The sequence below is a fragment of the Apteryx rowi genome, unplaced genomic scaffold, assembly GCF_003343035.1.
Source record: "Apteryx rowi isolate R43461 unplaced genomic scaffold, aptRow1 scaffold_36, whole genome shotgun sequence".
Lineage (NCBI taxonomy): Eukaryota > Metazoa > Chordata > Aves > Apterygiformes > Apterygidae > Apteryx > Apteryx rowi.
In genome coordinates, this window is record NW_020450085.1 from 3,465,246 (window position 1) to 3,684,996 (window position 219,751).

General features: G+C 41.8%; 2 protein-coding genes across 11 annotated transcripts in view; one reads left to right on the plus strand and one right to left on the minus strand.

Moving 5' to 3' along the window:
- The window catches only part of LOC112969622 (guanylate cyclase soluble subunit beta-2-like), a 17,852-nt gene extending 2,103 nt beyond the window's left edge, over positions 1-15,749 (plus strand). The window contains exons 2-16 of the mRNA XM_026073081.1: positions 343-416; positions 1,239-1,333; positions 1,528-1,688; positions 2,081-2,180; positions 3,447-3,667; positions 3,753-3,855; positions 5,598-5,701; positions 6,501-6,717; positions 9,703-10,023; positions 10,795-10,943; positions 13,240-13,386; positions 13,660-13,814; positions 14,398-14,612; positions 14,700-14,822; positions 15,598-15,749. Of these exons, the coding sequence (XP_025928866.1) occupies positions 343-416; positions 1,239-1,333; positions 1,528-1,688; positions 2,081-2,180; positions 3,447-3,667; positions 3,753-3,855; positions 5,598-5,701; positions 6,501-6,717; positions 9,703-10,023; positions 10,795-10,943; positions 13,240-13,386; positions 13,660-13,814; positions 14,398-14,612; positions 14,700-14,822; positions 15,598-15,749 (2,337 nt within the window). The remainder of the gene's footprint in view (positions 1-342; positions 417-1,238; positions 1,334-1,527; positions 1,689-2,080; positions 2,181-3,446; positions 3,668-3,752; positions 3,856-5,597; positions 5,702-6,500; positions 6,718-9,702; positions 10,024-10,794; positions 10,944-13,239; positions 13,387-13,659; positions 13,815-14,397; positions 14,613-14,699; positions 14,823-15,597) is intronic.
- Positions 15,750-47,691: 31,942 nt separating this feature from the next.
- On the minus strand, positions 47,692-213,805 carry DOCK10 (dedicator of cytokinesis 10). Of its 10 annotated transcripts, none has more exons than XM_026073062.1 (56): positions 213,746-213,805; positions 153,869-153,988; positions 145,768-145,857; positions 135,701-135,783; positions 130,928-131,000; positions 130,485-130,616; positions 130,077-130,211; positions 124,799-124,982; positions 123,058-123,143; positions 120,891-120,974; positions 119,708-119,863; positions 117,846-118,067; positions 117,018-117,140; positions 116,250-116,332; positions 108,916-109,038; positions 107,591-107,670; positions 104,915-105,102; positions 104,205-104,270; positions 103,232-103,324; positions 101,219-101,342; positions 100,947-101,068; positions 100,228-100,314; positions 99,562-99,654; positions 97,519-97,637; positions 94,854-94,923; positions 91,509-91,622; positions 90,189-90,260; positions 89,538-89,684; positions 87,512-87,595; positions 84,201-84,297; positions 83,343-83,387; positions 82,665-82,840; positions 82,422-82,538; positions 80,847-80,958; positions 80,004-80,125; positions 79,809-79,923; positions 79,595-79,661; positions 78,786-78,833; positions 78,051-78,152; positions 75,632-75,756; positions 74,552-74,664; positions 73,664-73,801; positions 71,857-72,039; positions 71,153-71,263; positions 69,537-69,752; positions 68,743-68,800; positions 68,315-68,413; positions 66,583-66,689; positions 66,075-66,197; positions 64,925-65,038; positions 58,100-58,246; positions 56,818-57,028; positions 54,291-54,481; positions 53,602-53,702; positions 53,134-53,272; positions 47,692-48,349 (listed from the first exon to the last, which is right to left on the minus strand). In XM_026073062.1, the coding sequence occupies exons 1-56, from the start codon at positions 213,773-213,775 to the stop codon at positions 48,230-48,232; spliced, it is 6,480 nt and encodes a 2,159-aa protein (XP_025928847.1). In that variant the 5' UTR covers positions 213,776-213,805; the 3' UTR covers positions 47,692-48,229. The 10 variants fall into 10 exon arrangements, with proteins under 10 accessions (XP_025928847.1, XP_025928848.1, XP_025928841.1 ...); XM_026073063.1 differs by having other exon boundaries at positions 153,869-153,985; positions 213,746-213,799; XM_026073056.1 differs by lacking the exon at positions 213,746-213,805 and adding an exon at positions 189,110-189,274.
- Between the last annotated feature and the right edge of the window lie 5,946 nt (positions 213,806-219,751).

A 219,751-nucleotide genomic window follows, 5' to 3' on the forward strand; every position in this document is an offset into this window, starting at 1 on the left:
ACCGAGAAAACGGGGGCCGCGGGCAAAGCGGCGCCCCCCGCCCGGCCCTGCGCGGGGCCGCGCTGCGCGCCTGGCGCGGCGGGTGCTGGACCTCCCCTTTCCAAGCCTCCGTCTGCAAAACGGGGGGGGGGAAACGTTAGCGCTGTTTTCCTCAACACGTCCAAAATGCTGAGCAAAAGGTTACGCTTTTTACCGAAAGATGTAATGATTGTCAACCACCGGTACTTTCTCTTTTGCAATGTAAAATTAGCAGTGGAATCTTAAGTACAATAAAATGGTATGTTTGGACTGCATTTTAAAAATCAGTACATCCTTTCCATGTTCATATATTTGCTTTTGCAGTATGGATTTATAAATACGTGCCTGAAGTCATTGGTGGTTGAAAAGTATGGTGAAGAAACATGGGAGAAATTAAGGTAATGTGTTCCCAATGAATGTAGCATATTGAAAGAAAATATGCAGGAATTTAGCAGCAGAGGGTTATAATCTCACTGGTGAATGGCTGCTAATGTATATCTCAAGCGATTACTAAAAGCAGCTAGGGGGGCAAAAGCAAAACTTTTTTACATTTTAACAGTTCATCTTATGATATTAATTTGTCCCGATTGCTTTATTTGTTACACCACATAATTAAGGATGACATTTTGTCTTATGGACAATTGTGCAATAGACTGGCTCACTGGCTCACTGTGACAATATTGGAAAGTAATTACACTGAATAGATGTCACCCTTGATTTGAAGTCAATTCATTCCAGTACCTTCAGAAAAGCAGCTAAATATATCATCTTCTCAGTTTTCACCTTTCCTTTATGAGGTCTGTGGAATTTTCCAGGAGATAGAGATATACAAATGAAGTACACAATGAGACCAAGGTACATAAATATAATAGACATTGAAGCCAGTGTAAAATTTCAGCAAATTTTTGGTCAGGGCTATAGAGACCCAAGAGCCACATTGTACAATAAGCCAGTAGACTAGAATACTGACTAATGCTCTAATTCCTGTAGCACCCCACATTATGATGCCCTAATCCTTGATAAAATTTAGCATAATGCCATAATACATTAAAGTAACACTCTTAAACCATTAGTGAAAGTACTGAGTTCCTATATTATGCTTGAAGAAATTTAAGGAATGGGTTAATAGCAAAAAACACATAATGAATGCCAGTTGGGTCACCCAAGCATGTTGTATTTACAGCATCTCTGAGGCAAGAATACCGTCTTTTCTGTTGCAGACTCCAGGCTGAAGTTCAGGATACTTTTATGACTTTTGAAGTTTACAAAGATGATATTACAGTGCAACTCATTGAGAAAGCCTGCAAAATGCTAGGTATGTGTCCCCGCACCACAAAAAGGAACTATCCTCATTCAAGCCTGAGGCTGCACCCCAGATTTTAGCCTCTTGTGTTCCTTGTAATGTCCTCCCGGTGTTGCAAATTTTCTGCGTTCACTATTAATCCACCTGACAGCATTGCAAGAACTCCCAAGCCTTTCATGTTCATTAAGATATCTTTATTTTGGCAGATGTTCCCGCTGACAAGGTTCTGAGGCAGTTTGGAGAGTATTTCTTTGAATTTTGTAAACGTTCAGGCTATGACCACATGCTGAGAACGCTGGGTGGAAATCTCTGTGAGTTCATAGAGAACCTGGATGCATTGCACAGCTACCTGTCCCTTTCTTACCAGGCAAGTTCAAGTCATAATCACTGAGCAGCTATGAATGGACTCTGCCAGAGTTTGTAACGCAAGGAACAGCCTCTCAGGAGCATGAATAATAATAGAAAAAGAGGCTATAACAAGCTCTCCTGTGTTCTGAAACTAATTACTGCTATATATTGGGACAATTGTTAAAATAGTTTCACTGAGTAATCCTCAGTACTAGATATTATTCAGTACTTTGGCTCTAATGCCTAGTCGATTTTCCTTCACAGGTGAGCATATTTCATTTCAGCTTACTCATATTACTTATGCTTGTTTATTTTGTTAAGGTACAGGATGCTTTTGTACAAATGGAATTCACCGGTATTCCTTATCAGGAAAAGATATTAAAGTTTTGTTTTTGTTTGTTCTTTCCTCAGGAGATGAATGCACCATCTTTTAGAGTTGAAAAGAATGAAGATGGATCAATGCATTTACATTACTATTCGGATAGAAGAGGTCTGTGCCATATTGTGCCAGGTAATCAGCTGGAATACAGAATACAGATCAGCTGGTAACACAGTATAAATAGACAAACTAATCATATATTTGCAGATATACTTTGTTCAGGTTTCAAAATCTTTTCAAATGAGGATTGACCATGGTAGTGAAGCCTGGCAGAGTTTAGTCATCAATCATCTGACCAACAGAGCTTGATAGTCCTCTGATTGCCCAACCGCTTATAGCTCCCACTGACTTCATTAAGGTTTGCAGTATGACAGCCCAGGCTGTAAGTGTCTGTTCCCGCTGTAGGATTCCTAATACAGACTTTTATAATGGAAGGAAAATTAAAGTTCATGGTGTATATTGTGTCTAACAGTTGATTAGTTCTCAGGAACTCATTCTCCTTAAATTGCAATGAAGTAGAAATTGTGTTTAACTTGAAGACGTACACTACAAATACATTATGGACATTTCCTGTAGTGCATGCAATCTTGCAAAACCACTGCTGGACTCTGCACAACACTGAATTTTACTCTGATATTTGTAGGAGTAAGTGTCTTTATTCTAACTTTGAGAGAAGCTCTACAATTGTACTTGTGCAAGGGTTAAACAGGTGCAAGTCTGTAAGAGATGATTATATGCATTTCTTTCACAGATGCTTCTGATTAAAAGTGTATCAAAGCTTTACCTTCTATCAAAACTCGTTTCATATTCCTATCGAAACACAAAACTACTTGGATTTTCAGACAGAGATTTTCATGTCGCTGTCATTGTCCAGTAGTGCGCCCAATAGCTAAGCAGAAATGAAAGAACTGATCATGCATCTTCATGAAATACTTTCTTTCAAGAGAAAATTTTCCACAACTACTTAAATAGAAGATTGTTATAGCGGAACTCTGTAATCTGAAGAAAATATCTCCTTTTAGACCCCCTGCACTTTTTAGATTAATGGAAATTCATATTAGTGTTAGCTATGACTATTAGGACACATTCTTCAGATATTCTGCTGAGCTTTCCCCAGTGAAAACAAGCATTTGGCATCAGATGAAACAAAAGAAATAGTAACTTTAAAGCTTATCTCCTACACACGTATTCTTTTCATGGCAATGTAGTAGAAACAACATAGGTAGCAGTATGTTGTTTTTTTCTTTCTGAGTCACTTGGAATATTGAGTTCTGAAACAGTGAAATTCCACTGAGGGCTCTCTAGGAATTGTCTGAACTGGTACACGGCATCAGAAAAATATATGAAAAGGGAATGGTTTTGGTTTTGGCAATATTTTGTCTTTTGTTTGTACTTCAGGAATCATTGGTGCAGCAGCCCTGGATTTTTTTAACATTGATATTTCAATGGAAATAGTCAATCAGACAGAAGAAGAAGAAAGAACTGGGAAAAAAGAACATATTGTTTTCCTTGTCACTCAAAAACCTGTATTTTCATACAAAGAAAGAAAGAAACTTTCTTCCTCACCTCATTATCCTGCTGACTCTGAAAAACAAATTGAGAACCAACTGAATAAAGAGGTATTTTAATAGTCATTATCATTATATCATTAAAATATCTCTAAAATAAAATACACTTGAATTTCCCCTTGGATTTATTCCACAGGACCTTGAAAAAGCTGATACAGTTAGAGACAGAGGAAGTCCTGCTTGTCCTGTCAAGAAAAGTCACTGGAAAGCAATCAGAGGAATTGTTGCATTAGGAAAAGGTGAGAGATCGTTCAGAGGGAGCTTGTCATCATTTATGAGTCTCTTCAATAAGGAAGTCAATAAGCCCTGCTCTCACCCCCCCATCCATTTTGAAGTCACCATTCATATTTCCTCTGCATCTTTTCAAAATATTTCTGGTTAAGTTACTTTTGGTTAGACATGGTAGTCATAAAACCTGCCGGTAATAGCATGCTTACTAATTACAGATACTTAAATGGAACACGACCTGTCACTTTTGTCTCATAAATAGTGGTTTTTTTTTCTGAAAAGTAGTTTTCCGTAAAAGTTTCCAGTATACAGTACATTTGCTACTTCCATGTCATGTCAGGTGGTCTAAGTTGATGAATTAAGAAAGTGTTTTTTTAACCAAGTAACTGCTAATCTTTTCCAAAGTTGTCAACCGTTGTAAAATTCTGAAAGCCAAATTACACTCTCTGCTACCTAAAAATCTACTGCCAATATAGTAATCTCTGCTTATACCTCCTGGGAACATAGGAAATATGGTTACCAGTGTTTTTCCTCCTGGGATCTTTTGATTGCTCTGGAAGAATCAGAGTCCAGCTCAACATCACACTGCAGTCTGGATTCTGGAAGGGGTGAAAAACTGAGCCTGATGCCACCCAGTGTAAAGCTGAATGCCTTGTAAGAGCAGATGCACTGAATAAGAAATATACTCTAAAAAATCAATTTCAAATATAATACTGTTATTTTAAAAAAACCAAACTTCTAACTGCACTACAAAGACTAAGAAAACGCTAGGACTTATGAAGAGCCTGAATTTCAAAGATGATAAACCCATGCTGATGTCCATGGAAGCAGTAGGAGCTGGGCTCTAGGAGTTGGGGCCTAAATTCTTAATCTTTATCACCATTCTCTTTTCATCCAAGCCTCCTGGGTGACTTGAGCAGCTGTTACCAAACAGCATTTACCCGAGGGACTGTAATAGCCACCTTCTGGTGGTGGATTTGTGGAAAGAGATCCCTTGAAATAATCAGCCACGTGATTGTTGTGGGTTACCAGAGAATGCTAGTTGATCCTGTGAGATCAAAGGATTGAGGTGCCTAGGTCAGATGAGTGCTTTTGACTATTTTACCTGTTTTATTCTAGATATGTATCACAAAAATATATATTCACTAGAAAGCATAAACTTCTCTGTAGACATTGTGACTGCTTTTTAAAAAACTCAGGGTAAGTAAAATAAAAGCAGAATAGTACTTTGATCTTTGTGCTATGGACTGAAATTCTTTGTATAGGAGACTGAAACCCAGAACTTAAAAATAAGAGTGGACGCCTACTTCTGAGGACATTAACCCGTGCTCCTGTGCTTTATCTCCATAAGTGTTCTTAAGTAGCTGGCATATTAAATACCACTTCTGTATACATTTTTATGGGGTATAGCTGTGCTATATTGCTGTGATATCTATAAATTCACAGAACAGCACTATCTGTAGTCACTCATGTATTCTCATTGTTTCCACATAATGTCACACATTCAATGCTCTTTATTTTTTTTGTGGTGAAATTTTAAATTCTCAACCGAATCAAATTGGCTGCATGATCAGCTGTGTATTAAACTCCAGAGCATTTAGCACAGAAGTGTGTGTATCTCTGGATCCCTGCATTACTTACTTTGTCTTCCCTCATTGTAATCTAGAGTCCTGGCAGACTGAGTGCTACAGTGATGCTGATTACTTTTACGAGGTGCAACCTGATTAAAAACTACACATTTTTCTTGCTACAGGTAAACTCCTGAGAAGATTTGATCCTGTTTATCCCAAGAGTCTCTGGATTGACCCAAAAACATTTTGCAATGGACTTCCTTTTCATATGGTTTTTGACAAAGAGGTAGGGAAAGCATGCGGTAAGGGCATTAAATTTGCTTAAACCATGTAGTTATTTTCCTCTGTGTTGACTGTTGACACTTCTCTGTTGTGTGCGCTACTGTCTCCTTTCTCCACTTTCTTTCCCCTAGATAATCTGCAGTTATAGCATAAATAGTAAACTACCAATTTTTTCATACACAATCCTGCATGATCTGACACTGTTGCCAAACAAGGAAGAGGGGAGATAGTGCAGCAACCCTGAAACGCAATACAAATTCTCTGTACTTTTTTTCTAGAATTGCTGTGACATTGATACTCCATAGGGAGGAGTGAGATGATGGAAAAGAATGAGAGAGCTTGATGAACCTGAACCATTTTTTGCTAGACCAGTAGCAAGCATGCTGAAAATTACCCCCTACATTATCACCCTGCAGCATATTGCCACAAAACAATGTACTTGCGTCTTCTTCCTTCGGTACTGTATTTAACTGTGGCAGGATCAGCAGTGTTACATTAGGCCTACACAAACGTAACCAAGAATAAGGAGCAGATTTTTTTTTTTTTTTTTAAAGAATTGATAGTGAAGAGCATTTGGATAATAAGATTCCTACCTGCAGGCTGTGTCTTGCTATGAAGGACCCTCATTCAGAGCTTTGAGGTAATATAAGACAGAAACATTGCTCAAAAATAAGCCATGTAGTACAGCAAGGCTGGTGGCTGTTTCAGCCTTTAGTACCTGTATAAACAGTGATCAACTATAACTTGGCCTGAACCCAAACAGGCTATGAATTGTAACACATTGTCCACATTTTCTTTTTAAGCTCAAAGTGAAGCAAGCTGGGGTGAGCATTCAGAAGATTGTTCCTGGCCTTCAGACCATGGGCATCTGCCTGGATCACTATTTCAGTATCATTCACCCAGAAGTACCCTTCACCATCTCTAGCATTCAGAAATTTATCAACAGCCAATTTGTTTTCCAGACTAGAAAGGAGATGATGCCAGAGTCATGGAAACAACGGCCAATGCTAGAGCTGAGAGGTACTTCACTGTTTTCAATAACATAAGTGTTCATATTAAATCAAGAATAATACTGGATTTGAAGTAATGCATTTCTATGGACTTCTAGCTTCATACAAGTCCTGTAAATGGCCTTGTCTTCATGCAGTGAGGAGAAGATTAGATGGTTCTGTTTATAGAAACACTACCTTAAGGTGGTCATAGACAAATTCTGATATTACTCACCAGATACTGAAGGCTTTCAGTCAGAAATAACAACATTCCCATTTGAAAGGCTTGGAAATACAGTGTTTTTCTAATGCTGCAAAACCCACATCTTTGCAGGTTTCCCGAGTAATGGGGGCAAGGCCAAGGGAGGATTAGATTGTTTTCTGAGCCACCTCTAGCCTTGGCTACTCACAGAATAATCAACCAGCTCTCATGGACTCCTCTTCTTTCCAGGACCATATCCCATAGGATTCTTCCAGACAAATCCTCAAACAGGCCAAAGTTTGCTCTCCTGAAGTCCAGGGTTGTGATCCTTTTTAGTTTGTTCCCTTCTCAGGATCCTGAAGTCTACCATCTCATGGTCCCTGCAGCCAAGGCTACCCCCAGCCTTCACAACCCCAGCCAGTTCTTCCTTGTTGGTACGTACCTGGTCCAGCAGAGCACTCCCATGATCGGATCCTTGATCACCTGTATCAGGAAAATCAACTGTATCCATGTGTCAGTGCACTCCAGAAATCTTCTAGCTTGCTTGTGCTGTGTTGTCCTTTCAGCAGATACTGGGCTGGTTCAAGTCCCCCGTGAACGTGAGGCTTTTTCCAGTTTTCTTAAGAAGGCCACATCTACTTTTTCTTCCTGATCAGGTGGTCTGTAGTAGACACCTGCCATAGCATTGCCCACATTGGCCTGTGCTCTAATCCTAACTCATAAACTCTCAACTGCCTCATCGTCTTTCCCTAGGCAGAGCTCCATGCATTCCCACTGCTGTCTCACACAAAAGACAATTCCATCTCCTCCTTGCCTTTGCAGCCTGTCCTTCCTAAAGAGCTTGTATCCGTCCGTTGCGGTACTCCGGTCACTTGAGTCACCTGCCACATTTCTCTGATCCAAAAGAGATCATGGTCCTGCAACTGCACACAGACCTCTGCTGCCTCCTGCTCGTTTCCCATGCTGCGTGCACTTGTATGCAGGCACTTCAGAGAGGCACCCTGTCATGCTGATTTCCCAGAAAACCTATGAGAGCGTCCCCCATAATGCTGCCCTGTGTGTTAGTATTTGCAGAGGTTAGAACCAAAGAAATAATTTAAGCCACTAGGCTGGGGCAATCTCTACAGCATGACTGCATTGCCCCTGGTTTTGGGTGGGAATCCCACAGCCAGTTGTCCGATGGATCTCCCCTGTACCCAGCCAAGGCCTTCTGTTTCACTGGGAACCAGTGGAAGGTGGAGGAAGACCAGGTCACCCGCAGAGCTAGCTTTTGCTACTGGAACCACCAGGGTAAGCATGAAGGTGCACTGGGCTGTGTAAAAGTAACTGTCCAGGTCTTACCTCCCCATAACTCGAAATCAGCATATGCACCTGAAATAGAATCACTTCTTTGCATTGCTAAGGGTTATCTTTGATGAAGAAGTCATGTATTTGTGCTTGGAACAACATTTTAAAACCAGCCAGCTAGCACAGGCAACACCATTTCACAGACCTTGGATAACATCTTTGGCACATAAAGAAAAAGCACTGGGTGAGCAATCCAGCAATACACAATAAAATGCATCACTCCTGCCAGCAAGCAGTTCCAGTTCTGCTGGGTGAAGGGGTGGCAAGGGGGAGGGAAGAAGTATTAAACACAAATTTGTGATAAAATTTCTACAGCTGGAGAAAAGCATTGTCTTTCCCTATGAGTCCATGCATTTTGATTTCAAAAATGTGAATACATTATTCAAATCTTAATTTATACCTTTGAGGGGAGTAACTTGCTACTGGCTGGTTTTCAAATGAGGGTAAGAAAATACATTAGTTAACCAGGCTTTTATTTTTTGTAGTCATGTTTTCAGATTCTGACTTCCATCTCCTTTTCCCTCTCTAATGCTACAGAGGAGTTTACCAGTTAAAATTATTGTAGCTATAAAGAGATTTTATTTGCTTTATTTTTATTGAAAGGAATGAGTATGGAATGATTCTCTGCTTCATATAATTAACTGTAATGACATTTGTCTTAAAAGGTTTTTTTTTACTTCAATTTTACTTCTCTGAACTATATAATATGACCTGATTTTCCTCTTCTCTCTTTTACATGATGATTGTCAAATCTGGTATTCCCTAGTTTCAGAAAAAATTGAGAGTTTAGGGGACTTTGAATAAAAGTGATGTTACTAAAACAAGGAACTTCAAACAGTCAGAGGTAAAATTCTACTTCCTCTTCTTCACTCAGGTTTAATTCCCAGGGTGTCTATTATGTCACAAGCCTATTAATTTTCAAGCTGTTCATCTAATTTCCCCAGGAGTAGGATAGGAGAGGAAGAAAGAAGTAGGAATTCCTAGACTGCTGTTCAGAAACCAAGGATACTTATGAAGCAAATAAAGAAAAATCAAATCCAAAAAGAACATTCCCCCCCCCCCCAAAAAAAAAAAACCCAAACAAAACACAACCCCATGCCAAAAATTCCCTATGCCTGTCAGGCATTTTTATACCTGCTTATTTGTATGATCATAGTGATTGAAAGCTCAGATTCCACAGAAGGGAAGTTTTGCCATTGGCTTCACTGGGGCCACATTTCACCCACTGTGAAATTTAACTTTAAATGTTTTGCTTTATCATTCTGAAATCTTTTTATTTGCCCAGTACACCTCATCCAGACAAGTCCACCTGTAGTTACAGGAAACAGATTAATTCCTCTGATGACCATGACCGTAGGAAAAGCCACTGTTCTTAGAACTGATCCATTAACATGAACAGCAGCAATACTGAGCGTCATGTGAAAGTCCAGGCTGCTGAATGCGCTCACCAATAACTGTTTTAAACAGGCCAGATGATCTGGATGGAGTCCCTGCAGTGCATGCTCTACCTCTGCTCCCCTTTGCTTCGCTCTTTATATGAGCTGGAAGAGCGACAGATGCATATTGCAGACATTGCCCCCCATGACGTGACCAGGGATTTGATTCTGCTCAATCAGCAGCGACTGGCAGAGATGGAGCTCTCGAACCAGCTGGAGAGGAAGAAGGAAGAGCTGCGGATACTCTCGAAGAACCTGGAAGAAGAAAAGAAAAAGACTGAAACTCTGCTCTACTCCATGCTTCCTCAGCACGTGGCCAACCAGCTAAAGGAGGGGAAGCGAGTTGAAGCAGGTGAATGGACAGGATTCTCTCATGCTGCACGATTCATGCACCAGGTGTGACGGTGTTAAGGAGATGGGGGCAGTGGTACAGCCTGGCCATCGTCACCTGCCCTGGAGTAGAATCGCTACTTGGTGACAGTCACAGGTAGCAGAGAGCAGGACCAGTGTCCCTTAATGTTGCTGATAACAAAACTTAGGCTATTCTGCCAATCAGAGCTTTGGAAGCTGTTTGCCACTATTGATTCCTAGGAGCTTAAAGGTGGTAGCAGCTGCTTATTCAGGGAACAAAACTCAGTGTTTCAGCAGCAAACCGAGCTTTTGTTTTTGACCTGGATATACAGGGAAATGAGGGCTCAAAAATAAAAGAACTAAAGAAATTGGTCTTTCCTAGAAAATTCTTAGTTCTTCTGTGCTATCTATAAACCTAGTGTCATTGTGATTCCAGAAAACATCTACCTTAAGGATAGCATCTAAGAATATGCTTTAGCCCCCCTCAGGAAGTCCCTGTGAAGTTGCGGATAAACAGCTGAGGGTGTCCTGAATGTGGACAGACATATGCATGCATCAGATGTCTTAATTTTTCAAGATGTGCTATGATGCTCATATTTGATACTCTCTTATATCAACATCTCTCCATCCACATCCATGTGCGACTATTACAACTGAATAGTCATGTGTCCTAAAAGAATGACAAGAAAGAAGTCTTCACAAACAAATCTCAAACAGATGTCATGATTGCCCGGCTGTTACAATTACTTACTTCTGGCCTTTCTGCTTACAGGAGAGTTCGAAGAGTGCACCATACTGTTCAGCGATGTTGTGACCTTTACCAACATTTGTGCCGAATGTGAGCCTATTCAGATAGTCTTCATGTTGAATTCGATGTACCTACTATTTGACAGACTGACTACAGTGAATAATGTGTACAAGGTATGTACTGATTGATAAAGGCTGTAGATGCAGTCTGGAAACAGGTTGTTTTGTTTTGCTGCACTTACTCTCCGTCCCACTTCCACAGCTTTTGGAGAAACTGTAAAGTGTTGCCTGTTTGTAGTGGCCGCACAGAGAAACTAAATACTTGCTTTTCTTTTTATTTCGTGTTTAATTAAAGGGATGGCATGTGATTTTGCTATGGAAACTAACAAACATGCAGAGGTGTGATTAAATGTGTTTAAAAGATTGGAAAAGGAACGTGACTTCTAGCATGGGCTAGAGTCTCTTTTCATAACACTAGTATCAGGATGGCAGTTCTTTGCTACATCTCTCTCTCTCTTTCTTCTCTCAAAGCCCACCCAACACAACAAGATATGCTAGTTTATGAACCAATTTGACTAATTTTCTTTGCTCCTTTAGTCCAACCTGTTGTAAAATAGGTCACTGTACCATTCCTTTGGTGGAAAATAGCCTTATAAACAACACCCAGTTAGCATATAAACTTTGTTTTGATTCATGAAGATTTAGACGATCACATAGATCTGCCTCCTGGACCCAAACAGGATTGATTATATCTACACTGTAATGTGTGATCCTTTGCTAGAAGGATCAGAGCCCCGGCTGACATAAAAAAAAATTAGTGTCATAGCTCCAGAGCTACCCGGATTTGAGCAGCAGAAGAGCAGGTCCTAAATTTGTATATGTGCCCAACATATTAAATATTTAGGTAGGCAGAAATAGTAAAGGGTGAAATCCAGATCTCATTCATTCCTTGCTCGGGCAAGACTTGCAGTTCATGCTGCAACAATTTGTACTGGGAAATTTGTACTGGAAACTGAGGAGAGTTTCTACCTTGGCAAGGAAACTATTCAATAATTGAAGCATCCAGGATTTGGCACAGAGATTTAAGGGTAAATTAGCATCCCGTTCTATCTAAATCATACATCATGAGTAAATTATCTGTCACTACAATAAATCTCCTTTTGACGCCTGTATATAACTCCCATTAATATGGAAGGAGGTTATTAGGGTACAGAGCGGGAGGACAAGATTACTTTTTCAGGGATTCTGGAAAGAAATGAAATATTGAAATTGATCAAAGAAACTTGGTCCGAGCTTATAAATGTCTGAAGTTATGAATAAATCTCATTAAATTAGATCTCCCACCGCAGCCTAAAAATAATTAGAATATCTATTTGCATTAGTAGCTTTTTACAGTTATTTTTAAGTTGTTATAGAAGATTACTGGCATTACTATGCTCTAGGCTATTTTCGATAGATGATGTGTACAGGAACACATTTTGCAAGACTAACGTGCTGAACTGTTTTAAGTCTTTATATTAATGAACAATCCAAAGACTGAATGTTGTTCCCGCTCTCTTACTGGTGTTCATTTTTTTAAGAAATCCAGTAAATCCAATTTAAACTAATCTCTCATTTACTGATGGTGAATGTAACAATGAAGCCTCATAAGAGCAGTTTAGAAAATTTCCGTGCTGTGTAACAGTCTTGTACAGTGAATTTTAAACACTAGAGAATGCCCTGTTTAAAGCAGGCCTATTCTGTTCCCAGTATAACCCCTAGTTATTGGGCCGAATCCCCAAGCATTTCTCAGGTGCCGTGCCATTCATTGCAAGGAGCCTGGCTGCCTGAAGGAGCGCTAACCCTTCAGAATTTGACTCAAACACGCTGCAGCACGTTATGGGAAAACAGCTGATTTTAAGGAAGGATATTCACAAATAGTTTAGTTCACACTTTGCAGTCACTGACATCCTAACCTTAGAGAGTCTTAACTTTTATGTGAACCACTTAATAATAATCACCAGTGAACAGATGCCCTTGATTTATTATGATTTTTTTTTTTTAAGAAATATGCTTTAACACCACCTGTGAATTGGAGAGAACTCATTAATAGCATTGAGCTCTCCGATTACCTCCTGGCTCAGGAGTCTGTGCTTGGGGATGGTCCTTTGCATATAGGTCTGCCCTGGTTAAGTGGCAGGCAAGAAATTTGATGCTTGCACAGCATCCCCAACTCCTTAGGGCCTCTCACACCGATAGCTCAAGTGGGTCAGCTAAGCAGGGACCGAATACATTGACGTTTTTCATGTGGGGTTAAGGATCAGCTCCCCGGCTCAAGGAAAACCACACACACCAGAGCTTCTCGGTGATTATGAACATCTTTTAGAAGGAAGAGGGAGTAGCTACAGGTAAGGAGAGCCACAGGCAGCAAAGCGCTAACCTGAGCAGGATACAGATGGCATACTCATATGTGTTTCCCTCACAATTAAAGGTGGAGACGATTGGAGATGCCTATATGGTAGTCGGTGGGGTCCCTGTACCCGTATCCTCTCATGCAGACCGGGTTGCTAACTTTGCCTTGGGGATGATAATAGCCGCAAAAGAAGTAAAGAACCCCATTTCTGGGAATCCTATCCAAGTAAGTTGTTAACACAAAGATATATGCGGGATTGTTTGCTCTGCGGGTCGGGCTTCTGGTTAACGTATTGCAGTAGGACTTTAAAGAACTCCTTTTGACTCCTCTGTGACCTTGGGCAAGGCCCACACGGGTGCATTTTTCACGAAGAGCCTCTCTCAGGGGATATTTGGTGTTTTAGTGGTGCCCAGTGTCGTGTTAGGATGAACTTTTAGGTGACTGGAGAACATTAAGAATAATGTTAAATAACAAGTCTGATGTTTTGTCTCTGTAAAGATTAGAGTTGGGATCCATTCAGGTCCTGTCCTGGCTGGAGTTGTTGGAGAAAAGATGCCTCGTTATTGCTTATTTGGAGACACAGTGAATACAGCTTCCCGGATGGAGAGTCATGGTGTCCCCAGTAAAATTCATCTAAGCCCCAGTGCCTATCAGTGAGTAGCTGTGATGTAATCTTTTTCTGTTAAAAGCTGTGCTAAAACACACTGCCTTGGACAGCTGCAGCTTTCAGATATAGATGATGCTGTCTTCTGTCACTGATTTGTGCAGCATACTTATAAAGAAAATCAGTGTTGGCAAAGAGTTTTATTTGTTCTGATTCTTTCAATATCAGCCTTTTTTGGGCAAATGAAGAAGGCGGCGATGAGCAATAGCCAGCATGGGTTTACCAAGGGTAAATCGTGCTTGACCAACCCGATTGCCTTCTAAGATGAAATGACTAGATGTAATTTTGTCCAACTGATATTGGCTGCCTTAATTGTTAATTTCTATTTACTGGTCGATAAGAAGCTTCTACCATACTGAAGTATTTGACTGTATTTTATCCACTGGTTTTGGATCAGGCTGTATGCGTAAAACTTTATAAAAGCAAAGCAGGTTTGAATAAACAGTTGGAACAAATCCTCTCAGTTTTTCATGGTCAATACTGTTGTTTCTCCCTACCTGTTCTGATTTTATTGCTTAGATTATAATAGCTCTTCTAAAACTCTAGTATAATTTTTGCTTCTGATATTTTAGATGCCTAAAAGACAAGAATTTTGAGATAACTGAAAGAGGAGAAATAGACGTGAAAGGCAAAGGGAGAATGCATACCTATTTCCTAATTAGGAATAAAACTGCGACTGAGGATGAGATTATGGGAAGACCAGTGAAAGAGTCAGATTCTGGTCATGAATCCGTTCAGTCCTTTGAAGAGGGCAGAATTGAAACAATGCCAAGTTCTCATCAGCCAGGTAGAGTCAACCTGACATATCTTTTCCTCCTTGAACAAATAAATGTTAATACAATTCAATTAAATACCTTTTCTGTTGTTCTTTCAGTTATGCAGGCTCAGCCAGAGAAGGACCAGCCACCAGCCATTGCAGTGAAGTATACTGATGGTCCCACAGATGCACAAAACAGCCTCAAAAGAAGAAATCAAGCAAAAATTGCAGATTTAACAGGTAGTTACTTAGTTAACACCTAGAAAAGATAACATAACTAGGAAGTAACTGAGGCTTGATCTTGAAGCTTCACTATATTCCTCTTCTGAATAACCATTATTTTACTCAAGCCAGCAATTCACACCAATGTATCCATGTTGGTTAAATTAACCATCCTGTGCATCATTTAGAGCCAAACAAATTCACCTTCAGACCAGTCCTTGGTCTTACACTTGCATTAAAAGAAAGAAGCTGACACAGCTGTCGAACCCCAGAGTCCTCCTGGTAATGCAAACAGAACTGATAAACAGGCAGTTCTTCATGTGGGCAGACCCAATTGTTCATGTTCACATCTTTTCCTAGAAAATCTGCCTTTATTATTTGTAGATATGGGGAAGGCCCTGTAGACTCAAGCCTGAGGGAGAGAGACCTCCTTGGTTATGCAGCCTGTCAGTCCTCACGCCAGTCTCCTGCAGGGTTAGAAAGATTTATTGCCATGCCCATGCTCTACAAAGTTCACTCTCCTTTGAGGTAGCTGATACTGAAAGATAATAGATTTGATGCCATAACAGTCTAATCTATACCAACAGGCCTTACAATGCTATTTACATAAATATTTTAGGATTTTATACAGATTTAAAATGTTCTCACTGATTACAAGAAAATATTTTACTCCCTTCCTTCCTACCTGCTCAGGTAGTAGTTAACATAGTAGATAATCTGCTATACAGTGTGCTGACAAACAGAAACCTCTATGGTCATTAAAAACTCATGCTGAAGGAGTGTTTCCTTTCAGGCAAAACTTATGATTCCAAAAGCTATGGGAGTCTCCATGGCAACCAGCACTCAGATGATGATCCTTGTCCTCTAAACCAGGAACGAGTCGATCCAGCTACTGAAGAGCCACAGATTAGAGATGTCCGCTCTAATTTTTGCGGTTTACTCTAAGTTTCTGACTTACATTAAACAGAGCCATTTTATTATGATTTACTACATTTTGCTGTTGTGAGACTGGTTTTGTATATCAAGCAGCACATGCTATTGTTAAAAAAAAAAAAAGGAAAAGGAAAAAGCATTTCATCACAGTTTTCAAGAAAAAGAAAACAATGGAGGATAATTCTTTTTTAATCATGCTACATATGCCATATAATGCTCCTACTGGAGAATGAAAACACTACAAGATGGCTGGAGATGTATTTTTCAGCCTCTGCCTTGTCTTTGAAACTCCCTACGTAAAAATCACTTCTTGGTATCTCATGCAGCAATCGAGAAGGAGGTGACTCATACAGCTAGACATATTCCTACTCAAATGAGCATTTGTAATAAAAGAAACATTCCCTGAAGCAACCATCTATCTTGTCTTCAGCACAGCCAACAGCTTCCCTGAGTAAGGTCAGCAGAATTTGCTCTATGTTACAACTATGATGACAGTTGAATCTCTTAACAAGTCTTTTGTTGGGTAAAGGCATTGTGTAGTAGAACTGCAGAATAGATTTAGATCTAACACAACCTGTATTTTCCATCATGAATAGACAACATTGTGTGCTTCATAGCACATAACTGTTAGAAAACAATGTGCACTCTTTGACCCAGCTGTCCATGCTGTACTTGGAAGATACTAGAAGGAAACGCATATACCAAAAGTATTTAGCATCAAATTCATCACAGTACTGAAGGCCAGTTCAAGCAGCCTATGAACTACTTCAGACCTTCAATCTAGGTTTCAGTTTATTTCTCATATTCCTTCCCCAGCTAAACAAAAGAAAGATTTCAGAATTACAGAAGGAGCATGTCAGTGCTGAAACTAATGCTGTTAACGTCATTTAAAATAACACTGTTAAAGATCAACATCACTTACCTGGTATCAGAGGCTCCTTAGATTAAGAATATATCAGAATGGAAGTTATTCATTCATCAGTAGTGGCAGAGCAAAACTGAAGTTCAGCTAGTTCAGATTTAAGATTTAGGAGCAAGAATACAACAGATATGAAGACTGTGGACAATGTGGCACATCATAAATTGTCCTCTCATTCCTATGAATCCAGCTTGGAGTCGATGGATTGTACTGTACACTGGGGGAGTTTGACATTAGGTGCATCCTACACTGATCTATTATCTTTGGGTATGGATTTGTTGTCTAAGGATGTGAACAGGAGACTCAATGAACTTGGAGCAAGAACTCACTGGAGATGATATTGTCACTCCTCTGTTACAGTCTGGAGCATCACATTTCCACCTCAGTATCTGCAGCAAGAGTGAAGCTCTTCTTTAAACACCAGGCAGAGAGGTAAGACTGATGAAAGGAATCTCCTCCTCTCTGTAATAGAACAAGATGAAATTTCACCTGGTTGAAAGTCCCTTTTAAAGCTCTGAGACAGTAGCTCCTTTGTCTGGGTGCTCTGTGGCTCTGTCCATGTCAGCAAGTAGTGCAGACCAAAGGAGAAGGATATGCAGAGCGTTGATTTCCACCCTACAAGTGTTTCAGAGGGTTTGCTAGAGCGGTCCCATACACTGAATATCTGTTAGGTTTTGGAGCACGTTAGGAGTGCATCTTCTGGCTTAGTTTCATCCAGAAGAGATCAGTTCATGTGCTTTGAGATGACTCCACAATGTGAACCAAAGCGCGGTAAGTGGGAATGATCAGAAAATTCACTTCAGAAGTGTACTCCTGATCCTGACTAAAATGCTAATGTAGACACACTGTTTAATGGTTTAATGTTAGCACTTTCCACAATACAACTGAGCAATAACATTCTGGAAGAGTGCAGTTTTATGTCTGTCAGTTGTTTTTTGGTTTTTTTTTTTGTTTTTTAAGTTCAGGAGACACTGCTATCTGGGAAATATTTGTTATTTTGGAGAGGCTGATATCTGCTGTAGGGCAAAGATGCATCTAAGCCTATTTTTAAGCTGGGTGTTAAGGTTTTAAACGTTTGATTGTGTGCCACCCTTAGACACGCATCTAAACTTCACATTTGGCCCTAGTAACTCCTCCCAGAGGAGTCCTCCCTCCTCATATCAGAGCTCACGACACTGCACTGGCATATTGTGACCACAGCTTTGTAAAGACTTTCCTAAAGAGAGAGATAATGCCCAATTTCTCTCACTCACAGTGGTGTAAATCTAAAGTAGCAGTTAAATCAGTGCTATTCTACTGATTTGAGAATTAACTCCAACAAGACATTTTTGTCTCCAGCCTAGAGACTCATTTCACTACTCTTGACTAGTCGTGCCAGTAGAATGGAGAGCATGTCTTAACCAATGTCACCGATAGACTCGCTCTTTATCGGCACGTGCTGAGGAGCCAGGCCACCCGCTCTGCCCGAGCGCAGTGAGACACAGGAATGTATCTCCCAGGGGCCAGCGCTAATGCGGGAGGGAACCTCTTGCTGCCTCGACTCCTCTCGCAGGCTCTTACCTGCATGGTTGATTATCACTGACCAGCTCTCCCAAAGAAAGGATTTCCAGTTGGAAACACTGTGCAGCTCCAACAGGTTCCTTGCCTGGCCAGTGTTTAGGATCGAGTATGTACTCCAGTGTAGTTTTAGGTAGAAGCCCAGGGCTCCTCTGTGAGCCTGTGTGGATCTCTTTGGGAGGAAGAAAAAAAAGGACCATGGCTTAATTGCTGCCTGAATCTCTCCTCCCAAACTTTAACACTTGCTTTGCTTATACCTGCCGATTTTGCACTGAACAGTCTATGAATGTTTGGCACTAGAATGTTTTAATTGCCAGTAAATGCTCCATGGTAATCTATTTTATGCTGTACTTTAGTAAAATTGATGTGATCAGTGGTTTCTCTGTCGTCTCTGCTATGTCCCATTTTCCTGCTTCTGTCCTGGAGATGCAGAGCTAGGTCACACCTGCACAACTGTTTTAAAAATAAATATGCCTGAGTATCATCATGTGTTCTTAAAACTAGGCACTGCTAAAGACAGAAATGATGCAAAAATATCATTCAGAAATAAATCCTTCCATTAATATATTGACTCCCATTTTCAATGATGACTTTGATTCTTTTCCCTTCCACATTTTTTGTTCTTTTTCCTTATGAATATTCAGGAATTCCTTAAGAATGTTTTACCTCTAATAAATGTCAAGTGAGTTTAATTTCTTGGCTGTACACAAAGTTGTATGTATTTTTGTACCATTGGGATCAACAGGCCACTGCACTTAACATTGTCATATGCTTAGTAAGACACAGTCTTTGTCTCAGAGACCGTACTATCTACATTGAATTGACACGGGTGGGAGAACATAATTCTCACTGTCACTCAGTGGAACTGGAGGCTTAGAGAACATAAAAGTTGAGATTTTTTTTCAAAGCTGTCTGGAGCATATAGATACTCTAATCCCATTAAAGCTGGTTTTCAAGTACAACTTTTGAAAAGTGCTTGAGTGCCTTAAAGGTCTAGGAGCCAGATTTTCAAAGGCATTTGGTGTTACTGTGTTAAGGGAAATCAACTGGATTTAGGTAATTAACTGAACATATATGTAGTGTTGAGTTTTTGACAATGAAGCTTTCATTAAAACACTTGAAAAACACGTTCCCTGTAAATGCCTTCTAAAATGAGCTGTTCAGTAAACTTTCCAAGCTGTAACCTCATTTGCTGGAATAGCCATCCACTGCAAACAAATGAAATTCAGTTCTCTCTGCTGGGCAAGTATCTGTAGACTTATTTTTTGAATTATTCGTCACCACTACTTCTGACATTACAAAGCAACTCTGTGCAGACCCAAGCTGAAAATAAATAAATAGTAGTGAAATTGAAATTTCACTTCATTAGTGAGAATATATTAAAAATATACTTAAATGTACAAAACATCTTGAATTTCAAAATCCAAAACAGAGCACGCATTTTTATAAGAGTGCACGAGATCACTGAAAATCAGTAAGGAAGTTTCTTTCCACCAGGTCTCTGTTTTCGCTTTGGAAGGCTCCAGAAAAGTATGTTGTTTAAGAGCAGGCAATGAGATGAAATTCTTCCTGAAAATTATCAGTACAAACATCTACTGTTCATGCATTCGCTGTGCAATATTCACTCATCAATACTGCCTGTATATAAAGAAATAGCGAGGGATGCGCAGTATTTTTTGGTCTGTAAATACTTGTAGTCAAGTTAAATAATATGTGGAACACTGTCTTTCCTCATATTTTACAAGCTGTCTGTAGCTCCTTCTCACATTTATTTTGTACCTGTTGGTTTGCTGAACTTCTGCTAATGATTCTTGGTCTGAGCCTTGCTCCAAAGCCATTCACGAAAAATTCTCATATTCAAAATTTTACCTATTTTGACTTGGTATATGGCCTCTAGTCATGACGATCATACTAAGTCAGAAATAGGTTTGTAGTCCCACCGTCATACCAGTTAGTACTTATTCTCCCCAGCACTCCCTCAGAGATTCACTTTTCTGAGTGAACATGATCATCTTTAAAAGCATTTGCAACAGCATTCACAGACAGTGAATGCAAAATGGACATGAACAGTCACTGTCAACTTTCTAGATATTCAGAGTAATATGAAATGAATGCCCTATGAACTGTAATGCCCTATGAACTTAGCTGTGTTGGTATTGTGAAATTTTAGAGTTTCACATACAGAAAAACCTCACAGGTTCTTTAACAGCTCTTATTTTGTCATTTGCAACAAATGCCTGAGAAGAGGATCAGCAAGTGCAAGAGGTGACATGGTTTCCACTTTTTGTGACATAAACACAGCAGAAACAGCTTTAACATCCTATTTAAAGCACCCTCGAGGTGAGGGATCCTGGAGACGTTGTGCACAGAAGCTGCTCTGTGGCGGTGCCTCTGCTATCGCGTGGTTTCATCGTGGCATACAGGCTCCCAGCAGGTTTTGTCATGGCTTCCATTTCCTTGCTAAACAACAGGCCAGTGACCCGAAACACAGTCTAGGTGACTCTCCGAAGGCATCCTGCCAAAGCGTTTTGCAGAAAAGGAACCTGACACACAGCTATCATTTAAGGCCAATTTATCTTGAGAATCAATGGGCCTTTAAAAATTCACCAGCTCACATATCCTTTTCAGCGATGGTGGTTAACTGTTTTGTGTTTTGATTTTGTGGGCGTTTGAGAGAACCTGGATTTTCAGCGTATGATGACATATCCATTGGTAACAGGAAACTAACGGCCTTCACTTTACCTCTGGAGAAAAATGAGAAAGGATTATGAGGATTACAAATATATAGAATGTGCAAAGAAACTCAGAAAAACCCAGCGAGCAATAGGTAAATGCTTCCAGCACTCGCACAGGGGCAGAATCTCATGCACCGCCGAGACGGCAGTCACACAGTGCCCTTGGGGCCAAGCCTAGGTGCTGTCTGTCTGCTGGAAGCATCTACCTTTTCCAGTGAGCCTTCTGCTCCTCTGTCAGCACCTAAGTTTTGAATATAAGGTTAAGCACGCTTGTAAGCTTAGGGTCTATGCAGCGGCTAGGTACTCCTAACCTGGGGGGTCTTCCAGTAGGTTCATACTTGCATGTGTAGGTGGCTACTGACATGCGAGTATGAGCAGTTGTTCGAGAAGTGCACGTGGTAAATTCGTCCCACTGCAAAAGCAGAGGTAGAAACATGCTCTTTTGTATGTTCTGAAACTGGTTGTTCGGCAAGTAAATGGATCAGGCTTTGCAGGGCTTTTTGTTCATTTGTTTTTGTTCTGATCCTCCTCCGCTGTCACTATGAGCTCGCTGCAGAAGCGCCTCCTCGCAGCTAGCGAGGGGGGGCCCCGCAGCAGGGAGGGCCTCCGCAGTGTCCTCCAACCTTCTCGCCTGCCCATTAGACCTATCCCACTGGAAGATCAAACCATCAAATCTGTGCACCACATCAGTCCTATCTCACTCATTTTAAAATGAGACACAAGTCACGTGTAGGCGCTGTGTGAGCTTGATACAGGTGGCAGAGCATCACCTGCAAGGCTGGAACTCACCTGTGGTCAAGCGGAGGACATCGTGTGGAGCCCCGCACTCGGGTGGTGCTGGAAGAAGTTGACCCCTCAGTCTGTTCTGGGTCATATACACAGTCCTGTCGTGGTATATACAAAACAGTTTCCTTGCAAGCCAGCCTGATTTTCCAGCCTGCCCATTAACGGCTCGCCCTGTGTCTCATCCCCAAAAGGAATGTCCATAATGTGGTCAAGATAAACGCCAGCAGCTCAGTTTTGCTGGGTAGGTGTGCCAGCCGGCTCGGACATGTGCTGCTTGTTTCTTCTGAAGGGATAGCAGTGCTGCCGTCTCCCTCCCGCGCCTCCCCGCGCACACAGCCTGCCCTGCCTGTCGTGGCGGAGCCACGTGCGGGGAGGATACGCCTCACCCGGAGCAGCGCTACGCGGGGGGAATTTTGTTTCTCCTTCCCGCATCATCCCCTGTCAACCACCAAAAGGCCAGTGCACGTCATGGGCTTAGAGTATGACTTGGTGACAGTTGTACCAAACAGGCTTTGTATACCTTGTAATTTTATGCTAATAGCCCTGAAAACAATATTCAGCCTTTCGTATCCTGCCTAGTATGTTAAAATATTTACCCCTTTTTCATTTTCCCCAAAAGTGGGAATAATGTGCTATAAACAGTGCTTATCATATATCAATGAAAGTGTTGTTGACATACAAATTAGTAATGATCTGGTAGCACTGTTGTTATTTTATTGCTTGGATGCAACTGCACTCTGGATAAATCCGAGATGATACTTCTAAAGAGTCAATTTTTGAAGGTAAAAATATCCAGCACCTCATATATAATGATAGCTTTAAAGCAAACGTGAGAAAACTACAATAAACAAAGGCTAGAATAACCTGTCACAGAATAGCCTGCTGGGAAGCAAAAATGGCATCTTTATAAAAAGTTAAGCTTAATTAGCTCTCTGAACTCTTTGACACAAATTATCCTACTAGTTAAAAGCTTACTAAGATTTCTGTGTTAGATTTTTGTACATATAATGGAAAAGTCCAGCGTTACAATCAGAAAATATATTAAACTTTTTTTTCCAATAAGGGAACACGGCTTCATGCTTCAGGATATAACTCAGTCAGTCTATTGATGGGGTTAGGTTAGAAAGCTCTTTCTATAATAATTTCTTGCTTCTCCTAAAGCAGCCAACAATGATTAGACATGAGTCACTGTGCCAAATTCACTGCTGTTCAGAGCTGACAAGGCAGCTCCAAAGATGGTGATAAAATAATCAGTAACGTTCTCCTTTGACTGCTAAGTACTCGGTAGTTTTCCTCTGTAGGTCCCAAAACATCAGTTATAAAAGATCTATGGTGCTATTTCAGCTACTCTGAAGACGCTGTTCCCCGTATGCAAGAGCTGTGTTATTTGCCTTTGCCATCGATCGTCCTGCACGTCGACAGTGCCCTTCCTCCCGCTCCTTCCTTCCCAGGGAGACGGCTCCAGGGCGAAACGCGCGGAGGCCCCGGGGGCACCCGGAGCTGGCCGTCGCCCGGAGCTCGGGGAAGCATATGTTGAAACCCACACAGTCGCAGGGTCACAGCGCTGTTGAAAATGATAGTACTTCCCTGCCAGGGACTAAATTTAGGGATTTAAATGCTGTGAAATATCTGACCCTCACATGTCCTCTAAAACTAAACACAGGCACTTCTGAAAACTTGACCTCGTTTTTCCCTCCAGCCTTTCAGCGAGGATCCGGTGCTCCTGAGCATTTTTTGCATGGGGGGTGAAGGACCACGCGCTGGGTCTGCTCTGGAGACCCGCTGCTGTGCGAGGGTGGTACAGGCTGTGCGCCAGCGCGACTTCCCTTGGAGATGGACACCTCGGTGCAGGCAGCACAACCCAGCACCGCCGTGCAGGGTCCAGAGCAGGCGGCTCCAGTCCTGCCCCAGGCTGCAGAGCTGGGCAGGACCCTGCCCTTTTCCCCTCTTTAAATGCACATGCTGCGAGGCCACTTGGATTCTTACTGTTTTGAGCGTGGCATGATCAGCACGAGAAACAGTGACCTAAAGGGATTCAAAGTAGTTTGTGTAACTGCACCAGGAGATGACTAGCGCTGCCGTATGTCACAGTCTCCTTATTAGTGCTTCTGCCTTTGATCGTTAGCCTGTATTGGAGAGCTTTTCATCAATGAGCAGAGGCACTCAGGACTTGTTCAGGAGCCATTTCACTTAATTCAGAACCCATCCTGAGAATATTTTTCTCAAGGCTGAAAGCATTAACTTGTAATGCTTCAATTACAGGGGAAAAATGATACAGTAAATCTAAATCCATGAATCATATTAATCACACTTTCAAAAGCATAGTTCAGAGTTCCTTAATATTTTCATTCAAACTTTAAAAATCCTTTTCACATTTAGTTTGTTAGTACAACACGTCCATCTGCAAAACTCTACCAGACTTTAATGGGGAGACGATTTCAGCCCTGTTCCCTCATATTGTTCTTAAAGTAAGTTTAGACTACTGATGTTGACGATTCCATATACCTTGCAAGGAGGAGCAGGCCATCCTAACCTGAACAGATCTCCCCTCTGCTTAATGGTACACATGCATTTGAACAACCTAAGACTTTGCTGATAATGAACTAAAATCCAAAAGCATGTCCATATGGTTTTATTGAGCAAAACTAGCATACCAGCCCAGGTAATCTATGCCGTGAAGGTAAACTCAGCCTACCTGCACTTATAAACATGCTCTTGAAACAGCTTCATTTTGCTGGAATTACTCTTGGAGAAACATTTGGCTGGAATTTTTTCAACCCCTTTTTCCTCTTCATTGGTTAGTTGTGTTGTAGCAGGACCAGCCGGTGGCTGAGCACTCCCCTGCGCTTCCAGGAGCCCGTGGCTTGGAGGCCTTTTGTCAGCTCTGTGAGACCTGACGCCAGAAGCATGCTGCGCTGACGAAGCAATGGAGTAGCGCCGTACAGTCATGGCATTATCTGAGTAGAAAAAACAAAAGCAGAGCTGAGAACAAATTCTGTGAATCTATCAGTCACACTGATTTAGGTAGCTGGAAATCTTAAATCCTATGTAAGAAAATGCATATTCAAGGAAAGCTCTGCATGTACAAGCAGTAGGGCACATGGGGCTGTCCAGAGGATTTTAGATGTCATTTATGAAATTTGTTCCCTTTTGTATTTCAAACATGAAGACGATGGGCAGTGAAAGTCCATTCAGTCATGTTTGTGCAGACATAATTATGAAATTCTTGTTCATATTGCTGAGCTGCTCATCACACAGCAGCTCATAGGCCAGGTCTATACTGCTCTGAAGGAGAAGTCTGGGAGTTACCACTGATCCACTCATCTCCTGCATATAGAGGTCTCCAGACAGCCCTGACGTCCTTTCCGGCACCTGGCTGTGCCCACAGGGCTTGGTGTCATTAGGTGGGGGAGCCCCATCGGCCCTCCCCATGCTCTAACGCTTTGGCTACGCCAACGCTATCGCTAAATAAAACAGGGCCAGGGACTGCTCTGACTCACAGGGCGAGTAGGACAAGTTGGTTCTCAGTCTGCTCTGAGCCCTTCTGGCACCTCTACAGCCTTATGGACGTCGAGAGCAGTTTATACTTGGAATTCAGATATTCTTTGGTATGTTTTTAATTATTTTGGTTTTTTTGACTCAAAAATTTTTGAATGTGGGAAGGGTGAAAGGCAGAAGAGGCTAAACATCCGCTTTTAATCCCACCCTTTTTTTCTGTAGAACATAGCTAGAGGGGAAAAGCCACAAAGTTAGAAATCAGTTTGCACATCTGTCACACTCACTGAAAGACTAGTCAGCTTCTTTCAAGATAATAAAGAAGTTTGTGGCCAGTGAAAGCCCCAATTTAAAAGGCACTTAACTTAGTAACAGGGCCACTGAGTTCAGTGGGCTTTATTCAATTCCAGCACTCATTTGGGTTCACTTAAATCCATTAATACTATTCAACTCCTTAACTTGGTCATTTTCATAGACTTGTCTAGACTCTTCATAGAGTTTTCTTTGACAAAAATAAACAGAAACTGTACATCTGGTGTGATATATGCAACCTATCACCATTTGTTACTATTTGTAGAGTTTTTTCTCACCTTTTACTAACGTGAGAGAGGTTAGAACATGATTACAACTGCTAGTTCTTTTACATCTGGAAGACTGAGGGGTCAGTCATTGACAAAAACAAAAAAAAACAAAAAAAACCCCCAAGATAGTCCATGTCCATGAAAATTCAAAACAGTAAGTCAAATTCTACTTAAAGAAAGGCGAGCTGAACTCGGCTTGAACCCTGGAGCAGCAAAACACTCCAGTAAGCTCAGCTGGGAGTATATGGGTACCCCCCATAGAAGATCTTAGGGTTAAGCACGCAGTTAACATTTTGTTGGATGTGGGCACTGAATGAAGAAAAAGTACTTCAGTCATGTTAACTAGAGACAGTTGTTGGGTCATTTTACATTCCCTGCAATATGTAACATCAGAACCAGGAGGTCCTGAATGGAAAGCAGATGTTATTGTCATTAATAACCCTGGCTTCTCCATACCTTTCTGCTCCTTTGGTGCCAGCGTGGGACCAGCCAAGATGTTTCTGCAGAGGGGCCCTGGCAAACCAATAGACTCTTCCCTGTCATCAGCAAGGCTCCTGGATTCTCCACCTCCACCTTCTCCTCCTGCTTCTTGCTCCTTCTGCAGCGCGCTCTGCCCGCAGAATTGGAGCTTTCCTCTCAGGGCCCTGTTTTCTCTCTCCAGTTTATTGATTTCCAGACGCATCTTGCGGATGACCTGAAGGAGGTGGGTGTTTCCCTCCATCATCCCACTCTGAGCAGTCACCAGGCTCCTGCATCAAATGTACTTGCCCTAAAGAGAAGCTCCTGAACCGATGGTGGGCTGGCCCTGAACTTAAAAGCCTACAGACAATAGGAGTCCCTCCCTGCGCTCAAAGCTAGGCCTTCTTTCACCACCAGCAGAGCTGGATTAAGCTGTCAAGTTATTAAGAGAAGGCCCATGATTTATTCATTCAGGGTTTCATTTTTCAGATCAGAGCTTTTCTTTTACACATTTACACAAATCACTGTCAACTCAATATTGTCATATCATCAAAAAATCCTTCCCTGCCCCTTCACTTACCTCATCAAGGCTTTGGTTTTCTCCAAAAGGATCAAGAAGGAAAAATCCACCTGTAGCCCATTTTCTCTGCATGTCTCAGTGGCACAAAGGGAGGGGACTACCTTTGCTTTGCAACAATTAATCTCTCTGTTACCACTGGATGAATTATTTATTTCTGCTCTTTGCATTTGGAAAAGAATTAGCTATTTCTCAAAGGAAAAATTAAATTTCCAAATTAAAGCTAAAATATTGCCAGATCCCTGCTATTAACTAGATGGGCCAAGAGTTGCGGTGGAACAGCAGGTAACCTCAAGCTCTCCCTGAAAGGACACAGCAGACACCGCTCCCTCGCTCAGGCTGCCCTTTGTTTCGCGCTTTGGGAAGTCTGCCTGAATGAAGCTTGTGCAACAATGTCCTGGGATTGTAAGGAAAGACAGATCAGACATGAATCTTGCATTAGAAAGGGAAACACAATCCTTTGCGCTGCTCTCATTACCTAGTGCCTAAAGCTATCTTCCCACTGGAAATAAAATGCAAAAGCCTCATAAAATATGTTGTAGAACATCCATTTTCCCCCTAATATACTTCAAAATTTATATCTGAGAATGCCAGAAAGCCAGCATGAAAATAATTTAAAACAACCTTTACTTTGAGAAAATTCAAACCATTTCTACTAGCTTAAAAATGACTCAGGAATATTTGAGAAAATAAAATTGCATAGCCACTTCTCCCCTTTACTGCCAGAGGCCTGTGAAAGAGAAAGGAAAGTTGGTGAGAGGTGCTGCAGACAAGAGATGACTCATTTTTATTTTTTCCATAAGGTGTCAGAGGAAGATTGGCTGGAGGAAGCGATGGGGTCTGTGGGAAGGCAGAGTTATTCAGCAGCTGTCTGGAGGTTGGGCAGAAACTGCTGGAGTTGAGATGCATCCAGGGAGCTTGGGCCTTGAAGAAGCAGCATATTCCCATGCAGGTTTTGCTGTCTTCTCAGGAACAGTCTCCTCAGAACTCAGAACCCGCTTTGTAAGGAAGGAGCAATTCCAGTATTTTACTCTGCGTTCATTTACCTCTGTGACCAGCAGCAGCACACAATACATAACTAGGGTAGATAGGACTTGTTATAAGACCTGCCTGAATACATAACTATTCTGTTTCTTCTAGCAACACAAACGACGCTGGGAATCAGGAGCCTTGGGAGTAATGCTCAGCCCTGCTACCTGGTGACCCTGAGACCATCACTGCCTAGGGAACCTCTCCAGAGGGCTCCGTGCAATTCGGGCACCTTGGCTGGATACAGCAAGGAGGTTCCCAGCGCTCACCTCACCTTAGTACTGCCTCCTCACCAAAACAACAAAAAAACCCACATCCAAACCCAAACGAATTAGTCAGAGTTTTCGGGTGGCAAACAATGTGTGCAGTGTCCATGACCTTCACAAAATCATGAGCTCTGTATTCACCATAACCTTGATTAAGAAAGTTATTCCTGTCCTGACGACTGAGCCAGTCAGTACAGAATATGATGGTGCATGATCACAGTAGTTTGCTCACACGAATGGAAATGATGGCAACCAGATCTCTGGAGATGAACAAGCAACCACATGGTGTATATCTGTAATGCAAGGGCAGAGCACGGGAAGTCGTGCTGTATTGCTTGTCCTCTCTGGCAGCTGCTGGTCTGGCTACACTCTGGGTTTGAAGCATCTGCATTAATCTTAGCAAAACCTCCTGGTGGATTACATCTGTCCTCACCCCACTCCATCCAGATTGCATCAACAGGAGCATTGGCTTATGCTACGTTGCTTCCTCCATTCCAGAGAGATCCATGTCACTGAGGGCATGCTAACATACAAATGGGAGGGAGAGGGCAAAGTTGGACTCAGAAACAGTCCTGGGCCAAGCCTAAATAACAGTGCAGCTGTACCCATGCTGGGGACAAAGGGAGATCAGCAAATACTGGAACTGTAATAAAAATCTACCCAGCTTTGGAGTCATCCAAGAACTCAAAACAAGTCTCACAGCAGCAACCTTCCAATGTTAAGTTTCAAATATATGTTTCTATTTTTCCAGCAAGTGGATCAGGTACTGGATAAGTGACAGCACTTGCATGTAATTATAATATCACTGCTGATCTCGCACTTGGCAGGTTCAAATGGGCAGGGGAAGCTTGCCAACTCAGCAATTAGCTTACACCAGCTGCAACTGAAGACATCTGCTCTTTCGATCTCACATTCTCCAGTCCGCTGGAACCAGACCAGAAGCAGGTACAAACCTTTACACATACCAGAAGACTTCTGAGAAAATGGAGTTTTTCTTAGAATCACATACCTGATGTTCCTGGTGTGTTTTCCTCCTGGAGATTGAGGGAGGTGAAGGGTAGGAGTCAGGAGTTTTGTACCATGAAAAACTAGCAAGGAGCCATTTGCTGGCTGGCCAGCATCTTCTCCTGTAACTAAACACAACGCCCTGCATGCACACCTCGGCGAGGCCTGGGGCGCACCGCTTTGAGATGTGCTCCTTCCCCCGCAGGATCTGTCAGTCTGCCAGCCTTGGGCAGGGTTACGTCAGTCCTGGGGTATTTGCCGCTGGTCAGCAAAGCTGCCTCGCAGCGGTGAGACGCTCTTAGGCTGCAGATTTCCACTGACTGGATGTTCAATGTATCCCGTGCTCCTACTACAAAAGCTTGTGGTTGTGTGTTTTTCTCCCCCGTAAGACACAAAGTCATTTGATGCAAAGAATACAGCGTTTCACATTTGAGCTACTTTCGCAGGTTATAGTTCATAGGACATTGAATTGGGTAAAGTTTTATTTGCCTTCAGTCATACCCAAACCGCTTCACTAGGAAAAATAACTGAATGCAAATGTGGCATTTTTGGCAGCTGACACCATCGAGCAGTCTCACAACAATACCCCGATTTAACTGCCAGTGTGTTCTCTATGTGCCGGTGGGTTGCATGAATTGCATACCAAGTAGCATTGCAACAGAAAACATGTGAACAAAATGCAAAAGCCTTGCAAAGCAGCTCCGTTAAAAAAAAAAAAAAAAAAGCACAGGAGGAGCTTGGACCTTTATTCTGAGCCTACATGAAATTCTAGAGCTTCCTGCGTGTGCGCGGCACAGTGACATAAGATATTTGTGTGCGTACGTAACTGCTGCGTGGGATCGCTGGGGAAGGGGACAAACACACTGTGAGTAAAGAGCATACGTAGTGAAACCTTCCACCAGTGGAAAACAACATCCACGCAGCTCCTGGCGTTGTTAAACTGCTTGCCAAATCCACTCTCTTGCTTTCCTGAAGGTTATAAAGACAAAAAGCAGAGAGGATTCGTTACTACACTGTTAAAATTAAATATTTATGCAAATCTCAACAGCTTGTCCTTGAAATACATTAACAGTAAGTGTTTGCATATTTTCTATGACCAACTGCAGACACACGTTTGCCATGCCTCTCAGTGAAACTCACATTCCTGTACAAAAACACCAAGTCTCCCTCTCTTGAGCTAAATCCTATTGGCAGGAAAGAAATATCAGGCTCCAGCCTTCTGCAAACGTATGCCTAAAAGCAGGACTGTAACATCCACACCCAGCGCACTGGTGTAGCTGGGATCGCTGCCTCAGGTTGAGGAACCCCCATAGGTTCCCTCCTAAGACAAGGACGCCTTTAGCAGCCACGAATATAGAGAACATAGAAAAGAATGCCACTGTTAGTAGTAGCTCTTTAGATTTATTCATGTTATAAAAAAATGACAAAGCAAAAGCATAACTAAGGTCACTAGTCAGGGTCAGCTCAAATTCTTCCTATTGCTGCTGTCTTTTACCACACAAGGATACTGCCATGTCCTGAGTTCTTGCTTGAGCTCTTCCTTTGACTTATGTTTTATATTTCATTACGGTGTGAAGGAGCCTAATTCTAGTTTGAATATGTCTGCATAACTTAAAGAAGTAGAAAAGAATATTTGATTTGATTTGAAAGCATAAAAAAGGAAATGTTTTCTGGTAAGCTGATGCTTTCTCTTGCTGACATGCACTTTTGATCATCTTGCTCCTGAACATCTGAAGGGATTGAATAGATTTATTGCCAGAATTTGATTCCTTATTGGCCTTCTCCTGATTTAAATCTCTGTGGCCATCCCATTTCAATCAAAAGGTAGATGTATGTTTTCTCATTATGTTCCATTTTAATTTCTCCACTTTCACTCTTCTCAAAGCTCCTGGCCTTTAGACATTTAAAATACCAGTAGTAAAATTGTTATTTATATATGTATACATTTACACACACAAGCATGCACATTTAAGTATATGTATACTCATTACTTGGTGAGTCCTGCTGCCTGTGGCTCAGCAGAAGGTTTGAGATGGCTGCTGTACTCTCATGCATTTGCTTTCAGTCACTTCGTTAGTGACTCAAACGTGGTGGGACGCGTCGCGCTGTTTACCGGGTTCCTGCTCACCCGAGCCCGGTGTGACGGCCGCCGCTGCCCTGGCTGGCATCAGCGTCCTGCAGGTGCTAATCTGCCATTCCAGATTGCACCTGGCTTGGAAGAAATTTCATCTGCAGGTGCCCAGCGATGCAAAGAAACACCTCTTTCCTGTAATGGAAGGATTTGACAGATGAGATTTTACAGCACAAATTGAAAATGTTCTAATAATTGGACAAAACAGCTAGGCCTCTAATATTTGTTTGTCCCACCTGTGCTAGAATACGATTTCCCAACATGCCTTTGCCACACGCTTGCTGGAGAGCGTGTTGGTGTCGTCCCCACCCTCCTGGGCACGGTGCCCCCATGGGGCAGGTCTCCTCCTGGCATGGGTGGTCAGCCGGGTGCTCCCACGCTCGCTGGGCTCCTCACCCACACCTCCGGTCCCCCTGCAAAGGCAGCGGCAGGATCTAGTACGAGTTTCTAAACAACGCCTCAGGCCCATATCTTGGCATTCAGCGCTTTATTCATTGGCTAAAATCATTGAATTGCTGTTTTGTTTAGAAAGGGTTCCCAGTTTTACTCATGGAAATACCTCCCTTTCCTACCCCTGGCATTGCTCTGGAGCACAGCAGAGCAATCCCGAGACTCATTTCAGTAGCTAGCCACAGCTACAAATATTGAAAAGTTTCAGTACATATCCTGAAAAGTGTGAACGCTGGCTCAAAGCTATTGCACAGTCAAGATCTGCAGGCCCCAAGCTCCTGAAGACCATGGCAAGGCGCTGCGGCACCGGGGCACCTGTGAAAGGGGGGGGGCAGTGTAAGCATTGCTCTCCTTCAGCTCAATCTCATTAGTACAACAGACAATGTTTTCTCTTTCCTGTCATCCCATAAGCAAAATGACTGTCCTCCCTTCTTTGGGATGTCAGTCTGGAAGTCTGAGCTCCTCAGAGTTCACCTGAACTTATGGAGGAAATCCCTTTTTTATTACAATAAAATTTCTAAGACTGCCTTTGCACACGCTGTTCTACTGGAGCAAAGCATGAGCAATCGTAAAGATAAATAGCACTAGATAAAGGTAAGACAAGATGGTGGCTAAATTATGTCATCCTTAAATCTTTCTGATAGTGTTTTGGCTCTATACCCATGTGTGATTAGGACACATGGTCCATCTGCTCAGGGAATCGGATATAGACACGCTTCTCCCATTGATCGCACGCCCCATTCAGAGCTGCTCTCGCTGCCGCCTCCTCCCAGGTAACTCGGATAGGGCTAACAGAAATTTGCCTTGCAGGATGTATCTCGGTGCCAAGAGGAGATGGAGGAAGGGCCCTTTGCCCCTTTCCTTGGCCTTGCACCGGTTCCCAAATCTATGAGGCAAATCTGCCTTTAGTAGTGCCTTGATGAATGAGAGCCTGGTCCAAAGACGAGGGAAACTCTGATTTCAGCGGACGTTGGCACAAGCCCAGCACGAAGAGCTTGTGCGCTTGGCAGTGCCCCAGCGAGTCTAGACAGCTGCCCTAGGTTTATGGCCAGGTCCTTTCTGATTTGCCATCAGCTCTTATCACTAGGCACTGGAGCTGCAAGAAAGCCCCTTTCTGCCATCCGTCCCCAAGTCGCTCCGCATTTCTCTAGGCCGTTGTGCCAATGGAGCCAGTCTCTGCCGCTCCAGCCAGCTCCCGGAAGAAGTCGGAGAAGACGGTGACTGCAGCAGCCAAAGGGGCTACCGGCTCGCAGGCTGGTGCTGCTGTGTCTTGGTGGGAGAGCAGCCCGCGAGCACGCGTGTCCAGACCGCCCTCGAGAAGCGCGATATTCGGTAAAGCTACGTCCGACAAGGCCAGAGCTAGCTCCAGAGGGAGGCAGCCCGAATGAGCTTGCCCGCGCAAGGCGACCGAGAAGCACAGCCACGCGCGGCTCGAGGCAGGGGCCGGAGCAGGAACCGAATCCCCACCTCGCATCTGCTACTTTCGGGCTGCAGCTCACTTCCCCCGGCCTGGGCAAGGCACCACACCGGGGCTGCTCCAGGCAACGCCGTCGCATGTACGAGCTGGTTTCCCTATGCCTGTGTCTCACTAGACCGTGAAAAGAAACCAGAATTTGTCACTTTTGCAGAAAGCTATTTTTCTGAGTGCACTTGGGCAGCGAGTTCCCAGCAGAATGAAAATTACCCAGCGAGCTGGAAAGATCAGCCTGAGAACGTAATTGAAAGTCTGCCCGAGCGCTCGCTCAGCGACATTTGCGCAGGGAGAAGGAGCACGACAGCAGAAGGGACAGGAGAGGGGCCGCCGGCTGCTCGTGCCGCCGGGTGCCAGCAGGGACGGACGCGATGGGCAGCGTCGGGAGGGAACTACAAGGACAGGCCACGGGGAAGAGTTCAACAGCCGCACGTGTAGCCAGGCGTGAGAGAATATGAAACTGGCTGCTTTTCGTGCTTGAATGAAATATTGCATTACACTCATGACTAATTAAAGGATCCTTTTAACCAGTTCTGAGAAGTGACTTTTGTTCATGCCCGCTGCTCGTTACGGAGCAGCGAGCTGCAGCAAGGCAGATCTGGGGAGTGAACTGCGTGACAGAAATGCAATAAAAACACAACAAAATGGCAAAAATCAATTAACTCTTAAAACATTCTCAGTTCTCATAATCTAATTAGGTAACTGCAGCACAGAGTTATTTGATTTGTAGGTTTAACAAGGCATTATCTAACCTGTTAATGTCCATTAATATCCTCTTTCTTGTGTGAGGAGCATTGTTGTTTTGCCTGCATGTGTGCCTTAACCTGCGTACACGCGCGCAGAAAATACCACAGAAGCCTTGTTAAAAGAAACCCTCCAGCACCACACCATTCGTTTCAGCGGGGGCAAGGAGCCAAGTACCTGTGCAGCATGCTAGAAGTTTAGCTTGACAGATACATATACACACACACATATATATATAATCACAATCCATAAGCTTATTATTCTCTATTTTTCTCAAGTTCTGCGGTGCTGATAGACTCTCCTTGCTGGTGTTAGGCTGCCTATATTTACAACCAGCTGATCCCTTTCCACATCCAGTCATTTCTTCCAGATCTGATCAAACTCACACTATTAAAACATGGTGCCTTAAAGCATGGCATGGCCAGCGTCGCCCCTCGCAATGTATTTTGGTCCCTAAAACCGGCTATCCCTTCACAACCGGGCAGCGTCCAGCCACAGCACCGAGCCAAGGCGAGCTCAGGCTACGGGATTTGAAAGACGACTCTTCCCTTTGCGCTGAATCCTGCTCTGTCACAGCTCGGGTGGCCCAGGCTCGCTGCGCAGTGCGCAAGGCTGATGAATTCTGAACTGTTTGTACCTGAAATTTCAAGCCTTCGGCCAGATTTGGCCAAGGATCTCAGAGAAAGATTAGTGACATATGTTGCTTCAGTTTCGAACACTGAAGGCTTCTGCAAGGGGCCTGATTTCAACAGGGGATGCTCAATGCCTTCTAAAACCCAGGCTTAACCTGAACACGGGAACTAGAAACACTTGGATGCGTGAGCCACATCTGAAAACCCGGGCTGCAGTTTTGGCCTGGCCTGGCAGCTGAGCAATGCAGAATGAACAGTTCGAGCTTTTTGGAGAGCCCTTCGGTGCCTGCATGCTGTGTTTCCAAGATTTTGGGTCTCTCTCCCTTTAAATGGGTCCTCAAATTGGTCTAGAATAGTCAGAATTAATCTTCTTTTATGCCAGCTCCCCGCAAGCAGAACATATGTTATGGAGTATAAAACTGCATTCCTTATGCAAGAAAATTGATGCACTCAGTAGGAGATTTTCATAAAATAGGAATAGGGAACTGGGCTTCAGTTACCTGCACAGAGTTTTTGATAGCTTTAGAATTAAAACAAGTAATCACTCACAGGAGATAGTCTCACAATTACTGAGCAGCTCAAAGCAGAAAATCCATCCTAAAATTTGGAATAATAATCATTTTAAAATAATTTTTCTCATTTTTTCAAACAAGACATACCATATAAAATGCATGCAAGTATATCTATATCTATCTAGGTATAAAATATCATACCATATACAATCTGCATAAATATATCTAGACCTGTTTATGTGGCTCCAGAGCTTTAGGAAACACCTCGTGACATTTGCAGGTTAAGAACACATATTGATAGACCAAGTAGTACTATTAATTATCCCATTGGGTTTCAGTAAAGAGGAATAGTTCCTAATAGCACGAGCAGAGTGTGAGGTTATGAACGGAGACCATCGCAAGCCTGTTTACAAAAGAAACCGCCACATCACTGTGGGTCAGGTTACTGCCCCAGGCTTCTCTTTGGTTTGGTAAGTAATATACATTAGTGGGTCCTGCATATTCACAACCGTTCTCCATCTAAAAAGAAGGATTATAGTTAACTAAAACAGTTGGGGAACGTAACTTAAAAAGCAAACAGAAAATGCATCTTCTATAAATCTGATAGGTAGTTCATAGGATGAAAGAGAAGTGTGCATTTCTTTACTACCAGCTCTGTAAAATTCAGGGGAAGATGTTCACGCCAAGAACTTCAGAATAGCAGCTTCTTAGCTAGTATTGCTTCCCATTGTTAAAAACTGCAACAACTTAGAAAGATAGTAGGTAATTCTGATTACAGTTTGCATTGAGAATTTTCAAAATACAGGTACATCAGCTTAAGAAAATGTTACAGGCAACCATGTGTCTATCCCAGACTAAGACATACGTCCTGAAAGAAGCTCGTAACTCTCTTCCTTTCGCTGGGTCCAAGGGGCCCCCCCAGGGTCACACAGGACATAGGTGACCAAGCGCGGGGCTGGATCCAAGCCCCTCTGGGCACCACCTTCGGACCTGCTTCCCCACAACGGCAGCAGCCCTGCATGCTGAGTCTGGCCACCGCTCCCCAAACAGAGCTGGAGATCCTGAAAACTGGCTGTGGGTGCTGCATGACTGACCAGGTCCTCGGCCACATCACAGGGACTGTTTTATTACAGTCAAAATAGATAACCCAGGGGCTACTTTTCCCTTTTAAAGCAGGCACAGCTCATTGCCTTGAACATACATTGCTGTGATGAGCATCTTGTCAATGCATAAAAGAGTAGATTGCATCCATGCGACAGCAGGGCTAATTCCCTGCCAAGCCCAGGGTCTTTCAGCCCGAGATGTGACCGGGATGAGTCGCCTGGATTTGCTCAGCTCGTCATTCTCAGGTAAAGAACAGGGGACCACGACCCATCGGCACACAGGGCTGCACAGCATCCTGCTGCTTGCACACTTGCTTCCTGCAGTGCCACGGGCAAGGACTGTTAGGGCAACACTATCCCCCATTTTTGAGTCTTCACGCTATGTATGTAGAAGAGACACACGACCTGCTAATAAGGATGCTCCTAAATAAGCTTTTTACCTTTCTCACCGAAAATCACTAATTTTTTTGGTCTGATAGTCTAGACCATGTGACAACCTTTATCTAACCCTGTTAATTTTGCTTTTTTAAAAAATTTTTCCCATCTCCAAATGTTCCAACATGCATCTGGAAGGTAGGAAAGTTACTTGATATTTTCCATAGCTAATATTCCACCAAGGAACTGTGCTTGGACTTCTCCTGAGAAGAATAATAATGTTCTCATTTCCTCTTCAAGCTTCTCTTCAGACCTGTAGGCTGGCTAGAATTATTGTTTGTGGACCAAAATCTGTTGGGCTAAAAACGTTTGACTGGTTCTCTCAGATGGAGAGCTACGAGTCGCGCAGGTCAGGGGCTGTTTGCTGCGCCAGATCCTGTGCTGGTCAGTGCGAGCTCATGAAGGCCACTGGGGAACGCAGCTCCATCCGCACTGCTGTTTCCTCATCCGCAGCGAGGGGAACAGAAGAGCTCCCATGGGAGGAGGTTGCTCCCTTGACTCCCCTCGCATTTTTGTTCATGTCCTACTCGTATCCCACACTCAGAGCCACTCGCTCCCAAGTATCTCCCTCATTCATAAAGCGTTTTCAGACTCTGCAGCTCTAGAAGTCACACTCTCCACAAGTGACAACCAAACCCAATAAATCTTTACTTTCCTGTGATTTGGTACCATCCAAATGGGGCCCTCTAAAACACAGTAGAAGCTCTTCCCTTTGACTTCATTAGGAAGCCGGTGAGAAATGAGAGCCTCCAACAGCAGCCAACAGTCCTGGGAGGTGGTAGCTAGCTGTTCAGCACAGAGAAATCTGTCCACCCTTCGGAGCATGTGCCATGAACACCAGCCTCCCTTAACAACGTGATCCAAAGTGCTGTTTGCGCCAGCCATATATTTTCCAGACGAAGCGGACATCTCCAAAATCTCGTTCTGTGTATTCAAGCAGGCTACAGTAGCTTTCAAACTTGTCCTTTCAGACAAACATCAGTGCAGCACCACCTCTGACAGCAAATAATTTGATAACTGCTGGACACTCCACCAGTTGTTACTCCTGAGCTAACGAAGCTACCCATGACTCCTGATCATTATATTCAGGAAGGAAACCTCTTTGTAAACCTGTTCCCTCAAAGACTGGGCAAGCTGCGGACTCTGTAACGCCAATAACAGTTTTGAGTCTGCATTCTGGTACCTACTCCGATCGCACGTGTAACTCAGCACACGCTAGAGAGACGTACGTATTTGAAATATCTGAAAGATTTCATGCAGCCCAATGGAGACTGCATGAGTACAACTGTGTTCTAAAACCACATGTGGTTTATAGCAAGGCACAAACTAATGTCCCTTTAATCTTGCGATCTGAATGCTACAACCTCTGCACACACCAAGTTGGGAGTCTGGGCTTTTCAAGCACTTTTGATCTTATGAAGTAGCTAACCAAACAGTCCTTAACTTTGGGCATATTGAAATCTGCATTCAAACTTTGGTTTCTCTCAAGAACTGTTTTGTCTTGTGCATGCACACCTGACTTTCCATTAAATAGCTCACCTGGAAGCAAAAGATTTTATGCAGTTTTATGTAGCAGCGCTGACTCACAGTAATTTGGGAGCATAAAAGACTTACAAGCAGATTTTTGTTCTGTTGTTCTACAGCGCACGCTCACTGGCGCAGGCGTTGTGTCATTTCTTGTTGGGATGCACATACTTGGGGCTACCACAAAAGCAAATAACCCAAACAAGATAACGAAAAGAGAGTAATAATTAAAATCATCAGGTTTCTGATTGCACAGTTGTCTCAGTTGGTGTTTAGTTGTCAGCAGGGTATGCTCACTGTTAGTATTCACCTTTCTTTCTATCTCGTAGCTCTGGTGTTTCGTCAAAGCCACGTAATGGTACTGGTGTGTTTACCTGGAAGGGCACATTTCCAGGCTCTTCTTGTTCAGCCCTGCGCCTCCGTTATCGGTCCCAGGAGTCCAGTGTTTCAGTAGCTCTTGATGCTTCTTGCCTTCTCTTTGTACACTAGTTTCTGCTGCAATTAGAAGTGTTTCATTTCGTTGCCAGCATTTCCAGCTTCTGGGTCAAAATAGGTTGGAGGAAATAACGTATAAAAACAGACAACACAAATAAACAGACTGCAAGTTACTACAGCTGTCAGAGTGGTATATGGCCCTGTAGCCCTTCTGTGTTTTCACAGCAATACCCTGAATGCCACCGGGATCTATTAAACAACAGCCCAGTAACTAACTATTGAATATTCCCATATGTGCGAAAGCCGCCCGAGGAGCCAGCCGATCTCCCTTCTCTTATGCCCAATGCGCATCTCTGTCAGGTACTTTGGCAACCTTTCACTGCAAAAAGGGGAGTTGGAGAAGCCACCAGAAAGCAAAGGTTAAGACAGGAGGAGCAGGGAAACGTGTATGGGGCCAGGTGTGTCTGCACTGAGCTTTTTCCTGGATGAATAGTTGATGCTGAAACAGAGATGATACAGGGATGGTGAAGCCGAGGGTCCCTCTCGCTGTCAAAATAATAATTATACATGGGCCTGTCTAGTCTTCATCTTTTGGATTCATTTTAGTTACCGTAGTGCGATTCACTTAAATGAGAAACACATTCTAGTTAATTGTTCATTTTGCCTATTGCTTGGATGCTTTTGTCAAAATTGCATGCCTCTGTTCTCATTCAATATTATGCACATTCTTTGCTTTTAACTCCCTTGGTTCAAACTTCACTTTATGGCTTTAATTTGCTTGTTATGAGTGGGAAAAACGGAATATTTATGTGATAAAATAAGTATTACCACAAAAGTCCTTTGCATGCATACTAAACTTGTTAAAAATTGGAAACCAGAGTCAAATCCATGGCAAATACTTTTTAAACATCCTGGATAAGTCATCTGTCTTTAGGATTCATCCTCTCATGTTAGTTATAGCTGAAATATTATTTTGTGTGAGCAGATACCAATTTCAAAAATGCTCAAAACTGAAATAAAATGTATATGAAGCCTGACAGTTTTTAGCACATGTGGGACAACATTTCTCACACTAAGCTCCAAAAATACACCTTCAAAGTTACACATGAATCTGATTTCACTTTTTTCAAACCTGGGCCTGCGCATAGGCAGCATGGAGGGCAACTGCATTTTTGGAATATGCAACCTAGCACAGGGCCTTTCTGCATACAAATTAGGAAAACAGCCACGAACACACCAAAAATCAAATGGAAAACAGAGCTACAAATTGCACGCGTGACAATCACAACTAGTACAGATCATCATCCTGTTTCTCATTTGGATATTATCCAGAAAAAAAAAAATCCCTGTTCAGATCAACATTACGTTGCCAAAGTAACATCTCTGTAGTGAATGTTAAGATATAATTACCCTGTAAGGAATGATTCCTATTAAACATTTAATACATCTCCCTCTAATTGAAATTTAAGCTTTTGGTTGTGGTTGGGTGTCACTAAAGATGTGATTAAACATAAAATATGTATAACGCTTAACTCCTCTAGGGGTGTGGGGATAGCTTCAACCAAGTAACAAACATAAATAATTTCTTGTGCGCTACAAAGTTTCTTTCAAGTTGCTCGATTTTAGGCTGGTGCAGGAAAATCTCCTTCCTCGGAGGAAAGGACATCTCTCACCAGCTCCCTTGGAGAGCCCTCAAGCCCACCTTCAAATGAAGCGGGGCTGACTTTGCCCTCTGCCTTTCGGTTCTTGCCCCTTTGAAGGACTTTGTGCAGCCCCAAAAGCTCCCACCTGCCTCACCTTCTCCTCAAGTCACGTCTGCCAGTACTTTTGGGGCAGAAGAAGAGTTCCTTTCCTTCACTAGAAACAGAAAGCGGGTGGGTTTTTAAACCTCCTTAGAGCCACTGCCAGTACAGCAGGGGACTCGCTACTGGGGATGTTTGACTGGGTCCAGCATGAAGGTGGGCAGAGAGCGGCTGTGAGCAAGGCTCGGAGGGAAGCAAGTTTCTCCCTCCTTTGGGGAGTCATATAACTCCCTTCGGCGTAAAACATCCACAGGATGAAAGGAAGGGAGCAAAACTGATGAGTTTTGTATGATCATTGATCTGGGGATCAAAACGAATGCGTCTGTCTCTCGCATTGATCAAAGGCATTCTAGGGGAGAGGAACAGCGAGCCCCAATAGAAGCTAAATTAGGTGGCACGCCTGCCTACGCGCTGCTGTGCTTGCTTTCTCCCTGCTATTAAAATCACTACCCACTATAAAGCCGGGTTAGGTGCGCAAGGAGAAATTCCAGTTTTCTCACTGGCAATTGATTAAGAGAGACACCCAGGTTGCAAAGAAGCAAGTCCCTCCCTGAGCACAGTGGGCAACCCCCACCCAGCTCAGAGGCCACAGCACGAGGGTGAGGTTTTGGGCTAGGAGGGGGCTGCAGGTGCCAGTGGCAGCTCCTGTCCTGTGCTGGCTCCGGGGTGTCATGGCCACATCAGGTCCCACGCAGGGCAGAGCTGCCACCAGCAGCGCTGGGCGCAGGTGGGACCAGTTGGGCTTTTTATCTTCATTTCTCCCAGCTTTTTGGGTAAACTCCCTTCCTTAGCAGCTCCCTCAGATCCACGGACATTCAGGGTGGGAAGCAACTTGTATACGATGGAGGGGGAGAGGCTAAAGGAGCTCCACTGAAGTCCATGGAGTGACATTGCTGTAACGAGAGCGGAGTGATATCTCTGCCATCCTGATTACTGTTTTATCCTGTAGACAACAGCTAAAACCTCCTCTCTCTGTCTGTACGGTTCCTAGATCAATGGCAGGTTAAGAATATCGAAGTGAAACTTTCACTAATTTCAGCAGTGCAGCAACAGTGTTGGCAGAGGTGTCAGCAAGGGGTTAAAACATTTAATCTGCAAAGGTACAATGGCAGCTTCCCCGCAGCACAGCGTGGTGAAAGGCATCTGCTTCCTATGCAGCCCTCTGAGAGGAGCACTTGACGCCAGATCATTAATAACGTTACACTCCTAAAGCCCCATCAGGTCTGGCTCAGAACTCATTAGCAAGATAAAAGAAATAAAATACCCTTATCATGCCATGTCCCTCGTGGTGCTCCAAGGAGATGGAGACCAGCTCACAGAGGATGTGAAAAAAAAAACAAAAAAACCCAGCACGCTGCAGCCCCGGTGCTCTGACACCTCCTACTTTCTCCCACGCTCCTTTTGTATTTTTGCTGCTGACGGTTGGTGTGGGAAGGATTAGGAGGGTCCTGGTGCCAGTGCTGTCCTGCCAGCTCAGCCATGCCAGGCCTCCATTCGTGCCCCTTGCGTTCCCGCACCAGACCCACCAGTAACGGAACAAATGGGAACTCACCTAGGAAACCAGCCAGACCTTCAGGGGTACATCTACTGCTCGGTGCTTTCCTCAAGGCCAAACCCAGGCTGCGCAGGCAGAGCACCTGCAGCACCAGGCTCTGGAGCAGTCTGAAACACTTCCCAAAGTCTCAAGACCCCGAGCCCAAGCAGGGGACAGTCTGGGTTTCCAGGCAGAGTCTGCAGGCCACCGCCAGGCAGCCTGTGCTGCAGATGGTCAGAAGATGAAGCTTACTGAGGCTGCTGCTGGCCGAGCTCTCATTCTCTCAGAGCAGTTTAGATACTTGGCTTTATGAGATGCTTATTCTAGTGATTTTGCTTCTCAGGCTGAGTTTAGAGCTTCTGGAAGGTGCCATGTCCAATGATCAAAAGCTTCATGTTACCCACATAATAAACTGAAGCAAGGGCAAAAGTCCCTGAGCCCTGGGTGCTCCTTGCACGCCTTATCCACGCCCAGGGGCCTGTGCCTGGTGATGAAAGACTGTGTTTTGTCCTTCTGGCTTCTAATGTGAGATTTTCTATTACAAAACACAACAGAAAAGCAACTGTCAGAGAAACGAGGCACCTCCTCAGGTCAGCGACACTGGCCGGGCAGCACAAGGGATCCCACGGTAAGAGCATGTTAAAAACGTTAAAGGGAAGCTTCACAGCCTTCTCCCACCAGACCCTCCAGGGAAGGTCCTTGGTCTGCCCAGGAATTAAGCTACAGATATTTTCCCTCTAATTACCATACTGTGATATTTATTTGTGACTCAAGCAGCAATTTATGATGCAAAGATATCACAATAGAGGTGGTAAGAAGATTTGTTAGGGAGATGTTCTTTGAAGATGTAAAGAGCACATCTGGCCTGGGAAGGAGGGTGTCTTGAGTGGCAGAGATGAGTCCTACTCAAATGAGTTAAACTGCATGACATAACCAAGTGTTTATTAATTCATCCTAAAAAAGGGACACACAAAACTTCTTATGAACCATGAGAGCTAGATTACTGGCACTGTGGGAAAGAAAGAGCAAGTGATGTACTGCACGGACAAAGCAGAGAGCGAACCCCTGGCCCAAGGACTTCAGCTCTCTCTGCCCTTCTGATGCCTCCACTCTGAGTGATCCCCAGCCTTAGAGATCCTCTCATTTACATGAAACGTGCTCAACTTCCCCAATTCTTCAGCTAGCTCAGGTAATTCACTGGGTTAGTGGGAACCGTAAAAGGAGAGATGTCTATCACTGAATATTCAGAATTATTGCTGTAAACTTAAAAAAAAGCTTGGGGACCACAAAGCGTCTCATGTCTCCTGAGGCCGTGGTTTCTTCAGCAACTTGCACATCCCAGTGTCAGACCATCCAGGACTGTGCTCCTGGTCGCTGGTCTGATCCACGGGAGTGCCGGGAAGGGGTTACGTCCCCTGGGGACTGGCCTTTCTGATAAAGGCACCTCTTGCTTTGCCTCACTTCCACTGGCATGGAGTGTCCCTTGCCTTGCCCCTCGGCAGGGCTGCAGAGCTGGCGCAGACTGTGCTGGAAGCACCAGCAGTCTGACACCGGCTGGAGCAGGTCCACAGGAAAAACTTTTCTGTGGCGTCCCCTTGGCCATCGCTAAGTCATTTATTAAAAGTCAGGGCAAAAATAGGAAAGTGCTGCAAACCAAGGCACCTGTCCGACTCAGCTCAGCTGGCCAGCCCCTCCCCAGACCATCACACTTTTTTTTTTTAAAGCTTTTTTTTTGTTTTGTTTTGTTAAAAATGACTAAATGATCAACAGGTAACAAGTAAACTGCACACATGAGCATTACGCACTGTAAATTACAGGTTTCCAAACCATTTTGATTTGCAGACTCTCCCAGACACATAAAAACTTTGCAGTGTGGATCCTGTAAATTAAACTATTGCCAACAGACCTGTTTTGCTTAGATCTCTTCTGAAGATCACATACAGGGATGGTAGCCCAGGGACACCAGCTAATAACCACTTTTGCAGATAACACCACTCAAAGGAGTTACAGAGCTTTTGACACAGTTAATTACTATTTGCTGTACCCTCTCTCAAGCCTTATCAAAGTATCTGTATTTATTAACTCTTCATGAAATTTATCTGTGAATCAAACCTAACATAAAATGGTATTTTAAAATGGTATCTACAGAAGCACAAATAGACCCCAAATACACTCCAAGTGGTTCTTTTTTCTTATATTTAACTGAGATGCCACGAAGGTAGATGTTAGCATTTCCTGAAAATCTTAACAACACCCTGGGAGAAACCACCACCCATCTACGCTGTCAGACTACTTTTGTACACAGTGTCAAGATAGCACGTTGCCTTAAAAATCCACGTACCTTCTTCAAATCTCAACATGGAAACACAGCAGGACACCAAGAGCATTCTCCTAGTCATAAATGCAAAGAGGGACATAATTTCTTATACAAATAAAATTTGAAAATAAGCTTGTTGCACGTCAAGTAGCAGAATATTTCATCTCTTCAGCAACATCAGAGTCACATCACAGGGCACAAAAGGAATAAGAATGTAGTGAAAAAAATCTAGTCATAGTTAATTTATGGATAATTGGCTCCTGGCTTGATTGCTCATCTTAAGATATCAACCCTTCACAAATCTGTTGCAAACAGGACAATAAACAATAAAAAAATATTTCAGCACACAGTATCGAAACGAAGACATTTATCACTTTCCAGCATGACAGACCCAAAGAGGCCAAGACAACCTGCCTGGCCCCGGCTCTCTTGGAGAGGAGCCCACCACACTCAGCCATCCTGCTCATTCCTAGCCCCTTGTCACAGATGCAAAGGATCAAACTCGGATTCATTCCAGCAGCTACATGAAGATGCAATATTCCTCTCCTGTAACTGTGGCTCTTCTGTTTTGCAGCTTCTCAGCCTGCATTTGAAAGCCATGAAGGTGCAACGGGGAAAAAAGGGGATTTTCACTCTTAAACAAGTAATTTGAACATGAAAGAGATGATATGCCGAGTACCAACAAGGATATCAACAGCTAGTCCTAAATCAACTACTAGCACATAAGCATAATTTTTTGCCTGTTAATAATCTTGCTTGTAGCCTAAAAATCAGTCATTTGTGTAATACATACTTGTGTATGCCGTCTTGCTGTCAAAGTTTCATCTGCGAAGTTAAACGCCTATGCAATTTACACATTATCAAGAACATAGATGAAGACTTGAGGTAGTACAGGCAGCTGTGTTTACCGTCCATCTTTAAGTTATTCCTATTTTTTTTTTTTTTTTTCCCCAAGCAGCACAATTAACAAAATTTTGACTCCAGCATTTCTCACCACCACCTTTGTCCGGTCCCCTGTGACGTTAATGCTCCTGCCACTGCGGCACTCTCCATCCTGCAGTGAAAATAAAACCTACAAACTTTAGCGCTTAGAAAACGCATCTTCTGTTGTACACGCTCTCTGCCTTGTCCAGCCTCCTTTCCTAAACTGCTTTCTGTGCATTTTACCTGCCTTCAGCTGATTATTAAAGCATGAAAGAAAATAAATGACAAAAAAGTTGCTCATTTTTTGGAGGAAAATTCCATCCTAATATTGAAAAAAAGATAAGTCCAGACAATCACTTTCAGAAGTGTCTGAAAAATAAACCCAGCTGTAAGAATACACTGTGAAATTGTTTATTACCTTTCACTGGATAAAATCTTCACCCAGAGAATGGCTGAATGTATTCTAGTGGTTGCCTTAAACAAAATGAGTTTCAGAAAGCAAATTTATATACTTTTTTGGCAGAAAAAAAAGTGGTGTGGACCTCATGAAATCCTAAAAGCTTGAAAAGCAGCGATTGTATGAAAACAGCCCTTACAGTGTATACTCTGTTGCATGCAATTCACAACAGACATTGATGTATTAAATACCTTTTAGTTGCGTTACATTTTTTATAGCCCACGGGTCAGAGCGGATGCTGGATTCAGCTCTGACACATCTCTTCTCTGCGGTTTTGGTAGTTAAACTTTATGGCAGCAAAGGGCCAAGCCATGTCTTTGAAATAATTTTCCAGCCTCACATCTTTCATTCAAAAGGTAGGAGCTGCCTTACACATTTCTACCGTTCTCCTCAAAGGCTGAGACAAATCACTGTTTAATACTTTGCTTTCTCTCCCTGTTGCCACCCTGGTTCAGAGCTAATGTTTTCTAATTGCTTTCCTGCAACTATTTTGAAAATGCTTGAACACGGCAGGAGAGAAAGAGCCATCTGAAATGACAACCCAGCTAAATTCAAGTCTGAGCATCTTTAATACCAGCAATAAGGTAACTGCGAGAATGCGGGCTGGATTTTCAAATCTGCAGAGGAGGTTTCAAAGCTGGCAGCTTGGGGAAAAAGAAAAGAAAAGAAAAGAAAAGAAAAGAGAAAAGAAGAACACCCCACAACCCTTAGACTTATAAGTTAAACCCATTTTGCGTGAGAGCTATGGAGCAAACAATCCAGGGATCTCCTTACCTCTCTGCTTTCCAGACCACAGCTTGGCTCAAGATCAGCCTAACGTCAGTTTGCAACATTCCCTCAACACAAAACATGCTTTTGCAAAATAGGTTATTTCCAAAGATGCCCACCAAATTTAGCTGATCAATTTTTGTGAATAGTCATTAGAAACAGTCTGTATCCAAATCACCTGGATGGCTTTTGAAGTACCCATCCATAAACATAAATCACAGTAAATGCAAAATGAATCCTTGGGATGAACCCCGTGAGACCAACTTACCTGAAAAAACGAAGCCACCCCCGTGCACATAAGAGAGACCACGGCCCGATGATTCAGTGGTCGGGGACTTGCCTCCCCTGTCCTGCTGCAGCAGATCGGTGACTGGGCCAGAAGCAAGTCCTTTCAGCACAGCTAGCGATCGCTGTGGGGGGGGGGGAAGGGTGGCCACGAGCTTACGCAGCCATCACACCAAAGGAAGAGAAATCAGGTGCAGGCAGAGCCAGCTGAATGACTGCACGCAAGTCACTCATCTGCATCGCCAAGTTTTATCTAAGCGAAGGCAAGAAAACCCCCACGAACACATATGGAAACGCAGGTGTGATAACGGAGCTGGGAGGGATGGGTTTGGGCTGTCCGCAGGCACATGCCCGCGGCTCCCTCCCACCCCCGAGAAAGGGCACCGTATCCACCTCAGCTCTCGGCAAAGCCTTCTCCGAGGAACCGCAGAGCTGTGGCGCCGCGACAGCACGCGCGTGCAGCAGGCAGCGGCGAGGCRGGAGCGCTAGTCCCGCGCGCACACGTGCGGCGTGAGGTTAAGAGGCCGCCCTGGGCCCTTCCCTGCAGGGCAGGCCACAGCCTTCCTCCAGGCTCCCCAGCCGCGAGCCGCCGGCGACGGGGATCCCGGCATCCGTGTGCAGAGGGCGGAGAGACACCCCTACACCAGGCACCTTCCTCCACGGGCAGAGGAAGGAGCCCCGGGCACGGGGGCTGAGGGGATTCACGGAGAGCAGGTGGACCAGCTCCACCGGGGCACCGGGACACCCAGCGAGGGGCCCACGGGCTCCCCGCGCACCTGGATCTCCAGCCGCAAGGGAGCCGCGCGCGCCGCTGGGCAGCGGTGCCGAAAGGGGCTCCCGCCTCCCGGCGAGGCCTCGGTTCAGCACCCCGATCGGGCGACGACGATACGCCGCCCCGGTAGCGGCCGCGACGCAGCCGGCTCCCCGGGCGCGCCAGGCGTCCCCACGGCCGCCGCTCCGGAAAGTGCCGGCACAGACACGACCCCACACGCAGGTCTCCAAAGAGACAGTTTTGTGGACGTTTTTATACACATACACAAATATTTTAATATAATGGTAACTGAAATGTTATCCATATTCTTAGTACTGTCATAATTAACTAAAAAGATTTTTTTTAATTTTGTAAAAATGACGTATTTTACACATCTTCTATTTACAATTGCAATAGACTTAAATGTTATAAAACAGTCACTCTGACCTTTAAAATATATGTATACTAGGACTTAGTATTAGATATATTATAATTTATAGCAAACTTAGAGTTTGCCGCGTAGCTATCTGTTCAATGGAAATTTCATGATCAGCCTGACTTAATAAAGATTGCTCAAAAACAAAAATCAACAACTGAAAAAAGATAGGAAATGTGCAAATACTGGGGCAGACAAAAAAAAGCTTGCAGTTTTAAAAAATATCACCATGAAGACTTCCAATAAATTAAAATTATAACCCACAAATCCTTTTCTTGGCATTGTCCATGATCAAATTAATTTTCAGTATTACTAATCTAAAAGGAAAAAAAAAAAAAGGTCCTCCCGAGGCCCGCGTGTCCTGTGCCTCAGTCAAGCATCCGGGTTTGAGGGGCTTGTTGCTCCCGGCGCTGCCGAGCTGCCTCTATGGATGACTCGCGAGTACGTGCGCTCCATTCCTTGCTGCTTTGCTGAATCCTCCTTGTATGCAATCTTTTCATTAAAAAAAAGATAAAAAAGATGCAACAGTGAGAGCGATCTAAATATCTGGGTTTCTTAAGTGCTTATTCTCTAATCAGTGACTTCTTATATTTGGTTTATTACACGGTGATGCTAACAACCTGACAGAGGAAGACGACCTCTGCTTGGGGACCCCGAGCTGCCCGAAGGCTGCAGCGAGAGGACAAACAGCCCCTGAGCGCGGGGTTCAGAGGGGCCCCGGGGTGGAGTCACCGGCTCCTGCCGAGCAGCGCTTCACGCTGTTCCCTAGACACGTTCCTCTGACAACTCTCATGCAAACGCAACTGAGAAGTCGCCTATGTTTTATAAACTTGGCATCTACTGACTGTGGTACAGGCACATCATCTTCACTAGCGTCTACTGTACAGGCCCAGCTCTGTCCGTACAGTTGTTCTGGGCATGCAGGAATCCTGCTGAGCTTAAAACGTAGGGGAGCTGCAAAAATATGCCTGATAGCTGAATTTGAGCCAATTTATTGGAATGAGAACAGGCAGGCCAAGCTGAGCTGTGGACAGAGCTGCATGCTCATAGAGAAGAAGCAGCAAAACTTGCTTTGCCCTGTCCTATTTGCAGTCTTGCTTGAGGAAGGTTTTACTCTAAATAAGTTCCAATTAGCCGTAGTCATAGCTATTTTTCCTACTTCAATAAAGGCAGATTGACAACCTGCCTTTGTCCCAGAGGCAACACACTGGAGCACTCACAGAAGAAACGTGGCCACCACCACCCTCCCCTCCAGCAACAGGGACACCAGCGGCGTCAGCTCAAGATGACCCCGCGCTGCAGGGAGGACCAGAGCTGAGGTCTTGTGGCAGCGCTGCCCATGTCCAAGCGTGTGACTGCACGTTGGGCTCCCGCTGCCCACGTTGCCCAGGCGTTTGCCGTTATTTGGGATATCCCAGCTCAACACGGTCAGTGCTTTGCAAAGGTAGGCACTAGCAATGCACCATTTCACATGCAGGGGAACTAAAGTAGGGACCTGCTGGGCCAGGGGTGCCTAGGACTCCATCTGCAGGTCTCCGTATCCCCTCCCTTTGCTCATGAGGTTTTGCTGCCTGTCAGTTGTGCCACCACTTGATTTAACGCCTGCGCCTAAAGTGCTAACCACAGAGCTGTTTGTGTGCTAAGCCAGCCAGATCACAGCACGAGCTGGGAGACATTCTGGTTATGATTCATGCATCAGCTGCCACCGCATCCCCCCAAAATGGGGATCTTCTGACAGAGGAATGACTGAAGGAAGCATTTTTCATTTTTCCCAGGACTCATGCAATAAACATCATCTAGTTGGGAGGGTTAGAAACGTTGAGTGATTCTGGGTGCAACATCTCCATTTGCTGAAAACAAAAGTCTCCCCTGCCCTCTAAGAATGAAGATGAGTAAGATGAAAGGTTTTAAAGCACCATCTCCACCGCTTTTCCCCAAATCACACATACAGGCATTAGAGGAGAACACTGCATAAATTGGGCCAGACCCGAAGTTTCACATTGCATTTTTTGCAGGTACTCCCTAATTCTCAGATCTCTTTAAAGCAGAAGAACTTGGCTCTTAATTAGCAACAATTATACAAATGAAATCTTGCATGGAAAAGACTGTTTGAAATGCAGTTAATTTTGCAATCGAGCATGCTTGGGCACACATACAATGCACATACATGAAAGAACAACTTCGTATGCACAGTACAATAGCCTCAAATTTTGCCTATTTCTGTCCCCCCCCTTTTTCTGAGAAGTTAAAATTTGGCCCTAAAAACCCATTTTGCTTTTGACCATTTATATTTTACTTTCTTCATTCCACTCAGCTTCACAGGCACTCTTAGCTCCTGGTGTCTCAGGCACTAGCACAAAGACTGAGTCTGACTTCATGAAAATGTCAGGAGACTATTTAAACTGATAGGTTCTGTGTACTGTCTCTTCTCCTTTTCACCTTTTCTGAAATCTGATTATATCGTGTTTAAAAACTAGGTGGTAGTATCCATACAAATCTGGATAAATAGCAGTCATTTGTGCCTCAGATACTCCCTGGCAGCTTCCAGCAAAATCAGCAAAAGCTGCAATGACAGCCAGAGAGCACAGCTGAGCCCAAGGAGACTCTATGGCACGCATGCTTTCTGTTCACACGGCCAACTTAACCCACCTATAATTCAAATCCAAAGCACTTCCCAAGGGCATAAGAAGAATAAAGCTTGGGACAGCTGCTGCTGCGCAGGGCTGTACCCAATCTTTCTGGGCTGCAAAAATCCAGGCTTGCGCAAAGGCACCAAGCCGGCACCCTCCATGGCACCCAGAGCACAGCTAAACCTGAGTTGTAATTACACCTATATGCAGGGTGGTGGGCAGGCTTGGTTTAATCGATCAAACCTCAATCTCCAGGGCACTTTCTGCTGCGTTGGCTCCTGGCCCCCATACCATCACCTCTGCTGCTGCTGCTGCACCATGTGGCTTCTGGCGGGTGCTTTGGCATTAGGAGGCTGCTGTGGACCTGCCCCACCAACCTCCCCAAGGTCAGGACTAGGATCCTAAGAGTTGAGGGAACATGTCTCAAATGTGTTCATGGAGAGGAGCTCACATACACCCTGGCTTTTTTGTTTGAACTCCCTGACCAAGGGAGTCATTAGACATGGAACTAAATGAACATACCATGTAGGAAAATCAGCAAGTGAGAAAAGTACATGACATTAAATGAAAAAGTAGATGTAAGAAAAATGAACATACCACTTTTGGCTATAGTATTGAGGGAAATGTTAGACAGGGAAGAAGAGAAGCTGTATAAGCAAGGACCATGACAGAGCTGTCAGAAAAGAAAAACACAACAAAACAGAGAAGAGAAAAAACATATGGTGATGAAAGAGTCACTACCGGTGGATGAGCAAACACAACCCTCTTGAATACAACAGTGGGAAAGATGGCAAATCTCACTATCATGGTAAGGAACAGTGCAGCGAGGGCAGAGCTGCAAGCTTTCCAACAGAGAGATAAATATTTCAGCTACAATCTACAGCATGCCATTTGTCTGGGGCCAATGCTCTGCTGAGAAGTAGGGAGGTCATGCATTGCAAGAGGACTAGAGCTGTGCCAAAAAGCCATCCTGCTCGGAAAACTGGGCTTTCATTTAAAAAGTTGCCCCACAGGGAAGGCCAGGGGGAGGCTAGTTTTCAGTAGGGACTTTCAGAGTATGTTGATTTTGATTAAACAGAAGACAGTTTTTTGCTGGATGAACTCTGATGTTATTAAATGTAATGTATTAACATTACATATCAACATATTAATATAGTTATGCACAAGTAATTTTGTAATATTTAGTCTCCAATTACATGAAGAAACCTCAGAGCTCACTGATATGAAAATGAATAAAGGTGCAAGTATTTAATAGCATTTACTGAATATATTTTATGAACACTGAAACTTATGGGCTGTTAGTTATTATCACAACTAATTTAATATTCATTTTTCATTTTTGTGGGGAACAGTAGTTCACATAAGTCATGCGTCTCTGCACATTGACAGGATTGCAAAAATATCTTCCACAGGAGAAGTATGAACAGTGAATAATAAATGATGCTCTTAACACTTACATGTTTAATGTAACAAACAATCTGATAAATATTAATTATAATAACATTAATGGAATGCGTGAGATTCACAAGGCCTTATACTCCTAACCAGGAAAGAAGCACAATTTGCAAAACAGCAACCGCCACCGCTGGGCTGCATTCTTACCTGGCATGCACCAGGCCTTCAACGCAATTACACGTTTACACCCTATGAAAATTTAGCTTGATACCACAGTAATAACAACAATGGAGCAAAAAAATCGAGGGAAATTGTTATTCTCCTCATATGTGAGGATGAATAATATGGTATGGTCCAATGGGACGTGACTTAGACACTCTTCTGTGAGATGCTGTCATGGATACCAATAGTTAAACAAAGTAAGTGTATACAGTGCTTGCGTGTGCTATAGACACCCGGAAGTGCACTGCAATTATTAGAGAATAAATATTTCTCAGGTGCAATCGCAGGTGGTCTACACACAACCATGCAGAGAAAAAATTAAGCAGGCTTTAATTTCCACTTTAGTGGGTAGAATCACTCAATTATTATTTAAATTAAATGAGAAAACGTAAATAAAGTATCTGCACAGACACAATAATGGAATAGCTGCAAGTGAGAACTGAAGTCCAGTTGAGAATTTTGGGATGCATATTATATAATATAGCCATGCACGCTAATCTTTCTGAAATTGCTAACACTTGAAACAGAGCTTCAACCTGGCATATATTTTGACACAGCATTAAAAAAAACAAACAAAAAAACCCCCAACAACTCCTTCTTGCTCTGAAAGCTGAATACAAATAGAAACTATAAAGATATCTCCTCCAGTTATAAGCTTGGTCCTAAAAGCAATTTTCTATTTTAATTAAATACTTGCATCACAGCTTTAGGATAAAGCAAGCAAATCATAAAATACTAGCTTAATTGATTATCTTCTCATGCCTCTAGACCTCAGTTCTCATTTAGTCTCACACATATTCAACTCTTCAATATGTAGCAAGACAGGCAGAAATGACAGTCTTTGTTCATCAGATTCATTATATATAATACAGGTGGATTAAAAAAAAAAGAGTGGAAGTAAGTTTGCTCAATGACTGTTGCACTGCCAGTTTTTACTGCCAGCATTTTGTTCTACAGATTCATTTGTCAGCAGAAGAAGCAATCAGCCACCCCATTCAACCCCAGCCACCATTAAATAGATGATCTAACCTGTTCATTCATAACTGCAGAGAGCTCACTGAGCATATCCTTATAATGAGACTTCATTTCTCCCTGATATTCAAACTGGTCCTCCTTAATAAGGCGTTCGTTGACATCAAGAGCGTGCCCACATGCTTCTGCAAACTGCCTACAAGCACAAACACACAAAGAACCACCATACAAATATTCTAGTAATGAAAAAGAAATGTATATACAACTACTTCTCTTCCTCCCCTGGCAAATTATACCTTGTTAGAAGTGAATTTCAGAACTCATCCTCAGATCAAGAGGAACATAGGCTAATGTGATAGACCAAAACTTCAGTAAATGCTTTCCTGAGAATGATTTGTAAGATTGGGTAAATGCAGATGTAAATCAGTCTGGTTCAATTCAGTGATTCAGTCTGCTCTAATGTCACTCTACTTGGTCATTTATTCATACTAGGCAGCAGGTGGCAAGTCTAGACTTAACATTTACCTGAAGATTTCCTTCAGAAGCTTAACTTGATTATCAGGATATCTCTTAGCATTTGTTTCTTCAAGAAAAGCTCGAGCATAGGCCATTGGTCCTGCATTGACCTGGGGGAAAGATGCACAGATTAGGGTGCAGAGAACAGCCAAGATTACGGCCTGTAACTGTCTCTCGTATCCTAAGGCCCAGGGGCTGGCCTTAGGCAGTCAAGTGGGTGTGAAAAACATCTGATCAGTCTTGTTGTTGCCTGGATGAAACCCTAAGAGTTTACTAAGAAAAAGGGAGCTTACACAAACCAAAGAACTGTGCTTGCCTTTGAAGGTGCTCAGCCAGCTAACCATCTAGAAAGCTATACATTCGAAGGAAATGACCAAAGTAATCCTAACAAAGCTCCCTTTAATACAGTTGCATGCTTGGCTGTGTGACAGGCAGTATCTTAAAGTGGCACAAGATGGACTTATTAGAAAGGTCTTAACATTTATTTAGAGAAGATCTGACAGAATTACAGTTGCACATAAAATCCAACACACTTCAACACCAATGGAAGTATTTCCATTGTCTTCAGTTTTTAGAGCAGCACCAGAAAACAAAGATATGTCCAGAAGCATAAAATAGACAAAGCATGGCTGGAATGATGGAAATCCCAGAATAAAAATTTAGGCAGATACATAAAAACAAAGGCAAATTGTCATTACCTTGACACTGACGCTCCCTTGGAGTTTGAGCTGCAGCCTGATCATGTCCACCTCCTCCATCATGCAGAGCTGATTGAGTTCTGAGACCTTTTTGGACATCTCATCAATCGCTACTTCAATAGGGTTCAGCTCTGTGCTCGTCTGGCTTATGACTTGAATACGCTTCTTCACATAGGGGAACAAGTGACTGGCTACTCAAAAGCAAGAACTTTATCAGAGAAATTCACCCAAAGCAAGATAGCAATTATGAAAGCAAAACAATTAAATCAAAGGTTTAGGTTGTATTAGCTTATGACTTTGTTGATTTCTATCAATAAAAATTAACAGTTCTAATCACCAAATGTGCAGTAGTGACTCAGCAGGTCCAAAATGAATTTTTGAGGCAACTGTAACTGAGAGAGTACTTCCTTTTGAATTCACCACTGTTTGCTACTGAGCTCTGTCAGATCCACATGGCAGAAAGCTACCACCGCTCAGTTTTTAAAATCTATGAATTTCTTCCTCTGAATTAAAGGAGCAAATCATAAGCCTGTGCTGAACTTCAAACACCTCAAAAGTCCCACCAAATATGTTTCAAGTTAGAGGCAGAAAGTCCAGTGCTTAGCTGAATTAGTGTTATTCACCCCTAAACAAATTATTAAAACATCAGCCTTAAAAAAAGGCAGGCAAATACTTTTATCATTCAACCTAAATACTGTTATATTCTCTAATGGGAGCTGAGAGAGGAGCTATTCATCATCAAAATCATTTCCTTCCAGTAGAGCCATTTTCACTTATCTCAAGGGGTCTGGCAGAGATGCAGTATTGCACATTACATCTGATCTAAGCTGTGCTGTCTAACAATCCCCGATTTCCCTACACACTTTGGAAGGTCTCCCAAACTTTTATGTCTTCCCTCCTCCGGTGACCATATGCTGCAAGCCAGCTCAGACCGAAACGAGTTCAAGCCCACAAGGCGGCTGCTTCCCTGGGCAGCAGGAGACCAAGGACTTCCCGTGCTGGAAGCACGAGCTACAACCAGGCTCGGTGAAGCGCCAGCAACCCACAGACTGCAGCCAGACGGTTTCTCTGCGCAACATGGGCTGCAGGGCGCTGAACAGAGAAACACTGAACAGTTACTGCTCCAGCTAACCTGTACCTCTGCTCAAGCACAAGAAACTTCCACTGCTCCTCCAGGCATATTGGCCAACCTCTTTTTCTTCTCAAACTAAGGGCACTCCTTTTTACAAAGGCAACAAATGAATATATTTGATTTTTTCCAAGGGGAAAAAAGAAAGGTGTTTCCTTTACAGAAAAGCACTGAGGTGAAGCAAATGCCAGGGGGAACACAGTGGAGAAGAGAAAGGTCAAATTCCCACATAATGCTGAAGACGGAGCTTGGCTGAGACCACTGGGAGAAGAAAACAACATGCAACAATCTGGGGAAAATGTTCTGCTGGAGGAACAACCTTCTCCGTTTTGGCCACACTTATCGTAACGGGTGCACTTTCAAGTCCACGAGGCTACCTCCTTCAATACAGATGTCTAAAACCACCTAGCACTGCTCAAGCACTTAAAAAAACAAACCAAAACCAAACCAAAAAAGCCCCAACAGGCGAAACTACACATAAGCTGCTCTTTTTTTTCTCTTCTCACAAGCAAAGCTGTGTCATGTAACAAGATGTCCCCAGACATGAGTGTGTCATCTCTGACTTGTCAGAACAAAACTTTTAGGTGACTAAGCCTACACTGTAAGCAGCTTTCCTCACTTTACCCTTTGGGGGAAGCATATGAACTGCAGTCAGTAGGAAATGGGATTTTCTGTCATTTGGGAGCCTTTGCTGTGAACATCGGCCTCTCTGTTCACTGCTGCTCACAAGAATGACGCTTGTGTCTCAGATGGTTCTCATGCTCCCAGCCAAAATTCAGGCAGGTCAAGTTCCAGTAGCAGCTTCAAGGATGCCTCTTTAAAAAGAGATTTCAGTCATGATGAGGAACTAACCATTTTCTGTTTAATATGATTCAGTAAGAACAGACATATAGAGTGCTCCATCCATTCCTGTCTTAAAGCACCTACTGAGCTGAAGACTTACCTCTCACTTTTAAAAAGTGTATAATGTATCCTATTCCCATTTTGAACAAATATTCATATCCACTAAGATTTATTCTTCTTAAAAGAATATGCACCCTGCCTTGCTCTTTCTTTGACCTGTTTGTGATGAAAACAGCAAGGGCTCCGAGTGCTAGGCTGCCTCCAGCAGAACCACTCCCAAATTACATCAGCGTAAAAGCAGTAAGATGTCAATAATAAGGAAAAATAAGAGCTGGTTATTCCACAAATGAAAATAACTTTACCTAAGATGGTCAGCAGGATTGTAAGAAAGAGTGTACTTTACAAAAGGACACAGTGAAAAGATTACTTATCATTCTGCATAACATACTCTGCCCGCTGACTGCAGAAAAACTAGCACAAAAACTTGCACTATCCACTGCTGTGGCCGACCGTCAAAGGTGAGCTGGGAGGGGGGAGCAGCAGCAGCAAACGTACTTGTCAGGATCGTGCGTCTCTTGCACTGCTCTTCTACTCCTCCGTGCTTTTTTCCTGAGAGCGTGAAAGGTGTTTCAAACACAAAGCGATTGATGTTGTGATGCATTTCAAAGTCGGTCTTTCGATCTTCAGCTTCTTTCTCTTCAAAGAAAGGTGTGACATACGTGACCTGGATATAGGCATATTTTGGATCCAAGTCTTTGGGGTTGACCTGTTTAACAGAGGCAAACAATGAAACTGTTAAGCATGATATACTGCCAAGGCATCTGTTACCAGTCTGATGCTTTTATCTATTGCGGCATTATAGATAAAGAGCAAGACCTCTAAATGTAATATTCAGACCACAAATTAATACAAAGGTATTTAACTAAGAGGCCCCTAAAAACAGCAGGATTTTTGAATACAGCTAATAGCGAAAGTGGACAAAGGCTAAATGAGAGAGAAGACAACCTGGCTCTGCAGGTTTCTGTTATGATAAACACCTGCATTTGTGGCATTTGCACTCCTCCCACTGACAGGAGACAGCGATGCCCTGCTACAGCACTGTCATTTCCATACAGCACCTGCCAAGCTATAATGTTAGGATCATTTTTTGTTATAAAACTAAGGCCATAGGAGTTCACGTATACACTCAGTTCACATTCATTCAAAAGACAGCCCTGATAACACGTAGATACACTATCATCCTGACGTTAAATGTTTGTCTCAAAGCTGTTTGACAGAAAGAGCGATGCTAAGCTGCATAGTGAAGGACAACGACATGATCCTGTGTTTCAGTGGGTAATCCCACTTCTTATTTCACAGGCACCAATTGTTGACTTAGGGCTAAACCCTGCTCAGTGGCAGAGCGCAAAGGGGTGTGACGTGTTGCAGTACTACCCACATGCATTACCTGCATTATAAGTCACAAATCATGGGACAGAAACAGTCTGTCACAGGGCCTGCATTCTCATTTTCACATATAGGGGCAGGCCAGAGGCGAGAGAGAAGGGTGGGAGCCTCGCAGGGCGACCATTACAGCTGAACCAAGGCAGAGGACAGAGAGAGCATGGTGTGCTGGATTAGCTTACAGATCTTTAAGTGTCCCTTGTCTTGCTTCCCTCTTGCTTCAGTTTGTGCTGAAGCTCCTGTCTGATCTCTGCTCCGTTTGCACCTCCCTGCAGTCAGTGTTTCTTTTACTGTGGCCCTCTCATAACACCCACTGCTCCCTCCAGAATAAATGCTACTGACTGACTGTGCTTTCACGTCTCCCCCTTGCACAGGGACAGCCCATCTTTCATACCTTGTTGGAATCCTGGATTATCTTCACGTTTTCCATTCCAAACTTGTCTGCATAAAGCTTCAGCAGTCTCTGAGAGATCTCAGACAAGCCTGTTAATTTGGGTTCTTTATAGATATACTCTTTACCTTCCTCCTCTTCAAAAAAACCCTGTGTGGAAAGAAATGGAAGGATACAGTGAACACAGCAGGCAGAGAAAAGCCTGAATGAAAGCCTTCATTCCTAATGCAAGCACATCTATATATCCGCTGGAGCCTCCAGAATGCCATTTCCGGCACCTAAGTTAAAAGCTTACCTTTCTCCACTCCTAGCATACGCATACCTAGATGTCTACATTTATATTGGTTCAGTATCTCCTAAGCTACCCAGGAAATAACTCATACACATTTATTAATATATCTAGTGCTTTAAACAGTGGCAGTGCTTTCTCTAGAATGCTGCACTATGTGAATGACAAAGAAACCCTAATGAATTCGAAATTGGACATTAAAAATACTTTATCATCTGGTTAAAATCATCTAGTTAATTTAAACTATTTCTGAAACACTCTGCAAACACTTTTGGCTATTAGACATGCGTTTAGCACTTGTTGCAGGGGTGCAGAGCTGGGTCTGGGCTGTGTGCAGCACGCCACCTCCTGGCACATCCCACCTATGAGCCATGCACAAGCGGAGCCGCCGCAGTGGCTGCTGCGCCTGGCCCTGGGCTGCCCGGGCCCCGGCAGCCCACTGGCGCTGCAAAACCACGTCCCCAGGATGACGAGCACGGCCGTCGCACGGGAAGCACAAATGAACTGATCTGAGTCTGCTTCGGTGCAGACGAAGAGGAACTCTGATGGCATCTTCAGAGGCAAGAGGGAATTGCAGTGTTTTCACAGACAATTAATAAATTATTTACATTAAAAAAAAAAAAAAAAGAAAAAACCACAGAGACTGTGCTCCTCTGCAAAAAAGCCCAATCTTGTTAAGGTCATTTACTTATTGCACTGGATGCAACTGGCAGAGCTTTAACAAAAAGCTCCATTGAAGAGCTGAGCAGGAACCCGACAGGCTCCAGAAAGAACGCTGACCTCAGAAAAGCAACCTAACGTGGCCTCCCGTGCGGCTGAGATGCACTCGTCTGCTACACACACAGCGAGCGCCCAGCCGGGCCCCCCGGGCGCAGAGGGCATCGGCCGCTCGAGCAGGGGCTGCCTTCTGCCCTGCCGGGGCCCGCTTCCGCCTGGGATTTCGGCAGGGTTAAACACCGCAGCTGGGCCCAAACGCTCCCTCCTTCACCTGAACGGGAAGCAGCCCAGGGGACCGGCCCCGAAGGGGAAAGGCAGACGGCGTTAGTGATGTTAGACCCAAGGCCCTTTAAACTTAACCGCGAGGCGGCTCGCGCGCCCAGCCCTACTGCGCGCCTTGGCAAACTGAGTTCTGTCGAAAAACAGAGGAGCACCAATGAACAACATGAGCTGTCTCCAAAATCTCCATGGAAGGCACTCACGCAAAAACCAGCCTTTTCGTGTTGAAGTATAATGCAGCTTTGGTCAAAAAAAAAAAAAAAAAAAAAGGCAGAAAAGATTTGTTTACTAAAATTATAGTCTAGGCAAATATTTACAAGAAGTACATAGAAGAATTAAGATAAATTAGCTATAAATTTCCATGTGTGTTTAGGAATAAGGCCCTAAGCTTTATTCCAACAGGGATTAAAATATACCTGCATCTTCCCTTCAGTCAGGGCAAGGAAATTTGTCTTTGCTAATTGGGCGAGTGCAAAGTGCGCTGTGGGCATTACCAGCGGCAAAAGGCCAGCACCAGCACCAGCGGCTTGTCTGACATCATCCTCGCGCAGTTTCACAGTGACCTTCTAGCGCAGCGCCGTTTAACAGTATTATCAATTAAACTCCACACACATGTAAGGAACTTCACAGGTCATTAAAAGACAAATCTAGAGCTCAGAAGCTAACATCCTCCCCATAAACATTTACCAAGCTGGGCAGGCAATCGACTTTCTGTTGATTTCCCAGAGAAAGGATCCGCAGGATTGTAACCTGGTTTCTGATCTTGTTTCCACCGACACAAAACTGCTTTAGGTGAAAACAGCTGAAAACTTCATTCATTGCATGCAATCTTATTCAAACACACTGCTCAGGATCGCTTCTGTCAAAAGCCATCTGACTTTGTTATTATTCAATTAAAAAACAAACAAACAAAAACAAACAAAAAACCCCACACACCCCAAAATGTGTCTTCCAAATTAATCATGCAGCAAGCTAGACTATAGCTTACTCCCTTGGACAGTACTGTGAATGTCACAGTGCTGCATGGCACACTATGATGATATCTGCGTTAACGCTTTTGCTTACTCTTTCCCTCCCCCTCCAAACAACTAACGGATTTCGTCTTGCCTCTAATGCAAGGGATATTATTTAAGTACATACTCTCTAGAGTATTTCAACTGACAAGTGACAAGCATGAGTTAATTGGGAGCTATAAATAATCCTGCCTGCCATATGCTACATGTCTGGCAAAGACTATTGAAAGTGAGATTAAGTGCTTTTTAGGAGCCAAATATCCTCCGGTTTAAGAATTTTAAAACATTAAGCAGCCAAGGTCACGTTGTCAATGCACACCCCTGGATTGCTTTCATACTGATGGTTATTGCCTTGCAAGAACAACACAGCTTCACAGACAAGAACTGTTACATGGGTCAGCCAAACGTAACGGAAGGTAAGCGACCTCCCGGGTAAGAGGTCTTTGGTTTCCGCTGAACTCGGATTTGCCGAGAGTCAAGTTGTGACCCGCGAACGGCAGCCTGGGAGTGCTGCAAGGGCTGGCCTTCCTTGCGCGCCCGCCGCCGCAGCCCACTGGGCTCGCCAGAAATCAAAGACTCTCCTCGGCTCTCTCCTGGAAAAGCCTCCTGGCCCCGCAGCTGGCGCGGGGAGGCAGAGCTGCTGCTTATTTTCAGCTGATCTTACGCAGCCAGGTGCATCCCAGCAGGGAACCGTAGTGCTGACTTGCACAGGCTAAAATGGGCAAACAGGGCCAAACCCCTACTGGAAAATATCCYGCTAGGATTGGGGGGGGGGGAAGCATCTCAACAGCTGATTTCCCTTAGAGCCACAGACAACCTAGCCCGCGCTGTTCTTCGAGGGTGCGTAATCCTGTTGCATGGTAAGATCTAGAAGTTGTAGTTGTTCACCATCTTAAAGAAGATCATGAAAGCAACGTAGTTTCAGATGGAGTTACTCAACACATGGTTGCTGTGGGACTAGGGAGGCTGTGTTGAAAGCCTCACTGAAACGTTAAAACTCACCCGCATGAAAGTAGCCATTCAGTGAGCGTTTATGGAAAGGAAAGAGGTGCTTTTTCTGATTTGACAGGAAAAGCAAGAATTACACAAACATCTTTACACTGAACACACATCTACAGCTGATAGGGCCAGGAATTAAAGTTTTTGAAAGGATCTTTCCCCTCTATATCAGTGGGCCAGTGTCCACATCACCTCCTACGGTAAGCGGGCTTGTTGCATTCTCCAGTAAGAAAACTACTGTGGCCATTTTATCATGTAAGAAAGTCTGAATCACATTTGAAAGAGGAGAAACATCCTTTGGTCTTCAAACAGGAGAAACCCTGCTGTCCACTTACCACCGTGAAAACCTGCCATCCAACTTTTACAATTTCTTGCACAGATAGGAGAGAGAACAAAACCTCACCTGTACCCTTACCTAGCACTGCTCTGAAAAGTCTTTAAAAGGAGCAAGACTCCTTAAGTATATCAGCAAAATACAAGTTTTCAGCTCTTCAGCATATTTAAGAGCTGCACTTTTTTTTACAAGAAGGATCCTGACCTCTCAAAACACTCGTCTGTGAATAAAATCATCGGAACAGGCCCATCACTAGTATGGCCACTCGGTGGTGCAATGAGATGCCATCAAAGGCCCTTACCAGAGCTTGCAGTCTGAAGCATCGCAGCAGCCATGATCTCACGCTCTCTGAAATGGCACGTAAAGTGCTCTGGTAAAGAGGACCCACTACATCCTCCCTAAGGACTACAGCATTATTTGTTCAATCCATCCTTCCAGATGGTCCCTGCAGCAGTGCAGTGACCAAATACCGTCTTGGCCTTTGCATGAAGATGAACAGTTTTCACTTGCAGCTGCAGATTTTCTTTTCCTGCCAAGAATCCCTAAAATTCTCCCTGCTGATGCTGCAAAATATATACAGCATTTGTACTATTCTTTTGTCCATTATTTGCTTTCTCGGTATTTTATTTCGGTTAAGAAATACCAGTATGATTTATTATATAATAAAACATTTATTTATTATTTTTATATATGACTAAAATGTTTAATGAATACATATGTGCACTAATGTATTGTTTATATGTGTGTGCTTACATATGTATTTACCCACAGGTATTTTACAGAGTAATGTGTCTGTAAGACTGAAAAGGAGTTCCATACCTACATACTGAGCATCCCATACCTACATACTGAGCATCCCATACCTACATACTGAGTTTCCTGCTGCGGGATCCTTTGCAGAGGCCTGAGCAGAGCAGTTCATATTCATTTACACTGGTTTGTTTGTCTAATATGAGTAAAACCTGCAGCTGTTAGCTTTTGGGAAGAAGTGTGCAAAATCTGCCAGAAACACAGAGAAAGGAATTGCTTACAGCATGTTAAATGAATTGGCCACTGAAACCGGCTGGAGGTCTGCAAGGACTCTTGGCAATTAAAGGAACAAAAGGCCACATTCCTTCCACCTATGCAGTGAAAATGGAAGCAAGTGGCACACGGGAAAAGGGACTGACAGAGCTACAGAAAGGTTACCTTCCAGAGGGAAAAGTATGCAGGGACAACCAACATATGGGAACAGACAATTCTCTATCTTTCCTTCCTGGTCAAGTCTTACCTATAATCGTTATACCCGATACGGTGCTTGGTGTATTGGAAAACCTTCTGCATTTGAGGATATTTCTTAATCAGTTCTGTGCATCCAGTCATATTTTCCTTGGTAAGTGAGGCACAAGAAACATTGATGGGAATTATCTGCCTTTAATTATTTGCACTGTGCCATACGCTTTTGTTACTATGCCTCTCCAAGAAGCAAAACAGAGCAGTCCCACTGTCTACCCCATAAAATCTCTTCTGGAAAAGGAAAGAAATAAGCTGTGCTTGTTTGCATTTAGAGCTCAGTATACATGTGCACCAGTGAATAAACCAAGCAATAGGCAGCTGTGAAAATCATAGGCTTTAGAGCACTAAAGCTGTTTAAATGAAGTTGCCTTTATGGCACCGGCAGCTGAAAAGTCCTTGCACTGTAATGGAGATTTTAATACAGTTTGACAGCACTGCTGCAGCTTGACTACCCGCTTACAGGTAGCTTTGAGTCCTGGGCTTGGACTTCTGAGAGGGATGGCACACACCTGCGCTGCCGCTGGGAGGGAGAGCCCTGGCACAAAGCTGTAGGTAGGAGATCCCAGTTCCTCCTCTGCTGCCCCCATTTTGAGGAAGGTTGGGCAGAAGGAAAGCTCTACCCTTCCTCAGATGCCGCTTGCTTTCTCCTCACATTTGGCAAGCTTGGTTTTGGTAGCCTGCGTGAAAAGCCAGGACTTTGTCACTGTCCTCCGACTCCCAATTTGCTCGCTTCCAGGAGGCAGCGTCAGGCACGTGCTTCACTCTGCCCGGAGGGCTCCAAGCACAACGGCAATAGATCTTCGACTGACACACCAGCCTTACTCTTTGGAGCTGCTGCACAGGCCAGGAAAGCAGTCTTGCATTCAAACAGCATTAATGCTACACTGAATTTTTCAACAGAAGAAGAGGTCCAACCCTGCTCCCAGTGAAGCCGAGAGAAAAACTTTCACTGAGGTGAGGTGACACAGCATTGGGCCCCACGGTGCACACGCAACATGGTGACAGACACAGCTTTGTAATTCAGGTAACTGAACAAGCAAAAATTAGTTTTTAAGATGCAACAATGAACGAAACAATGTTATTTCATCTGGCACAAACCGAAGAATCAAGAGCACAGGAACGTTAATGTTAAGTAACAGTACAGGGAAGGATGAAGGATGTGTGAGGAGAATTAAACAAAGCATGCAAAAGAACTAGACTTACCACAGCCTTGAATAAGATCAAAAGGAGAAAAGAGCAAATTTCTGCATTAAAATCTAATTAGCAAACGGAATGATTCTCAATCTATTGTTTACACACCTGATTATTTTAGAGTAAAGGAAATTGTACACTTGCCAAACAGGTCTTAAAAGAACATGCTGGACTCCTACACTAATGGGAGAACGGTTTCTAATGGGAGAAAGCACAAAATAATGCCAAGGGAGTGCTTTGAGGATGCTGAAGCACAGCAGAGGGAATAAAACTACTCTATAGTATATTGCATAGAATCAGAGGGGGCCTGAAAGCAGAAGTCAGAGTCAGCAAGAAACGCAACAAAAGATCTACTGCATACAGCTCTGCTTTAAGGTCTACTAGAAATGAGGATCAGAAAACAAAGACGTTACTCTGGTTTTATTTAAGTTTTACTCTTAAAACTGCCCTGGCCTCAGTCTCAGTTTTGCTTGAGAGAGTCGTGAACTAAAGCTGACATACATGTCTGTTCTCCATTACACCACTGTAAAACCACAGCAGCAGTTTACACGGATACAACCGAATGCTCTTCTGAGTAAAATCCTCCTTAGTTTGACCCACGATGCACTTTTTGCCCAACCATTCATTGCAGTATGTTTCCCTGTTTTAGCTTCCTTGAAATACATTATGATTAGAAGAACACGGCTGAAATCTGAGAATCTGTTGAGACAAAGGAACGTAAGTTGACTTACCTGCCCATAAAACGCAACCCGGTAGTATCGCCCAAACAGACGTTTCTCAGAATTCACTACTTCTGCAACCTTCAGGTATGAGCGGTGGATGTCATAGTACAAATCAGACAATCTCTGGATGAAGAGACAGAGAGAGTGAGAGAGCGTTTATTCCAAAAAACAGCACCAAGGCTCTACACAAGAAGGGCTTGCCTTAACTGGATTCCTAAACATTTGCAAAGATGGCTTTTATGCTAAGGGAATTCTTTAACCTTACCAGCAGTCACTAAAGACTCACTGCAAGGTTTCTTCTGAGCGTACAGTTTTATAGCAGCAGGTACCTTTCCACAGGGGGTCACACAGGCAGCCAAGACAAGCATCAGATATCCATCCCTCTTTGCACCCCCACTAATACAGCAGTGATAGGGATCTATTAAGAGGTCCAAAAATGCAAGTGTCCCACATGCAGCCTAGAACACGGTGCCAACAACTCCAACAGCCTCCAGCCTCAGAGATATGCTATTCACAGCTACCACTGAAAACCACTTTCTTGTGAGAGTGAACTGAAAGTTCACCTAAGGAGCTGCTTCCTCAAGTTATAACTTATAACTTCTCCTTTTGTTTTTTCTTATTTAAAAACAGAAAAATCGAAACTTAAATTATCACCAGGTTATCCTTTACGTACTGAATTTGAAAAGTAAATAAGAAATGAAGAAACCCTGGAATTATTACAAGATAACAATTTATCAGCAGTTTCTAAACTTAAATACAATGCAAGTGTGCTCTTGATCTAAAAAGACATACAAAAATTCACATTCATTGGTCTAACAGAGATTAGCTTTCTCTAACAGGCATGTGATGCAGGACATAACTAAAAGTCCCATATCAAAGCATGGCTAGAACTCTGTTGTTGTGATTTTGATGAACTTTATTGGTCGGTTTGTTTGAAATATTTTTCTATATTTATGGCTGTAATGATGCTGAAAAGAGTAATGTATGATACCAAAGTTTTTCCATTTACTCATAATGCGAAACATTAAAAAAAAAAAATACAGAGAGTAAGAAAAAAAAGCATTTCTTTTAAAGGAAGTACTTTTTTTCCCCCCTAAAAAGTAGGATCTTTACTGTTGTCATAAGACAAATTTTAACTTTAAAAAATAAAGCAACTTACTTTAAAGTCCCTCTGCTTCTCAAAAACAGCAATGATAGGCTTGTTAACCTCAGCAATAAGCTCATATCTTTCTGACTTCCACAGGTATTCAACACACAGCTCCAGCTGCTCCACGAGAATATTCTGCAATTCCACAAATATGAATTCCATAGTGACTTGACAGTCAATGGCACTTTATTAATAACAGTACAGCAAAAGTACATAAATAACTAAACTAACAGTAACAAGAAAATATACTCAACAACCTGTCCAGAAGAACAGGTTTGCTTTGCGCAGTCCACACCCCAAACTTCCAGCTCTGGTACTTAATATTCTGGCTTGCCAAAAATCCTATCCCTACTGTTTGGTAAAAACAGCAATAATATTTCACTCAGTCAAATATCTGTGACTTCTAATGTTGGGTGAAGCACACTTACTATAATTTACTGTAACATCCACTGCAGGCATCCTTTTGAAATAATGCACACTATAAATATAGAACGAGTATGTAAATGTTAATGCTGCTGACCTCATTATAGGGAGTATCTTGCATCCCAGAGTCTTCCTTCATAGCACCTTCTTCTTTAATGTTGGGGGTAATGCTCAGAAAAGCAGGCCATCCCATGGAAAATAAGCCTTGAAGTGCAAGCCATAACAATGTCATTGAATGACCAAATAACCACACACTAAAAAGTTACTGGATACCATTAAAACAAAGCTAATTTTATTTGATTGGGTAACTTATTTTTTTTCACAGCCCAAGTAATGAGAAACACAAATGGAACTGACTGAATTTATGACACTATTATAAGTTTTCTCTATGATATGAATCCACTTGTCTAGGCAAAGGGCAACTATAGCATTTTCCTGCTGCAATCTTATTCTTCCCTCCAGCATTTCAGTTCTTCAGCTGTGCAGCGCTGGCAACCCTTGTGAAACTGCATGAGCAACCCTAGCCTGTAGTATGAGCTACAGTCACAGGCTGAGGTGACACCATTTATCGTCACGAAGTGACCGCCGCGGCTCCGGATGCTGGCCACGGCACGTTGCGCTACGCACTGGGGGTTGCACCCATCCCACCTGCGCGAGGGTCTCGGGCCAGGGCAGAAGGTGTCAGGGGATGCTCACAAGGCACAAACCCAAGTACGCACATAACATTTTCTAAACCGGGGCCTTGCTTTGTATGTAGTGCAAAGACTTCAGAAGAAAATTTACACAGGCACTACACATTATAGGTCAGGTTTGCAGAGTCTGACCCACAGTGATTTTAGCCACTTTTCTGAAACACTACTGTTGAATAGCAAAGGTAAATCTGCCAGTGAAGGCAATGAACTCCTGACATGGTTCATGTTCAATTTAAAAGTAGGAAAAGATGACTGGCTGAGTGCTATTAAGGCATAATTAAAAAGACAAGCTTTACACATCGAGACAGAGGGGCTCCTCCCCAATCATGAATGAGTTTTGAGCAACTTATCCTTTTACTGACTCTTATGCTTAAAATGACTCCCAAGTTCTTCATTATACCTACCTAATCTGATATGTTATTTATACAAAGTATTCTACCATTAGTGAAATATCTCAGTAGTATCACCCTTCAGAGAAAGCCCACTTCTAACAGGGCTTTCCCCCCCTCCCCTATCTCACCCATAGACACTTCTGAGCTATCAGAGAATCCCCGTCTTCCCAAAGCTCACAGCTTCCTCTTCCCCAGATATTTACCCTCTTTCACAGGGATTGCTCTTCATGAAAACTGCTAAAATATCTCATTACTTTGAAATACATATTTCATAAACTAAATAACCATTGGCATGGAAGCATTTCAAAAATATCAGCCTGCCTTTTATTTCTCTAAAAAGCATCACAAATTAAAACCTCTATCTATTCTAAGTTACATATGAACAACCAGATATTATCCCCTCCTCCCCTCGCTGGCTTTGATAGTCAAGGGAATCGGACATGGATTTGCGTGCCAAATGCCAATTGACCTGAGAGGAATTTGTATTCACAGTGAAGAGCAGACTGCTCTACTGCTGGAAAAGCCGCCCTTAGCCAGAGACTTTCAATGCAACTCATCGAACCAGCCAAAGAGCATCAGGAAAAGAACATATAACATTTCCGGCATTTCTTGCTATTACAGCCATAAACATGCACTATACATTTTTTCCCTTTGGCAGATATTTTGCTAGATCAGTTGAAGAACAGTAATTGGGTTCCCTAATCATGTTATTTGACCGAGAAACAGGCACAGTTAGAGCACTCACTTCCTCCACTGTGAGTTGTTAGTAACACATTACTATCAGAGACTTGACCATCTTCCAGGAGCATACGTGAGGTACAAATCTTTTCCATTTTCCAGTAACCTATGATAGTGTAAGATGGTATTAGTATACTGCTACTGGTACGTGTTAATACATGCATATTTAATAATGACACACTAACAAGTGAAGCATTCTCTTTTAGCACTAGCTTACTGAACATTTACTTAACCCTGTTTACACAAAGCATACGCTTTTTACTGTTCTAGTGCTAAGACTAGTTTATTATGTATTTTAAAAATTAAATATTTGTGAAGAATTCAAGCAGCTTTAAGAATAATTTACATACACGTAAGGAGAGTAGGACAAACAAAAGTTATTTTCAACAATATCATTTATAGGTACATGGTTGGTTTTGAATATGCAAATCTTACCCTTTCTTTTCAGGTACTCTGCAATGAGAGCAGCTATATGAATGTAGCACATAGCAGCCTGTAACGAGAGACCAATATACATGTATGTGTTAAAGTACACTGTATAGCTTATAGCATACATGTGATAAGAATGCATACTTTCGTCATTGTTGAGTCATAGTGCAGAAAAGGGAAGACAAAATTAATACAAGAATTTGCAAAAACAATGGATTAAATGGTGCAACTCTTATTCAGTGTTAGTTTCACCGAACATCTTATGTAAGAGCACAGACTAATACCTAAATGAGGAAGTCAAAGACTTCCTCAGGAGAACAGCACAAGATTACTTGGTCAACAAGATATAGCTGGGCCATGCACTGGAGATTCACATCACCCCTCTGATTTTTCACTAAAAGGACAACATGCTACAAACCAAGCTCCTCTCCTATGCCGTACAAGGGAAGAAGACCCCTTATCTAAGTTAAGCGCTGCCCGTAACCTCACCTACACTACAGCTATTATGCCTGTTACGAGCAAGCAGCTGAGATGGCTAAGGTGACTGACGACAGCTTCCCAGTCACACACATCCAAGTCTTGCTCAACCATGTATCAGCCAGCCACAACTAAGCAGACAGGAACAACAAGCACATCGCATCTCCAGGCATTCTTCAGACCTGTCTTTCTCTAGCTTCAGGTATATGAGAGACACTGTATGAGCCTCAAATCATTACTGTTGTCTTCTCTTCTACAGCCCTTTTCATCAGAACGTCTTAGCCTACAGACAAATGGATTTCCTATTCATTTATATAAATTACCTCTGATAAATCTCCATTTCTTGCGTGAATTTTGGCCATGCTTTCAAGCCACGTCCTACGTAATTCCGGTGTGCTGGCATAAGAATTTGCTAGGCTGTACTGCAGGTCCACAAGCATCTCAGGGTCTTTCTCATGCTCCTTCATCTGAGCTGTGGCCATCAAAACCGTCCTGATGCGCTTGGTCAGATCCTTTACCTCTGCTGGGAAATTAACGTTCTTTGGGAAAGATAAGCAATACATCACTAAAAGCATCCAAAGAACCACATGCAGCACCCCTGAATGCGTTCACGTTCTGCTTATGGAAGACCTTCTTCCCCTCCCCTAATTCAGTAGGCTTCGAAGCAGAGTCATAATTCAAAAGTATTTGCACGTTTTACACAGTTCCTTGACATTTGTTTACTGATGCATCAAAACACCTATTAGAGATTCCAGGCAGTCAGCTATGCCACTGTATGGAGTAGCTCCACTGAAGGCAGCAAACTGAAGCATTTGATCCTTGGTTGCTTAATGGCTCCAGCTGGATTCTCATACACCTACAGAGGATGAATAGCCCTGCGTGCCAGACAGGCCTGCCTAACTGCGCTCAGCACCTCTCCCACAGTGAGTAAGGGTGCCCAAGGCTGGCTCCCGGCCTTTTCACACTGCACAAGATTAAGACACTGTCCTCGTATTATCCAGATCAGCTTTTCTCAACATACTTAACTCATCTCTGCAGTTTATCTTTTTCACATGGACAATAACATATATTTCTATTTTCAGATTTTTTTCCATTTGTTCCTTTTGATTAAAAGCAAAAATATCCTGAAAAAATAAAATGAAATGAAATGCTTCCTCCTCTGTGTCAGGCAGGGATGAAAAGCAGAGTGACTACAGGGCTGGGAAATCAAAGCTGGACTTCAGAAACAAATACAGTTTTAACTACATTTTATGTAATTATACACCAAATTACTTATGCTAATTATCTATCAATTTACTTACACTAATTTTAGTATTAGCTTCAGTTGAGCTACCCTTGAGTCACCCTCAAAGGGAACTAGCTAGAAAGTATAAAATTCAAAATGCATATTGACAAACATTTGGCCAAGGATTGGAAAAATGAAAAAATTGAGTTCTTTTCTAACACCTTCAGCACAGACAATTAATATAATAGTAATGATAATTAACCTAAAGAGCTAACTGCTTTTTTTTGGCGGGGAGAGCAGGAGGGGAGGCAAGTTAAGAAACCCAACTGTTGTGTATGTTTTTATTACACATTTACTGAACAGATTGAAGGGACAGTTTGTAGACTAAGTGTTGTTTGTCAACTGCAATTGTGCTTCATTAGTCAGAATGCATGGTATCGTCTCTGATCAGGCAAATAAGACACTTTCTGRAGAACAAAATAAGCAGTGAACAACAAATAACACATTTTTCATATAAAAACCTCTCATGCAAAATTATTAAGCTTCTGGGAGTCACGGACACTTTCATGAATTTCTGGTTGCCTGAGAAAGGCACACTATGAATGCGTAAGTCATGGTCTAATAACGTCAGCAATTTTGTTCACAGAAATACTTGCTCCTCTGAAATTGTTGACCTTTTGAAAGCAGTAGCGATTGACAAAAAATATTTCTTACTTTCATCTGCTTGTCTCCATTAGCAAAATTATTTATAATTGCAAGTGAATGTTGAAAGCGGGACCCGCCAATGCCTGCATCTGCTATCAGCTGGCTCACAGCTTTGATGAGCTGTACATGCAGAGGGAAAAAAATAAAAAGCAAGAATGAGGTGCAGTTAAAGAAAAACTAAAGTTTATATACAGTTTTTAATCCATATTTTAGCGTAAGCTGATAACTCCAGCTAGCCAAGCTACACTTTGCACATATCTCAACAAGACAGTATATACAAACGCAAGGATTGTAAATAATCTCTCCAATATTTGTAAATGCAACCACGTTTTGCAATGTAAGGAGGAAGGGCATTAATACTGCATTTTACCTTTCTGTTACTATACTATAAGGTTCTGTTTAACTGCTACTTCAGCTATGTTCTCAATGCTGTGAGCAACGCACATGATTCAAGAATAGCCATATCTCTGATTTATTTGGCTCGGTGGCTAGATTTACAGCTGCTGCGTCTCCCTGGAACACAGCTGAGCAGCCCCAGAACAGTAGAGAATCCAGCCCAATGTCTCCAGACTTGGCAGAAACATTAAACTGCCACAGACAATTGGCTGTCTGAGGAGTTCAAAAGATTTGTTTTGCTGCAATGCATATTACAATAATAATGATAAAAATCAATCCACATCAACTAAATACTGATGATCTTACACTTCACTTACCTGCAGATGGGATCTGACTATTGATTTCTGCTTATTAAATTCAAAGTTCTTTCTCATGAAAAAGTAAAGAAGAGCAGATGCCTCTGTCTGAGTTGAACGTGACCTATGGTTACAACACTTCAGGATTTCATAGCAGAGTGAACCGCATAGATCTGCTTGTCCTTGGAAGAATGCTGATGGGAACTATTGAAAAAAAACCGTGAATATGTTTAACACTACTCTTCGGCCTCATTACATTCATTCTGAGTCAATACTTTTTTTTTGTCCAACTTTCACTAAAAACAAATCTCTGACATACTCTTTCACATCAAGGTTTAGCAAAAACATTACCCACTGGCTAAACATAATCCCACGTGCAAATTAAGATTCAGTAAAAACTGCACACAGGTTTTCATATAAACAGTGTTCAATACATCCACCAAATTGACCTCCGCAATGGCCAGACGGCAGCTGGTACCAGCACACGCAAAAGCGGAGCAGCCCATCTGCAAAGAAAGCAGCACAGCTAAACAGGAAAAGTGTGTGTGTGTGTGTGGGGGGGCGGTTCTGCGCTATCACGAAAGCTGTTCAGGAAGAAGAAAATACTTTGAAGTCAGCAAACTACCAGCGGTCAAGAGTTTGAACAGCAGGAGAGAAGGGGGAGTAAAGGATGGCTCTGCCGACTGCGTGCTCTGTGTATCGACAGGGTGAGCACAACGAAAGGCAGAGAAGGACGAGAGGTGGATGAAGTGTGTATTGGCCACAGATCTCAACTACTATATGAGCCACGACTGATCACTGTTCCCACAGAGCTGCGAAGGGAGAATTTAATGGTGAAAGCTACAAGACAAATGAAAAGGGCAGTCCTGGATATTTATGGCCTCCCCCATTGCATGTATGCGTTCCATTCCTGACTGTCTGGTACGTTATTTAAAGCTGTTTGTAGCTGGTTTACTTTGTATTTCCCCTGTGTCCTCAAGCTATGGCACTGGGAGACACACGATTTCCTTCTCTTTCCTCCCGAGATAATAACCATCAGTGAAGGAGGCCATGTGGCTTAAACTTATCTACACGGTTGTGTTACACACAAACTACTGGGAGATCAGACCAACTACGCTTATCCTGACTTCCCGTCAGCAATTGTTAATCTGGATGTAACATTCCAGTTATTTTTAAGAGGATCTCAACTCAGTCTACAACTAGGAAATTGTGCAGCATCTGCAGTTGGCACAAAGTGCCTAAATGCCCAAGATCATTTATGTATGGGCAATACAAGAGAGTGAACAAAGCTTGACAGTTACTTTTCCAAATAGGCATGTTTCTGTCCCAACACTCTTGTACAATCAAGAACAAGATATTTGCAAAAATGCTTTCCTTCGGATGACCTTTTGGTGAAATGTACGGAATACTCTCCTGCCACCTCCTCTGGGGACAGCTGCAACCACACGCTGCGGACTCGGCTATCTGCCACGAGGACCGTAGACCTCTAAGGTTTCAGACTTTCTTCCATGGGCAGTAGGAACATGTCAGCCCTGAGAACTGTGACACAGGCAGACACCACAGAGCTGGACTTTTTTTTTTTTTTAAAAACATGTTTTCCTTTCATAGTAAATTTCAGTGTTGTCATTTTCCAAAACAGAAATAATTTTTCAGAAATTCTGAATTTCCCACTTTCAATCAGCAAAAAATCAGAAGATCCTTGTCAGCCATAAGCATTAACACAGTGAAGGGAAAGGCTGAGAACTCTCTGAAAGTACCCAATTACCCTCAGGTTGCATTTGCTTTAACATATTAACAGGTCAGACCAACAGAATAAAACCATAGTTACCTTGCCTACAAAAAGCCGTAGGGCAGCAAAGACATGCTTGAGAGCTGCTGCAGACTGGTTGATTTGCAAAAAGAGCATGTACGTGTCAAAGACCTTTTTCATCAATGCATTCTGGCAATCCGATTGCTGGAGCTGCCTCTGAAAAATTCACAGACAAAACAGGACACTCACGTTATTAAAGTGAATAAACAGAAAAAGGATCTTCTAGATTTTGCCTCTTTTCAGCGTGTTCTTAGGGAGGTTCTTTTTAAAATGTCTTCCCTAAAATCTCAGCAGATGAGGCAGTCCCAGCATGCTGCAGACTCTTTGGACTTGCAGTTTTTCAAGGACAACATTCTTCCATGCCTGTACTCCTATCTGTGGATGGTATTTATTATATCTAACAGCTAGGGAAGCAGAAGGGAGACACTAAATCCAGTTTCTGGTGCTGCCTGCTTATTTGCAACTGTGAGACTTTTAGTAAGTCATCTGGGCCAACACTCATACAGTATTTTTTGAAGATGCAGAAGAACCACCTGCTGACTTGAGGAGGGGCAGATGGGAGGCAATTCTGAAATCTTTTGTCTAAAATCTCTGAAATCCGGTGGGACAAGCATGATTCAGATGAAGTGACATATTAGCATGTGTGACACCCTTCCATGCAGAGCAGGGCTGTATCTAGCCCTAGATATGTAGGATGTTCTTCCAAATACTTCTTTCGCATCCTTCTACTCAGTTTGGGTACTATGAGCCAATTCTTTCACAAAATACCTTCGTAAAGGACTGTCACATCCTATTTCTCTCAGGCATTTTGAATTTTCTGTGCCACGCCCCCCTCTTTTAGCCTTTCCTCCATCACATATCCCACATGGAGCCATTTCAGGCAGAAACTGAAATAACAAAACATACCTGGTGGTTCAGAGTGTAAAGACACAACAGGTCGAGAATTGTGAGGGACACTTCTGTAGCAGTATTAGCCTCTGTGTCTACATACTGCACAATGTCCGTTTCATTGGAGCTGCCTACAACATATGAACCAAGAAAACAAACAATCTTCTAAGTATAGTTAAAGATGATGTAATTACGCAATCCGGTAATCCAGTCTCTGTGTGGTAGAGATAAGGTCCTAACTGCACATTTAACTGAAAGCTCATGGAAAGGAAAGGGGGAGAGTACTTGACTCAGATTCTCTCAGTTGCACCCATGATTTGAGTATATTCTGTCCTTGTTTCTGTTTGTCCTCACTGGAGGAGAGCAGCCTAGCTAGAAAGTGGGGTATATGAGTTTGATCCCATCATTTCAGGCCCTTTTCAAAACTTCCACGTTCAACAAACAGATACTTGTTACATTCTGCCAGCAGAATGCAAGTGCTTGTGTGTCTTATTTAGGATGATTCCTCTAGAAATATAACCAAGCGTGGTCAGGGCCGTACTGTATATGAATTGGGTGGTGTTTGTAGAAGGTGTTCTGGGAACAGTAGCTTTTGGGCGTAATCCTCAGAAAGCAAAGACAAAAGCATGCAGATCACCTCTGGAGAGCATGGGGAACAGACTTTGGGACACCCATTCTTAGATTTATAAAAAGCCTCTATCTTTTAGCAACTTTCAGCTGCTAAGTTTGCAAATTGCTTTTATTATTAGGACTAATTACAACATTTCAGCCAGTTTATATCTGATTGTACAGCAAGGCATGTATCCACAGATGAAAGAGATGCCAGCAGTGAGGGATGGGAGGAAATAACTTGACATTAAGTTAATTTAAATATGTCAGACTTTAAAACTGATTTTGTTTTTAAATGAATTTTTACTAACTTTTAAAGCTCAGTTTTCCTGATCTTCTGAAACAAAAGGACAGTCAGCAGCTCTATCTATGTTTAGGCACTTCTCTTCAGGCTTTCACTAATATTCATGAAAACCCATTTAATTGTACAGAACCTGATCCTAAACCCACAGGTATCTAGAGGGAAGTCAGCACATTTTTTGTACTTACTTGCAGAGCTGCTGTCTATCATCTGCAAGAGTTTGGGGTTAGAAAGTGCATTTTTGCCACGGATTATTGGTAACGTTTGAGATCTGTGATGTTTGTGGCCATCGTGACTAGAAGTAGAATGCATCCTGAAATGGAAAGGTATCGTTAAGGACAGGAAAAAAGAAAAAAAAAAAAAGCAGCAGCTATCATACCTCTATGGACTTTTTTCTCGTCACTTAGAATTTTCTGCAGTACTTCTCAGAGGCTAAATAAAACAAATTCATGCAAAACTTTTCAGAGCAACAAAGATGAAGAATGAAGTCAGTGAGGTGGACAAAACAAACAGATGTGCTGCAATTTCTTGAGATCGCAGGAGACAAAAGACTCAGCATGGAAAAAAGGCATTAAACAGCTGACTGATGTTTGGACAACAGACCTTGGGGGAAGAGGAAATTGAGATTATTTCTGTTAATTCAGAATGTATGAGAAATTTATCCTGCTCATTAAAGTAATACAGCTACTAGCTGCCATGAAGGGTCTAAAATAATAACAAGACTGACAACGCAAGTAAATATATATGTTTGTGTGCGCGTGCATGTGTTTGTGTGTGCGTAGTGTATGTATTTTAAACTCCTTTGATGCCGACAAACAATATAAAATATTTACCATGAGAAGCTTAGAACTAGAATACCAACGCTTAACCTAATTTTTGAAAGGATTTGGAATCTGTAATCACTATAGCACTACAGAATTCAGCAAGATTTAGTAGCATCTCTCAAAATTCAGATCACTAATTTAAATACACTTGTATTTAAATTTTTGATAAAAGTAGCTCTATAAATTTGAGCAATTTGAAAATGTTCTAGGGACAGAATTGTTTCCTGCCCCTAGCCAAAGACTCTTTTATTTGTTGGCTATTTTTACAAAAATAATTTAAAAAATTAACACTTCAGATTAAAAAAAGAAAAAAAAAGTTCCCAACTAGGGTACAAAATTTCTGGCCAGACTTTTGCCAGTCATGCTATAAAAATCCTCCTGTAATGGGTCAAAGTGGAAGGATTTGGGTGGACACCCAGGCAAACTAGCGGATTTGGGACATCTGGAAACTTGATCTTGAGATTTTTTTTTTTTTTTGAAAGTCTGGTTCCATATGAACATGACACTGCACTGACATTCAGCAAATTCAAATACATAAGGGCAAGTCAGAGATGATCACAAGCAATATTTCATCCCTCAACTCACTAAAAAATGCTCTGTATTACAACTGGCCAAACAAATGGCTATTTGGACAAGAAATGATGATTTGTGATGATGTAAGGTGCAAAGGCCCTGGAGACAGCTGGAGTGTGATTTTCTTTTCTGGATTGCCACTATGTTGGTTCATTTGCAAACGTGCAGCAAAACGACAGACTCCTGAAAGCTGCTTGCCAGTCCAGCTGCGAAAATGAAATCAGTGCTGCTGCTTGAAGACTGCACAGCAGAGGAAGAAAGAAAGAGGTATGGCAAGGAAAGCATCTTTTTTGCTTTACACATCCCTCTCTGTATTAGTCATTCTGTCCCAAGATCCATGCTTATAATGGTGCGTATGCTGCAGCTACACATAAATGAAAAATGTCAAGAATCCAACATATGAAGAATGGGGACCTTTACAGTCTGCTCAGATACAACCACCAACTACACAGTCAAAAGGTCACTTCCTTTCTAGTTTTACATTATCTTACATTGTTTTACATTATTAATCAAGAAAAATTTCACACTTTCTCCTAAAAGGGTCAGAAAGACTATTAAAGACATTTTGTGCCTGCAGTTTATTACTGTGCCATGGGTTAGAATGATTAAATGTTGCAACATCTAGACCAGCAAGAGTGGAGAAGAAAAGACCAGGAAAGAAAGAGATCCTCTAACTGGCAACGTGGACATAACAGTACGGGACGATGCTACTATAGCAGTGAAAAGATGCAGGTCAAGAAGACCTACTCTTAAGTTGGATTTTGGATTTTGTGTTGCTATACACCTACCCCTTCTCAACCCTGGGATATCAGGGATAACTGTAACTGCATCCATACAAATTTACCCCTAAAATAGTAAGATTCCATGAAAGCATAAGGTTGCAGACACAGGAATTCATTCAGGTTGGGAAAAACTGTGGATTATTCTTCAGATAGGGATCTTACCTGAAAACAATAGCTACTATTTCTGCAATATTTAACTTTATTGACAGTGACTAACAATTCTTCTAAAGATGACATTTTAAACAGTAACTTAGATTATAAGTGAAGTTAAAGGGACTCAATTCTTCTATGGTTTATCATTTTGGGGGCTCTGAAACGTGTTACATATTTTGTCAACTCCTTTACAATCAACACTGATGATGAGGGAGAGCTGCAAGATGAATCAAGCCCGTGATTATACCGGCGCTAACAGTGCAACGCGGCATTACCATTGCGAGAGCAGACCTGACGCCTGGCCAGAGGAGTTCGAACCTTTAAGAGTGCCATTATTCTGTGTGGCCTGAACAAATTTAAATGCAGCAGCAATTTTCCTGTTAAGAGAAAATAACTGTTAATCTGTTATGGAATGTGACATTGATTTCACCGTGCCTCTGAAGAATAAATACAGGCCTGACTAAACCTGCCACAGAGTATGAATTGGTTCATGTGTTGACCTTTCATTTTCCTACAATATGACATATAGACAAGTTCACAGTTGTAGCATGAAATTAAAAATGAAATATCATCTGAGAAGCGCGCATTTCACATTACGCAGCTGGAAAATGATCTCATGCTTTTTCAAAGGGTGGGTAGAGACTGTGTATTTTTTGATTGCTGTGGAACACTTATCTATGCGCATTAAAACCATTTTTTCCATTATATAAGTGAAAAATACAGCATTCAAGTTCCTTTATTTGGCATTTGCACAGAAATATGGTTGAGAACGGCCCAGTATAATGGGTTATAAATGCGATAGTGGTTATCATCACAATTTTACACCAGCCATGCACTCAGATGTCCAGAACATTACGATAACATTGTTTGGGTAAAAGAAAATGTCAACTTCAGTATGTCAGACTGATACTTCCAGGAGGAAATTGATACACCTGTAACTTCATTTAAGCCTAATGTCAGGCACTAATATTTAAATACTATAACATGCAGTCTATAATCAAAACAATTACCTTACAATATTGCGTTTTCCTAGATATCTGAAATTTTGCAGACAAACCCTGAAAGATAAAACAGCACATCTTCTGTTTAGCAATGGCTTCCTAATTATGAAAAAATGCTGAATCTTAGTGCTTTTGAGGAGACCTGTGGTAAATGCAAACAGAAAAGGATGCAGCAGTTCCCAGACTAGGGACACACACGGTGCAGCTAGCACTTTCCATACCCTTGTTCTCTTTCTCCATGGTTGAGGATTCCTGCTTGGTGAGGAGGCAAAATTATAGACTTGGCTGCAAGCTTCACCACTGGGAGTTAAATAACCAATCCACATTTCATTTATGAGACAGTGAAGAATTTCAGAAAACAGCTACCTGCATGGGTTCTGCACACATGCATACACTGAAATATGAGCAGACCAGCTTGGAAATAAGAAAAGCAGTTAATGCTACATTACGTGGTCTTTTCATAGGGTTTGAAAGTTTTGGAGAGCTAAATTCTTCTCTTTTCTGGAGGGAAGAAGAGAATCTCAACCTCAAATAGAGGAACTAATACGAAAATCTCCTCTGCAAGGAAAACCTAAAGCATTAAGTCCCCTCCTTCATGGAAATGGCCAAAATATTGGAGGACATGGATTTTATCAGTAATATCCCATTAAAACTTGGGAAGATAATGGCAAAATAATATAAAATACAACATCTATCTCAGCCTATACCACTACACTGACAAATGCAAAGAGAAATTATTTGCAGCAGCGACTTTAGATCATCATCACTTAACATAAAGGAAAAAAAAAAAAAATCAACTAACCACAAAATGAACTTACTCTAAAATGCTGAAAAAGTCTGTTATTTCTGAGAATGGAGCTCGCAACCAGTAGGAAATCAGTGCATCTGAAAGGAGATATTAAAATACATTATGTATCTGTTACAGAGAATTAAACTTGGCCCAAAGCCTGCAAAATACACTGATAATTCTATTTTAACAGTCTTCAACAACATTTTACAACAACCCAAATAAAGTACTGCACATTTGCTCACCTTCTGAAATGGTTTTCATAATGTGAAGAAAACACATAAGAAGGCTTCTAGTTTCAGCTTGATCCAACTTGTCAAAGCGGAGGGTGGAGCCAATCAAAGATAAAGGTCTCATGATCTGTTGAATTCAAAGGGCCGTGTTGAGAACAGTGACAAGTTTCCAATTCTAGCAATCGCTTTCAACTTTTGCACATGTACCTTTTCACACGTGTCAGTTCTCTCACTGTTTTTTTCATTGGTACTTGGGTTAGAGTCAAGGCTCGCTAAGGAAGCTCTGGAGTCAGCATGGTTTGCTGCAGAGATAGCTATTGATGAAAAGGCTGTAAATGAAAGTCACAGCAAACATGCTAAAACAAAACATTTATGGAGACAAAAACTAATAGGGAAAATGGAAAAATTAAAATGGATCACATGCTAGATTGACACCAGTGCTTTGAACTTTCAATAGCAAAGCCATTGATGGGTATGTTTGGTAATGAAAACATGCAACAAATTGAAGTAAAATGATCCAGTTTGCCATTATTCATGGCATTAAAATGGTTGTTTGCATTCCGTAAGGCCTGACACCCAAAGCCACCAAAATCAGTGGAAAGATTTCCATAGACTTCCTTGAATTTTGAAACGGGCTTTGGTTGAAGTGAACAAAGTAAGCTGTGTTTCTACCTTTCCATTAAGCCTAGAAAAACTAAGAATACTTGCCTCCAAGAGATTTGAGGAGTTTTCAGGAGAAACCTTGGAACTATTCTTACATCATGCAGAGACTGCAAGAATGGACTCACGCATGGGAATGTGTGAGAGCCTGAATGCTGGCATCACTACAAGGCAGGAGAGCAAGTGAAGCAGTGGAAAAAGAGCCACTTCACAAGAGAAATAAAATCAATCCAAAAAACACCCCAAGGGAAGAGAAACATTGTACGCCATGTTTCCCTGCATATATATAAAATGGGTTAATGATATCCTTCATGAATACTAAGCAGAAAGCACAATGGACTGAGATACACAGAAATCCACCTGTGTGCACCATTAATCTTTCATTTATACCTGCTATAGAGTTCAGAACATCTTTGGAAAAGGAAGTATCCACCGAGTTTGCATGTTTCATCGCTGTCTGGCTCTGAAATCCTCCAGCTGTGCTCAAGTCATCCCTAGATCCCTGTATTTTGAAGCAAACAGAAGAACTAACTCAGCAACATGATATCGCTCCTAAGTTTTATAATTACAGCACACCCGATATGCTTTTTTTAAGACACTGAGCTTGAAAACCCACTTTCAACTGATGGGGCATGACAGTCTTAGAAGATCAAGGCTTACTATAACACACTGAAGAGTTACCTGCAATGTGAAACCATCCCACAAGTGGAGTTCAAAATGACAGATCAAGTCTGTGTTTGCTTCTGAAACATTTGCATAGCTTAGGAAAGGAGCATTAAATGCTGTCAGCAATTATCAGATGAAAGAGGTTGTTTTGCTGGAAGGACTAAAGGACACAGCGCCCCTGCAGAAATCTGTTCCTAGTTTTTAGAGCCAGGCTATGATTACTATACATCTAACTCTTCAAGGAATAAGCCCACACGCTCCTCCAAATGCCCAGTTTATACAGACTTTTTCTATGGTGGAAAAGCTGTTTTAAGATCTTGATGTATCCTTTCCCTCCTTCAGCTCCTCATATATATTCTCTCTACATCCTGCTTCAGTTCACCATCCCTCTGCTGTACCAATAAAACTGTTTGCAGGGCCATGACGCAACCTTGAAAAGAATCCATGAGTGATGGGAATTTTGCTTTCCACTAATGCAGGCCATTTCGGCACTCTGGTTTATAAACACAGCCCCACAAGGTTACCTTGGGTGAGGGGAAAAGGAGGAAAGAAAGGATAGCAAAGGACAGCTGAAAGAAAAGGAACTTCTTAAAAGGACTTTGCTTTTGGAAATCACGTTCACATAGCCACGTGTCCAAAGTTTCTTGTTGACGTAATTCGGGGAGTTTTCTCTCCGTCACCACCATCAGATGAAAAGCCTTAAGTGCCCATGTTTGAGCACAGATAAAGCAGGAGGGCTGACTAAAATGAGTCATTTTACTTGGAACCAAAGAAGAGTGAGAGAAGTTGCACCAGCAATGCAGGACTCTCAGCAGAGGCACCACTAACATCTAAATACAGGCCAGCGACAAACTGGAGCCACCCCAATGCCCCTGAAGTAAGTGCACACCGTTAGCTGTGTCCGTGCCCGTAGCCACGGCTCGGGGCAGCTGCGAGCGAGCGTGCTGCATGGCGCAGGCCGGGCCCGGGCGCAGGGGCTCCCGGCACCCCGTGGGCCCCCCCTCCGGCCGCGCGGCGGGGCCAGGCACCCTTCGGGACAGCCGAGGCTCCGAAACGGACACCGTAAACGCCCTCCGTCCTCATGCGCTGGCTTCGCAGGTCGCTAGTTTTCCATGTCATGACAAGGCCATGTAGAAACATCTTTGAACTGAACCTGCTGCGTGTTAACAAATCGGCATTTCCAGAACTGCATTGTGCTGGCACATTTCTGACCGGCAGGAATTCAGACGTATTCCCACCCGACCGAGTTTTAGACCCCAGCCTGACCCTCGCACTGGTCTGAACAATCACATCAATTACCTGATTGGAAGTATTGATATTGAAAAGGAACATGTCCTTCATGTAAATCCTTGGCATGTTGTCCAAAAGCATACCATAGAGTGGCATGTAGAGGTTTGCTATTTGTGCCTGTTTTGCCTAAAAATAAAAGAAAGAAACAAATCTGAAGAAACTAATTCATGTATACTGATAGCTGAGGAAGTTTCATATTTCTTTAGTACTACATGAAAACAGTGAAGAAAAAAGAATAAAAAGTTTCTTTACCGGCTCTGCATATCGATCATCAAATGAATGTTTTGCCATTAAATTTTTAAGCACAGCCAAAGCTAAGTGCCTAATATCCTGGTCTTCTTGCAAGGCAAAACCAACCTCCCGCAGCAGTACTCCAATTAAGAAATGTTTACGGCAAAATTCATTGGTCAAAGTGTACTCTGGAATATCTTTGAACAGACAGACAAGAATATCTGTATTAATACACAGGTTGCATATAAAGATCCTTGCCCATTTTCCAAATTTTCAGTAATTTCTATTGCTTTAAACCACTGATAAACTCTGATTTCCTGACCTGACTGTCCCATCTGAATCCCTCACGCTTGTGAGAATGAACTGATCTTAGTATTTCCAGAAATCTTGCAGTTTTTAAGATTTAAAAATGAAAGACAATGTGCATGTGCATACACATTACAACATGAGAAATTCAAATGTTTCACACACAATGAATAAGACTCTGTTCACTTCTTTGAGGCACAGAGTCCAAACTGTTATTCCCATATTCTAGCTAGAAGAGTTCTGAAACACAGAGGTCCAGACCAATTCTGCTTTTACAAAAGGTGGATAATTTGTGCCAGAATTTGCCACAATTCAGTGGCAATGGTGGAAGTACATATTTAAGCTCTTGATGCACAATTCTACTTACTCCTTGTGCAGTCATTTTGTTCATACCTGATGTTCGATACTCCTGTCCTGATTCTGAAGGCGTCACGGGGTCTTGATTTGTCATAAATACAAAACAGCAATAGGCAAAAATCATGCATTTTTACTGAAACTTACTTTGATACTTTAGTATAAATATATATATATATTTATTTATTTTTGGTACTTGACTGAAAACCCAGAAATTTCAGTGAAACAGATTCTACTGCTCTGTGCTTTAAATAAAATGTTGAACAATTGTTTCATATAAAATAGCTGATGAGCAAACAGTTTTAATTCACTATGCACAAGAAATAACTACAATAAGCTTCAAGTTTTTAACTCTGTTGAAACAGCATGAAATGGCCAGATCACTTTCTTCATCAAATACTGCTGGAAACAGATTTCTTCAAAACAAGGGCAAAGAATCTGTGGTGCTCAACAGATGATAGAGGCACAGCTTCTACCTGTGTGGGCTATGCCATGCAAGCACCCCACTCCCCTACTGTCCCCAGCCAGTGCTGTAAGTGCTACAAAATGAACTGTTAACCAATGCTCTGCACTTCTCCAAAGTCTGCTGCTTGGAGAACATACATTTCCTACAGCTTCATAGCAGGTAGGAACACCAGATCTCATCTGTGTTTAACTTATTCACTGCAAAGGAGTTACCTCCCACCTCCTCACTGGACTAGCAGGGATTGCATATATTTACAGATACACTGAAACCACATTATTTTTGTCACACATTTAAGTATCACACCTGAAAAGCCATTTGGGGCTTTCATACCTAATGTGCAGATGATGTTTCCCCGAGTTAATTGTTCTCTGCTCTTTGATTTGATAATTAATTCTACCCTACAGAAATCATCACGGGGGGGGGATCGTTACCTGGGATGTTTGCAGACCGTATGGGCAGGCACAGAGGGATAAAGTGCTCATGGTGACAAACTTCTTGGAGAAAGTCAAACTTGAACTGATGTAAAGTCTGAAAAATCACAACAGTCAATGGCTCAGTTCACATTAAAACCAGGAAAATGGTAAGACGGAGTTGTAGGAATGTTCTTCTCTATCTCAAAATCCATACTCACATCCCACAGTGAAACCTTTGAGCTTATTATGCCACACTACAGTTTAGAATAAACATTTGGTTTTCTTCTCTTTTATCAAAGGAACTTGTCACAGTCAGACAAGCTTTATTATGAATTCCTTGAATATGATTTTTTCATTGAAGCTGGATTAATAAATCTAAGTTTGATTTAAGCTACATATTTAAGGCATATTTAAAGTAACACTGACTCTTCCTCATGGTATATACTACAGCACAGTCTTAGGGAAGTATCTTCTCTGGTTCAGACCGTTATCATCATAATGTGCTTTTTCTCTCTCTTTTTTTTTCTCTCTCTTTTTTTTTTTTGTTTTTTTTGTCAACCAAATACAAGGTTTCAGCCACACAGGCCTGATTCAAAGCTTATTGAAATTGGTGGAAACTTCCTCTATTGATGTCAGTTAGTTCCAAGCTTCTAGGGATTTGGGTATTATGTATCACCAACTGGAGTCACATTCTTTAAAATCAGTACTGGGATGATATATTCATTAGACTGTACTTATGTTTTAACAAACACTGCAAACACAGAAAAAAGATAATGCCCACACTGTTATGTTTCTTAGCATATTTTAATAAAAATGATTAATCAAATTATTTCATTAATATCACCCTCCCAAGAAATCATCCAAAAATCTTTTGTTGAGCCTAGCAACTCACTTGAGAACTAATCATTCCCACTATATCAATGAGACTCTGAAAAATAAAGATATTAAATGACACCCAGTAATAAGCTTTTACTTCCATCTTCTCATTCCATTCTTCTAACAGCATAAAATAGGCATTCAGGATTACCAATACAACAGCGTATCAGTCCAGGCCAAACATTTGCCCTAGCATTAGAAAGTACTTGCAAAGATCTCAAACCGGCTGTGTTTTTAAATCTTTGTAAATCTTTGCTAACTTGTATCATTCTGCAGCCACAATCAGGCTAGCACACCTGGAACATACACTTTTTTACAATCTGTTGAGTAGAGGATGATGGGAAAATTTTCCCAGAAATTACACCATAGTACCTCATAAAAATACAGTTGGATATGGAATTCAGGATCTGATGACAAGCAAAGAAATGAGGCACCTGGAATATGCTTTCCAAGAGGAACTGTGGCATTTCCAGGGRATATAAACTAACATTGAAATGAACTATAATGAAGTATTTCAACTTTTGGATATTTCTCAAAACTCTGTGCTGATAATTTGACTTTCAGATCGATGTTTAAATGTTGAAATATGGAATGTCATGAATGAAATTTCTGTAGAACAGAAATTACAATGTTTCATTCATAATTAAAATAAATTCAGACTGCAGGATTACACTGATAAACCCACAAACTATTTATTCAAGCAGCAACAAACGCTTTTAAGTTTTATGAAGGTCAGGTTACAGTAAAATCTTTTTGATATGTAAACAACCACTTAAAGAAGCAAAGGACACAAAGAAATGAAGACAACCCTGCAGTAAACTTTAATGACTGACTCTTGTTTACGTATCTGATTGAACATGAAAACAATACAAGATATTGGCCTTTCCTTGAGGTCAGAAATCTCAGATGTGATTTTATGCATGTTGTTTAAATGCTGTAAAGCCCGTTTCACTGGCACATCTGTCTCAAACCCGCAATGATTCTGCTTTAAAACGTCCTGGCAGATTGCTCCGAGATGAAGCCATGTGGGAGGCAACACACAGGCACTTACTGCAAAGCAGGAGCTAAACTCTGCTCTGCACACTGAGTAATCGCAGACTTTTCTACTGGCCATTAATTGACTTACAAAATTAAACATCTGTCTTTGTGGCTAGATGCATTTAGTGAAGTTTGAAAAATGTGGAAACTATTTTCAGATTGCCTAATATTATTTACAGAATTATAGACTTCAGGCTATGACATTAATGCTGAAAGGCTCCATTCTAAATCTGTTCCAGAGAGTATGTGAAAGATCCGAGCAGAGCGTGATGTATGGTTTCAGTAAAAAGTGATAATCTCATTCATTACCTACAAATACCCAGATCAGCACTGAAGAATTATAAAAAAGTTAATGGACAAAAATTTTGTAAGCTTTTTTGGGAAAGATGAGTACCTTGAGTACGTTGTTATCTATTATCTTATATACTCCTGTATAACAGTTAAGAAACTCAGCTACGTAGGAGAAAAAGCCTGTGACTCATCTGATGGACAGTGAGTGAAGGAATCAAGCTGAATAATTTGGGAACCTCCTACAGTTTGAAATTTATTGGCCAAACTGTACCACTATAGAAGAAACTATATTCAGTACAGAAGAAAATCAGCCTGCAGGAAATTTTTCCTTCTGGCAAATACAAGCTAATTTGGAGCAGGTTTGCTCCTTGCATCAATGAGGTAAGAGCATAACATCTCAGTTACTTTGAATTAATGATAAGTTCTCACTTAAGTTTACGCAGCGGTACATGATAAGGCCTCATATGCCCTTATTTTAACCCCCCCCCCCCAAAAAAAAAAAAAAAGATTACCAACTGTTGGTGATCTTTATAGACCAAACCACTAGTGTACTCTCCCCTGCCACTGCTGCCAAAAGAAAAAATATATATCAAAGCTTAAATTCAAAGCACTCCTGACTGGTCAGGCTTTCGCATGCTTTGGGCTGATCTGTCCTTGCAGAGCCTACTCTTGAAGGACTGAGTGAGCAGTAGCTTGGACACAGCTGTTACCTGCCAGAGAGGGGAACAGATACCTTGAAAACAAAAAAACTTTAGAAACGTAATTTTTGTTGATAGTTTAGGCCCAGACTGATAATTACTAACAATATTTACTACCTAGCCAAGGTTTACATGCAGCACTTGTTAATGCTTCATTCATCTGTAAGGGAAAAATGTTCTAATCTCACAGTACTCCCACATAAGTTGATTTTTACACATCTTCTGGAAACAGTCATACCAGTTAGTTTCACATTGGACAAAGAGTCCATCTGCAAGGAATCTTTTACAAAATTAAGGCTTCAACCATAACACACAAATTTTTCTGCCAACTCAAGTTCTGAGCATGGTGAAACCATGGAATAGATCATGAATAGCTTCAACCTTGGGGGGAGGGGGGGAAAAAAGAAAAACAAAACACACCGATACCTTGCTATCTCCTGTTCCAAACATACTTATATAATTGTTGACCATCTTGAATACAAATCCACGATCCATAAAGGTGAAGCAGCGCTAAAGAAAGGAAGGAAGAATTATGATTTTATAGTCCAAAAAAGCAGTACATGGTCTGACTTACCTGGTTGTCTGCCTTGCCTCACCTAAAATTTGCATCACTTGGGCTGGGGAAGCCAGCCTTATAGCAGGGCAAAGAAAATGGGGGAACTGGTGAATCCGCCGCCCCCCCCCCCTTTTTTTTTTTAAAGTAGTAATAAATTGATCAAACTTTTCATTTTCATTCTGTCTACAGCCTAAAATAGCTATCACAATGTACAGTACACTAGGAGAAAGCTTATCTGATGAAACAGTCATTCGTGTACTGTAACACTCAATAACTAGAGGTGGTGTGCGATGGGAGCTGACCTGAATATCTCCTTCAGTGACAGAGCAATGATTCTTGAGAAATCAATCCAGCCAACGTACTCACTGTCTGCAAACTACATTATCGCTCCGGGAGCAAATACTCAAGCTGCTACATTGCATTATGATGAGAACAGTGCTCTTGCTGACTGATGAAGCTAAATAGCTGGAAGGTGTAAAGGTTTTTGACAGCCTTGGTACTACGGTTACTGACATTTTTTCTTTGCAGAGTCAGACGACCAGATAGGGAATGTAATCTTGGATCCCCTGCTTCTTTGGTGCTCTTGAACTCTGCAAGACCAGCAAATCCCCCCCACCATGTTTTGCAACACAGCATACAAATTTGGCTGCTGCAAACTCCAATCTGGAGAAAACCAGATCATCTCTAACCTATGCAATTCTTTCTGGCAGACTAGATTTGAAAAGAAAGCAAAACAGAACCGTCTGCCTTATCATGTAGCAGAGCATTACCAACTCCCCTGCTTACATGAGTAACACAAAAATAACATGCAAAATCGCAACAGCACCACAGCTGCAACACCACACAATTACTAAGCCCCTCCACCTATGCTCCTGCCTCAAATCAACATAATCTTCCAAATGATATAACACTATGGAGAGATACAGTTTAATGCCAATATATTTGCAGCAGCTTCCATATTAAACTGTCACCAGAGGCCAACACAGTGGACAGTAGATCTATCATTTGTTTTACTTATGTATGACAGGAGAAAAAACACACCTTCAGCTTGTGTTTTCCTGATAACCTCACAGGAACATTTTACTGCTGGTATACAGCTCTCCCCTAACACTGTGCTTCAGCCTGTCACAAAAAGCTTTGAGCCTGTGTTTCAGTGTATATGATGTACAGTGTTCTGTACTTCATTGACAGTTCTGTACTTTGTTTCCTCCCTCCAAAAGTTTATTTCTAGTTAAGTGGCTGGCCATCCCACCTATTGAGTGGCATTTTTCCTTCCCATGCCCCACAGCTAATTCAATGTTGGGAAAGTCAACATGACTGAGAAATATTAGGACAAGAAGAAAAAAAAATGCAACTGCTATTAGTGACTTCTCTAAAGCACATATGCGTTTTCTTATATTTGGTAAATGAGAGGGCATTACAGAGTTAAAAAGGTAGATCACAGTATTTCACACAATACTTGCAATTTGCTTATACTGGTATGTAAAAACTTCATACTCCAGTTATTAGGAAATACTAATCCACCCATGAACAGTCAGAGCTACAGTGTTTAAAGAAAACATACTAGCTCAATTGTAACCACAGTTCCATTCCTTCGCAAACTCTTTTTTTTTTTTTTTTATAATAATTGAATGTAATGTAAGAATTTGTAGAATTTGCAAACTCAGGCTTCTTCAAAAGAAGAGAGATATATAAAGCAGATTTAGATAAAGCTTTTGCATTCTCAAAGACCCAAGGGCATAGAAAAACTGAACTATATGTCAGTAATAAACTTGGAAATTCAGTCATTGTTCATGCAGAATTGTTTTTATTTCCTTCAACTAGAGTGGAATATCCTCAACTTTGCATTAAGTATGGGCAAATAAGTGCATATGCTGTAATGACAGAACATCTCACCTTGAGAAATCTGGCAGTGCTGTGGTTTGCATTTCTGGTTTCTTCAAGAGCATCTTTGTACTTCCAAAGAACATGATCTGCCAAGACCATCACAAGCATATCTAGCTCAGTTTGAAATGATTCTGGAAACCTCTGAGTTCGAGAAACCTAAGCAGGGAACACATCATCACTTGAGAGTGTATGATGTTGCACATTAAACCTGAAAATACATTCAGGCCAAGAGTAAAGGCAACACAACACAGATCATTCAATATAAAAGATAAAAATATGTCTAGATTTCCATGGACACATTCCAAGTATAAAACCCAAATGAAAGTCTTGTACATAGGAAACAGGGAAATGTAATTCTCAGAACATAGCACAAGTACAGGAAGGGCAGCTTTGAAATCCAGGCAAAAGAAAGGCCAAAATAGAAAACAAAAACAAAAATACACCCACAACACTGACCTCCAGCTATGTCAGGTTTGCCCAAAACAGAGTAGACTCTCTAAATCATTCATTTATCATCTGACATACCCATCTACTGGTCACCCAGCTGACATTAGAGACTTCTCATTCCACTCTAATCCATCCATTACAAAGCTGCGGCAAATGAACTTTAGGTCCACCGCTTCTGTTAATTTTTTAATTGAAAGCAACATACACACTTACCTTTGTTTTGTTTGTATCAACCAAGTGCTGTGCCATTGATTTTAAAATAACTGCAAAGAAGAACCAGGAATGCTGTTCAAAAGAAGAAGAAAAAAGATTAGAAAAACAGTTACCTGATAGATATTTACCACCCAAATTCCATTCTGTAGAGATGGTCTGCATTTCTCAACAGTGCACATGGGTAGACTCTCCATGACAAATAAATTAAGAGCCTGAGTTCTGTGTATTTGAGTAACTTTGGATCCTGTCCTTTAGAGAGCTGAAGCCAACTCAAGGGTTACAAGAATCAGAGGCCTTCACTGATCAGGCACTTTGTACTTGTGGCTCTTCGGTTTTCAAGGAATAAGGAGTCCACAAATACTATTCTTATAATCCTTCCATTCCTACTGAGGTCTGTCTTCATTCTGTGTGTGTAGATAACTCTGGCAGAAACGCATGATGCAGAGAAGAGAAGTGGAGAATAAATTGCTCTATTAGTTTCAACAGAGTGATAATTTGGCCCAGAATAAGATGGCACTTCTTCAAATACTATTTGTAATAGTGAATAGGTGGCATACAGATTGATACTTTAGGAGATACGTGATAAAAAATATACTCAAAAAGCTCTCACACTGCACAACAACCACCAGCACTTTCTAATGTTCCAGGTTTCTTACAGACTAGCTTCTCTACCTTCTTTTTTTTTTTTTTTCTTTTTTTTTCCTCCTAGCATTTTTGCCACTCTGGTGGCTCAGCACAGAAAACGAGAACTGTTTGGCTCTAAACAGCTGAGTATGTCTTTGCTATTGGGAACTTCTGAGCTGAACTAGCTAGCTCTTAAATCATATGCTGTAGACTCATTGATGGGGATTGCATGTGTATGACTTACAGCTGGTTTGATGTGATGAAATGCATGTTGGTCAACACACTAGAGTGAATCAAAGCCTCATTCTCATTTTTCTCACTGCCAAAGGCAGCAGCTGAAATCAGATATAAATGTCCCCCTTACACATGAATATTTTCCCTACAACTTCTAAAATAAAAATTAAAACAAATTATCCTAAGAGTAATTTCTCGCATCATATTATGTAAGAATTAGGTTTCTCACACTAGCTGAGCACTAACAGAAAGGATGAATGGTATTATGCAAACCAAAGTATTTTGAAAAATGTTATGTTCAGAAGCTGTAGCAAGTCTGACAAAGTTATTGAATTGTCATGGGATTTGATATGTGCAAAGCTCATATGGCAAAGGGGGAGGGGAAAAAGAGATAGGACAAGTGAGGTTCAGGCAGAAACTAGTGTTAATGGCACAAATGTGCTAATTCAAAGTGTCATTTACCTTTAAAACCTGTTTTACTGTTACTTGGTCATTTAACTTCAGAAGACCAGTCATATTCTTGGCCAGCTCTTCATGAACAGTCCTTTCTTCAAATGATTTGGTCCTGAACACGTACTAAAGAAGGGGGGGAGGGGAGGGAAAAATCATTAAAATGTATATAAAAACACATATACAAAGTCTCAGTAGGAGAAGATAAAATTATTTATACATCACTAAAAACAATGAACAACCATTGCTTTCCAAAATAACTTGAATGAAAAATTCACACAAAGTTTAATTCACCTAGCAATAATGGCTACACTACTCCCCTACAAAACCTGAATTTTAAGCAGAACTTCCTACTGATTTCAACCTAATTTGAACCAAGAGGAATTTCTGCTTAAAATCATTGCTATGAAGTATTTTTTCCAATAGGGCATAAGATCCTGGGATTCTTCTAAACTGCCTTTCACCATGGGAAGACAAGAATAATCAAGCAGAGGAAGTAAGGAGGGTTTTTCACCCACCTAGTCAGGGCCAATTTTTCACTTGCTCCTTTCTTCCAGTGTCAACAGCTAGTCAGAGCTGGTAGCAACTCTTCATCCTGAAAGGTGTAGAGCACCCACTAGAACTGACAGATGGGGAAAACTATATCCTCTTCTAGAAATCAACCCCTGAAGAAAAGAATTCCTCTATCAAATTGCTCAGAAGTCATAGATCTAGTACGAGTTTTATTCAACATTTTATTAAGCTAATAATTTGCTGCTGAAATTCATTATTGCTTCCCTCAAACAAGAGCACTGCCACTGTATCAATTATGAGCAAATACCTTTTCAGTACAAACAGGTAGGCAAAAGAAAGGAATATCACTTCAAAATTCTTATTAATATTCAGCCTCGTTTCCAAAACAGATCTCATAAGCCGTTCCCTACGCAATTTGGCTCTTCTGGGTCCACTTAACTAAGACTAAGCTTTGTATTAATACTGTATCTGAGTGATAATTCTGAATTTACTTGTTCCCAAAACAGCATCTCTAAAGCAGGCATCACTGAATTTGTTTCCTTACAGATGGATAATGGAGACTAACAGTCACTTGCTTTTGGCCACTGCTGGCAATGGAATAACAGGCTAAACAGATTTTTGGTGTGGCCTGATAACGGCCTGTTATTGCAAAGATTTAGCTGCAACAGGCGTCTATTTCCAAAGTTACTGAGTAGAAGAGATACTTAATACTCATTGAATTAACTACACTTAAATGTTACATAGGATGTTATTTTGCAGCCTGAATTTCTCAGAATTCCTCTGGGTTTAATTCAGGATATTTGAAACTAGAATTTGATTACTACATTGCTGAAATGCGACACCTATAAACATGTACTTTCTGAAAGTATGAAAGTAAATCCATACTGTGGAACTATCAACCAACAGCCATCAACACTGAAATTAAGAGTTTTCCCATCTAGTAACCTAACTCCTACTGCATTTTCGTTATCCTACCCATGAACTTGCTTACATGAAGTTTCAGGGTTCATAAGGAATGTATTTGCTTTCACTTTGTTCTTAAAGTTAACCTAAAAAACTGCTACATCACATGTACTAGTCATAATTCACAAATGAAACGTATGTTATGAAAGCGACTTATTTCACAGTGAATCAGCATATCATTGCAATTAGAAGTCCACACAGACATTTGTCACTCAAAACTTCTTTCCGTGACTACGGGGGAGCTCGCATTTCTGTTGTGACCAACATTAGGGCTGTCACCACCGAACCAGAGCAGACCAAGAGGCAAAGTGACAGCAGCTCTCCCAACAACCTGCAATTCTCCTCTATGCTGCCGTTTGAAATGAACAAATAAGGTAATAAACTACAACACTCAAAGATACAACTTACTCACTGCTGATACATCTAGTAAAGTTGGAACCAAATTTTCCAGCCTCGCCTCCTCCTCCCCTCCTTTCCCTCCAAAAAAGCAAGCAAGAAAAAAAATGTAACACCCCTAAATAAGGTTCACTTGCTTAATAATTCTTCTGTCAATACCACAGTATCAGTGGTTAAACCATCTTCTGCTTAAAAACATACTTCTTTATAAAATTCTCAGCTACTAAGACTGTTACCCTAATATACTATGGATTAGGTGCTTGCTGGTCAATAGTAATGGTAAAAAATGGTAAAATCATGCTAATTTAGTGGATATTCAGTTAATGCAGATAACAAGGAGATCATCTTTAGAGAGGTCACTCATTTGGCTTTTTAACACTACAACTTCCCTGGAACCAAACTCCAAACACAGAATACACCCACACGTATTCTACTGAAAAAAACATCCTCTTCAAAAATAAGAACTGGGTGGAAAAAGCTGAGCAAACTGGGCACAGTTACAAAAATTTGGACCCAACAGACGAGAAAGCGATTCTTGTACTATAGCACACAAGCAGATGCAGGAACTTGAAACTAAAATCATGACTTCAGAAAACAGTAGAAAGCTTAGTTGAAAATATAGCTTCCTAAAAAACATGCAGCAATTTTGCAACCCTGAAGAGCACCCAGAAGCACTTCTTTCATAAAAATTACCACTTATGAATCTGTGTTAACTACAAGGGTAACCCTGTACTTATAAAATACAGTTGGCCAGATACTTTAAAGCGATAAATCTCACCACAGCCAAGAGGAATGCTGCAAATTGTCAAACGGCATTAAATTGGTCTCTCACAGGTATCTGTCTAGCTGAAGTTTTGTATTCTTTCACATATTTATCCATCCCCAAAACTCTGCAAGTTGGAAAATTCTCAGTTTCACCCCATTTTGCAGAGTCTGCTGCTAAGCCCACCTTCTGAGCAGCTCCATGCAGTGCATTTGCTCTCGGTCCTGCTTCTAAAAGACAGGCCCTGTTGTCTGCTGACTACGGGGAACGGGCGCCGCACAGTGCCGCACTCTGCAGGAGGGCACTGCAGCTTCTTTCTGCGCCTGCACACCTCGATGGTGTTTGGAAAGCAAGCTGTGCCGTGCAGACAGAACATGAGCAGCCCTTTCTCCTCCTACGTGGAGGAAGGATGTGAGCCAGGTGCAGCTGAGACTGGAGGACAAGGGCACACCACAGATGCCCCTGCTGTACGGCATGTGGCTGGAGCCCAAAGAGGCACCCTAACCCACCCGAGGTGGCACAAGAAGCTCGTGGCAGAGTAGGGAAATCCACCCAGCCTCTTGCAGGCCTCCTGTTAGTTTCCTAACCACCAAGTCAGCCAGCCTAAAAGCCACAGGAAGCTACAATGCAAATGTAGAGAAAGCTACAGGCAAATACAACTAAGAAAACAGACAAAACCCACCTAAAACAGTAACAGTATAAAAGCAACTGACTAATCATACCGTCACGTAAGAATTGATGCAGTTGTCTAGTTGTTCTTCATGGCACTTAGCAACAATATTAGTAAGAACCCTGGAAGAGAAAAAAAGAAAAGTTTGAGCTGTTTTGTGTCTAAGACAGAGAAAGTCCATCTGAGGCATCACATCGTTCCACTAGCATAATCTGATTTAAAACAGCTGGTGAGGGATATGATCCAAACGATGAATGCCACATGCAGAAACCAACCCCCTGGACAACACACAGTCACTCATGGGGCACTTCACTTGCATGGGTCATGGTGTTACATATGCCTTCGTCTGTTTTAAAACTGACAAAACACACCAGTTTAATGATTACACCTGTACGGATATTGATGTCACTACAACAGAATATATCTGTCAACTAACCTTATATTAACCCTGAGTGATTAAAAAGAAGGAAAACTAGAGTATGTTAATGAAACAGGGAAGTGAGATCCCTGTTCTCTGAGAATGCTGCTTGCCAGGTTCTCTCAGATCTTGGTAATTCTGTAAAGCTCTGATGTCTACAGCGTTAATCAAACACAAACACACGCCTTGGCTCGATCCCCAGCTCACCTCTCTCCCGCACAGCCTGTTTGCACACAGCCTCAGATTCAGCCACAGCCCAAGCGCCTGAGCACTCAGGAGCACAAGGTGCGCAGGGCACCCGTCTCGGTGCTGCGCAGGGCGGCGAGGGCAGACCCCAGCGGGGCAGGGGCAGTTCAGTGGCTCTTAAATGTCAAAAACTGGTGAGCTAGATCTCAAATTCTAGGGCACTTGTTAATAATAGCGCAGCTAAAATAGATTACTAATATGTAATACACCAATAGAAATACTGCCAGAGTGTGGTCCGCATACAAGTAAGTCATTTCTACTAGCTTGGTGATTTGAGTGCTTTCTGCTAATTCTTATTATTGGATTCAAAAGCCTTGTAATTCTTAAAATCAGTATTTTTCAAATATTGCATTTCTTGTTGTTAAGAGAACTAAGACTTTCAGCAAAACACAAAAGCCTTGACAAAACTGGTTATTTCCATTCTGATTCTTCAGCCTTTGCTCCGATTTGAAATTGATGCAAGTTCTGGCAAAGATAAGAGAAATGATGGCATGACTGGGCACTAAGACAAGTAAATAACCATGAGAGAATAAAAAAAGGATAATGTTTTTTCCCCCAGCATACAAACAATTCTGTGCTCTCATTCTGCTGTTGCTGCTTTTAATACATTCAACACAAGCTGCTTCAAGCTATTCAGAACAAAATACAATGTGTCCATATATAGGACACATCAATGAATGGCACACACAGAAGATGTGCATATTCCTGTTGACGTCAACAAAGCTAGCACAAAAGCTACCACACAGACAAGGAAAGCACTGAGAGTCCATTTTTTGCCAAATGGGTGTATAGTCAAGATTTAGAGTACGAAAGAAATGGCATCCTTTCATTTTTTCAATATAATCTTTAAATTTAATTTTTAAATAGCATTTTCTATAGCATCTGTTCTCCAGTCAGTTAACTGATACTTGAATTCTAGCCTGGGACAGTCCTTCATTCTCTCTGCCTGGCCATAAAGCCATTTAATTTGTTGGGCTTAAACAGGGTCCCAAGCAAAGGTCTGATCGCCTCTGCTCCTTTGAAAACAATATGCAGTTATGAAACACATGGTCACAGGCAAGATGACAGGGCTAAGGTTCTTCTAACCCTAGTGTCTAGGTGTGGTWAAACTGGGCTTTGTCCTGCAAGGTGCCAAGATCCTTCGATGAAGTACTGAAACTCTAGCTTCCCAAGGCTAAGATGAGGAATTCAGCCTCCTTGCTCCTTTAAATTTTCCTAATTAATCCTTTTTCAGGAATTAATTCTGAAGAACAATCTGAGGAAGGAAAGAAACACTGAAAGCAGATGAGTCTAATAGGCTTACTGAGGGCTGAGAGTTGCTATTTTTTCCTTCTAGCTACAGTCCCAATATTCAGCTACTGGCAGATGTACAACCAAAACACCAGTGTGGCCAAGGAAAAATGCAGTGCAACTTTCTGCCCTCCTGTAGAGAATAATAATAATAATAATAATCTCTCCAGTATTTTTTTCTGCTGCCCTGATTAACAGTATCAATAAAGACAGTCTCATTATGTGAGAGGTGAGACTCAAATTACTCCAGCTCTTTGCTAGCTCACTGGATAATGCTTCCATTGCTTTTCAGTTATTGCTCAAATACTCTAACTAGAAAACGCCCCAGAAGAGTGTGACCTGATTGTTTGACTGCACTGGACCTTGCAAGATGCTGAGCTCTTTTTATGAGGAACTCCACATCTTCAAACCCAAACAAAAACCAGAATTGATATTCAGCTTCATCAGGAACCACTTAGCTCCTGGAGAATGAGTCCTTTTCTTTACTTATGATTACCTCAGATTACAGAGGCATGTCCACCATGGTCAATAGTTTCCTGGTTGATATCAGTCAATCACGTGATATCTCATGCTCTTCTAAGTCATCTGAATTATTTGCAAAGATTTGTGTTAGGCTAGGAGGCAGGCATTCTTAGCAAGCTGAGTTCCTCTTCTGAAACCTAAATGCCATGGTCAGCCTTAATAAAAGCAGCTCTAGGTGGACTAACATCTACATTTGTGCTTCAGATGAATTCTCTTCCCCATATAGAAAATATTCAGATACCTGGTCACAGCTGTTGTAACTTCATCATCACTGTTTTGCACCAAAACCCAGAAGAGTTGATTCAGGACTATGGGAAGAAAATTCATAATTACATGGATCTTCTCGATCCTCAGCAAATTCTGTAATGGACATAAGGAAGAAAAATGAAACATTTCCTACACAAACCACCAAACAATGAAAGCTGATTCGCTGCTTCATCAGCAGGTAAGATGTAGCGTAGTCACTGGAGCTATAGCAGTAGGAAAACAGGGCAACTTGGTGGAGGACCAGTCCCCCATGGAGCTTGTTTTAAACAAGACCATCCACACAACTCTATGCATTGTCTAGATTTCAGAATTCCAACATTTTGTCCTACCTGGAATTAAAAAAAGACATTCATTTCTTAACATTCAAAAAAAAAATCCTTCCTTCTATGCTGAGAGCTGATGAACTGAACTTGTTGCAGATAAAATATTTATGTCAAAAGCACACTGATAGAAGGTAGTATTACAGTCTAACCTGACTGAACTGACATTACACCATCTTCTCTGATCAAGGAGAGCATTAAGATCTTAATTAAAAAATAATCTTTTTAATTCCTCCCTCCCTGTTTTATTTTTCAGTCATTTCCAAATCATTCCAGAGTTTTTTCAAAGGTTATTAGTGTTTTATAAATAAAAGTCAAAATACTTCAGCAAAAAATTCTTATTCTTTGGTTATATTGCACAGTTGATCCCTTGTCTCATAAAACATTATCTCTAGCCCTTAATAAAAATACTGAATTTTTAAAAAGGTAAACAAAAATAGCAAGTAAAAAACAGTGAAATTTTAGCAGTTTAGATAACTAGCTTCCTGTCTAGAAAGTTCTGGAGCTTTTATGGATTCCTAAACTTTGTCCCATATGCTCTTTCGCTTTCTGAAAAATCGCAGTTAGTGACTTTATTTGATTGAGGTATAACATCTAAGTATAACCCTGATGCTTTGATTTTTAAAGATATCCATTAATCATTTCTTCAAATCAGCTAGCACTAACTGACAGTATTTAAAAACAAAGCAATCCCTTTGAGGTCTACCTGCATCTATCAATAAAATCAGTCACCACCTTTAGGAAATTGCCCAGAGAATGTAATGATTTATTGAAACATTAAGGCAAAATTATTTTTTTCAAACAGCTTTATAAGATCTGCTTAAGGTACGCTGAAATAGGAAAATATAACAACAAAGGAAAGGGGCAAAACACCTCATAATGGTAATATCCAGTTATTAGACTTCAAAGAAAAATAATAGAAGTCATGTATATTATGTGTCAAGGCTACTGCTGTGATATAATAAATGTCACAGCTACTCTCCAGTCGTCTCGCTTCTCTTCCTGTTAAAGTTCAGTAAGCAGACTGCAAAGCGCTAACTCTGAATTCAGCCATTCAAGAATAGGTCAAGCATCCTGGCACTAAATTTTCTTGCTGCTCTTCTAATCTGCTTGCTACTGCTATGTACTGCTACGGCTTTTGACCTCTGCTGAATACAGTTGCATTTAACGCAATTCTTGCTCATTTGTTTCATCTCTGCAGAAAGGGTATGTTTCTGATCTCAGAACTTGACAGGCAACCAGGACCTTAGATCCTTGACATGCAGAATAGCCTAAACAGCCCTTTGAGTGACATTCAAGTTTTTAGAGTGAAAATGTGAAGAGACAAGTATGAAGTAAGCTGCAATATATCTGAGGCAAGAGAGAACAGGAATACTGCAGCTCTACAGGCCACAGTTCCTTTTCTGGACATTCCTAGAGCAACATCACATGATCCTTTAATGGGATTTGAGACTTGGCATAGGGTAGATTATCAAAGTTGAGGATGCAGCCATGCTCTAAGTGAGAGAAGGGATGGGAGACAGCTCTGCGACTAATAATACATCCATCACACCAAGCAGGTCTGAAGGGAGTTGTCACAGACCAATTGGTAATCCTGGTAAATCTGTGCCTTGTTTAGAATTGTGCAGAATGGATCACTTGTGAGAAAGCCCTAACTGCAATTTTACAGCACAGTTCTCTACTGCAGGCTACTTTACCTTACAAGAATTGATAAAGGTTGAGGTAGGGGGCTGGGAGAAATCCTTTTCCCTTTCTTGGCACTGATGGAAAAAGTTATTCAGGTATGGATCCTAAAATGATAAACAAATGTTCACATTAATGCATATTATAGAAAGGATTAGAATTCAATAAATTGGTTTCAGCAATTTGTGATACCAAAGTAACTGTGTGATACAGCAACCGTGTGATACCAAAGGGCACGCTCGGTACCTATGGCCTTAGAAATAAGGTGTGGAAAGACAGATTAAATTTTTTAGCCCAACCGATCAGCCAGCACAGCTTGCTTCTTACAACGTATTTCTAGGTGCTTTCTCCAGTCCTTTTTTAGTGTTCTGAGCAATGAGCTTTTTCCTCACAGTCTAGGGGCCTTCAATGCCCAGGCTTTCTTTGTGGCGCTCACTATTTATTTTCATGCTGTTTAAACTGATATTCTACAAATTTTCTGTTATTATCATCTTTAAAAATTTATCTTTTTCCTTAAAGGGTGTTCTCTATCATTGTCTTCTTGCCCTCCTACATTCAAATAACCTTTAAATGTTAGGCAAATAGATTCATACAAGATTTGAGAGAAAGCATTATTTAGCAATTCCTTGACACTTTCGGCTGGTAAGCAGGTAACGGAGCTAAGAGGAAATTCAGCTTACCTGAGTATTTACTGTCGATACAACAAACGTAGACACCTTGAAAAGTGGTTTCCCACTATCTATCCATTTTATATCACTGCCGATCTGCTATTAAAAGACAAAAAAACTCCATTTATTTCTTGCTTATTCAAGTCTGCATCACTTTTTACTGTATAGCTTTGCACACGCGCACGTCTGAACTGGGCTGGCTATTGCACTTTCATAAATACCTAGAGAACTGGTGCAATACAAACCAGCATTTCAGCACAAGCCCATCGACATTACCATGCAAGGGCCCAGATCTATGTCCTTGTGACATAGTAAAACAAACACAAAGAGGCAGAACCCCCCCACAAACTGGACAGTATCAGTGGGAAAATACAATCTCACTCCAGAGCCTGGTGACCATGTCAACCAAGAATGAATGTAATACAGCCTGAACTTGTGAAGAGAGTTCTTTTTGACCACCTCTCCAAGTTTTGGAGAAATTAGGTAATAATATTAAAGAATACACAGTTATAAAATACACTTTTCACACATACACCCCCGAATCAGCAATGTATGGTTCACAGATCATTACATACATTAGGTCAATGATATGCCCATGAACAGTCTAAAACAGATACCCTATTTATCATTTATACTTCCAGATAAGTGAAAACGCAAACCTGATCTCAGGTAAATCATGTGAAAACAAGTGCTCTGTGCCATTTGAATAATGTAGAAGTATGAATTAATACCTTTCCACTGGCAGGCTCTTGCAGGCTTAAGTAACTGGGAGGCAGGCTGCTTGCTACTGGCACACTATGCTCTTGGGAAGCTAACTGGGCATCTTTCAACAAAGGCAGCCACGCGTATCCCACTGCGCACAAGAACAAATCAGTATGACACTCTGAAAAACAGGCTCCTCAAGCTCAAAGGAAGACAATAACATCCAGCCAGAAATTCCGAAATCCTTATTTGAATGCACATCATTTACATTTAGAATTGAAAGTAATTCTACTACAGGTACCTGGTGTTTCCAGAGCCTCTTTCTTTTTGGCATTAGCTTTTGCATTTATGTCACAGGTGACATGATAAAATGAAAACAGAATGTGGTGTTTCTTATGGAGTTGAGTGGGAAGTTCAATTTTCACCTGAAATGTAAAATGTTACACCTCACTTTAGCTTAAAAATCAATTAAACCAGGCATCAGAGATAGTCTAAATGAGTGACATCTCTTTTTACACAGAGATCTAGGCACAGCCTGCCTTTGCTGGCAATTGTTTGTCTGCATGGTGGCTACCTGGGTAACAGATGTTCTCTTAAGGAAATTGTTTAGGATGATCAGCTATTACTTTTACTTAAACAGGTTTTTTCCCCCTTTCTGTCTTATGGAAGAATATTTGCATTTATGATGGAAAGAGCATAAGATGAAAGAGCACAGAACTAAAGAGTGAAAGACCCTACTCTGAAGTAAGCAGCAGCAGCTGTAACTAGCTGTCACCATTCTCATATTTTCAAGACTTTCAAAATAAAAAACAAATCTCTGCTATTGCTTCATTGTCATTTCATGGCAAAAAAACAAAGCAAAAATTAAGGCTGACATGAAAATCAGCTTTTATTTAAGATTTCAAGTCAGTCTTAAATCCCACAAATCCCATCCAGGAAAACGTGTATCATGTCACCCACTAACCCCTACAGAGTTGAGCTGAGATATTAACAACCTATCGGAATAAAAATACAAAGTAATCAAAACATGTTACCATAAGAACTAATGAAAAAGACCCCTTGGAAGTGTGAATGCTTATTCAAGCTAGTCCTATAATTAAAGTAAGGTTTAGGAACTGTTGGTAAATGCTTCCCATGTTAAATCAGCTTGTGGGTGAAAATTTAGCACTACAAGCACAGATATGAAATGGTCATTCACACATGAAGATCGAGAAAACCTTTTTGATGATGTATTACATTATTTTCAAGACTGCACTTGCTGTTTTTTTTATTAGTACTATGCACATTTAGGACAGGTGCACACCTCTTCCACCCAGATCAGCTGGTGAGACCTGAATTCAGTTCTTCGTTCAAGTTGGAAGTAATCTGCTCAAGCATATTTTCAGACGTGGTAATATCCAAACTACTACTTGAAATGAGCAGGGGGTTCAAGATCTCTGAAAATGTAATGCTTTAAGTTCCACCGCAATTCTTAAACATGAATCTTAAATGGATACTTTGCATGTAGTCATATTTCATCCACTACTCTTGCTCATGCAACTTTATCAAAGCAAATTTTAAGTGAAAGAGAAAGGTCTTCCAAAATCATGGCAAACGTTTGGCAAAACAAACACTGGCTAACTACTAGTGTTTGCCAGCATTATCACTACCCATAAAGCAGTGGTGGAAAACCCACAACACAACCAACAGCACATTAACATGCCCCCAAACATGCTAGTCACTGAAAAGTGAAAGTAAGTTCACCTGCAGAAAGACATCATACTTTGTGTCAGTGAAGTGCAAAAATGCCTGGTGAGATGAAGTACGACTAACACTTGGCAAAGACCAACGTATGAACTCTGGTCTAGAGTTGCATCCCCCAAAGCAACAGCTAAACTATGAGCCGCAGCCCCTACCCACCATCGTACGTTCTGTTCAGGCCACCGGACCAACAAAAAATGCCCCAGTGCAGATCTTATATCTCAGAGAGGGACTTGTTCTGACATCTGGCTCCACCCTTCATCATAACTTTTACCGTTTCCCTTAAGTTCAGAGATAGAGCTGGACTCTTGCATTAATCCAGACATGCATTTTAGAGAGCTAGACTGTTCCTAATTAATTCTGCAGCATCTTAACTGTATTTCGAACACTGTATAAAAGGAAAGACTCACTGAGCTGATTAAAAAAAAAAAAGGTGAGACTATGTAAATCGACATAACATAGTTCCATCCAGATACACAAGCAACTGTAACACAAACTTTCTTTACCTATATTTGTGTGTATTATGGCAAACATGGGAGTAACAGACATTTAATCAGTGAGAAAACAGACTGACCTCATCACAGAAATCAGGATTCTGGGAATGATGTAGCACAGCTGTGTAGGCTGCCGTTGTAAATAATGGTCCACCTGGCTTCCCATAAATACACTGATAAAAGTAACATGCTTTAATTACATTATCAAATTCTGCTGATAACACTMGTTTTGATATATCTACTATGCATGTACACTGAATTCAATATCATGAAAGATTAATAAATACTTCGATCAAATACTAAAAGAAGCATTTTTAAGGGTTCACACCTGAAATTTGTTTTATACACATTTCCAGCAAAGTCTATTGATTCCATGGAATTTATCCTGTATTTTACTAAACAACACAGAGTCCTTAGACTACTTCCTCACTGTTATCAATTTCACACTTCTCTGCAAAAGGCTTTACAAAAGCTCTTTCATTTTTATCCAGTTCAACACAGCACAATACCTTTACTGACCTCTCAATGTTACCAAAGCTACAACAGGTAACAATTCTGCTGTCAGCACAGTCCAGTCCAGGGGTCCTTGATTACTAAGCGACATTAACGTCATTCATTGACGGGGAAACCACAGTACAACAACACTGTGCAATAGCCCTTGGTCAACAGCAAGTTAAGAATTAAGACTAAAGTTCCTCTAATTTTGCGTCCCATACTTTTTAATCAGGTGCTAGGCTTAGAAACCTAACCTCCACAGGAATTTTTGGCGAATGGTGAATTTTAGCTAAAGCAAGTTGCACTGAAAAATCCTATGTTTTCTAACTTTCTCCTTCTTTCCCCTCCAGCAGTTGGAAAGCCAGCGCTGCCCAGCGGCATTCGGGGCTGGAGGGATTCGTGAACAAAAGGCAAACAGAACCATAGCACAAATTCAGGGGAATGCATGACAACATCTACTCTTTAAACATTCCAGGTTAGTATAGTCTCGATTACTGGGTTTTATATGTAATGTCCTTAGAAACACTGCTCTCCAAATAGACTTTTGTCATGGCTCACCTTCAGTGGCTTCGCTCCTTCTTCATCAGAGCTTTTAAATTCAATGCATACTGTTATATTCCGCGCCTGAAAAACAGAAATGTGTTGGAATTTAGATCAGAAATGGAGTACTCATAAAAACACAGGCAAACTATAAGGGGTGAAATAAGTTCTTTTCAAAATCTAGGAGAACATGCAGATGCTGGATCAAAACTTAAAATACCTTCAAGTTGCAATAATTTTATCAGAAATAATGTTTCAAAGATGAACTTGCAAAATGCAAGCTAGGCCTCAAATAAACTGTGTAGAAGCAAATTACAAAGTGACCAGCATTTACTTGTGTCTTGTCCTTAATTCATTTTCAATCAGCACGAAAATGCAAGTAGTATTCAAGTTTCATTTAAGAAATAAAAATATTCTCTAAAATCATTTAATCTGCATACATCACTTCATTAAATATAGCCCTTTTGAAGAGTGCAAAAAAAGCTATTACCATATTACGTCTCTTTGAATCACTGATACAACTTAAAGGGTTTCTTAATCCCTAAGTTTATTTCATTACAATTGTACCTAAATTTTATGATCGCAAAAAACTGAAAAAGATCAAAAGCCAGGTCAGTGACTCACATCACCRTTTTTCCATCCTTTCTGACAAGTAGTCGTTGATGTCAACGAGTGCTCACAGAATAAACACCTACTCAATGTCAGCCTGAATCGGTCACATACTGTACCTTATTAAAGTATTTTTGGCTATCATACTTGAGATGTTTTGGATAGATGTATATTTGGTTCTTGTATACTCTGTAAGGTCGAGAGTATTTTGTTGATTCCTGTACAAACTCCTCTACTTCCACTGTAGGTTGATGCTCCTTTATGTCATTAAAYGGCTTGATTGGAATAAAAGATGAAGTTACACAGTCTTCAAAAGAACAAAAAAGAAAATCATCATGTTATATTTGTTTTTACAGTCATAGTACTAAGAATAAGTAATATTGACATGCAAAGGGTCAAATCCAGAACTGCAATATGTCATCCTCAAATGGTTTATCTCACTTAAGTTAAACAACACAGTGCTGACAAAATTCCTTTGACACATATAGTATTTGAGATGTGGTTTAACAGCCCCACTGATACACTGACACTTTCAATACAGCTGAAGTGATACTGTTTCTAATTGACTTTACAGCCTAGCATCTCTTAAGTTTCTCTATTATCTAATAATTAGTAAATGAAATGAAGAAACAAGCGGCTCAGAACTAGATTAAGTATATGATGCAATTGGGATACCTGAAATCAGTTCAAGAAACAAGTGATGAAAACAAGCACTTTGTCTCCCAGACAGCAGGGTCACTGGTATAGATCACAAACCAATACGCTTATCTGTGCCATTAAACCCGTGAGACATTTAATCTCAGCATGGAAGTCTCCAGGACTGGTTGCATGAAAGCAGCTGAGAGGGTTTGGGACACTGACTCGGGGCTGTTCTGAGCCATTTCTAGGAAAAGCAATTTGAACAGCTTGCTCCCAGGCGAGCTGCCACTGACTGCGGGGCCACAAGCTATTCTCCAGGATCTCGCTCCGCATGACTGGAGTCTTGGTTCTGGGTTTTAATATGTATTTTGTTCTGAAGTAGCAGGGAAACATCAGTAATAGTAGCTGCCATCCTCTTCCCTGCCTTTGGGACCGCAACTGCTCAGCGCAAAGGGCAACAGTCAGGGACCTCACAGCACAGGCAGAAGCTTCATAAAGCTGTTTTCTCTTCCTCTATACTAAAGCTTTTTCCCCTTATGCAGCAGAAAAGGCAGAAGTTTTGTATCATGTTAAACACTCTCAGACAACATCTCCTGATAGATCACTGGCTCCAGCTCTTAGCGTAGTTACAGTAAATAAAGCCTTATTAAAACAAAGACCCACTTCTGTTGTCTAATGCAAATTGATGCTAATGTGGAGTAGTGTCAGTCCCCAGAAGCACAATCGTGCTGGCAACTTCTTGACAAGAGCTACGGCCAACTTCCTTTTCATTGGCTTTTCTTGGCAATAAAGCATTTTAGCACCAGCTAAGCACGATTAACATTTCCAGTGGGAAGGAGGTGTTATAAGAACAATTATTGCTGTTACAAGGGCTTCCCTCGAAGCTGACTGAAGTCACTTTTCACACAGATTTCAATGAATTTTATAGCAAGTAAGTTTTCTGTCACAGTTTTATAATGATTTTACAGCCTTAGAGCAAGACAAATTTTCCTAATACCAAAGGACTGTTTAAGCTGTTACAGTTTAGACTGAACGAACTTTAATTGACTTTCCACAGGAACTGGGCACCTTACTACAATGTATATTTAAAACCAAGCCTTCATACTATCACAGTGCATACTAAGTCAGGTAACAAGATGAGCTCCAATGCTGTTTGGCCCATTTTGCCTATGAGCTACCAGTTTCTTTTAATACTGAAAATACAAATTGCTTTTTAAATGTTAGTGAAACTATTTTTATCTAATACTATGTAAAGATGTCTCAAAACTGATGAGCACTCATTTTAACATATACACGTGACACATTATTTCTACACAGAATACTCTTTAGCTACATCCCAACAGAATCTAACTCCACCTTGACACTGCCCAGCTGCTCTGCTTGAGCAGCTAAATGAGCTAGACAAATGTGCCTATGACTGTACTGACATCAAAATAACAGTGACTGTTAATTTATTTCCTTTTTTTCCTGTGGAAAAGTCCCAAGCACAACAGTTTTTGCCCCCTTACATAACACACAGTCTTAACAAGCAAAGGCCTTGATGGATATCTTTATTTCTCCAGGGATCCCCTACTGTAAATAACCAAGTGCTCTGAATTCTAACAGACAAATTCAAATAGTCCTGAGCTTTTCACAACACTGGGACAGAGAAACGTGGTCCTTGAAATGTGGGGGAGGGATAAAAGGATCCAGTTAGAAGAATCCATATTAGCAGTTGCTGCACTGATGCCAGAGGTACTTTTGAATGAAGTTCTCTGTCTAGTCTGTGATCTTGCAACCTGCTGGTAGTCACGTCCCCTATGTGCTAATTCACAGAGGACATGAACATCACAGCCTTTGCCTACAGAGATGGGCTCTTCACTGCAAGCTACAGAGGCTCAGTCATTTAGCTCTTTGGTCTAATCCCTTGCAGAGCAGAAAGAGGTCCCTGGATTTTCATCTCACATGGAGATGGTACGTGTGGTCTGTATCACTGGTGTATTTGGCCAGGTACACAAAAAAATGTAAACTGGCTTATAAAAATGGTTTAAGAAAAAAAATAAAGACAAACAACTTCCCAAATAACTGCATACAGTTTTTATGCAATGACTCTACTGTCTCAAGGCAACAAATTAAAGCAGAAAAGTCTAAGACAATGTCCTAGACTAGAATCATACTTGGATGTTCCAAAGGGACACAATCAACTGCAATCTCCAGAGAGCCAGGTATGGTCTGTATTTTGCTAATCTTCTCTGCTCTGCAATGACAGAAATGAAAACATTTTAGAAAACTAGAACAAGGGAGATAAGACTCAACACACGAATTCATCTAAAATGAAAAACAGACCCTGACTTCAGAAATAAACATATATTTAACATATTTAATATACACCCATTGGCAGTCAGATTCAAATTATATGCAATGTCAGGAAAGAAATTTTTTTTGGCTGCATTCCTGCAGGAATTGGAAGCAATGTCATAGGGTAATTTTGTAGAAGAGGGAGAAATGGATGAACTAACAATGAACCTTAAGAGAACGGACTTACCTACTTTTCCTTTCTATAGTCTGAAAAAAATGTCCTGTAAAGGGGATTCTGTGAGAGCTTACAGCATCATGGCTTCTGCAAGGGCCATGCTGAAAAGGCACCAAGACATATATTCCTCATGCCCAAGCAACTTGAGAAGTGCCAGCATGGGGATGCTAAACTAGGAGATGCTTCAGACAAGCAAACTCAGCATCGGCAACTCCTCATCCAGCACGGGGAATGTCAGTAAAGTTTAGACTCCCGTAACAGCAAGACAGCACAAGAGATTAAGGGCCTGATCCAATCTCTGTAGTGGACATTCGATCTTTATCATCTGATCTCATACAAATGGAATAGGAAAACCTCATTAGATTAATTCATTATTAGGTACTTTTAGAGCAGACAGAAAGAAATTCTGTGTTTAATTCTCATGTCACTTATGTGGTATAAACAATGTCTCTGCTTTAGAACTAAACCTGATTTACACCTGTGTGAAAGACTATCCAGCCAACTAACTATTCACTAATTTACATACTGTAAAACATTTGGAAAAGTTGTTTTCTTCCAATGTCCACTCTGCAGTTTGTCATGGAAACTCAAACAAACAAGAGCACAGAGGGGTGAAACCATTCAAGAATGTTTTTTCATCCCTCCCTTCCTTTTTTTTCTTTTTTTAAATTATGCTCTCTTTTTGGTTACTTCACCTGCATCTCCCCTGATGGAAGCTAATTTAATACATCATTATCTTCAGGCTATAATAACATTTACTTATGTGCCAAATGACGTTCCAGTTTTCCTGGAAAGCTCAACCTGAAGCAGTCTTTGGCAGATAATAGGCTAATGTGAAAAACACTAATTTAATATGGTTACTTTGTCACACTGCATTAAATAAAGAAAAAAAGAAAAGCTGTGAAAAATATTCTGTACAGTTTTATAATCACAGATCCTTCTCAAACCAAATTCAAAACTGTTTCTTACCTTCTGTATTCCGCTATTAGTTTAATCAAATCTTCCATTGCAATCTTATTACTTTCTTGCCTGAATAAAGGTGAGAATCGCGAGTCCCTGTCAATATTTCCCTGATTATCTTTGAACACTGGTCTATAAAGAAAGAAAAATAACACGATTATAAACACTCACCCATATGTATTTAAACTTTTTAAATTGTCATATGATCTTTTAACAAGAACATGATATGATACAAATTCTTACACAAAAGTCAAGGGCTCCCTGCAGAGCTTTCAAGCAAGAAAGCTCTTCCCAGCTGCACATCCGCAGGAGCACAGACAGCTTCCGTTTACCTGCAGGTGCAGCTGCAGTTGTGCAAAGACACTACACAAACAGTTCCCACTAACTTCGGCCACAGTGGGACCACTGCAGTTTGGAGCTCCTGGCTTTTAATGCTAGGACAGATAGTCAATGGCTAGCTCGGCATTTGCCCATTTTTCCCCCTCTTTTCTGTAGCTAAGCCTCCCTTGGGAGAGCTGGAAGCGCCCAGTGCTGCACGAAGCAGCTCCCCACTCACTCCATTGCCCTGGCTGCTCCCTGCAGGTCCCAGCGGAGCCGGCACGAGCATGCGCCCTGCCCCGCGCGTCTCCTCGCTGCCCCGGCCGGGAACCACCGTTTCGGAGTTGGATCTCCTGCACCACGTGAGATGTCACCACACGCTCATACATCAGACACATGACTTCTCACTTCAAAGACATTGACTCCTTATTTAAAGGAAGCATTTTGAAGAATTTACCACACGAACAGGTAGTTTGGTCCAACAGCTTATTATCCAATGAAAATCATGGTAATTTTAAGTAATTATAGAATTATAAAGAAATTATAGCACAATGTCAACTTCTGACCACTAGATCTCATCACGTAAAGATGTGTACGCTTTTGCAGGACCAGGCTAATTGAGATTTTACTGAATTTTCCTATGCGTTAAATCTGTTCTGTGTCCACCAGAAGCATGACACAAATTCACTCAGGCTTAACTTTCCTTCATAAAACACATTTGCAGAGCATCAACTCAATTTTTGGTGAACCAGCTATAAAATACAAAACCAAAGTGTGTGTGGGGGAAGGATATCCACTTGCAACTGGGGACAATAAATATCAGCTGTTGTGCACCCTGGAAAACATTCTCAGGTATTTGCACTCCTGCTCATTGACACTTGCAGGGTTTAATTCAGACATCCCAGTGCCCTTCGCCTAGCCCCAAGGGTCACGCTCACTGGCTGGACTGGCTAACGTAACAGCTGTCCACATCAACAAACCCTGGATGCAACTGTTGTATGTAAAAACATTGCTTAACAAAAGTAAAATGTTCTTGACACTAAGTACTGTTCTGTGAATCATTTGGCCCATCCTTCTTCCTTAATTTACTTCTCTGTCCCACTGCCAGTGAAAAGAAGAATCAATGCCAGCACAAATCGCTGCCAGATGCAAAATAACAGAGTAAACCTTTGGAAGAGGATCCTAAGGATAAGTATAAATGCACCATGTCTTAACTTAATTAACTGAGAGAATCAGCACTGTCTCATTTCTCTGTAGAAAAGTAACCAACACTCTTCTATTAGATTTTTGCCTCCAGAAGTTACAGGGAATACAGTCTACACCATGGACTAAACATACACAACGCCAAAAATCCTGAGTTATTAGGAAGAAAGACAGACTAATTTCTGGCAGCCACCACTCACTTCCAAATCCTATTAAAGAGCTGTCCAGGAAAGAAAAGAAAGAAAAAAGAAAAGGGACAAGATTTAGTAATTATTTACAGTGCTGGTGATGATACGATTCTTCTCGGGCTCAGCATGGCTTCCATCTTCTCCAGACTAACGGAGAGGACTACAACATTCAGTAAGTGATTTGTTTTGTGCCCCCAGGCTTTTGCAAGGGATTGCCGAGCGCCGCCGGGCTCTGCTGGAGAGTCCCGCATGTCCACTAGCCGCCTGCGGCTGGAAGCAGTTTACCCCTGGTGAGTGGTGCCGGCCACCGAACTGAGGCCGGGCACTGCCCTGGGGGCTTTGCTGGCCGTGCTCAGGAACGTGGTTTGGCCGCCACCACCCCTCGGGCCACTCCGGTTTGGGGCGAGCAGGGCTCTATGGTGCCCCCACGCCTACAGCCGCCCTTCCCCAACGTCAGTGCTCCCTGGCCTCTGCACGCCCTTCCCCTAGTGCTGCAGGTTGTCAGCTGAGCAACGCAGCCCAGCCTAACGAGTTAAAATTAAAGGCACGAAATCAGGTATCCTCAATACAAAATATGCAAGTACTTTCATTCCTACAACTTGTACACAATACTCCATTCATGTAAAGCTCTTGCCACTGTGTCAGCAATTTAGATGTCCATTCAATACAACCTTATCCTTCGTAGAAATAGGTATATTTTATGCATTCAGAGAAGAATTAGATGGCTTTCTCCTAGTCAAACCATACTTGTATCTGCATTCTCAGGGCTCATGAAAACTGAAGGACTGCTAGAGGAACAAGTATTCTGTATATGACATCTGTAGTTAAGCAAGTGCACTCCTCAGGTTTGCTCTGCCCTTGCAGGTTGCTGGGCAAAGATCGACTAACAGTGCTTCTTACCACAGAAAATACACTGATGGCATTTTCGAATGATAGCTGCTAGTCAAAGAAAAAGATGATAAAACCCTTCAACAATCCAGATGTCCAGCATTTGTCTAACATATTAATGATTCCTTATTGCCTGCTACCTACATACCAGAGAGATTTTGATGAGAAAAATCTCACAAAACAAAAAATCCTGAAGAGATTCTAAAGAAAAAAAAAATTTTTTTTTGGGGGGGGGGGGGGAAGGGACAGATCTCCCTAAAGAAAATGAGATATTTTCTCTATATTTAAAAAAATGTTTCCATGATTCTTTTGGGCTGATATTGTTAGCTGATAAACCACAATTTTCCTAATTCTTTAGGTACAGAAAACCTACGCAGCACTCAAAATTTAACACTGAAACAGATACTTTTGAAAGTACTGGCTAATGATCTGTGGAAAAATTGCTCACCTTCAGGGTGAGATATACAACACGAGATTTGTAGCTACTGAGAATCAGTGCAGCTTCGCTAACCTCAGCGATGTCACCTTGCACCAGCTGAGAACCTAAGCAGCAGCGGCAGAAGCAGTCAACAGATCCAAACCCTAGCCTCTGAAATGTGAGGTCTGAGCAGGCGGAGAAGGTTAGAAGGAAAAGCAGTGTGCAAAAACTCCTCTCCACGAGTGAAGTTTCCCCATGTCTACAATATGTGGATGAGGCACACACATATTTGCAAACCTTGGCAGTTCTGTCAGGAGCACGAGAAAGGAAGATCGATTTGACGCACTGTAGTTCTGCCACAGGCTGCAATTATACCTGTGAGAGCACAGAGCACCAAGCACACCGACTCCAGCAAGAACCGGGGAGGAACCCTGAGCCATCCTTCCGCATGATGCTCACAACTTGGATGCCACATAAGATAATTAAAGTTTTAATCTCATGCGCAACACATACGACTGTCAGATTTTGGCTCGCTAAATGTATACTAAAAATCACACTCTGTCCATCTGCAACTGCTTTAAGGGGGAAAATTTCCACAGAACAGGAGGAGTGTGGCTATTGCCAGAATTAAATAACTGGAAAACACATTTCCAGTCCCAGGTTTTTACTATTTATCATAGCCAAACCAACTTTTTCCCCTGTATTATGATAGCCTCCTGTGGAAACATCTATTTTCAAGCTGTGAAACCAGAAATAGAATTTATAGGGCCAAAGTATACTTTGCTTATACCAATGAGAGCCCTGCATAACACTAATACTTAAACAGATGTATATGAGCGCAGAATTTGACCTAATGAACTAAACATATCCCTCATGTAACTTCACTGATACCAACAAGTTTATACGTGTGGTGTTTTTGGACAGGTTTTTTTTTTTTTAAATGATGTTATCTCATCACCACAATGTGATTAATAACGAAGAAAGTTTAAGATGAGCTGATAAATACATCCAAGCATATTTTCTGTGATTCTACAAATGGAAGGAAAGCTTTTCAATGGTCTGAGTAGTGAAGCACTGCTTTAGGATGCCTAGGGATGCTTACGGATGTTTTTAGGAAGAGGTCAGACTAAAGCTACCAAAAACCCCAGTTTCCCCGGATGGTCTTTTTCCAAGTGGAAACATTGCCTCTGGGAACTGAGGGACATCCACAAATCCCAGCTATGTCCTCTGCCCATGTGTCAGCCACCTGTGTAATGCATGCACAGTAAGTCTGTGAAATGCTGAACTCACTGTGCCTTTGCTAACAGCATAAGCATGGATTCCCATTTATATTGGGAAGAATTACAGCCAGACATATTGTTTAGACAAATATATTTAGAAAGGATTTGATCCTAGGGAAGGCGAAAATACAGTACAATTTGGAGATCTTTTCAATCTTATTTTCTAAGATTGTGGACTGTGTAGCCGAAAAAAGAAGTCTCATTTCAGTGAAAATACCCAGTGAAACAAGTCATTGCCACTTCTGAAAGTATGGGACTGGAACCCAGGTTTTTCACTGATAAAAACCTCAAGGAAACAGACTGAGGAAGGCCAAGACTCAGGCACCCCAGGACCTAGCATACTGAATAAGCAACATGCAAATTCCTCTCAAATGAATTTCTACTGCTCTCTTCCTGCCTTATGTTCTTAGCCAGTTTCCAACCTGTTCAAATTAAGCATTCTGCATGGAATTCCCAAATAAAATGGCTATTCAGCTACCCAGCTAAACCCTGTTGTGTGCAGGAGCAGCAGCAGGAACTGCTGTGTTCCCTGTCAAGGGGCAGCAGTCAGTAGCGCAATCTTTCCATAGACCTTCAGCATACACAAGCTGCTGCCTACATAGCTGCGTATCCCACGGTACGCCAGAGGTCAAAAAACTCACATGCAGGTTGAACTGAGCAGAGCCCTACGTATTAATCAGTCTTAACCGATCAGGATTTCATTCCTTAGCCCACATCTACATGCTCCATTATTAGAAAATAAATTTATGCAGTTGTAATAATTCTTAAATGGCTAGGGTGCTAGGCCTGGGATGACCAAGGAGCTGCCAATTGATATTTTAAAGATAAAACCAGAAACATAAAACAGAACTGAAAGGAGGTGAGGAGTCTTCTGAAAAGCGCTATACTTCTAAGTCCAGCACAGCTTGACAGGCTTGTAAGGTGCTAACCACCTTACAGGGATAGAAATAAAACTTAATTCACGTCTGTTAGACTTGACTTCGGCAGAGCAAGGGCAGACCTGCAGCTACAACCCTGGACTGAGGCACAGTGCTACATAACGCCCTCGAGCAGCACAGCTATGGCATGGACACACACATGTGCAGAAGCCCAGGACTGCACACCTTGAACTCTGCTTCTGCCTACTCCCTCCCACTGAGGGGCAACTCAGTGCTGCCATATGGAGAATCCTATGAAAGGGGAAGGCATTTCCTTCAAAGCAAGGATGCTGTCCTGTATTTTTAATGGCAAAAAACACTCTGAGACAGGATTTGCTGAAGATGTGGAAGAATGTTTTAGCCTTCTCCACATGCATGGGTGACTACCTAGAACCTGGCCCTGACCTAGTGGTTAAAATTGCCATGCCACCTGAAGATGGCTGTAACAACAACCAAGTTCCAGCACATACCACTAATGGGATAGTCACAGACGAGTCAGGCAGGAGAGTTCATAAAAAGCCTCAGCTCAGTTTGATGCCCAGCCTGCACATCTATTACCATCATACCTTTCATTATTTATATGCTTAAAGTAGTTCTGTCAAACCAAGAGACACCCGCCAATATCATTTTGATGAATGGTCCTCCAGCTACACAGAACCAATTAATATTAAAGAGCATCCTTGAGCTAGATATGACAAAACAGAACACATTATCCACCTTTCGCTTGAACACGCACATACTTTTCCTGTTCCTATTGGATATTGACAAAAACATATGGCAATAAAAAAATAAATGAACTCTTCAAACGGTGGTACTTTACCATGTGTTTTCTCCCTTACCACTTTGCCATCTAAGCACCCTAGCCATTTAAGAATAAGCTTTCACCTGCACGTGAAGTGGCAGACCAGGCCTGTTTGGTGCTCCGTACCCCCCGAGCAGAGGCAATCAGCCACACAGCTATCCCCCGCGGCCATGGGCAACGCCACAGCATGAGCTTGAATCTAATGCTCTTTCCTCTTTCCCTCCTAGAGCCTCAGTTAGCACGCCGCCAGGCCTGACCCCCTGCCAGAGCAGAGGCCATAGAAGAGGAGCAATGATTTCACCCGGCAACGCACAGCTTTCCTTATCACGGGGAGCTTTTCCCTACCCCACGCATGGGGGAAAAAAGCAGAGAGCTGTCACAGGGGCACGCAGGAGGGTCTCCGTCAGGAGAGGGCTCTCACCACAGGGCAGCAGCAGGCTGAGGAAAGCAAAGAAAACTGAGAAAGAAACACCAGAAAAGAGGACAGAGGAAGGAGTTATATGAAAAGCTGAAGGGAAGAAGAAAGCTATATCTGGTTTTGGAAGTGAGGTGATAGTASGGAATCAAGTGGCACAGGATCAAGTGTGGAGGGAGAGGCCACAGAGCAGCACAGCAGAGAACACAGTGAGCTCTGGGAAAGGAAACACAAAAACTAACAGAGAAGAGATTGAAAGAATAAAATAAATTATTGCTACTAAATTTATCTGCAAGAAAACCCAGCTGACCAAAGATGAAAATAACTGTCTATCACCTAGCAACCACTAAAAGCTCAAGAGGACCTAAAGCACTCCATTCTCCTCAATACCACCGCCAAGGCACTGTTTTTTGGGGCACAACAGTCTCCAGATCCTTCATTTGACTTTCTTAAAATTTGACAGGCATCATTACAAGAACAGAGCTTCAGACTTGTGCACCCATATTTTAGTTGCCCATTACAACTCTGTTTCAGATAACCATCATCCTCACAGGAGATTCTTGTGAGAACTATGACTTTAAAGTCTGTCTGGTAATTTTGAGCACCAAATCACTGGTGGAGCTCATCATAAATTGATACTCTGTCAGTCATCCTTGCTACTCCCTGGCAACTTCACTATATACCTGAATAAAAGATTACACCATACTAATATTTAATAGGAAGGTAACCAACATTCATCCRTGTAAAGAAATAGGGCAGTGAACCTATAAAGCTATAAATATGCCAAGGACCTGGACCACATAGAAAGCTTTGCTTAGCTTCAAGCATAAAAAGTGCGAAAGAGTAAAAGGATACAATTTCATGAGTAGAATAAGCTGTAAGATACAGCTACAAATTACAAAAAGAATACATACCTCACTGACCAAGCAAATGGCATACGGTATTTCCCCAGCTTGCTGCAGAACTGTTTATTGGATTTTAACACTTTCTGTGCACACTACAAGGAGAGAATATGAGTTGTTTCATCAACATCATTAAAATATCTGCAGTGCAGCATGGAATACATCCAAGCACCCCTCTGCTGAGCGGGCTATAATGTCCCTAAAATAATTTAGTCTTGTACTACCCTTGACAGAACAGTTTCTGGGATGAGCAAAGACATCACAGACCTGCTGATGAATGAAACCCCTCCAGCATTCCTCCAGTCAGAACTACATTAGTTACAATTATTATTCCAGCTTGCTGTAACCTATCCAATGTAAATACACTGCCTGCTCTGAGACAGGAACAGGTAGGTGCCTACCCCAGCTTTACTCCTATACAAAGTGCACTAACTCGTAGCTTCTAAAGGATTGCTGAAAGAGAATTTCACTTTGCTGAGGTATAATTAGCATTAGAAATGCACCACAAATGGATTCGTACACTGCAATCAAAGCGCTATCACATTCAGTCAAACTGAATGACAACATCTACCATATTGCAGTTGATCACTGCATGTAAGGATTTCATCTTACTGAAGTTAATGGAGTTTGAACATTTGTCTTCTTAGAGGTGGGCCTCATGTGAGCTTGCAGCATTAAGCAACTACAAATTGGTAAGATTTACGAGCACAGTTTGCCATACATTCAACTTCCAACAAGTTGAAAATAACAAAGAAGGAATTGATGTTCCTGTTACTTTACCTTAAAAGAATCAGGATTTTTAATGTAAGGTTCAGCACTGCTGGCAATGTTTCCTGTAAGCACCTTTTCAATTTTTGCCACTAATACAATCTCAGAATGGGGATTACTTATGGAGAAAAGAGCCTGCGAATAAGAGAGAAAGTAAGAGACAGTTAAAAAGCATATAGGAACGCTGGAGAAATGAAATGTTCTTTGTTGATGGAAAAGCCAACAAACCAAATTCAGAAAAGAGCGCTTGGCATATATCTACCTATTCAAGAGACCTAGGGGAAGAGGGAAAACACCCCCCCCCCCCCAATCTTTGCACTAGTGCTGAAGTAAGCTTGTGCATGCACAGCACCTTGCAAAAATATTAGCTCAAGTCAAGAAGCAGTACGACCATGTTAGCAACACCTAAGCTAATACACCTTTTCTCTTGAAGAATCAAATGCTGGACTAAATCAGCTACAACTCGGTGGAATAACATGGAGGAGAAGGTAATGTAAGGGGAACGAAGGGCAAGGGTTACAATAACTGCAAGAATGTGGAGGTACTTTGAGATTAATGCAGCATCTACATGAGGTTTTAAGTTATGATTTTGTTTGCCTGGTATGGGAGTTGTCAGTGGGTGAACCCAAAGAGCACAAAAAAACCATGAGTGGGTTTCTCTAAATAAGAGACACCAACTTTTTTAAAAGTTGTGACTGCAAATGATTTAAAAAAAATGCACCAAGGGAACTCAAAATCAAGTACGTGTAAGCAAGTACCACTGATATGTTCAAGAATACTTTTTTTAATGTAAGAACTACTGAACTAAAATAAAAGTCATACAAGTCACATATGGAATACCTGTTTTGGATACTTCAACCATTCTTCTGGGAACCCTTTGACCTGTGGTTCTTCCATTTCATTTGGGTCTATATTTTCAACAGTGCCATTTTCTAATGAAAATGAGGAACCTGAAATCATCTGTCTAACAAGCGTGTGGTTCAAATCCACATGAAAATCAGCAGAGATCTTCCTGCCATCCCTGACATCATACAACGCCACGCTCACAAAGAAAGGCTCTACCTGGAGGAAAACATCAGAAATAAACCATAGCCATAACTGAGAGCAAGAAGTTTAAACCCTAGCTTTTATTACATCTGCGCAGTTAGAAAAAAAAGAGAGCAAACAAGGATTGTTCACAAATTGTAAGATTCCAAAACCAACCAAACAAAAATCCTCCACCTCCCATCCCCACCCCCTGCAGTAAGTTTTTAACCATGAGATTTTAGGGGCTTTTACAAACAGTTCAACACTGAGCCAGAACAGTAACTGACAGCTAACTCAAAGAAGAAATAGGCAGATATATTTGTCATAGACAAGCATTAGAGTAACTGAATGTAGCCACAGAGAAATATGTTACAGAAAAATTTTTTTAATGTAGCTTCACAGTCACTATAAAATATGGAAAGAACAGTGAAGAAGGGCTTTCCAGGGATCATCAGAAATGTGGCATAAAGATGACAAAGGTAAGGAGGTGAAAAATGCTTACTGGTATGGATGAATATGTGTGGGTATATTATTCTGTGGGAAATGCATGTTCCATTTTCCCAGGAAACCAAGAACATTCAAACAGTTCTGACATTACCCACTTATTCTATTTCATATTATCAGCAAATTAAAGTCCTATGACTGTAAGTAAACTCCAGATGGCCTCCACAGTTCTGATGAAACAAATCAGTCACAAAATAATAACAACCAACTAGTGACAACAAGTTCTGAGCTATCTGGAAATCAGAATCCTAGAATTATGTAGATAAGGAACAATGCAAAAGCAGGTACAGTAGTCTATGCTTTTTCAGCCTCTGTAATGAATTATTGCATGCCCTTGGTAGAGTTATCATGACTTCATTAAAGAGTTATTCCAGTTTGCCAAAAAAGTATTGATCACATCATGCTGAATATGCAGTCACTATAGAGGTCATCTTTAAATGAAGAGGGGAAAAAAAAAAAAGAAAAAAGATCAATGCCTTACACATAATGCATTAAAGCTGAATTGTCAGGACACTAATTTGGTCAAAATACTCTAAACTCCCCTGCTTCAGAGGGAAACTAAAAGTTGCACGCAGAGGAGAACAATTTGCTTTTCCCTGCTTACCCACCCCTCCGCCCCCCTGCCCTTTTTAGAAGCAAGAATAAGCAAAACTTTCTGCCTTCTCTTATTTTTATTTGGGTTTTCCTACCAGAGGAAGCAGCCAGTCCTTTCCATTTTGCCTTCTCTTCTAAAATTTAGAGAATTCAGTCTTCCTGATCCTTAGTCTTTCTAGTAACCACCCCCCACACCCCCCACCAAAAAAAATAAAAATAAAAATAAATCCACCAGCGACTGATATTCAGTGGCCTCTCTGCATAAATCTTAGCAGTTTAAACTTGTTCTTCTTACAGCAATTATATCCCTCAAGGATCTTAATATCTTTAATTCCTCATTCAACTGTAGCTAAAAGTCTGCAATCTAAATCAGCTTTGAAATGTTTGTTGAAAGGTTCCTCAGTTTCATTATTCATTCCAAGTGGCTGGGCAGAGGACGAGGAGGGAGTGCAGTACGTGTGCATGATGCAGCCTTCATTTTACCTTGTTCTAACCAAACAGAAAGCAGCATGTGCTCAGAAAGTCCTTTCTAGAGGGAAAGGAGGAAAAAAAACACACAGGGAAATGGAAAAGCTTACGTTGGTTGGAGGATCGTTTTCATTTTCAGTAACACAGGCCTGGAGATTCAAACTGAGGGATTTGCAAGTTATCAGGATCCTCTTTGCAGCCTTTTCCTCAAATGGCTTGATCACCAAACACGTCCCTGGAAACTCCTTCTTCGGAGGATTCAAGGACTGAAACAAACAAGTCAGGTGATTAGCTGTGTATGGAAAAAGCAAGGTAATCCAAAGTAAGCTTTTAAGGGCTGTTTACTATCACTGAAGCCCCCCCTGAAAAACCTCATAAAATCACTGATACCTTCATATTACTATAGTAAATGAGTGTTATTCCTAATTTACAGATTAGGAAGTGAAGCAAAAAGCTGTGTTTTTTTTGCTTACTTACTATATTTGAAATTTTAGCTCTAATTTCCTGATCTAGATGCAATAGCCCCACATTTATGGACTATAACACCGCATCTTTGGAATACAATTCATACTTTCACCCTCCTTCCCACATACTTATAGAATATGCCAGTACTTCAGCTTAATTAATGTTTTTCGATAGCACTGCTGCAGCCGATTTGACCACAGGTTCAAGTTTGAATATACTGATCCCAATTTTTCTTGTAGCCTCCTTTTTAAGTAAATAAAGTTTTCTAATTAAATCACTGAAAACCATACATTCAGTACAAGCAATAACAATATTCGACTCCTGAATTCTAATACTACACGATAAGCAAGCTGAAGATAAAGTGAAAAGCGATCTGCAATTCCTAAATTTTCAACTAAGCTTTTTCACATAGATAGCTTTTTCAAATTATTCCTCTCACTGTTTTTACATCCATTCCCACTTCTGTTCTCAAATCCAATTAAAGCACCATTCTAAAAATGTTTCCAAACCAAGGGGCAGTACTGCTCCTGTGAGATTTTCAGTCTGCTTTAAGGACTCAAAGTTCAACTATAGGTCAAATCTATACATAAACCTCTACAGATCAGAGACAGAGTTTTGTTTCCCCTTCCAAGCTGAAAGTGTCTAGCTTTCGCTTGACTATTACAGTGCTGTGGGCACAAGCGAAGTCAGCATCGGGTGGAAGTCTCGGGCGTACCCAGTTGCTTGCTGGGCTCCGAACCAAGCTGGGGTCTAGCTAGCCTACTTAGCTTAGGCCACCTGCATTGTTTTAAAACTTCCAAGAAATTGAAAACAGGATTTTCCACTTACAGCTATATCAGGATCCAAGGAGAACAGATTTAGTCGCTCTGCACTTCGAGAGGCTTTCACTGTTTCTTCTGTTTCTGCGATGTACTGTGATGACAGATAACAAATTAGTTTTCTGCATATGGAAAGAAATGCACACCCAGTTGTTAAACCTTTAAATGAATGTTCTATGTTTCATTTATACCAACACTTCTCATTTCTGCAAGTTATCCTATAGTGCCTTCAAGCATTTTTTTGAAGGGCATATGCCTGTGAGCCAGGGATTTTCAACCTGTGGTATACTTCTAAAGAATTAAAAAAAAAAAAAAAAAAAAAAAGATAATATTTGGGGGATTCACAAGTGGGGACACCCCTCCCTCCCCCCCCACAGAAAACCACTTTTGTTGGGGGGAAGGCAAAAATTGACAGGTAGAAACATGTAGCTCAATCTTAGAGATGGGCAGAATTATGCGGGTTACAGAACTGCGCACAAACATAAGGCTGGGAGTCATCTCCTCATTCATCCCTTTGCCACAATGGAGGACCAGCCACAATAATTTTATTTCTGCCAGTCATGTGCCTAAGTTGATAATAAATCCCCTGATAAAACCAACTCACCAACTTTCCCAGGCAATCCAGTGCTTCCCTACCCTGTCATTTAAGGGTTTGTTTTTATGTCTAACTTGAATATTTTCTTTTCCCACATAAAAGTATACCCTACACATTCCTTTCCCTTTACAAACCCCTCATGTTCTCTCTAAAACTTTTCTTCCTAATCTAAGTAGCTTCAAATCCTTTGGGCTTTCTTTGCAGGTCATTTTTCCTAATCTTTCACTATTTTCAATGTTTGAACTATTCAAGGGGGCTGCAACTTCCCTGGATGTCTCAGACTGAGTAGGAACTTCAGCAGAGATGTTCTGGCTCTGCTCTTGCTCATGTGTCACATTCATGCTTTGTGCTTTTCACAGTGGCATGACATTGATGACACACAGTAAGCAATGGGAGAAGCAGCACAGCAAGACCCAGAGCTCTAGATTCATGTCCCAACCACCCCCACCCATGGGCTGGCATGCAGAAGCAGGTCCCAATGTGCCCCTGGCATAGGGTTTAGGAAGGGGTGGGATCAGATGTCACGGGTTAGGGACAGGCCACAGATTCCTACTCCAGCCAAGGTTAAGCAGCAAAGAGGAAGAATAGGAATTAATCATACGAACGGCTGTACAGGCATAGTAAAATTTGTAGAACACCTATTTTAGCCTTTTAGGCCACCAGTAGTCTGATCTACCAGTTACAGTTTTGAGATACCTGCATTAACTAAACCATTTCCAGTAATGACTATCAACAGATGAGATAATCAGATACTACTGCTGTCCTTAACACATGAACTCAGTTACGTTTTACCTGGCGTGTTGTTTTTTTTTGTTGTTGTTGTTTTGTTTTTTGTTTTTTAATTCTGAGTAACTTTCATAAATATGAATACAATCTAGAATAAAATGTAAACCAAGTTCTGTCCTCATTTGCCTGTACAGCTTTCAGCTCAAGTCACTGGGAGTAACATCCTCAGACATCTGGCTGTATATATAGATAGTAGCTCAGTGACAGAGGATCACAAACAGACCATACATTCATTTAAGAACAAGCATTGAAATATTTCCAACCTACCCTTTCATCAAAACAGTTTCTTAACACCTTCTACAATTATCTCATCTACATGAAGAAGTTTATGAGATCCAGAAGACAAAACGCTTCTTCTGATACAATATGCATCTTTCAATGAAATTACAGAGGGTGGTGACCAGTTCACAGGTTGTTTCCTTGAAATACTGCATGCCACACAGGAAGTCTTGGCTTTCTAAGGGCTGAAGTCTGCTAAGTGCAGTTAAAGAGTAAATATTTCACAGAAAACTATGGGGGCCAGACACTTGACTTCACTGGTCTAAATCGAATTACTGTAGGGAGCACCTACTTCCTTTACACCTTAGAGTTACTTCTGGTGAAGCTTTTCTCTCCTTTACGCAAAGTCATCAGCTGTTCAGAAAGAAAATGATTCCCACCATTTGTCATGTTTCTAACATGGGCTGCGCTATATTTTTAAACCATTCACAATATTAATAATAATCCAGTCATAGGCATTTTTGACATAGGTAGCACTTCACACTAAGCTTGTAAAGAAAAACATAGCATCTATTACTTTTGCGAAGTCCGGGTGCAAGGCATTCTCTGAAGAATCAGTCTCTTCTTGAGGGCCATCATAATTCACTGAAACGTCTGCAGGGTCTTGAGAAGAAAACAATTATTCAAATATTTATTATACTTGCTATTACCATAGAGTCTTAAATATCAATCCTCATCTTAATTTTTTTTTAAATCTCTTATCATCATCAAGCTATAAAATGTAAGAAATACTAATGTAACCTCTGTCGTTCTCAGGCTCATCTCCCACTGGTGTTTACTATAACTGTCTCCATTTAAGCTTTCCCAACAAGGGGCCCATCTCTGTCTATTCAGTGAAACGCCTGGCACATTCATGACAAATATCCATGCCCACAACAAAGACGTCTTTCTTTGCTCTCTCAGTCCCTCCTGAGGCAACACCGAGAATTTATTCCAACCCACAGACTCCAGACTCTCAGCAAAGGGTTCACCCTTCAGTGAAGTCAAGGAGGCCAACGGGGGCTTACCCAGTCTTTGGGAAGGGAAGAGATCTAGCCTTGACTCCGGGGGCTGCAAATCTATGGATCCAGACAACAGAACTATAGAGCAACCCCTTTACTTGGCTCTTACACTCTCTCACTAGGGACCATTCTGCTTCCACGAGGTAGTTCAGCCCAATGGGAAATAAGTAATTACATCCATTTAGGGCTCTTCTGCCAAGAAAGCATCGTGCCTTTTGACAAGTTAACTCCATAGCATATTCCTGTTGCTAGTTATCAGGGTATTCACCAGTAGAGGCTTCTGTTTTCTGTTAGCCTTGTGCCTTTGACCTTTTATGCACATTTTTCTTCCTGCTTCATTAATATCCCTTATGGGTGGGAATTTAAAAAGTACTTCTCTGATTCTGAAGTGCAAGTGTCTTGTGCCTCCAAATCATACAAACATCTTTGGCTATATGAAAGAGCATCCTACCCTTTCAAAATCAGCCTTTATAATAAATACCAGGCTAAAGCCTCCAGTTGCCTCTAAACTTCCCCAAGATTCAGGTGTATGTGGATTCAAAGCTTTGATTCAGTTTAGAGTAGAAGCAGTTCAAATACATATTACAGTTTCAAGTACATTCGGTCCCAGGATTTTAGTTGGGGCTCATCCCAACTGAACACAGATTTATTATGCAAGGGATGATGAGTTACTGCCACATGAAGAATACAGTATAACAGAGCATCCAACCCTTCCTTCCAAAAGGAAAGCACATTAATACACAAACTCACAAAAGCAAGAAATGAAAAGTCAGTAAGCTTCCACTAAAAGAGCAATATGCCACAGCTGCCTTTTTTTTTTTTTTTTTTTTAAAAAAAGTTTAGCTCCAGATGCTTAAAGAAAACAAAATGCTGGAAAAAGAACTGATCTGACCTCTCCAGGAGAAAACTCTTTAAAGCCTTCAGACTCTCAATACTGTAATACATGAAGTACCAGCAAGATCTCCAACAGAGAAAACTGTATATGAAAAAGAGTTGCACATGCAAAGCACAGCCACATCATTCCCACTAACTTTACTGGGAGCAATTTAACCTCCCCCACAGCCTTTTGAAAATGATCTGTGGGGAGTTAACTGACATTGTGAAGGGATTGCCAAAAGACTGGTGCTGCTTCGTCAGAAATCAATAGATGCAGAATCCATTAGAGACTCAGGCAGTTAAAATGATTCAGTAGTGAAATCTGAAGGTTCAATTTTTTGCATTTGATTTGAAAAGCAATGCAAGGTTATTCACTCTTACCAAGTTTCAGTTCGGTGAGATCTGCACTTTTCCTCTCCTGAATGGTCCCCTCTGGATTTATTTGCAGAATTTTGTTGAGTGTGAAAATCCAGTCATCCATATCCTGTTCATTTTCAGCTGCCAGCACAAAGTAGGTGAGGTCATTCATTTTCAGCTCAAAGGCATGTTTCCTAAGCCTGTTATTCTGTTGTAACAAAAGGAAAAGAAAAATAAACACCAGAACTTATTATAAGAAGGTACTGAAAAAGGCATCCATGCGATAGGCTTTAATATGGTCAATCCTTAAAACTAAAATTCAAGCAAAATTCACTGGCTTTAAAGAAAATCCAAACGGCGTGCTATTAATGCAAATTTATGTCAACCTGAGTCTTTGTGCATCTGAAAGCTTCTAACCGTGGAACATCTAAGGCTGTGGACAGTAACACTTGAAACTATGGTAGAGAATACTTCCCAGGTGGAATAATGAAAGACCTCTGAAGGTGAAAGTACAATATATGAAATGAATATTGCTACATGATTTATGGTTGTCTGGAGAGAACACCCTTAAAGCTCAAGTCTGATCAGCGTGCCAGACACAAGAAAAGATACAAGACAGTGTTAAATAATATGAATATTTGCTCAGTAGGAACAGGATAGACTTCACTAGACTCAATCTAGGAGGCAAGCAAACAAGTCAGCATGAGTTTAGAGTGTCCCTCTCCTGACTGCTGAGGTTGGGTGTGAACAGGTCAAAGGAACTAAATATGAACAATTTATACAGTCTATTTCAAGATATTTATAGATGCTACTAACAAGCTACCCAAAGCTAACTTAATTCCAGAGCAGCTAATGAAGTTAGAAATATTGTGGTTAGGATGAGAAAATTTCAATACAATTTTATTCTGGAGGATGGGGGCAGGAAGATGAGAGAGGAACCATACATATACTGTGTGCTTACATTTCTGAAAGAGCTTCTGGATAATGCAAGTCTAAACTTGGAACAGAAATTAACCAGCAAATCTCTCCAGAAGACCGGAAGGGTACAAATTCCTCTGCATGAAAAGATTAGAGTGGACAATTCTGATAGGTATTGTCACCTTGAAGTGTTAGAATGATTTAAAAATGACTACGGCAATTTCAATAATTCTTTACAGTATACAAAAGGTGAGATATACTACTGCTCGGTCATTGCAATTCTATCCTTTTAAAGTACAGAACTAGAATCAATTCCCAGTATACTGACAACAGATTCAGTTCCATTCTATAACACTAGCTTTTACCTGCAGTAGATGGTTAATCTATCAAATTCTGTCATGAAAATCAGCAGGTCCTTAGGGAAAGGGCTCAATAAAATTAAATGAAGTGATGTGATTTTCTAATATCATATGCTTCATTCCTCAAATTTAATCAAAGGTTTTTCTGTGGTAGTCTTATGAAAGCAGTTACATCAATTGTCTGTCCTCCTTGCTTAGATTTCAAAGAACACTCATGCATCTTATCCCCTTTTACTTGATCAAAATTATACAACCATTGACTATGGACATCAGTGCCAGCATTTTATTTTCAATATTCCAAAAAATTGCTATTAACTAAAATTAAGACATTGTTGACACATCTAACCTTGAAGTGAGACTGATGAACCCAAAAGAGTTCACCCCTACTGTAAGTGGCCAATCCACTAGGTTTTTATTTTTCTTAATTAGCAGTCCTAAATAATATGACAACAGTATCCTCTAGTTCTACATACCATAATTGTATCTCAATACAGAGAAATATAGTCCTATACCAATAGTTTACATAGTGAGATCATAGCAATATCTTCTTTTGCGTACAAGAAAGAGGTAAGAATTGAGTTGGATTAGCAGTGAAAGGGACAGAACTCAAGACACTGAGAATAAAGTTCCACGTACATTTTTCCCAACAATAGAGATAACTTAAAAAGATTCCTACCCAAATCTGTTATTAGTTGCTTGCTCCAGTCTTTATATTATGCTTCCATGATCCAGCTTAGGAATCAGTTGTGCTGAGCAAACTGGTCAACTGAATCAGTGAAGTTTCAACTTTCCAAACTGATTTTGGATTGGGGGGAGAAGTAGTTGTGTCTTTTTTTTTTTTCTTCTTTCTTTTAAGTCTGCATTTCCATAAAGTACTTCATTGAAGTGAATATTCTATCACATACCTAAATTTTAGTTCGCCCAAGCTACTAGAAGTTACTAGTGTGAGAATATGGCTGGGGTTTGTAGCAATTCATTCTTGGGTAACTGAAACTATGCTCGATCACAGTGAAATTTATAGATCCTCTAATCATTGTATACATTCAAATTAATGTAAAACAATGACTAAAATTCCAGTGAAATCTGTATTTACTGATGAACCACAATGGCTTGACCAAGGGTTAAATGTTGAAGAGAAATATGTTAAGAAACTTAGGCTACTGCCTGTTCAAAGCTCTTTGTATAAATGGATTACGTATATCAGTTTATGCATAATCTATACAGAAAAATGCTACCTTTCAATTTCTCTTCTGAAAGAGTACAAAGAGCATCAAAATGAATGCATTTCTTGTCTATATTATGTACTTCCATTTACAGACATGGCCAAGATCTTTATATCAGGTAATGTAATGCTATTAGACATTATCTAAAAGAGCAATACATCTCACATGCTGAATCTTAAGAACATTAGGGCAGGAAAACTTCAATATCCACTTTTCCATCTGCACTTCAGACTTCTGGCAAGAAGACGAGATCTACAGCAAAGTCTTTGTTTCAAATCTAAAGCCAACTATTTTCCTCCTGATCAGTTAATAGGAAAAAAATGTGCCCTTTCTTAGTTTGCTTCTCCATAACCCCTTCCATATGGTAAGCGGACCTGGAGGTTGGCTTGTTGTAATCTTCAACACTTAATTTCAAATTTAAGATTTCTTCCAGAAGGAAATAATACCAGATGCAGAAAAAAAAAAAAAAGGATGAGCTATAAATGAAACATCAGGCTAAGGCTAATGCCTACAGGGTCATTCTTTCAAAATAACGGAATTGTTTTGGAGGTATTTATTTCATCTGGAGATGCTTTCTCCAGGACGTTTATAGCAATTTAGACACTCAACCTCTATCAGACAGGAGCTCAGAAGTCATTCATCTACAGTCAAATGTTTTATAGTAGTACAAAACTAGTGAAAGCAGAACATTTCACATTGCAGTCTTCCTTCAAGCCTTCAGTTTTATCAGACTTTCTCCAGATTTTACGGCTCCAGTTCTCCCTATTTATGGCAACTCTAAGCAATTTTTTGTCTTTCAGTCTTATGATTCTAAGTTCATCACGTTTTGTAAGTAATAGAGACTCTGATAGCTGATGATCCTGGGACTATTACCCCTCTAAGACTTTCATTTCTTGCTAGCGAAGTCATTTATATAATACATATAATACATTTATATCCTTTTGAATGCCAATCAAAAGGGCAATCAAGGAAAAGAGTATCTGGTGGTAGAGGAGAGGTGAAGTTAAAGTTCCAACAGTTCTGGACTATTTGCAGGGATGCTGGAGCTTTAGAAGGAAGCTGTCAAAGTTCAGGAGGATGATTTCAAAGGTTTCCTGAGCTGTTTCTGTCAGAGGACAGTCAAAAAGCCTAGAAAACTTGAAACCAAGACATTTTTGCTACTGTAGAGTTGCATCAGAAACATCATTGAAGCACAGGCACCTTCTGGACTACTATTCAATCTGTATTAAAAAACACACTACAGGGACATTCAGGGCTTAACTGGGGTTTTGGCTAAGGCCTATCTTAAAAGAAAGCACACACTACCAGCAAACAGGAGCAAACAATTTTTCTCCTATTCTTATAAACGCCCAGGCAACATCAATTCACAAGACCTGGTGAAGATCAAGTACAACAGACAGCCTAAAACTGACAATAACCGAGTACGAGTCTCTTAACCATAACTAACTGCACAACAGAGAGTCAGGTAGCAGTAGAAATTCCTTAGCAGGAGGGCCAGGATCTCTCCAACTGCCTGGAGCAGTTTATATTGTCTCCACACTATACTGACAATCATTGCAGATGCACAAAGCCCAATCCTCAGCGCAAGGCTGACTGCAGACTTCAGACACTCCTAAAGAGGACTTCTATACCAGAACTTCCTCTGGGGCTTCTGTCACACTCCCAGGCTACCTGTTAGGGACTTTCAAGCCAATGGACTGACACAGACAAACATCACTGTCCTTCCATATATTTGCCTCTATCTTCTCTCACATCTGTTTGAAATGAGAAACATCCTTTAAACTACACAGGGGAAACGGACATCCCCTACAGCTGGGTACTTCCCTGGGTGCAACCATGGGAGTCAGGTTCTGCAGGGGCTTTCAGCAAACATTTGTTCACAGAGTGAATTCCTCTTACTGGTTATTCTTGCTTCAAAGGTCCTGTTTTGGGGGAAAGGGAGACTTTCTGATCAAGAAAGGCTAGTGTTTATCAAGGGTCTTCCCTTGCATTAGCTGAAAAGTTTCTTTCAAAGCAACTTCCAAATCAGTCTGAGCTAGTCTGTGGGATGTTATCAATCTTTACTAGCTGAGAAATAAAGAACAAAGTATAGAGGGGGGAAAAAAAAAAAAAAAAAAAAAAGGGAATTGAAACATTGTGCTAGATCAGCCAAAGCAATATATTATTTAAAATAATTGTTAAAAAAAATAGTAAGAATAGAGGAAAAGCAGCAAGAGGGGAGAAAAGTTAAGAATCCAACCTTAGGAAGCAAAGTTGGATTTATCCGGCTATTTATTTTTCTGAGCTGCATAAACAATAAGGCTCTGTCATACCTGCTGCTTTTAAGCCTATCACTTCTGAATGTGAGAGCCTTCTTCAAGGAGTCTATTGAATAATCTAAACAATCTAAACTCAGGACTTAATACTAGATTGACTTACTACTGCTTAATAGCTGATGCTTTGTAACCCGAGTCTCTCTAACCCACAGCAATCACGGTCTTAATTCTTAAGACACACAAGGTAAAACCTAGTAACTAAAAAAAAATAATTTCAATGAAAAGAAGCTTTCCATGATATTTTTTCCTCATGTTTGCCATGGGCATAGAGTGCATGCATGATCTGCTATCATAACTCAACTGAGGTATTGTAACCTGCCAGTCTGAGATCTCACTCAAAGTGCAAAAGCAATGGTGTTCTCATCTCAAGCAATGGAGAATAAGACCACTCTCCGATCCATGTACACGTTCTTATATGTGCCTTTAGTAATTCTTATTTAAGTTTATCTGACATCAAAACAACAGAATGAAATAAAATGAAACTTACCTGTACAACTCCTGTACAAGAATCCAAGAAAATACATCCCTTGGGCTCCTTTGATATTTTTTCATCTTTATAAAAATTCATAATGTATGAGTTATCCGACAACTGTGTCAGCTGGAAGTAGCGCTTTTTGAATGACTGAAGTGAGGAAAGAACGAACCAAAAATGTTGTACTGTAAATTTTTTTTCCCCACAGATACTTTATTCACAGACAGGGTTTAAATAATAAGCCACTGCAAACTGAAATGCAATTGCACTATTTTGCAGACAACTGTAACATTATTTTACGATCACTTAAGGTAATATTATCAAACATAATTTGAGATATAAAAAGCTAAATGACAATGGCAAACAAGTATGCCTTGGTGGGGCACAATCTAAATTGAAGAAAGAATAATGCTATCCCCTTACCCGAACAGTAATGCTATTGTTTACAGTGCTGTTAAAATTCCCTTTATAAAGCCAACCAGACTTGAAAACTCCTGCTGCTAATCCTCCTCCACCACCACCGCCACCTTTTGAAGATGAGTGGGATGTTGTATCCTGTATGAAAGACATGATTAATATTGCATTGACTTGTTTTTTGAATTCTAAGGTGAAAGAAAACCAAAACGTGAATATCTGCTTGACAACAAATAATCATCCTTGCATTCCTTTTGAAATAAGACTTTATTAATATTCCTGCTGTGCACATAATGACATAAGAAACAAAGCTGTTCCATTAAATTCAGAGTTATTTAAAATGTGAAATATTTTATAGGAGATAACAAGCTTCCATTATCACTCTTCAATTGATGTAAGAGCCATAAATAACCCTTCTCCAGGGGAACCCCCTGCCCCCGCAGAATACATACCTCATCTTTATCCACATCTTCATGATCAATTTCGAAGGAGTGTGAAGGCAGTTTCTCTGGTCTACATTCATTCCTGCCAGGAGAGGAAAAACATGTTCCAAAAAAAAAAAAAAAAAAAAAAATTTTTTTTTTTTTTAATGTATAGTCTGAGATAGACTGTTCATTTAATGTACCTGCTATTTCAGGGATGCAACCATCCTGACTTCCCAAGATATCTTCAATACCCCTATTTTGTGATTCTATTAGGTTCTTTAAAAATCACTACAGCTTCCAAAGACAGCTTTTATCTTAAACCCACATATCTTTTTTTTTTTTTTAAACCAATAATATGAAGCTGTAACAGTCCTAAACCCAAGATAAGATCATTGCTTGTTCTTTTCCCTGCTCTTCCATGACACAGAGAGGCAACAAAACCAAACAGTTCCCCCCAAAATACCTCATTTAAGGCTGTCAAATGAGTGAGGGCAAACTGTAAACTTTTTCTAACCAAGAAAAAAAAAATTAAAACTTTTTGCTAAAAGCTTCTACAGTTCTTCAATATTTCAAGATTTTTTTTATACACAAAAAAAGTCTTAAAGTGAATTATAAAAATAGACATCTTTTTGATGCAGTGCCACATAAGAGCTTCATATTGTAGACTGCTAAACAGCACTGAATATGAAAAAGCAAAGCACTTAAGCACTTGCCTAATATTAAGCACATAAGTAATTGCACTGAGGCCTAAAGTACTAAGTTGCAGAATTAAACCTTAACTAATAGCCAGACAATAAGCCAGACAGCAGAAAATAGAAAGATATTTTTAAATGGACAAATCCCAATTGTTTTCTGTGGCCTGAAAAGCATTAAAATTGTTTTCAGATTCTTGAAGATTRTAAATCTCATCTTGAAAACCTTTACTTATCAAGTGAAAGCCTACAAAAGTTGTATTAAACTCCATTATTTATCAGGAAGACCGATTTTGAGAGAATCTAGTTCTCCTTCAGCCAGACTCAGGAAGGAAGGAAAGCAGCAGCACTCTATCCAGTAGAAGGAAGCCGATGCACATGGGAGTTTAGGAAGAATACCCCACAAGCAAGGCTCTTCTCTAAAGTTAGCTGACTTTAGCCCACACTAGTACATGACATTAAATGCCTCCAATTGCTTTTTCCTTTCATCTTCCTAATCTACACCTTATGTATGAATAAACAGAAAATGAAAAAGGGACTCTTTTTTGCAATGCTGATTTCCTCTTTGCTTTCTCTGTTTCAAAATCAGTTTTATCATGTCTCCAATACCCTATTGTAACGGAAGTCAGCATTTCCAAAAAGCCAGGAGAGTGAAATGTGTGCAGTTAAGAGAACACAAGAATTTTTTTAATTCCATTTTAGTTTGTTCTATTTGCAGTTTATTTAACATAATCAACTAGTTAGTTTGGCTAAGAGGAACCTTTGAAATCAATTGACATATATGACATCTATAAAAGAGTTAATTTTTGTCATGGAAATCCATTAGAGGTTTTCCAATATAACCAAGAAAAATTCTTAACCCCTCCCCACCCAAAAGCAGCCAAACTTTTTAGAAAAGCCACCTTTCAAGCTGTCATGTTTTTAGACAGAAACCCAAGGGATTTATTTATTAGTCAGTGCTCAAAATCTCTAATGCTCCCAGGGTAACCTGAGGACAGACTGACTCGAGTCCCCCTCCCCGGCCAAACGCAAGTGGTGACACCACGCGGTGCTTGAGGCTCTGCACTGTTAGGGGACCTGTTACCCCAGAGCTACAGAAAAATGCTTGAGGCAAGCGGGGACAGGAAGAGGGAGCAGGGGAGGGACGGGCTCAGAAATCGGACTGCAACTGCGTTTGGTCCGTCTGCCCACGTAACACGGCAGAGCCTGCCCAGCCTGGCCGTCGGCGCAGCCCGAAACGGAGCCTCTCCACCCAACGCCAGGCTGCCGAGGAGCCGCCTTGCACTACGTTTCCTAGAAAGGAGGAAATCCTTCTGGCCTCTCAGAGCAGCTCTACGAGGCAGCACAGGCTAGGCCACCGATGCTGCAGGTGGCAGAGCAGGAAAGCTGAGAAGGAGACAGTGTTAGGAGCTTGGGACAGGCAGAGCAAAGTCTACGTCATTAGAAACAGGTGGTGTAAAGGAGTTTCTTTAGCATTTTACAGGTATTATGAATTCTCTCTATACAAACCAGTCCCATGAATGAATTCGGGCTGCCTCAAGTTAAAGCTCCAGTAAGTTATCATGTTCTACATCTGCATCCACCAGCAAAATACCACTGTATGCACATTTAAAAAAAAAAAGCCTGCTGATCCAAGGTGCAAGTCTGCAGCACCACCAGAACTGTTGCTGGGGAGATAGTCGGACACCCTGCAGAAGTGCTCCCTTGCTGACTGCCCGAGAAACACTCATCCACTCAAACCCTCCATGTCATTCTCCTTAGAAGAAGTTTTTCCTTTCCTCCTCTTGGGTATAAGTCCTTTCAGGCAGGCAGATAAAACGCGATAAGCAATTAATCTCATTCATTTAGCATACCCTCTTTTTCTCCGCCTACTGCCTCTGCCGATCCATATAGCAATGAAGAATTCCAAGAGAGCAGTTCTGAAATATTTACCAAATGGTGCAGATTGTCACTTTATAAGTGACAGCAAAAACTTTGCTATTAACTTTGTTCCCACATGCACTGCCACCACAGTGCGCACACTAAGCGAGCACTGTGCTTCCTCCACTCCTCCTCTTGCTCAAAAAGCAAGAACACACCAGAGCAGAGCATGAAAAACTGCATAAAAAGAGGTAGTGAGAGCTCAGAAAGGGGAATTTAAGGGGTAGAAAGATCTGAAGAAAACTTTCTGAGGAAGAATACGCTCAGAAATAAACTAAAGCAATCGCTAAACATTCTGGTTGTGCTGTTGCACACTGAGCCCTTCCCTGGTGTTGCAGACCCGAATTCAGTGGGATTACACTGTGGACAGGTTTAGTTCCCAAGGCCTGCTCCATGTGTTTTGTGCCAAATTGCAACTACTTCCCAATCAAAAAGATCAGTATTCAGAAAGCAAATTCAGGCACCTGAATTAATCTTTTTTCTCATTAATTGGCATGGTGTATGACAGCATGAAACACTGCCTGTCCTCACATACAAACAAGGACAAAGTCCTTTCAATGCTGCTGAAGGCTGCTGAGCTCCAGTTCATGTGTTTCTACATGTGAAGCCCTCCCTGAGAAGAGTCAGCACAGCATTAGGCAAGAAGAGTACTTCGGCTGCAGTAAGATGTGGCATTTTAAATGCTGCACCTTTTTCACGATGCAAAACTATATGCTTAACACTCATCCAAAGCCTTTTGAAGTTAGGTGGACTCCAAACCAGCTTTGTTTAAGGCATGTTAAGTGCAAAAGCCATAGCAACCTTCGGCAAACAAAACAGACACTCTTACTATAAGTTTACTTCTGGAGCAGCAAGTAGTGCTGCATTCAAAACATTCCTTAGTGCTGTGCTCTGATGATATAAATAAGATGTTTAGTTATGATCCCTTACGTGCAGGGCAGGGGAAGGAAGATCCAAGACACCGTAATATCTGTGGAGTGTGAACTCATGAAAGCAAAGTCATCATATTAAAATAACCTTCACAGAAGAGGATGTACATAACTGGCTAAAATGTACTTTTGTGCAGAGTAATGCAACCATGTCTATCAAATGCATATTTCATAAGAGCAAAGATGCTTTAGGTTAAATGGAAAAAATGCTGTGCTGCAAATGTTGTTCTTGAGCACTAATGTATTATTTTCTAAAACAATTAGCAAAACTGCTTTTAATGGCTTTTTGTACTACTATATTCACTGTTTGTGAAAATACTGACAAATGAGAGAGGAGCTGCAGATCTGAGAGAAGGCTTACAGACAAAACCCACTAAACACAGCATCTAAAGGGACCATAAGAATCGGTTTATCGATTCCTGCAACAATGGTTTAGTTAGTACCGGTTTCCATTCTTACTCCAACTTAAGTCAGAGCACTCATTCCTGTAGTTGGTGTATATGCACATAGCAATCTTTTTCATTCAGTATCATGATTTTAATGACTCAAATTCCAAGAAAGGAGGTGGTAACACCGCTCATTTAGGCATCCTGTGATTTCATTAACCGCTCTGCAAAACAGTCCTCAGAGTACACGTTCCCTCCCAGAGAAAGGAGTATGGGTAGAAACCCATGCATGAAAGAAAGAACACCAAAATCCTCATTTCTTTCCGCTCAAGTCTCCTCTCGGCACCTTTACATGGCCTCCAAGTACAGACAGGATGAATGCTTGCATGGGCACCGGCACCTTGCTGCATCCTTGCATCACTAGTGCTGTACCAATGCACGCTGTACACATGGGCCCAGATTCTTTTGTACCATACAGCTAATAAATCCTTCAGTGAAATCTCACTCCTCTGTTATATAAAGCAACTAAAAGGAGAATTAATCTCAGATAAAGGTGAGTGACATTTATGCATTATTAAGGAAAACAGAAAACCAGCTTGCCTGTATCAACTGTGCTTTGAATACGCAAATACACTTTTAAGATTTGAATCAGCACTAAACGAGTTTGTTGATACTAGCGAATTCTGCAGAGTCTTGAACTTTCGCTGAAGGACCTTTTCTTCCCCTTTTTAAAAATGCAAGCCACTATAAATATGGTAAAACAAGCAGAGCATACAAGACACAGGAAAGTGCAAATATGGACACAGCTCAGCAAAATGACACAAACCTAAGAGGAAAAAATAAAAAAAAAGAAGAACTTAAGCTAGGTCTTACTGTGGTAAGTGTCGAAAATCTCCTGAATACTGTTCATATTTGTAGTTCACAACATGCCACTGGGAACTGTAATACTTACAAGCCTGAAGAGAAAAGAACAACAACAGAATTACTACCACTGTTTAGACTGCTACAGCGCAGAGAAACATTGGAGGGGCGTTTCGGGTAGATAAGCACAAATTCCTCTCTTTTACAGCTGGGTGCATAGTTCTCAAAGGAAAGGCAATTTCATACATTCCCACATTTTGAAGCACAATTTCCCCTTTAAATCAAAGGCACTGAATCATATAGGAGAAAAGGGGGCGGTTTGAAAGCAACATAGCATGCTTTACTGATTCTCCGCTCCTGCTCTGTAGAAAGTATTGTTAAATCATGTTGCTAATGCCTCAAAAGGTACTACGTAGTTTAGGCATGACTTTCTCCACGCACATTAATTACAGATTATCTCTTTCCATCCCATTTCATTACCTAAGAGTTGTACTGTAAGTACACTTGCCCTACTCTTTTTATTCCCCCTTGTTGCAGGACGAGCCCTCTACTTCTTGTTCTGCCCTTAAGGACTAACCTTTATTGTCTTAACAACATTCAGGAGTACATTAACAGGACTATCATTTCTCATCTGAGGCTCATTTTTCCCTCCACACTGAATTTGCTCAGTCCTCTTACCATCTCCTTGTAGTTCTTATTTTACAAGAGCTTTTAGCCCATTTTGTACCTCTCTTCTGAAATTGTTTTTAATACACCCATCTCTCTTAAATAAGGAGCCCAGATCTGAACGAAGACTATACTGAAGGGTATTGCTATGCTGTTGAGTAGATCAGAATAACTGTGATTTATTTTATGCGGACCTTTTATCAGCATAATTACACATGGTACTACACTTTTAGATGCAATAAGATCACATTATTGATTGTAGCTTAATTCATCACTTGTTAAGTTGTTCAGTTTAACAAATATGGCAGACACATAATTGTGAATAAGAGCATGAAACATGCACATTTATTGGTAAGGTAACATCTACAACAAGAGACACAAATATTGTCAGAATTTCCAGTAATTCTAGCTACAGAGTGTAAAATACAAACTAATAATTGTATAGTATGCTGAAGGATTTACCCCAATATTGTATTTTTTTTTCTCCCCACATCCCACTTCAACAGTTGTACCAGCCCATGCAAGAGGCGCAGGAGAAAAGAGGGAAAGACTCTTAAAACCTAAGAGCAAAAGCTGCTTCCCAAGATGATATGGAAAAAGGAGGCATGTCATGAAGGAAAATGGTGGAGAACTACGGCAGAGAAAGCCGCAGCAGCATTAGGGGGAATTCAAAGTGGGAACAGGAAAGACGATCTTGCAGAAAGGCACAGCAAGGATGACAGTCCAGCAGACAAGGAGAACGGAGTGAAGGATAGATCAAAAAGATTAAAATACAAAAAGCTAAGCAGAAAAAGCGGCTGAAAAGGCAACAAAGGGACATAAGTTAGTGGTCCTCCAGCTGGGAGGATTCGCCAGCCTCTTCTCATGTTCCCGGGAGTCACTGCTTGCAGAGCAGGCTTTGTCTCAGAGGGACCCAGAGGGGACTTATCGGGCCAACTGGAGCAAAAACTGAAATGGGCTGAAAACTTGAAGGTAGCATTTTCTTAACCATACAGAACTGGCTTAGCAAATCTCCTTTTAAAGTCTTGTGTAAAACATGCAGCATATGTGGCCACAAATTAATTTAGGAAAGTAATATGGGGCGTGATCACGCTCTTTTGAGACAACTTTATTTGCTTTTGCATATGGAAAAAAAAAGCAAGGAAGTAGATGCAGATATATAAGCAGTTCTCACCCATATTAAAACAAACTGAATGGTTCAACACAACCACAGGCATTCTGCAGCAGTTATATTCAGAATGAATCTAGAGTCTACTTTGTGGTCTGATATAAATCCTGATTATCTTTCAGACACAGGATGCAGGAAAAAATGTGACCATTAGACAATACAAAATAATACAATAATTACAGATTATTGAGAATGAACATAATATAACTGACTTCAACTTTGAATAATGCCAGACTGTACCTTGTAGGGTCAGGTGAAAAGCCTACACGTGGCACCCATGTTCCTACACCAGTGCCTTTGGGGAGGGGGGCGCTTTGACTTCAAACAGAGCAAGACTTTGTTTTGTGAATCTTCAGCAAAGGACTCAATCATTCTTGTATTTGTGTGAGATAAGTTTTAGTTAAGTGTTTGATACTCACCTGGATTATAAGCATGTTCCTACAGGAGCACCATATATTCTGTACTGCATGAGCCAATGAAAAAGCTCGTTCTGTATGAGGATGAGCACAGACCCTCTAATTCACACTTCCCTTACCTTCTGCTTGAAAAATGCAGAACAACTGAACCTTTTATAGAGAGGATCAATTTTTCCCTGTGGCACTTTCATTACTATTCTATTTAAAAGATGCAATTAATGCTTGCAGATAATTCTGAACACAGACTTATGCAAACACTATAGGCTTTTTACTGATATGGTCAAAAAATTGTTGTGAACAACATCTAGAACAGGCCTCAGTATTTTAGCTTATAACTATAAAGGTTTGTTGTGCTCCTCCAAGAAAAAGCTAATCAAAATAAAAATCAAAGAGGACAAGCAGCACATTCAAGTATCATTCAGTGAATTCACAAGAGACAAGCCAATTCAGTGCAACAGCTAATGCTGCCCTCTAACTAGCTTGTTGTGGCTGGGAGCTGTGACTATTGTAAACCAGATATTGTTAAAATAATAATAATAAAAAACAGTACAGCATTTTCTCTTCAGAATATCCCAACTAAAAATCTTATACTTCTGCTGATTGTATTGACTCTTAATTTTTTTTTATTGCAAATTACTGAATTTGAATAAAGAGGAAAATGATGAAAGTCTGAGTAATGAAGAAAATACCCGTGAACCTGATTTCAGGAGCAAAGAAAACCTTTCTAGAGGCAGAGATTTCATCAAGAGACCAGAATCAGACCTTACTCTTGGCAAATAAAGAGGCGCCATTCCAGAGGACTGTTTAGCTCGTGTGGAGTGTGGGGGAGGAAAAATATAGATGGAGCAATGGAAGCAATGGGACGTGGGAGGGCTGGCACACATTTGCATGAACTTTCTTATTCCACTGTTGGCCAGGTGGCTGTGCAGCCCATTCCCAATGGGTCTATCAATTTCAATTCATTTCCTTTTCTTTTTTGACTTTTTTCCCCCCCTCCTTTTTCCTTGCCCAGCTGGCCTAATTTTTCCTTAGAGACACAGATTACCCTGCAAACATTTTCCACCTGCAAGTTCTTAGCTCTTGTTCTGGCAATGACAGTGCGATGGCCACCTCAGGGAAAGGGACACTTAAAGATCTGCCCTACAATGCAAATCAACCTTTTGGAGAAAAAAATGAAAAAAAATAGGAAGCAAGGGAAACAACTGAAGCAAACGCCTACTCATACTTGAAAGCAAGTATAGTTCCTTTTTTCCTTGCTTGCACTCTCTGACACCACTAGATGGGCAGTCTCAGGGAATACAAGCACACGTATAGAGTCATTCCTGAAAGAGGCAGGCCTCTCGCAGCAAGGCAGTGTGGCACAGAGGAATCCTGCCGCTTCACTGGCCATTTAAATGCAGCTATTGCTGAGGCGGAAAGCAGAAGATGTTAAATAGGTTAGGATGAGGCAACGCAAGAGTTTGGAAAGAGAAAGCAGGACGGTGGCGTGCTGGATGTGGCCACCGCGCCGAAGGGGAAGCTGCACAGAGCACGCTCGGTGCTCGGTCTTGTGACCAGGGACACACATGACACCGGTACAACGGCCTCCCCAAGCGTCCCCCCTCCCTCGAGACAGCGGAAGGACGCTGCGTGGGCACGCGGGAAGGTGGAACACCCTGTAATTACCCAGGTCGAAATTCAGCCACCCACCGCAGGTCAACTCCTGCTCCCGCACGCCTGTGACCAGCACGGCAGCCTTGCTACGGGCTGCGAGCAATCTGCACCTTCAGATTATGGCTCTCAAAAACTACCTCCAAATTAACACAGTTCACATACACAGTAAAGTACAGTGAGACTGAAGTTCAACAAGCCAAAGTATTAAAATATGCTATTTAAAAATATTAGACATTTTAAAAATATTTACCCCTTCAACTATCAAAAAACCCCATGGTCCTTTGATAATATACCTCACTGTCCTGCTACAGCACTTCTTTAAAATACTGAAGACACTTAAATTTTTAAGTTGGGGAAATCTACCCTGTGATGAACAACAGCAAAGCTTTGGTTCTGACACTTGTCAGCTGGAGTTCCCACTTTAATATGGCTTTGAAACATATAAGAACAAGATTAGCCTGTGGACAAGAATGCTTGAGGAATCAACCATATTGGCACAGAACCGCTTACAGTAATGATACAGAAAGTTTAAAGCTGTGACTTTTTTTTTTTTTTTTTAATGTTATGACTAATAAAACTCTTGCTTAATAACTATTTATAGGTCCTGTAATGACAAAGTGCAACACACCAAATGGAGAAATCCTCCAGATGAACGACAAGGGCTCTAAAAATTTATTACGAACAACAGCTACAACTCCTGTATCTGGAAAGTCTGCACAGGACAGTTAAAAGGAATATGTATGAACACTGTGCCTCCAACAGACAGAATGAAATGGACATCATCCATTAAGTGATATTTCAATGCTGTTATACTTTCCATTTTGATGTAGTGCTTTTCAGCCAGCAGGATTGCTACTGCTTTAAAGATGAAGTGTAAGGATTATAATTACACCCTCAGATGCAGAGATGCCAATACTAGGGTGCAGGAAAGCTCTCTGGCGTCTCAACAGCTTTCCCCAGCAAGCTGGTTTTTTCACTGTCATCTCTGAGTCATTTCCATAAGTTAAAACACCACAACATGACATCAAACATTGAGTCATTAGACAGGCATAAGTCACCCTGCAGGCTGTGCAAGGAAGAGGACAGTTTCAGGTGGAGAAGCAGACAGCTATTACTATACTCCGTAACCTTCCTCAAATTCCCTTGCCTTGTTCAATGCATGAACGATTGCCAGATGCCCCATACAAGACATTATCAGACCACACATTCCATAACTAGTTTCTCTTCCCAGGCTTTCCAACAGGTTGCTAAGACGACAACTGCCTAGATGTCCAAGATCTGAAGGAAGTCAGGGGCTCTACAGTAGCTTGTAAAGCTACAAGCATGCTCAAACACAGCTTAAGAGTGCTAGTAGATTTCTGATGGAGACAGGCCTGACTTGAAACCTGCTTTAGTCAGCCGTTTGATGACATTTATGAGCCCCAAATCAATCCCTTTGCATTATAGTAGGTCACACACCTCAATGAACAGTGGAGGAGTGCACACTAGACTCTAGCACTAGGATTTTAAGAATGCAAAGTGAACTCCACCAACTTCACTAAAACATGGATGGGACCACCAGTGATGAGAGCTCTGTATATACAGAGAGCTGATCCAAAGCACATCAAGTCACCAAAAGAGTCCCTTCCCTAAGCAGCCACAGCCACTGGATCTGACTTGTGAAGCAAAGGGATGGGTCAGGAGGTACCCAGGCTGCTCGGGAGGGAGGGAGGAGACAGCTTCTCAAAGCTGTTCACCATTACACTACACAAAGTAAGGAAACTTCTTCAGCAAGCTGCACTGTCTTCCTCCTGCTTTTGCACAACTCCCAGCATACCCCCATCATTCAGGTGTCCAGCCCTTATGCAAATGTTCTTCCTAAAAACATGTCCAGATAGCATCTATCATCTCTGGAGAGAGCATCGAGCTTGAAATAGTTTATGAAAGGATAAGGGACAACTAATATTTATCTTACAGATTTTCTTTCATATATATCTAAAATTTCACATATATATATATATTATATATTTCAAAGATATACAAGTTTATATATATATAAATGGTGTGTGCATACGTGTGTATGTATATACAGATACAAATGTACACTGATTTGTTGCAAAACATTATGGGATTAAATATCTTGCAATTAGTAGCTCAAGTCCCTCAAAACAAAGTATAACTCTGAATTGCAAAATACCCTGTCCTCTAACATTTCCAAGTGAAATGTGGAAAAAAAAAAATTTAGGATTGCCATTTGATCTGCTTATTCAGGAATACAGAGTTGGGAAAGGCCACATTAGCAACGTTTTCATGATCTAACAGGAAGAATCTTATTTTGTTTCTTACGGAGTGAATGTTTCTATTTGCCAAAAAAATGGACCATGAGGACAATGCTGATTGGTATAAATACACGTACCAGACTCTGTAAGGAAGAGAAAACGATTCAGAACTTGAGAGAAAACTGAATGGTACAGTACTGCATTCAAGGCCATTAGGAACGCTCAGGAAAAATAAACTTTGAAAACTTTTTTTCTGGCTTTAAAAGTATCTGGAATCTTCACTATTCTTGGAACCCGATTTAGTTACTCAAACTCCTCCAGCCTAAGAAAAGTAAGGGTGGAAAAATCCAAAGGAAAAATCTCCTAAGAGCATTACAGCTATAGGAATGATACATTCACGAAGTATTATCTTTGGAGTATAACAAATACCAGTTTCAGTAGAAAGGAGAAGATTAGAGATCTTGTTTAAAGTAAATTCTTCTATCACAGTCATTATCATAATATCTGAACACTACCCAACAGAACTTAGACTGATATCTGCTACAAATTTTCTCTCCCTGGTAAGAATTGTGTATAGTACAATATCTTGCTTTGGCAAGGGTTTCCTAGGGCCTTGGTAAAAGGAAGGGAGAGATGAAATTTTTAGTATTTTATGTAAACACCTGCACCCTTAAACATATTGCTATGCACCAATGTTAGCTAATGCAACATCAGCAATACAGCATTTGTATACTGCAGATGGTGTATTATGGTCTGCTAAGTTCCAGGAGGGAAAGGCACAGCCTGGGACCCACTCTCAAGGAAGTTCTCTTCCTGCTGTCACCTGGAATCTGTGGGATTTCCGCAGTGCCAGAGGAAGTCCAGTTATCTACTGCCCTCAACTGAAACCTTAGGAGAGGCTATCTGACAAAGTAAGGAATAGATTCAACATACTCACTGCTGCATCTGATGAGAGGTACCAGTGGTGTTGTGGGCTAACAGGAATTTAAAAAGCACTTAAGGCCCAAGTAAACTGAATTGCTGTAGAGTATCCAAGAGGTAACACAATAGTAAATAACCAAGACCATGCCATTATCACTCAAAAAGGAGCAAATTACCTCGCTCATAGATGACAGAGATATTATTCATGTGACCTGCTATGTGATAGTTTTTGGTTACTAAGGAATCTAAAAGCAGCATTAGAGTGCTGATTTGGCCAAGTTAAGGCACAAATCCTCAACTACAGATAGACAACATCAAGTACTATCCTATACTTAAACCTTTCTCAGGAACAGCAGCCTCATCTTGCTTGATCTAGCTTGTCACCTGTGAAACCGATATTTCATATGCCATCAAGTCATCCTGGAGTGGCCATAAGTAGCCTTTACAACCACTTGTAAGGGTTTGGTCAGGGAATCTGAGTAAATCCCTGAACAGTCATATATAGAGATGTTAACAAGGACTGGGCGGGGGAACCCTTGAAGGACCCCAGCAGTGAAAGGGCTCGTGGTGGAAACAAAGTCTTCCTACTGTCACCAAAAGGAAGCAAGCCTCCAGGAAGGGACAAACAGGGTTTTAGGGCATTACTGCAGACTTCTGACAAACCTTTTAAATGACCTAAGAGTACTTTATGGATAAGACCACCTGACCGACACCAAATGCCCAGAGGAATGAGATGGAAGGAGATCACTGATCTAGGCTGTTGAAGCAGTTTCAAAACCATATCCTCGCCCTGTCACACCGTGTCACATGAAGAAACTTAGTTTCACCTTCAATAGCAGGCCCTTCACTTGTAGTTAACTGACTCGCTCCCTTTCTTTGTGCGGCAGCTTGCTAAATAGCATCCATTAACAGTCAGAGACAGCTGTTACCACTTACGGGGAACACCAACATGACTTCAGTTAGATGAAGCCATACATTGTCTTTGTATAGCTTCCCTAACAGCCTGATCAGAAATCAGACATTTGGTTCTAGGTTGCAACTGGCTACTGTTAGTTAAATATGTACAAGATGGATGCCCTCACCGATCATGAGACCACTGCATATTCGAAGAAAGACATGAACAAGATGTTGGCTTTTTCACAGCTCTAAAAAAGTAGCGAAGGTCACAAACTCAAGTCTTGCACAGCTGTCCAGAACTATTTAACAACTACTGAACACCAGTCTGGAACACAAGCAGACTGTCGATGGGTCAAATCCACACTGACTTAATATAGGTTTGTGCATTTGCTGCAGTGGACTATAATGACAGACCTTCACAGCACCTGGGGCTCAGTTTTGCTTCATTTTGGACTAGAAACCATCTTCTTCCTGGAGCTTAATCTCCTTTATATATAGCTTTTGGCTATGAAGCAAAGTGGAACATATGTATCACTACTTTAAAAGAGGGTCTTATCCTGCCATTATTCTATGTACAGTCCTAGTTCTGTAGCACTGTTTTTTCCATTGCTTTGCTCTTCTGCCCCCCTTCCCTTGGCTCAGTGGTATTGCAGAGAAAGCTAATAGTTCTGTTCAATATGTATTTTACCAGGTTGTCATTAGTATCCCCTTGGAGTATTCAGCTGTAATGGTTCCCAGATACTATGCACTATGTTCCATTTTTAGATCCACCACCTTCCCCGTAAAGAACTAAGGACAGTGCGGGCCTTGCAACTTGTGGGACCTTAAAATAAAAAGCAGACCCCAAAGGGTTGAAAGGGCAGGGAGACTTCTGGGAAGACAGATAATTCCCCAAGCTTTCTCATCTTTTAACCCCACTGTCAGATTAAGAGAGATGGCAAGGTTCAGATGATTTGAGCTGGCAGTAAGATGTTACTGCTCTTTCTAGACTTACTGCTGGAGAGAGAAATAGAGCAAGCCTGTAAAATGTCATGTTGCATTGAATTCAACAGCTACATTTCTGCCTAATCTTGGATTTTATTTTTTCTAACCCCTGGGTTTGTCTGCAACTGAGTTTTCCTCAACAAATTATCTTACAGTTATAGTGCACATGAAATAGGCTATACTCATTCAAACCAGAAAGCCAAGTGTGCAATCTGTGAAAAAAGACAGAACACATGCATTATGGGATAATTAAGTGCATGCAATTAAATCCCTTGTAGAAGCTGGATGAAAATTTGGTTCCATATATCTGTTTTGTTAATGCAAATAACCGGATATATTTTACATCTATAGTAAAAGAGAAGGTTCAGAGAGCTGTCCAAAGTAAATTCCATTGAACAGTGCAGCCAGCATGTCCGATGCAAAGTCCTTCAAAGTGATAAAACCACTGATAATGAGAAGTAGCCCCGAGGTAGCAGGAAGAGCAAAGCAGAATCTTCTCCTGAAGCCCGAGACCAGGCACGGAAGCAGGACAGACTATATTCTTGGTAAAGGTAGAGCAGTTAAACACTCCTAGTTGGGTTCTAGTTGCCATACAAGAATTTTGTTTGGACTTTCTATTATAATGGGGAATAGCCTTCAGATACTGACAATAGAATATAAACCCCTTCTAATCACTCACATTCCAACTATTCCTCAGATAGTGATAACATACATTTCAGGAGAAGATACACAGGCAAACAACATTACAATAACTCTAACAGTTCCAAAATAGCGTCAAATGGGGGGGGGGGTTGTTTTTTTTTTTTTGGAAAAGTATCAGTATTTTCAAAGTGCAAAGCATTCAGGACACCAGTGATTAGCACTCATGTAAAGTTACCAATTCCTACAGACTAGTAGTGACAGAGAATGCAGTTGGAAGACACTAGCCTGAGAGGCAGATACATTTACAATTTTTTCTAGATACAAATATCTCAGAACAAGCATCTGCAGACAACATGCTGTTAAAAAACACCTGAGCAATATTAAAAGAAAAAGATGTTCATTATTAACATAGTAAGCCTCCCCCAAAACCTCAGTTTTATTTAAAGTTAAAGGATACACACAGTAGGTATTTACCTCTTTAACAAATAAATTTTCTGCTTTTCGTTCTGCATCTTCAGGTACAGAAGGATACAGTGTCCTGATTTCCAATGAAATTGTATCTGTCTGACAACAAATAAAAAAAAGCAAGTTAGCCAGAGTGAGAGAACAACGGTTTTGTCTCATGAAGAGGTTAAGAACCAGTATTATTATGGCTTGCATTTTCAGTTTGTCATGCAGCCAATACACATGCACATCAATGACTGCAATCCAACTCCCTCCCACACAGACTTTCCAATACTATCAGCTAAAGCATTAATTACAAGGAAGAGCACTGGTCAAATGGATTTCTGGGAATAAGCTTGTGCCAAGCAAACTTACTTCAATCTCTGATAAAGGGGAAAAAAAAGTCATTAATGGATAACATCCTAATTCTTACCAGTATCCTTTCCCAAAGGATATACTCCAAGTCCCACTGCCTTACATGCTTCCCTTCTGCCCCTCTTCCCTTTTCAGCAAAGGAATGTGGGAACAGAACTAAAAGTTTTGACTTTTTTGGACAGAGAAAAGTGGAGCATAAAGTCAGCCCTGATAAGCTGCAAAACGACTGCCACAGGCCAGCTTGACAGCAAGGGAGTGAGGGGATCAGGGAGCAGCTTCCCAGCCCAGCTTTTCCGGCAGCAGGCCCAGCACACCAGCAGGGGATCTACACAGGACTCATGATGGTCGTATGATCCTCTTTCAGCAACAACGGGCCCTGCACAAGTTAAGGAACTTTTTGAAAAGCAGCTCCCAGCTGAACTGGTTTGTCAGGACCTTGGCAAGAAACCACAGAGCTGGATCTCCAAGAGGTCTCCACAACGGGCCAAACTCCCCTTGGATCCCACCAGGCCACCAGCTGGGCTCCTCTGCGCCGACAGCAGCACAGGCAGCCACTCCACAAAAATCACATGAGGGGAGGCTTTGGGTACTTCAAGTTAATCCAGATACAGCCCACTTGTTTTCTAGGCTGCGAGGGGGGGAAACAAAGACAACCCAGGAGAACAGATTTTGCTCTGGGTTACGATGGAGTGGTGACTCCACTCAAGGCGAAGAAGGAATTAAACCAGAAGGAATCTGCTCTCACAGCTCCTTTTCTCCCCAGTTATGGATCAGCGTGTGATTTCTGGGGGAAGGCCTAGGGCGTACAGCTGGTCCGGTATGAAGAGCCACTGCTCAGTAATACCACCAAGCAGCCCGTAGCATCCACTGCTGAAAACCCACAGAGGATCTGCTTCACAACCCAGTCTCCGATAGAAAGTGATTGTTTTTCTGTACATACCACTGCATAAATCCAAGCACCCAGACTCTACATGACAATTACCTGGCTATTAGTCACTCAGTTTTCCTTACAGCTTAAACACAACATGCTGGTTCCCCCCCATCGCTCTCCATATGAGTAATTCTGAAAGAACAGCATGTATCACATAGGCAGATGCAAGCACCATGGGATTCCCCAAACTTTTTCTGTTTCATCTGGATAGCTCAGGATACAGTGTGGTTACAACACTTCTGGTCCCACAAATAATGATGGTGCCTCCCTTTTCTGTAGGTGGTCCTGAAAAGGCTACATCCTGGGACACAGCTGAAATCCCCCAACGTCACGGGGCCGTCAGACACGGCTCTTCGTGGCGCTGGGGCCCAGCTACCAGCAGCCACAAAACACGCACACTGCCATCCCATGATATCACCACTGCTAAAGCTCAGCTGCTATTTCTAGAGCTAACATAGGGCAGGAGGACACATAAGAAGAGATCTGTGATGTGCTCCAGACCTAATGGTGAGCTGCTGGGGTGGTGACTAAGCTGCAGAGACCAACAGCCCCTTCTGCTTGACCACAGCAAAGCACATCTCCCCCACATACTGTGCAAAAGATAGGTAAAAATATGACTTACTATAGATGTTAACGGGAAGAAATACTAAAACCTAACACACTGCTTCTCAGCAACTGATATCAATACACTGACCGAGACAGCTAAGCCGCCTTCTTAACGGTGTCATCCTGCCTCCAGACAAAACTGTGGCTGAAGGAGAAACATAACCTAAGGAGACTGCTTCACATGCAGTCATCTCCCTCACTTTTCTTAAAAAGATTGTACTTGAACGAATGAAATATAGCCATACAAAACAGAAAAATCGGGTAACAGTGGGCATGTTTCATTTGCAGACTTTGCCAAATACCCTATTAAAAAACTGATCTACTGAAAGAATGGACTTGGGACATGAAAAAATTTGTGTATTGTTATATTTAAACTTGTTTTAAAAACTACAAAGTACTTCCCTTCTGAGAATTAGTTATGTTCAGACCACTAGCTGCAAAAGGTCTTGCCACAAAAACACTTCCTGTTCAAAGTTGATTTGCAAAGTTAAATGCTCTTAAAGGCTGATCAGGCATAGCATTTGCTCACCAAAATATTTTTACTTCAGAAAACAACTAAATTTCAGAAATGGACTAAATGCTGAAAAGGTCATAAAAAAATTTATTTACAGAATTCAGCATTTGTTAATGTGTTTTAAATGCAGTCTAATTTTATAACTGTTCAAGCAATCATAGCAATTGTGTCTGAACTGGGCCTTTTTAGCCTAGAGAAGAGAAGGCTGAGAGGAGATCTTATCAGTGTGTACAAGTATCTGAAGGGAGGGTGTCGAGAGGATGGGACCAGACTCTTTTCAGTGGTGCCCAGTGACAGGACGCGAGGCAACGGGCACAAACTGAAACACAGACGCTTCCATCTGAACATGAGGAAAAACTTCTTCACTGTGAGGGTGACAGAGCACTGGAACAGGTTGCCCAGAGAGGTTGTGGAGTCTCCTTCTCTGGAGACATTCAAAACGCGCCTGGATGCAACCCTGTGCAATGTGCTCTAGGTGACCCTGCTTGAGCAGGGGGCTTGGACTAGATGATGTCCAGAGGTCCCTTCCAACCTCAGTGATTCTGTGATTCTGTCAAAATACTATCTTTAGATTGTGCATGCAAAGACTGTGATAAGCCAGTAATGCAATTGTCAACCTAAAACATTAAATTCCATACCGAGTTCTGGAAAAAAAAGATCTATTCTATATAAATCTCCTATATCTAACAACTTCTAGCATTCAGCCAGACTGTTTTATCTGCATAAGCTGCTGGCCCCAGGTGTTTGATTAGTTATAAGGGGCAACTTAATTAAGCACCTCTCTTGCCACATTCACTGAAGAGTATTTCTACAGAGAAAGCCAAATGCTAATTTTGCTCCTTATTAACGATTGATTAGGAATAATGTTTTCAGACAGTGCATGCTTCCCACCAACACAGTGAGTTTAGTATTTGAAAATGGAGTCCAAACTCCATTAGCCAGTTCAAACATTTTCACTCTGAATCTATCCTAACAGCTTTCAGTCTGAAAACATGTTACCAGTGGTTAAATCTTCAGACAGATGCATCAAAAATGATTATATTTACTTCCTGAAAAGGCCGTCCTTCTAAGAGAGCTAACCACACATAGACAAAAATGTTCATACACGTTAATGCTTAGATTCAATCTCTCTTAATGAAAAGCTGCTCAGCCCCACTTTCATCTAAATAAACAGATTTACCTAACATCAGTGAAAACTGTAATGAGTTGGTCCATTAAGTCAAAAAGGAAGGATAAGATGGACCTTTGCTGTATTAACACCACAGCGCAAATGCTGCTGATATATGGGGGTCCCCACCGCCCATTTCAGCTGTGCCAGTACCGACCTCCCGGGGAGGCAGACGTAGGGTGTCAGGCGATGGGAAAGCAAGCACAGTGCATGTTTAAGTGCAGCTTTAATACATGTCCCATTACTCCCGGGAGCACGGTCAGCACGAGGCTACACACTGCTCAGGTAGGGCTTGCTTTGCTGGCTGCTACAGCTCTCTATTTTTAGACAGTTGTAGTAGCTTCCTCTACGCCTCCCTGCCTTCCACGCTCCTGCTACAACCTCGCACGTGCAGGTTGTCTGTATCACACCGATCGTGAGAGCAACGAGCTAATCTCTGCTCTTCCAGGGTGGGCAGATGCTGCCTGCTGTATGTGGAAGCGGGAGATGAGTATGTGCTGTTGAATAGCTCATGACCCCACTACTATAACTCTCTCGACATTAGAAACAGCAGTTGGGTTTCAGGGCTAGGCCAAGCAGGCTGCAAGCCCCTTGTTCTGGGCTGTCCCGAGGGCGCGTGTGCCCTTCCACGCAGGGATGTGCCATCCCTGCCCACTCTCGCCTTAAAGATGCATCTGGTTCTGTTGTGAACATCTGCATCCACAGAAACAACTCTTGTCCCTGTACATTTAGATATTAGAGGTTTCACAATGCTAAAAACAGGGAGGTTGCAACTCTTCCCCATTCTGAGCTAAAAAATAAAAGTCTGGAGACGGTCACACCTCCTGTGAAGGAGTGTACTGGCACTGCATGATTCAGCCACTCTAAGGCCTCTCCACCACACAGGGCACCCACGTGGGCTTTCAAAAGCCCAGAAGAGCCAGAAGGACAAGTCTGACTGAACTCTAATAGGATTTGCACTCCCAGCTTACACAGAGAAGTTTCACCACCTTACACCTGTCCTAAATTTTGGAAATGAATTATTCTTTCTACTGCAGGTTCAAATCAGACAGGCAGTCATATTTACACAATCAGTTTCAGGAGGTCTGATTTACATTTTTAAACAGAGATTTTAAAACGAGAAGGTGGTGGGGGAAGAAAGAGGAACAAATTTTCATGACCCAGAGTTTCACATGCTTTGGCAATATATAAAATTGAAGTACTTATTAAATACTTCTGGCTACCCTTTTATGATACTTAACATATTTATCTAGGATTAAACCTCCATACAAGCAAAAGCATTAGCAGAGGTGTGCTGAGCCTGATGTCACTTTAAGGGAAGGGCCCAAAGAGTCTATGTAAAGCTTGAGAAATGGAGAGGTTTAGAAAGAGATTGCTGGGATTCAGGTGAATTTGTTAAGGACTGCGACATGAAGAAAGGATGAAAAAGTACCTAGGCAAGGATACTGCAAGCATTTTGCTTGAATAAATGAAGGTGCAACTACACATGTATCATAACAAAGCCCTGCAAGACTGAGGTGTGCAAGTGCAAAGGTGAGAGGCAGGCAGATCTGGATGAAACTGTCAGGCTTCTTCCATGGTCTCCTTTCTGATAAACACATGGGAAAGAAATGAGAAATAGGGATGTCAGACAGCAGCAGTTCCAGTTATTGAGGGAGAATGTGGCCAAGTTAGGGGGAAAACAGGAGGTGAATGGAGCACAGTAACCCAGTCGTGAGGCTAAATGCAAGCCTACCAACATCACCACCAAGCACACACTTATATGAGGGCACCAAGAAGGTCCTGACCTCCCACTTCCTACCAAGAAGCACTGTGCAAGTTCATACTCGTGTGACAGGGAGTGGTGCAGAGCCTTCCTCCACATGGCTGCTGCATTGCTGCACGTGTTAAGTTTTTGAAGCAGAAATTTCCACTGGCCATTACTTCACAGAACAGCATTGGAATGGCAGTTTGGTCAAGGGATCCAGGAGCAGCTGAGAAGTGAAGCAGATCTGACACATTTTCTTCAAAGGGAAACAGGAGAGTTAGCAGGCAGGAGGAGAGTTAGCAAGCAAGGCATTGCTAGGAAAACTAAAAGCGGGGCTGATGTGACTCAATGATTTTTCTAAGGATTATTAAGCACAGTGGCATAAAAAGTGAAGCATCTTTTTCCCAGCTGGAGTTAAATCAGAGACTGCATCTTAGTAATGCATACATCTTGTGTTCTTCTGTTGAAATGTGGGGAATGGAGGAACAGGGTATCAGATCTGAACCGGATAGACTAAGAATTTCTTGCTGTCCCACAGACTTCTCCTAAGGCACTGGAAATGACCTACAACAGCCTTGTGAGATAATGGCATCCAAAGACAGAGAGCAATTCCGAGATGAAACAAGGGACCAGACAGTATGGCAGCTACGGCAATTAGCCCATAAGTGATGCATGCAGTGAATACTGCAGATCCAGAAATGGCAAGTTATTAAAAGCAGAATTTTCTCTTACATTCACTACCTCAGTTAATTATTTTGGTCAAGTTTCACTCTGAAAATACAGAGGTATTTTCACAGCCCATAGGATGTGCTAACACACAGGCCCAAACCAGGGCTGCATCAACATTAAGCCATGAAGTCTGGAGCAATTCTAATCATCACAGTTAAACAGTAACATCCACCATTTCCTGAGGCATTATCACATTAAATAACACTCAGGCCAGCATGAGCACCTCCTAATTCAGTCAAACCTGGATCTCTTTCTACTCAAATGGCTGACCCAGACTTTTGTGCACAGGTGATATTTGAGCAGGAAGGAGTAGTGCTATAAATAGACACTCTGCAGCTGAGAAACCTGTCTACTATGAAAGCTCTGCAGTCCTGTCTGGTAACATAAGCTCTTGTTACTGCAGCTGATTACAATGGAAGATACCAAAGAAAAAAAGATAGTTTTGTTGCAAGACTATGGCCCCTAACTACCACTGTCTCTGCTCTTCTGCAAGTAAGAGCCACCTCTACAGTCCAAGCATCTCTCTGGTCTTCTGGACTATTTTTTTTTTTTTAATAAATTATGCAAAATAATTGCAAAACATTAACACAGAGAAAAAAAATAGAAGTAGCTCCTAAAAGGCAGGCTGCAACTGCTAAAAAGGAAATTAAAATAAGGATATGAAAATATGATTTGACAAGCAGTCAGAGGCCTTGAACAGTAGGGCATGATTCTTTCTCTGAGAGGGTTTGCTCCACCAGCTTGAGCTCAGTTACTCTAAATCAAGGAGCTCAAGGGCATAGTGACAGCACACAGCAAGTCCGGACAGCTTTGTAATGCTAAATTTCAATTTCATAAACTCACAAACGTGCAAAATGCATAAAGGAATTAACAATGACGGGGAAATGTATTCTGTTCAGTTCTCTCTCAATCCCACGAGCACATTAACTCAGTTAATACCACCAAGGAAACAGAGCCATTTAGTGAAACAAAGCCGTCTATTAGATTAAGCGGGCCCCATGGGACAGCAGCAGTGCCGCGAGCTGATGGGAAGGGCCCTCGCACAGCAGTTACAGCTGGTCACCGACTGCAGTGCATTTCCATTAGAGAATACCTATTCATCAAAATCTAAGTCTTTTAGAGAGACTGGCTGATTTTGAAGAAATTGCTGTAAGATGCAGGCAGGGTTCCAGCAGCAACCTGCTTGGCCACCCACCTCGCAGGGGCCGCTGCCCTCCCGCGCTCGCCGGGCAGCGGCTGCCAAGAGGGCTGCCCTGCACTCCCAGGGGCTCAACCTCGGCAGCTCGCTGGGCCCAGCGGCGGGGAAGGAGGCCACGCAGCCCACCACTGCGGGCTCCTGCCTCTCTGGCAGCACCAGCTGCCCCGTGCTCCCAGTATCCGCAGCACGTCAGCGCTCCCACAGGCACTGCTTGGGCACTGGGGACTCTGCATCCTGCATCATTCAGGGACAACGTCCTGGATCTCCATCCCCACTGGAGAAGAATTTGAAAAAGTCCCCAAACCAAACAAACCCAAATCCACTCAGATTCATCATTTTTTGTGCAACCTAGCGTCAGGAACAGCACAGCCTGGAAATACGTCACAGCTACTGTTTAAGTCTGACTTGGAGCAGAAGGCCAGTCACCATGGGGGCTGCTAGATTCTAGCCGCCAAATATATTAAACAAAACAGCATCAGAGAGACTGTAAGTAAATTATGGACATGTAATTAAATTAGATTAAATGGCAAGCAGAGATTCCAGCACAGGCTAAACTACTATTGTGCTGAGCAAACAGACAAGTATGTATGATGGAACAACATGTCTTGTGAGTTCCTGAAATACATTTGAAAACAACCAGGGCTTTGCGCTGTATCTAATCCTGAACAGTAAATTCACTCAAAGATGAATGTTGGAGAAAAAGAGAGAACAAATTTGGTAGGAGGGGAGTAACGAGTTTCACATAAATTAAGAAAATCTTAGAGAGTCTCAGGGCAACTTCTGGCTCTTCATTTAACAGTGAAGATAAGCTAAATAAACAAATAGACAAACCTAAGAACAGTACACATTTGCCTTGTACTTACTGAGAAGTCATCGTCAGGGAACAATATCAGATCCTTAAACAGACCATCTCCAATATTTTTTTCAATCTCTGTGATAACAGCTTCATAATCCAAAGGCTCCAAGAGTTTGGGTTTTTCCTGCTATGGAGAAAAATAAAAGATCAGTAATCTCTCTATTCTCAAACTCTCCTTTTATTCATAAACTAAGATCTGCTGCATTTGTCAATTTTTTACATCAAAATATGAAAGGCTTCTTCCTTTGCCTCCACTCTTCCCAGCCTGCTGCAGCTGAGTTGGCTCAGACTGCAACGGTGGCAGCGAGGAAGCGGGGCCCGCCGTAACGGCCAGCTCGACTCCGATAATTCACAGGCAATCTGTCAGCTCACTGCAGATGCCAAAACTACCACATTACCTTATCGGTCATTCTCAGGAACTTGATCTCCCTTTCTTTCTAAATACACATAGACAAATAGACAGACAGATGCAATTTGAACTGAATACAGACGGTATGATTTTCGGCTAATATGTTGTAGAATGAATGACCTACTTTACTACCACTTGTTTCCATTACTGTGAGCTGACTAATTTCTTCACTCTCTTGCACAGTTCCACGTCTTGAACTGCTGGTAGCCTGTGAGTGCCAGTGCATTGTCTTCCTTGGTAATAATCCAGTTCTCCTGGAATAAGCTATTTGGCATTCAGTCCCAAGCCTTCTCTTGTCAGGAACTGGACTAGTCCCATCATAACAGTACTATTGCTGCCTGAGATGGTGGTAATACAAGGAGACACTATAAGAACAGCCAAACAAAAGTAAATTCCCAAAATACAACCCCAAAATAGAAAAAGAGGAGTCTACCCCACATGCCAGAACACATTAAACAAATGAAGAGCTCACGTATTAGAGTGACAACATCTGTCTAATTCAAAGACTCAGAAGTATCAGAGAAGCTAAATGAGAAGGGGCAGGACAACTGGCAGAAGGGATCGGAAAGCAGGTAAGGAGAGAGAAAAAGGAGAATCCTAGTGGAAAACAAGTACAGAAATACTTCTTCGGAACACTTTTTTAGTCTGATGCAATGGTAGACATTAAATAGATCATTTTTTACCCACCGTTCTTGCACTGTGCTATCCAGAGTAACAAAGTTTCCTCTCCCTCCCACCTAGACCAGTACAAAACCATGGTGTATCAGAAAAAGAAAGCTTCATATCTCTATAAAACAAATTTCTCCAATGGACCACCAGATGCTCCAAACATGCGTCTCTCCCACTTTGACTGTGTTCTCAAGTTCCTTTTTTTCCCCTCGAGGTTTCTCCCAGCCCTTATCTACAGTCTTTCCCTGCTAGGTTAAGCTGAAGTCTTCCTTTGATATTAAATGCATCCCTGAAAAGTTTAATTAAATATCAGTAACATAGCCACATAAAATAGATTAAACCACAGGGATACACATGTTCTTCGGAAGGTATTCAACTGCTGAACAGCTTAGGATAGAATCATATAATAACTCAAGTTGGAAAGGTCACCCACCCTTGCTCAAAGCAAGCAAAATTAGACCAGGCTGCTCAGGGACTTGTTCAGTCAAGTCTTCAATACCTCCAAGAATGGAGGTCCAATTTAAAAGTTGGAGCTGTTCCTTCAACAGTTTGATCTATTAACTCTCAAGTTATGTTACAACTTGAGAGCTACAGCTCTGTGTAGCTTTCAGAAGGCTTCCCCCTCTACTTCTCCTGGTTTTCATTTTCTTTTCTAGTAATCTTAAATTAGTAATTTTCTAATGTTTCACTTCCTTCCTCTGTAATGGCAAAAACACCTCTTTATGAGGTCAATAGGAAGGTCTCTGATGATACCAGGTAGTGATAAATCTAGCCCCAAATCTTGGCCCTGCTATAGCTTTTGCTCAGTCTATCTACACTTGCAGCTTGTCTGCTATTCACCTACAGTTTTTCCCCCACAGGAAAAACTCATCACAGTAGGCTCATCCTGCCATCTCGCCACCAAGAGCGCTCTCTCACTTCCTTCCAGGTTATGTTGAGTTACTGCAGTACCCTTTAGACACAAGTTTTAGGCTTTCCTTTATTAAATTTAACATTAAATCTATTTATTAAGTATTCCTATATAGGTGCAAGTTTCAGGAAGTTAAGACTTGAAGAGAAAATGCTTGAGTTGCACACTGACCACACCATCTTCACTGTACCATTAATTTAGGGAACAATGACCAGGTCCGAACAGTTGAGCAGGCTTAGGCCAAGTTTAGCACAAAGAAAAATTGTACTAATGTTATCTTCAGTAGGCAACCTTATAGGAACCACTTACAAAAGAACCCAAAGTAAAAGTGAAGAAATGCATGCACTGATAATTATGAGGCCCAAGTGTTTCACACAGGCATTTTTCCTGAGAAGCAGTTTCACTAAAACGCGTTTTCTGCAGACAGTTCATGATACTAACTATATGCAAACCATCCCTTCCCAGAACAGATACTATAGTACTAATAGGTCTGCAACAATGTTCAGTTTTAATAAGTCAGGCATGCTATTGTAACCATAAATGTCCACTCTTCAAACACCGAAATGTGTCACTACAATATTAATCTATGTCACATGCTCCTGGGAAACTACAGAGACATCAGCTTTCAAAAAAATATTACAAAACGTAACCCAAGCAAGCGATGAGTAGTGGCCTGCCTATCAACTTGTAGACTGAAAAAATGAGCTGGGAAATCCCACAAATCTTAGAACTTCTCTTGAAATGTGGAGGATTCCCCCCCAAAACCTCTGGCTTTTGCAGCTTCTCTCTCCAGATGGGCACTACCCGATTTGCTGGGGCTGACAGAACGAAGAGGTTTTTCTGCTTCCCCCTGGAAATCCCTTCACGGATGGAGTGAGCGTAGCTACATCTCCTTCAACAGGAACAACAAGCAGACTCATGCACAGGTGGAGGCAGGAAGAGCTCTGTCATATTATCTTCCCTCTTCTCTTCAGCAAGAGGCAGCACCCCGAGAGCCACTCCTGATACATGCCTGAAACATGGCTGGGCCACACTTCTCCTGGCAGTCGCAAGATCATTTGTGAGACAAAAATGAAACTCAAGAAAACCCTGAAGAAGAGGAACACAGCGAGCGTATGAACATCACTGTTCCCACAACATTGGTTCTCTGGCCCTCCGTGCTGCAAAGCAAAAAGCATGATCCTGTAGAAACATTTTTAACAGAAGTTAACAGAGAAGTCTTCTGAGAAGGTTTTACAAATGCAAAATGTAACCTAATGCAGGTAGATGTGACATTATCAAAATTACCAGAAAACCTTTCAGTGAAGCACTTAGATATCTACATTGATGTTTTTCCACTGATGCAGTGACAAATACCATTCTTTCTTCTATGATATTACAGGAAAAGCCTGCAAACAATGCTGGACTGTATTATGATAAGCCTCATATACCAGAGATTCAAATAATAAGCCATGCTCTTCTATATCCTGACTGCAGAGATAATCAAGTCTATTCACTGCTGACATCAATCACAATATAATAAACAGGAGACCTCTCTCTATCCATTATTGCACCTTAAAACATTAAAAACTCTGCATGTTCTTACAAACCTTAAGACTATGCAATATGGACAGTGACTCTTATCCTTTGTAGACCTGGTACTTTGATTTGGCAAAGCTTAGCACCAACGGATTTTCTATTTGGCAACTGTTTTAGTTAGTAGTTTATCTCCAAAGACAGAGAATGACTGTTCAGTTTTCTTGTCGTGGGCAGGCAGAAGCAGTGATGGTGGGATCAGGATATTTCTCCTTAAGAGCGCTAGCAGAGATTTGTAAATTAGTAGGGCTGATTTAAAGCTTTAATAACCATAGGGCTGCTTCTCCTCAATTTAACTTGTCTGTTCTTTTTGGAAATGGACCAACTGAGCGATCACTGTGCCAAGATCAAATTATGCTGGCTTGGATTTTTATAATGCTTTTTATATTCTCTATCTCAAGTGAGTAGTGAATTACACTTAGTTGTACTGAACGGGTTTGTGAATTCATGTAGTAAAGAGGCCCTCTCCAACTCCTCACCTGTTATAACAATCACAACAGTACCATCTACTTTATAATCCAACAGTGGCGTTGAGCATATGGCCAACTTTTCCAAACACTTGGAATAGTCCAGAGACCTAATGAGCACCTAAGCCAATACCACCAAGGGATAATCGCCTCTTTGAATGAGGCCTAAACCATAATCTTCTAGTCCAGATAAAATAAGCATTATTTTCCCAGCAATAATGGCCAAAAATATCCACATAAATGATTTTTCAGAACCAGATATGGTACATGGATTGCCTCCAGCTGCAAAAACATTATAGTTTGATGCTAGTACCCATCTTCTCTTCTTAATTACAGGATAAAGTTACTTGTATATCATCCTCCTGAAGTCCTCTTTCTGTGAACTAAAGAGGCTAAAGAAGGAAATGATGCAACTGAGGCCAATAGTCTCTGGACAGTCATTACAAGCACTTCCCCATTCTAAAAATAAACTAGACCAACTGCTATTATTTTCTAATGCTTTAATGAGAGATCAGTTTTTTTCTAAAGCACCAAATTCTGAGTATGAAGAAATTACTAAATTTATTGAAGATGCTTAAGATACACATCTTCTTTCAAAGCCCTCAWGCAAGGAAGAAGAAAATTAAGTGACACACCTGAACAAGAAGTAAAGAATTTAAGCAGCTGGACTCTGGTTACCTGAAGTAAAATCCCTTCAGGACATGAGGATCCACTGCATGATCATGAAAAAGTCAAAAGATTTGTGATGGCCAGATTGGTCAAGATCAGGCAGGACTTTGATTTCATATTTCATCCAAGCTATGGCTTGTCTAAAATCACAGTTCATTCTAATATGCATCTGGAATATTGAACTGGACACTTTTACAAGAGACAGGGCCACTTACTGAATCAACAGCACCACTTTTACAAGTTCTTCATTTTTATGGACCTCCCAATGATACTATTAGCCAAACCCAATCCTGCTAAAACTTGCAAGAGCAAATTAAATTACTTTCTGGGGTGACATCAACGTAAAGTGCTTCTCAGACTTCTTGTTTTTACTTTCCTTGAGCCAGTTAAGTACTGCATCTGGCATAGTACATGATTTTACATTTTTATATTGTTAATATATGTAGTTAATTTTATTCCACCAGGGTGGGCTAGTTTATATTAAGTATTTCTTTGCCAAGCCTGTCAGAGCTGAAGCTAAAAAACAGTCGAGACTCCAGACCTTTTGGAGGAAGTGTAGCACTAGACCAAATTTTGACTGTCTTCATAAGGTTAGAAGACTGTATACTTTTTATGGAGTCACCTGAACTTTTGCATTCTGCAGGGGTAATGATCATATCTAGTTACCATTATATGGTACAGCAGCTCGATCGATGGGGTGATTTCCATGGGAAGGGTGCCTGGAGTGCACATTCATCCTCGTCAGCCAGGTGACTATCAGTGGCACAAGGCAGCACAGCCGAAGGGCTGCTGGCCGTGGGTCCCAGGGCACGACTTGCATGAAAGAGTGGAGACAGCACTGTCCAGCGGGGATTACATTTCCCCAACACGCCCACAAGCAACTGAGTTGGGAATAAAAGGTAAAGTCCCATCCACTCAAAACGCTCCCTCACCCCAAGTTCCCGCCACCCTCTTTCTGCTCCCACCACACCCCACTGCTTGTTGCAGGCTTATCAAGCCTTTAAGAGAAGCACTTTTTGCATTTCAAGCACCAAGGAAGAAATTCAGTGACCACCAAAGCCACTCAGGGAAAGGACAGGGAAGCACAGACAGAAAGCAGTCAGACACCCCCTTCTTTTATTTTAGATCTCATTGTTTTTACGACTGCTTGGCCTGGTATGCAGCTATTTCCAGTTAACAAATGTCTCTGGTCATGTTACAAAAGCTACATTTGGCTCAATATTTGATCCACAGTCAACAGCTTTATTAAAATTAGAGGTACAAAGAAAATAGTGACACCCCCTCCTCCCCCCTCCTAGAAACGTTCACTTGTCAGGTCCAAAATGTTTAATTTGTAATGTCTGTCACTAAATCTCAGGGAACTGCACTTGGAGGGAATCCAGTGAGTCTTTCAGAGCTGCACAGCATAACTGACATTCTCTTCAGTGCTAGTGGTGAAGCCAACATGCCAATAAATTTCATTAAGGGAACCGCTGGTTCCCACAAGATTCTGGTGCAGAGAAAATTCCAGAGAATTACAAAGATTCAAACCCCCAAATTCCTCGTGATTCAACCCAAAAATTCCTAGTAATTCAGAAATCAGTTTCCAAGATGCTATAGTAACTATCAGCTTAACTAGCACAAAGCCAGGCAAACCTATGGAAGATTCCGCTGGGACTAAAGCGAGTAGGAAGACATCTCCTTTCATTAGGGCCTCTTTATTCAAAGAAAATTCTGATTGACGCCAATGAGGGATTTGCTTGACTAAATGAGACTTATCCTGTACAAATACAGCTTTGGATAGGATGAATCCTAATTGCTTACATTGGAAATCATCACTGTTCTGTGGATCAAAATTTATACAGGTCTACTGTGCATACTTTCCAGCTTTAAAAGCTACCATAAGAGAACTCAGAGTAATAAGTATTTGGAAAAGGTAAATACCTTTCATCTTCAAGAGCTGAATTCAGGCCATTTTCATTTTAACTTCCACTGTCAGCTGCAGCTTCCCGAGGCTTCAGTGGCACCCAGAGAAGCACTTCAACAAGCCAACCAACAAGCCACCAGGGTTAACACTACTCAAACCAGTGACCGATTCTCAGGTAATTGCGAGCAGCCTACTCTTCGTATTACTTTTTGTTTCTCTATTAATTTCTACAAGTTAAAATTAGTCATTGTTTTAATTATGAATTCTGAAAGCACTTAGTCTACTAAAACTTTCTTATTCATAGTTAAAACATGAAACCCACACAGAAATGTCAGTTCAGCAAAGCATCCATGCTGGGGAGTAAGGGGGGGATGCTTAATGCTACACTTGACTTAAGATAGAGTGTTTCCTGAATTCTCACCCTGAAACACAAATATACACCTGACACTGTGCGCCTGATGCAGTGCTTTCTGAATCCAGGCTGTATATCAGCATGGCCATCTGCCATGACTAGCACTTGACATTTTAGATATTACACAGAACCACCAATGCAGTCTAGTCTGCAGAATATTCAAGGTAACAAGAAAATAAATTACTTGCCCCCCTGTTTATGGATAGCTGGAAATCCTTTTTAGGAAGGAGATTAATAAGTTTCATGTAATCGTAAAGTTACTAGAATTAGCACCATCATGCCATGGACAACATGACCTCTAAAGAAGCTGTAAGATTTTTAAGTTTCACATATTGGCTTTTTAAAATGTCAAAATGACAGTTTCTAAATAACAATTACTTCTGAAGCCTAGACTAAATATTTGCCCATAGGTCAGTTCAGGGGAAAAACAAGAAGTATTTTTAAGACACCTTAAGGGTTTTTTAGCTTAATTTACACAGACCTCGAACCTGGCACCATTCAGCCACTTTACTCCCCTTACCTGACCTTAGCCAGAAAAAGAAGGCAGTTATACCAGCAAAGGGTTTTCTTTATAGCAACTACACTGAACCTATCCCTAAAGAAATGAGCAAAAGCCAAAGGTGCAATTGCTCATCTTCACCCAAGCACCTGAGCCACCGGGTCGCTGCAAGAGGCGCTGGGGAGATGCGAGGGCTGGCGCAAGGCAGAGTGGTGCTGCCATGCCGGCCGCGGTTAGCTCATCCTGCGGAAGGGGAAGGGAACCGTCCTTCCCCACACACCAGGAAGGGAACGCTCGAATTAGTCCCAATAAAACATTACGTAAACACTGCTTGCAAGTCATGTAAGCTTTTCCTAGCAGTCTCAGCTGGGCAGATGCATGGTCTCAAGACGGAACAAAACTGTCCCATAACCCCCCATACTGGCAGGTAGCCGATTGCACCAACCGCCCAGCCCTGAGCTGATGTAAAGAACGCTTCTGACTGAGTGCAAGTCTACTTCATATTTTTATTATATATAAATTTCACTGCAGTCCATGGAAAATCTGCATCAAGAATCTCAGCAGAAAGCTTATGAAAGAGTGGTTCAAAACAAAGCTTTTGTTGAGTTAACAGTTAACCAAACCAAAACCACTGCAAGTATTTTCAATATGTCTGAAACACATACTCCCATTATTTGCATTTAAGCAGAATACATAAAGAAAATTATGATGTAGACATGTGAATTGACCTAAAGTTTCAGACCCCTACATTAAAAGCTTAAGTTCACAAGCTAATGACAGAGAAGGATACTGACTGGGAGCAATCCGGGTCTGAATAATTTCCTTTTAGCCAGCCAAGGAATAAGGTTCCCTTTTCCTTACCCCAATTTGCAATCCAACCCAATGTTTATTCCCACCAACCTTTTCCTGGCATAACAAATGAATAGATGGGAGGTGGAGGGGCACGGGGGGGAAGTGCTCAGTCTCCCTAGAAATTAAGATTCCCTCAGACTGGGCAACCTACTCCCACCTGAGTCCTTAAGGAAGCCTGACTCCTGAAGCTGGGATCTTCTGAAGCACTGACCCTCCTTGGAGACAGGTCACAAGCTACAACAGCATTTATTCCTCTTTCCAGGAAGCAGCAAGGAAAAGAGAAGATTTTTATCTGGTGAACAAGCCCAGAGGGGAAAAGCCATTCTTGGACCCCCCATTTGGCTAATCCTCACAGCACATGTGGAAAGCTGGCTCTGACACCTATGGTATCTATAAAGCCCTGGCAGACCTGTCCAGAGCAGCAAGACTAGACCCAGCCAGTTTCCTGCTTTTGTCCGAGTGGCAGGATTAAGGGTGACAGAGTGACCCACCCCCAGTACCGGTGGAAGGACAGATGGGAGTAAGTGTGCAGTGATGCTGCAAGGGGATCCCAGTCCACCTGCTCCTCTGCCTGTCTGATCTAGCACAACCCTTTGGCTAAAACAGGAGCGTATGTGACAGAAAACAGGGCAAAGCACAGAACTGTACTAAAAAATATATTATTTGTGATTTGCATTTAAAATAAAGGGCACTTTTTACTTGCCTTTTTGTTTTTGGGGTACCTCAGATGGTGTTTTTTTTTCTTCTTTTTTTTCTTTCTTTTTTTGTGATTCTTGCAGTGAATAGGAGGACTGAAGTGAAAACCGAAGTTTCTGTTCCTCAAAGCCCTTAGTGTCAGGGCACGATCTGATCACTGTCATAAAACTCATGACAAAATTGCAACACAGCACAAGCAGAAAAACTATGTTGCTCATTTTTACTCAAAGGCTAAAGTTTAGGTATTAAGTCCTAGACCTGTAGATTCAGCAAGCAGGTTTTTGAAAGAGGGCTTCACCACTTTGGAAGTCCCTGGAGCAAAAACAACCAACACCTCGTTTGCATTAGCTCTATATAAGCTTTTCACAAATACCACCTGATTTCTAGAGAGCACTTCGTAATAAGTCACTGTCCCACAGGACAGACCTTATATATGCTGTTCTGTTTCATTTTACTCACTGAATACCTCCTTTTTTCTACTTATGCTATGGTTAGTTACCTCTCCATTAGTTACAGATTTTTTCATGATAAATATTAAGTAAATAATTGTGTGTCCAAGTATTTCCACAAAGGTTTTATCCATAAAAAACAAGCATCAGCCATGCAAGCTCAGCACAGCTCTCAAAACAATATGAAATTTGTAATAGTTTCCTCGACACCAACTATGCTCCAACTACGCCCCAATCACCTAGCTAGCAGACATTCACACACACACACACACACACACACACACCCCCTGTAAGCAAGAGCAAAATCTGGCCAACCACACTGAGCTCAATCAACAGTTTATAATCAATTCAAGTTAATCAGATTATAATTAGTTTTATTTAAAAAGTTTCTAGCAAATAAAACAAGTTGCTCTACAGAAAATACAGGCCTAGATGCTGCATACTAAGAAATGCTCTCTTTGAATAAGATCCTCATCTTCAAAGGCCTTTACAGACCATTTCCTTCTGTGGAAGCTAAACCATTTTGAAACCTGAAGGTTCGAAGGTACAGAGGACTGAGACATGAAGGAGATACCCAGCTCCTTACTGATAGCAAAAAGTGCCCTTAGGTCAAAAATTTAACACGCTCCAATTACAAAATACTGGGTAGGAAGACACAGGATGCAAGCCACAAAAGTAAAACCAAGCGTGCCCATGTTTCCTGGGGCTAAACAAACTCTTGAGAAACGCACTCGCAGAATAACACGACACAGCGACCCCATCTTAGCCCGTCCTACTGCTGAACAGGACAGAAATGGGAAGGGGCAGCTTGCCCCGGACGCCCAGCGCACGCCCCGCGCGCTCCGACAGCCAGGCCCCTCGCAGGGAGCGCACTGGGACCCGCTAGCAGGAGAGCAAAAGGCACGCTACCTATTTCTAAATAAAGACGACAGAGCACTTACAACTGCATGGCCAAGTTTTAAGTCAGACTATGATGAACTTAAATTGTTGTGATTTCTAAGAGGTATTAAAGCTTCAGATTCTTTGGCACCATTGAATTCAGTAGAACAGTCAGTGTTTTCTGCGGATACAAAGAGGAACACACACATACACTTTTTCCTTACAGGCAGGCTACTCATTTACTGCTATTTCTCAGGCTTTGTTTTATTCCTCATCTACTTCCCTAAAAGGCAAAAATCAGCTCTAATGAGCACTATTCACATATAGTAAGGATTCCTACAATTATGACCAAAACCCCTCCTAGCTAGGACTTGAGAGGGGAAGTCGCATAGTAGTGTCCTCCTCCTAACAGTCTCGTGAGCTGCCAGGGTTAGGTGCTTTCAACAGTGCAAACAGCATTCATTCTTGGGACTCAAAACTCTGAAGCTTAAAACATTAGAAATCCAGTTACACTACAAAAGGCTAAGAAGAGCTCATGACTTACCTCAAGCTGTCAGTATGAAATGAAATAACTACCATTATCAAAGGTTAACTGGTAAACTAGTTTCTTAATTGCTTGGTCATGGAACTTAACTAAAGGTCAGGTTCCTTCAATGTACACAAAGATAGTATTATCTTTTTTTGAAACTCGCACGAATTTGTCATGTTTTTCAGATATGTAACTCTGAGCCTACTGAACTTTGGAAACAGCTGCAATTAAACAAAAGCAGGCCTATATACCTCCAAATTTTAAGGTACCTAACACTACATAAATTCTCAGTGGTACTCACTAGTTGTATATGCAATGCTTTCAGTTCAGCATCCTGAAATGCTGAGCTTTTTGGAAAATTCTGCCAGTTGTTCAGGGACTCACTGAAAGCTAAACTTCTGAAAATCTAGTAATGTCTCCGAGTTAACTTCAAAACTGCTCTAGCCCACAGCATCTTCAGTTGTCTGCCAATTGCTCAGAGCAACAGGAACGACACTGTAAAGTAGCCTTGACAAAAAGATTCATTTCCATGTAAAATATACAACCATAATACTTTCCTAGAGGAACCATGAACCATCTTAATAGATCTGCGACCAAATGTTACAACTGCAAAGATATTCTCCTTCTTATTTAAGAGGACTAATGAGAATAAAGTTATTCACTGTATTACCACAGATTCTTCATTATATTAGCACAGAACAGGAAAAAAAACCCACCCACAAACACAAAATTACAGAAGAAAACTGAACATCTCTTCATGAAGAAAAGGATCCACTGTCTCAAAGTCATTCTCAGGGAAGCCATTAAGTTTTTGATATCCAGAGTAATGTCACTCAAGAGAATATACTGAAAATCGAAAATCAGTACTTGCCTAGGTCTTCTCAACGGAAAGCTCTAAGCGCTTTATTTAAAAATTTTCTACGGTTTCAATTTTAGAGTCAAGAAAGCTTAGGCACAAAGTAGTTACGTGAACTGCTTAGTGTCACACAACCGAGTTTCAAGAGGTGCAATCCTGTCCCACTGCCATCAGTGGTCAAGCTGCCATTTACAGCAATGGAGGAGAATTTCATTCCCAGTTTTCCACCAAAGGCTCTGGGCTTTCTGCATTTGGTTATCACACTGCAGAAGAGTGGTTTTCTCCTCCTTTTGACCTGCATACAGTAAAATGTGAGAGCTGAATTCATCCAGAAAAGCTTTCTACTCCAGAAGCAGCATTACTGACTCCCACGGAGCAGCAAGCCTGTGTTACCGGCACAAGAAGGACCATCGCATAACGCAGCTCTTGGTCCATGTCTGATCTACGGTGCGACACTGTGGAAACAGTTTCCCCAACGCACTAGATTTCTGCTCCTGAATTCTCCATGCTTTAGTCTTAAGTTTGCTTTTAATCATTCCTGATGTGCAATAACTCATCATGCAGCTTGATAACTTCAGTCATTCATACATACACACAGAGAAATAAATCCTGCTCTCCAATACATGTAGCCTGAAGAGTATCTGGCCTGTAATTTCCTAACGATTGTCGGAGGGATGGAAGAAGGGGGGAGTATACTCACACAGCTCAGTCTGTGAATTTCTCCTCGATTCACTCGCCTAATGGTCCTTCTCTTCCTCCACAGCTCACTGGGCTCCCTTTTGAAAACCTTCCCTCGAAAGCTCATCGTATCAGTAGGAATTCAAGCAGCAAACAAATCACTTTAAAAACTCTGCTCCTGTAACTTCTTTGCTTCAGCAGCTTCAAGCAAAACAAATGAAAGCTATGTAAACTCTTCAAGGGGGAAGTAGGGCTAAACCTTACACGCTACAACCACAGTAACTGAACAGAAAGGAAAAGAAAAGTAGCAATAACTCATTTCCGCCTGTGAATAATATTTTGCTATTAAGGAGACAGTGTCTCATTAAGCCACAAACACACCCGTCCCCTTGTCTCTAATGCAAATCAAAATAGGAAGTTGTAGGAAAAAAGCCTACAACTGAACATCTCTCTCTGTCTCAAAACCCATGACATCCTTTCTTCTCAGCACCCTTCTTCATTTGAAAGCCGAAATGGCTGCATCCTCATTTCACGGGCACGCGTATCTGCAGACACGCCTGTTGCGCACCCGGGCAAGCGGAGTTTAACAGCAGTCGGTGCAACAAGGGCTCCAGGCTGCCGAGGCCCGGAGAGCTCTCTGCTCCGACACCCAGGTGGCAGTTCCCCTTTCGACACGGCAGGGACATCGGCAAGGGGAAGCGTCCTGCAAAGCTCTAAATCTGCAGACAGTCACCAAAAAGGAGGCAAAAAAGAAAGAAGTGTATAGGCTGCTGTTCAAAATACAGTTTTGACCTATAAAAACCTACTATTAGAACCATCCTCTGATTTAGTACTTCCTGCTGATATAATGTCTTCTTCCCATAAGACTTTGTATCAAACAACTTTGTCTAAATAAACTGTTAAAAAAAGAGTAATGAATTCTGAAAGTAATTTCATCCCCCCCTCTTCCTCCCTTGTTCGCTACACTTCTCACAGCAATGTCTGAAGCCTCCATTTCAGCTTTGGGACATTCAGATGTTCCCCCCTTTTATAGCAGTGTAATTCCAGAGCAACTTCATTATGTTCAAAAAGGACTGGGAGGACTTTGAATTTCTCCATACTGTCAGAATTGCAACTGAGCAGAATTTGATCTATTTTCTCAGTCTAGCTCAACAGCATCACAAACAAAAAAGCTAAGGGATTATTTTTCTATTGTGCACACTGCTGGCCTCCGTAAAGAACATCAGTCAGAAGGCACCTGTAACCTGCCAACTTAGAAAAATCACATTTTTCAACTCTGCTATCTTCTCAAGTTAGAATAAAGCTCCCAGTCAGTCTGCACAGCAAGTACCCCAAATTTCATCTTAATGCAGGCTGGCAGCCTCCACCATCAGCTCCAAATCACCAGAGCTGCCTAGGGGATCCTTTGGGGGCGCGGGGGCAAGTGCCAGCCCAGGAGCCCCCGCGCTATTGCTATTTCCACGTGACTGTGTTAGAGCCACAACAGCAACAGGACTAGTAAAATGGGAAAACCGTTCTAAATTAAGGTAGGAAACTCCTCCAGTATATAGCTGTCTAAAGACTGACAAAGCACCAAGGTCTTTTAAAGCCGAACAGAACCCCTCAGGGCCCACACGCAGCCCCTTCCATCCGCCTCTGGTACCACGGAGGGTTTGTCTCGCTAGAGCAGCAAAGCTGCATTGCCCTGTGCAGAGTGTCTTTAAGTGGCATGTGTTATTTTTTTATTTTTTTAAATTAGTGTGCATGACTAAGACAATTGATTGTTTTTGTTTTATGATTCTAAATTTTTTGCAAGTTGAAATATAAGCAACTTTTTTCATAACTTGTTCCAGTTAAGTATTCTGTAGGAGATCTGCAACTTTACTCTGAGTGACTTTTTTTTTTTCTTTCCAGCAAATAATTCTGAATTCCATGCGCTCTTTCAGGCATTTTTCAGTATTACTAACATTTGATCCAAAGTAACAAACCTCTGCAGAATTTCCACGATTGTTCCATATGCAGGATTTCCATGCCAGGAAGCCAGCCACACTGAGCACAGTGTATATGACCTGAGCACTACAAAATAATGTATCAATCTGATTAGCTTGCTTCTGTCTTCCACAGTTAAAATACAATAGAGCAAAACTGAAACGCAAGAAGTATTTAGTTGTCAACTTCATGAATTAGAAAAAACGGCCCATTTATATCTTCATAATTTAGCTTTGTCTTTGAGAAGATCACTCCTGTTAAACTGAATTTTACCAGCCTGAAGTGTGATTGCTTGAGACAGTTTTCACTGTACTCCTACTTAGCAGTGAAAAGGATCTGTGTCTGGCACTAGAAGACAGAAAAGACAACAGAAACCCTTTGCCAAGATATGCAGACATTTCAAGTGGCTACCAATACAGAACCACAACATTAACCAAGTTGGAATCATCCTTGTTTTCTCTCAAGCCACCACACTGACTTTGCCGAGTCCCAAGCGCCTCTCGCATAACATAGTGAATGCGGCTGCCAAGACAAAAGGTCCTTGCCAGAAGTTAAATTTAATGCTGGATTCATCAGTCCTGCTGACTTAACTTTCAGCAGATATCAATTCCGAGAGGCTCCGTAGAGTATCAACTCCCTTCTGTAACTCTATCAGACAGAGCAATCTTCAGCTTTTCTCATGCAATATTGCCCGAGCACTGGACAACAGGCACCACATTAGCAGGTGAACCTGGAAAAGGCTGTTCCTTAGACCAAAATATGTGGCATAATGCCACACTTCCCTCAAGGGAATATGAACTGCAAGGCATGAGTTTCTTGTACACTCAACTCCTCCAGCCTGCACAGAACCTGCAAAAACTACTCCTCAGTTTGACTTTGGCAACAGTTTAAAAGTCCAAATGCACATTCCAGCTCCAGGAGAAACCTCAGCCACCCCAGCTCTTCCACAGGAAGGCTTTCTCCTACGCTTCCTGCTCCCAGCATTGCTGCGGAGCCCTTCCAGGGCACCCTGGCCATGGAGAGGAGGACCACCACTACTTCCTGAAATGCAGATGAACTTTTGTGAACTTCCAAATAATACAAAAGGTGAACTTAGGTTCAAGTTTCCAGTTGGTCCTTATCCAATTTGTTCCCCTGAGATCTTTTTTCCAAAGGATTTTCATTTCTAATATTATTAAACCTCATTTATTCATATCTGACAGCCAGTTTTTCACTGATTCAGTGCTAACAGCACTGAGCATTGTATTTTTTGAACACCGAGGCATTAAAAGATTGAAGCAACAAAATAACAAATAAGCTATAGCATTAACACAGATGTATAAATAGAACTAATACCAAGCAACTGCAAATAAAGATTCCACTTTCTTCCATCTGTCTTGAATGCACTTCTACACTTGCAATGGGGAAGAGGTGTTCAGCCACAGGAAACCCTCCCCAGCCCTGGCTGATGTTTGAACTGCTGCATCTGGCTCGTACAGCCAAAATAAGGATGTTGAAACAGTTAAACTGATAAAACATGTAAGGTGGTCAATTCAGTGTTTAATTACTCTCTGCTCTGCTGCCTTTAAGAAACATTTTCTTCTTTTCACAGAATTTTGAAGAAATTTATTTATAAACTAGATAGAAGTAGCAATATTTGATATCTCCACTTTTTTCAGAAGTATCTATTTATTCCCTTTGTTTCATAGCCACTAGCACTCACTCTCCTGTACAGGTCATGAATTCTGTAATAATTCTTTTCTTCTTTCCCCCATTTTTTCTAGAGCTTCTGTCCAACTGAATTTGTTTCTGTCTTAAATCTATGCACTGTGACATGTTTCATTGACTTTAGTTTGAATCTATGACATACAGCGACATGTACAAATGTACTGCTGCACAAAACTAGTCCACAGCTACTGTAAGTTTTCAATCAATAGGAAATGAGTTTCACTAGTGTTTTTCTAGCAGCCCTATAAAAACACAAAAAGCATGCATCTTCAGCTAATGTAAAGGACACTTCAAAACAGCCTAAGTACTTGAGCTGCTACATAACAAATACTGAATTAACTATACTGCCCCCTCCTAAAAATCAAATGCTCTACCTCCCCCCACCATGAAGGATCAAAATGAAGCTTCAATTAGCCACACCAGTATTTTTTTCAGGTTTATAGCAGAAAAATCACAGGCAAAGTCAAACTCACAGCAAGTTACAGGAGAATGAACTCTTCTCTTCAGCTTGGTACTTTTGTCCAGGAAGAACAATGACATGTACAAACACGGCACAAGTCAAAATACAGTCTTGGTTTATGCCTGTGCATTATGTAAGTGCACATCCATGGCCATTGCTCACAAATTCCTGGCTCAGAGTTTTGTTAATATTACAATTACACCTCTAAAACAGGTACACGTGGAAAAATCAAATGAGAGAGGACAACCTAAAAGAAAGAATAGGGGAGCTCTGAATCAGAAAGGAAGAAAGATACTAGAAGAGTAGGTACTAATCAACAAAAAAGTCACACTTGAGCAGGCTCAGGCTCCCGCAAGCATGCATCGAGATTGAGGCTCATCACAGAGGGGAAAAGACTTCACTGCCACCATAGCAGCTATCCATAGCCACTCCACAGCTAAGGACTACAAGCACTTTGGTATCTGTTTCAAAATCAAAGAGAAATCTGTGCCAATCTTAACACTGGAATATATATAAAAGTCTATTGAAATGTTAGCAATAATTACTGCAAACAATTAACAACACATCAGCTCTTAAATCTACTACAACAAGCTAAAGGACTGTCTTGCTCATTTTCTATTCTTTTATTCTGTTAAAAACAAGACATCCATCTTCCCAGAATATTATTTTCCCTAAGGCTAACATTTCTAAAGTGGCAGCTCCAAAGGCTTTTTGTTTAACAGATTTGAAAAAGGTAGTTTAATTAACAAATAAGAAAACTCCTTTTGCTGGAACAAGCTGCATTAAAGATTTCAACTGTGCTGTGTATTATGCCTATTCTGCCAAAGTTGGGAGATGCACCTAGGTTTTGGACATGAGACTTTACGATCTTGAAAATAAGAGGAAGGATTTTGTGCATCCAAAAACTTGGCCCCCCCAAATGCAAATCAAATGTTAATTAGCGAAAGATAAACTTCTCATAACAAAACTTGCCTCATTTACAAGCTTAGACCATTGCAATGACAGCGATGCTATCATGCAAGCGGCCTCTGCAGTATAGACCAGTACCAAGAAGTCTGTCTGACAATTTACTGCTTCATCCTTCAAAGCATGCATGAGGTTCCTGCCTACCTCCTCTGCACGGCCTGCAGCATGGCCAGTACGTCAGAGCTGCTGGCAGGAACACAGCAACAAAGTTGTTGAAGAAAAACCAAAGGGTGACAGTCATGCCAAACATCCAACCCCCTGGAGTGGAAACAGCTCTGCACTTACTGACCCTGCTGTTAGCACAGGTCCAGCAGGCAACCGTCAGTTCGGGTATCAGTGAGAAGAAACGAAAAATACGGTACCCTGGAGGGGGTCACAAAGGGTTCCCTATCCTCATCCTTTCCTACGTGCTCCACATTGCCTTCCAGCTTCTCTATCCCATACGAATATGGGGGGCCGGAGTCACAAAACCTGGAGGCCTGACTGCTGTGCTTCAGCTACAGGGGACAGTAGCAAGGAGATTAATACAGTTACACCCCGCAACACGCGAGTGGTGCCAGGAGGTAAGTTGCATTAATATGCACTGATGCTGCTTTTCATATCCATCACCCAGGCTTCATATTCGATTCCCTCGTAAGCACGCTGTCGCTGTTTATCATGGCCTGCACAGTGCAGCAGGGCAACGCTGCTAGAAGTAGGTTAATGCAGCCGGACAAAGCGAGCCATATCAGATATAATTTGTCATCCCTTCAGCGGCTTCTCAGAGCGCTTGCTAGGAAATTGAGTGTAATCAGTGGAACACACTCCACATATCAGATACGAATCCAAAAATCTACCAACAGGATTGAGAGGCCAAAACTGAGGTGTCAGTGATTGTACACCACATATTGCTCTTACCTGCATCCTCCAGAAGTCAAAAATAGTATTTTCTCTTTAGTGGTTTATGAATGCATGTGAAAACTGCACTTGTTAAAAGCTTCATGTTGGACAGGCAAAGCAGATTACAGCAGCCAGGATTTTTGGAACCTACCAGAGAATGCAGAAAGCTCTAGTTATCTCATCCCAATTCCTTCATCATCAGTGATTCAAAAATTCAAAGAGAGATCATCTTTTGGAATGAAATGTTCAATACTGGTCCATGCTTTGAAAGTGTCCCTTTTTAAGGGGAAAATATAAAAACAAAACAATTCAACAAGAGAAGTAAAGCAATTTAGTTAGGAAAAAATACATACAAAGCAGCCTTTTTCAAAGTCAGTCTAGTATTGAATCAGCTGGAAGTGAGTAACATTGTTTTTTTGAGAAATACAACTCCACTTCTGGCCTAATGACTTAAGCTGAAACATCAGCTCCAGTATATAAACAGACTCTGCGAAACCATAGAATAGCTGATACTTGCATTCTGTCTGCAAATCCATAAAACTAGTCCTGACCAGACAAAGGGCCAAGAATTCATCACAGTAACGAACGACTCTGGCACACAGGCGAGCTCTCCAAGGCAGGGTGGCGATGTCCCTGCATAAATACCCGTGAAAAGAAATCTCTTAGATTTGCCGGAGCTCTGCTAACCGACCTTTCCAGACAACAGCCCCTGATGCCCACGGCTCCAGCTATGTCCATCCATTTCTTTTCTTCTCCGGCTGACAGTGCAGTGATCTCAGCTATTCTCTCCTCCATGCCTTTACCTTCACATTACGGCCCAGATATTAGTGCATCTCATGCAGAACAAATTTGTGAGAGGTTTCTGTTTCTTTGCTGGGTGTGAAAGGGTAAAATACACCCCCTCATTGAACTGGTGGTGTCGCAAGCTTTCAGCAGGTTGCACTTGCCAGGGCCTTTGTGCATTGCCAGTCAATAAGATTCATTTGTGGTTGGAAGTGCCCCCAGAGGGGCTTGCAGGAGAAAGGCCTTGGGGGGGGGCATTTTGGCAGTTTGAGTCTGATCTCGCATAGAGTGCTCAAGGGCTCTCGCAGAACATGTATTTCACCACCTCAGAACAGCCTTGTAAGCACTCACAAGAGCTTGCTGATAATGTCTATGCTCCAAAAGCCACCTGCTACCCCTTTGCTGATTTTACTCATGAGAAACATCATCTTATTCTCCCATTTGGGAAACAGGCTCAACTGAAAAAGCAGCAGTCCCCACCTCTCCAAAAATCTGGGACCGCTGCTAAACACACACACACACACGTTTCCACTTCCTCCTAGCCTCAAGCACATTTGCAGCATCTAACCCCACAAGAAAACACTCTCAACTACTGCAGCATTTCAGCAGCTTTCCCAGTTGGAAATTCACCTGCGCCCAGCAGGAATACAACACATTTGCTTGCCACCAGTAGGAGAATGGCCTGGGAGAACATGTCAATGCAAACTCCAAAGGCCTCCAGCTGAGTCCGCACAGCATCACCAACACAAAACAAGTGCCGTGGTTCTCGTGTCTTCTGCCACTCCTTGCCCACTTGTTCAGCCCTCTCCAGAGGGCAGCCGTGCAGGGACGCAAGGAGAGAGGAGGGGCTGCGCCACGGCATTGCCAGTTGGTCTCTTCCACAAGCGCGAGAGCCCTCCTGTGCTGTGAAGCTGTGGACTCACATACAGCCCAACCGAGCCCAGCAGTCGTGGGCTTTTGTTCCAGGTATCTTTGCACAGGCTGGATGGAAATTGGGCTGCACGTCCTCTCTTCAGCAAACAAAATGCTGCTTCTTACATCAGGAATCAGGTTGGAAGACTAAACTTTCTATTTGCAATGTAGTCCTGCTGATGTGTGCAAAAGCAAAATATGCAATTACTTTTAATTTCTTTTCGTTTGATCCATTGGGAAATTTCAAACAAACATTACCCTTTTGTTTTCATCTACTTGGACCAGAGTCAGCTCTTGATAACAAAACATATATAGCGATGAAGGGCCATAAAAGGCCATTAAATAATTTAATCATATAAATTTACTATCTCTAGACATGCTGCTGCTGCTGGGTTTTTTGGCTTCTACTACATGCTTTTGATTGTAATTCTAATATGTGCTATTGATGTCTATGCTAAGTTGCAGAAAGGATTTTTCTTTTTCATTTATTACCAAGAAAAGGTCAGCTTAGACACAACATCTGGTTTACAAAGAGGATCCACATTTTCCTCTAATTTTCCAGCTGGAATGACTAAAGCAAAAGGAGGTCAGGCAACTTAATGCCAAAAAGAGTATCTGCAATGCCACAATATTGATATATATAATATCCCGGGAACCTCTTCATTGCTTTTTTTTAAACTACTAAAATACTCTCCCTCTGTACGTATACAAGCTGATTGTAAGACCATTATTCTGTTACAAGTATGTGATATCAAACACAGATTATCAGAGTTACAAACTGCTTTAAACTCTCTTCTAGTGCCCATGAATATCTTAAGCAATTAAGAAAGTGACTGCATACAGTAATTCATCATTTGGATCCTATAATGGAAAGCTAAGTAATGGGATTCTCGATGACAGAGAAAGCCTAAGAATTTCAAAAACAGATGGGAAAGAATATCTTATTTTATCAAAGAAGGAATGAAATATAAAATCCTGCTAATCAGATTTACATTAATCTAGTTTGGTATGTGGAAAAGAGAAAAAGACAACCTGCATCCTTTTGACCTTCCTTTTCTCTTACCTGATCTCTTGGGATACAGAGAGAAAAACAGAGCAGTCTAATGGAGAGTGCCAAGACCTGATATGGTATTTCTCGCTCTGACATAACTTCCTGTACATCAAAAGAGTTGTTTCATGTTTCCACTCTCCATTTCTAATTTCCCTTTGCTCATAAAATAAGACTAGAAAAGCAAGGACCATCCCATTCTGCTGTTGATTAAAAGCCTAAATACTCAGGGCCTACAGCTCATTACTGCATTATTCTTAATGCATCTGTAATCACCTAGACTAGCAAATGCCTCAAGATTTAGCTAGAGAACTGAAGACTTGTTTGGGGAAAAAAGAATTGATAACTAAAAACTGCTAATCCTAATTGATACTTGTAACAACTGTGCAGTCTTCAGTATTACCAAAATAAGAAGATAAAAGTTTGGGAAAAAACAGAATGGGCAGTGGTTAGGATCCCAGAATGGGTCCAGTGTTTTGTGGGAGCCTGCGTAAAGTAATCAACAAACCTAAATATAGCCCCAATCTTGGCAAAAAGAAATTTAGCATGATATATCAAGTTTTACACTCATTCCCTCAATTATCCCAGCCTCGCAGCAAGCAATATCCAACTGACTGCTGAGGGTCCTCCTACACAAACAAGCTACAATGCATCAGCTGACTCTCAGTATTAAGATCCATGCACATGGGCAGTAAACTGCAACAAATGCAAAATAATTCATGTTAGCAGAGGCAATGAACTTCACATACTTGCATATGTAAGAGGCAAGAGGATACAAAGTACAATACTACTATTTCAGTAGCAAGCAAAGTACTGAACATGCACAAAGATACCACAGGCTAAATTCCAGCTTATACAGGAACAGTCATATTGAGTAAGAGGAAAGTTCATTTAATGCAGACTTCTGCACCTGCAAGAATTTATAGGTGCCTAAAGAAATACAAGTACACAAGACATCAAGCACAGTATTTCTCCTGAATATGCTTCCAAGCACACTTATGGAGGTTCTCAGCTAGAAATGGTATCTTTGTATTTAATAACTCCCAAAGATTTTTCTTTCATGAATTCTCCTAGTCATTCTTCTCCACGGACATTACAGATTTGGGGCGGGGGGAGGGGAGTGGCAAGGAAATCTACAGTTTAATTATTCATTCTGTGAAGTAGAGCTCCTTTTTCAAACCTGACATCAACTAGTTTCATCTGATGGTCCCTACTTCTCTTGTCAGAAGAGAATGCAAGCAAAGTCGTGTCTGTGACCGCTCTTGATTTTTCTGACTTCCATCATATCCCCCCACAGTAGCTTCTTCAGGCTAAAGGCTCAGTCTTTGTCTACACACTCGCAGAGTAACTCTCCCACTTTGCTGATCCTCCTCACCCCTCTCTGTAATTTTGCCAGTTCCAGTGCATCTGTTTTGAATTGCGCATGGTATTAAAGCCCCCTCAAGAGGCTGCTATGGAAGTCTGCTACCCAAGGAAAGATCAAAAAGCAAACTTTATTTCTGACTTCTGAATGGGCTAAAAAACAAGAGCAGAACTGTGCCATTCTTAACAGGGTAGAGCTGCCCTGCGCGCCCAGGCCCTGGGAGGCAGAGCACCGAATCAGCAGTTCCTCTTCCTCACTTTCTCAAGCCGATTTTCTCTAATGGGATGAGGGCGAGGCAGTATTTCTTCCTTCTCCCGTGTTTCTCCCCACTCCCACCCCTTGCTCCTTGTATGCAACATGCACAGACAAGCCCTTGGACATTCAGTTACAAGCCTTACTAGCAGGGACCTGAACTGGTCATTGACAACCTAAGCCTGCCCCAAGTTAGCTGGATTTTATTTTAGAAATTTTAGAGAGTCCAATAAATTCACTCTCTCTAACTACAGAAATAGCTGGAACAACATGGTCCTTATTTCTGTCCAGCATCACTTGAGCTAGATACAAAAGAATTGATCAGAAGATCAGAAGCTAAGAGGTTAATTTCTGATTTTCTACAAATACATCCTAGAGCCAAGCATAAACAAGTGCCAGAAAAAGATGTGGATGGGAAGTAAAGCAGAGTTTGCTGCAGTTCTTCCCCACTCAGTTCCTTGTTCTGCTTGAAAGACTGCAGACATGGTCTGACTCTAGGAGCAAATCCTTTGTGAAAATATTTCCAAGAAATCCAGTTGCCTTTTGAATGCACTTTACAAAAAGAAGTGCTCAATCACCAATTTTGGATGCTTTCTGCAGGCTCATGTAACTCAAAATTGCCTTTGATTTTGTTTTAAAAAGGAAAGTTGGCAAGCACTTGGTATGTGCAAAAGCTTTTGGCAGCTTAAAAGTATTGTGTAACGAGAATTCTCTGTGTAAGGTGGTACAAACTTAGGTCAACTCATCTCAAACATTTCATTTGGACAGGTCCTTTTTGGTGCGCTCTTCAAGAACTGTCTTTTTTATATAATGAAAACATTTCAGAATTACATTTTATTAAGCAATATTGAGAGTTTGTCAGATTCAGAAAGGCCAGGCTAAAACACACTGGTACAACACAAAGCTCATTTAAGATCTGCTTCATCTTTTATATAAAAATTTGAATTAAGCACAAGCTATCAAGAGTTTATCATTTCCAAAGAGTTCTTCAGTTCAAACTGTGCTCATGGGTTTTCTTTACACTTCCATACATTCTGGGACACTGTTCTGCGGTTGCGCAGCCATTGGAGGAATGAGCACTCTACCTGTCAAAGCTGCTTTGCTGGGGGTTTCTAAACAAAAGTATTTTAGCCCACTGTTACAGATGCACACGCACTGTGGTCACAACTCCTTCCCTAACCGATGCCTTTGGTACCCAGTCAGCAGAAACAAAATTACATGATAGAAGGGGCTAATTGTGATCAAGAAGAACCAGACGCAGTGTGAACAACAAAATATATCTTCGACCAATATTTGAAAATGTATTCATGAAAAGTCTGCGCACAATTCCTATCAGGAAGTGTTTTCTACTGTATTTACCAGATTCGAGGTACAGATTGTTCTCCCTGTATTTGCCACGTGTCTGCTGCTCACATTCCCTTCAAGGCTGTGTTACAAAGCACATGTCTAACACTCACAAGTAGAGGCACCTAGTGACGGACTTGACTTCTTCTGGTTACAGGTCAGTTAAAAGAAAACCCAGCGGCAAGACTGTAAGGCTAAGAAAATTGGCCATTCCTGACCATACACAATCTTTCACATAACTCCACTTCCTAACGGACTGTGCCTTACCCCCTTGCCAAAACCAAAGGGCTAAGGCTGCTCGAGAGCATGGCAGGAGCCAAATGCAGTAGCCAAGTCGCAGCCCCAAAGTACGAGCCCAGGCTCGAGCGCCCGCCAGCAGGTGGATGGACTGAGCGAGCAGCAGGGCTTGTGGCCGGCTGCTTTTTCTGGGGAGCTCAAGGGAGATGAGAAAAGGCTCCTTAAGCACGTTCAGGACTGAGGTAAAGGCAGGGAAAGAGCTAAGGCACTGAAAGGAAAGAAGTGAAGATGGGATCTGTGAACACCAATCTTATTCTTTACTCTCAAGCCTCAAGTATCCAAGAACGAGAAAAAAAACAGGCCCAGTTCCAGGCTCAGTTTCTCCCAAGAAAGTGTCCTCCCTCTGTACCCCACTAAGATCAGACCTGCTATAGAAAAAGCTGTAATACATGTTTGCACATAATTTACTAATGGAAGAGACATCTCAAAAAGGAGAGTGGAACATCTGGTTCCAGGAATTTACATTTCAGTAATTAATCACTTTACTGTTACATTTATCCTCCAAAAGATCTAATTTTAGACTTAAGTCACAACCTGTTGATAACATCAAGGTAACACCAAACCGTTACTGAAAAGCCAAAGAAAATTATGAGTGATTGATGACATTATGTTCAACTCCCAACATACTAGTTTCATAGCTAACCACTGGCCGATTCAGCAAGGCCACATGTTTTCCACTCTCCCTAACTTTAGGATTTCTCCCTCTCATTTTTTTTTTCTTTTAAGACAGAAACATGCAAGCAGCACAGAATTATATTTCTGAGCTGTTTTACTGCATTAAGTCAAACATTTCTTCTACTGAATTTACACATGTATTAACCAAGAACTGAATCTGGCTGTCTCATCTTCAAGCACGTATCAATATTAATGAAAAGAAAACGAGCACAGCAGTTGACAGATGAGAAATGAGGAAAAGCAAACACTAAAGGCATGAAGCGTTTGGTTCAGCTGGTTCCATAAACGGTATTCAGAGTGATCCCTGAGGCACAAAAAAGCCTGACAAAAACATTACAATAGCTATTTTTCACTGAAAACCATGCACACAGAATCTATTATGTTTTAAGCTAACCACAAATTGGCAATAATTATTAACAGACTGCAATTGTAAGAGTAACATATTGCACACAAATTCTTTCTGTTTAGACAGAAGATCACATTTTGTCCTAAAGAGGCACAAAGTTAAAGAACATTTTTCCACTTTTTTAAAAATAGTTTATTTTTGTACATGTGTACAAGCTGTTCACTTGTTATAATTTATTTATATTTATTTATAACTTATTTATATAGGTCACCAAGTCTAAGCTAAGAGACCCAGGAGAGCTGAAATAAGTGATGCCCCAGGCCAGCGGGGGAATCTGCACATCGAGTTTCTCTCTGCTTGGAGATGTGTGTACATATGCATAACTACTGCATCTCAGTGTAGGAGACTATGGTTCACACTCTAAGCTACCTTAGATAGGCCTGCACTTGGAATAGTGCCCCGAGATGATGGCAGATCCTTGTCACCTCAAATCCCCCGAGGTATTGAACAGCAACATGCTTTTTGATGCTGAACGATAGTCCTTTCTCCACTGTGGTATTCCTCACTCCAATCGCGAATTAAGGCTGGAAGATTTCACTATTCAAGGAAGTGATCCAAAAGCTAGAACAGCAGGAAGGAGCTCTGGCGTTTCCCAGACACGGCCTTAGTGGCACTTGCTGTGACAACGCTGTGCCTGTTCCCGCACTCCTGGAACAACCGTACAGCAACAACCAGAGTTCGGTTACCTGAGGACTTTGGCAGAGAGTTCATTTCTCAGCTTCTACATTTTGCATAGACACAAAAACAGAGCTGCCAGTTAGCGCTAGCTGACAGACTCAAATAAGCTGCTTAACCTTAGAAATGAAATCCTTGGTTCTGCCTTTACCAACTGTTTTTGCATCAGAACCATTCGCCCGTGCTGGTGCTGTTACTCTGCAGCTACAGGAGGTACCGTGATCTGGAACTAGCCTCGATCAGCCCCGTGCTGACAGCAGTCATCAACAGCCATGAAACGATCATGTCTTTCAGCGTGGGTTTGCGCAATACAGGAAACGCAATCTAGAAGTCAGACTCTCTTGAGAGTTTAGAAATCAGGTGGCAGCTCTTCGGGGATCCAAGGCAAAAGATACAGTCACCAATGTTAGCCGCACTGAGTTTTACAGTGCCTACAGCACCTGCGCTTCGTTTTACACCGTGGATGTGCTCACGGCACCTACTCCTCCTTTCCCCTTTCAGCCCCAGCCCCGAGCCTGCTGGCAGCAAGGTGAGCTCCCTGTTTGGGGAAGCGAGGGGGCTCAGGAGCCCTTATCAGGGCAGGGGAGGCAAAACTACTCCCGTGGCACCATGCCACATCACCACCGCGCTGGCCCAAAGCTGCTGGGAAGGCTGTGGAGCAACGACGACTTTCTACACCATTACAATCAAATCACTCTGGAGCAGAGCGGAGTATGAAACGCAGAGGTAAAGGCTGTTTAGATTACGGTTGTAAGCAGAGAAGCTGTACGAAAGCCAGTGTTGTTGTGCTCCATTCAGATTTCCAGTCCATGCCCGAGGGAGAGGGCTGCCGGGCAGCCGGACACCCGAGCATGAGGGTCCCCCCTCAAGAAGGGGTGATGAGGGGGCAGGGGAGGAGGCATTAACATAGGAAGAGAGGACTAATACCCACTGTAAAACAAAAATAAAACTCTTGATAAGAGCAAGGAGGAGGGAAAAAACAGTATCAATGAGAGTATCTTGATGTGCCAACACAGAGCAGCGGTAGCCAGCTTTTAAAAAGCAAATCTTACAAAAGCGCAACAGCAGCGTGCCAATTCCTTTTGAGATGAGAAGAAACAGTATTTTCCACTTGGCTTCTCTTTTTCTCGTCACTGAACTCTTCCTTCCTCACCCACTGTCTTTGCTGCAATGGCTCCCTCTCTCCCCAGCAGCTTTTATTTTGGCAGCACTTCTGGCTGGCTGGGTGGCTCTCTAGGAGGGCCAGTTCCCTTTACAGCTCTCCTTCTCGCCCCGTTACCTCTTATGGGGCATCACCATTTCCAAGCCAAATCAATATCCCCGTGCTCGCAGCCAAAGACCTGGTGATGGGTCCCGAACGCTGCCACTCGCACCAAACCCTGAGCAGCTCTACTCCATAGTCTGGAGGGACAACGGAGCAAAACCGGCTCCGGAGCTGGCTCAGGGTGCCAAAGCCAGCAGAGAGTTAATGCCAGCAGGAGAGAGGGCTCAGGACTGGCATCAAAGCCACTTTCTGAAGCATGGCTTTACTTTACGACTTCTTTGAAAAGGCAGAGCCAAGGAGCCGACCCGCCCAGCCACGTTCCCAAGCGCCTTGAGCACCCCCTCGCCCAGGCATCCCTACAGGGCTCCCCTAACCTGCGGCCAGCGCTGCTGCTAAACCAAGTTGTGCTTCTGCAGCGGAGCCTGGGCAGCGCAGGAGACGCCGCTCCTGCGCCCAGGTCTGGCCACACCAGTGCTCCCAGCCCGTGTCAGCACAGGTTAATGCAGCTGCCCGAGCCCCCGTGCAGCCTGGTCAGTGCAGCGCCAGCAGGCGACACACGCTTGCACGCCAAGACCTCGTCCTGCAGGTGCAGCATCCAGCTATTTACCCCAGTCAGGAGTTTGAAACTACTTGTGCAGCCAAAGATGCACATAAAAGACAGAGGACTTCTCTGAAAAGTCCTAGGTGGTACCGGTCACAAAATATGAAAAATTGGAATGTGAATCCAGAAGTTAACTCCAGTTTTATTCTATGCATTATTTCAAAACAAAAGAGAATACTTTCTTTCCTGTTTATAAAGCCTGACATCAGTTAAAAAAAAGTTTCTATCTCTGAACTTTTCATTTTTTTATATAGCAATTTAAAAAATACATAAAGAGTCATTCCAAGAAGAAAGTTGAAGTGAAATAATTTAATACATCTTAAAAAAACAAAAGTGAAACATGACAGAAGACTGGAATTTCAGAGAGTTCACTTTTACAGAATCAGAGATATTTCACTAGCAAAGTCTCAGCTAGTTTTGCCTGCTTACAAGGTATATAGACTATGGGCTACTTCATACCACTTTAGAAGTCTCAGGATCAGATAAGTATCTATTTTAGAGTTTTATATTTCTCCCCAACACTACATTGGCTGCTGAAGTATGAAACAAAATACCTCCACTGAATTCTCTATTTCTGAGCATGGAATACTTTTCAAAGCATTTCCTGGAGTCTCCAGGATTTAAAGTTATTCTTGTGAATACTTTTGATGGTTCATCCTGTGCTTACCTGCACCATTATATCTATGTCGACCTCTTTACTACTACCACCCACAGTTTATCTTTTCCTTAGCATTCATTCAAGTACTTAAAGTTGTAATGCACAAGAAAGTCGACAAATTTAAGTGCATGATTTGCACTCACAGCTGACTATGTCCAAGGGTACTACATGATGTAAATAGATTAAGGTCCTGCAATCATAGCTTACCCAAGTCCAGAATCCCAGACAAGACATCTCATTGAGTTTTTGTTCTCAAGTCCTCTTCCTTCCCTTGTAAGATGGCAATACTTGGGCGCAAAAAAAAAAAAAAAAAAAAAAAAGCTTGGAGGAAAATGCAAAGAGCAAAACGATCAAGGGCAATGGGGAAAGCCAGCATTTGCTACAGCCCATCAGAACTAGAGCCAGGCAGAAGTGCTGACAGGGCATCGCAGACAATGCTGCGACAGATCAAGCATGTGTGTACATAGATTTGTTTATAAATGAGCTTGTTATGCCAAGATGTGTGGCTGCAGATGGCCAAAGCCTGAAAATCCTGAAGGTTTGCTTGTTTCTCTCCTTTCCCTCTTGGCCTTAATCAAGTTACTTTAGCTTTCTATAGGTCCATTTTCTCCTCTCCCAAGAAGCACTTTGAACACGCATCCTAGGTAGGATCACTGTCAAGTACAGAAAACCACATTAGCCTTCATGAAGTGCTGCCAACGGCTGCTACTCCCAAAGACTTTTCCCCATTCCTTTAATTTATACCCTACTTCTCCAGCTTTGCATTGCTTACAAATAAATAGCTTGCTTCTTTCAAAAAACAATCCTCTTCTGTAGGAGGATGTTTTCATCCCCTTTTACTGTTTTGAGTCTACACCCTTTATAACCTCTCATAAGAATTTGGTTGACACATTCATAATTATTTCATTCCACATTTCACGCATGCTACAAGTGTTGCTGCAATATTAACAAGAGAAGAAAGCAATACAAAACCTTGTTGCTCAGATCAGAGATCTGAGGATTACAAGGGTCACATGGAGAAGATTTGCTCAGTGGAAAAAAAGGCTGGTTTTATGCCATCTCCTTTTGGATCATACTTATACTTTAACACGAGTATGAAAATGGATCCCCATCTTGTGCTCATTTTTCTCTGTGTTTTATCAAACAATAACAAGAGCCATGTCTGCCACCAAAACTGGTAAAAAACAAACCCAAACATCTTTCAGTATAGCAGGACAAACGCTGCTCTGAAGCAGCGAGGCAGACTCTGGCCCTCCTACACCACCGTGCTGATTAAAGCTCTGAGACCCAAAGAACTGCAGTTGAGCACGTCCGCAGAAGGGACGAGGCTGACAAGGATTATGAAGCTATCAGCAGCCCTGCTGAACTTCACGCACAAGAAAAGTCACAAAGACAAGAACCTTGGAGAACCATTGTGAGAATTGCTCTCTGAAGTAGAACGGTATTTTGTGCTTTGTTTACTTCTTTTTGTCTCTTCACATTCTAGTGTTATCCATCCATTCAAATCTAGGCCTATTTCTGTTCCTACTGAAGTTAAGAGCTAAAGCAGAAATTAAGGTCCTAAGTGTGAAGCATAAAATCAAACATGTTTATTGTTGTTTTCAAATATACTTGAGACTGAAGCTTATGACTTGAGTGAAGAGAAGACTATTTTGAATACTTCTTTTGATCTTTACAGCCCTTAGTAATTTGGCTTTCCAAAGATGCTCTTCTCCTCCTCCAAGACATCAACGGAAGGCCTTTCTCTTCATAGAGTTAAATCTAATACTAACCTCCAAAAGCCACTGCTAGTCCTCCCTAAAAGGCCACATATATATATTCTTTTTATCATTAAGTCATGAGTGGGAGATCTTGAAATGATTTTCAGAATTGCTACCTGTTGATGATACTTAGGATGCATACAGTGCAAATTTTAATTAGGTAGATGTATACAGATGAGCAAATGAGTGCACTGAAAATTAAACAAACTAGAAACATAAAACTAGCACACATGGGGCAACAAAACTTAAGGAACACAATTCCAGATGCGAATTTCAGCACTACAGATGAGACGCTTGCCAGGGAAGATTCTCAAGTCACACTTTTATCACTTCTACTGCTTTTATAAAACTAAAATTCTATTTACAGAGTGACACAAGAAGCAACTCTGATCGTGTCTCAGCTCTGCCTGTATACCAGAGAATCTGTCCTGTATCCGTGCAGCAGGGGAAGTTATTCCACTCCTCCTTCTGTAATGGAAAGCATAGAGAAAAATCTCTTTGCAAAATGTCTCTTTTCAGAGATGAAAAATGCAACACAGTAGGACCATCACATTGCTGTTGCTGTGTTCAAGTTAGACAGTAACATTTCAGTTCAAGTTATGGCATTTTGTTCAAGATCTAAAATATTTTGCCATGTGTCGCATAGCAGGATATAAAGGAAAAAAGAATCATATCCTCAACAAATATCTTGCCTTGCTCTCATCTTCCACACACATCTCTGCTGCCAAAGGTCATCATTAAATACATGAAGAGACATAGAACAACCTACTAGATACAGCTCAACTTCTTTTCAAGTCACATGTTCCAAATGCAAAGCGTCATCCTAAATGTTAGCACTCCCACTCCAAACACCAAACTACGTAACCCCAAGTACCAACTTTACTTGCTTTTTTGCGAGAAAAAGATGATGACGATGCTGGAAGAAAGAGTCATTTGCATTCACTCTACATTGGTTTTTAAATCTGACCTCCCTATATCATAAACTTATTTTGAGAACTAGCTCTTAAAAACATACTCTTAAAGGTACAGAAAAGAATAAGATAGTCTAGTAAATGCAGAGCCACTGAATTTGATGACGATTCAACTTGTACACCTGCTTAGTGGCATGAGGATACTCATTTTGCACGTCTCTGGCAACTCCCAGGATTCTGTCCAAGCCTAAAGAAAAGACAATCCACAGTCTTTGACAAATACTTCCCAGTTTTGTCTTTTTTTTTTTTTTTTTTNTTTTTTTTTTTTTTTACATCTCTTCCCTGCCCTATGGAACCACTCATGACCTAAAAACAATCATCAGTCTGCCTTGTTCAAGGATAAAAAGCAGAATTTTAAGCTTCATGATGGTGATTATTAGGTGGTGGTTAGGCAATAGTTGCAAACTCTGTGCTCGGGGTTTTCTCCCTGCATTTCCCTGGGGTGTTCCTGCACCATCTCTGCCTTGGACTGCCACCACCTGGAGCCAGGACTGTTACCTGTGTGCCCTCTGCAACAAGACACTTACTGCTTCTGCTGTCACCACCAGGTAAAAACAACAGGCAGCTACCAGGATCGAAGATGAGCACATCATGCTCAATAGTGAAAGACAGCCTTGGTTCATGCGGCATGGGATAGGCCACTGAAACTGTACAGAGGGATGTCACTCCTCCCCCCCACCCCTCCAAACCAGATTTGTTCACGTTAAAATAGCAAACTGAATTCCTCTAATACTTTTCTCAATTTTTGATATCGGTGAACATGACTGGCAAATGCACAATTCATGGAAGAACTCCAAGGATGTTCCTCTCCTGGGATTAAGAGAGAAAAGGGGGCAAACATAAGCTATAATTATAGAACCGCCTATCAATAGTGCTGTATACTTAACTAGAAGTATTTTAGGGCAGGCTGCTCTCCCTTATGGCTAGGATTGCTTTCCATATTAAGGCAACATTGAGATTTTAGTTTTGTGTCATTGGGCAAGCAGACTTGAGACAACACAGCAGCACCTGAGGACTTATAAAAGCCATTTGGAAAGAACGTATAATTTACTTTCTGTAGTCAATACCAAATACTAACACTCTCACTCAGGAGCACGCACCCTGTGCCCCACGAGCTACAGAGAGATGGACCATCTCACCTGAAAGCGAGAAGAGACAAATGCCAGATCCGACAGCAATCCGCGTGGTAGCACAGCTCCTGGCAACCTGACCCAGGCCTGTCAGGGTATTTCACATATACTGTATTTCAGGACTGTCTCTGCCTTTCTTCTTTGGGCACCCCAGTCACCCACTACTGTCAGGCACAAAAACTTAGTAGTCTAGTTGGGATCAGTTTAACACCTGAAAGCCATGCAGTGTGAATAATGACATTTTGAAATAAATACTCTTTTGCTCAGTCTATGTAACTGTCTCCACTGTATTATCCAGACAAAAACTTGATGGTCTACAACAGACCAAGGAGGAAAAAAATATATATATTTTTAGGACCATAATACATGTTTTATTAAGGTTCAGCAGCCTCCTGTCTTATCATGCTGCTCTTTCAAGTAAAATATGAAAGTCTACTGAAAACAGTACCATCGGTGGCAGAAATAGAAGTGCTCTGAAGCGCTGCTTTCTTTTGAACTTGCCAGTGCTCCACATCATTACTAAGCCTAACTGCAAAGCTTCATAGCAATTTGTTTTAAGTACAGTTATAATTAACTGCTTCTAGCCTGCTTATAAATGAGTCTGCTTATAAATGAAAAAGCACAGTAATGATGCACATCCAGAAGAGCAAAAGAACAAAAATGAGGAAAAAAAATCATTCTTCTGAGTCTTCTATGCACAGCAGCTTGCCTAGCTAATTCCTCTGAAGCAGCCTCATGATGGGGCTGAACTGTTCATCCTCCTCTTCTCCAAGGGAAACAGCAGGGAGAAGATGGTCCCACAGACCTCCTGGAAGAGCATAGCCTTTTGACAGGATAAACACCATGGCTTTAACTTTTGCCTTAGAGACACACAAAGCCCCTTAGTACCACTACTACAACGGCCAGACTGGTTTGTGGCCGGCAGGAAATCCTCGAGAGCCCAGCCCCAGGAGGAGGTAGCAGACTGCCGTCTCGGGGGTGCTTATCCCCTCAGGCATCCCCAGTTCTCCAGGTCCGTGGGCAGCTCCGCTGGTTCCTCCCAGGGGAGGGGGAGGACACAGGGACCTCAGCTGCGGCTCCGAGACCCCTCGCACAGGTTTTACCGCATAAAGAACCACAGCTCAAGCTGTGGTAACATCTGGGTATGGGGCACTGGTGTGTCATTATAAGGACTCTACTTTTCTTCCAGGGAGCATAGCAAGTTTCATAGGTGATCTATACTCTGACATGTTGCAGTTTCTTCCAGACTCTCCTCACCTCATTATGCTCAAAAGTACCAGCAGCAGGAAGACAATTATTTTTTTAAATGCCTTTGAGGTAGTTTATTTAACCATTAAGCGAGAAAAAAAAAGTTAGTTTTGTGGATACTAGAATTAAAAGCAGAAGAGGTTTAACCACCAGCTTCGCAATGATGAAATCCATCCCTTTTCTCCCTGCAAGCAGTAGCCATGACCCATGCGCTGGGAGACCCTCAGCTGACCACGAAAAGCATGGCTAGGATAGGATCCTAGCTACCATAGTTGCCATGACTGCAACACACACCTCTATGGGCAGTAATGCTCTATTCAAACCACTGCCAGATCTCATGACAGCTACCGAATTGCCTAACGTTACCAACTCCTGCTGATATCTAAGTTGCTGCACTGTGTGACACAGTGAGGTGTCAGGGGTGCACTTAGGACATAATTATAACTTTAATGGAAAAAGCTCTTTCTACCACTGAAATCACATATGTGACTGCTCTGATGTAAACCAGCAGAAATACTGTGTCTTGATAATATTTTATCAAGAGTGACACAGTACCAAATCATTGCCATCTACAAAGTAAAAAGGTTGTTATAATACATCACTCGGACCCAAACTGCTTTAAGATTCTGGAAATGCTAACTATATACATATTCAGCAAGGAAGAGCAGTAACTAAGTGTTAAGCATCTTCTTCATTCTGAAGCAGTGATTTATAATGAGGAACAGCCTTGTCACTCATTCCTAATAAACCTATAGTGCTCATTTTATTTCAACCACAAAATAAAAATAAACCAGTTTAATTCAGAAAGACAAGGACACTCAGAACGAGTCTTCTGAGTCTCCCCTCATTAAAGAGGGGGAGGAAACTCATGAAACTGGAAAGCGGTGACCCAGCAAACACTGTAGTGCTGCAAACAGTTTGTTGCAAAGATACATGGGAAGATTATTTGCATACAACTTGATACAAATTCCAACTGCATCCTGCGTGACACGAGAGGGCTTTGGGTTTTTTTTTTGTTTGTTTTGGGTTGTTTTTTTTCCTCCACGTTTATGAACAGACCTAGTAAACAATTTCTAAGCTGTCTGCTGTTCTGAATTCCCAGTCTGAAATAAAACATAACTGCATTATGAGTTCTAATGCTTGCCCCACATCTTACAAATAGCAAGAAAACCCACGAGTGAATTAAATAACAGAACATTTACTTTATACAGCCTACATGTAGCTCACAGCTTCAGCTATAGATTAAAGTAATATTTCAGCTCTGTTTGACAACAAAGACAGCAAGGCTACTGGGAGACTAATCTACTGTTGCAAATAGTCTCTCAAACGCTCTTTCTCTCTGACTACATAGCTACAGAAAATAAATCATACAACATCTGTAATAATAATTCTGTCAACTCTCTCTGCTGATTAAAGGATACTGTACCATAATGATGAGAGTTCTGGGTCTGCTCATTTCATCGTCGCTATCCAGTGGCAGAATTTCATGTGACAACTCCTCTCGCCGTCGCCGTCTACAAATATGTGGACAGTTCCTCTGTACCACAGAACGAAAGGCTTGAAGCAGAACAATGCTGGCAGCACAGCCCATATCTGCATCCTGAAGCCTACAAAATAACTTCTATGTTTATGCTATGTTTGAAAAACAGTGGCTCCTTGTCCCTGAAAACAGCCTACAGTGCAGCTGCAGCCAGCTCGCTCTCCAATCGCTTCCTTGAGTCCTGATCATCTGATCACAACCAAATAGCTGGGATGCAGATAGAGGAAAGATTTGATCCACTGAAACTGAAACGCACTCACGCAGCATTAAGATCCATTTTTTTTTCCCCCCTCTCTCTCTCTGCTTTTGAATTCACATGAGAAAATGTTCTCCCTATCTGGTACAATAAGCCTCCTCCCCTGATCCCGGTTTCATGGAAGCGAAAGCATTAATGTTCCCGGCTCCAGAGAACCAGCTGTTCATTTAACACACACAGGCAGCAACAACTGGCAGGATCAGATTAAATGCCTTTTAAAAAAAGGTCATATGCAGCAAAATAATAGCAAACATCTGGAAAGTTATTAGCTCTCATTGTCAGCATTGCTGTTTTTAAAATACTTTGCTTATGGTGCTTTGCCACAGAAAAAGATGGTTAAGCTCACTGGGGGATTTGGGCTGCAACATTTTCACTTCTTGCAGTTTTCTGAAACACAGCAATCTCATTTGAGTTGTAAATGTAACAAGATAAAAAAAAAAGAATCTGGACTGCTTCATCCAGCTCATGTTAAAATAGCTGTGGTTCAATGAGAAACAGCAGTGTTCAGTTCTGAAATGCCTTTCAATAGCACAGTTGTTGTGTGTTCCCACACATGCATTGCTTCTGCAGAGTAATACATTTTTACATCTGTATAGGAGGCTTGTGATGAGAAGGGTCTCTGCTAACAGGGTCTCACACTGAAACAAAACATTGATGACCTTCGAAGAACAGTAACAGCAAAGCATTTCAGTGTTTTATCAGCCAGGATCCAGGCAGAGAAAGGAAGCTGCAGGCGGTCGCAGCAACAACTGCCTGCTGGCTCCTGCCCCACCAGTCATTCAAGAAGCAGTCAGAGGTGCTTCGAAATCACATGATTAACCTGGAACCGCAGCGAGGGCTAATGCTACACAGCCTTGGATAACAGCACTTGAGAGGAAGTTCACACTAAAAATATCTGCAGAAAATGGATTTCTCTTACACATCAGGAAAACTAAGAATTTCCAATTGGGTTTCCAGAGAAGCTGCTCTTAAACTAATATGTATAACTTTATTATACATATATCCAAAAACATTTACCTTACATAAAACGCTCTGCTTCCTAATGAAGGCTGTAAGAGTTTGGTCATCCATTCCCATGTGGGCATAAGCAACCCGCTAATGTCCGTTAATGTGGTCTTTGTAAATAATACTCCTTCTTACATTCTGAACCAGGAATCGCACTGAAAATGTGCCATGGAAATATTTTGTTCTGGGTTTGATTAGGGTTTAATTGCCTAGCAATCTGGCAAGAGACAGCATCATTTTAATTAAAGCATTTGCCAAAAAAGCTAAACGTGCCCTTTAAAAGCAATACACTCAGTGCCAGTATTTTCTTGCCTTTGTTTCTTTAGAGTCAACTGCTTTGAGCGCGTAAGGAAACGGGTTCGCGGCACTGGCAGGCACGGCGCGAACTCACCCACAGCTCTGCTAATGCCCGTGCCCAGCTCTCCCCCCTCGGGCTAGCCGGGCGCAGGCTGCGCGCCGACGCGAGGCGTCTGCCTGCGCGCACCCCGCAGAGGGGCCTCACGTCACCCTTATTAGTTTGACTTTTCTAATGCGATTACAAGAGCGCAGCTGTGCAATTTCTGCGGCAAATCGGTACTCCTGCCCGCTGCTGCTGCCCTTGCCGGCAGCCCCCTGCCTCCTCCAGGCCTGCAGCCGGCGCCTCGGCCTCCGCTCCGGAGCCGCTCGGCAGCCGGCGCCTCGGCCTCCGCTCCGGAGCCGCTCGGCAGCCGGCGCCTCGGCCTCCGCTCCGGAGCCGCTCGGCAGCCGGGAGGCCTCCGCTCTGGAGCCGCTCGGCAGCCGGGAGGCCTCCGCTCCGGAGCCGCTCGGCAGCCGGGAGGCCTCCGCTCCGGAGCCGCTCGGCAGCCGGGAGGCCTCCGCTCCTGCCCTCGCTCCCGCAGCGTCGCGGGGGCCCGGCGGCCGTTACAGCGGCTGCTCTGCCGCCTCGGGGGCCGCTCGCACGCCTCCTGCGCGCCTGCACGGCCGCCTCTGCTGCTCGCCGCTATCCGCCTGGGAGAACTGGCGGGGACTTGTTACGAAACTTGGTTTCCATAACACAGCCCAGCACTCCGACACACGCACGCACACGTGCGCGCACACACATGGAGCAGCACCCTGGAGCCTGGTCCGACGCTCTGCTCTCAGTAAAGACCCCCATTTATTTCAGTGGTCTCTGGATCAAACTGTTCTCTGCCAGCAGTCCAAGTGACTTCATTACAATTATTTGCAGATTAAGATATTATTAGATGCACATAGGAATGACATAATCTTGGCATTTTACCCTTCGCTCTTCTGAAAGAAGAATGAGACTTAGTTCCAAATCAAGTAACCTAACGAGCCAAATCCAGCTAAAACTAGCCTCCAGGCCATGCTCAAAATTCAAGAAAAACACAAAATTCATGAAAAACAGAGCTAATGCATTGAAAAAAAAAAACTCTCTGAAGAGCTGAAGAACTTTGTTGTAAGTAAATCTCACAGAAGCACAACTTATCTTTGGAAAGAAAGTCTCGCAGCCCATTAAAAATGCCTGGACACACAATATCAAACCAATTTTCTTCTCATCTCAATATCAAAACAATTTTCTTTTTGCAAATGTAGGGGTCTCATGAGCATACATTTTGCTCATGCGTCAGCTGTCAAGAGCGTTAGCTGCTCTCCTGCAGTGAAGCATCAGGCACCGTTTTGTGCACTTCAGTCCAGAAGCCGAATTCAGTGGAAGCCTCTGGGAAGCAAAATTCTCCTTTGTGCAAGCAATGCCTTAATTCCACATTAAGGAGAGCAGTGCTGGGCTGGGAACACCCACACTCATGGCCATTAGCTACTAATTCTCACTCCATCCTTTAACCACCACTCATATTGGCTATGCTAAAGCAGCTGTGTAACACCAGCATGAGTATTTTACAAGAGGCAGCTGTGAACCAGATCACAGAATCAGATCCCAATTAAAAAAAAGGGGGGGGAGGGGGGCAGGAGGCAAGACAGTTGCTTTAACCCAGATTATTTCTGTGACCCTGTCGTCCATGGCACCTCCATGGGCCAGGTCGGTGCAGCAGCAAAGCTATGCAGCACAACAGCAGAAATGGGTCACACTTGCCATGTCTGTGAAGTCTGGGATAAGAAAGCACAGTTGAAAGGCATATGGATTTTTGAGCTAGCAGCTATCCATCATCCTCCATCAGCTTCCACCTGAAAGACTGCAGCTCTATGAATAGGCAGCCGAGGCCTGAAGAAGTAAACTGCCTTTGCAGCAAAGGGAAAACCCCTCCTCTTCCAAGTACTGACTTATTTCTCTTCTGCAATATCGACACACTTCTGCGGGCCCAAAGATTTCTTAAGATGCTACCAAACACTTTCTAAAATTCATATATCATAGGTCTTTAACACACAACAGTAATAGTTTCATTCCTTCCCACAAGCTTTATTTCATTAATTTTCTTTCTCTCCGTGTCATTTGAATGAACAGGATTCAAACTATCAGTATACCGCTTTACTTATGTTTTGGATAAGCGTTCAGAGTTCATCCTTTTCTATCGCACCAAAATCACGCGGTTCTGCTGAGTCCTCTTTGACACACTTTGATACCTATTTCTTCTCCTTCATTTGTTCTTTGTGCAAATACCACAGTATCATCTAAAGCCAGGGCATCTATGCTGTGGCAACTTGGCAAAATTTACCGGCTTGCTGCTGTAATAACTCCACTCCAGCTATAAATGACTACTGACTTCAGTAGGCGCTTTAGAAGAATAAAAGTTACAGCTTTTGGTTCATCTGTAGTGCCTAAGCCCCACGACTAAATGGGGAGATAATGGAGTACAGTTGAAACACTATGATGGAAATGGCAAAGAGCTGATGTTTACAGCACAGGGAAACGTACAGAGGTAAAGTGAGACTGAAAATGTCTTTGCTTATAAGAGTTTACAACTCAGATGCACAGGATGTGGATTGGTAAATGCAACCTTTGGGGGAGGTAGGGGGGGAAAATGGCATTTGGCACATACAGGTATTTATGCAGCCTGCAAAACAAGCTCAACCTCCTCTCTGCAGGAGGCAATTACCTGCTGGGACATCTAACTTTACCGAGTAACCTACCTGAGAATTTCAGTGCATATCAACTTCTATAACAGAGAAAAAAAAAAAAAAAAAGGAGAAAAAAAAAAAGGAGGTATCATCACACAGGGTACTTCACCATCAAGCACAGTTTATACAGTGTTGTGCCATGAGAATCAGAAGCAAAGTTTTAAATTTCAAAAGGTGCTTATTGCATTCAGGAACTCTCCCACAGACAGAGGAAGTAGAGACTAACAGAAAGCACCCAAGACCAGTACTGCTACGTATAAGCCTAATATTTTTAACTATTCATATTCAAGGAAAACAAAACAACACCTTGATTTCCTTTCTACGATACTCAGTTATTGGCTAAAAATCAATGCATAGTTTTTACATGGAACTTCTCCTAAAGCACCTCACAAACATCACTCATTTAATCACTCTTCCAGGATATAAATGTGATCCCAGTAATTATAACTCATATGAATAGTACTATCAGGCAGAGGCATGACACTATTTGGACCAAGCATTTTATCTAGTTCTACAGTTAGCTGATGGCCCATTCGTCCCGGGCATCTCGTACAGACCCAGAAGCTGCATGTAATCCAGGCTGCAGACCCAGCCACAGATGCTGCCACACCTGAAAACCTCCCTTCCCAATTATCACATTATGGCATAACCTCTTCAGCATTTCTCTCCACAAAATCTCTGCGACATTAGCAGCATTTTTTGTGTTTTGCAAATGAAGAACTTATCCCACAGAAGTCTAAGTGACTTGCCTAGGGTCTGGTCTCCCACAGAGCCTGTGGTGGAAGGACTGCAGTACCTCACTGCCCAGTCCTGAGCCGAGGGCTTTAAGTAAGAAGACATAAAGGTAGCTTTCAGAGGAGATCCACCAACAGGACCTACAGACACCACAATAGCATGAGCAACAGAACAGCAAGCCGCTAATGCTAATGCTCCCGCTGCTGTTTGGATCAGTGTAGGATGGTGCAGTACCCCGCCGAGCAAGGCTGGCACACGCTTGGGGCAAGGGGCTTACACAAACCTCCTGTCACACAGAGCAACTTGTGGGCAGGCCAAAACTGATTCACAGAGATCATTTGCCCAAAATTCAAAGTGATTACATAAATCTGCAAAACAAAGTCCATTCACAGAAATTTCCTCATCAGAGAAAGGGCAGAAATTTGCCAGGTGAGCTGTCTACCCTCAATAGTTCAGCCAACGATATTTTGAGACGGTTCTAGTCAAGGTGATATGTTGGTACAGTTCAGTTCGGAGCAACTCTGAGCACTTCTGGAATCAGCCCTACCATTTCACCTCCTGTGAAGCCCTACCATTTTACAGCACAAATTGTTCTTTTGGAAGAGTAGTGTCAGTCTTGCATTTTTCCATATCTATCTTACACGAGTTACTTACACAAGTAACTATTCCACACACATCACCCTGGTACACATGATGAGCAGCTCCCTTCAACAACAAGCCACATGGCTAGTGGTTATCACCCACAGCTCCATACATAGACCCACAGTTCCAGTAAAACACCTGTAAAGCTCTAATCTATACCGCATAACTGGCAAGCATCTGAAGCAAGTTACAAAAGCAAAATTGCAGTCTCTACCCTGACGCAGAGGAAGGTCACTTAAATTCTGGTGAAGCACTTTATCTTCTCTCAGCACCTTCTAGTTTAGCACCTACATCACCCTTCTAACACAACCAGAGCTGACGTGTTATCTTCTTAGCAAAGGGAACTTCCCTCAGAGACATCACAGGTCCTTGCCTCCAAAGTTTGTTTTCCTAAAAGCTTGGAAGCATTTCCAAGGAAAAACAGAGGGAAAAGTTTATGCAAGTTTGAGAGTCTCTTTGTGCTCAGTGACTTGAAAATAAATAGTAAACTCCTAACCGACTTCTGAACAATCAGCATCAAGACTGAGGTCAGATAGATGAAATACTCTAAAAGGCAGTCTTTATGGAAGCCTGCTTGACAAAAGATGCTAGTCATTGATGTGCCATTGTATGTTTTATGCCTGAAGAAGGAATGGTATAAACTCAAATCCTTTGGTGAGCTTCTTTTAATGAGTATCTAAAGCAAAGAATCTGGACATGGTAGATACCACATTGTGGTGGAATTTCACACTGCCACAAAGGCAGCGTTTCCAACACCTTCCCCACCCGTCTGGTCACTAGTGGAGGGCAATGTGACTATAAGAGTCTTCAGGAACTGCCCTGTCCTCTTTTCTAACACAATTACGTCCCAAAGCTTTCATATCCAGCCCAGGGACCTACAGGAGACAACACGCTGCTAGGCTGAACCACTGCAATCGCATAATTTGAGAAAAAGCTTTGAAGTGCATAATGCAATCACACACTTATTTCAAAGAAAGCTTACACTCACAGTTGCTGAAAGCCACCAACAGCATCAGTACCTTCCACTTCTAGCACACCTTTTAACTGAGGACTTACAGCCTTTTACAAGCATTCATCCACTGTTTCAAAATGCTGCTTCAAAACAGTTAAACATCAGAAACATTGGAGTCTCAAGCATGGCAGAGCAGGCCCAGGGGACTTGCCAAAGGTGATGCAGAGGTAGAAGTATGCTGGCTTTGCACTTCTCCAGCTTCCATGGGCTATTCCTTGGCAAACTGGAAAAGGAGACATTTACTTCATTAACTGGTCAATACAACTTCTGAATGGCATATAACTTTTTTTTTCTTAAAATTGTGTTTCTTTGTTGCAACTACCCTTGGCTAACACAAACAATTCTTAATCAACTGTACTAAGTTACAGTCAGTGTAAACTCCTCATGTAGTAGAATACAGTTAAAAGTACTGAGAGGCTGAAATCATTCACCCAGCTCATTTCTCATCCTCTTATCATACAGCACTAAGCAATGCTTGTATTATTTGGGAGGGTACCTTCTGAGCGCTGCCATAAAACCACTACGATGTCACCTGGCTGCAGAGCAAACAGGACTGCAGAAAGTGAGTGTCTGGCACCCTCTAGGGAGTAGTACATGCAAGGCAAATTGATCACCACTTTGCTCTCCTGGCTGGAGATCACAAACAACATAGATTAAACAAATGACTGTTTATAAAACTTTCTCTTTACATCCAAAAAACTGTGACTGTACTACTTTTAATAAATAATAAATATTTACCTTTAAGTGGTTTCCAGCAGGCTAATGACAGAAGCTGGGCTAGAACCCAAAGCTCCTGAGCTCCAACCTATAAAGGGGGCTCTTAGACTATATGTGTATTTTATACTTTGTATACAAAGAACAACTTGCATGCAGAATAACTGCTGCATTCTTACTGCTAAGAACGGAGAGGTGACTGCCTGCGGGCTGCCTATGCAGCACACTGCTGTACACGATACAGAAAGCCTCAGCACCTTCCCCAGGAGCACCCGCACCCTGCCCACGGCGCGGCCCATGAGGGCGACGGTGCAGCGGTGCCGACGAGGGTGCCCTGCAGTGCCGACGAGGGTGCCCTGCTGCCACGCACAGGCGCCCGGCTCCATCACATTTTGGCTTTTCCTGCTGAAACAGAAGCCATCACGTGTGGGTGGCGGGGAAGTCTCATACTGCAGGAACGGGGAACGCATGACTGCAGGTGCTCATGCCACTTCTCAATATTGTTTTCTTACTTTTTTTGTATTGATGCTTGCTGAAAAGGATTTTGTAGAATTATGGGGTACTCTCAATTTCTACCATGCCGTACATTGCCAAAACTAACCACTGATGCAGAGGTTTTCCACTGGCTGATCCCACAGCAGTTTATTAATGAGATCAACACATTGCAACAGCTTGACAGATAAGAAAACAGAGACAACATGATAAAAAAACCCAAACGACTGAAGTAAGTGGTTTCCAGGAGGCTAATGACAGAAACTGGGCAACAACCCAGATCTCTTGAGCTCCAACCTATAAAGGGGGCTCTCAGAATATATGCGCATTTTATGTTTTGTATAAGAATAATAGCTTCTATGCAGAATAATTGTCACATTCTCATTTTCAACTCATTTGACGCATCCTGCTGATTCTCAAGTCATTTCTCGCTTTGAAAGGTAGTTTTCTATAATTACAGTCTCAGTGAGATCAACAGGATTCTTCTCAGGTACCGTTCTTAGATTAAGTAAAATGTACTCCATAGAAAGTGACTAAAACTTCTTTAATTCCATGCACTTTAGTGGCTTCTGAATTTAACAGTAAATATTCAAAAGAGTGGGTAAGAGCATTGTTGTGGTTTCCTTAAGTATATACCAGGAAAAATAAGTATTTAACCTATAATACAACAACAACAAAAATTTAAGAACTTTTATTATCCCGCAAAACTAGATTATTATTTGGAGCTACAAAAATTTATCCTTTCTGGCACAACATTAAGCGAAAACACATATTAAGATAAACTTTGGAAAGAGCATTTACCAGAAGTTACAATTAAGGCCAGGTTTACACTTATGAAGCCAATATTGCTCAAATAAGTCATAGTAGAAAAAACAGACACTACCCTGATGGTCCCCTGAAAAAAAATGGTAGCTCTAAGACTGTACAAGAAATCACTATAGAGAAAAAGTCAGAAAATTTTTACCCCTTTTCAGAAAGGTTCATATTTAACTTAGATGCAACCCCTCAACCAGTATTAACAGCAGCTGGTCCTGCTTCCTAGAAGACTTCCATTTCATTAACCCAACAGAATAGAAGAGCAAAAAAAGAAAAAAGGAAAAAAGCTTAAAAAAGCCAAAAAAAGCAGGGGAGAATTAGGATAGAGAAAAAACAAATATCACAATAGCCTGTTTTCACTCTAATACGTTAATTTTTGTTGCAGATCTTGCAGTCCTAACAGAGCACAACTTGTCTGTTACCCTTGTTATGGTTTGAGATTTCCATGACTACAATACACTTCCAAAGATTTTTGTCTAGGAGATATGTCTCAAATGAATTTCAAAGACTAAAACATACGTAGCTACATTAAGAGCCACTGCTCCCACACAAGAACACACACATCCTCCATTTACTGCCCTGGAACTAAACCTACTGCTTCAGGAGCTACTGGGAAGAAAAATTAGCAACTCTAGACAAGCCACAAATGTGTAGCAGACTATTCTTCTAATGGCATGCTACGTGGCTCTAAAATAGCTCAGCAGTAGCTAATGAAGTTTTAAGTACAGCATATGGGTTTGGACCAGGTGCCATTTGTACAGCAATGTTCTCTGTATTACATGGCCCGGAATATGGGTTGAATAGCACAGTGGTTTAATGAACTACCCTTTCTCCTTTAAAATATGATCAAAAGCCTAACAAAACAGTCTGAAAACTCTCACTGACTTCAACAGGCTTTGAACAAGGCCCATAAAAACAAGTATTCCTGACAACTCCACCGGTTTTCAGGGAGTGCAACCTAATCTCTACTTCTGTATTTCATGTAACAGCCACAGCTCATCTCAATCCAGAGTTAGTATTTCTGTTCAAACATAGGCCAGGAATATAAAGCAAGAACACAGAGAAACTAGAATTAGTTTCAAAAAGAAGCTACCCAAATCTGGAGTAAAGAAGCAGAATTTTAGCACAGTGGTATCTTATCAGAAAAAACATTTCTTATTCCAATTTCAGTCCAAGCCAAAGACATCTTTCCACTCATGACCCCGCTAAGAAAGCATAACAAAAAATAAAGCTGCTACATACTCGAAACACATTCAGTCTCGCATTATTTGAGAATATGATCTCTTTTTTAGCTCATGAGAGAGCTTGCAATGGAAGGCATCCCTTGGCCTGCTCCGATCTACTCATACACTCTTACTTTCCAAACAATTCATTCAAGTAGTAAAAAATGTACGTCTCAAAATTTGGGGTGGAGATTTAAATGAAAGAGAAATTTTCATGTTTTTCATATGATTTAACAAAGAAAAATGTTAACAGTTTAACATCAAAAAAGAGTGGAATCAGATATTAAGTCAACGGGGCAGGCTTTACACACAAATCCAAACTGCTTGCACAAGACCGGGTGCAAACACAAGCCAACTAGATAGACCAGAGAAGCAGGGCTCTATGAAATACTATTGAGCACATGGTAAAAACATTTAGGGAACTGGAGTGTGGCAGTCAATGGCAGCACGGGTGGCATGTGTTGAGGAATGGCCATAAACAAGATGGAGGGGACATGTGACTTTGGTCTACTCTGTCTCCCCCTCATTGGGATGCTGAAGTCCACATACACCAAGTTTCATCAACTCCACTGACCTACAGTCTCATTCTCCAAGAGGGACTGAAATAGCTCTTTTGCTCTAGCACATCACAGGTGGCCCGTGTTGAAACAGTTGACTTTGATGGCATCTCCATCTAGGTCACAGCTTTCCAGCACAGTCTCCCACTCTTTAGTATCTCAATCTTTATTGTATCCACTCAGGAGCAAAGCATATCTTTTATTTGGCTGCATTAAAAAGGCAACGTTTTCTGTGTGTGTTTTCATCATGAAATCAGACCAGAGGGGTTACACTGGTTCATTTGCTGCCTCCCAGTTTTGGTACGCATCCTCCCTCTCTCTTTCTCTCTCTCAGGAGAGAGTAGTAGACAGCACCTTCTACCTCCTCCAAGTCAGACTACACATGTGAAAGAAAGGCAGCAACCAGCACCAATTCCTACTGGCTTCTGCACAGGCCATTCACAGGAAGCTTTTGGATTTTCAAGCCAAGAAACAAACAAAACAACCCCTTTTCGTACTCTCTTGGACTGTCCCAGGGAGCCAGGAGTTAAGCTGCCTAAAGCATTCCAGGTTAAATCAATACATTTTTAATTCAAAACACCAAATGCCTTGGAAATAAGCATTTCTATTGCAAGCTAGAAGTTCATCGGCTGCAAATGACAGGAAAGCGCTGGATGCAGTGGCCAGTGACAGAATTGCAATGAACTATCAGTCTGACAAGCTTGAGCAGAATTCAACAGAGTCCTACATATAATGCAAGGTATTTCTAGCAAAGAAAGTATTAATACCACTACATTTAAAATTAATGACAATACCACCCTTGGTGAGGCATCATCTAGAATACATACACAGTTCTGCTCACCTTGCAATAGGAAACAGTTGCAGAAAACACCAACGTTTCATTCCTTGATCATGTTAGCTGAAGAGTACCTGGTAGTGTCCAACTGTCAGGCATCCCACAAAAAACAGACACTGACATACTGGCTTGAGTCCAGTGGCGTGTCAACAAGATGGACAGGGGCCGGAAGACTTGACATGAGGAAAGGCTGAGAAAAACAATAAGTTTGTCCACCCTTAAGAGAAGGCTGTCAGGAAATCTTACCACTGTCTTCAACTACCTGATGTGAGGGTATAGAGAAGACAGATCTAGACTATTCCTGGGGATGCACAGGGAGGAGATGAGATGCAATGGAAAGAAGTTGCAACAATGGAAATTCCAATTAGATATAATGAACTTTTTTTTTTTCCCACTATGAGGGTGAACACTAGAACAGGTCACCACAGACTGTGGGATCTCCATCCCTGGAGATAGTTAAAACTTGACTGGACGAGGCCTGAACAACCCGATTTAGTTGGCCTTGTTTTGAGTGGGGAGCTGGACTGGACAACCTCCAGAGGTTCCTTCCAATCTAAATTATTCTGTGACTCTGTAGTAGCACAGTTTATCCAGCCTAGCAAAACAGACCCTGAGTTTGTGCCCTGTAAGGGAGAGTGGGAAAAACAGCAGAAGAGCTACCTAAGCCAAAGGCTAACAAGAACAAGTGGCCACATGATCTCACTTTGCAGAAGGTCATGTTTCTAACCTAATATTGGGAGCCTCTTCTGTTCCTCCCTGTCAGGCTTCTTTCAACTCCAAAGTCAGCTGTCTAATCCCTGCTTATTATTTCAAGGCAATTTCACTTTGAGGCAGGCTCCATATGCAAAGAGTTCAGCCAGGAACAAGGAACCAAAAGGCACAGTCTCACCCAAATTCCAAACATAAGCTTCTACAGCTGGAAAATGGAAAATGAGACAAAATGTGGATGAAGGGAGAAGAGAAATTTTACTTTGTATTTCCACATACAGGGGCCAGCAAAACTGTTGTATCAGGTGCTGATGTCCCATCATCCCACTCCCCCCAGCTGAGCAGCTGCAGATGCATCCTTCTATCTGACAGGAAAGATCCCACAAGAAGAATATGGATTACCTCTGCTATCAGTATAATAATGTGTCTTCTGATCCTTTTTTTCTTACCAGTGCCAAGAATCTCATGCTAGTCTTTCCCAAAGTAGAGAGGTTCAGGATCAGGACTTTGGAATTTTGGCAGGCTTTAGCAGAAGGATCTTGAAAAAGAGAGTTTTAAATGCTGCTTAAAAAACCCAAACCTGGTGGGTTAAGCTGCTGTTATCTGGGTCCAGGGGGAGCAGACTAAGCAGCCTTTGCCCTTTTCATGGTGCCATGTACATCCCAGCCATGATACTTCTAAGACTAAAGAGTGTGGAGTAAATCCTGAATTTCTGCACAGAAATCCACATACATAGGATCCTCCTAATGTAAGCATTAGCTTCCACAAGACAATCAACTCTACAGAAACATATATGCTACTATGGCACAACCAAAGTCCTCCTCTCGATTTCAGTGGGGTTTGAGTGGTCCCACAGCCTTGCTCAGCTGCTCTAGAGCCTCGGGGAGGCTCCTGTCCCCACTCCTCTCACACCAGCCGGAGTCCAAGCTGCACAAGGGAGCAGCCAGACTGCATCTAGTAACAGTGCACACAAACTGCGAGGTGGCTCAGGTCACTAGTCCTCAGCAGGATCCTGTGTCCCTCTGCCAGAGGCTGTACCTAGAGCAGCTTCTGCACAGCTTTGCGGCCAAATCTCATGGCCTGCCTAAGCAAGCACCCAAAAGCCACAGTTCTGCCCTTATTGCTATGGAAAGGAAAAACCACCCGAAAATGCAAAACATAACAATGCAAAACTCCATGCTGCCCCATTTAGAAAGTCTTGCTTAGCTTTTTTTTCCCCAGCACAAGAACGTGCTGGAAGAAGGAACTGAGGAACAGCTATCCTGGAATCCAGTGAGCTATACCGTGGCATTCAGCCCTGGGCAGCTTTTGTTTAACATGTGCTTTTAATTTCATGTCTCCTGTTAGGGTTTCACTCTTTTACTTGAACCCCAAAAGAGAATAAAGCTGTATTTAAATCAAAACTAATAAACCTAAGCTGCTGGTATCAATTAACATTTACAGGGCTCTTTACTCAACTAAATAAAAAATTAGCAAAAAAACACCCAACTATAAGTTGTTTGGTCTATATATGTTAAGCTGTAGCACAGTCTCTAAAAACATATGTCTTCTAAAGATTTTTGCCTGAAATACCAACTAGAATAATATTTTGATTAGTAACATGTGTGTTTTGAAAGATTAATACTGAACTCAAAAGGAGATTAAAATATGAGTAGAAACTGTGAGCTAAATACACATATGTGCAAAGAGTTTTCATTTTCACTGAAAGAAATATCTGGTTGCAAGTCATTTGTTTTTATTACTGAAGTCTGAATCATATCTGCTGTTGGTATTTCTTATTAACCGTTATTTACAAAAAGAATCATGTCCTTGTAGAAACCTTTCAGAAAGTTCCTGAAAAGATTTGACCCAGCATGTGACAGAAACGATGTCATTCTCTATTTTATTATGACACATCTCAAATGTACTTCTAAGGGATTCTAATAATTTTAGGCAGTACCCAAACATTGACCCTTTCTCTGTTTAGTTTTCCAGGACTTCTCCGCCCAAGTAGGAAATAAAGAACAAAGCAGCCAGATAGCATTTTTTGAGAAATCTTAATTATCTACGCCTGCAAATGTATTGATGTATTTTAAGGAAGCAATCTGTTCTCTAACTGTGCTGAACATGCAATTGCATTTTTAATGAGATGATTAACTTCCTGGACCACCCCCTTGCTCTTCTACTAACAGCTGGGCATTCGCTGGGCTTCTGTCCCTCAGTAACTCCAGCTCAAATAAGAAAAGTGCAAATGCATGAGTAAATAATTTAAATGTTACAGACTACATGCTGGAACTTCATCCCTAAAGGCCGGTGGGTTTTTTGTTATATACCCTATCAAAAGTCTTCACTACAATGTGTGATATCTAAGTGTATATATGACAATGCCAGATTTCCTTTAAGCATACCCCTTTCCTTCAGGCTAAGGAAAAGATTTTCTCTCTTAAAATTTTGAGAGAAATTAAGATGCACAGATAGCAACTGTTCAGTCCTACAGTTTACTCCAATGTGTAATTAGTGGTCTAAGCAGAAGAGATCCAAGTCAGAAGTTAATGATCATTTATCACTGTACATGTAATCTTACAGCGATTTCATGGCAAAACAGAGTTGCAGCCAACACAAGAGCTCTCACCTTGCTGTCATTTATGTTTTTGTTAAGAAGTTGAGCAAGTTAGGAAGAGTTTAACTTAAAAAAAAAAAAAAAGGAACATGCACCTAAATAAATACACTCTCTCAGGCTTAAGGTCAGACTCAGTTGCAAAGCCCTGCTCTTAATACCAGTGCCTTACTCCTGATGTAGTAATGCTAAATTGAGCAGAGCTGCTCTTCCTCACAGCAGCATGCAGAAGCAAAGGAAAAGGAAGCCACAACACTTCACGTGGGGCACCGAAGCACACCGCAACCCCCACCCAGCACAGCCAATCCCCCGGATCTCACTGCTTTGTGAAGCGGCACCTTCTAGCACTCCAATCTTGCCCATCAGCAAGTCTGTTATACCCTGACAGAAGGCGCTACCCTAAGTGAAGGCATCCTGTGGAGCCACCAGTCACACAAGCGTGGGCTACTGCAAGCCACCAGGACCAAGTATGGTGAAAGGTAAGGGTTACCCGAAAGCACCTTTTGTAAGTTCAGTTCCATCCTGCTATTGCTTCCACCCTGGCCTGTAGATAGCACTTGCCTGGGCTTTCAAGAGACAAGAGTATAAATCCATCTCGAGAAAGTAATGGAGAAGATGGATCCATCATCCTGCTCCACAGGTAAATTCATCTGGTGAGCTGGGAAGCACATCCTCAAATGGCACTACCATCCCAACTGGACTTACGAGTGCTGAGACACCCAACATCTTCCTGAAACACACAAGTTCTGGAAGGTCTAACCTGATCCAGAAAAGCAAAACACCAGTATGAGCCCATACCTTAGAGCTAAATTTAACCCCAGCTTTCCAACCCAACTATGCAGATATAAATCTGAAGAAGCTTCAGTGCACCCAAAAGAATTAATGGAAAATTCTGTATTTTTAACCAGAATCCACTCAATCTTTCTAAAGCAACAAAAATATTTAAGTTTGGCTATTATTGACACTGTCCATCCCAGTGTAGCTACAAATGTTGATGCCCCAGATGGGTTAAGATTTATGAGAAAGTCAACAACAACAAAAAACACAGAACAGGAAATAGTAAATGTTTCCTGCCAAGCTATCTAAAAGCAGTCATACAGTCAGCACTTACACTTCATTGGTTTTCACTGTTGTTATCTTACAGTTAAAAAGAAAGAAAGAAAAAAAAAAAACACCACACAAGAAAAAACACACACACCACACACCCGAGAAACCTGCTAAGCTGAGCCCGCGATAGTAACAACAAGAAAGCATTATTCCTTCGCTGTGGTTCATTTCTTATTTATTTTCTGCACCCTTGAGACGAAGGAAAGTATTTCTAAGGGGTGCTTGCTAGTTAACAAGGGCAAACTTGTCTGGCATGCTGGTGACAGGGAAACACCTGGAGCATGCGCACAGCAAAGAGAATCACACCAGCGTCTTTTTGCCTTATCCTTATTGCTGTATACATACTAACAACAATTAAGTGAATTAAGCCATAAGCTTAACATGACTTCCACGTATTTTTCTTCAAAAAAGGAAGAAAATCTTCATAAACAAGATTAGAGGAGAATGGCGTACTAATGTGTTCATCGTTCAGTATTCGAAGCGCTGATCTCAGCATCGTCCCCCATTCGGCACGGTTTGGCCAGTACATTGAAACGTTAACTCAAAGCCTAGCATTTAACAGGACAACACAACACAAAAAAAGGGTGTTTTTTTTTTTTTTTTTTTTTTCCATTTTTTTTTGTTTTTTTTTTTTTTTTTTTTTTTTTTTTTTTTTTTCCTGACAATGTCAAGGATGGTTTCCTCATCTCAGTAAGAGATGCACACTCCAAAACATGACAAACACACCCTCACACACACGTACTCAAACAACAACAAAAACACCACAAAAAAATAGGCAGATTTCCAGGCAGCTCCGGTTATTAGTGATCAGAAGCCTTACCCCCAACAGCCACACTTAAAAGACAAGGAAAAAAGATAATCCTCCTGGGCCTAAATACTCCCATTTACTATTATCTATCTAAATACTGTAGCATTACATGAAAGCATATCTAGCTCCTCTGTTGCAAGGCTGCAAGCTAAGAAAGGGCGGGGGGGGGGAGAGAGAGAGAGAGAGAAAAGGGGAAGGAAGCACGTGCAGAGAGAAGTTTGGATTTCTTTTAGTTTATTCAGTTTTAATTCCTGTAATTCTCATTGACTAATCTATTAATACCGTAAATACAGCCTCTTTTTTTTTTTTTTTTTTTTTTTTTTTTTTTTAAAGTTTCATCCCTCTAACCATCGAAGTCAGCTGACACGTGGCCTCCCTAATCCTGCAACTGCAGCAGGGCACAGCGGTGGCGAGCCCCCGTCCACGGTCTCTGCCTCACATCCCCTTCGAAGCGTGCCCACCTTCGCCGCTGCGCGGGCGTCACAGGGGTGCTCATCCACAGATGCCGTCCAGGAAGGGACTCCCAGCGCCAAGCACTCACCTTTGCCGCTTACTGTGGCCGCCGGAGCCGGGGGAAGCGGCCACATAAAGAGCAACGCGCCACTGCTGTGGCGGGCAGGCTTTACAGCTCCGCTTTTCAAACCCCAGCCCCTGCTACCTCCTATTCCTCCTTACCTGCAGACTTCCCCAAAATAAAGAAATTCACAGTTTTAAATCTGAACCCTGCCTGATTCTTTAGGATTAGGAATTGGGTTCTTCTGCAAAATGCACAGGGAAATAACGGCAGGAAGGAGAAGCCCAGGTGGGTCAGGACACAGAGGCCCTACAGGAGCTTACTCCAGCAGAGCCACAGGCCAAGGTCCGTCTGTGCAGGCTAAATGCCACGCATCTCCACTTAAAAAACAGAAAACCCATGTATGCTGCATTACTCCAAGGAAACAGATGTTAGTTCTGGCTGCTACATGTTTACTTAAGTCTATTAAAAAAAACCAACACTCAATCTATTGATATATCAATATCAAGACATTCCACCGTAGTTTAATTAACCTGGAGTCACCAGAATAAAAACTCTTTAAGGAAACAAACATAGCAAAGAAGCTCCTCTTTCAAGAAGAGTCACTGCCTATTATTTGAATTATACTTTAATTACTATAACCATTGTAATATCTATTACCTTTATTAAACTTTTTTTTAAATGCAAAATTTTATACTAAAGCTGGGAGAGAGACTTATTACCCAACGCAAAGGCTTCACATGGACAATATGGGGCAGGGAGTGGGAAGCATGGCCAGACAGTGTAACACAGCATAGTTGTTCAGTTAAGAGAAGGAGCAGCAAGATTACTAGTTTAAAGAACTGGCAAGAAGAATTCCCAGAAAAAAGTGGGTTTGAAGATGGTGTGGTTGGCAAGCAAAGATCGGGTGCCAGACAGACAAGTGGCGTCTGTTCCCCGCACACAGAGAGGCATTAAGGGAAGCTCAGGGCAGAGTGGGAGACAGACACAGAGAGCAGTCAGGGCTGGGGACCAGACAGGGCGAGGGCAGCCAGCAGCAAGTGGGAAGAGAAGAAAATGAAGAATTGAAAGCAAGATGTAGCTCATGTAGTGCTTGATTAAGCGCAACATATGGAAAAAAAAAAAAAAGATAAACTTCATACCATGGAACATTAATTACTGCATCCTGCTACACTACTGCTTATCCTGCATATAGCACTGCAAATAACATGCAACTTCTATCTGAAAGTGGTCTGCAAACAGTTATCCTTTTTGGCTCATTTGTATAAAAATGAGCCAAAAAGGTTCTTTTTTTTTTTTTTTTTGCCAACATCCACTGAAGGCAGTGTTACTACATAAAAATCATCCCAACTTTTTCCATTTCCAAAACAAGCAGATCTAAAACATTCTGATTTGCTGTGTTTCATGACCTCCAATTCTTTTTCAAAGTCTACAGAAACACCTGAATGCTTGGGTACATACTTGAAGGGAAAACAAACAAAAACAAGTAGCAGGAAGTTTGAGAGAGATGCCTGAAGAAAAGTTATCACCTAACTAGACTGCAACTTTCTGTGTACATTAGAAACTTCCCAATGTTGTTGTTAAACCACAGGTTATTATTTGACTAGAAAAGAGGATAAACTAAGTTTATGCTGAGCTTCAGTTTGGCATGGTCTCCTAAGCTCAAAGACAGCCATAGCTCCCCCAGGTCTAATGAGAACTAAAGCAATGAGATAAGTTCACGCAGCACTGGAGAGACCTGTATTATCCAATCCTGCTTAACGTTCCATGACTTGGTTTCAATCAGGGTTTGCAATTGTAGCTGTTTAATTAAATGGTGTTAGCAGAACAGACACACTCTACAATCACACAGCTTGAAGAGAAAAGACAACCCTTCCACACATAGGACCATTGCTTACAGTGAGCTGCCAGCTTTGTGAAACAGGCACTTTCAAATGAGAACTTTGTATGATATTTTACTTCTGCATTTTTACTGCGGTTGCTGTACATGTGCGGGTGAAAGTCCACCTGCTACAGATGAACAGAAGAAAAAAAGTGTACCGACGTACTCACAACTGGGACATGATAGCTCAGCACATACTTCAGCATGCGCTGCAAGTGTGTGGATACAAAAAGATACAGATCACGTGATATTCTGGACTAAGTAGCAGCCTACTCAGTACTGCATTTAGCACTAACTCATCCCTCCCCTGTCCCTGCACACCGAATCAGGAGGTCCAAGGAATGATCCAGAACTTGTTTTCTCAAGTTTTCCCCTTGTCAATGCACACTTCTGTACCATGCAGTTTGTTCAGCCTAGTTTCTAAGTTCAAAGCCACAAAACAGTTCCACTGCAAGGATGGCCAAGCCGTCCCTGAACCCAAGTGGCCCCCGAAACACTTTTGAGACTCTGGACACATAAAAGCAGCTTCAGTGCCAGGACTGTCATGCAGCTGATAGCGATACATGGGCCTGTGCACATACAACCYTCCCAGGACCCTTTGATACATATATGCACACACTGACTGCAGACACACCTGGAAGCCCATGCTGTCACTTCTCCAGTTACTATTACCCATGCCATCTAACCTGCTGGTGCTCATTATTTTCAGCCCTTCATTTTGTGCACTCCCTCCTTCAGCATTCATATCTTTCAGATGAACATACACTGACTGACATTTTGTCATGTCTCCCCACAGGCTCAAACCACCACTTTCACGAACTCCTCACAAGGGGAGGCAACAACAAGGCAACAACAATTTGGCCCACTGTCTCAGCTGCTACATGGATAGTTGCCACCCCAATCTGTATTTCACCTTGTGAATCAAGGTTCTCTAAACCTTAATTTTTTATGCTGCTTTTCTCTAAACACTTTCTCCTAATACAGGCCAAGGACTAAGAATGCCTGGAAGTGAATGCAACACGCCAGGAAAATGGTTTTTGTTAGTAGGCACACTGTATTTCTTCTGAGACTATTAAAATCAGCTGCCTGAAAAGCTTCTGCATCTACAGTCCCTTTGTCTTACAGGTGGCCTGGGCACTTTCACACAAGCCAGGGTACACAAAGGCTCTTCTAGCTTAAAAAAAGAGCCAGGAAAAGAGATGCAAGTTTCAATCTTCAGAAGAGATTGCTATACATGCCACAAGCTAATGTACAGCCCGCGCAATGCAGCAGAGGCATTCCTAACCAAAGACAGCATGCCCGGCATGTGCCACGGTGCTCACACAGCGATGGAGAAAGCTCCTTCACCGGACAGACTCCAAAGATGATTTATTAGCTAGATCAGCATGGTCCCACCAGTAGCCCCCAGGCTGATTCCAGCCCATCACTTTTACCCTGAAAGACACAACAAGCTCCTGTGCCCGCTCACAGCCCGCCTTAGGTGAACAGGGGTGCTGCACTGGCTCCCAAAGGGGGAGAAGGAGAACATGGAGGGGGAGGACTGTCCACCTTCCCCTCCCACAACCTGCACCCACCCTTTTGCACAGCACCAGGTATAAATATCTTTCCCTTTCTCTGTGGTGTTGGCTTTTGGCTCTCCACTGAGGCCGCCATGGCTGGCGCAGGGCTAAGAGGGCCAGAAGGCAGAAACCACAGTCAGGGCTGGAGAGAAGATGAGGAGGAGGCGGCAGCAGCAGGGATCTCACAAAAGAGAAGGAAGGAAGAAGTAGTTTGGGGGTTAGAAGCCACTGAGGCACCATCACACACCACTGAGGCCAGAGGACATCATGGTGGTTCTCTCCCCACCTCTCCTCAGGCCCCTTCCCCCTGAATATACTTGTGCCATCCTGCACACTGGGGACACATCACCCATGCACTGAGTGCCACCGATGGGCCCGTTCTGCCCAGCTCCCACACGCAGCAGCACTAAGCGCAACGGCAAGGAGTCAGGAGCCTGCGAGGGCTGGAGTGGATGTGCTCAGCGATGCGTCCGCTCAGATCCTCAGCGGGGAGCATGGTGGCCTCGGTTCCTTCTCCACCCTTCTCCAGGCAAGTACAGGCACAAGACAAAAAGCGCTGAAGGGATGGCGGTTGAGAGGGAGAAGGGGCAGGGGAACATCTGAATACCAGGTAAAGCAGGGAAGGCAGGGAAAGTGTCTCCCACCTAAAACCTGAAGGCATTTTGCAAGAAATTTTCCTGGAAAATTTTTCCTGGGCTGGCATCAAAACCAGAAAGTATCATTTCAGAACATACAAGCATGAGAAAATACCCTAAGTCATATCCACTTAACTTACCATAAATATGCAGTAAAACACTGAATGTGCATAGCCAACAAGCCAATAACATACAGGCCTCTTCTGCCGAAATCACTCTCTGCTACCTTTAAAGCAGACGACCTCGCTGCTTATGAGGCGGGCAACTGAACAAAATAGTCTCTCATTAGGCACCAACTGATTCAGGTAGGTGCCCCCCGATACTGTTTGTATCAAAGCAGTGTAAACACTCTACTAACATGTTCAACAACAGACAATGCTGTCAGAGATGCCAATTACGGAAGAAGGCAAGTATTTTCCATGAATGCCAGCTTAACCTCCTCCAAAACAGCTATGCACCATGCCCATAATGAGGCTGAGAGGAAATGGGAGGGTGCATTTAAAATAGAGATATGAAACCTTTTTTTTTTTTAAGACAAAAATTTTCATACCATCCACACAGTGGCTCCAACAACAAAATCCAACAGCAGCTAGACACACTCAGCTAGACACCAGATTCTGGGGCAGAAAAAGCCATGGGGCAGAGAGGGAGGGAGCATGCAAACAAATGGAGAGGTGCGAGTATGGCCTGACTTGTACCCAGTATGCACAGGCATATGAGAACAGTGGCCCACTTTAATCCCAGGCAGGCCATACACCCGAGGATTTAAGTGACAGTCTTTGTACTGGCCCTATATTGAATGAATTCTAGTCACAGACTGCATGCAGAAAACACACCAGGAAAGAGAAGGTAAGGGGAATTAATCCTAATATCAAAAGAAATATGAAGAAATCAACACAGGTGTTGCAGAACAACTGCTGGTAACTACCACCTGCTTTTTAAAGGATTCTTCTTAACTAATGCAAAAAAGAAAATCCATGGGTTGGATTTTAATTGAATCATTCTTTGGGAGTCAGAGGAACCCCAGTGGGGAGGGTAGGATTGGAAATCCGGTGATGTTTACAAACCCTCCCAAGTTGTCCTAGAGTCCCCCAAACCTCAAATCAAAGGAGAAGATTCTCTCCACTACAGAAGTGCATTTTCTTCAGTCTCTGCCAACCCCTGCTTCCCCAGCCTGCCAAAATACAAGACCCCCCCCCCCCCAAAACTAGAACAAAAGGTCACTGGGGAACTTGCATTAAATACAGACACATTTAACCCGTACTTAAAGTGCTCCAGCTAGCTTTTGGAGAATAATTTTTCTTGATCTCATCTCCGCTGAGCCATTGGGCTCACCACATAGCTTCAACTTAGGCTTAGGAAAAGCATAAGCACATATTATGAAACATTCAAGAGCCCTAAATTTCATTCTTTCTTACAAATTTGAAGAATATTCATCAAAATCAGCTGACATGCATGAGTTTATTCACAGAGGCAAAAGCAGGTTCATCAAGCAGAAAATACACGAGCCAACAATGCATCTAAATAATGACAGTTTCAAAAAAAAAAAAACCCACCCCAACATCTACTATGTTAACCGAAACCAAAGATAATAGACCAAGATTTTTCTTTTTTTGCTGTGCTAAACATATTTAGTCATCCCAGTTTCAGAGAGAGACATTTCTGTACTACTCTTGTCAATAAATAGTAACACTTTGAAAGGAAGCTTTTTTCCTCTATTGTATCTAACTTCATTGCATTCATTAAATTTCATTACATCTACATCATTTAATTTAGGTCAACATGTCAAAGTAACCTAGAATCATGTTTGCTTTAAGTCAGCCAACATTACTCTCCAAGATGAACAGCAAACAAGCCAATTTCAGACTCAGCAATAGAATCGCCTTGTACTTCATCTACCCAACACAAAGTAAGAAGCAGAGAACTACAGTCACAACTAAGAAAATAACTGTAATGTTGACAGTTGGCTAACTATCTATATAACGTACATATCAACAGCACAGCAGCAACAGTGGAAGAAAATCTATTAATTAGCTAAGTGATAATTTAAAATGAACTTGAAAATTGGCATAGCTTTTTCAATTTTTGAGTCCTCTTGTCTCAAGTCTGCAGAAATAAAACACTGTTTGGCAGGGACGGTGGAAGAGAGGTAGCCATCTCCATTTCCCCGTATTTGCCTGGGATCCCCATGATGGTGGCTGCACTGCACATTGCTGTCTGTACAGTAGGAAACTGCACATGTCAAAAACAGCCCAGATTTCCTCACTGGGTGTATCTTTCTACAAGCTTATGGCATATCTACATTGTGGCATCTCAAAGCACTACCCTGTGCTCCAAAACATGTAGTATTGGGGTTCCAAGTAGAAAAAACTTCCTGAGTTTCTCTGGTGAGAGAAAGGCTCTGGAAGGCTTCGCTGATGTGCGTTATCGTGCGTCACTACTGCAGCTCGGCACTGCTGAGCCTGTCGTGTTCTGCACAGAACGGGACAGTTTGGGGAGCACCCACTTACAATATGCAGGCACCCAGGGGATTGGGCAGGCAGGTCTTGTTTTCTTAGATTTTAGAGGAGAAGGAAAAATTGCCCTTAGATTAGTGAGACTGTGGAGCAGTCTCAGCCAGGCAAATTATTTGGCTACATGTGGCAGGATTGCCCATGATAGAAATGAACTCAAAGATAATAGTTCCAAGGCTCTGTTAGAGATTTACTGCATGATCTTGAGCAGTCCCTATTGAAAAAACAGGGATAAAGCTGGCATTTGCCAGTGTAAGAATGCACAGCTGGTATAAGCCAGACAAATGTTCATCTAACTTCAGAAAGTTACTGTCGAGTTCTGTGAAATGCAGTCCTGAACTGGAAAGCACTATGCATACATTAAATAAGCCTGTTATTTGTGTAATAATCACATCTGTATCACTATTTCATAGCCTTTTGACCTTGTACTAGAAATGTTACAAACATGTTTTGACTTCTAGCAGTGACATACACACTGCAGAACTGCCTGTTAAAAACCACAACAATATCAAGCCTTCTCTCTGCCCAGCCTCCGGCCGCCACAGCTCACGCAGGGCTCAACAGCCCCGATTCTCCTGCTCTTTCCTCCTGCTATTCGTTCGCTCCCTTCCAGACCCCTTATGTAACCTTGGGTTGCAGGCAAGGGAGAAGTTAATGCAGCTTCTATAAACCAAGATCATTTCAAGTTACTCAAGCTGATTCACTTCCCATGAATTTAAAACAAAGTGTTAGTCAAGTGTCAGATTCAAGACATTATTAGAAACTCTACATTTAAATCAGAGCGCATAGGTCTCACAATCTACTAAATGGCTGCCTGGGGATTTCATATTAAGAGCTTATTTGCACAAGTTTCACCAACCTGACCAATCTTTCTTGTAGCTCTCTTCATTTCTTTCCTTCGCTTTGTTGTCTTCTTCAGTTTCTCTTTCCCCACAAAGTCTTTTCTCTTCCCCCCCATTTTCTCAAATGTTTTTAACCTTTCTAGACCATTTTCTTCCTTTCTGTCTGTCTCCCCCCCCACCCTCTCTGACGCTTTCTTCCCTTATCTCCTTTCCCTCCCTTCTGCATCGGTTTTCCCCGGTGCAAGTCTCAGATGAAGTTCCTAGAACCGCTCAGGAGAAGAATTTGGCCCTTTTGCCCATCTGCAGAGGAGGCAGCCTCGCAGCTGGAGAATTTGCAAGCTGTGCATTCCTGTCCATGCCCTTTGCTTGGGTTTGCTCTTGCATCTGGGCTCCAGCAGCCAGCTGAAAACCATCAGATCCTTGTCAGGTCCACACCGCAGCAATGTCCTTGGGACATAGCTGAAGAACAGCTATGAAATTACTCATCAGACACCTCTGACATTGAGCAAACTGCCGAGAAAAGAAATGGGTTAAGAACAATGTGGGTCTCACCTTTTCTTTGAGGAAGCAAGTGATGTCACCCAGGTTACTAATGAAAGTTTGGAACACAGGCTCATGAGCAAGGTTCACAGGTAAAATACAAACACGTTTAATGCCACAACATGTTAGGAAACTTCTGTAAATGTTCCTAACACCCTAAATCTACCTGACAAGCTACCTGTCCTGAACAGACTGTAACTGATCTCCAATGCAAAGGCTCAGACAAGCAAATCTTCTCACAGCATCTAGACTGCAGATATTACTCCATCATTCCTGAATACTAAAGAAACTCTCACTGCTCCCCCCAAATGCCAGAACAGGGACAAAGCTTTCACTCTATGCATATGCTTTCATCTTTGCTTGCTTCTAAGATTATTTCACTGGGCTATCACCTCAGCTTCAATCAAAGGAAAAAAAAAAAGAAGATAAGAAAGCGCAAATAGATTAAAAAGTCTACAAAGAAAGAGACAAAAATTTAGTAGATGGCCTGTAAAGACTGTGCATGTACACATATGTACAACCACATATAGTCTATTTTCTATATAACAACACAGTATGTTCACTGTCTGTATAAATGCCTTACTTCACTTCACCCTGGACAAACACTAGAGATCAGAATATCATCAGAAGAAAGGATCCACTCATACTTCAGTTTCAAAAGTACCTCTGTCTATGGAACAGCTCAGTTAACTTTGTTTGGAAGGTACAGTGCTTTCAGGGTAAACTCCATTTCATTCATTGGCCTTATTTTGTACGTGGAAGTCCAATTCAAGCATAGCCATGTGATAAGAAAGGACCACAACATGACCCAGCAGTATAAGCATTGTCAGAGCTCTGTTATCATGATCTGGGATACTAAAGGAATGGGTCTTCTTTTTGATGCCACACTAAATATAGATTATTCATCTTTAGAGACAATGACACAAACAGTTTTGGTTTCACTTTTTAGAAGATGGTGAAAAGAAAGCAGAGGATGTGTCACTGGAGTCATAAAGAAACCACCAACAGTTTGATACCTACCTTCGAAATTAAAAAATAGTTCTAAAACTAGAAATACGCAACTATAACACAAATCAATTTTTTTATTACTTATAAAGAACATGCCACATCAAATACACATTTGAAATGTGTAATCTGCTCTTTCAAGGAAGAATTATGCAGGCCCAAGGTAAAACAACAAAGGAGAGAAAGCCCGTTTTTGCCAAGAGAAGGCCATGCAATCCCACACTCCACCGTGGAAACACAGCCAGGAAGAGGCCATTGGACACCACAGCTTTCTGTGCTCAGCTGTTGCATGATGGAAAGAAACCTCTGCCAAAATAAAAAGACACGTGGAGCAACAGCCCAATTCCAGACTACCATTAACTTGTATAACTATACAAGAGAGAGGAGGAGCAAGACCCTCTCACTAGTCAATTATATATTTTAAAAGAAAAGTGTTACAATACTTCATGTAAAGGACGAGTACCGCAGCCAGCAGCACCTAGACAATTCAGCTGAGGTCTGGAAATCATGGCATGACATAAAGTTAAGTGCTAGCTAAGCAGCCACCAACCTGCTTTCCAGAAGCAATGACCAGCCCCTCCTACTTTAAAAACTCCCAGTAAAATACTAGTGCAGGTGCAGGCAAAACAGACAAATGAATTTGCCATTTGCGAGCACAACTACTCAGCTTGAGTGGGCGGCTGCACTTAGTGTTCACAGAGCAGTTATCAAACAAGCATTTTCTATTAGAAGATACAAACAATTCTGCAACAAAGTTTCAAAATACAATAAACTGTTCACCTCCTGCCAGATGATGTTTAAAGCAAACCTATCCATTTCACTGACCAGTCTTACAGATTGCCTTTGCTAACTAGAAGAGAGGAGGAATTGCTCACAGGAAATAACCAGGCAATCACCAAAACCACCTGAGGTGCTTCTGCCCCCCCACTCCACCTGCTGAAGAGCTGGGTAATTAATGCTGAATATGTTACTTCTGTTAAACACTGCAGCTACTAATCCCTACTAAACAAGACCGACACATATGGGACACCTTCAACCTCTGTTCCCACATTCTCTCTTTCAGAGCACTGAAGAACTTTCTCTCTTAGAGAGTTCAACTCCAAGTGACAAACACATTTCTATTTCTACCATCCCCGTTCCCCTGATTACTCTGGCACTTTTTCCTGCCTACAAACAGCATTTTGTGCTGCACACTAGCAGCTGTTTTTTCCACATTAAGTGGATAAGTATTAACAAATGAAAAGAACAGGTAAAGTACACAAAAGAAAAACAACACACTTGAAGACAGTAAAGGACTAAAACATAATTCAATACTCTACTTTTCTGTAATACAGTTAATGTCAAACAGGCATTTGATCCCAAGGCTCTTACCAAATCACTACGATACAAAAGACCCCATTGTAGTTGCTGTTATGCGAACTGCTGACAGAGGCCCAACAGCAAGTTAATACAGGACATATGCAAAAGCAGTACCAGAAAGTTTAATTCACCCACCTTTACACTTTCCCTGCTTGGTAGCAGCCAGATATTTGCCGAGACAGCAGCTGTGAAAACTTGCAGGACACTCTAACACAAGTCAGGTTCAGCATAACTGGAACCCAAGATGCAGGTACATCCTGGACAAGATGCAAGGAGAACCAGTGCATCCCATGATAAGCCCAAAGAATCGATAAGAACTTTGGACAAATATGGACTTTAAAAATTAGCATTAGAGATCAGAAGCTGAGATGAATGTCCATTATTTTATATATATATATATATTCATGTATGCATTTGCATATATATAGTGTAAAAGAATACCTTCTCTCTTCAAAAGAGGTACACCACACCTACCCCTAACACACATTTCCCCTACAAACCAGGTAAGACGGGTTAAGAAGAACACAATAGCTCCCAGTATTTCTCACAGATTACACTGTACTTTTCTCTTCTAGGGGAATATTTGTTTCTGGTGCAAAAAAAACCAGTACATGTTCAGCCAGAACACTGAGGTCCTTCCAGCCCCGGCACCCCGTGCTACCAACACGGAGACGGTGCCTGCCGTCCCAGCGGCACGGCCCCACGCTGCAGCCCTCGGCCCGGCTGTGGACAACCCGCAGTCCCAGCTGCTGCAGCCCAGGGATCTCCTGCCTGTTAGCCAAAAAGCGATAGTTACTTGTGCACCTCCTTAGTCAAATACGCTGCAACTTGCAGGAGGTTTACTTAAACTACCCCACTGTTTCTCCCTATCTTCACGCTAGGGCCCAATTTCTCATAGTTTGTGGAGCTAGAAGAGATTTAATTGTAAAGACAATAGCTTTGTACCCTGGCATGAGGTTCTCAGTATGAGGAATCATTTAAAAATTTGCCTTCCACAAGCAATGTTACTGGCAACCCAAAACAATATCGTGAAAAGATGGTGACTTCATTAAGATTACCTGAGACATACATATTCAACACAGCAAGCAACCAAGACTTCAGAACCATTACGCCTGCTGGTGAATAAAATGTAACATCTGGAAGTCCCTAACTGCCCCCACTGAGGAGTATATCTGAAACCAGAATTGGGCCTGGCTTCTTTAAATCTTAACTTTAGTATCTTTAAAAGACCATCTTTGCAGATCTGACAGCATTTGCTTTAGAAACCAAATCAAAGGGCCTGATGAAATCCAGCAACAGCACATTTCATCAGTCAGCAGGAAGTCAGACTCACAGAAATGATATACACTGGGTTTTGCCCCACAACTAAAGTCTTGATGTTTTAAAGAGAGACTGAATAAAACGTAACTCAAATGCATAAGTAGTAATTAACTGTAACATTCTTAAATTAGCAGTGCAAGGTCTGTTAGCAACCTCTTAAAAAACCCACTTTACTCAATGGAACTAGATCATCAAATTCAGATTTGCTTCATCAGTCTCAATCCCTGGTTTTCTTGAATTACTGCAGTTGAGACAGAGCACAGTAAAAAAAAAAAAGTGCTTATAATATCATCTCATTTATAATACTTTAAGATGCAATTAGAAAATGCACTAGTTTAGCCAGTACACTGATTTAAATAGACTCCTTAGTGCAAGACTACTCAGCAAAGTGTTTGAGCAGAGCCCTAACCAAGCTTGATGGCTCCTAGACTGTTTCCACAAAAACTTTATCAAGATAATGTATCCTATCAGACAACGGCCCAAATTCTCATCTCTACATGCCCAGAGGGCAAGACCGGGCAAATCTGCCAGTCATATAGCTGTGCAGACACTTCAGGATTTTGTCAAGGGCAAAGGGCACGTAGACCTTTTCCAGGAAGACAGGAGAGACAATAAGCTTCTACCAAGCTTTGGCAGGTCGGAAACTTGGAAGTGTTTTATAGAGACTTTTAGAGTTGACTTCAGAAGCCCTGCAAATTTGGTGACATAAAGCAAGCCACCTGTGTTTGGTGCACAGATGGCCAGGAGGCGTGAGCTGGCTGTTGCCGCCTAGCGGAGCAGGCCATTCTAGCGCTGCTCTCCGTTCTCAGCGGACAAGGCCCCTCAGAGGAAGAAAATGCCCACTAAGTTTGTGGGAACATAGTTGCAGAAGTTGTTTCCTGTTTTGAGGAGTGAGAGGGAGCCAGTAAGTTGCACTTAGTAACTTCCCTGGCATGGAATAAACTTTGATTAGCGATGACATTTCACTGACAACTTACTTTCTTCTTTCAGCTTTTACTCTACTTAATGAACTATCTTGCTTGAAAAACTAGAAAGGAAAATATGTATTTGAATTACATGAGTCACAGAAATCATGATATACTTATCATCTGAGAAGGAGTCATCTATCCCTCATAACACATGGCTTTAAAAAAGTCCACTGGGGTCTTAATATAAAAATGGCTAATAAATGATTCTCAAAGGTAGATGGACATTTGTTTGTGAACCCCAACAATTTGTTATCCATGCCTAGCAGCTAAGGAAATTCTTTCTTACAATCACGTAAGAGAATAGAAAATTATATTAAAGTAGTATAATAACAGTTTGCATCCCTTTTATGCTATTCTAATGCCTGGGAGAGGTGGACATTCTGGCCTCACGCACTGTGATTTAGAAGAAAAAGCCACCACAGAGACTAGGGGCTCCGGGCAAGACTTCGCCCCCCCCTCCAAGGGATTTCCAGTGGAAATCACCACAAATGTATGCACATTTCAGTAGTTATAATTATATACAAGCACCCGGGCTGTGAAGTACCTAAAAATCACACAACTGACAACTGCTTACTCAAAGTGTTTGGTTCCCCCCCCCCCCATGCACATTAGGCTTATTTTGGCACTGATATTTGGGTCTTCATATTTCACTTAATCTGCCTGTGCAAAGCTCACTCAGAAAAAAAAAAAAATAAATAAATAAAAGACAGAATTCAAGTGAAAGCGATGCACGGCTCGCTCTCGAGCAGCCAGGCGCAGCGCCCCGCCGACCCCGCTCCGCGCCCCCGCTCGGCCCCGCCGCTCACCCGCAGCTGGCCGCGGCCGCTGGCG